Source organism: Melozone crissalis, unplaced genomic scaffold (genome assembly GCF_028551555.1).
Source record: "Melozone crissalis strain CALT ecotype California unplaced genomic scaffold, PUWL_Pcris_2 ptg000063l_1, whole genome shotgun sequence".
Lineage (NCBI taxonomy): Eukaryota > Metazoa > Chordata > Aves > Passeriformes > Passerellidae > Melozone > Melozone crissalis.
In genome coordinates this window covers 11,739,174-11,971,601 of record NW_026535841.1, presented here as the reverse complement: position 1 = coordinate 11,971,601, position 232,428 = coordinate 11,739,174, and the positions used below count along the sequence as shown (strand labels likewise).

General features: G+C 47.2%; 11 protein-coding genes across 14 annotated transcripts; 5 read left to right on the top strand and 6 right to left on the bottom strand.

Annotated features, from left to right (window-relative positions):
- Window positions 1-8,676: 8,676 nt before the first annotated feature.
- On the bottom strand, window positions 8,677-22,924 carry BRAP (BRCA1 associated protein). Its single transcript, XM_054289034.1, has 12 exons — window positions 22,802-22,924; window positions 22,525-22,671; window positions 21,736-21,937; window positions 20,820-21,009; window positions 19,385-19,498; window positions 18,817-18,965; window positions 17,009-17,084; window positions 16,381-16,519; window positions 15,368-15,477; window positions 13,738-13,827; window positions 11,927-12,030; window positions 8,677-10,919 (listed from the first exon to the last, which is right to left on the bottom strand). The coding sequence occupies exons 1-12, from the start codon at window positions 22,881-22,883 to the stop codon at window positions 10,559-10,561; spliced, it is 1,764 nt and encodes a 587-aa protein (XP_054145009.1). The 5' UTR covers window positions 22,884-22,924; the 3' UTR covers window positions 8,677-10,558.
- Window positions 22,925-23,879: 955 nt separating this feature from the next.
- Window positions 23,880-34,098, top strand: ACAD10 (acyl-CoA dehydrogenase family member 10). Its single transcript, XM_054289033.1, has 13 exons — window positions 23,880-24,075; window positions 24,685-24,833; window positions 25,356-25,532; window positions 26,749-26,907; window positions 27,645-27,804; window positions 28,147-28,279; window positions 28,537-28,605; window positions 29,244-29,425; window positions 29,979-30,129; window positions 30,639-30,784; window positions 31,275-31,448; window positions 31,893-32,221; window positions 33,966-34,098. Exons 1-13 carry the CDS (start codon window positions 23,919-23,921, stop codon window positions 34,041-34,043), a joined length of 2,064 nt encoding a protein of 687 aa, XP_054145008.1. The 5' UTR covers window positions 23,880-23,918; the 3' UTR covers window positions 34,044-34,098.
- Window positions 34,099-36,588: 2,490 nt separating this feature from the next.
- On the top strand, window positions 36,589-46,329 carry ALDH2 (aldehyde dehydrogenase 2 family member). Its single transcript, XM_054289035.1, has 13 exons — window positions 36,589-36,744; window positions 37,767-37,871; window positions 38,811-38,951; window positions 39,129-39,208; window positions 39,571-39,682; window positions 40,083-40,211; window positions 40,610-40,723; window positions 41,039-41,141; window positions 41,766-41,950; window positions 42,210-42,374; window positions 44,185-44,342; window positions 45,374-45,488; window positions 45,736-46,329. Exons 1-13 carry the CDS (start codon window positions 36,622-36,624, stop codon window positions 45,766-45,768), a joined length of 1,563 nt encoding a protein of 520 aa, XP_054145010.1. The 5' UTR covers window positions 36,589-36,621; the 3' UTR covers window positions 45,769-46,329.
- An 848-nt stretch (window positions 46,330-47,177) lies between these two features.
- Window positions 47,178-67,027, top strand: MAPKAPK5 (MAPK activated protein kinase 5). 4 transcript variants are annotated; one of them, XM_054289038.1, is made up of 14 exons: window positions 47,178-47,277; window positions 49,945-50,018; window positions 51,124-51,199; window positions 52,272-52,369; window positions 53,795-53,903; window positions 55,599-55,688; window positions 56,318-56,413; window positions 57,399-57,479; window positions 59,293-59,480; window positions 61,277-61,397; window positions 61,959-62,089; window positions 62,658-62,773; window positions 63,055-63,159; window positions 64,100-67,027. In XM_054289038.1, the coding sequence occupies exons 1-14, from the start codon at window positions 47,242-47,244 to the stop codon at window positions 64,192-64,194; spliced, it is 1,416 nt and encodes a 471-aa protein (XP_054145013.1). In that variant the 5' UTR covers window positions 47,178-47,241; the 3' UTR covers window positions 64,195-67,027. The 4 variants fall into 4 exon arrangements, with proteins under 4 accessions (XP_054145013.1, XP_054145011.1, XP_054145012.1 ...); XM_054289036.1 differs by having other exon boundaries at window positions 62,658-62,779; XM_054289037.1 differs by having other exon boundaries at window positions 53,795-53,907; window positions 55,603-55,688; window positions 62,658-62,779.
- A 2,211-nt stretch (window positions 67,028-69,238) lies between these two features.
- TMEM116 (transmembrane protein 116) lies at window positions 69,239-81,381 on the bottom strand. The gene is made up of 11 exons (XM_054289008.1): window positions 81,319-81,381; window positions 80,832-80,878; window positions 80,636-80,699; window positions 76,936-77,067; window positions 73,164-73,268; window positions 72,680-72,729; window positions 71,970-72,053; window positions 71,747-71,885; window positions 70,812-70,956; window positions 70,649-70,722; window positions 69,239-69,439 (listed from the first exon to the last, which is right to left on the bottom strand). The coding sequence occupies exons 1-11, from the start codon at window positions 81,364-81,366 to the stop codon at window positions 69,239-69,241; spliced, it is 1,089 nt and encodes a 362-aa protein (XP_054144983.1). The 5' UTR covers window positions 81,367-81,381.
- A 1,931-nt stretch (window positions 81,382-83,312) lies between these two features.
- ERP29 (endoplasmic reticulum protein 29) lies at window positions 83,313-86,945 on the bottom strand. The gene is made up of 3 exons (XM_054288852.1): window positions 86,789-86,945; window positions 85,350-85,488; window positions 83,313-84,146 (listed from the first exon to the last, which is right to left on the bottom strand). The coding sequence occupies exons 1-3, from the start codon at window positions 86,906-86,908 to the stop codon at window positions 83,644-83,646; spliced, it is 762 nt and encodes a 253-aa protein (XP_054144827.1). The 5' UTR covers window positions 86,909-86,945; the 3' UTR covers window positions 83,313-83,643.
- A 1,471-nt stretch (window positions 86,946-88,416) lies between these two features.
- Window positions 88,417-114,490, bottom strand: NAA25 (N-alpha-acetyltransferase 25, NatB auxiliary subunit). Its single transcript, XM_054288835.1, has 24 exons — window positions 114,424-114,490; window positions 111,708-111,793; window positions 110,638-110,776; window positions 108,922-109,040; window positions 107,328-107,402; window positions 106,389-106,496; window positions 105,915-105,993; window positions 105,368-105,479; window positions 104,476-104,565; window positions 103,337-103,506; window positions 102,495-102,607; window positions 99,854-100,061; window positions 99,280-99,366; window positions 98,212-98,392; window positions 97,593-97,692; window positions 94,003-94,154; window positions 93,366-93,491; window positions 92,878-93,121; window positions 92,578-92,701; window positions 92,140-92,205; window positions 91,638-91,735; window positions 91,306-91,416; window positions 90,758-90,904; window positions 88,417-90,627 (listed from the first exon to the last, which is right to left on the bottom strand). The coding sequence occupies exons 1-24, from the start codon at window positions 114,479-114,481 to the stop codon at window positions 90,505-90,507; spliced, it is 2,916 nt and encodes a 971-aa protein (XP_054144810.1). The 5' UTR covers window positions 114,482-114,490; the 3' UTR covers window positions 88,417-90,504.
- An 82-nt stretch (window positions 114,491-114,572) lies between these two features.
- TRAFD1 (TRAF-type zinc finger domain containing 1) lies at window positions 114,573-122,673 on the top strand. Its single transcript, XM_054288680.1, has 11 exons — window positions 114,573-114,947; window positions 116,388-116,523; window positions 116,595-116,648; window positions 117,823-118,129; window positions 119,281-119,544; window positions 119,915-119,988; window positions 120,169-120,372; window positions 121,204-121,327; window positions 121,520-121,817; window positions 122,188-122,266; window positions 122,382-122,673. The coding sequence occupies exons 1-11, from the start codon at window positions 114,898-114,900 to the stop codon at window positions 122,421-122,423; spliced, it is 1,632 nt and encodes a 543-aa protein (XP_054144655.1). The 5' UTR covers window positions 114,573-114,897; the 3' UTR covers window positions 122,424-122,673.
- A 986-nt stretch (window positions 122,674-123,659) lies between these two features.
- On the bottom strand, window positions 123,660-191,483 carry HECTD4 (HECT domain E3 ubiquitin protein ligase 4). Its single transcript, XM_054288505.1, has 76 exons — window positions 191,303-191,483; window positions 181,722-182,239; window positions 178,264-178,353; window positions 177,790-177,920; window positions 176,588-176,696; window positions 175,400-175,538; window positions 174,019-174,189; window positions 173,060-173,252; window positions 171,470-171,631; window positions 171,257-171,370; window positions 170,928-171,068; window positions 170,363-170,595; window positions 169,797-169,942; window positions 168,020-168,090; window positions 167,390-167,495; window positions 166,701-166,821; window positions 165,768-165,896; window positions 164,439-164,563; window positions 163,157-163,310; window positions 162,776-162,876; window positions 161,805-162,003; window positions 160,825-160,944; window positions 159,635-159,739; window positions 158,474-158,637; window positions 157,929-158,162; window positions 157,603-157,795; window positions 157,344-157,448; window positions 157,172-157,260; window positions 156,706-156,881; window positions 155,898-156,033; window positions 155,579-155,720; window positions 155,320-155,486; window positions 154,682-154,828; window positions 154,215-154,399; window positions 153,674-153,827; window positions 153,190-153,470; window positions 152,584-152,773; window positions 151,677-151,758; window positions 150,933-151,135; window positions 150,610-150,745; window positions 149,828-150,010; window positions 149,442-149,612; window positions 148,849-149,018; window positions 148,443-148,558; window positions 147,538-147,641; window positions 147,187-147,348; window positions 146,903-147,051; window positions 146,632-146,711; window positions 146,351-146,514; window positions 145,675-145,912; window positions 145,111-145,247; window positions 144,816-144,942; window positions 144,069-144,206; window positions 143,825-143,961; window positions 143,514-143,674; window positions 143,145-143,326; window positions 142,560-142,765; window positions 142,120-142,250; window positions 141,756-141,961; window positions 140,731-140,910; window positions 139,148-140,454; window positions 137,509-137,716; window positions 136,681-136,904; window positions 136,448-136,599; window positions 135,948-136,054; window positions 135,030-135,153; window positions 133,500-133,690; window positions 132,495-132,641; window positions 131,335-131,454; window positions 131,079-131,234; window positions 129,625-129,728; window positions 128,665-128,886; window positions 128,161-128,327; window positions 127,564-127,759; window positions 127,086-127,308; window positions 123,660-126,257 (listed from the first exon to the last, which is right to left on the bottom strand). The coding sequence occupies exons 1-76, from the start codon at window positions 191,471-191,473 to the stop codon at window positions 126,121-126,123; spliced, it is 13,260 nt and encodes a 4,419-aa protein (XP_054144480.1). The 5' UTR covers window positions 191,474-191,483; the 3' UTR covers window positions 123,660-126,120.
- Window positions 191,484-204,367: 12,884 nt separating this feature from the next.
- Window positions 204,368-208,115, bottom strand: RPL6 (ribosomal protein L6). The gene is made up of 7 exons (XM_054288848.1): window positions 208,021-208,115; window positions 207,219-207,467; window positions 207,010-207,108; window positions 206,537-206,680; window positions 205,658-205,706; window positions 204,958-205,142; window positions 204,368-204,579 (listed from the first exon to the last, which is right to left on the bottom strand). Exons 2-7 carry the CDS (start codon window positions 207,465-207,467, stop codon window positions 204,427-204,429), a joined length of 879 nt encoding a protein of 292 aa, XP_054144823.1. The 5' UTR covers window positions 208,021-208,115; the 3' UTR covers window positions 204,368-204,426.
- A 401-nt stretch (window positions 208,116-208,516) lies between these two features.
- PTPN11 (protein tyrosine phosphatase non-receptor type 11) lies at window positions 208,517-229,691 on the top strand. The gene is made up of 16 exons (XM_054288712.1): window positions 208,517-208,580; window positions 212,698-212,820; window positions 213,860-214,054; window positions 215,044-215,236; window positions 216,295-216,411; window positions 216,890-217,003; window positions 219,595-219,691; window positions 220,198-220,277; window positions 220,380-220,538; window positions 223,260-223,391; window positions 224,414-224,568; window positions 225,146-225,213; window positions 225,367-225,518; window positions 228,585-228,697; window positions 228,931-229,032; window positions 229,336-229,691. The coding sequence occupies exons 1-15, from the start codon at window positions 208,567-208,569 to the stop codon at window positions 228,998-229,000; spliced, it is 1,782 nt and encodes a 593-aa protein (XP_054144687.1). The 5' UTR covers window positions 208,517-208,566; the 3' UTR covers window positions 229,001-229,032; window positions 229,336-229,691.
- The last annotated feature ends 2,737 nt before the right edge of the window (window positions 229,692-232,428 follow it).

Genomic DNA, 232,428 nt, shown 5'->3' with positions numbered 1-232,428 from the left:
GGGCGGCGGGCTCGGGCCGCAGCGCATCGTTCAAAAGAAACCAAGCGTCAAGAGACAACGAAGTGGAGGAAAAATGGCCGAGCCCCGGCCGGCTGCGAAAGGCCGGTGGAGGACGCCAGGCCCCGATCCGCAGAGAGCCCGAGCCATCGCTGCCAAACACATCCCTGCTCCTGGGGGAAAGCAAGATGGGGCCGGAGGATGGCTGCTTTCCCTGCAGTGCCCCTCCATCTTACAGATTTCGGAGCAGTCAGGGCTTCCCCTCGTAGTAAAGCAATTTAAATGTGCGTTGTGCCGATGGGTAAAATATTTAAGCTCAAGATGCCAGTTCTCCCCTCACTCCGTGTTGCCTGTCCACCATCAGCAGGCTCCCTGCAGAAACCCAGGGTGCAGTGGTTGTGTGTGGAACCTGCTTGGTGCAGAGTGGGAATTTCACCAAACCAAAACCCATACACAGAAATAAAGCCTGGTATGTCCTATTAAAAAAAAAAAAAAAAAAAAAAAAAAGGCACATACAGGATTAGTAAGAGCAGATGCAACTTGAAAACCAAGAGCTAAATTGATTTATAGCCATGGTTACTCGAAATGCTCAGAGTTTAATCTATTCATAGAAATGCTCTAGAAATCCCACAGGATTCCAATGGAATAAAAAGGAGCCGTGCTCTTAGGCAGGCATTATTTATACACCTTGCTCCTAAAGCAACAGCTTTCCCATGCAGTTGGAAGAGTTGTGGGTGGCAGCACACAATGGTAAAAAGATAAAATATTGAACAGCTTTCTTAAATTAGCATTTTCCTTACATTTTACCTTTTAAACTGATTGTTTTGTTTTACCTCACAGGCCCAAGTAACCTAGTGGTTAACACTTTATGAGCTAGATGACAGATCCTACCCAAAATGGACTCAGCATAAAGAATTCTCCCATTGAAAATACTCTTAACAGAGATGGTGATTTAAAGAAATTTCATTTTTTAATCCTTTCATTGAACTCATGAGATGCTTCACTATTTCACAGCCACAGAACCGAGTGAGAAGGACACGGAGGATTTCTGGAGCCCAAGAGTTTCTGTGGGAGACATCAGCACCTGCAAAGCCAAAGGTTACCCCTGGCACCAATTTTGGGAGCATTTTGTGTAAGAGCAGGGATCTGGTTCACTGTATGGGATGGGATAAATACATCCCTAAGAGCGGCTAAGAAAAATCCTTTCTATATATTTGTGTAAAAACCACTAGCATGAAAAAGCACTTAACCAATATAAGATAATAAATAACAATGCAGCAGTAGTAATAATAATAATAGTTGTAGTAGTATGTAGGAATATATAAAAATATAAGAAATATATAGAGCCCAAAAGAGGCTACAAAAGTATTGAAGGGTCTGTGCAGGACCAGACTTCAACTGGAAAATCCTTATAGGTCCCTTCCAACTCAGGATATTCCATAATTCCATGAACCAATCTCTTTAGGGTGTTGTTTCTACGTTGCACAGCTTTGGGTTGAACCTTGAGCAACTCTGTAAAGGAAGTTGTTAATAAAAAGCACAAGGAAGTCAGATAAGAGAGTGAGTAGAACCCATCCAGGTCACTTAGTGTGGGGTTTTTAGAGGACAGCACTTCAGTGCTTTTCCAGCCTGGAATGCTCACAGCTCACAGCAGTTGGTGACTATTTCTGTGCCTGAAGGTTAAGAACCACAAAAGCACCTGCAGCAGTTTGAAGGGGCTGTGGGGCAAAGACAGAGCCCTTGATAGTCAGAAATGTCAAAAAACACAGAACCAAGTTCCACAGGCAGAGACAGCCTCTAAGACATGACGTGAGCACAGTAAAGCACATTTTAGGGTGACATTACAGGCTAGAAAGCAGGGTATGAATAGGCTGGTGTTCACATCTCAGGAATGACTCAAGAGCAGTTGCAGTTTGACTTGTTTTCCCCTTCAATGTATTCTTTGTTTTCTTAAGCTCTGTTTGGCTTTCGTTTTGCCCTCCCTTTTTTCTTTGTTGAGCATCCTTATAAAAAAGCAGGTTCAAAGTAAATATAGAAGTGATCATTTAAAATAGCTCAGCAGTGACCACCAGAGAGGCTGCAGGGTGGTTTGCAGTGGCAGCCAGCTTCTCCAGGGACACTGCTCTTCCTGTGTGTGCAGTGACCTCCCCAAATTCCCAGTGTAATGGGGTTCTGCTGCTGTTAGGGCACATCATTCCCTTTATTTTCTCCTAAATATGATTTTCTTAATAGCCCACCATTCCCAACATTTATTATTTTATGGCTTGGTTTTATCAGTTTCTCACCCTTTTGTTTGCTCTTCCCCACCATTTACAGCTGACACTTTGGATGTCAATGATGTGACAAAGAGCAGCCAACAGTGGATGTGCTGGTTTAGCTGGAGAAAAATTCAGGATTCAGATAAGAAAGAAAGGAAACCATTCCTAATGGAGAATCGTGTTCCCTTCTGCCTCTCCTGTGGGATCCAGGTTAGAGCTGTTCCTTTCCAGGACTGCTGTTTCCCTCCAGATGTGTGACTACATGTGCCGGCTGCATTTGCATGTGGAGATGAATGAGGCTGATAATAGCAGCACTTAGCAGGAAGTGCCGTGTGATGTAACATTTCCTTGATCTAACCTGCTGTTGGTCTTGTGCTGCCTTCCCTGAGCTACCCGGGGTGATCCTCAACAGCATCCTGCAAGACAAAACACGCCTGGCTGCACAGGGACAGCAGCACAGGCACGGGGCTTTGCTCTGAGCAAAAGCAGCTGCTGGAGAAGCTCAGAGAACTGAGCTTTTTCACACACGAGTTTTCTCTTCCCTGAAGATTTCAGTTGTTGAGTGCCATCATCCCCACCCCTCCTCTCTGAGGGTGAAGCTTTGTGGGCAGTGCTGTGAGCACGGGGCTCTCCGAACGCTTGGAAGGAAATTAAGAGAACAAATCAGGTGCTGACACATAGCAGCGCTTCCCAGAGAGATACGATGTAGCTCGTCAGCAAAGCTGCCCTCAGTTCTGACAGGACACACCCCTGGCCAGACCAGAATCGGTACCGCAGCAAAACCAAACCCCAAATTCCAAACCAGCCACGTGGGACTGCTGCTGCCACCTCTGCCTTTCCCCCCGCCCTGATCTTCCTGCAGCTCCCAAATTCCCAGCTCAGCTCTGAGCAGAGAGCAGCTCCCATCAGGTGCAGTTTTTGACCTGCACTTGCAGTTTTGTTGCCATTTCTTCCCAATTCTCAGCCCTGCAGCTGAGTGCAGCCAGGGTGATGGATGTTCCTGCTGGGCCATGCATCTCCTGCTGCTTCTCCTGCACCAAGAGGAGATGAAGGGGAGTGCTGATGTCCACAGAGCCCTGGAGGGAGGCACGGCAGTGCCAGAGCTTGTGCACCCATTATCACCATGAATGACCCCTGGTCTCAACTTCCACAGGCCTTGGACACAACGAGGGCATTTCCCTGTTCATTTCATTTCCCTCCTCAGCCAGCAAAGCTCCAGGATCCATCTGATGGAGCCATGGCTCTGCAGAGATCCTTGGGACAGAGCTGCAAACTGGGAGACACCAACCCTGCCCAGCAAAGCGCTAGGTTGGAGATTTCCAAATCTCCAACCAAATCCCCAAAGCGCCAGGTATTTTTATTTGGAAATCTCCAACCAGGCGCTTTTTGCCTTTAGATTTCACATTTTTAGGAAAAGGAGGGAGGAACCCAGCCTGGCTCCTGCTAAGCAGCAGCAGCAGCAGCAGCACACAAAGCAATCGTTATGCCAAGATTTAGCTGTTAAATCCCTCAAGATCTGGTGCTCACCGAGCATAAACAACCTTTGCCTCCCAGCCTGGCTGGGCTGCACCTCCAGGTTTCCCAGCAGAGCCACACAGACCCTCCCTTACCCATCCTCTCCCCAGCCCTTTGCTGAGGCTGCCGTGCCAACAAGAAAGCCAGTTGCCATGGCATTTTTTCCCCCTACAGACAGATGTCCATTAAAAACCAAGTCAGCCTCAGGTTTGCTTCACAGAGCAGCTTTCAGTTATTATTACCAGCCTGCAAGGAATTTCCACTGTAGCCCTTCACCTCAGATGTTTCAATGCACTTCAGGATTAATCCCTGGGGATTAGAAGGAAACTACTAGAGAGCAGGCACAGGTATGCTCAAAGGACAAATTTAGGATTATGATTGTGGTTTATGTTTTTGGCAGATGACAATCACGTGACTGTGTTTGGAAAGGGTTGGATTTGTTACCTCTGGTGCTCTTTCCCCTGTTCACTGGGCTAAAGTCATCAGGGAAATTGGAAGTGAGACGTGAAAATTTCCCCTCCTCAGGGATGTCTCACCTGGGGCTCAGATCTGGGATTTTGGCTTCAGGAGGAACCTCCCTGTCCTGGACAGGCTCCATCCATGGAGAAGAGAAAGCCCTGGCAGTTTCTGTGAGCAGGGCCAAGCACTTCCACAACCACATGGCTCAAGGAGCCAATTCCTTGGCCACATTTCTATTGAAGAATGGGAAAAGGGATGAATGGATCCCATAATCCCATCCTGGGGGCCAAGGGCCTGTTGGAAATGTCCCTTGGGAAAAGCAGAGGAGCTTCCTACTGCAGTGCTGGCAGCACATCCCCAGCATCTCTGCAGGGATGGATTTGAAGGGAACAGTCAGGTATTTTTATTTGGACTCCAACAGTGCTGAATGTGTGAAAATTAGACACTGAAATTTAACTGTACAGTGGAATTAGTTTTCCTTACTTAGCACTGCAGTGCTGGAAATCCTTGGTGGTGTCCAGGGAGGGATCTCCTCTCTCACATCTGGCTCTGAACTTGGCAGTGCTTCCACAACATTCCTTATTTAAGCTATGGCACCTGGGAAACCTCAGCCTTCAGAGATTTTGGAGCCACCATTGCAGCTCAGAACCCTGCAGGGAGGTTTCCACTGGAGCCTGGATCTCTGAGGGAGCCAAGTGCCACAATTCCAGCTGCAGGAATGACAGCTCCCGTGGCTCTGGGAGGCAGCAGGGGCTGAGCACACCCTGGCTGCAGGGAGCACTCCCTTCCAGCCTCTCAGTCACTTCCCAAGGCGACACATTTGGATTTCTCCTCTCAGTTACAGCAAGAACAGCTGCAAATATGATCAAAAATATCTAATCCTCTTAACTGCTTCTGCAGTTTGACTCGATCCCTGCAGAGGAAATGCTGTGATTGCTGAGTGCTGCCTGCATTCCCACGTAAGCCTCGGCTTTTCCACCATTGATCGTTCCTCCACGTTGATTTTTTGGAAGGAGGAGAAGGTGTTTGGCTCCTTGTGATGAAACTGAGGGGGATTTTCAGGAAGGGTTGGAGGCCAGAAGCTCCCAGATCCCAGGGCAGCACCTGGCTCTTGGTGCTCCTTCACTGAATCCAGCTGGGATTTGTTCTTCACCAGAAACCAGAGCACATTTGAAAGCTGCCAAGGAGAATTGCTTGTGAAAAGTCCTCTTTGCTCCTTGTGCAAGCCCTGGACTTGCAGAGGGAAACTTTTGGCACAGCTGTGCTTGGACAAACCATCCAGCTTCCCCTCCAGCTGCAGCAGCATCCCTGTGTCCTGTGGATATCTGTGGATAACTCCAGCTCACCCATCTTGCTTGGCCACATCTCCCACTCAGCTCCTCCAGCTCTCACAGCTGAACCCCACACAGACCAGGGATTCCAGCCAACAGCACCAGGAGCTTCTCCAGCCTAAGTTAATTCTGTTGGGCTAAGATTCCCAGCAGTGCAGAGGAATCATTCTGGGAGATCTAATCCTGGTGTAGATGCTGAAAGGATTTATTGTGGGTTTGGTTTAGTTTTACAGAGCTCTGACACACAGATCATAAAGATGCTTTGGAACCTGTAAGTGGGGATCTCCCAGCACCCCAAAGAGGAGCCTTTTTCCCAAGAGGAAACCCAGAGGATTTCCTTCACCTGCTTAAACCCCTCTGCTGTACATGGCATGAGGCTTTTCTTCCCCAAAGATGGTGAACATTGTGATAAATATCACAAATAACACATAAAAGAGGGAAGAGGAGACTGAGAGGCAGAGGCCTGTGAATTGTTGTCAAAAGCATCATCTTTGCATCCAGGAGACCAAGGTATGTCCCACACTGACATTGTCCTCCAAGGCCATTGCCACCACATAGGGACTCAGAAAAACACAGAAAACAAGCAAAGAAACCAGCTCATTGCAGTCTGTCTCCAGGAAAAATCAGCACAACCAGGATCTCAGGCTGGGAATAAAGCATGTGCTTAACACAGCTCATCCTCACCCACTGCCCTCAGGCCCACAAACCCAGAGAACCTCTCCAACCACCAAACCAGCAAATTACTGAACCTGCAAAGACCAAAATCTCAGTTTCCTGGTGAGCTCAGAGCTCAGCTCCCAGCAGCAGCAGCAAAGCTTTGCACAGCTTCCCTGCCTCAGCACAGCTCAGGAAACCCTCCCCAAAGAGCCCCCACCTACCCCAGCTCCAACTCAGCAGCAAAACCCCCCAGGTGCAGCAGCTTTGGAGGAGCTGCTGGCCCTGAAGAAGTTTCAGCAGGGCCCAATTTCCTGGTGGGGAAGTAAACATTGTTCTCCCGGAGGTGTTTGATGTTTTTAACCAGCTTGGGATGGAAGGAGTTTGACTCTCCAGCTCCCTGGGAGAAGGTGGAAGGAAACGAAGCGAGTGTGTTGAGGTTTGTTGTCTAACTCAATTAACCAATTACTTCCAGGTCAAGAAGGGGCAAAGCTATAACTGCTCTTGCTGCTATAAATAATGTTTGCTCAGGGGTGGTGCAGGGGCAGGAAGCTGTAGGTGTGGGGTTTTTGCTGGAATGAAAGCAAATATCTCTGATTGCTTCCTGCTCCCAGCAAACCTGTCCCTGTTTTACTGTTGCTGCTTGGATTCTGGGGTGAACCCAAGCACAATTCTTGCCTTGGGAGATGTGGGCAGGAATTCAGGCTGGGGGAGGAATACACAAATATCTGTCCTGTGCTGCAAAACACATCCCAAACACCACTGGTTGTCCTTTGGAGCAGCTGGATGAGTTTACCTTTAAAACACAGTTATTAGACCAAAATGCCCATTTTTGTAAAAATAAAAAGAAAAAATGGGGGGAGGAGGTTTTGGGGAAATGGATGTGAATTTCTCAGAGCTCAAAGGAAAACAGAAAGTTAGTTAGTGCACATCAAGGCAGGAATTTTCCAGTGGGCCTTAGGGAATTGGGGAAAGGTGAAGGGTGTGGGAGAGCAGAGGAACCCCATGGAGGGCATGGCCATGGGGGACAGATGGACACCTCTGGATCTTTGCCTCTGTGTCCACTGTGCTCACAGCACCATGCAAGGTTTTCCTTGGGCACAAGCCAGAGATGTCACCTCACCCAGGACTTTGTCTCCTCTGCAGAATGGTGACATGGAGGGGATTAACTGGTATTAAGGGACGGGTTCTTCCCAAGGGTCAAAAAAGGAATGAGACCCTAGAGCCAGAAACAGCAGTGTCAGATGTGTCACCCCAAAATGCCAACCCAGCTTTGCCATGGCTCAGGTGGAACATTCCTGTCATGGAGCAGTGACAGTCCAGCCCTGGGCCCCAGCTCACCCCCAGGTGCCCAAAACTTCCCCCCAAGCAGGGAACAGAGCCCTCTGTCCCCCTCAGCCCCTGGAGCCGCCTCTCCCTGCGCTCACTGGGAGCAGCTGCTGCAGTGAATCATCTCAGCATCCTCAGCCTCTGCCAAGCTCTGCTGGCTGGGACCCTGCTCCAGCTGGGCTCTCCCTGCCCCTGCAGTGGCACAGCCTCTGCTGCAGCCCTGCCACCTCCTCTGCTGGCAGCTGGCTGCTGTCCCCACAGCGGTGACAGCGCTGTGTCCTGCCCCTGCTCACAGAATCACTTTGGTGTCCCTCTCCATCCCTACCAGGAGGTGAAGCAGGGACCTTTTCCAGAGGGAACAGCAGCATCCAGGGAAGTTCCAGCAGGTGCTGGGGAGAGCAGGTCCCTCATTTCTTGCTCCTGCAGGAACATCTCTGTTATTCCATGGAGCTCCTGGGAGTGCACCCAGCAAACCCCTGTGTTCAGCTGGGGAAAGGTGTGTTCCTTCCAGGATTTCCAAATTAAAATGTCTGTTTCAAGGGTTGTAACCGCAGCAGGAGCTGGGCCAATCTCAGCTGTGCAGGGCTGTGAGTTTCAGGCTGTGCAGCCTCCTGCTATGGGGACAGTGAGTCACAGCCAGGGCTCACCTGCTGCTCCTCTTGCTGAGGGCAAAACCTGACCACAGGCTGAGGTCCCAGTGCCAAAGCTTTTCCAGGCATTTGTGGGTCTGGATGAGGGGTGAGGAAAAGTCACAGAGCAGCCTGAGCTTCCACACAAGCCCCAGTTCCTCCCAAGGGAAGGAGATTCCCAATGATCTGCAGCAGTGAATAAACACCCAGACAGACACTGCAGGGTCTCTGCTCACCTGGGATGGTTTAAGAAGCTGCAGGGGACTCAAGGACTGAGAGTTATTTGGTTTAACACAAAACCTTCTACAATTCTTGCTTTTTCTGCACAAGCTGCCCAGAGATAACTGCCCAGCCTTATCTGCTCCTATCAGCTCAGCTGGGCCCAGCTTCCCCAGCCCAAAGAAGGCCAAGAGCTCATTTGGACAGCTTTGCCTTTGAGTTAAAAACTATCAGACTCCCAAAATAACCTCCTCCCTCCCCTCCAGTGGAACAAACACACAGAAAGAACTGCACGCTGGTTTAATTTTCCATCACATTTTTTGAAAATGAATTCCAAGATACAGTACAGCATCTTTAGTGTTCTACACAAAGCAAGCTTTCAGCAAAAGGTCAGAGGATCTTAATGGTGTAAAAATATATCTTAAATAAAATAGTTTCTCTAGCAGAGCAAGCCGTGCTGTACATCTCGAGGTCCTTAGAGTCATTTACAGAAGGCAGAGGCCTGGTAGGACAATCCACACCCTGGAAAAGTGAGTGTACATTCCTGCTCCAAGGTCAGAAAAAAAGGTCCAAGTTCCAGGTGGTGGGGGCAGATCTCCAAACCCAAGCAGGGGATGCCCAGAGTGCACTACCAGCCCTGTAATTCCAGTGAGGAAGTTCAACTCCCTCTGTCCATGCAGGCAGGAAGTGGATGAGACCCACCCACCTTCCCAGGGTCATTCCAGGGACTGGGGCTTGTCCCTTTCAATGGGCCAAAAAAAGAAACTTCTAGCAATAAAGGACTGGCTGTTTCATGCCTGTGTGCCAGGCTGGACCTGCTCAGCCAGAGCTGTTTCAGTGTTCCAAACTAAGGTCATGATTGTTCCAACAAGGACCAGGATCATCCTGTGGCCTGGAAAGACAACTGGGGACTCCCCTGCCATTTTAACAAAAGATCAGCCTTTAAATGCTCTGATTCTGAGCACAACAGCAACCAGGACAGTCGCTTCTCCAGGGAAAAACCTCCCACCCCAGAGCACTGAGTCTTAGATTCTAAGTGAAAACCAACAAAAAACCCAAACCGAAGCAGATTTGTGCAGAAAATTCCCTTCCAGGACCTGTGTCCCTTAGGGGCAAGTCACAGAGCAGCTCTGCCAGCTGAGGTTGTGGATAGTGCCACGTTTTGGTGAGCACAGGAACTGAACCAGAGCTGCAGCTCCTGCTGAGGACCGGGTGAGGGGCAGCTCTGGGAATGTGGGAAGAGCCTGGAAAAGGCTGTGCCTGTTCCTCTCCTCACCTGGCTCTGAGGAGAACACTGTGGAGCTCCCACCAACACTGCCAGAGCAGCTCAGGCAGGGACACACACCCACCCTGCTCCAGGAGCACTGGGAATGGGTTCCCCAACTCACAGGTGACTCCACTTAATTTGCAGAAATAACTATAAAATAACCACATTAAACAGCATCCAGAACACAAACCTTCCACCCTTTCTGCCCCACAGGCAGCACGGCAAGCACTGGCCTCTCAAAGGCCACCTTTAAAATTAAGATTGATCAGAGGAAAGTCCCTTAAAGCCTTTAAATTCCCAGATCATTGGCCTTCAGGACTTGCCTGGTTTCTCACACCACTAACATGGTTTATTTTCCACACCTTACTCCTTTTTCTTTCCAAACTACAGTTCTACTCCTGCACAGGCAGTTCTGCAGTGTCAGGACTGCACATACAAAAAGGAGATGTATATAACCTAATTTATACTGTTTTATTAAATAACTTCTTAATTGAGAATACTTTGCATCCAGGAGAAGAACTGGAGAAGCCTTACACACCGGGCTGAGCCTACTCTACAGCATCCCCACAGGGAATGGGATGTTGGATATGGACACACCCCACACCCCCCCCACCCCAAAACACTCTCCAAGAAAGTCAAATGCATGACAGGAGGGGCTCTGAAAAGGAGGGAAGGCAAAATAGTCACCAAGATCTGCCTAAAAACAGCTAAATAGTGCAGTGAAATGCTTTTAAATACCACAGACACCTCCACTGACTTGCAGCCAGTTTTTATGAGCAGCTCTGGAGACAATTTCTAGCTGAGCTTTTGTGAGCTGGGTGTTGCCAGCCCGAGTCCCGAGGTGAGCCTGGCCTGCTGCTGGCACGGCCAGTTCCAGGTGGAAGCAGAGAATTCCTGTGCTCATTTCCCTCTCTTGCCACGGCCTCTCCTGGAGGAAGGTTTGCCTGTGCCTGCTGTGGAGGAGCTGGCAGAAGATGCCACTGCAATGTTGATCTGTCCTTCCTGGATCTCCTGGCGGGTCTCAGCTGGGAGGTGGTTGATTTTCTGTTGTGTCTCCAGGTAGAACATGACATCCCTCAGCTGCTCCTGGATCTCAGAGATCTGCAGGTCCTTCTGCTCACAGGTTTCCTTCAGCACCCTCTCCTCCTCCTTCAGTTTGTTCTGCAGCAAGGCCTGGTTTGCTCTCAAGCACTTGTTCAGTTCCTGCTCCTCCTTCAGCTCGTTGGAGAGCTTTGCCACTTTGTTGTTCAGCTGGGAACACCTTGCAGAGAGAAGCAGGAGTCAGGAGAGAGCCCTGCCCACCCAGACCAAACAGCACCTCAGCCTTTTCACTGGATAACTGACCCCCAGCCCACCAACTCCACCTGGAATTTGGTTTTCCAACAAAGATGGACAAGGGGGGGAAATACAAGATTCTGAAATTCCCTCCAAGCCAGGCAATTCCATCTCATGCCAAAAGCCAGCAGCACAGGGAACAGGCAGGGTGTGCCTGGGAGATGGAACTGACCTTGGACACACACCTGCAGCTTTTGGAATGGGTGCCAAAAAGGGCACAGGGATTACAAGGAACCCTGAGGGAGCTGAGGGCAGTCAGGGGCCTCCTGCCACACTCCAAGACCCTCAAAACACCACTTCACTGGGAGGGAAGATGCTCCCACAAGGGTATCAGCCCTGTGAGTCACAGACAGGGCTTCCTGCTCCCAGCAACTCTGCTTTTGCCCTGCAGTTTGCTGGCACCCTCCTCTGCCCATTTCCCACTCAGGAAGGTGAATACCATGGAGCTCAGTGTCTGTGCTCCTGCTGGACAGGCCCTGGGCTGGGAGGAAGAGGAACACAGTCCCACCCAAGGATTGCATGGATCCACAATTCCCAGGCTGGACATCTTTCCTCCAGGCACTTCCCAAGACCTGTGTTTTCCTCTGTGCTGTTTGAGGCCCCTGCTGAGCTGCCTTTCATCCCTTTGGATGCACCCACCAAGGGCAGAACAGGCTGGCATCTCCCTCAGAGCAGGGAGGGGAAGGATCCCTGAATGCTGAACATGCAGAGCGTGGAAAGGGAGCTCATGGCCCCAGAGCTGGGCTCACTCAGACACTTCCCATTTGTGAACACCTACAGAAATCAGAGCTTTTTATAAAGCAAGCCATGTTCTCAGTATTGCAGCTTAAACAGCTCAAACCCCAGGAATAGCAGGAGGTTTTTTTCCTTTTTGGATGTCAGTGCACGGTGTTTTAATGGCTGCATGGAACTAAACCTGGCAGTGGTACCCACTTCCTCTCCACTGACTGCTTTTCTTTGAGCAAGTCATTGAGCCGCTGTTCCAGACTGTCACACTTCTCAATGGTCTCTTTAAATTTGGTCTTCATGTTGTTAATCTGTAAAAACAAACACAGGGGCATTTCCAACAGCTCAAAGTCCGCTGCCCTTTCATCAGGGCACTTGGTTTTCCAGAGCTGTTTCCAGACTTTGACCACCTCTTCTCCCCAGGTAAGGAAAGCTTGGAGCCAGGTTTTGTTCTGGTGAGGACCCCCCGTGTTACCCTTGGATCCCAGACTCCCAAGGAGCCGTGGGAGCTGCTCCCACAGAACAGCAACTCCGGCTGCAGATCCGTGCCAGGCACTGCCAGAAGCTGCAGCAGCTCCTTAACTTCTTCCTGCCTGCATCCAGCACTCCTTGAGCCTCTCTCTGGTGGTTCTGGATCCATCAGCAAACTCAAATTTCCACCTCAAGGCTGGGTTTTTGCTCATTTTGAACTAAACCTCAGAGGATGAGTGGGAACAGAGGCTGACTCAGCACTGACCCAGTGACACCAATATCTCCCAAACACAAACACAAACATCCCCTGGCCATGGCCTTTCCTCCTCGCTCTGCTGCTCCTGGAGAAAGCCAAGCTCTCCTTCTCCAGGTGCCACACCTCCAGCATGAGACTTACAGGAAATTTAGAGTCAGGAATTCTTGTTTGCCTTCTGTTGGTGCCTCCAGCACGCTCAGAGGCAGTGGGGAAGGAATTTAATGGGAAAATCTTTCTTGGAGGAGCAGCCTGCACTGATGTCAGTGTCAGCACACATGGGTGCAGAGCAGGTTTGGAGCTTTCCAGTCCTAATCAGGGAATGGTGGTGCTGCTGATGGTTAATTTGGGGAAGTAACCTGAGCACTGATAATGGAATACACTGCATGGTGGCACCGATCCAGACAAGACTTACATGGAGCAAGTGCCATGGATAAAATTATTGGGATCTTTAAATGTGAAACCACGTTTGGAACAGGGATGAGAGTGGTTTCATTCTGAAGGTGCTTTGAGGATTGTGTCCCCTGGCCACCTCCAAGATACTTTTTGATACATATTTTCCTTTTATAAGGCTCTCCATAAGATTCCTGAGACTGTTTTTTAGGACAACCATTTTAACAGTCACAATTTCTATTTTTACTTAATTGCAGACACTTAAATGGTTAATTAGAAGTCCTGAAGAAAGTTAAGGACTTAATTCTAAATCCTGACTCACTTTAAACCTGGTCGAAAGGATGTATGTAGAGTGAACAAGCAGTAGAATATCCTCCCTGGATTTTTCCTGGTGACATTTTGAAGCAATCCTGCCTGCAGGATGCTTTATAGGAGGAGACTCTGAACTTTTCCCAAAGGGTGATGAGGAGAGAGAAGGGATCAAAAAGAAAGGGCAAATCAATATGCATTTGGAGCAGAGAGACAGTTCCACCTTCTGCAGCCCAGCAAATTAAAGTCATATTGTCTGTGCTCCACCACCATTCCCTGGAGATCCGTGTCGGAGAGACGGATGGCTCCGGGATCCTGCAGCACCACGCTGCCTTCCTCCACCACTGCTGCATTTCCCCAGCAGCACATTGAAATCAAGCTGCAATCTTTGTGGCAATCTACCTGCTTCTGCACCACTGAGCAGCAAATTGCTCCCTGGGAGCAGCCAGATAAGGGGCAGATCCATCTTGGAGCCAATTTTCCCAGCTGGGAGCGGAGCCGGCTGCGCGAGGCTCAGCCAGAGATCCAGCAGCTCCTTCTTCTCCCACTGAGCAGGGCCAGGACCCTTCCCAGAGCCCAGGGCAGAGCTCACCTCTTCAGCTGTGTCCTTCTCAATCCGGACAATCTTGTTTTCCCAATAGATCCGCTGGGATTCCAGCTGGCTCGTCAGCAAATAGGAATACTGCAAACAGAGAGACACAGAGCACTCAGGGTGGCCCTGCTGCTTCAGGAGCCCTGAGGGTTCCAATCCATAATCCATTTCATCAGTTTAACAGATGAAATCAGGAGGTTCTGGACACACACAGCCCAGCTGCAGATCCATGGCTTTCACCAGTTTGGTTTCCCAATCAAATAATTTTGGGTTTTTTTGAAATTAAGGAAAGGTGTTAGAGCACAACAAGGATCAAGTGAAAATATTAAACCAAGAATTGTTTAAGGAGACAGATTTTTCATGGGAATGGCAATAAATGTCTACAGGAAAATGAAGCACCACCCATCCCTGTCCTGAGAGTCTGAGACTGCAAACGCTGAGGGGAAGAGTTCCCATCCACAACCCAAACTCCAGTGCAATAGGATCAATGCACATATCAAGTTTCCTATAAGGAGATTTCTGGGAAAGCACCCTCAGCTCTCTGTAACCAATTACTCCCAATTACTACTTCCCAATTACTCTTCTCCAACATGTATGGCCCATTCCAATGTCATTTTGATATCTGAACAAGGATCTATGCCCTACACCCCATCTTTTCCCTTTTGGTTCTGCAAATGAGTCATGAGAAGGTTGAAAAAGGTGATTACTCCTTTTCATCAGCCTAATAAGCATCAAATTAGGCATTCACTAGAGAATTAAACATGCACAGAGCCTTGATCACTCTCAGTAATTTCCGAGTGCCAAAACACTGAAATATTTCAAGAGAGAATGAATTTGGCAATCTCTTTAGACAGAGAGATCTTACATGCTTTAAGCAACCACAGGAAAAAAAGGGTTAAAATTAGCTGATTTAGCATCTAAGTGTTATTCAGAAAATTCACTGAAAAGCAACCAAATATTTATGTGAGCAATGAGCTGCTCCAGTCTGGTCTCTGTGGGCTGTTCCTGCTCACAAACCCTCGTGTCTAATGCGGCTGAAATCGTGCTGCAGTGGCTGCTCAGTGAGGCAGGCATTTCAAGCTCCTCTCCTTTAGTTAGGAGAAGCTGGGCAACAGGTACAAAAAATAAATAAATCATTATCTGTTCAAGAGAAGGGAGCAGAACAGGGCTGGCATCAGAATCTCAGCTCTCTGTGCTCGCCAAGGTGAGCGCACAGCTGTGGATTCCTGCATCCTCCTTCAGTTTGGGAGCTAAACCACCCAAACTGACAGTGCCACACAGATCCTGGCTCTGAACCATCCACTAGGAAGGGTCTGGGGAGTGATTCAGACCCACTTCTCCCTCCAGTGCTCCCTGTTTGCAGCAGCACAGGCGGCTCTGCTTCAATCACCAGTGACCACAGGGCAACACTGCAGCCAGCTCTGCACTGCATTGGCTCTGCAGAGCCAGGGAGAGGCTTAAAAAAAATTAAAAAAAAAAAAAAAAAAGCAGTAAACCCATCCTGCTCCTGCCTGGAGACAATTCCAGGCTGGGAGCAGATCTGCTGCCTCAGCTGATGGGATTGAACCGTGGTTGTGGCGGGGTTGGAAACATTTCCAAAACGCAGAGTCCAACAAGTGAAAATATTTACCTCTAATTGTAAGGCATCAATTTTCTCCTCCTGGCACATATCCCCCTCACACTCGTACTGAACTAGCTTGCCATCAGTTTTGCTTGCCACCAGCCGATGGACATAATTGTCTGGGGAGAGAAAATCCAACCATGGGCACCCAGATCTCAGGAACCCCAATCATGGAGCACAGTGAAACCACCCAGACCCTGCCCCTCAGCCAGGCACAAAGCCAACACCACATGCATTTGTTCTTTAGCAGATCCCTCTCAGCCACCTCATGGGCTATTTGGAAAAAATACCTTATGGGGTGCAGCAGACCCCATAGAATTGTCTGAGACCCCTTGGAGGGCTGAGACTTAACAGTAGAAATTGCTGAGTCACGATGAGACAGCAAAATAAGCTCTTGTCTTCCACCTCTTGGACTCTAGCTTACCTCTGTAACCCCATAGGTCACTTTCCCCTAACCCCTACTATTGGGCAAGTTTGGATCCCTCTGTACCCTACAAAAAGGGGCTGGTTTAGCCCATTTGGCATCGCTGGAACCCTTCACAGACACCTCAATGAACTATCACTGTGGAACCACCAGGACCTCTCCTTCTCCTCACTCTCATCTGCTTCTCCCCCTAGCCCACAGGTGCCTTAGCAAGCAAGAGCTGAAATCACAGGAGAGCTGGTAATCACTAAAGAGCTGAAATCCACTGAGCTTGCTTAAGGCAGCCACAGCTACGAGTGGCCTGGGTATTGGGGCACTCTGTCTCCAAGAGGGACTGAGCTACCAGGACAGGACTGCCTTGCTTGGGGGCAAAGCCTGCTTTGGGGCAGGGGAGACTTCAATGGGGTATGATGGAAAAGGAGTAAAAAACATTCCAGAGATGTGAGACTTTGTGACAGAGTCACCTTCCCAAGAAGCTGCTGTTAGAGCAGAGAGGGCAGCTCCCCAAAGTCAGGGGGTTAACCCAGACACAACCTGCTCCATCCCCAGCCCCCTGTGCCCCTGCTCAGTCCCTGGGGGTGCCCAGGTGGGGGCTCACCTCCAGCATAGTCCCAGACACGGTGGTTGGTGAGCTGCATGGCGTACGTGTGCTGCGTCTCCTCAAAGTGCTTGTAGGCGTGGCGGCTCACGTAGCGCCCGCAGCCGATGTGCCCGCAGATCAGACAGATCCACAGGTTCTGCAACACACAGGGGGCAGCTCTGGGGGCAGCTCTGGGGGCAGCAGCACCCCCACACACAGCCTGACCCACCCCACACTCTGTCAGTTGCTTTCCTGCTCCTCCCCTCAGCTGGAAGGCAGCTCAGCCCATCAAAGGCAGTTCAACCCCTGCAGGGGCTGGATAAATCCCACCCAGATGGGAGATGGCCTTGGCTAAGGAATGAGGGCTCTCAGCAAGCTCTGGAGGGCACACACTGGAAGGGCCACCACCATCAGGCTGGTTTAGCTCCCTGCTGTCACACTAATCTAAGAACCACAGAGATTCATCAGAACAGGAAACCTGTGAGGTGACCTCCCTTCCCAGCACTGATGCAACTCAAAAGGAAAGCTGACACCCCACTGGCTGGTCAAACCAGCCCAAAATCAGCCTGAGAATAAGCCCCAAAGCAACCCAAGGAGCTGTGCAGTCAGATCTAGGCCAGATCTCACCTTCCACCCACCTACTTACTTCTTGAACTCCACACTCAAAACACTTGTTCTCTTCCACGGGCTCTGGAGTCTGGCAGTACCTGCACACAGGGCACCTGGAGGGCAACAAGAACATCATGAGACACAGGGAGCAACATCTTCACATTCCAGTCATGGAAAAGAGAGCCAGAGAGCTCCAGGGAAATGCCTTGTGCAGCAGAGGCTCCCTGTTTCACCCATGAGCTCACATTTACCTCACATTCATTCCACACAAAGCTACTGGTTTTGAGTTGGTGACAGAACTAAGAAGCCATTTCAGCTGCATCTGGTTTTGGTGCAGTCCAAGGGGTTTACACAGAAGCTACACACTGAGGAAGGGCATTGGAGCTACACACTGCTGGGGACAGCCAAGTGACACTCTGCAAACACACCTCAGCCCTTAAAACATCCCTGAGGAGATGCTTCAATCCCACCCCAACAACAAGGATTCAATCTCAGCTTTCCCAGGAAAAACATCCCATAACTGTAGCCTAAAAACATCAGTAGCAGGAAGATCCAGATCTTTCACCTCTTTTGGAACTCCCTTGGTGCTGCCACAAAGACAGAACAGCCCAGAGCAGAGGGAAGCTGTGTCCAGCCCCTGGAGCAGCAGAGCTCAGCTCAGGAATGGGATAACTGAGGCAGTCAGGACTGGTTATGTATTTTTCATCAGCTGCTGGGTAAGTCCCAGAAATCTTCCAGGGAAGAGACAACTGGGCTGCAGTCAGGTCCTATTCAAACTCAGGCACCTGCAGCCTCTGTGGTGCCTGAGCAAGGAGAACAGAGGTTTTCCTTTGTCATTTCTTTAGACTGGGAGCATAAGCTCTGCTTAAATTGTACATCCCATATTTAAGGGCTGTTTGGGATCTTGCTCCTGCACTGGCTATGCTCCACTGCCCCAAATTTCCACTGGCTGGATTTATGGAGCAAAGCAGCCCTTCAGCCTGCCCAGCTCCAAATCTGATCAATCTCCCTGAGTTGTTACTCTGCCTTAGGAGTGACAGATCACAGAGAGCTGCAATCCTCCTCACATTCCATCAGAGAATCCAGGGATTGGGACAGCAGGGATGGAGCAGGGATGGAGCGGGGGGACGGAGCAGGCACAGGGAGGATCTGCAGCCTCCTGTGCCTGCCTGGGGTGCAGCAAACCAGAGGGATGGCAAACACACCCAGCTGAAGCAGCACTTGGGGATCCAGGCACACCAGAATTCCACTCCCCAGGGATTTGGGAAGCTGGGAGCACCAAGAGGAGAGGCTCAGTGGCAGCAAGGACAGCTGCCTTAAGGACAGACACAGGTGCAACCCCCAGCCTGCCCTGTGCCAGGGACACAACTTCCCACCACTCACCTGGAACAACAGGAGCCTCTCCTGCCTGATCTACTAAGCCATCTTGTCATCATCCCTTCTTCCCCTGCCTTCCTCACCTCCTCTTCCCTCTCTCCTAACATCCAGGCAGGAGAAGGCTGCAGGGCTCCCCACAAGAGCAGATCTGCAGTGCCAAGGCAGGGCCTGGCTGAGCTGCCAAGGCTGAGTGAAGCAGGGCTGTGTGTGCACCCAGGCCTCTTTAGCCCAGCACTTCTCTCCTGGAGTATTTTGAGACAATCAGCATTCCTCTACAATATCCCCTGGGAATCACTGTTCAATTACTTTTGGCAGGGAGATTTTTCTCTGGGAGCCCCTTAATGGGAAAAACTGAGCATGAGGACTTGCAGTAATTGCTGCCCCCACAGTGCCCAGCAGAGCTTTGTCAGCACAAGCCCAGCACTCCAAGCAGGGCCCCAGAGGTGGCAATAAAGGCCAGGCTCTCACGTGGTGTCCTCCCAGCGCTGCAGGCACTGGCTGTGGAAGCTGTGGTTGCACAGAGTGGTGAGGATCCCGTTCACAGACTCATCCATCCTCTCCAGGCACACGGTGCACTTGGGCAGCTCTGTCAGGTCCATCACAGGCAGGCTGGCCCCCTGCAAGCACCAAGCACACAGAAACTGCTCAGCACCTTCCCAGCAGCAGCCATCAGCTCCAGCTTCCCATCACTGCTGGCACCAGGGTCAAAATGTGACACAGGAACACTGTGAGGCCACACAGTGCTTGGGAATGTATTGCAAAGGTAAGAAAGTGATCCCCAACATTCAAAGGGCCACAGTGAAGGGGCTGCACCTGCAACCAGCCCCACTGTGCTCTGTGGATTCCTTAAATTACAACTCAAGGCAGGTTTAGGTCCCAAAGTTCATGGAGTCACCACACAAACTCTTCCCATTCCACTGGAATGGGAAATGGAGGTGGGGATGATGTATTAAGGCATTTTTGCTGCTTATTCTTAAAAGAACCCTTTTAAAACCTTCTTAAATGCTAGGAAAAAACCAAACCAAACCAAACTTACATCCTCTGACTTGAAGACTTCAGCCCTCTCCACATAGACGAGCTGGCAAACGTCCTCCTCGATGGAGTTGAACTGCCGGCCATTGCAGGCCATGTAGAAACTGTCAGCATCAGCCTGGGCACAGGGCAGGGAAACTGGTTACACACAGAAAAACCCACCCAAGGGAGAGGAGGAGAAACCTCCCATATTCCCTGGAACACCAGAGGGGGTTCAGCCAGATCCAGGCACTGCAGTTTGGGGCTGGGTTTGGTGTCAGCTCTGGAAGACACGAGTGAAGCTCAGGGCAGTGACACCATGGTGACATTTAGCAGGAATTGGGGAATCCCCCTCAGCACCTGCTTCACCCTTTGCTGGCAATTTCAGTTCATTTGCAAAGCAAATTCGGTCTCTGCAAAAATGTAAGAGGCTGCTGTGAGGGACAGAAGCAACAGCTTAACTGTGGGGGAGAATCCATTCACCACACCACTCACAGCCCAGCCACAAAAAGGGCAAAAGAGGCAGGACCCACCCAAACCCTGCCAAATCCATCATCCTTCTTCCCTCAGGAGTTCCTCAAACCCTTTCTCCACAACCACCAATTCTCACTCTCCTGCTGATTCCAGGCAGGAGCATAAAGAACCTGGAGATTTGTTTTGCTACCTGCAAGCACAACCATGAGGGGTCAACAGAGCTTCAGGGAATTGCCTGAGAAACAGGAAATTCAGGGTGAACTGAGCAAAAGTTCAGGGATTCAGCACTAAATATCTGCCTGACTAATTTAATGCAACAAGAGATATAAAACCATCTTTGTAATACTGAAATTAGCACAAAACCTCCACCTGCACAAAGGGCTTGGGGAAATGTCTCAGGTAGAATTCACAGCTGAGGGAAACCTCTCCCTGAATCCCAAAATAAATCATGGGCAGCTGGGAGAAGAAAATGTCCAAGTGAAAGGGTCCACATTGAATTAGGGGGGGATTTAGAGGTGCCCAGTCCAAGGGGCCTGAAGGAGCAAACTGTGATATCTGGGTACCAATAACCAATTCACCCCAGGCTCTCACAGTGGGGGGCTCTGCCCTTTCCACACTGGCAGTGGAAATCACCCAGCTCCTCAGAAAAGCAGGAAAAGTCTGTCTTAAAACAAAGGGAGCTCCCCTGGCTGGGTCCTTCCTGTTCAGCACAGCACAAGACTCTGAACAAGCTGAGAGAAAGCAGAGAACTCTGTAATTGGATTAAATTTTTGAAAAACCTCCTGCCAAAAGAACAGGACAGCCAGAACATGGCATCCACTGCTTCCAGGTGTGGGAATAACCTCAGCAGCCCCAGGAACTCTCTGGGAAGGAGAGCAGAGCTATTTCTCCATGGGTAAATACAACCCTGGCTCAGGGCTGCCCATGAAGCCACCCAAGCCCCAGATGAGTGACCTGGTGTGACATTCCTGCAGGCAGGGCCTTACCTGGGAGCTGAACTTGATGAGCACCATGTACTGGTTTGGGGTGGAGTCCCTGATGATCTTCATGTGCTCAATCACCTCGTAGAAGGAGGCCACAAACTTCATGAGGTCGTGGCTGGTCATGGTGGCGGGGACAGTGAGGATGCAGAGCATGGCACTGCGCCTCACATCCTCCTTCAGGGACGTCATCTTGCTGGGGACACAGCAGGGACACAGCTGGGACACACAGCTAGGACACACAGCTCTGGACACACAGCCACAGCAGCTCTGCTGACAGACTTTAACTCTCTTTTGTCACCAGGAGTGACCACAAACAGGCATCCCTCAGCCAAAGATGAACCTGGCAGCTCCAGGAACAGTGGGATTGTTTGACACCTGTTTTTCTATAAAAACAGCTGAATTTGGCAAGCCCCAGATGTTCAGCATTATTCCTAGAACAGCTGAGCAATGTTTGTCACTATTGCCAGTGCCCATTTGGTGGCTCCTGGTCTCCTTTCTTTCAGCAAGGCCTGAAATGGGAATTCTCACACAATTATGGGAGTGGTGTGGAATTGGAACCCCTGGAACACAGGATGAGACCTCCATAAATGAACATTTCCCCTGCCTCACTAGCTCCCCAGGCCTGTCAGAGATCACTATTAATTGTGGGATCCTTGGGAAACTGCTTTCAAATATCTTTGTTTTTTTGTATCTGTGTTTGTGTTACACTTTCACAAGCCCTCAACACCCCCAGTGTCACACACAGTGTCACACACAGGTGCCACCCACAGCCCCAGGCTCCACCATCAGCACCAGTCACTCTCTGCATTCCCAGGAGCCAGTCACCCTTCCTGTTTGTCCCCACAAGGAGCCACAGCCCCAGGGTGGCCAACTCACCCTCCCACTCCCACCTGAGCAGCCACGAATGAGGAATTCTCACTTTGTTTTGTACAGGTGCATAATTCCATGAACGATTTCCACCGAGGGGTTCCCGCTGAAGAAGGAGATCTGGTCTGGGAGCTGCTTGGAGGGAGAGTCTGGAGCAGCCTCACACTCCTGGCTTTGATCCTCCTGTTTGGATTTGTCCTCAGCTGAGGCAGCCTCCGAGGATTTCCTTCCCTCCATGGCAGCTTCTGCTTCACCTTCCACAGAGGCAAAGTTTCCCCTTGACTGAGGGGAAGGCACCACCAGGATCACAGCACAGACACCCCAAAAATCCCAACTTGGGAGCTTTGTCCAACCTTCCCTGGAGCTCTGGCAGCCTCGGGGGGGAGAACCTTTCCTTGATCTCCCCCTAAACCCCCCAAGCAGAGCCCCAGGGTCCTGTCCGTGTCCCAAAGCTCGGGGAGGAAGCTCGGGAGGAAGGTGAGGATGGGGATGAGCTCGGGAGGAAGGTGAGGATTGAGATGAGCTCGGGAGGAAGGTGAGGATGGGGATGAGCTCAGGAGAGGAAGGTGAGGATCGGGATGAGCTCAGGAGAGGAAGGTGAGGATCGGATGAGCTCAGTGGGGGAAGGTGAGGATTGCGATGAGTTCAATGGCAGGGAATCACCGGCTCTGCCCCGCATTCCTGAATTCTCTGCTCGTTCCCCAAACCGCAGCCTCACAAACCCCACTGACCCCACAAACCCCGCCGTACCGGGGATCCCCCGCCCTGCCCGGCCGGTGACAGCTCCGGGACGCCCTCCCCAGCACGGGCAGCCCAAACCGCCGGTGGCCGCGGCCGGTACCTGCCCGCGGCTGGATGGTCTCGATGATCACGTCGGTCATCTCCCTGCGGCCCAGGTGCTGGTGCAGGATGGCCGCCCGCTCCCCGGGGCCCTTCCCCTCCAGGCAGGCGGGCACGGCGCCGCTGCTCTCCGCTGCCATGTCCGGAGCTGCGGGGACAAAGCGGGCGTTGGCAGCGGCGGCCCCGGGACGGCCCCGGCGGCAGCTGCGCGGTGCGGAGCGGGCCCGGCCGCGCTGTCCCGCGCCGCCCCGCCCGTGCCCCCGGCGGGGAGAACCCACCGGCCGCGCTGTAGGCGAAGCCCGCGGGCAGCGGGGAGGTCCCGGCCAGCTCCAGCCGGATCACGACCAGGGACACGCTCATGGGCTCCGCGGGGCCGCCGCCGACCGGGACCGGGACCGGGAGCGCCGCCGCTTCCGCCTCCCGCACCTTTCCCCTCTGACCCCGTGACGTCACGGCGCGCTGACGTACCCGGCGGCGGCGGCTGCGGCGGCAGCGCGCGGGGGGCTGCGAGGGGCGGCAGCTGCTTCTCGCGAGAGTTCGGGGTATGTTCTCGCGAGAGCTGCAGCCCTGGCCCCTGAGGGCGGGCCGGGAGGTGCGAGAGGATTCTGAGGGGAGAGAGCCCCGGGAGGTGTGAGGGGATCCTGAGGGGAGAGAGCCCCGGGAGGTGTGAGGGGATCCCTGAGGGGAGAAATCCTCGGGATCCCTGAGGGGAGAGAGCCCCGGGAGGTGTGAGGGGTCCCTGAGGGGAGAGAGCCCCGGGAGGTGTGAGGGGTCCCTGAGAGGAGAGAGCCCCGGGGTCATGGAGTCCAGCCCCTGACCCATCCCCACCCTGTCACCAACACCCAGCGCCTCGTCCAGGCCTTCCTTGGACACCTCCAGGAATGGGGACTCCAAACGTCCCTGGGCAGTTCCAATCCCTGACCACCCTTTCCATGGAGGAATTCCTCCTGCTGTCCAGCCTGAACCTCCCCTGGCACACCTCGAGGCTGTTTCACCTTGTTTGTGTCCCTTGTTCTCTGGGAGCAGAGGTGACCCTCACATGGCTGCAATCACTGATTATGATCAGCAATTAGTGTGTGTTAGTGATGAGTTATCCCATTGTCCCCAGCAGTTGAAGGGGTGTGTGTATAAAACCCCACTTGGGGGTCCCTGGTTTGTCTGGGACACTTGAGTGGCTGCCCAGGGTGGAGCCACCATCCCTGGCAGTGTTCAGAGCCCTTGGCCCCAGGGTTTGGTGGATCTGGGGAGGTTGAATTTGATGATCTTGGAGTGTTCTCCAACATAACAATTCCATGATTCTGTGTGCATAAACCAACACTTCCCCTGCAGCTGCAGCTGTGCTCCAGCCTGTCCCTGGTTGAGCTGTGAGTGTCCCTGCCCCCCGTGGTTCCCAGCATGTCCCTGAGCAGCGCTGCCCGTGCCCAGAGCCTGCTGTGTGCCGGGATCCGGCGGCTCCTGCTGATCCCACAGCGATCCAGAGGGGTCTCTTACAAAGCTGTGGTGTTTGAGGAGAGCGGGGTGCTGCTGCCAGCCCCCCACAGGACAGCCACAGGTGTGTGTTCCCTTTCCTGACCCCACACAGTCACAGAATGTCCTGAGCTGGGAGGGACCCACGGGGATCATCATCCATTCCTGGCCCTGCACAGACACCCCAACAATCCCTGAGAGTGGTGCCCAAATTCACCCAGAGCTCTGGCAGCCTCGGGGCTGTGCCCATTCCCTGATATCAGAAATATCAGGGAAAGAACCTTTCTGAGCCCTGGCACAGCTCCAGTCGTTCTCTTGATCTGGTCCCTCATCACCCGAGCTCCTGTTGCTCCTGTGCATGGAGGGAAGATAAATCTCAGGTGCCTCTTTCAGCTCTCGTGAGACACCCATGAACTTGTGAGGTGGGACCTGTTGTGCCATCAGAAGTCACAGAAGTAACAGTGACCACCCTGCACTGTCCTGTGGTGCCACCACCCGAGGCTGGTGCAGCTTTAGGGATTCCCCACACTGCAGACAGGGCTGAGGTGCTGCAGTTCCTGCAGTGCCCAAACCCTTTGCTCTGTGCTGTGTGAATCACCCCAGTGCAGCACATCATTCTCACCCCAGAGGCACTCCCAGCTGATTGCCCACTCTGCTGATGCCCTTTCCTGCCTTCCCTGTGTTCTCCGTGCAGACTGGGAGGCCCGGAGCTGCATTCCAGCCGGCACCGTCCAGCGAGCGGCGCTGTCTGGAGGGGAGAGCAGCCTCTCCCTGCAGTACTCCAGGGGAGAGCTGACAGCTGTGGAGTTCCTGCAGGAATTGGGACAGCAGTGCTTTGAGATTGTAAGCCTCAAACCTGTAATCTCCCCCCTGCTCTCCCTGTGCTTCCTGACTGCATGGAAACAGGTCCAGTGAGGAGAGAGGAGCTTTAAAAAGCAATTCTGTGGTTGAAGGCTCTGGATTTTCCATCTAGGAAGCGCTGCTGTCAGAGCAGGGCAGATTTCCACCATTATCCCGGGCCTGGGCAGGCAGGCAGATGAATTTGCCTTAATTTCCTCCTTTTTAAACACCTCAGATTCAGGTGCAGATTCCTTTCCTGCCTGCTGAGCTGTCAGTGTCTGTCTCTAACGTGCCTTGATCCCGTGGCAGGCACAGTCCCAGGGATTTCTCTCTCCCAAAATCAGCCCTTTATCTCTGCTGCAGAATTAGGAATGTGAGAACATTTGTTTATCTGGGCAAAGCAATTTGGCTGAGAGATTCCCTGCCTGCCTTCGGACAGCAAGATAAGCTGATCAGATAACCTACCCACCAATCACTCGTATTTTCACCCCATTTCTTGCCCGTTATGGTTTCTCTGTTTCCCAGGCAAATGTCCGTGTTCCAGTGCACTCCTTTCTCTGGGATTTAATCCGAGAGGAGATGAGAAAACAGCTCCCCGCAATGGCAGAAGCAGCGCAGTGTATCCGGGCAGAAGGGCTGCAGACAGCTCTGCTGAGCCCCGGACAGAGGCTCCTGCCCCTGGAGCAGCAGCACTTCGATGTGGTGAGTCTGCATGGATCCCAAACGGGGCTCTGCTCCTCCACCTGTGGAAGCAGCAACTCAAATTCTTTTAGTGCAGTTTAAGCACAGTTTGGTCGACATCAGCCTGGAGAACATTTCCTGACACAATTCCTTGCAGGCACTTGGAGAGGGGCTGAGTGACATTTGCAAATCCACTGCCAAGTGCCCACACAGCCACGAGTCTGTGTGACAGGCACAGGCAGCGATGGAGACACAGGACTTGGAAGCTGGAACACAGACTAGAAATAAATGTTATTATTCAGTGCCCTGCCTGCTTTAAAAAAACAAACAAACAAACAAAAATAAGCTTTAAAAGAGTTAGGATTCTTCAAGGATTTTATGTACCCCCTGTGCTACAAAAACCCAGTACCCCAACATGGTGACCTATGTGGGATGAGGAGCAGATGCTCCTCTCCCAGCAGAGTCTCCTTTCCCACCTTGCAGAGATGACACAGACTGGCAGATCTGGTGACACATGAACCTCAAAGCTCCAATCCCCACGGCCTCTCCAGTGTGTGCTGCTCCTGGAACAGGAGCTACAGCCCTGCACAGCAATTAGTGGGGGAAAATAATTGAGTGTGGGTTTCCATTAGTGTTGGCTTTACATCCATCCAGTGGATTAATTTGCTTTATATCATTGCAATGGATTCATTTGCTTTATATCCATGCAATGGATTCATTGCTGCTCCTGCAGTGTTACAGAGCAGGAATGGCTGCTTGGGTTGGTGTTCATGGCTGTGAGGGCAGTGGGAGTGCTCACACACTGAGTCAATGCTTTTTTGATCCAGATTTTAGGGGGATGGTTATGGCAAACACAGCTGCTGTGGAGGTGCCTTTGGGATGGCTGCTGGCTGCAGTGGTCAGGATGTTGCTTTTCCTGAGCCTTTGGAAGGTGCTGCCATCCAAGGCTTCCTTGGACAGCACTGAGCAACTGGTCTGGAGCCAGTTTGGTGTCCCACACTGGGACATCTCATTGGATATCTTCCATCCCAGGACTGGCTGGTCCTGTTTGGCTGATTTGGCCACAGCAGTTGGCACCCATACCGTCCCTGGAACCAGGGCCCACCCAGCTCCACATCCTTTCATTTCTCATGTTAATCAGACCAGTCTCTTTCCCACCCTCCATCTCCATTCCAGCAGTGCCCAGGTGTCTGTGCTCACAGCAGGCTCGTGCATTTTCCATCTCTTGTTGCTGTAGGTGGTTGAATCCCATCAGGAGGGGGTGCCCAGGCCAGATCCTGGGATCTACAAGCTGTGCTTGCAGCTCCTGGGTGTGCAGCCCCAGGAATCCATCCTGCTGGACAGCAGCAGCCAGAACCTGGAGGTGGCAGCCCAGCTTGGCATGAAAGCAGTGAAGGTACAAAGTGGCACAGCCAGGGTGGGGTTTGGGGTGGATTTTGGGTCCAGGAGCTGTTGGGTTTCACCAGCTCAGGATTTCCAGTTGACAGTGGCCGACTCTTGCCAAGCCTTTTGCTCCAGCCTTGCTTGTCCCTGCAGGATGTCCTGGGGTTAAAGCAGGGATCACTGGCAAGGTCTGCTCTGGGCTGTTTCACTCATGGCTCCAAACTCTGTGTAACCTCAGGGAGGTCTCTCCTCATTCCTGTTCCTCTGTTCCCTATAGGAGAAACAGCCCCATCCCTGTGGTTGAGACAACCACAGCAGAAAATGAGCCCCAGATAATGAATTCCCAGAAACTCTGAGGCCTCCTGGATGAGTCAGCTGGGAACTGACAGTTACCCCCAGGCTTTGGGGTCACTGAGCACAGGGGTTTTACTTTGGGGACATTGGGGAAAGGACAAGAGTGGGACTGGTGGCAAGAGTGACCTCCCCTCCCCTGGATTGCACACAGGGAATTCCAGCTCTGATCCCAGCCCAAGCTCACAGTGCCTGTGCCACCATCACAGCTCTCTCCAGGCAGAGTAAAGGTGGGAAGCTCTGTGCTGGCAGGGAATGAGCCAGGAATTTCTGTGTGTCAGTGGGTCAGTGCTGATGGACTCACAGATAAATGCATCCCAACCAGGCAGGGCTCTCTCTTTCCCAGGAAATTTTGCCTTCCAGCTGTCACCAGTGCTCCTCTCTCCCTCCTGGTTTCAGGTTGATGATCCAGCAGCAGCACTCAAAGAGCTGGAAGCCCATCTGGGGTTTCCTTTGCAAGGGTTTGTTCCCTATACTCGTTCAGTGAGACCAGGCATGGAAATCCCCAAGGATCGTCTGCAGAAGTTCCTTGAGGATGTTCTTGGTGCCCACCCAACAGGTATTGCAGTGGCTTTGGCCCTTCCATCAGAAAACCTGCATATTCTGGAGCTATTGGCTTTTTCCTATGACATAGGGACTGAAAAATAATATTAATGAAAGGTTCATGATCTCCAAGCAAAGAGCACAGCCATTCCAGTTTCAGTGTTCCATCACTTTCCCAGAAGTAAGAAACAACATTTTAGGAGTTCCTCATTTTGGGAGGGGTTGAGCACGATTTGCCAAAGAGATGCCACTGCCATGTTCCCCAGGGCTGTGGGGCACAGAGTGAGCTCTCAGCCCCAGCTGCAGGAAGGGGGTGGAAGGCCTGGAGAGGTTCTGACCCTTTGCTCCCTCCTCCCAGCCCCGCTGGAGTTACGGCAGTTTGAGTCCACCCGGAGCTATCTGGTGAAGTTTGGAGGTCGTTTGCTGGTGCTGAAGAAGGAGGAGGAGCCTCCCCATGGCCCCTCAGGCCTTTCTGTCTCAAGGGAATGCAGGTGAGGGGGTCCTGCTGCAGTTCCAGAGGAGCAGGACACATGGGGAGGTCATTTGTGGCCTCCCCTTGTTTTCCAGAGTGTGGGATAGGTCTGGGGGCTCCAGGCCGTGGGAAGATGTGGGTGTGCTCCTCTCACCTCCCCCCAGCCACATGAGGGCTGTTTCAGTATATTTAAAGCTGAGCACAGTGACATGGTGTGTCTGCCTCCAACACAGCAGTTCCTGGACTGATTCCCTGCACCTCTGTCCCTCCCTTTAGGGTCCTGAAGGCTCTGGCTGAGGCTGGTGTTCCTGTGCCCCCTGTGCTTGCTCTCTGCGAGGACAGAAGGTAACCCTGGCCTTCAGCTTTCACTCTGTGCTTGGCAGCTGCAGCCAGATTCCCCCAAAGATGAACAGAGAAGGAACCAGAGCTCACAAAGTGCTCTGATCTAATGAACATCTGTGCAGTGTGGGGCTGGAGGAGCCTCTAGATGTTCAAAGAACAGAATAATTTTATTTGCTTTGGTTTAGGTATGTCCCATTTTAGCAATTAATCCAAAAGCTCTCTTTGAAAAGCACTTATAAAGCAATATTGTAGGGCTTCCTGCTGACTCAGAGTGCTCAGGTTTGCAATAAAGAAAGGATTTTTCCAACTGCCAGACCTCAGGCAGCAGTGACAGCAGCAAATCTGTGACAGGACAGCCCCAGATCTCTGCTGGCTGCAGCTCACTGTGTGCCCACAGCTGGTGTGTTTGTGAGCAGCCTGGCAGCCCAGCCCACAGGCACTGCAGGGAGCTGGGAGCAGCTGCTGCTGGAGCTCTGGGGCTGGAGGGGCCGGGGCAGAGCGGGGCACAGCCACGGGCACAGCCTGAGCTGGGCTCCAGAGAGCACCCAGGTGAGGCCTGGGGACACGTTCAAGGTGCAGGTGAGATCTGGGGGAGTGGCAGGATTGGCCTCAGCCCCACACATCCCAGTTTGCCTCCCCAGCATCCTTGGCTGTCCTTTCCTGCTGCTGGAGCACCGTGCTGGCCACATCCACCGCACCCTGTCCCTGCCCGCGGTGCCACCGCGCCAGCGCAGGGCCTGGTACGGGGCCATGGCAAACGTCCTGGCCAGGATCCACAGCCTGGAGCCGGGAACAGCCGAGCTGCAGGAGCTCAGGGAGCACGGTGAGAGCAGCCTCTGCTTCCTTTCTTCTCCTGGGTGTCAGCAGCTCAAGGGATGGGCAGGATGGACCAAACCGGGGGCAGGTGGGAAAGTGAGGATGAGCAGTCCAGAGTCTGAATCCCCAGGTGTGCTGGGAGGGTGGGAAGGGCTCTTCCAATCCAGGTTTCCTGTGAGTTCCCAAAGTTCTCCTACCTCCCAGAGCTTCCTGCCGTGTTCATTGCCATCTCTGCCCACTGTGGGTACAGGAGTAACTTCTTTGCTGCCATCTCTGACCAAACCTCCCCCAGCATCCCCTCCAGTCCCTCTGCAGAGACAGCTCAGCTTCCTGGACCTGGTTGAGAAGTTACATTTTTGTCCAGGATTGGATTCTTTCCACCTGAATATTAAATCCGGTGCCCAGTTAAGAAAGTATGAGACCCCTGGAAATTGCAATTAAAATCTTGAAGCTTAAATCAGGGTTCTGGACTGAGATCTGCTTGGCTGTTTGGCTTTTTCTGTGTCCCTTTTGAAGCCTCTTTGTGCCTTTCCCTGGGAGCCTCCTTTCCTCTGTTCCAGGAAATTACATCCAGCAGCAGTTTGAGACCTGGACAAAGCAATATAGAGCTGTGGAAACTCACACGATCCCAGCCATGGAGAGGCTCATCCAGTGGCTGCCTCTGCATTTTCCTGAATCCCAGAAGACAACATTGGTGCACGGTGATTTCAGGTACTGCCCTGCAGCACATCCTAGGCAGAAAGAGTGTAAAATGAGTGTAAAACAAGGACTGAGTGTAAAATGACCCCCAGACTCCAAAAGGTGCTGATTGGGCTGGGGCAGCAGCTCCAGAGCAGCCCAAAAGCTGGGTTTGGGTCAGGGTGAGCATCCCCAAGGAATGAGATTGAGTTTCTTTATCCAACAGCTGCAAATGCTGGTGTGACACTGGAGGATCATCAGCTCTTCCTGCAGTACTCAGGAATCAGCCCTGATCTGAGGCTCTGACTAACTTGGTTTCATTCTCCAAAGCCCTGTTTAGTCCATTATTAACCAGGGGGTTCAATATTGAGTAACCTCCATCCTCTGCTTGCAGAAATTAATGTTTCACTTTGTGCTGCCTTCCAAAGGACTCTGCAATTTTTGAAGAGAGTGAAGAACACTGAAAGCACCTACTGCTGCTGAGCACTGGGATTTTTCCCTCCTCTGGAGACTTTCCTGATCTCTTTTTCCCTCTGATACAGGATGGACCACCTGGTCTTTCACCCAGACAGGCCAGAAGTCCTTGCTGTGCTGGGCTGGAAGTTTGCCACTCTAGGAGATCCCCTGTGTGATGTGGCGAATAACTGTGTGAGCTTCTTCCTGCCAGCCCCCTCTGGTGCTCGCAGAGGTACAGAGGGGCACAGTCACCTTGGCACACACAGAGGAACCAGAGCTCAGAGCAGATCAGCTCCTGCCCAAGAGCTCAGCTGGCAGTGGGGCTCAGTGCAGCTGCAAAGGGCTCTGGGTTTGCATTGTTTTCCCTCTCACTCCAGCTGGGCAGCTGGGCAACACTTTTGGGTGGGAAAGCTGTGAGGCAGATCAGGACTGGTGTGTGCACTAAGTTATCCACTTGTTAAAAGGAAAAGTACAGGGTTAAACAGAGAGGTTCCATCATTTAGGAGAGATGTCCCTACCCAGGATAACTGCCCCATGTGCATTTTGGGGCAGGGGCTGGTGCCAAACCCCAGAGCTCCCTGTGGAGCCAGCACAGAGCTGTGCAGGTCCTGGAGGGCGTAGGTGTCTCCATGGAGGGGCCTGGCTGTGCCCAAGGCTCTCACCGTGCCCTGGGAGCTCTGAGCTGCTCTGGCAGCTCCCTGCTACCTCTTCCCCTCTTCCAGGCTTGAGGAACTGTGACTTGGGGCAGCTGGGGATTCCCACAGCAGAGGAGTATTCCCAGATGTACTGTGGCCACAGGGGAGTGGAGCACCCAGAGAACTGGAATTTCTACCTGGCCTTTGCCTTTTTCCGCCGGGCCGTGGTGCTGCAGGGACGTCACCGCGGCTCCCTGGCAGGTGAGGAGCCAGCAGGGCACTGTGTCCTGCACAGGGCACAGCCAGGGCCACAGAGCTGCCTCCCTGCTCCAGCACAGGCCTCTCCCTGCCTGCTCTCTGTGCTGTGGGGTCTCTCCTTTCCTGGGAGAACTGAGCAGAGGCCAAAGCTGGGAGCCCAGAGCTGCGTCCTACAGATGGAGCTCTCAGACCTCCCAGCTCAGCACCAGCCTTGCCAAGGGACTCACAGGGAGGTGCTGAGAGCTCTCAGTGCTGTTTGTCTGCACACATCAGGTGTGGCCTTGGAGCCTTTATCAGAATGAAATCTGAAGTTATTTTCTCATCCCTTAGAAAGGAGTCTCCCCAAGTCCTGCTGGGCTGGCCCAGGGGAGGGCAGGTGATGCTGTTTGGGATGTGACTACCTAACAGAGGCTTTTCCAAACAAGTGTCCTGTTCTCTTGTCCCCAGGGAGGCCAGCTCCAGGTGACAGCAGCCCCAAGGACGCAGAGTTTGTGGCTGATCTGGCCTGGGATTTTGCTGTTAAAGAAGGATTCCGTGTGTTTGAGAGCCTCCCCCCCACAAAGCTGCTCCTGCGCCATTCCAGCACCTGGGCCGGGCAAGGGCCTCACCTGGGCAGGAGTTTCAGCACCTGGGCACGGCCTGGGGCAGCCCCTGTGCCCAGAGCCCCCCTGGGCACTGCCCCCAGGGCACAGGGGCTTTGCTGCAAGATGGGCATCCAGAGGGGCTTTCCCAGTTCCCATTCCAGAGGGACTGCACGTCCTCTGCCAGAGCTGCAGGTGAGACATCTGTGCTGAAGCTGCTCTGCCTCACCTGCCCCACGGTGGGGGTGGTGGCCTCCAAGTGTCCTGGCTCTCCTGATCATGGCAGACATTTGGCACTCCTGGAGCCCAGTGGTTTGGAGGAAAAGGGCTGGGTTCATGTGGCTGCAACAGAGTTCATACCCTGGGAAACAGTGATTTTGGGAGCTGGCACTCCCTTCCAAGAGGAGCAGATTAACACCAGCCCAGCTGTGGTTGCTTACCCAGGTCCTGGCACTGTGCTCACCCAGAGTGAGGCTGGGCTGGGCTTTTCAACACTTGCAAGGAAGAAATGGTGGTTGTTCTTCCTCCTGTCTCCCTCTGGGAAAGGCTGAGTGAATTCCCTTCTCTCTGTCCCTCTGTGCTCCCTTGAGAGGTTCCTTGCACCTCCCCATTCACACATTCACAGTGAGTGGAAGCAAACAGCCCCACCCTTGGGCTGCTACCAAGATTATATTCCTAATTATTCTGGTGACATTATCAAATTCTAGTGGGTTACTTAACCTCCTTTCAGCTGCCAAAAAAATACCCAGGTGCCCTTCCAAAGTGTTCCCCTGTGCTCTGGCAGAAACCAGCAAACACCAGCGTGTCAGGGCACTTGGCAGCTGATCCCCTGAGAAGGTGGAAGGGCAGGGAAGCAGCAGCTGTGGGGAATGTGGAGGTGCTGAGATGAGCAGATCTCCCGGCCCTTCCTCGAAACACTCATCCTTGCCAAGTCTCCAACATCAGGATTGCCACACTCTCTCTACTCCAGGCCTTGGGCTTGTGGAGGTGCTGCTGCTGGTGTGTGGCACCACAGAGCCCCCTCATCCCTGTCACCTCCACATCCACCCCACTGCCCTTTCCTTGGCATCATCCCTGCCCTGTCAGCCTTTGCTGTGCAAGTTGTGAAAGCCAGGGGAGGAGCTTTGCTGCCTGCAACAGCCAGATAATGCAGAGAACTGTTCCACAGCCAAATATTCCCAGCCTGGAACTGCCACAGTGCTCCAGAGCTGGGCACGGCCAAGGGCAAGGGCAAGGCTGCCCCTGCCAGCTGGCACTGCCAGGGGGGTTCATCCCTGGGAGTTGGCAGCTGAGCCATTCCTGGCTGAGCAGAGCAGGATCTCAGCTGATCCTGCCTCATCCTGCACCAGGAGCCAGCAGGCTCCACACACTGATCCCAAAGGCTGCCTGTGCCCCCAGCTCAGGGAGATCCTCTCCACAGGAGCAGAGGGAAGCTCAGTTCCTCCTTCAAAGCCATGGCTGCCCATCAGAGGGGCAGCACCCACCAGAGCTCTCATGGGCCTCATCCTCTTCCCCCAGGCACAGAGTGCCAGGACCAAGGCAGTGGCTGCACAGGGCATGGATCAGGGCACCAAGGTGAGCAGATTCCTCAGGCTCGAGCCTTCCCTGACCCAAAGAAAGGGCAGCCCTGGGACTCCCCTGCAGTGTGGGGCCTGTGAGCTTGAGGGTGATTTGTCCTGTGTGCTGTGGGGTCCCCCTGTTTGCTGTTTCCCCATAGAGGCTGTTTCCCCAGTGAGGCTGTGGGGTCCCCCTGTTTGCTGTTTCCCCAGTGAGGCAGTGGGGTCCCCCTGTTTGCTGTTTCCCCAGTGAGGCTGTGGGGTCCCCCTGTTTGCTGTTTCCCCAGCACTGGGTCCCCAGGGGTTTGGAAGGCTCTGGGGTGCTGCTGCCTGGTCCTGCAGCCCTGTGTGCCCACATGGGCACTGCTCTCTCTCTCCCACAGGTTCCTCGAGCAAAACCTCTCCACAGAGCAGATCCCAGCCCAGCACTTCCCCTGGACCTGAGCTCCACGTCTGGCTGAGGGTCCCCAGGGGTCACAAGACTCTCCAAACCAGAGCTGGGCCAGGAGCTGCAGCCCTGGGACACCTCAGATGGGGACCCAAACCCAAACCAGGCACTCTGGCATGGGAGAGGCCGTGCTGAGGGCAGCCTGTGAGCTCAGTTCCAGAGCTGTTTGGTGTTATCTGTGCTCAGTGCTTTTATTGCCTGGCTCAATGCAGGGCCAAGTCCACCTTTGGATCGTGGGGCTGCAGGATCAGAGCTGCAGCAGGGAGAGTTGGTTGGAGTGGCCAGGCTGGGGGTGCTCAGCTTGGTTTTGGGAATAAACAGAATGGACCAGGATGTCTCTTGTCCTTCAGCACATCTCTTCTTCTTCAGCACAACCTCCAGCAACCTGCAAATGCTGGAAGAATCCTCAGTGGTGGAAAGAACTGAATCCAGTCCTTGTGGTCTCTGGGTTCAGGGGAGACTCTGGAGCTGAGGCAGTGCCTGCCCTGTGGAGCTGGGAGAAACTGGGAGGATCCATGGTCCCATGAGTGTGGTGGGGTCTCTTTGAAGGTGCAGACTGGATCAGTGGGAGCTTTCAGTGCTTTACAGAGCCAGGGGAGAACTGTGGGAACAACTTTATGAGCAGGAGCAATTTATATTAATTAATTAATTATTAAAGTAATGAGTAAGGTTCTTTGGGTTCTCCTGCTCCTCCAGCGTGGGTGCAGCCCCACAGCCCATGTGCCCGGGGTGGGCACCACCTGCCAGCCCCTCGGGGGCACAGGGGGTGCTGCAGAGAGCCCTGGCGGCTGTGCTGGCTCAGCACAAGGACCGTGAGGCTGTAGGGATAACCGGTAACCTGAGCCTTGGATTCTCCCAAGCTGCGGGGTGAAATTCCACCTCAACCTCGGGCATTTGGCTCTGCCGTGGAAGGGGGAGGGCGCTGAGCCTGTGTGTGCCCAGCCCAGATATTTGGGATGGTTTCCCAGCAGGCTCCTGACTCCTGCACCTCCCGCTTTCCTCGGGCCGGCTCGGGGGGCCGAGAGCCGCGTCTGCCCTGGGGGTTTAACTCTGCTGGGTCTGTGGAGAGAGCCAAAGGCTTTATTGAACACGCACCAGGGCTCAGTGCCGTGGCTGCCCATGCCGGGATCGGGCACAGTCACGGCTTAGCCCCGAGCCGGAGCTCAGCTCTGTGACGTGCCCTGGGGACACCTTGAGCCGCTCGCTCTGGGGGACACGGGCACATCTCTGCAGGGACAACGGGTCTGGCATCTCCCAGGGGGGTTTAACACGAGCAGGGCTGTGACAGGAGGAGGACACGTCCTCCTCGCGAGTGCCACTTTCTAAAGGGCTGCCCGGGAGCCCCTGCCCGGGAATTCATCCACCCCCTGCCCGGGCGGACAGGGATGAGGAGCCTGAGACCCAGCACAAGAGGATTTCGTTCCAGTTGATCCGGGAGACGCACGGCCTAATCCGTGTCCTGCTGGATAACCTGGGGAGGGCATTTTGCCTTCTCTGGGCTGGGCTGTTCCTCCCTGCTCAACTGGGCTGATACTCCCCTGGACAGGAGAGAAATGCCTGGAAAGTGCAAATGCTGGAACCTCCAGCAAGAATTTCAGCAGTTTGGGATGTCCAGGACAGTCGGCGAAACCACTCCTGAACTCAAATATTCTACATTTTTTCCGTCCCCTTTAATAAACCAGAGCCATCCCTGTCACCCTTCACAGGCTCCTCGCTGAGCTCTTATACAGGGTAATACCACAGGTCTTTTTTTTTCAGAGGCTAAAAACCTCTCTGTATTTTTGGTCTGTGGCTTCCTTTGTGATCATAACCCAAGCACACCTCTGTTCCCTGCGCTTGGATACGCTGCAGTTGCACAAGGCATCTAAAACAAACCAGAAAAAAAAGCCTTTAGCCATTGTTGGGAGCGATTTCACAAAGCCTCTCATTTGCATTCACCCAGAAACTCCCTGTTGTGAAAGCACTTCCCTGGCTTTGTTCCACTGCCCCTACACACCGGAGGGGTTTTTGGGTGCCTGGGTGGGCAGTAATGGTGGCACATCCGTGGAACCGAGAGTCCAGGTCCCCAAATTCTCCCTCATCACCTTCCTGCAATAATAACCAGATCAGCAGAGATGTTTCTGGTTTTTTGTGCTTGTTTTTTCTTTTTTTCTTTTTTTTTTTTTCTTTTTTCCTGGTTGCTGCCTGCAACAAGGCACAAAGTTCCATGGGCATGGGCTGGGAAAAGACAGGACAGGGACAGTGCTGGACACGGATGAGGCACCCCCTGTGCACCAAACCAAGCCTGATTTGAACCGAACAGAGCTGAACCGCCCCGAACCGTGCTGAGCTGTGCCGAGCCAAGCCACGCTGATCTTAACGGGACCGTGCTGAGCCGAGCCGAGCCAAGCCAAGTTGTGCTGCTCGAACCGAGCTGGATCGAGCCTTTTCCATAGGAACCAAGCACTCCAAGCTGGTTTTGCTGGCGCCGTGCTCCAGCGAGCCGCGGTGGGCGGTGCCGAGCGGGGCCGGGCGGTGCCGAGCGGGGCCGGGCGGTGCCGAGCGGGGCTGTCCCGGCGTGCGGGGCCCGGCCCGGCCCAGCTGAGCTCAGCATGCTGCGGGCGGCGGTGCGCGGCTCCCGGCTCTGCCCGGCCCTGCTCCGGGCTCCCTTCTCGGCCGCTGCCGCCTCCCCCATCCCGGCGCCCAACCCGCGCCCCGACGTCGCCTACAGCAAGGTAGGGCCGCGCCGGGAGCCCGGGGCACCGCGCCGGGCCGGGGCTTCGGGGCTTCCGCGTCCGCCGAGCGAGCTCCGTGCGCGGCCGGGCCGGCCCGGGTGACGCTGAGCCCGGAGCAGCCGCGGGTTGGGGCCCAAAGCCTCGGAAAGAGGAACCCTGGGTGCAGCCGCAGGCACAGGGGGTGTGTGGGTGTGGGTGTGTGGGTGTGTGTGTCCCATCGCCGCCCGGCTCTGCCCCCTTCCCTCGCTGCGTTCAACGATTCAACAACATAAGGAAAAAACTCCGGGCAAGGGCACGGGAGGGAGGGGAAGGTGCGTGGCCGGTTATCTGCAGAGAGCGGACCCTTGCTCCAGGAAAACCCTGTGGGATCACCTGTGCGAGGTGCGTTCCAAGGCACCCGGCCACTCCTTCCCCGGTGGCCGTGCCCGCGCTCTTGGTGGTTGTCTGGGTGTTCTGCAGGTTCTTGGCGAGCACCGCGATCTTTGCACTCCCGTTCTCTTGCCACAGACCTGAAAAAAAAACCAATTAACCTTAGAAAGAAAGAGTTGGGAAAAAGCTGCTGTTAGCACCTGGTTCTGGTGCATGGGGAGCCTAAAGTTGGTTAATCTGGGAAATAACAGAATCATTTGGATTGGAAAAGACCCTTAACACTCATAAAAAATGCTGTAAAAGTTCTGGTGCTGTGGACAAAATCAACTCACTGTGTTTGTGCCTAAAGCATTTTCCCACTCCTCAGTCTCCTGAGCTGTCCCTGCACAGCCCCAGCCAGGATTCCAGCTTTCACAAGGACCCACCAAGATGGGAACCTCTTCCAACTCACGTGCTGTTTGCTGAGCTGTGAATTCTTTTATTCACTCGAGGCTGTGTTGTGTGCTTTTAGGCTACAGTATCTCCTTCATATTGCTGCAGGTTTGGAGCCCACACAAGTCAAGTTTTAATTAACCAGGCTCCTCAGATGCAATCAAAGAAGCAAAGCTCTCCCTGATTCCCCTGGGCTCACCCTGCTTGGCTTTTCCTTGCAGATTTTCATAAATAACGAGTGGCACGATGCAGTCAGCAAGAAAACCTTCCCCACCGTCAACCCAGCCACGGGAGAAGTCATCTGCCAGGTGGCTGAGGGAGACAAGGTAAGTGCTGGGGGGCTGAGATGGGTTTGTTCTCCATGGGAGCAGCTCCAGAGGGGATGCAGGGGAAGGCACCTCCCTGTGTCCCACCTGGGCAGCTCCGTGTTTGCAGCAGTGTCTGATCTGTGCAAACACCACACCGAGTGCTGCTCGAGTCCTCCCTTGGCTACTGCTTAAAAAAGAAGAAATGGTGGGGAATAAAGTCAGTAACCATCACTTGCCTTATGCAAGGCCCTCCTGGAGTCTGTGGCAGAGCTGAGGTGGTGTTTCCCAGCAATTTGAGGTTTTTCCTACAGTCTGGAAACCTGTGTGTGTTCCCCAAGGGAGGGGTGAGTGAGGGAAACCCTTTGTTGTTTGCTTCTCTGGCTTGTCCTGGCGAGACCATTGCAGCAAGCCAGGACAGAGAACCAGGTAGGAACCAGCAAATGCCCTGGCAGGACAAAATCATGGGGCAGAGACAGCTGATCCAGGAAAAAACTCCTTTGGACTGGATTGTGAAAAAGTGCCCAAAGTAGATTTCCAGAGCTTTCTCCATGCCTCATTCTAGGATGCAAATATTAACCCAGCAGGTGACATTGCAGAAATAACCTGATGATATTTGCACTCTGTGTAGCTGAAATAACAGAGGCTGAGCACAGGCAGAGGCTGCACAGCTGCTGCACCCATCTGCTCCTCTGCCATTGCTGCTGCTTCCTGCTCACGATGGGAAAGCTGTGTCCTCACAGGGTGTGCTGAGCTTGGTGCTCCTGGGGAAGTGGCCCAGGGTGCTCCCCTGCCCTGGCACTGCAGGTTCTCCCCCAGAGCCCGGCAGGAGCAGCCTCCGGTGCTGCCTGGCCCCCGGCAGTTTTCTCCTGCAGGGCAGGGAGAGTTTTTGTTGTTTGCAGAGAGGGAGGGAGCGGGGCTGGTTACTCCTTGCTCAGCCTTTGCCGGGCTCCCCCGCAGGCAGATGTGGACAAGGCGGTGAAGGCAGCCCAGGCAGCGTTCCAGCTGGGCTCGCCCTGGAGGAGGATGGATGCATCGCACCGCGGGAAGCTGCTGAACCGACTGGCTGACCTGATCGAGAGGGACCGCGCCTACCTGGCCGTGAGTGCAGGAACCGCGGGGGCTGTGCCCACTCCTCACCCCCAGCTCACACTCACAGAGGGTGGGGAGGCTCTTCTGGGGAGCTGAGAGCAAAAAACCAACAGACAGGACAGGCTGCAGACTGAGAATTGACTCAGTTCCCCCCCAGCTCCTCAGGAAACTCTGCTGTCTTTGCAGGCCCTGGAAACTCTGGATAATGGCAAACCCTACGCCATCTCCTACCTGGTGGATTTGGACATGGTGATCAAATGTCTCAGGTGGGTTTGGAGGCCACAGCTGGCCCATGGTGCTGAGGCTCTGCAGGTTCAGCCACCTCCAAACTCAGGGGCTGTGGGATCTGGGTCTGATCTATGATGGTTTCAGATCAGACACTTTGGGTTTACTTTTTGCTTCTACTATTTTCTTTTGTTTCTACTTTTTGCTACTCTGACTTCCCCAAGTCACACAAATGGTGGTGATCTGTTAGCACACAAATATTTCTATTTACTGTCCATTCTTTAAATCACCTGTGTGGGAAATACCTGCATTGAGTTGTGACTGAAACAGAGGAAGCCTCCTTTATTTTCTGTTGGCTGCAGACTTGTTTTAATTCCAGTGACCAATTTGTTATTGTTTGCAGATACTTTGCAGGCTGGTCAGATAAATTCCATGGCAAAACCATCCCATTAGATGGAGACTTCTTCTGCTACACAAGGCACGAGCCCGTGGGAGTCTGTGGGCAAATCATCCCTGTGAGTAAAGTGGGGCAGCAGTTCCTGCAGGGCTGCAAGAATTCAGGGTTGCACTCTGAGTTCCCCTCTGCTGCCAAGCTCTGCTTCCTCCCAGGGTGAACAAAGCTGGGCTTGCACCAGCTGGGAGGGTTCTTACCTCACCCAGCCTGGGAGAGCAGAGCTGCCTCTTGATTTCATGGGCTCTGCTGATTAAAAAAAAAAGGGGGGGGGGGTTTAAGCTCATTTATAGGAATTACCTGACTCAGAACCACAGTTAAGTTTAAATTCTTGCCTAGAATTAACTCCAAAATTTTGTGTGATGAGGAAAAATCCAAGACTCTTCCCTAAGTGTTGATTTGAGTGGAACTCACTGGTTCATTACTGACTAATGAGAAACTTTTAATCTCTCCTTGTTTTTCAGTGGAACTTCCCACTGTTGATGCAAGCATGGAAACTGGGGCCTGCCCTGGCCACTGGGAACGTGGTTGTGATGAAAGTGGCAGAGCAAACCCCCCTGACTGCTCTCTACGTGGCCAGTCTGATCAAAGAGGTGAGGATGAGGCCAGGATTCCATCACTGCAGGAGGCAGGAGCAGGGAAGGGCTGGGTTGATTTATCAGAAAAACTCCCTTGTTCATATATTGTTCATATTCATCTGCATGTGCAGATGATGTAAGTCTTGATTAGGGAAGGACTCTTTGAGGTTTGATTACATAATGAACTTCAGAAAGTGAACATTTATCTGTATTTCTATGTGTGTTCACACCTTCAACTTGTGCCTGGGATGTGGGGTGGGGAGAGGAATTGTCCTGGTTGTTGCAGACAGCGTTCAAATGAAGCCCTGGGAAGTGAAAGGAGAAATCAAAGGAGTGAAGGCTGCTGTCACAAACACAGGAGGGCAGTGGAAGCCTTGCTTTGTCAGAGGAATGATGTTGCTGTGTCCTGCCAGGCTGGATTCCCCCCAGGTGTGGTGAACATCATCCCTGGCTATGGCCCCACGGCAGGAGCTGCCATCTCCTCCCACATGGACATTGACAAAGTTGCCTTCACCGGCTCCACCGAGGTAAGGGAGCACCCTGAGCCCTGGCACCATGGAATATCCCATGGCTGGTGAAATACTGCAGGTGCTTTGCCTTCTGCACCTCACTCAAAGCTCATTCCAGCTGTGAGATGTATATTTGCATTAGCTAAGACTCCTTTGTTCTGATTTGATTCTTTAGAATATTTCCTATTGTTTCCCCTGAGCTGTTTCTTGTTGGAGGTGAAACTCAAAGCCCTGCCAATGAGGATTAGCATGAAATGCTGACTGAGATGTAAAGCCAGAGCTCTCTTGCTGATGTGGGGGTTAATTCCAACACCTGCTCTGCCCTCCCTGCAGGTTGGACACCTGATCCAAAAGGCTGCAGCAGAGAGTAACCTCAAGAGGGTGACCCTGGAGCTCGGAGGGAAGAGCCCCAATATCATCTTGTCTGATGCAGACTGTGAGTGGCTGCTGGGAAATGTCTGATCTGTGCCTTTTACCTTGGCTGCTTCCACAGCTGGAGGGCAAAGGAAAAGGAAGGAAAGGTCTCCAGTGTGAGGCTCTGGCCCTGACACCACCACTCTGCTGCAGCTGCTGCATTTGTGTATCAGCACTCACCACTCCCACTTCTTTTCCCAGCGCTGGGTAGTTCAGCTATCAACACAAAAAAGAGAATTGTTTCAGTATCTTCCTCCAGTCCTTGCCCCACTTTTTCATTTCTCTTGGAGCACACCACTCTTTTCTCCCATGAAGTGCTGCTCCCCTCATCCCTTGCATATAAACTAATTTTTGGCCTCAATGAGCCAACACTCCTTAACTGAGCAGTTAAGAAAGGAAGAAAATTCGTCCTTAACACCTGATAATTTCCAATGAGAACTCTAACCTGCCTCAGGTTGGATATTTTGCTCTAGTCTGGGGTGCTTTAATAAAGAATTAAATCTGCAACTCCTGCCCTCCAACCCATGGCAAATGCTGTCAACTGAAAGGACTTTGTATCCCCAGCAGCCTCTGTGATAAATGTGCTAAAACAGTCCCAGGTCTGGTTGGCTTTGTTTGCTTATTTGTTTTCTCTCTCTCTTCCCAGTGGACTGGGCTGTGGATCAAGCCCACTTTGCCCTGTTCTTCAACCAAGGGCAGTGCTGCTGTGCTGGCTCCAGGACCTACGTGCAGGAGGACATTTACAACGAGTTTGTGGAGAGGAGTGTGGAGAAGGCCAAGGCCAGGGTGGTTGGGAACCCCTTTGACTTCAAAACCGAGCAGGGGCCTCAGGTGGGAGCAGGAAGAGCCCTGAGCTGTTATCCCATGAAATTGTCCCAATCTCCAGTCCTTGTGTAGATTAGAGTGAGATCTGTTGATTAACCTGATTTGAGCTGAGCCCATTATAGTGGTGCAGGAGGGAGGGGTTGATTAACCAGTGGGACAATTCCAATGCTGGCATTTAGAAATGACCATTTCCCTTTGGAGATTGCAACAGGCTGCCAAGCAATGAGGAATGGCACAGCAGCTGTTTGTCCCTCCTGGCTCTTAGGTGGACGAGGAGCAGTTCAAGAAGATCCTGGGCTACATCAGCACGGGCCAGAGGGAGGGAGCCAAGCTGCTGTGTGGTGGCAGCCCTGCTGCAGACAGGGGCTACTTCATCCAGCCCACTGTGTTTGGGGACGTGCAGGACAGCATGACCATTGCCAGGGAGGAGGTGAGTGCTGCAGCACCTTCAGCTTGCAGTGGGGGATGGCAACAAATGTATTTGTTCTATTAATAGTTGTTAAAACTAGGTGGAGCGGTGGTTTTTAATTTTTTTATAACTTATTTCTTTTAGGGGGATATCTTTTGTTAATGAACTGTTGAGAGGTTAATTGCATGATTGATAAAATTACATTATTTTATTGTGAGATGTTTCACTTGGAGGAACTAAGCATTCTTAATTAGTATTTTAAATCTCAAATTATATCTATAAACAGCTTTTTTTATTAAGCTGAGAAGCCTCAGAGAAAAAGGGAAAAATTATTGTCTCATTTGCTTCTCCTCTGTTTAGCTGTTTTGGAATGTGGTTTGGAAATTGTTTATCCAACAGGTCTTTTTCATGTGAATTGTTTTTATTCATTGGCCAATCTGGGCCAAGCTGTGTCAGACTGAGGAGAGCCATGAGTTTTTCATTGGTATCTTTTAGCCTTCTGTATGGATCTTTTCTGTATTCTTTAGTACAGCATTATATATTATATATTATATATTATATATTATATATTATATATTATATATTATATATTATATATTATATATTATATATTATATGTAATATATATTATATATAGTATATATTATATATAATAGATTATATAAAATGCAATGTAATAGAAAATAAAATGTAAAACTTAATGTAATAAAACATAAAATATAATAAAAAATATAAGAATATAGCATAATAAAATGCAATATATAATAATATATAATTATACAATATATTATATAATATATATGACATATAATAAATATTATATATTGAATAATATATTATGTATAATATATAATATACATATATTATATTTTATATTATTTATATTATATTTTTGTATTCTATATTATCTATTATATAATATATAGAATATAGAATATATCATATGTAATATGTAATACAGAATATAGTATATATAATGTATAATACATTATGTGTAATATAATATGTAATATAAAGTATATAAAATATATTAGATATTATATATTTTGCATTATATATTATCTATAATATAAAATATAATATATGTAATATAGAATATATAATATGTAATACAGAATACAGTATATATATAATGTATAATATATTCTGTGTAATATAATATATAATATAAGGTATATAAAATAGATATTATATATTTTGCATTATATATTATCTATAAAACATAATATATAATATATGTAATATAGAATATATAATATGTAATACAGAATATAGTATATATAGTGTATAATATATTATGTGTCATATAATATATAATATAAAGTATATAAAATATATTAGATATTATATATTTTGCATTATATATTATCTATAATACAAAACATAATATATAATATATGTAATATAGAATATATAATGTAATACAGAATATAATATATATAGTGTATAATATATTTTGTGTAATATAATATATAATATAAAGTATATAAATTATATTAGATATTATATATGTTGCATTATATATTATCTATAATATAAAATATAATATATAATATATTACATATAATATATATGTAATATAGAATATATCATATGTAATACAGAATATAGTATATATAGAATGTAAAATAGATTATGTATTATATATTATGTATAATATATAATATATATATTATATGCAATATATAATATTATATATATATATATATAATATAATATAAGCCTTCTAAGCACACATTGTCAGCCTGATGTTCCCTCACCTCGTGGGCCCTCAGGCAGTCCCAGCCCCGGTTCCTGTGTGTGTTCCCGACTCTCCTTTGGCTCCTTGCAGATCTTCGGGCCGGTGATGCAGATCCTCAAGTTCAGAACCATCGAGGAGGTGATCCAGAGAGCCAACGACTCCAAGTACGGCCTGGCAGCCGCCGTGTTCACCAGGGACCTGGACAAAGCCAACTTCGTGTCCCAGAGCCTCAGGGCTGGCACTGTCTGGTGAGCCTGGCACCCCCTGGTACCCCCTGGCACCCCTTGGCATCCCCTGGCACTCTGGGCCTCGGTTTGGGATCAGTTTGACTTGGGCTGTGCTCAGCGTCGTGGCAGAACTTCAGGTGTAATGGGAACTTGGTAACATTTGGGTGTATTTTTTATAGGTATTTGTTTTTATAGATTTTTAATAGATATTTATAGATTTTTAATAGATATCGAATAGATTTTTGATAGAAATTTAATAGATTTTAAAATAGATATTTAATAGATATTAAAACAGATATTTAATAGATTTTTAATAGATGTTTAATAGATTATGTAATAGATATTTTATAGATTTTAATAGCTATTTACATATTTTAATAGATACTTAATAGATTTTTAAATAGATATTTTATAGATTTTTTATATAGGTATTTGATAGATTTTTATATAGGTATTTGATAGATTTTTATATAGATATTTGATAGATTTTTATAGCTTTTATACAGGTGTTTTATAGGTTTTTATACAGATATTTTATAGATTTTTATACAGGTATTTTATAGATTTTTATGTAGATATTTTATAGATTTTTTTAATATAGATACTTTAGAGATTTTTTATATAACTATTTTATAATTTTTAAATATAGATATTTTATAGATTTTTTAATATAGATATTTTATACATTTTTATATAGATTTTAATCGATTTTTTATACAGATATTTTATCAAATTTTATACAGGTTTTTATAGATTTTTTGTATAGATTTTAATTGATTTTTTAATGTAGATTTTTATCAATTTTTAAAGATATAGAATTTTTAATAGATATTTTATAGATTTTGGATAGCTATTTTACAGATTTTTGGACAGGTTTTTTACAGATTTTTGGATAAGTTTTTAAATAGATATTTGATAGATTTTTAATAGATATTTGATGGATTTTTAATAGATATTTGATAGATTTTTTTTAAGTATAGATTTTTTAAAAATAGATATTTATTTATTTAGTGCTGCTCCCTGAGCTGTCTCACCCTCCCTTTGCCTTCCAGGATCAATTGCTACGACGTGTTCGGAGCCCAGGCTCCCTTTGGGGGCTACAAAGCCTCTGGCAACGGGAGGGAGCTGGGGGAGTACGGCCTGGAGGCCTATGTGGAGGTGAAAAATGTGAGTATTTGAGTATTTCCTGCAGGCAAAGCCTTCCCCACCCTCTGCTGCAGCTCCAAAATGTCCCTGTGCCATTGGTGAGGACTGGGCTGAGAGCTGGAACCCCCAAACCTTGAGCTCCCCCCTCTTCGATAAACTGGTTTTTCTCCTCCTTCTCACCATTCCAGTGAATACCCCTGCAAAGAAAAAAAAAACAACAAACTTGTAACTTTCCTTTTTTTTTTTTCCTTTTTTTTTTTATCCCTAGGTGACAATCAAAATTCCACAGAAAAACTCCTAGAGGACAGCAACCTTCTCCACAGACTTGAAAATAATTTTGCAGCTTCATGAGGAAAGCTCGACAGAAAATTTAGTATGCAAAAATACGTAACTCTGCATTAAGAGGCGTTTTTTAGGTGTTTAAAGGAGCTTTTGTTAAAAAAAGAAACAAACTTACTTGGCTTTATCTTTTTAAAATACCAAATGCAGCTGGCTGAGCACTACCAAGGTGGGGATGGTTACTTTGGGAATGTATTGTGTGGGTGCAGTCACCCAGAGGAGAGGGGTGTGATCTTTACATCTCTAGCTGATAAATAAGCTTCTTTTTCCCAAGAAATCATTGAAATGCTTTAGTCTAGGAGGATTTATAGAATAGAAAATAACAATTATATGTTGGCTTACAGAGCTAGCTTTATAACCCTTGTTCTATGAACTGTGTTTATTTTCTGTGAGCAAAGGGAATTGAGTTCGATGTGTACCTGGGGAGGGAGTGGTGTGAAATCTGAGGGAAAAGTGTTTGTTTTGTTCCGTCCTGCTGCTTGTAGCCACTCCAAATAAACATTTCTTGTCTCAATGCACTCAACCCTACTTTTGTGGGAGGTTTGTGCCAGTGAGCTCAAGCACACAGAGATTCCCCCACCCGTTATTTTTACGGGTTTGCTCTATCTGTGTTGCCCGCTGTGCTTGTGCTGCCTTGATGTGACAGGGACACTCCGGCTGGAGGAGTGAGCGGGGTCTGGGCCTGAGTGAGGGCGGTGGGGCTGCCGTGGGAGGTACGGCCATGCTGTGATATCTGGGGAGGAGCGGAGGGCACAGAGCAGCTCCTGCATGGCCGCTTTCCCTCACGACCCTGAGTGCTGCCATTCCCCTCAGATCTCGCGAGACTTGGCGCCACCCGTCCCCTCAGCCCGGCGGGGTGCCGAGTTCTCGCGAGACCTCCCGCATCCGACGAGCGGCAAGTCCCTCCGGTAGGTCCCGCCCACCGAGATATCGCGAGACTTCGCTTTGTCCCGCCCCTCCGATTAGGGGCGGAGCTACCTCCCTTCGCTCCGCCCCCGGAGGCGCGGTGATAATACGTCATCACAAAGCGCCGCCTATCTCGAAAGCCCCGCGGGGTCTTTCCCGTTTCCGTCGCGCTTTTAGAGCTGCCCTCAGCCGCCTGCAAACCGCTCCAGCGCCGTGACGGCGCCTCCCAAAACCCCGCGGCGGGCGCGGGGCGGGCGCGGCGATCCCGCTCCATCCTCCCGTACCACCCTTAGCTTCGGCAGCGCTGCCGCTGCGGCCCGCGCTGTCCGGCGGGGCTGCCCGGCGGGGGCTCCGGCGATGTCCGGCTCCCGGGCGGCTCCTCCCGGTTGAGCGGCGGCTCCGCGCGGGCCCCGCGCCGCACCCGCGGCCCGCCCGGCCGGGCATGAGGCGGAGCGGCGGCGGCACAAAGGCTCCAGCGGGGCTGCGCCTTGCCTGAGGCGGCGCCGCGCCCGCCGCGCCCCGCGGGGCGATGTCGCACGATCACGACATGGAGCGGACGATCAAGGTTGGCGGCGGGGCGGATTTCGGGGCGCTTCGTCCCGGGGGGTTCGCTCGGGGTCCCGCACAGCGAGGAGCTGAAGTTTGTGGTGTTTGTGTTTTGGGGAGCGGCGGGATTGGTGCTCGCCGGCCGCGAGTTGCGGTGTTCGCTCATTAATTAGCGCTGCTGGTTAATGAGGGGCTCATTATTATGTTAATTAGTGCCGCGCTCGTTCCGCCCTTCTGGCCCCGATCTGTCCCTGCTCCAATTCCCCTTTACCCAACGGAGCTGATCCCAACTCGGATGTGAAGTTTTTCAGGGTTTTTATTTTCTTCCTTATCCTGAGGGTTCTCCCCAGTGTCCTCATGGTACAATTCCAAATTCCATTTTGTCCAAATCCTCCTTCCCCAGCTTTGTTCCCCTTTCCCGGAATAATAGTCATAAACGACAAAATAATATCCCTAAATCACAAAATTAATGTCCCTAAACCACAAAATTAATGGCCAAAAATTATCTGATTTAAATATCCCAGAAGTTTCTCTGAGCTCCTCCTTAAAACCCCAAATTCCTCTGATCCTCTGGGATTTCTGCCCCTTCTTTCTAAACCCTGCATAAATTAAACTTGTATCATTTAATACTTTAATAATCTTTAGTATTTTAATAAGTATTCATTATTTTATATTTTATGCAGATTTTTTTTTGCTTGGTTTAGCTCAGGTTTGGTTGTTCTGGGGTTTAGGACAGGATTTATTTCCAGATTTGGGGATTTAGGAGAGGTTGGAGGAGCAGGAGCTGGAATTTCCCAGGATTGGATTTTTCTCTGATTCCATCCAGTTTATCCCAGCAGCATCCTGGACTCCCAAAACTCCAAATTTCCAACCTTTTTGCCATCAATATCTGTAAAAAATAGGTTTTTAAATGGTTTAAAATAGGTTTGTAAATGCTTTTAAAACATGATAGAAGGTTTACACAATGTGCATCTGTTTGCAAACCTTGAAATTAAAAATTCTGGCTTAGAAATGCCATGGAACAGGACAAATGTTGGGAAATTTAAATAAATTTCAGGACAGAAATTCAGAAATAAATTTAAGGACAGCCTTGCAAAAAAACCTAAATACTTTGGAGAAATAGAACTGTGAAAGTTGGATTATATTAGGACCCACAAGGTCCTAATTACTAAAATAACTTAAAATAACTAAAATTACTTAAATTATTCAAATAACAAATTACTCCACAGGATTATTTACATTGTACATTATTTACATGATACATTAATTTTAGATTATTTTCAGCATGGAGTGGCAAAAGCTGATAGGCCAAGAAATGCTGATAATGTATTGTAATTAAAAAAATTAAAAATTAAATTAAAAATAATTGGCTTCTGATAGTGCTGGTGTGATTTGTAACACCTGAATTGTCTCACCCTTCACATGAGACTAAAATTGGAATTAATGTGCTTCTCCTGTGGGAATTCTCCTTTTCCTGTGGAAGTTCTGCTTTTCCTTTGGGAATTCTGATTCTCCCTTGATAATTCTGCTTTTCCTTTTGGGAAATCTGCTTTTCTTTTTGGGACTCAGCTTCTTCTTTGAGAATTCTGCTTTTCCCCTAAAAATTCTGCTTCTCCTTTGGGGATTCTGCTTTTCCTTTAGGAATTCTGCTTCTTCTTTGGGGATTCTGCTTTTGAAATTCTCATTTTCCCCTGAGAATTCTCCTCCTCCTTTGGGAATTCTGCTTTTCTTTTTGGAATTCTGCTTCTCATGTGGGAATTCTGCTTTTTCCCTGGGAATTCTGCTTTTTTCCCTTGAGGATTCTCCTTTTCCTTTTGGGAATTCTGTTTTACTTTTGGGAATTCTGCTTTCCCCCTGAGAATTCTGCTTCTCTTGTGGGAGTTGACCTTTCCCCATGGAATTCTGCTTTTCCCCTGAGAATTCTGCTTTTCCTTTGGGAATTCTGTTTTTCCAGGCCCTGGCCATCCCAGCTTTCTGGGGTAATTCCCAAATTCTTGGCTCAGCCTTGTTGAGAGGGAATTTTGCTGCTGCTCCACGTGGAGCTGTGAAACTTTGCTGGAATTCTGGATATTTCACATCATTATCCCACTGAAAATTCAGGTTATTCATCAGAAGTTTCAGATCCCTGGAATTTTGGATATTCCAGGAATTCCATCCCCACAAAATCCAGCTGAAACACTTGGATGCTTTTAAACACATTGCTGCTTTTAAAGCATTTTCAGCTGTTTAAAATCAAAATAATGGAATTTTTAAGGTTGGAAAAGAGTGAACATGCTGGGAATTCCTGGTGCTGAGGTTGGAGCTGCCATTCCTGAGCTGGATTTGGTGTCATTTGTATTTCTTTACCATTAATCATTCATTTTACCTCTGAGTTATAAAGCTGCTTTGGGATGCAGGTTGGCTATAAAATTTAAATTTAATTTTATATAAAATTTAATTTTATATTTATTTTATATTTATATTCATCTTTATATCTATATTTATATTCCATTTATATTGTCATCTTATATTTATATTTATAAATATATTTTATATTTATATTTAATTTTCCTCAGGAAAGCAAACTCCCCACCAGGCACTTTTACACTCAGATTTGCTGAGTTGTTTTTTTGCGGTTTTTTTTGGGAAAAGCTGTAATAATTGTATTTATTATGTATTTATTGCCTGGGTTTTCCCTCCTGATCAGGAAACCTCCATTTTAGAGGAATACAACATAAACTGGACTCAGAAGCTGGGAGCTGGCATCAGTGGGCCTGTCAGGTAAGGGAGGAGTCAGTGAGTATTTTATTAAAAATGCTGATGGGATTCATGGAAAATTCAGACCAACAGATTCCTGTGCCCCCTGTGGGTTGTGCAGGAGGGATTTTGTATTTTTTGGGGGGAATTTGGGGAGGAAAAATTATCATGCTTTCTCTGTGCTCTGTGTTCCCACAGCCAGGCAGGAGCAGGAGTTGGTTTGGAATAATGAAAACAGAAATTTCTCCTGAGCTCCCCTTTCTTTGCTTTCCCACTTGTTTTTCCATATTTTCCTCTCCCTTTGCATCCCAGCCCTGCTGCTCATGGATTTCCCACCCCTGGATGATTTCTGGAGAGGAAAACACTTTTCTATCAAAACCTCTCCCCTCAGAAAAAATCCTCCCAAGAACTCTTTGCACTGAAAATCCTCCTTGATCCTTCCCTTCAGTTCCCACAGCCAGGCAGGAGCAGGAGTTGGGTGTGAAATAATGACAACAGAAATTCCTCCTGAGCTCCCTGTCCTGTCCCTTCCCTGCTTTCCCACTTGTTTTTCCATCTTTTCCTCTCCCTTTGCATCCCAGCCCTGCTCCTCATGGATTTCTCACCCCTGGATGATTTCTGGAGAAGAAAACACTTTTCCAGCAAAACTTCTCCCCTCAGAAAATGGGGATTTGGGCTGGAAAACCTCTGTGTGAAGCTCCCTTTGTCTTTCCCATCATTTATCTTCCTGTCTGGGTCCTCCTCATCCTTTTTGGGCTGTTTCATTAAAACATTCATTTTGTGCTTTGGCTGCCTCTTCAAACATGGGTCCTTTCCTCTGTTGTTAAATGAGGGGGGAAAAGAGAAAAAATTCATCCAAAATGAGGATTTCCTTCCCAAACCACTTTATCTATCCCAAATATTTCATTTATTCCAGCATCCCTGGGGGTGTTCAGGTGTGCTTTGGGTTATTTCCATCCCAAATCTCTCTTGGGGCTGAATTTAGGGTGAGAGCTGGGCTTTATCCCAGACTGGGGCCATTCCTGGCAATTCCCACGTGGAGAACAAACTCAGAGCTCCAAACCAATCACTTCAGGTGTCTCTTTTGAACCTCCTTGCTGACTGAATGATTTTGTTGCTGTAATCCCAGAGTCTGCATGAAAAAATCCTCCCAGGAACGCTTTGCACTGAAAATCCTCCTCGATCGTCCAAAAGCTCGAAATGAGGTACAGTTCCTGCTTTTCTCTCCTAAAAAAAACTTCAATTTTTGAAAGTTTGGGGATGTTTTAAACATAAAAAACCTCACCACCAAACCCCCATGTGCTGGCTGTGCATCCAGAGATTTATTTCTAATTAATTGGGATTTTTAATTAATTCAAGCTGTTCTTCTGCCTGTAATGGAACAGAACCAGTCTGAGAGGGAATTTTGTTGCCACTGCTCCAAGAATGCTTCAGGTTGTTGTGGAAATGGATTTTTTTCCATGTGCCAGGACCTAAAGCAGCTCCTGACGCAGGTTGGGAATTCTTGAGGTGCCAAACTTGTCAGTCTGTGGGATGATGGGCACTGTGGGGAATTTAAAGAAGGATTTATTATCCTTGAGGTTTGAGAAACTTCCATTTCTTATTACTGAGCAAATTCTCCTTTAAAATTCCCATGAAAATCATCTGTGTCCAAAAATCACCAAGATTTGGCTTGATTGAACAGCCCAGGGAGTTTTAAAGTGGGATTTATTCGTTCCAGATGATGGAATTTTGGGGTTTGTTCATTCCAGATGATGCAATTTTGGGGTTTGTTCATTCCACATGATGCAATTTTGGGATTTGTTCATTCCACACAATGGAATTTTGGGGTTTGTTCATTGCAGATGATGCAATTTTGGGGTTTGTTCATTGCAGATGATGCAATTTTGGGGTGTGTTCATTCCAGATGATGCAATTTTGGGATTTGTTCATTCTAGATGATGGAATTTTGGGGTTTATTCATTCCAGGTGATGGAATTTTGGGGTTTATTCATCCCACATGATGGAATTTTGGGGTGTGTTCATTCCACATGATGGAATTTTGGGGTTTATTCATTCCACATGATGGAATTTTAGGGTTTATTAATTCATTTTCACTTCCATTGAAACGCTACATTGCTCTTAAAGTTGATTCTGTCTAAATTTCTGTAAAACCCTCCAAAACTGAGCTTTTCCCAAAGCTCTGTGTGGGATCCCACAATCTGCCCCAAATTTGGGGTGTTTTTAGCCTCAGTGCCTGTCCCTGTGTGCAGTAACAGCTCTTCCCTTCTCTTCAAGGTACGTCTGCACATGATGTGTGCAACACACCCCAATATTGTTCAAATAATTGAAGTTTATGCTAACAGTGTGCAGTTCCCACATGAATCCAGCCCCAGGTAAGGTTGCAGAGGGGGATTCACTCCCACAGCTTCTTTTCCATGTTTAGCCCAAGGTATAGTGGAGTTTGCTTTGCTTTGCTTTGGTTTTAATCACAAAATTATTATTATTTCAAGGTGTAATAATTATCCTGCAGACCAAGCAGCTCTTGTTTGTTTTTTTTTTTTTCCCCCTGACTTTTGTGTGTTTAAATTATTTTGCCTCCTTTATTCCCTGTGTTGAATGCATCTCCATTTTTTTAGGTTTTCCATTGATTCAGTCTGCATTGTGTGAAAGAGTTGTTTCTAAAAATATGAAATCCAGCCCTGAAAACTCTCAATGCATTGTCCTGCTTAGAATGAACACAGGAAAACATGGAGCAGAGTGATATTTTTTTTGTGTGCATAAAAATATTGTCTTCTGATAGGATCTTAGTGGAGAAAATCACCAGAGCTGGGAGAATGAAAGAGCTGAGACCTGTCTTAGGCTCTGGTGGAGCTGATTTTGCTGTGTGGTGGGAACTGGGAGTTAATTCCTTGAGGATCTGGCAGCCCTGATCTCCACCTTCTTCTTTTTTATCCTTCATATTGAGGGCAGTAAAGCTGTAAATTAAAATAATGGGAGATCCAGACTCAAAACCATCCAGGTGCTGTGCAATCCTTGAGGGCAGAGTGTCCACATGGATTCCTGGATGGATCCATGTCCAATTTGTTCCAGCTGGATGTGGGAGCCCAGCAGGAGGAGCAAATTGGAGATTCCAGAAAATCCTGAGGGTTTTAGACTTGGACAGCACCAAAATAGCCCCAAAAGCAGCAGAGAAAAGCAGTGTTTGTGTGAAATATGCATTCTTAGCTTAGCTATTCTTCTTTTGGTAAAGCTGTAAATTAAAATATTGGGGAATTCAGACTCAAAACCATCCAGGTGCTGTGCAGTCCTTGAGGGCACAGTGTCCACATGGATTCCTGGATGGATCCATGTCCAGTTTGTTCCAGCTGGATGTGGGAACCCAGCAAGAGGAGCAAACTGGAGATTCCAGAAAATCCTGAGGAGTTTAGACTGGAAGGCAAAACAACAGCAGCAAAATTGCCCCAAAAGCAGTGTTTGTGTGAAATGTGCATTCTTAGCTTAGCAATTCTGTTCTTTTGTAAAGCTGTAAATTAAAATATTGGGGAATTCAGACTCAAAACCATCCAGGTGCTGTGCAGTCCTTGAGGGCACAGTGTCCACATGGCTTCCAGCTCCATCCAGGCTGGAGCTGGATGTGGGAGCCCAGCAGGAGGAGCAGACTGGACATTCCTGGGAGCCAGAAAATCCTGAGGGAGGATTTTAAACTCGCCAAAATAGCCCCAAAAGCAGTGTTTGTGTGAAATATGCATTCTTAGCTTAGCAATTCTGTTCTTTTGGATGATTTTTTTAATGTAACAACATGAAATGCTTTTGAACAGGGCTCGGCTCCTAATTGTAATGGAGATGATGGAAGGGGGAGAGCTCTTCCACAGAATCAGCCAGCACCGGCACTTTACTGAGAAGCAAGCGAGCCAAGTAACAAAGCAGGCAAGTCACCCCCTGTCCCAGCAAATCCATCATGCTCTGGCTAAAGTAGGGACAATTCCTGGGGCTGGAGGGGTGGGGAAAAAGGATGAATTCAAAGATTTCCTCAGTTCTGATCCGATGATCATTGCCTGCTTTGTTATAAGTGACACTGCCCAAGCTTTATTAGGAATAAAGGATTGAAGGTGTGGGCTTGTTCTCTGTGCTTAACTTTGCTTTTCCACACCTGCTCTAGAGAAGACTTGCAAGAGGATTTTGTCATTTTTCTTGTCCTAAAAGTGTTGCCTCCAGCAGGACTCCTGAGCTCTGGAACCTCCATGACCCCCTTGGAATTTCTCTCCTCTGGGCCAGGGGTTTTCAGGCTGGGTTCTGGGCTTGGGCTGTGGAATTCCTGGAAGATCCCAAGGAATGTGTCTGTTTGTCCTGATTTTGTGTCTGTTTGTTCCTTCACCTTTTCTCTCCCAGCTCACTCCTGAATGATTTTATAACCTCCATGGTGCTTTCTGCAGGGGGTTTTGGTGTCCATCAGGATTTTTGTTGCTGGTGGGACTCTCAGAAGGATCTCTGTGTAATTCAGTGCTGGGATTCCCAGTTGCTCTCAGAATATCTGAACTTGGGGCAAAAAAATGGTGTTACTTTTGTGCTTTGATTTGTTTCTAATGAAATGCTAATTGTGCTGGTACTTTTTGGTCTCATCCAACAAAGAAATGAGGTGGAAGTACAGAATTATTCTTGACAGTTTGTTTGAAATTGTTTGGCCTGTTTGATTCTGACATGGTGGGGAAAACTTGTAAAACTTTACCAGAAATCAAGACTTTGGTTTGAATTCTGTATGTACACTTGGGTTATTCATGTCTTTGCTTTAATGTTCATAGAAATGAAGTTTGAAATGTGAAATTCTTTTCTCTGGTGCTTCTTTATCCTTGTCTTGTACCCAGGAATGGTTCAAGTTTTTCACAGCACTGCCTCATTTTTAAGGGAATGTGGAATGTATTTGTTGTGTTTATCTCTGGGAATGTGTTTGTATTTATTGCTGAGCTGAGTTAGCAGTGAAGTTCTCTTGTGACAGTGATTTGGAGGTTTTTAAGGGCTCTAAACTTGGGTAGGATCCTACAGATATTTCCAAATAAGGGTTGTGAGCCTGTGCCTCACTTCTGTCTCAGGAATGCTGATTAAATATTTATATTTGACTTTTCTTGAAGTGAATTGCACTTGGAAATGTGCAGTCCCTGCAGCTTTTCCTGCCTGGATTGCAGGTTCCCAAAGCATCCTTGAAACAATTCTGTGGGATATCCCCAGGATGACTGAAGGGCAGGCAGCACCATCCAAAATGAAACAATCAAACTGCCTGAGGGTTGGATCTGCAGATTCCCTGGAATCCTGAAACCAGAACTCCCTGCTGGGCAGGGGCAGCAGCCTGGAGCCCTGGCACAGCAGGGAAGGGGCACTGGCACCTCCTGCTTCACTCTGGGGGGCTCTCAGTGCCTTGAGTTCCCAAATTGAGGAGGTTGGGAAGCCCAGGCCAGCCTGGATTTTGTTTTCTGTTGGATTCATGTCCCAGCTGGGTCAGGCTTGTCCTAAAGGAGAACTCCACTTAAAATATTTGGGGTTGGAAATGTTCTTTGTAAAGCTGAAATAAATGTGCAGGCTGCAGGAGGAGGTCAGTGATTGTAGCTGATTTATTGTGCCCTTTTCCAGATAGCTTTGGCTTTGCAGCATTGCCACTCACTAAACATTGCACACAGAGACCTCAAGCCTGAGAATCTCCTCTTCAAGGATAACTCTCTGGTGAGATCAACATTTGCAATTCTTTTGCTGCTGAATTCTCAGTGAAGTGGCTCAAGGGTGAATCTCAGGGTGGTGGTAAAATGACATGAATGTTTTGGAGACAAAATTGAAAAAAAAAATTTAATGGGATTGAATTTTCAAATGAAAATTTCAATTGAATTCAATTCAATTGCAAATTGAATCACCAGGATGGACTTGGTGCTTTCCCACTCCCTGATCTCCTTGCAGGGCAGTGAGTCCCTGCTGCTGCTGTTAAACAGGAGTCAGGTTCTCCACCTGAACTCAGAATCCAGCTCTGCCCCCTTATCAGGATGTTCTGACCCTCTGCCTACAGATCTTTGGTAGATCCAAACAATTCTTTGTGTCTCCTGCTCACCACCAGCCTGGATATGCAGTGACCCCCCTACAAGGGGCTCAGTGCCTTCCCAATCCGTGAGGGGGCCCAGAGCACCCAGAAAAATAAAACCTTGGTTTGAAAGGTCCCTTTGTGACCTTTCAGCTGCCTGGGGGAGTGTGAGGGTATAAACACAATGTTTGGAAAAGGTGAGATGAGGACAGGGGGAGAATTCTGTGTTAGAAAAGCTGGTTTAATGAGATTTGTCTAGTAAAGCCTCTTCTCCTTGTTTTAGGATGCACCTGTTAAATTGTGTGACTTTGGGTTTGCCAAAGTAGACCAAGGTGACTTGATGACACCCCAGTTCACTCCCTATTATGTAGCACCTCAGGTAACAATCAGTTCCTTCTCTGGGCTAAAGGGGGATCATTTATTGCCTGAACCTCCATATCCACATCATTTTAACCCCTTTGCTGTCCTGGAAGGGCTCTGAGTGCAGGAATCTTCCAGAAATCCTTTCACTCTGGAGCTGCCACAGGGATTTGTTGATAAAGCAAATTTCCCAGATTGCTCAGCACTGATGGTGATAATTTCCCTTTAGCTCTATTAAAGCAGCTGCTTTGGAGAAATCCCTGCTTTGCCATCCTCCTTCCAGCTCAAGCTCATTCAGGATTCCATTAAAAAGGACTTGGTTGGAAGGAAAAGGTTCTGAAAATGTTGCTCACCAAGGGGAGTTGGTACCTGGGCACCTTGGCTGGCCCCTGTGCATTAAACACAACCTGTAATTACACACAGGCTGCTCTTTGTGCTGCTTCCCCCCTCTCTCCTGTCCTTTGTGTTGGATCCTGGAGAAAATGAAAAGCAGCTGCAGATGGAGATTTAATTGCAGTGCTGGGCTGCCTTTAATTACTGGGAAAGGCAATTCAGAGATCAGAGCATGCCCTGAAAATTCATCAAATTCCTTCTCAGCTGGGGCTCCCTGCAGCCCCAACCCACAGACTGGGTCAGAAGGGACACATTTGATGGGAATTGTGCTGGGAGAGGCACAAAGGGACAGCTCTGAGCTGGGGTTACCCTCCAGACACACCTCAGGTTCTGGTTCCAAGCATGGAGGGGTTGGAGGTTCTGAGCAAGTGTTTAATTCAGGCAGAACTGGAGATTTCAGTGCTAAAATATTTAATATTTTAGTGTTTTCCCCATGTAGAAAGCTCCAGCCTTTCTCAGGGAGAAAAACTGGACTTTGGTAGTCTTTAGTAGCTGGAATAAGACTTCAGTAGCTGGAATAAATTTCTTGAATGGAAAATCATCAGGAATCTTTGCTGGTTGTGTTGCCTGTTCATGAACTGGATTTTTGTTTTTATTTCTCCTCTTTCCAGGTATTGGAGGCACAAAGAAGACATCAGAAGGAAAAGTCTGGAATTATCCCCACCTCTCCAACCCCTTACACCTACAACAAGGTGAGCTGGGACACATCTTCAAAAGTCTTCCCCACCCCTCTGGTGCTTCTGATAGAGCAAATAATGAAATGCACATTTAGTGCAAACCTAATTAATGTTCCTCTAATGAAGGGGGGGTAAATACACAAATGCTGTTAAGGAGCACTAAATATGAACAAGATTTTGGAGAGTAGAAGGACGCAGCTGGAGTGAGGCCATGAGGGAAGTTCTCTCAGCTCTGTTCAAAGGGAATCTCTTTCCTGCTGCCAGAGTTTCTGGATGTGCACAGCATTCCTTGTTCAGGCAGCTGTGCCAGGAACTGCTCTCTACCTGGATCTTCTGGAAAACAACCAAGAATTTCTTGTGTAGCTGCTGGAATCTTGGCAAAAACATGGCAGGAAATGTCCTGAGAGGTCATTTAATCTTTTTTGGGCATTCCAAAACATTTTCCTCCTTATTATCATCACTGTCTCCTGCTGGCTGAGCAGTGCTTGAACCACTGAGTGTCAATTTTAATTCAAGTTTTTTGGTTTGTGATCCCAGTGTAAGGATCTGTCCTGATTGCAGTTCTAGGGATGGTTGTTTATTTGATATGCAGTGTTAGCATTTAGTAGCCTCACAGAGAAAATTAAAGCAATTATTAATTAATCTGCATCACAAATCTGCCTTCCTCAGGGCTCTGACTGCCTCTCTCCATCCTGCAGAGCCAGGTTGGTGATTGTAGCAGACAATTCTGTTTCTCAACTCCTTAGAATGGGCCAGTAGTGTTTGCATATGGAGTTTCTTCTTCCCTCTCTTGTCCTTTGGTTTGGGATTTCCAAGGTGGGAGTGATTTTCTTTCCATGTTCCATGTGAAGAATTGCTCTGGTGGCTCTGGGTGACAGAGCTGCCTTGTCCCCAGGTGTGATTGTGCAAAAGCAGCACCTGGCACTGACCCAGAATGGGCACTGAGAGCTTCCAGGTGCTCTGTCCTTCCATGGCAGTCTGTCCTGTCCCTGGCTGCCCCCACAGACAGCTCTGATTCCATTTCCCTGCTGTTCCTTTCTTGGATTGTTGTTGTATTTTCAGCCTCCCATTGTAAACAAATGGGTTTTTTTATGGGATTGGGGGTAGGATTCCGGATTGGGAGTGGGATTCAGGATTGGGGTAGGATTCAGGTATCCTTAGAGATGGAATGAAGCTCTCACAGCCCTGGCTGTTCCCACACAATTCCCAAGCACCTGGGAGTTGTTGAGCTTGGAGCTGCCTTGTCCCAGCAGCCACATTTATCCACAAAGCAATAAACTGTGGTGGTGTTCACAGGGCTCCCAGGAAGAGGGAAAAGAGGATCTGACTCCATGTTTCAGAAGGCTGATTTATTATTTAATGATATATATTATATTAGAACTATACTAAAAGAAAGGATTTCATTGAAAGGCAAAGAAAGGAATGATGATAAAATCTTGTGATTCTCAGTCTGAGACAGCTGGGCTGTGATTTGCCATTAATTAGTAACAACCACATGAGACCAATCACAGATGCACCTGTTGCATTCCACAGCAGCAGATAACCATTGTTTACATTTAATTGCTGAGGTCTCTCAGCTTCTCAGGAGAAAAAATCCTTTCTGTGACAATAAACCTTTCACACTTCTGCAGCTCTGGCTGTCCCAGACAATTCCCAACAACTGGAATTTGTTCAGCTTGGAGCTGCCTTGTCCCAGCAGCCACATTTATCCACAAAGGTGGATCTGAGCTGGTTCTGTTCCCTTAGGGAATCACACAGAACTTTTATCAGAACTCCCCCATTATTTATTACAAACTGCTGCCCAGAGTGACCCTTTCCCTGCTTGCAGAGCTGTGACCTGTGGTCCCTGGGGGTGATTATCTACGTGATGCTGTGTGGGTACCCCCCCTTCTACTCCAAGCACCACAGCCGGACGATTCCCAAGGACATGAGGAAAAAGATCATGACAGGAAGCTTCGAGTTCCCAGAGGAGGAGTGGAGCCAGATCTCAGAAATGGCAAAAGACATTGTCAGAAAGTGAGTCCTTGAGGAAACTCTGCTGTTGCTCTGTGCTTTGTGTTAAGGAATTGGAATGGTTCCATGTTAAGGAAGTGGAAAAGCTCCTGGAATTGCCTTGTCCCAGCAGTGAGGGTTGTCTGCAGCTCATCCAGCTGGCAAATTCTCTGTTACATTCAGCATAAACCAAGTCTGGGAATTTTTTGAATTTTTTTTTCCCCTGTCCAAGTGTTTAATGTTGATGTCTCTTTTGTTGGGGTGAATTGTGTATTGAGTCTTCAGGGGGAGTGGGAGCACTGAAGGGTTTCAGGATAACACAGATTTCCTGGGATAACATTTGAATTCCTGTGAAAATCAAGTGCCTTCAATGGGATGTGGTAAATCTGTCCCCTAAAGCCCTGTGCACATCATACAGAGCCTAAAAAGAGTCAGGCAGGAGGATGGAGAGGAAGATTAAGATCTGCCATGAGGTGCCAGCCTCAGATAAGGTTTTGCATGGATGTTTTATTCCAGATGCTAATGGAGCCTGTTTTCCATGCAGGGCACATCCCTCAGCTGGGAGTGTTTGAAAGACTTGGTCTGTTTGGGAGCAAGAACGTGGCACTGATCAGGGCTTGACCTCACTGATTTTTGAAAAAGTGACAGGGACTTACTGCCTTTGCAGCACCAGAGGAGCTGAGAGAATAAAAGCAATATAAATAGGGAAATAAAATCAGTTGGGGAAGTAATTTAGAAGTGTCACTGGCTCCTGAGATGTACTGTAAATTCTCCAGGGATTCACATTGTTTCAGAGCTGTGCAGGAGAAACCCCAACCTTTCATTAAATTAACTTTCCTTTATACCAAGGTCAGCTCTTTATTCTCACACAGAAACTCCACAGGCAAAAGGTTTCATTGTCTTTTAAAATTCCCATGAAAGTCGGCTCTGAGGATGTTGTCCCATGGATCCAGACTGATTTCTGACCTCAGCCTTGATGAGGGTTTGATAATGGCTTAGGATCTGGGAAATGCATGGAAAAGGAATGCACGTGGCTGCTATCAAAAATGAGCTCAACTTGCTTGGCAGCAAGTGGGATTTCTGCTCTCCCCCACGGTGCTGCTGACATTTTGTACAAGTTATTTCCACTTTCTTGGTACATTAAACAATTGTGCTCTGCAGCCAAGAAGCTGATCTGGAGTTGTCTGAGGAAGTGTGACAGGCTCATGGAGTCATTCCCATTCTCATTCAGACTTTGGGATGACTTGTCAGCACTCTGTGGGAAATCTTGCTTTTTTTATTTAGTTGTGCTCGTCATGAGAACACAAATTTATCTGCAAATCCTCTTTGCAGGGTTTCATGCTAGAAAAAAATGGATTTCATGGAGTTTTCAGCTGCTTTTTATTTTGAGGGGCTGGAACCAAAGTGTTCATGACTTGAGGACTTTTCAGGGCATGGTGGGAGCAGTGAATGCTGCAGAGTTTCCATGCCCAGAGTCCTTGGGATGAGTGCAACCTGTTCTGGGGAGAGCATTTCCAGGGAGTGCCAGCCTGGATCATTTCCAGCTCCTCTGGAGGTGATTTCCCCCCTGGGAGCTGCAGCTGTGGAATTCAGCAGCACAGGGGTACCCCAGGAATGCCTTTAGCACCCTCCTTTGCCCTGGATGAGCTGTGACAGAATTAAACCACAGCAAGCTCAGAGAGCTGGGACAGATTTTGAGATTTTGCCCCAAAATGAGGCAGTTTGAGCTCTTGGCAAAGCTGATTTTTTTAGCCTTGAAAATGCTTAAATGCATTTAAATCACCAAATTCCTCCTTAAGGATTTATTCTTTCCTCCCCAGGCTGCTGAAGGTGAAGCCTGAGGAACGTCTGACCATTGAGGGGGTGTTGGACCATCCCTGGCTCAATTCCACTGAGGCCCTGGACAACATCCTGCCCTCTGCCCAGCTGATGATGGACAAGGTCTGAGCAGCAGTGACTTGGTCAGGGATGTTGCAGAGGAGCAGGAGAGCTCTGGGATGGGTGAAGGGCTTTTTTGATGTGGAGTTATGCAGAGAAGGAGCTTCTCTTCTGCTTATGGAGAGCTTGAGATTATAGGGGAGAAAATGGAAACAGGAATTAAAATGGGAATAAAATGTGAAATTTGGGCTTGAAGGAGATGCTCCCAGATTGGTGTAATGAGCAGCCATGTGCTGATGGTGGAAAGCAGAGCCTGAGGGATCTTCCACAGCTCTTTGCTCTTTTTGCCATGATTTATGAGGTCATACAGCAATGACCTCACTAATTAAACACACAGTCCTTGTTTCCTTTCATTTCTGCTCCAAGAGGATTTCAGTCAATCTTGTGAACCATGAGAAGATGATCCTTTGTCCTGTTTCCCCCAGGGATATTTTGTCACTGATTTTAGTTCTAACCATACCTTTCTTCATGCAAAACTGACTTTTCTTGCCCACCTCCAAAATAAATCAAACTTTGGTGCCTCATTTTTTTGCCAATGGTGAACACTGTCCATTGTCTTTGCAGGCCATGGTGGCAGGGATCCAGCAGGCTCATGCAGAACAACTTGCAAACATGAGAATCCAAGACCTCAAAGTGAGCCTGAAGCCCCTTCACTCCGTGAACAACCCGATCCTGCGCAAGCGGAAACTCCTGGGGTAACTGCAGAGCTGGGCTTGCAAGGACAACCTGGAGCCAGCTGGGAAATGCCTTTGGGGATGGCACAGGCTCAGCTGTGGTGGTTTAACACAATTCTGGTGTTGCTCAGACAAGCAGCAGTGGCACAGTGTGGTTTTTGTGCCAAGATGTGCCAGTGAGGTCAGGAGGGAGGTTGGGCACTGTTCCTGCATTGAACAGATTCCTGTTGGGATGATGGGTCACATGTAAGATAAGGCAAACTGGGAGAAAAAAAATCTTAAAATTCTTTCTCATCCTCACATTTATTTACTGAAGAAGTCAGGTAAACTCTCTGTCTCTCTCTCTCTTTTTGTTTGAATTAATCTGAAAAATAGACTCATACACTTTAGGATCACCCTTATTTCAAACAACTTACAGGAATATTCCTTTTTCTCCATACCTAAAATGATCAACAATTATAATTAATGCTGAACCTGCCTCCCAGTTTCCCAGATAGGGAAGGAGCTGTGTTAGACTGCAGCAGTTACACAACAAGTAACAAGCTTGAGCTCATTAAATTCTAATTATTCCCCCCTTGTTCTTGTGCAGCACCAAGCCAAAGGATGGTGTTTACATCCATGACCCTGAGAATGGAAGCAATGATTCCAACGTGGCTCTGGAGAAGCTCAGAGATGTGATTGCTCAGTGCATTCTACCACAGGCTGGTAAAGGTTGCCACTTTTAAGAACCTTTTATTCCTAAATGTGCAAGACCCCCACTTTGGGTCTGGCTGTGTCAGTGGTGAGGAAGGAAGAAAAGTCCTGGGCAGCCTCTGAGCTGGGATTTGGGTTCATTGGGAATTTTAGTGACATGCAGAGCTGTTTAAAGTAACTTTTCAAACAGGAATATTTGGTTTAAAGGCCATTTCCTGGTTTGTGTGGGGTCAGCAGGAATAACTGCCCAGTTTGAATCCAAACCTCCTGTGTCCCTCTGTTGTCCCAACCAGGAGAGAATGAAGATGAGAAGTTGAATGAAGTGATGCAGGAGGCCTGGAAATACAACAGGGAGTGCAAATTGCTGCGGGACACCCTGCAGAGCTTCAGCTGGAACGGTGAGAATTCCTGCTCTCCCCCAGGGAGGGTGGAACAGGGGGAAGCACAGACCTCCTGCTATGGAAATAACCCCAGATTTATTGGATTTGGGCTGATTTAGGGTTTGACACTGTTTTATCCCTTCTGCCAGAACTGGTGTTCTCAAAATGGGGGTGAAAATGTTGCTTTGAAGTTTCTGTTTGAGGGTCAGGGTTGAGTTTTCTGAAGCATCAGGAATGTAACAGCACAAATGGATCATGATAGAAAGGGGGAATTTTAAACTTTCTGAGGGCAGGGATAGATGGGATATATGCAAAAACCCTTCCCTGTGAGGGTGGGGAGCCCTGGACAGAGAAGCTGTGGCTGCCCCATCCCTGGAAGTGTCCAAGGAGAGGTTGGACAGGGCTTGGAGCAGCCTGGGACAGTGGAAGGTGTCCCTGCCCAGATGACCTTTAGGGTCCTTTCCAACCATTCCAGGATTCTCTGATCCTTTCAGGAACCTATTGAGCTGTTTTCCATCCAGCTGTTTATTCCCTCTTTCTGCTGGAGGCTGCTCCTCCCTGTCAGCTCAGTTTGGGTGGGAAACACAAAGAAACCAGGACAGGCACCTTGGGATGCTCAGGTGGCTCCTGGCCAGAGGAGCTGCAGAGGTTTCAGCCCCCAGGAGCAGGTGCTGATGGATGGGAGGGAGCAGGAGCATCACTCAGCTTCACAAGGGTTTGATCTGCTTCCTCCTCTGTTCTGTTTACTTGGCTCTCATTGAGATCTTTAATTGCTCCATTTTTCCATGGTCTGAAAGTCCTTTTGCATCCTGCGCTGCTGTTGCCATAAGTCTGTGTTTAATTCCATTGGGATTCCTTAATTAATTAAACAATTCCACTGTTTAATTCCAGCTGGGATTGCTTTCCTCCTTGTGCCCAGCTCCAGCTGATTCCCTGTTTTTGTTTTTTTCCCTTCCAGGCAGAGGATTCACAGACAAAGTGGATCGACTAAAACTGGCAGAAATTGTCAAACAAGTGATCGAAGAGCAGACGAATTCCCACGACTCTCAATAGCTCGAGCTTCTTAATCTTATTTTTTTTACCATTTAAGATTTATTCTTTAACTGTAAAAAGTATTTTTATGTAAATTAATAAATCATAATTATTTCATTAAATTTCCATACTGCTTGAAAATGCTGTATAGTTGTAGATACAAAAAAAAAAAAAATCATTGGTACTGTAATATTTTTTTAAAACTCAGTTCCTCGAGGTATATATGATCACTTATGTACTGTTAATCATGAGCCCCACAAATGGGGTGGATTTTATTGTTAAAAACCATTTTTTTTCTTAATAACCAGTTGCAGAAGCTGCCTTTCACCTGCCACAGCCAGCCCCTGCAGTGACTGTATGAGAAGGAGAGCCACAGTTTCTCAAGCTCCTGCTCAGTGAGTACTTGAAGCAAGTGCTGTGAAATGCAAATTCACAGCTCCCCTTGGCACCTAAATTCCAGGTCTTTAGGTAGAGAAAAATCAATTAAATACCCTTCAGTTTGGCTTGGTGCCTGGCCCATGTGCTTGCTGAAGTTTTCAGTTCTGAGCAGTGACTCTCTTTTTTTGTCACCTTCCCCATCTCCCTCAGACCTTCTTTAAGGCTTAACCTCCTCTCTTTCTTTCTCCTCATCTTCCTCAGAGCTTTTTTAAGGCTGAATCAGCCATTCAGCACAAAACTCTTCTTTTTCTCACCTTGTCCAAGAGCAGAACAGAAGAATGTTCAAGTCTTTATGCACAAATTCCTTTAATTTCCATGGTGGGATCTTCTATGGACTGAGACCAGCCTGGGCTTTGTTTGTTTGGGATATTCCCATTCTTTCCTTCCTAGAAGATCCAAGCTTGGGTTTTGAGTTGTCCTCTTGTTTGGCAGAGCTCCCAGTGCTCTGGGGAACCCCTGGGATTTCTCTGGAGCCCAAATTCTCATCTCTGATGCCTTCAAGCTCCTTCTTGGGGGAGCCACAACTGCAGGGCTGCTCCCTGCTCCCCAGGGCAGGTTCTTTCTCTAGTCTGGAACATTGGCTCCAAAAGCTGCTTTTTTAAATCCTGATGAAGCAAACCAATGGCAAGAATCTGTACATAGTTCTAGTTTTCTACCTTTTCTGCTTCTCTTTCTTTCAAAGATCGGGCGGAGGCTTTTTATAGAGCTATTTTGGTACCAAATCTGTGCAGACGCCGGCTGAGTTTGGTCTGCAGACTGAAGTGCCAACCCAGGGCCCTCAGTGACCACTCCTGAACGTTGTTGTCTTTCACAGCTCATCCATTTTTGGGTTTACATTGACCAACCTGAGCCATCAATCTCCCAGTTCTCTCCTACAAAAGTCCAGCCTTGTTGGTTGTTTTGGTCTCTTTTCTATACCAGAATTTCCTTGCAGCTTTAGCTGGATGGCAAAGCAGTGTCTGACTCTTTCTATACAATTTTCTAAACAGTGACTTGTTTTTTCTACATGAAGGAGATGCTTTGTTTCCTGTTCTCTGTCAGCTTTCCCTAATCCTGTGGACAGTTTTCCAGTGCAGGGTAAGAACAGTCCCTGCTTCTCCATGCTCTGATGGGAGCAGGGAGTGTTTGTAAACACCTCTGACATTACCTGGAATATTTGTGCACTGACCTCTTGATGAAAACTGAAGAGAATTAGCAAAAATTGAGAGTTTTTGTCACTTTTTTGGCTGTACCATCAAGCCCTGTTATGTGCATTTCTGTCCTTGCTCTAATTCTAGGTCATGTCTTGAAATGGTTTCATTTTGAACTTGAAATCCATGTTTTTTTCTGAGGAATTGAAACTTTCAAGTGTGGCAGATAGAGATGGAAACAAGGAAATCACCTTTGTTTGAATGGCAGAGCAAAAAATCCCCTCCAAAAGCACTTTGTGACTCTGCCCTCCCAGCAGGAAAATCCTCAGGCAGATTTTTGGGAGTCAGAATTTATTGGAAGTGCAGTCAGGGAGGAAGGTGGGATCTGATGTGTGTTAGAGGATTCCTCCTTTTCTTCATCCCTCAAGTGCTGCTGATCCTGAGGTGGGAACATTTGTACAAATTTCCAAGGGCTTTTGCCACAAGGAACTGCTTTTGATGGATTTAATCTCCATTTTCTTGTCTGTGATAAATAATAAGAGCCTGATTTGAAGCAGAGAGAGGAGGGACAGATTAAGAAAACACAATTTGAAGACTCAAGGTCAAATGGTTTTGTTTCTATGAGAAAGTTGATTTTTTTACTCTTTGAAAAGTTCTGTTTTACATTTCAAAGTTCAATAACTTTAATGGATTCATTTATGTGTTTGAAAGTAGCATTTGATTTTCCCCTTCCTGGGTTTAGTTTATTTTTCAGTTGAAGCAAGTGCAAGACACCTTGTCTTGATTCTCTGAGGCTTGACTTGGTAATAAATCTACTGATCCTTTGTAGCAGACTGTGAATATTGTAAATATCTCGAGCTGGAAGTGTGGGATCAAAGAGGAATTTCTTTGTACAAACACTAAAAATATGTGAGAAAGCTCTGGAGGTTGTTGGGTTTGGGGTTTTTTTTTAGAATTTTATCTAAGTGAAGAAAAATGTCTGAAATCATTTGACCTTTTCAAAATTTTCTGTATAACTGGCTTCTCCTGTGATTTGATTATTTGAAGCTTTTCTATTTCTATTAAAATTAGGAGAACCTGATTAGTGAAAGAGATTTTGATTGGAAATAGCAACATGTCAAACTTTTGCTGTCATTACTTCTGGATTTTCTTTTGGAAACTCAAGTGTGTCCCCATGTTTAACTCCTGTGTGTTAAAATGTTCTCATTTCTCCTCTCAGTGTTCCCTGTTAGTTCCTTTTGGATCAGTATTACATTGTAAATATTACCCATCCTGTATATAAATGATTTTACTAAACTCAAAAGTTCCTGCCTGGTTTTGTTTGGTTCCCAAATCCCTGCACAGAGACGAAGGAAGGAGCAGGAGGGAAGAGCAGCAGGATTCTGCTTTTCCCTGGAAGTTTCCAGAAGGTTTGGGTGCACTTTGGGGGTGGTTAATGGTGAGCACAGTGGTGCTGGGTTCATTTTTGGATTTTATTACCTTAGAGGATTTTTCCAGCCTTAGAGATTCCATTATTCCATTATTCCACCACCCTCAGCCCCCATCCCACCTCCCTGATCCATGGGCACAAACACTTGAATGAGGATTTGAGGCTGGATAAATCCCTGGGCAATCCTGGGCTCTGCTTGGCACCATAACCCACAATTGCCTTTTTTTAGCCCAGCTTTGCATCAGATGGCAGCAGCACCTGCCCAGTGCTCCCAGTTACCCCCTGAGGGCTGGACTGGGCACTCAGGGAAGGGAGGGATGAGTCCTTCTGTCTTTGGGACACTGGGGATAGGAGCCAGATCCTTGAGGTGGGAGCCCTGCTGGGACTGGGGGACACTGGGTGGTCAGAAATGGATCTGCTGTGTTGCTGATGGCCCTGAGCTGTTCCAGGGACAGGGAGTTCTTCCCTCCCCTCTCTCTTTCTTTAAGGAAGGAGCCTCAGGGTGGCATTTGGGCCCTTCCTGCCTCTGGAAATGTTTTTGTTATCCTCGGGGTGACAGGAACCAGACACACCCAGGAGCATTTCAGGACACAAGCTGGGGCAGGTGTGAGGGCTCAGGCTCCTTCCTTGTAAGAGAATTTCCCTCTGCTTGGTGCCTTGGGGGAGTTCAGAGTGGGTTGGGTGGTGAGTGACCCTCAGAGCCTCCAGACTGGGAAAGGGACTGAGGGGACAATTTATTCCCTGGGAGCACTTGGAGCAGCCAAGCCAGCAAGAAAACTCCCCTCAAACAAACACTGAGTGATTTCTGCAATCTGAGGAGCCCTGGGACTGTGTCAGCACCCACTGCCAGCCCTGATGCTCCATTAGCAATCCAATCATTGCTCCCTGGGTAATCTTCCATCACTTAGGAAGCCTTAATCCCCTTTTAAACAAATTGCACTGGCTCCACAAACGGGGTCAGTGCCAGGAGGGTGCAGGAGGCTCTCAGGGGTGAGGCTGGGTTTGTTTTATGCCCTGCCAGTGCCAGGACACAAATCCCACCCTGCCTGTGGAAAATTTGCCTTTGAGTCACCCATATCCAACACAGAGTCACCCATATCCAAACTTTGGGACTAGAGGAGGATTTGAAGGACCAGGGGGAAGAAGATGGCTGAAAACTTTGGTTTTATCCTTTAGAACAGCAAAATTGAATTGTTTCACTCAGTCTGACTCTGTAGGAGAAAATAAGTCATTGACCAAGCCTCCAGGGCCCTTGTGTGACTTACCCAGAGTTTACACAGTTGTGTAAGTTAATTACACAAAGCTGGAGTATTTCCTCTTCTTGTCTAACCTGCTATGAGAAAAATTTGGGTTGGACCCAAAAGGTGAAGCTGTTGGAAAATAAAAGAGTGTGAAGGTAAAGAGTTGTTTTTAACACAGCTGAAGACCTGGTTTATTTCCTACAGAATGGTGGGACCTCAGTAAATAATTCATGTGAACATCTGGAAATGCAAAAACAGATTCAGACAAAGTCCTGCTCACCTGGTTCATGAGAGATGCTCCACAGGGTCGAGGCAGCTGATTTTGGGGAGTATTGTGGCTGGGCAGGAGTTGGCAGGGAGAAGAAAAGGGAAATGTGCAGAATTCCAGGCAGATTTTGTCCTTTGCAATTCTTCACTCCCTGCAATTGCTTCTTAGGGTGGTGCAAGTTCTCACAGAGTGAATTAAAAGGCAGAGATTGAAAAATACTCATTTTGCTTTCTGTTAATTTGTAAAGGCAACGACTTGGAGAAATAAAGTAAAAAAAGCTCCTTAGGAGCTCCAACCTCCATGGAGCTGCACCAGGTCTCTGAGCCTTTACATGGGGTTTACTGCATTTCTAGGGATATTCCCAGGAGGAGAAAGTCTGGACTAAAGATTTACCACGCTGAAAGAATCCATTAAATAAATAACTATGTCCACTGAGCGCCTGGCTCTGCCAGCCCCGCGGGGACAGCTCCATCCCGGCTCTGCAGAACGAGGAGTTGAGTTGGGAAGGAGGAGCTGGGAGGACTCTGCCTCTCTCCTCGCAGGCCGGGCTGCAGCTGCATCAGAGCAGGGTGGAGGAGGAGCCCGCGGGGTCGGGCGGGCCCGAGGGGGCTGTGCTGGAGTAGAATTTCTTCTGGGAGCGCAGGAGCGGGGTCTGCGTGTCCACATCCCGGCGGGAGCCGCGCTTCAGCGACAGGAACACGTGCTGGGTCCAGCCGTACACCAGGCAGTTCAGCAGCCCCTGGGAAGCTGCGGTGAGAGCCTGGGAGAGAGGGAGCACAGGGGAATGAGGGATCCCAGCACTGCTCCGTGCTCTGGGATCCATGGAAAACCTCCCCCTCCCAGCAGGATTTTATCTTCCCTGTGATAGAGAATTTATCTTCCCATTTATTTTAATAAATGTTCAATGAATATCTAATGAAATATAAATGCTATATAAATAGAGAATATATTTTATGTGTGTTTATATATTAAATAAATATAATAATTTAGTATATATAGTATAAATCTATAGCTATGAATAAAATGTCTAACTTCTGCATCAGGCACAAGAAGGAGCTGGACAAGTGTTATTAAGGAATCACATCCCCCTCCCAGCAGGATTTTGTATTCCCTGTGATACAGAAATTGTGCTGTTATTTTAATAAATGTTCAATGAATATCAAATATAAATGCTATACAAATAGAGAATATTTTTAAAATATGTTTATATATTAAATAAATATAATAACTTATATAGAGAACTATAACTATAGTATATATAGTGTAAATCTATAACTACATAGATATAATTTAATAAAATGTCTAACTTCTGCATCAGGCACAAGAAGGAGCTGGACAAGTGTTATTAAGGAATCACATCCCCCTCCCAGCAGGATTTTATCCTCCCTATGATAGAGAAATTGTGCTGTTATTTTAATAAATCTTCAATTATTGTCTAATTAAATATAAATGCTATACAAACATAGAATATATTTTATGTATGTTTATATATTAAATAAGTATAATAACTTATCTAGATAACTGTAACTATAGTATATATAGTATAAATCTATAACTATATAGATATAATTTAATAAAATGGGTAACTTCTCCATCAGGCACAAGAAGAAGCTGGACAAGTGTTATTAAAGAATCACATTTGGAGATTTAGGGACATAGGGTAACAAAACCAATTTCTGGGGATCCTTTCTAGTCCTGTTTGCTGCAATTTCCATGACCACAGAATCAGTGAGGTTGGAAAAGACCTTTGAGGTCACCAAGTGCAAACATCCACCCAGCAGCCTGCTCACCACTAAACTGTTGAGATTTTGGTACTGAGACCTTTTCATGCCTGTGAAGAACATAAACCACCAAACCAAGATCTTTGTCAATCAAAATCAGACTTGGGCTCACACAGCAGAGATCCAGCAGGGATGAGGGCAGGAGAACTCAAGGTGAGAAGGCAGAGGCTGCAGGGACAGACATTTACCTGCAGGATCAGCAGAGCCATGTAGATTTTGCTGGTTGTTGAAGCAGTCAGTTTGAGCATCCCAAGGAGCACAGCTGTGGAAAGGGATGGATGGGAGGGTGAAGTTAACCCCACCTCTCTGGGGCTCCACAGGGGGATGATGTGGGAGGAACTCTCTGCTCACCTGGGGCCCAGCAGCAGAAGAAGGCAATGGGGTAAAAAACCACTCGTTGTTCCACCATCTTAATCATGGCCCACTGCTGATCCCCCAGGAACCCTGTGGAGTTCACAAACCTCTTGTACAGCCCCCGGGCCTGACTCAGGATAACCTGGAAAAGAGCAGGCAGATGTTATTGGACAGGCTGGGATCTGCTGGGTTCATCCAGGATGGATCCCAGCCTATCCAACCTTTCCACACAGCACTGAAACTCTGTGGGAGGTGTTGTTCTGCACGTGGCCTTTTCTAAACTGAAGACTCTGAGTTGATTTTAGAATTATTAAATTGTTTAGGCTGGAAAAGATCTCTAAGATCATGGAGTCCAACCATTAATCACCTCTTGCTGACCCATGCAGGAGGTGATCTCTTCTGCCAATCTCCAAGCCTTTGAAATCCTGCTAAATATTTCTGGGATGGGTTGACAGAACACAGAACTCCAAAGGGATTTATCTGGTGGCACAGTGGTATTTTCCCTCCCCTACCACCCCTTCCAAAAGGGAGGCAGCACCACACAGTTATTCCCCTGCCCTATTTACCAAAAACATGGAGTGAGCAGACAGGGGGGAAAGGATTGAAAACTGAGAGCAGGTTTAGATGGGATATTGGGAGGAAATCCTTCCCAGAGAAGTTGTGGCTGCCCCATCCCTGGAAGTGTCCAAAGCCAGGCTGGACAGGGCTTGGAGCAACCTGGGACAGAGCAAGGTGTCCCTGCCCATGGCAGAGAGCGACACTGGATGAGCTCAAAGATGCCTTCCCACCCAAACCATTCCATGAGCTCAAGGATGCCTTCCCACCCAAACCATTCCATGAGCTCAAGGATGCCTTCCCACCCAAACCATTCCATGATTCCATGATTTCCCAGCCTCTGGAGCCACTCGGGGCTCCACAAGCCCCAGCCTTACCAGGATGGCCACGAAGCTGATGAGGAAGGACACGAGGAAGACGCCGATGCCGTAGAAATGCATGGCGCGGCAAACGGAGCCGCTCAGGCCCTGCGGCGCGCTGGGGGGCTCGGCCACCTCCGTGTGCATCAGGAGACACCTGGGGACACAGGGGACAGCCTGAGCTCCTGCCAGCCCAGCAGGGCAGCCCTGGGGCTGTGCCTCAGCAAGGCAGGGAGCTCACCCGTGCTTCTGGCTGAAGTTCTGGTAGCAATTACTGCTGTTGCCCAGGCAGAACACCGGCACCATGAGGAGGAAAGGGATCAGGCTGGAGGAGAAATGACAGCACAGTCATGGGTTATTGCAGGTATTGCACTGCTCCACTTGGGCACTGCTTGGTTTTTCTCCCATCACTACAGAGGTCTTTAAAGTTGTTTTTATTGGCACTGCTATGGAAAAGTATTTTATCAGCTTTACCAGTGTTGAGGCTTTCATTTGTGAGGGCTAATCATTGGTAAAGGGAAACCTTCTAGAAAACCACATCCAGTTAATAAAGTTATCATTAACTTGGTTGAAAAAAACCTCTTACTCTGCATTCATGAGGTTGCTCTGTTGTTAATTATGAGCTTTACAGTCTTTTTAGTAAAACTTGATTTAAAACAAGTGGGAAGCAGGGATAGGCACAGTGCAGTTTGCCAAATCCACACTCTCCCACTAGGGAGAATTAACAAAATCCACACCCTGTGCAGGGAGAATTAACTCTCACCAAATCCACACCCTGTGCAGGGGGAATTACCTCTCACTAAATCCACACCCTGTGCAGGGAGAATTAACTCTCACCAAATCCAGACCCTGTGCCAGGGAGAATTAACTCTCACCAAATCCACACTCTGTGCCAAGGAGAATTAACTCTCCCCAAATCCACACCCTGTGCCAAGGAGAACGAAATCTTACCTTGACAAGATCGTTGCTATTCGGCCAACACAACTTGCATAATCTACAACCTGCAAAATGCAAAAATCTTAATTAAATTATTTCTGTACAGCCCCTGGTTCACAGGAAGCAGCTTCCAGGGAGGATTCAGCAGCTGAGGGGGATCTGCCCACCCTAAACTTCCAGGTGGAATATGTGGGATACGAAATTTGCTATCTCTGGGGGAGCTGTGCAGGGCAGTGGGGCTGATGGGTTTGTTGGGAAGAGCTGTATAAGGAATGTTTTGTTATCTGGTAGGAATATCTGGGGTATTCCCAGCCTGGTCATGGCAGTGGTGGTGCCTCCCTGCCCTCCCTGTTTGGGTGTGAGGGAGGAATGAACTGCAAGGAGAGATTTTGGTCACAGGGTGTGTGAAGTATTTGCTCAGCCTGCAATGCAGGGAGGTTTTTCCTGAGTGTTGTGTCCTTGTCCCTGGGTTCCCAGCCTTTACAGCAGTCCTGCTCACCTGGGGGGGCACCCTGAACAGGTTCTGGTTGTATTTCACCTTGAGGTCCATATACAGGTGCCAGGTGTAGTTGACAGTGTAGAGAAAAGAGGCCACGTAGAATATCTGAGAAATAAAACCAGAATTTCAGTCCTGGAAGAACAATTCCTGGAGCATGTTCAGCTCCTCCCAAATCCCATGGAACAGAGGCAGGATGATGAACACCTGCCAAAGGTGAGGGTCTGAGCCAGGTTGGAAATTCCCACCTTAAACCACACAAAAGCAGCTTCACTTTAGCCTCAGACAGGACAACTACTGACAGCAGAACTGTCTTAGAAATAAAAATCTTTGTGATCTGGCTCATTTTTTTGGCTCAGAGCCTGGCAATGAGGGTTTCAGAGGCACTTGGACCTTCTCAATGCTATGTCCATCAGGAAACACAGCACAGATGTGACATTTAGATTTCCTTCTTGCATAATAAGCTCACTAGGCAGAGAATTCACGGAAACAGAAAACAATTGGATATTTCAAGAGGAATGTGAGGGCAGATATTCTCTGCCCTCAGCCTGAGTTAACATCCCAAAAACCTCTTTTTTTCCTCCATGGGAAAGGGGAGAAAAGATAGAGCACACTGAAAATTTCATAGCTTTTGATTCCAGCTTGAGATGAGTCTAATTTTCTAAAACTTCCTATAAACCTCCCTAAATCTTGATCAAATTTGTTTCCATATTTATGCTTACTCCAGGTTGCCTAATCAGACCATGTAAATGCCTGTGCTGTGTTTGTCACAGGAAACACAAACTGCAGTGGCAAAGAGGAAGGGCTGGACAAGGGAATTTTTTATTTTTTATTGTGGCTTTGCTATCCTTCGCCAAAAAGATAAGGAGCACAGGTTTGCCACCCTGGTATCATCCAGGGCTGGGAAAGTGGGCACTAAACAAACCTGGCCTCCTTCACTGAGGTTGTGAATGCTCTTGGCTGGCTCAAGAGGCTGAGTCCAAGGGCTGCCACAGAACATTGCAGTGACTTTCCAGCTCATTAAATGAGTTTTAATGAGGGGTTGTTACCCTTTCCCAGCTACTTCCAGAGAAGGCCAAAACAGCCCACAAGGATCATTCTCCTGCACTTCAGGACGCCTGGGAGAGGCTCATGAAATGTCAGTGCTGCCTTCTGGAACAGAGAGCCAAATGCCACTTGTGAAGGTGCCAGGAAGGGAAGGTTTGGGAAGGGAAGGTTTGGGAAGGTTTGGGAAGGGAAGGGAATTCTGCTCTCCTGAGCCCCAGCTTTGGGGCTGGGGACAGTCCTGCAGCATTGGCCATGAGGAGCTAAAGCAGAGACACAAGAATCCCTCATTGTCCCACTTGTGTGGCTCCCATTGTGCTGCCCAGCGTGAGCAGAGCCTGCCAGGACTTTATTAGGCCACTGGAACTGAACTGGAAGGATGTGGGGGAGTTGTGCAATTAAAACCACAATATCTGTTCTGGACTTCATTATTGCAATGCAGGACAGCAAAGGGAGCAGTGTTTACATTCATATCAATCAAAGCTGTGGGGCTGAAAGAGGGAAAATCCAAGAACAAAGCAATCTCCTTCTTTATGATACAGTTTGGGCACTGGGCAGCTCCATCCACTGCAACATCAGCCTGTGATGGCAAATAATGGCAAAGAGCCTGAATAAAGCAAAATATTGCCCTGCTCCTAAGGCAGTGCCTTGAGACACCACAAGGACTCCAGTGTGAGCCTCTCCAAGGGTGAGACAACTTTCCTTGCAGGGAAATTCCACATGGATTTGTGCTGCCAGGAGCTGTTCCAATGCACATTCCCTACTCCAACCTCCACTTCTGCCACAAGAGCAGCATCAAAACTTACAGAAAATATCCCAAATATCCACCATGTTACAATGTTGCAGAATGGGACAGGTTGGCAGGGAGAAGTGACATCATGTTTTAAATAAACTCACATAGAAATCAAACTTCCAGTAAACACAAACCCTGCTGGGCTGTCCCTGCCCATCCTCACCTCAGCTCATCTGACACCTGCTGGGTGCTGGTGTGCAGAGAGGCCCCAGGTGTTTGTGAGACACCCAGCAGCACAGTGAGACATTTATTTACTCATTCCATCAGCTCCCAGATCCCTCCTGCCCTGCAGAATCTGCTGGTTCAACCTGTTACCGGCTCCTTCTTCTGCACAAGGTGTTCCCACCTCTCAAGGGCACTGCAGGCTGGTGGGTGAGGAGGTCCTGCACTCTCACGTGCCCTGGGGGAAGGTTGCTATGGCAAGGGCTCCGTTTGTTTTCATTTCTCCCAGAGCAAACACAGCCACAGCTCCTGCCAGGCACAATCCGGCTCTGCCACCCAGGCTGTCCCTGCGCTGTGGGGACTGGGGGTGGCACACAGGGGACACTGCCTGAGGTCAGGGTGTGACTCTGCTCAAGGCCAGCTCTGCCCACCCAGCAGGAACACAAAGCCCCCACCTTGTCCCATCCTGTGTTGGTGTCCCTGAAAAGCCACAGGCTGGAATAGTGAGGGCAGAGAAGAGCCAGAAGTGCAAGGGAGCTGAGAAATTATGGGCATATTTTCCACAGCCAAATTATTTCTCCTCTAGCAGTGCAAATTGCCTCCAGGCCATAAAAATATCACATCAGCTGAAAGAACTGTTCCCCAGGCAAGGGAAACAGCTCAGGAACAGCCTCAGTCCTGCTTTGCTCCTTCCACCTTCCAGCTCTGAAAGCCTCTCCCAAGCTCTCCTCATTTTCCCATCTTAAAAACATCTTTGATGTCATTCTGCATCATTCCCAAGTGGCCAAGTTACCCAAACCTCACTGTTTCTCTCAACAGGAACAGACTGTGGAGCCAGCAGGGCTGGAGGGACCAGAGATGAGCCTGGAGTAGAACAGTTGCTCTCACCACCCTCAGCAACACATTTGTACCCCCAAAACAGCTGCTGAAACAACCCTGGGCTGCAGGAACCCATCCCCAGACACACAGCAGCAGGAACAATTCCATCCTGCACCGGCAGCTACTTCCCTGCCCTCTCTGAGGCACATGGAGATCCTTTCCAGCTCTGGATGCTGCTGTTCCATGAGGACATTCAGTTCCCAGTTGTGGGTGCCACCCCACTCTCAGGGAGCTGCCTGAGCCCACACATCAAAGCTTCCAAAAGCCCCTTGATCCTCCCTGCCATATCCTTTAAAAGGAAAAAATTAATTCCAGAGATCATTTATGAACTCCCACGCTCAGCTGGACCCTGCAGAGGTTTTTGAGAGCTGAGATTTCCAAGGCCTGGTGTTGAAATGGGAACTGGGTGAGGCAATAACAAACTGTCAGGAAAACAGTGCTCACCCTCCCTACCCCAACTGGTGCCCAGCACAGGGATCAGCTGAGTCACTGGGACACAGGCTGAGCTTGTGCTGGTCCTTGGGAAGAGCAAGAACTGGGATGTTCATGTGAGGAATTTAAATCTGAGCTCAAAAGTCACAGAATGTGTCTGTTCCTGCCCAGGCTGGAGGAAGCACGAAGAGAAATGGAAAAGCTGCCATGTGAGAGCAGAGATCCATGGGCATGGATCCAACAGGACAGAGATCCAGTCCCATCTGCTCATTTCACACCAGCAACCACCAAATCCCACCTTCTCCTCCTCTCACACACCAGAGGATCCCAAACCCCAGTGCCATGATCTCCCTTTTCCACACAAAGCCAAGAGAAACAGCCCCAGGGCCAGGCTCTGATCACCAGCGAGGTTAATTATGACAAATGACAAGGTTAATGACAGAATGTGGTGCCAAGGCCACTCACCTGTCCCGTGGCCTGCAGGTTGTAGCAGATGAGGTCCTGCTGGGAGGTGGGTGAGCTGTAGAGCAGGGCCCCAGCCAGCCAGCACATGCCCAGCAGCAGATCTGAGAGGCTCAGGTAGAAAAGTGGACGCACCTGGAAAAGGGAAAAAGGAAAATCTCAGCAGGTGTGAGTGGAGTCACAGCCCTCCCACCCCTCAGCTGCAGTTTTACCTCCTTATCAGACATTTAATACAGCCTTCCAATGGTTTTTCTGCAGGTGAGGAAAGTTTTTCAGTAGAAAAACCTCACTGCAAAGTTGTTTTGAAAGCCTGAATTGAGGGGAAGTGGGGCATAAGTGGCACTTTGTGGAGGGATGGTTTACCCTCAGGGAAGCACTGTGACAGCATTTCTGAGACCAGTCAATTCATCTTCACCCTAAAAAAAGTGTCCTTTACTTTAAAAGCCAAGCAAGCTCAAAGAAAAGTTACCAGATGAAAACTTTTCAGGCTCTACTCCTGAATATCATCCTTGTTTTCAGTCCTTTAAAACTCCCACACCAATTCCAGCAGAAAGATGAATTGTGCTCAGACATCAGTCCCAGGTTATCTGGTGTTATCTGAACACTGTCACCTCCCAGCTCTTCTCCCACAACTCTCCTTGCAGGGAAATTCCACATGGATTTGTGCTCTCAGGAGCTGTTCCAATGCACATTCCCTACTCCAACCTCCACTTCTGCCACAAGAGCAGCATCAAAACTTACAGAAAATATCCCAAACATCCACCATGTTACAATGTTGCAGAATGGGACAGGTTGGCAGGGAGAAGAGACATCATGTTTTGAATAAACCCACATAGAAATTAAACTTCCAGTAAACACAAACCCTTCCTCAGCTCTAGAATGACTTGAAACACATTTTTCTATGAGTTCCATGTCATTTCAGCTGATGAGTAAGGTTGGGTTTATTTTACAAGCAGGATTAATTTCCACTGAGAGCCATTACTGCTGGAAAGGAGTCATGTCTCCTTTAACAACAATTTCCAGCCCATTTCCAGTTTGCACACACTGGCCAGGACTGTAAACACTGCAGGAAAACATTGGTGCAAAAATTCTGGCCAACATTTTCTTTGTTAGTGGCAGAGCAGAGACTCTGGAAAAGCAGCCTAATTACCTACATTCTTAATTAAAGCCTTTGGTACCTCATTTTCAGCATCCAGGAGAGAAAATTGTGGTGTTTTTCTTTCCCTACAGAAAATGATAATTCCAAACACAGCATGGAAATGCTTCAGCAGGCTTTGATTTTGTATTTCTTTTCATGGAGCTGAGCTTTTGGTGAGATTTGCCTCAATATTGTCCTGGAAGTAAATGTATGCCACCCATCAGGTTGTGTTTTACTTGTTCCCATGTGCAGTGAGAGCTTAGGAAGAGTGATAAGAGTTAAGGTAGATTGAGCAGATTTGTCCTTAGGGTGTGAAGGAGCACAAGGCACAAAGATCTGGAGTTAATTTTAATTTTTTTAACCTATAAATGCCTTTTTTTAACCAGGCTTTTCCTCACTGGTGCAGAAATGAAGCCCTGGCACAGCAGGCTGGGAGCACTGTCCAGTTTGTGATCGAGGCAGGTTAAACCAAACAGATCTAAAATAAGCAAAGAAGGCACTTTTGCAATCCAACAGGTGACCTCTGTCTCCAGCACAAGTGCCCTTGCAGCAAGGCACTGCTGGTGGGCCCAGGAGCTGTTCTGGATAAAGAAGGAGGTGACACAGGGACACGTGTGGCTCTGGCTTGAAAAAGGGGAAAGAAAATTACCACTGGTATTTATAAAATAGAGGAAGGGACTGCAAAGATGTAATGATTTCCATCCTGCAGCACACACGGGGGTTTGGCTCTCTGGCCATGGCCCAGGCACATGCTGAGCTGAAGGTTCCTCCTCAAACCTGCTGAGCTGAGGTTTCTTCCTCAAACCTGTTCAGCTGAGAGTTCTTCCTCAAATGTGTTGGGCTGAGGGTTCTTCCTTGCTTGCCATCACCTCTTCTGAATGATTTACCTCAGGCTGAAGGGTTTTATTGACCCCATAGAGACAGAGAGCAAGCTTCAAGAATGCAATATTTGATTTCTGAGGTTGGGGCAGGAAGGGAAGTGTTTCTAAGATCCTTCTCCTCCCAGCCTCCAGAGCTGTTTATTTTTAAATGTTTTGCTGTGGCTCCTCATGACTCAGGGAATAATCTGTTTGTGGCTAGCCTTGATATGGATCACTTCCAACCCTTTTTGTTTACAAACTTCCACTTGAGCCCTGAGACATGAGGACAAGACTATGGGGAAGTTGATGGAGATTTTGTCACTTTTGAAACCCAGATCTCCCCTGGCAGCAGAGGAGCCTGGAAGGCTGATGCAAACCAGTCCCTCCAGCTGGCATCCAGCCCTCCTCTCCGGATCTGCAGAAATAATCTGAGCAGAAACATCTGGAGCCTCTGGAGCAGGAAGGGCCCATTGCTGACCTGGAGCCATGAGTGGCTCATGAGCAGCTCCCAAGCCACAGCCCCATCACATGACTGAGAGCAGAAGGGCTCCTGAGCACCCAGGCCATGGGAGCCAGCAGGATGAGGCTGCTGAGTCACAGCAGGACACTGCCAGCCCTGCTCCACATCATTCCAGAGAGAGAACCCCAGCAGAAATCACATCTGGAGCTTCCCAGGTGCAGATGTGGTTGAAGGAGACTTTGATGAGTACCTTGAGCAGCACAAGCTCAAGCAGGTTTTCTATCCCAGCTCTAAGGTGAAGTCCCAGCCTTCTTCTAAGGTGAATTCCCATTCTTCCCTGGGGATTCATGGAGATCTCCACAGTTTATTCTGGGTGTGCTGGGCAGAGCATATCCACAGGCTGGCTGGGAGCAAGGTCCTCCCTGCTGTAAGTGGGACAGCTTTGCCCTGCAAACATGGACTCATGTTCTCCTTCCCACCGTGTCATCCAACAAAGTGTCAGCTGCCTGCATTCCTTGCTTCTCCAGGGATAGCTCCAGGAATTCCCTGAAAGTCCCATCCTCTGGGCTGCAGATCAAATCCATGATGTACAAAGAACATGAAGACGAAGGAAGGACAAATACAGCTGCTGCCAGCTCCACTGACTTTCAGGCTGAGCCTGCAAACCCTGCACAGCAAATCCCAACTTCACAGGGATCAGCTTGGCTCACTGCCCCCAGGAAGTCCTGGACACACAGAGGGACTGCGTGTGGACACCCAACCCTGGCAGGATGTGATGGAGGCTGTGGGGTCAGTTTTAGTAGCACACCTGCCCAGAGAGACTCCTCAGAGACAGCCAAAACCCAACCCTTATTAAAGCATTTCTGCAGGGGCAGCTCCAGTTTGCACTCCAGCAGCTTTGTGCACGACTGCTCAGCCCCCCAGGAGTTTGGCCCCACTGAGGAGGGCACACCAAGAAATCCCTGCTCCAGGAATGACTGGAGGACTTTCCTGGAGCAGCAGAAAGCTGCAGGAACCTGCTTCTCCCTGCAGAAGCACAGGTTCAAGGTCAGCCCTTTCACCTCCTACCAAGACAAAGAGCCCAATTCTTAGCAAGCCATTTGCCTCCCAGCTATTAAACAAGTTTTAACCACATAACCCTGAGAACTGCAGCTGCTCCTAAGGGAAAGTCTGTGCTAAAGGTGTGACCCACGTAGAGGGAATGACACCACAGCTGAGGGAGGGAGAAGGAAGCTCAGACCTTACCTCGGGGGACCGCACTGCGTTTTGGAAGACGGCGTAGGCAATAATTGAGCTGGAACCTACAACGCTGAGAAAACAAAGCACAGGTTGGGACAGGAGCGCGTCTGCCTCGCTGGGAGACGCGAGTTCTCTTTTTTTTTTTTGCTTTTCTGGGTAAAATCACCTTCGCCACAGTAACTCAAGGGGCAGCGTGTCGTACCTGAGCATGGCCATGGTGAACTGGATCCACTGGAGCGCGGAGTAGACCTGGGGAGAAGGACGGGAGGGAGCTCAGGTGACACCGGGTCCCGGGAGAAGCGGGCAGCACGGGCCGGGGACGGGGAGCCCGGGGAGAAGGACGAGGATCAAGAATCGGGGATCGGGATGGGAGCGGGCAGCGCGGAGCTGGCAAGGTGGACAGGCGGGTCCCGGAGAAGAGCGGGCAGCACGGACCGGGGACAGCGGGGTCCCGAAGAGGAATAAGCAGCACAGACCGGGGACTGGGGACAGCGGGGTCCCGAAGAGGAATAAGCAGTACAGACTGGGGGAGGATCGTGCAAGGCTGCCGGTGCCGCCGGGCACGGAGCGGGGCGCAGGGCTGGGGCAGGACTGTGAGGGGATGGACGAGAAGAGACGCGCACAGCGAGGTCCCGGGGAGGGGACAGCCGCTGTCCCGAGGGGTGCCGGTGCCGGCAGGGCTCGCTCACCTCCTGCCAGCCCCCATCCAGCCGGTCCGCCTCGGCCGGCAGGGCCATGGGTACCGCCGCCGCCGCCGCACCGCTCCGGGGCTGCGGGCACCGCCCGCGCTCCGCCCCGGGGCCGCACCGCGCCCGGCCCCCGCCGGCGGGGCCGGCTGCGGGGAGCGCCCGGTGCTAGAGAGGGGCTGAGGGGACAGGAGCCTGGGGCAAACAGCGGGATTGGCGTCCCGGGCACCGGCGTCCCGCGCATCCCTCCGGGGGCAGAACCGGCCGAGCCCCGGTGGGCGGGCTCGCTCCGGTCACCGCCGCCCCGGGCTCCCCTCACGGAGCCGCCCTGAGGCGACCCCGCGGAGCCTCGGTCCCGCCCATCCGTGACGTCACCAGCGCCCGGGGGCGGGAAGGCGCTTCGGGGAGCGAGCGGCGGCTCTGAGGGGGCTGCTGCCCTCAGGGAGACCGGGCGCGGTTCCTTCAGGGTCCCGGGGGCTGCTGCCCTCAGAGAGACCGGGCACGGCTCCTTCAGGGTCGCGGGGGCTGCTGCCCTCAGAGAGACCGGGAACGGCTCCTTCAGGGTCCCGGGGGCTGCTGCCCTCAGAGAAACCGGGCACAGCTCCTTCAGGGTCCCGGGGGCTACTCCTCTCAGAGAAACTGGGTACCGCTCCTTCAGAATCCCGCTGCTTCCCTCAGGGAGCCCGGGCACGGTTCCCTTAGAATCCTGCGGGCTGCTCCCCTCAGAGATCCCAGGGACTGCTCCCTTCACAGATCCAGGGCACGGTCCCCTCAAGCGCTGCTCCTATCAGGGCCTGCTCCCTTCAGAGTCACGGGGAATGGTTCCCTCAGTGCTTCGAGAACGGCTCCCCTCAGAGGACGATTCCCTCAAGGTCTCCGGGGCTGAGCCAGGCGGGACAAATCTCCACACAGCGCTCCCAAGGACAGCCCGCCATGCCGGGGTCCCTCCTCTGCCGCTCCTGAGGGGAGAGAGCTCCGGGCCACCCTCGGCTCCCCTCAGCCGTCACAGCCTCCCCTCTGATCACTGTAGTTTTTCTATAGTGATTAAGAAGCAGCTCTGAAGTGGAATTTTTTTTTTTATTATAGCATTATTAATACATTTTATCTCGCAGCAACATCTGCTCCTTGTACCCACCCCCAAGATTCAAAAGGCAGCAAAGCTCCCACAGGAATCAGTTTTGTTTAAAGCATACTTTTAAGGTAAAACTTACAGGTGTTTTTCTCTTTTCAACCATGTCACCCTGACCAGGGCTTCAGCATCTTCCAGAAGCATCCAAATTCCACAGAGTCTGAACTGCACAGTTCTGAGGACTGACCTGATCCTTGGGCCAGGCATCTCCTTTTAAATAACACACATGAGGCTTCTAAGGACACAAATACTTCTGCTTCCTCTTACAAGACCTCATTTTCAAATATTCAGAACTACCAAACACTGATGAGGATTCAGTTTGAGAGTGTCAATTGTTTCTGGAGGCTAGAAAAAAAACATTTTGTTTATGAAAGTTTGGACAGGTAAAACACTTCTTCAGCTGTAAGAAAACTCATCCAAATTTACCTCTGAAAACCTGATTTTTTTCACAAACTGGTGAGACTGAGTGTAATAGCACCTCAAGGAGACTCTGCCCTTGCTCAGAACTCACTTCACTGTGTCAAGGTATCACAAAGGATTTCAGGAGAATATTTAATGAAATGGCTGCTCTGGACAGAAAATGAGGGGCATGCTGTGAACTGTCTTCACTGCCAGCACTTGGCTGATACCCAAAGCAAACAGGGACAGAAGCCATGGAAGGGGAAGGCAGAAAAAGGAAGCTCTGAGTCTCTCAGTCAACAACAGGTAAGAACAAGACTTAGAGCCAAAATGGGACAACACAAGGAGTGTGAGGGGTAGATTAACAAGCATAAAACCCAAGGACATTACAGACAGAAAAAGGTGGGGAAGTAGAGGGAACCCAATCTGTACCTTACCCAGCATGTAAGATGGAATGAGAGACTGAATTCTGTTATTTGTTAGCCAGGGAACAGCTGTAAAAACCACCAGGAATGAGCTTCTGGCCAATCTAGAGCTTTTTTTTTGTTGTTGTTGTCTGCTTTAACACTGTTACTGGATAGCATTGCACAATACTTGCTGTGTCTTGCTCTTAGGTGATTTTCCCAACATTTACAATACTGTGTTTTTAAGGAATGTCTTCCTCTAGATCTTCTAAACTGAGAATCCCAGAAGGAGATCTGCTGCCCTCTTGAAGTCAGCGGGAAGTTTGCTTGCATTAAGGAGAACTGGTTAGGACTCTTGACAATGTTTCACAGCTTGTAGAAGAGTTCTCCAACACATCAGAGCTCATCTTTGTCACTATTCTTCTTCCGGAAAGAAGTGAGGATATTGAGGCTTTTCTGGAGCTCCTCCTTCTTTCCATCACTCATCTTGTTCTTCTCGATCAGCTTGGTGATTCGGACGACTTCGTTAGCAGCAAACTCCTCTCCCTGCTCCAAGATCTTGCTCATAATTTTCAAGTATTGCTCTGCCGACTTCTTCTCGGTTTCTTTTGCTTTTCCTAAATTCTCCTGGCCCTTTTTCAGGAGGGCCTGGCGATCAGATTTCTCTGTGGTGCTCATGAATTTGCTGGCCAGCACATCATACTCCTTCAGGCAGCCTGGCATGCCCAGGTAGATGCCATTACTCTTCAGCCAGCGCTGAATAGCCCCAGCCTTGATCTCCCCACCATAAAGTAAAGGATTTTTAAAGTCACCATCCTGGAACAAGTAAAAAACAGGGAATTTTTCCTTGTCCAGCTTGTACTTCTCTCCCAGCTCAGTGTTCAGTTTATCACCGTAATCTGTCAAGGGACAACAAAACACAGAAAAGCACAGTTAATCAAAAATTAAATTAGGATTCCCTCCCACACAAATATTTGTAGGCAGAGCTTCAACATGTCCTAATAACCTGTCTGCCAGGAAATCACAGAGTCATGGAAATATCCTGAGCTGGAAGGGACCCAAAAGTTTCACCGAGTCCAACTTCCAGTCCTGCTCAGGACACCCCAAAATCCCAAATATTCCCTGAGCTCTGGAAGCCTTGGGGCCCTGACCATTCTCTGGAGAGCCTGTTCCAAGGAAATGCCACACACTGAAATAAAAACACCTCATGAAATCATTTGTGCAAGGCAAACTTTCAGTGGCTTTTCCAAAGAAAAAGACTTTAATGGTGTTTTGCTATGACTGTGAGAGTGTAAGGCATTGGCAGGACCTTTTGTATAAACCCTGTTCTCCTTGTGGGAAATCAATACTCTTTTTCCTCTTATTTTCCTCTATCCATTGATTTTATCTGATTTTACAGTGAAATAAGAGTTTTTCCTGTCAGTGTGCAGAGAATGATTTGGTTCTGACAGCATGCCAAGCTACAAGACATTTACTCATCTCACAGAAATGATATTTATTCCTGAGGACAGAAAACAAAGCCATTTCAAATATGCTCCCTAGAGTATTCCACATATGCTTAGAAATATCAGAGTGGGTAAAACTTCACAGTTTGATAATTAAACCTAAATTCTTAATTCAACCTCCAAAGCCAGAGCACATCAGGTGACAGTGATCTGTTTTTCACTCTTTTTCTCTTAAACCCAGTCACAATCACATCGAGTTAGAGCAGCCACAGTGCAAGAACCCCTTGCTGTGCTGCCCCAGGCTTTGCTGCATGGAATTAATCACACTAAATATTCTTTGTCTGACCATGGTTGTAGCTAAAGCACGATTCTTGTGAGCTCTGCTCCCTGCATGTGGGACAAAAAGGTTTCTCTCAGCAAAGAAGGGGAAAAAAAAAAGGCAAGAATTGCAGGGGATGAGGAGGTGGCAGCAGTTCAGCAGCGTGGGCTGGCTCCTCATTACCCAGCCCAGATGGATCAGCAGCTCTCCCACGCACAGCCAGGGCAGGAGCTCCACTCTCACATCCATCCCTCCCCCAGAACTGCTCAGAACCTGCAGAAATCACACTGCAATGTATTCCCTCCCCACCAGCCCACACTGTTTGCAGAGTTCCTCACCTGATATTCCCACTTCTGCCACCAGCAGATCCTCACTGGAGCCTGAGCTCTCCGCCAGCTTTTTAAACTCATCTTGTTTCTCACCATAGGGATATTGTGTGTCAAACTTCACAAGGACAAACTTGTGCTTTGGAATGACCTAAAACAAGAAGGAAAAGGGGAAAAGACAAAACAAAACTTGATCATTTCAGGTCTGAGCAATGTACAAGTTGTTTTTGCTTGTCCTTTTTTCCTGTGCAATGGGGAGATGCAGAGGAGAATGGAAATTTGATATAATTATGGCCTTTGAGAAATGACTCAGTGTTGTGTGGAGGAAAGGCTGAGCTTTGGGTGTCTGTATTCCTGCACCAGATGATAAAGATAGTGTGTGGTAGGTTTAGGGGATAATGCCATAATTATAAGATTTGCTTATTGTAAATCTGACTGGCATCTTGGAAGAACATCAGCTAAAACACTGTCCAGTGGGACATGAAGGAGGAGAGAGGCCAAATGTAATTTCATGTCATTCTGAAGTGTCCCAACATGAGAGCTGCACTCCTGGCTGGGAGGGGACACAGGGAGGCAGTGCAGATGCTGGGAGTGTTGCACTGCTACATGAAATGGAGAATTCACATTTAACTGATTCCTCTTCACTTCAGCCTTGCTCTGCTCAGACGATGCCTTTTCCAATTAGTTTGGCAATGGACTCCGTCACCCCTCGGGGGATTTTCCCCTCCCTGCAGTGGAAGACCTTGCAAAATCTTTTTGTTCTCGCGAACAGGTTGAGGTTGCAGCACAGCTCCCCACCTACACAGCGCTCTGCCAGCCCTGCTCAGGCACTGCACATCTGCATGCACAGGTGGCTGCAGGCTCGGTCCCGGCCTGCCGAGCGGTCGGTGTCCCGGTGGGGAGCGCACCGGGCCCGGGGAAGATTCCGTCGTAGCAAAGTGATTTAGTGAAGGGAAAAAAAAACGATGGGGAAAAAAAAAAAAGCGCCTGTTGCTGTTTGATGAACAAGTGGAACCCAAGCAGCGCGCCCACGGCCCCGGCTCCATCCCCGCACGGTGCTGCCCTCCCTCAGCGGCACAGACAGCACAGCCCGGCCGAGGAGCGGCGGCTGCGGCCGCACCTCCCCGCGCCGGTACCGCCGGTACCGCCGGGCCGGACCCCGCGGCTCGGCTCCACTTGGACCGCGCCGATTGGCTGCCGGCCGCGGCCGCGGCGCTCCCATTGGCTGAGCGCTGCGGCCGCCGCGCTCCCATTGGCTGCGGCGCGGCCGCTCCGCCGGCACCGAGCGCTCCCCGCGCCGGCGGCGGCGGCAGCGACCCCGTGCCCGCGGCCCCGCCGCGCCCCCCGCCTTCCTCCCGGGCCGCGGGGCTGCCGCCGGCCGCGGGGATACACAGCCCAGTGCAGCCCCACGCCCGCCCCCGCAGCGCTCCGGCAGGCCCCCAGCGCCGTACCTTGTAGAAGGTGATGGTGTCGAGCGGCACGGAGCCCTTGGTGTGCAGCGTGCTGCCGCCGGGCAGCACCAGGCCGAGCAGGCAGAGCAGCACCGAGCCGGCGGCAGCCGCCGCAGCCATGGCGGAGCGCGGAGGGAGCGGAGCTGCGGAGCCACGTGACGGCGCGACGGCCGCCGCCGGGGGCTCGCCTCGCCCCGCCCCGCTGCCCGGGGCCACCGCGGGAGCGGCAGCGCTCGGGGGCGGGCGGGGGCTCCGGCACCGCGCGGGGAGCGGGCAGCGCGCACGGGCCCCCGGGACAGCAGCGCTGCTGGTGCCGGGGAAATAAGGACAGGAGAGCGGCTGAAGGCAGCAGAAAGGGTAGCAGGGAGAGGAGCCGTAGGGTGGGCACTGCCACAGCCCTCTCAGAGGTTTTTGTGCTGCCAGGGGAGATTTCACGCACTGCCAGCCCGCACTTGCACACAACGTGTCCTTATCGTGGAAAGACTGGATGAAAAGCAAGCAAGCACGGCAGAACGACAGACTGACAGCTCATCAAGTAAAAGCACTGAGCCATCCACGCTCCCACCCCCAGCAGACATCGTTCTGCACCTAATCCCCAGCTGGAAAACAATGAGCATTTTCCCTTTCTCCATCCTTCCTCTTAGCAGGATCTGCTTGTCCTGCACCAGCATAATCTGGCTTCACCACGGAGCTTACAAAGTGCAGACAAGCACTTTGATCACATCCAGACCATCCAGGCAGAAAAATGAGGCAGCAATACCGATTTGTAACGAAACTGACTTTTATATAAATTATAAACCCATCCAGTTTAAAGCAGTTCAGTTGCAGCTGTGTCACTTAAGTCCGTAGAAGGCTGAGGCGTACATATCTCCTACAGTCATAAATTAACAATAATCAAGGAAGAAAGTTCAGATAAGGCTGCAAATACAACAAAAAAAAATTCCCTAAGTTTACTAGCCGTTAAAATAAAGTCATGATTATCAAGGATTGCAAAATATAAATGCAATTTCTGAACAGTTAAAAAGTACAAAAATGATGGACAACACAAACAAGCATTGTACAGTTTGTCCTGTGTGTAGACAAAGCAGAGTAGGAGATTTCCAACCTTTATCTACATCAGACACTGATTTGAAGCCAAGAGGAGTTGAGGAAATCTGTAAAAGGATCGTGGCTCATGATCCCAGTAGTATAAAAGCAGTAATTTTTCAGTCTGTAAACAGTAGTCTTGGTAGCTTCTTCTAGGTATGTTTTTCAATTCATCACCCAAAGAAAATCCGAAACCAACAAAAACAAATCCTAAGAGTGGAAAAAAGGGGAACAGCAGCAATGGGTTATAGCTTGAATTTCTTACCAGGTCCGTGTGGGACATATTCTGGAGGGGAAATGCTCTTTCATAAGAAATATATAATATATTTAACTGTACACAATTTATAGGGGGAGAGAAACTCTCCCTCAAGCAAGCCCCCAGTCAGTGAGTACGGAGTCATTTTTGTACACTGGTTCCTCCTAGAGAAACTACAGCTTGGGAAGAGACAGCCTCTGCTTTTAGAAACCACTGAGGAGCCCCAAAGTCCTGTGTTTGCCAAGGCTGTCGTTCCCAGTGGCTGCAAGTGGCACGAGAACAGCAGCTGGCACTGAGAACATCCCAATTCCCTGTGCTGGAAGTGACAGAGCCATGGCTCCACCCTGTCCCAGCCCCTGCCTCAGATGACACCAGTCCCCTCCACAGTCTCAGTTCTGCTTTCAAGGGATGCAGGAAACCTTTTTTTAACCCAGCTTCTGCTTTCAGGCACACAGGAGGATTTTAAATGCTTGGTTCTCTTAATCCTAAACCTCACTTACACTGTCACCATTGCTTATTGATACGACTGAGTCCAACCTGGTGTAGCAGCAGTGGAAGGAAACTCCAGCCTGGATCAGCCCTGGGACTGTCCCCTGTGTCACCTTTGCTGTGTTTGTGCAAAGCCCTTGGGAATCAGAGGACAGGGACAGCAGCAGAGCCACTGTGGCCCTGACTGGGAAGGGCAGGGCCTGTTTGTGGCTCAGGGCTGCTCTGAGCTGCCCCAGCCCAGCTCTGGGGGGGTTTCACTCACCCTGACAGCATCACCTCCAGTCACCAGCCTTGCTTTAATTCAAGGAGCACACCCTCCTTTCAAAAATGATATTTCTATACAATATGACAGTTCTGTTTCTTTTTTTTCTTTTCTTTTTTTTTTTTTTTCAGTAAAAGTATTACTATAAAACAAACTTAACACATTTTGGTATTCCTCCAGCCCAGAGCACTTACCAGACACTGTGATTCAATCATCAGGACATCTTTTACAATCTGACAACCTGCAGACATTCTTCTTCTTTCCCTTTCAGGATGGGGCAAAGCCAAACTAAATCCAGCAAGAGCAGCTATGGGACTTTTTTTTGTTGTTTTTTAATACAGGGAATTTATTAAAAAAATACTCTCATCAACATTCTAGCATTACTAACAAAACAGAGGAGATGACAAAGGCAGTCAAGCTCTCTTCAAACTTTAAATCTAGACTTGGATACCTGTGGCTCTAACCAGGAGATGAGGAATCTGTTGGGTCTGACCTGTCCCTTGTATTGCAGGTACATGAACTTTTTTTTTTGCCTATCAATTTTAGGCTGCATTGCTCTTTGAACATGAAAAAAAACCCAGCAGAAATGCAGATTCTGTGGGAGCAGATGATATGGTCACACTTTCTAACAGAAAGCTTCATGGGCCAGTACTGGGATAATCAAAGTTCAACTGCAACAAGCAAGCAGACAGGTACAAAAAGGAGCTCAGCCTCAGACCACAGCGGAAGCAAAAGTTACCTCTGCCAACTTAAAACCAAAGCCAATAGGATTCCTTTTCTATTAAAATATTGAAGTCTTAAAGTTTCAGTAATCTAAATACACTTTTTAAAAGTCATGACGTCGCTGTTTGACATTAAACTGACATGATACCAGCGCAGTGTAGTGTCACACTTCACTTCACTGCAGCCATTATTTACAAGGTCTCTCTTTTTGTGTTTGTTTTTTTTTTGCTGAAACACCCATTCCCATCTCTCTCTCTCTCCGAAGTTTGCTCCTCCTCACATCTGCAGTTTTCCCAAGTTGTGCACAGACACCTCCTCCCTGGAGGATCCTGCCCAGCTCCAGATGATTCCCAGCCCTCCATGGAGGCCTCACCTCTCCCTGATGGAGCAACACTTGGAATTCTGGCAGCAGGACCAGGTGGTTTGCAGACAAAACAGGCAGCTCCAAGCCAGATCAGTTCATCAGAGGTGGCTCAACGTGGACATCTACAATTCCTGCATTTCTAAGGCAAGGACCATACAAAAGTTATGAACACTGTATGGTGATGAAAATATCCTTGGAGATAGATGCTTTACACTGGATTGCTATTGCTGCTTCTAAAGACCATCTCCAGTTGGCTCTAGAGATCAAAAGGGAAGAAAGTGACTTTTCTCCTGTTGCAATATGCTTATGAACATGTATAAAAAGTGGTCAAACCCCAGGAAGGGTCCCTGCTTCTTTTATGTACAATAATTTAAATCAGCTCAATACATTTGTAATACCTAAAAAAATTCTTTCATGATTTTAAGTCCTTCATGCATTATGAGGAAGTTCTGGATTTAAGTGATGGTAGAGTGAATGTTGCTTCTGTCTGGGACTCTGGTGTCACTCCCCTGTGGAGTCTGTCAGGGATGCATTGCTCAAATCTTTAGTTTTTTAATGGTATCAAGTCTCTTTTTCAGCAGCTCTCCAATTTCCTGAACTGAGTGATGGTAACTGCTCTGGACCTTCCCTTGCACAGTCTTTGTAAACTTTTTTTCTTCCTGCAAAGTGCAAAAGAGAAATAACTCACTCCACAGCCACTGTTTAAATCCCCCTTTTAAACTTTCTCCAACATCTCAAACAGCAGAAGGAAATTCCTGAGGACCAGGGTTTGCCCAGGGAATCTCTTACCTGTAAAAGCAGAGTGTCCTTGAGGGACAGCTCTTCACGTTTTAGTGCAGTCAGAATGATTTCAAGCCCTTTGATATGATCTATTACATTGGAAGTTAATGTCTGGAGTTCAGTTACATAATCCAGGAAATGGGTAAATACAGGTGGCTACAAAAACAAACACAGGTCTTGAATTTATAAACACACATTAATGTCCATTTTCTATAACTCACTTTGTAATATATAATTCCTTCTTCCCACCACTGCTAAGCTATAATTTAGCTCCCCAGATAAACACTCCCAGCTGACAAGTTCACTGTAGTACATTCCAGGCAGGAAGGTCAATGACACTCTAAACTGTATTTCTCATTAAAAAACTGTCACATGATGTCACAGACATGACATGGCACTGATTTTAAACAGCAAGAATTAGCCCCAAGTAACCATTACCCACATCAACCTCCACAAGTTTATGAAAACCAGTTCATGTTATCTACCCTGATTTTTCTTCCAGAATAAATAAACTGTGATTAGGGGTGGGGGGAGAGAGAAAGAAACATTGTTTGTACCATTGCTACACTGCTCTCTTTTTTTTTCTTCTTCTTTTTTTGCAGGTTGGATTTAAAAGGTCGGAGGACACTGTCACAGTAACTTGATACCCACAGGGCAATGGAGATCGTCTGGAAGAAAGGTAAAAATATGTTCTAAATTACATTTACAGGAGGCTTCTCCACTCATTTTAGTGTTCCTGGTAAAACCCAGCATGATTAAAATATGCAACAAAATCCCTCACGAGTTCTCTTGATTGTCTGAGATCAAACTTGCACTGTGTTTCAGTCCCAACATTTCTACCCCACAGCACTCCCAAATTTCTAGTTTTCAGAGGGAAAAAAAAAATTACCTCAACAAAGAAGACTAAGTTTTCTAACAGGTTTGGATGAGTTTTCAAGGTGCCATCTCTGACTTCAATCAAATCACCTTTACATTTATTGAACAAGTCTGAAAAGAAAAAAGACAAAAGGCTTAGTGAAAGATGAAGGAGATGATTTTAAATGTGCATTATCTGAGTGTCCAGAGCTGTCAGAGCACTGACCACTGAGTCCTCTCCATCTCCTCTGAGTCCTGGCTCACTACCAACATTTCCACAGCCCTGCTGAGCCCCTCTGACCCAAGCACCAGGAGAAGAAGCTGCCCAGGCTGGGAGATAAATGCACTGAAGGGCACAGCACAATCTGAGCATGCAGCAGCCTCAGCACACAAGCCAAGGGCAATCCCAGCCTTGTTCTCAAGCTTCCACAGGGTCTGCAGATGCATCACCACAGCCCATCCCTGCAGACCCTCCAGAGCCATCTCAGACAGCCAGGCAGCTCTGCCTCAGGGTCTGCTCTTGAGTTACCATTTACCTGTCAGGCGTTCTACTAAAGACTTGAAACTATTCCCTATTCTTTCCTGGATTTCTGCTGAATCTTCTGAAAAAAAAAAAAAATTAAAAATGGTAAGCTACAACTTCTCTTATTTTCTGCTTCTAAAAGCTCAAAAGGCATTTAAATGCATTTTAGTGTCAGTACTCAAAAGTAAATGTAAGTGCATTCAAAGAGGAGCCAGTATTACAGCACCATATACTGTAGAAAAATGAAGACTTAATGAAGACTTACATAAAACATGAAAAGAAGGCACTGGCTCTCAGATAATTTAGTTTCAGACAGAAAATTAACACACAAGTAACAGTTTTGAGTCCATATCCTCCAACGCCCAGCAGTTTTCAGACTCAACAGAGCCATGTGGCTCCCTCCCACCACACACCACAGCAATGTGGTCAAACCCCTGCCCCAAACACTTACCTAAGCCATTGGTATCTAGTTCATAAATATCACTAACAAGATAAAACAAGCTAGTCTGGCACTGACAGCTGCCATTGCTGAAGAAGCCAGCCATTCGGGTAGGAGGAGGGCCAAGGACAGGATACTAGGCAAGAAGCAAAGAAAAAGATAAAGGTGTTGCAGCTTCTCCTCATCCCACCAGTGCCCGGCACATCTCCCAGTCAGTCACACACACAGACCCAGGGGCAGTTCAATGCACTCTGCAGCCTGCACGATGCATTCACAGCCAACCTTTGGGGAGAGCTTTCGCCTTGCTGGTACCTGGATTTTTTGTTCTAGAAACTTCTTCCCTGAATCCACCGCCGCTTCCAGCTGCTGCAGCAGGGCTCGGATGGTGTCGATCTTGGATGAGACACCGTTCTCTGCAGCCTTTTCAGAGTTCTTTGGTTGGATGGTGTGACCAAGGGTTGGGAGCCCGCTCACCAGCCTCAACGTTAAGGAGCGGATTCGCAACCACAGCGTCTCCTCCTCCAGGGACAGCTTCCGATGCTCCTCAGAAATGTCCCTAGGGAAAGGCACCAAAGCCTTCAGGCAAATGCTCCAGGCACAAAAGCCTACCCAAAGCTCCCCAGGTTTGTATGATGAAGAACAAATGGTCAGGAATGCAGAAAAATTAATATCTAACAGAGCAGCACTGCCAGATGTGGTGGATGGTGCTTAAGTCAGCCAGCCCAAGGAACACTGAAATATTGGAATTGCCCTGGAAGGAATTTCTTGGCTATGTGTGAGTTGAGGATATTTCTACTCACCTGTCTTTTGGATCCCAGCTAAACAAGACTGTCAGGTCTCTGTTGTCACGCAGATCTTTCCATGGAATGTCATCCTCCTCTGGGCTCAGACTCATGGACTTTATACTTTCTTCTAAACTGGTTGATCTGTAGGTAAGAACAAGCAGCACTAAAATTATTTCTCATAAATAAATCAAACATCTGATCACTGCAAAGAGAAAGCTGCTCACTAACAGCTCATGTTCTGTGCACTGCTCAGCTCTTCCCTCTGTCAGGAATGTGACACACAGGGCACTGACAAGGATGTGAAGGGACAGCAAATCAGAATCACAGAATCCCCAAAGTTTGAAAAGTCCTTTAAGATCACCAAGTCCAACCACCAATCTGGTCCCTACTAAACCATGGCCTCAGTGCCCTCCCAGATGTTTTCGGAACACTTCCAGGCATGACTCCACTGCTTCCCTGGGCAGCCCATTCCAACACCTGCCAACCTTTCCCACAAAGGAATTTTATTAAACCTCGTCGGTCCAACCCAAGACCATTAAAATCAGAAGGAACCTTTAGGAGCAGAACTGCAGCTCTGAGATTTCTGCAGGTACAACTCCCCAAAGCCCTCCTGGCCCTTTCCCAGTTTTGCCATGGCAGGAGCTGTACTCACATGTTTGCTTCAAGTAAGAGGTCCAGCAGCATCCGCTCGGTGCGAACCTGCGCGAAGTGAAGGGAGGAGTTCAGGCGGTTCCTGAAGGCGATGAACTCCGGGATCTTCTCGAACGCCCCGTACTTGTAGGCTTGGATGATGTACTCTGAGGTCTGCAACACAGCACACACCAGCTCTCCTCAGTGACTTCCCAAATCAGCAACAACCAATGAGGTCACTGCCAAGGAACTGCATTTCTGTGGGTTTTATCAGCCCAGAGGTGCAGGACCTGGAAAATTCTCAATCTCTGGGAGGAATTTGTGCTTCTGCTTCTCTGCTTCACCCAGGCAGTTTTGTTACTTTGAATTGGGAATGCTCAGGTGCTCCATGGGTAGTGAGGTTTAACAACCAAACCAACACAAGACATCACATTGCTGTCACCACAATGAGAAATGCTTCACAGGGAAGAGGTGCTTTTTTCCCTTCCTTTTCCTTTTAGATGCGTGATTCAAATAATTAAATCATCATTTCATTGTGAGAAATAATTCCAGACAAAAGAAATATAGCCCAGATTTTCTGGAACTGACTTGGATGTATATCACATATCGCCACAACATAGATGAAAAAAAAAATAAAATTACTCGCACATCTTTTGTTTCACTTTTTTATTAGAGTTTTAAATACAGTATCACACAGTGTGTACATGGCACAACACAAACACCAAAAGAAGCTCTCAGGGTCCACGGGATATTTTGCTTTCTCTCTGATGAAATGCAGCAATACAAGGCAGGCAGCCAATATCTCACTTCAGTCCAAGCAATCTCCAAAAAAAGAGATTTTTATGATGAAGGAACTCCAGACTAGCAGTGTTTTAATGAAAATGTCTAACTGTAGACACAGAGTGAACTGTTTCTGCTCCCAGCCATGAGTGATAGCTGAGTTTTTACATCAGAATTACTCCACAACTGAGAAATTCTGGCAAACCAACTATTTTCTTCTGAACAAGCTTATGAACTGCACTGAAGATGAAAGGCACCAAAAAAGGCTTCTGCTTAACTGAATTCTATATGGGCCTAACAGGCTCAACTTGACTGGAAGGCTCTGGGAGATCAGAAAGCAACACAGATCTGAAACTCCTTTTTTTTCCCCTCCAAACCAAGAAATGTCCTCTAGAGAGTTGTCTTTATTTTTTTTTCCCTAAGTAATTTGGTTATTTGCACTGAATGAAAAAATATGCCAAATATTCAACAACATACCCTCTGATCAACAGCCTTGCAGAGGTGACTGTCAGGGACTATGGGCTCTAATTCAAATGCATCCACGTGGTTTTTTAATCCCCCAGGACAGGTTGGTGAGGTTTGCCTGCAGTATCTGGAGAGATTAAAGATGGATGGATGCAAGAAAATTAGAGAGATTACTGGTGATTCTGCATAGCTGAAGGAGGACTGTCTTGAGGAGGATAAAGTTGCCTTTTAGTTTTGGCCAAATATAGCAATGTTGCCTTCTTTCTCTCTCTCTCTCTCCTCCCTGTCCTTGGCATCCTCTCCCAGAGCAGGAATAGTGGCAGGATTGCACACAGCCTACATGGCTGTTACTCATGGGATCACTCTGACACAGGATCCACGTCAGGCTGGGAAGTTCAGCAAGTCAGGATTCAGGAGCTCTATTTTTATGCCAGACTTCATTTACATCCCACACTTCCTGCTCCAGGCAGAGTCCCACACACAGCTCTGTGCTGTGACATCCCAGCTAATCTCAGCATCAACCTAGGCAGGAGCAGGCAGCAGCAGAAATCTGTAAAAAAGGAACTTTTAAAGGACAGACACCTTTTAACACTGCAGATGTGATGGTGGGGCTTGAGTGGGAGCTACAAAGGGGCAGCCCCAGCAGAAGCACAGCAGCACAGAAATTGGGAGCAGATCCTGACCTTGTGACATGATTTATGGCAAGGAATCCTTCTTCTTCCCCACTTTTGTCACACCATCATCCTCAGGGAACAGCAGCATGAACTGAGCCTTCACCTCCTGCAATTCCTGGTTCCTTGAACAGCTTTTGAGGCATTTCCCATCTAAAGGATCTTAAGGAGACAAGTGTCCAGAGCAGGAGAGATTTGGAGACCTGGAACAACATCATCTCCTGGTCCTTTGGCTGCAACACCACCTCCAAGGTAGGATGTGAGTGGTTCCAGAGTCCCATCCTCATCTTGTCACATGAGGCATTCTGTCCTCCTGCTGCACCACTGCTGGCCTCTTGAAATCCCAACATTTGAAATCCCAGCACTTGAAGGTGTAGCAGCAAGGCAACACCTTTTTGGGATTTCTGAACACCAGTTGTGTTTTCCTGCCAACAGTCACTGGAGACATCCAACTCTTCTCTGCCACATCCACTCCATCACTCATTCCAGAGAATAACCTGCTCCCAGGGGAGCCACACCTCAATTACTTCACATTGTTTTCCATGGAAAGATGATTTCTTGATGCATTACAACACTGTTCCCAAGCAGAGGAATCCCATCCAGAAGTTTTTTCAGTTCACTTTTCCACCTGCCACCCAGCAGTCGTGGCTTTCATTCAGACAGTTGGTTCCAGGGATGTTTTTCATTAACATCCACCAAATGACTTTTAAACAAGACTGAAAAGTTACACCTCAGTAAAAAAAAAGGCGTCTGGATCCAGGGCTTCCCTCCCAGGAATCCAAAACTTATTAGCAAGTAGGAAAAAAAAGAGCAAGTGAGGGATGCAAGCAGAGTGAACAATCCATGTGCGTCCCTCAGGAAAACCTCTGTGTCAGACACAGCTCACAGGAACTGGGCACAGGGAAATGGGAATCCTGTACACAGGAATCACTGGGCTGCCAACAGAGCAAGCTGCTGCTTCTGAGTGATTTCTGTGTGAGAATCCTTACTGCTCAATACAATTCCTGTGTTTTTATCTATTGCTGGGATAGTGGGAAGGAAATTGTGTGACTGCAGAGCCTCTGCAGCCAACTTAGCCAGATTTAAAACTGGATTGCACCTTTGTCTCTTAGGAAGTAAAAATAATCTTCTTCACCTACCTCTCAACAGTGCCCACCCAGAGTGTGAAATACAAACACACAGGATTTATTCCCACTCCTCAGAATGGGAAGGTCCCCTTAAAATGAAGTGCACCCCTCCCCATCCACTGAAAACACACAGATCCAGTGACTGGAACATCAAGGATTCATCATGTGCCATCCCCATCCTGACCCATCATCACTGGCTGCTGTCTTACTTTCCAAAATGCCAAATTTATGACACCAGCACTTATTTCCACAGGACATTCCACTTCAATTATTGCATAAAACGACAAGCATTAATTTAAAAGCAATCATACCTGTTTTATAAGCATTAAAACTTTAACAGAAAGGAAGCTGAAACAAAACCTCATGTAACAGCAACTCACAAATCCTTGTAGTAGGAAATGCAGGTTGAGACAACCTTTACCACAAAGCTGCACCTACTACTGCTCTTTGTTATGTTTTAAACCACTGCAATTGCACAAGCCTTGCACAGGGCTTCTCTAAAGCCCTAAAGCCTCTCAAAGACACTTTGCTGTGTGACAAGGTCATGGAGGAGATTTCTTTCAACTTACATCTTTCTGGTTGGAGTGGAAAAACCTGAGTGCAAAGTTGCAGGATTGGGAAGCAGCAGCGTAGTGGCCCAGGGAGCCGGCGTAGCGTGTCAGGAGATAACTGCAACAAACAGCACGAGGCAAACGTCAGCCACTGCCCTGGCAAGCAGCTGCATAGGAGACAGCTGGACATTTAACAGCATTAACAGCATCCATGGGCAAGTTCAGGCTTTTAGTGGAATGAATTCTCAATTTTTTAAAAGCAGTATGTGAGGGCTTGCAGCTCTTTTTTCACGTTAAGGGTGTAAGAGTTGCTCTCAGTGAGAGACCCTCAATCACACCAGGGGGTGTTTGCTTTCCAAGCTGGAACACCAAGCTCTGACTGGCAGCCAGCCAACCATTTCACCAATTTCCTTCTAAAAAAATCCAACACAGCTCAAAATCACACGGGGGAAGACACCCTAGAGAAAGGGGGAGCATGCAGTGGACGTACCTCCCAAAAACCCCACAACAGCACCCAAAAATGCGACAATGCACCCAAAATGTGACAATGTGCTGAATTCTGGGTGGCAGAGGGTGCTGCAGCTGCCAGGATGGGTTGATGAGGAGGGAGGGATTATTCTCAGTATGTACCACCCACCCGATGGTGTCGTGCTGGATGTGCTTGGCGTCCAGGCTGGAGTAGAGCTCCGAGACGGGCTCGAAGGCGCCGAGCCTGCAGTAGATCCGGATGAGCAGCAGCTTAAACTGAGCATTGGAGGGACTGTGAGACAGCCCCTCCTCCAGGAGAGTCAGGCACTGCCACACAGCTGCCTCTTCACCTGGTGACAGACACAGCACAGGCGGGTGTGAGCAGGGACAGTTGGCACAATTCCCTCTGCCCACGTCACGCCAGGCTCAGGGCGCTGCCAGGGATTGCAGTGTGCCCAAAGAACACCTGCTCCAGCATCCCCCTGCTCCCTGAGGGAATGCTGGGGGAATAATTCCTCCCAGGGAATATCTAGCTCACATCTGCACAGAGCACACTGCAGGCAATGTGACCTTTCCTGATAAATCCTGGGTTTTTTGGGAATTCCAGCTTGCACATTGGAAAAGAGCCAGGAATTCAAGAGCCCACATCCACCCTCCTGCCAGAAACCTGACCATGGATTTAGTCAGGTTAAAGACTAAATCTTCCTTGGGAAAGACAAGGGTGTGACAGATAGAAGGGCAGGAATACACACGTGGACACCCAGCACTGGACACTGTGGGATTAAGAGACTAACACAAGGAGCAAGGGTGGAGTACAGGCAAATTTAATTCAGGGAACAGGTCCCAGCAAGTCTAGATACAAGGGATCCAAAAGACAAAGTATGTCAGGAAGAGAAAGAAATGTTCTCAAAACATTTCTGGTATCAGAAAGGAGCTGTCAGCAGAACTCGTGCCAAGGGAGAGAAAGGAATTAATCAGAAAAATTAAATCTGTTTATAGAGATCAGTGAGATTCAGGGCAAACACCAGCTGATCAGAGGGACTACTGAAATACTGCAAAAAAAAACCCAACCCAGAAAGCTCCAGGCCTAACAAGCCTTGCCAGGCACCCACTGGCCACAGGGACTCCCTGTCAGCCTCCCACAGAGATACTGGAGCAAGGCACAATTTTGAATTTTGGGAACAGGAGCAAAGCACAATTTTGGGAACAGGAGCAAAGCACAATTTTGGGAACATACCTTCCAGCCACAGATCAAGCAGCAGGTGAACTGCAAGCAGGCAGTAATAATCTGAAAACTGTAATTCAGTTTTCAAACAAGATTTCCCTAAAAAGAGAGAAAAAACCCAGTTATCCTTGAATTACTAAAACTAATTACTAATTGCTGCCAGCTGATCTCACAGTCAGGGTTACTGAGTGGCACCACGATCAGAGAGCGCATTTTAATTTATAAAATCAGAATTGTCTTTAAATCCAAACAACTTCACACATCACTGAGTGGCCTTTGGGGCACCTCAAACACTGACATCTGCTGGAAGCAGAACTGACCCCCACAGCTGCAAGATTTGCAAATTAATAACTCCTGCCCACAAATGTGTCCTATGCGCTTCAGTGAGAAAACGTGGCTTTGCTTAAAGCACAGGCAATCCTGCAAAGTACAAACAGAGCACCTGAACTACCCAGGAAAGCTTCATTTATCTTTAAGATATGTGGTGGAAAAGAAAAGAAATAAAAGGAATCCCATTCAGGGGAGGTGAAGGGTAGAATCAGAAAGGAGAACGCCAAGTTTTATCAGCGTTACAGATTCTCCTCACCAAACTCCAACCCGTGGCGGTATCTCAGCATCAGCTCCCGCACCACTGCCAGCTTCTGCTTCTTCTCCATGGCGTGGTAGATGCCCAGCAGCCTGGAGAGCTGCACCACACACAGGTGCTGCTGCAGGGCCTTGATGTCACCTGGCAGAGCCACCTCGTTCTCGGCCGCCGCCGCCAGCGGGATCACGTCCAGCAGCTGCCGGATGAACTGCAAGAGAAACCCCCGTGGGTCAAAAATCCTTTCATCAGGATCTTTTCTCCTGAGAAGCTGAGAGGCCTCAGAAATGAAATGTAAACAATAATTATCTGCTGCTGTGGAATGCAACAGGTGCATCTGTGATTGGTCTCATGCGGTTGTTTTTAATTAATGGCCAATCACAGCCCAGCTGTCTCAGACTCTCTGGTCAGACACAAGATTTTATTACTGTTCCATTTTCCTTTCTATTCCTTGCTAGCCTTATGATGAAATATATATAATTTTCTTTAAATATAATATATATCATCAAATAACAAATCAGCCTTCTGAAACATGGAGTCAAGATTCTCATCTCTTCCCTTGTCCTGGGACCCCTGCAAACACCACCACAGAGGTGGCAAAGGCTGCAGGGCTGCACCAAATGATGGGGAAGCAACATTTCCTCCCTCCAATCAAACCAAAAAAAAGCAAGGTGGGAACGTCCATGTTGATGCCACACTGAACCCGTGGTTCAAGAAAAGCCTTCGAGATTTTCTTTTGAGTTGCTTGAGGTTTTATTAAGTTTCATCAAACAGATGGAGGGAAGAAAAATCAGAGGCAAGTTTCCAATTCATTGATACACCAGGGAGTTCAAGCACCTGTTAACACTCGTGGTAATAAGAGATGCAATTAAAATAATTAGTTACTGACAGGCTTCACAGCACACTTCCAGGCAAGGATGGCTTTGCACTGTTACATTTTCCCTCAGCTCTGAAGTAATGTGCAGCTCTCAGTGAGGTCATCAACTCTGATTAATGACTTCTTTTTGCAATTAAGCTGTAAGAAAAGCAGCTTCTCATTGTTTGGTTTTAATGGGAGACAAAAGACTCCTCACAATACACAGGGCTGGGCAGCAGCTTCTTGCTCTAAAACCCAACATTGTCTGCAGACTGAAACCTGAGTTAAAGCCAATGAATTGCTTTTACTACACTTGGTACTGACACAGAAGAGCTGCATCAAATGCAAGCCTGAGGCAAAAAGCTCAGGAGCAGCACCGAGCACAGCACACACCAATTCCAGTTTTCCCAAAGAATTTGATGAATGCTGTGTTGACAGATCTTTTCAGTCTGAAACTCTGCCAAGCTGAGCAAGGTCAACCCCATCACTGGCTCCACTGTCCAATTCACACCTCTAGGAAGTCAAGGTTGGTGTCCTCACCATTTTTTCTGGACTATCTCACATGTCAGTGGCCCAGCAAGATCATGATCTCAGCTACTGAAGTGGAACTCTCTTGTCAAACCTCCTCAGCTCCTCATGTCCTTGACCAAGCTCAAGTGCTGCAGATGCTGCTTCAGGGACAACCAGAACACCACCCAATACATCAATCTGACACAATATATATTCCAGAATATATTCAGTAAAATCAGCAGCAGTTTTAAGACCAGACAGAGAATTTTAAAGTCAGAGTCATGGTTTTACAAGCACTGTGACAAAACTGAAATCTGAACTGTTATTAAATATAAGTTTTCCACTTTTGGTTTTGAATTTGTTCCCTGGAAAGTTGGGATGAAACCTGTTCAGTACTTTAGGGCTCCTCTACAATGGAATCACCATTTCCAGGAGTAGGACTTCAATATCCTGCTGGTCACATCTCTGGCCAGTGGGCTAAAACCACAACTTTAAACACAAAACAGCAACATCCACCCCTGCCAGAGCCACTGCTCCTATCAGTAGTGGGGGTCTGGGATGAGCTTGCATTGGGAGTCAAAAAATACCTCAATAAACCAAGAGAACTTTGCCACCTCCACTTTGTTTACCAACATTTCACCCCCAGGCTCTGGCTGATCCTGGATTCTCTGCCCTCCCCAGCGCTGATCCCTGGACACAAAGGCTCAGACAAACACTGGGGTGAGTGACAGAATTCCCAGCTGCTGAAGTCACTCCAGGCTGCTCATGACTCTGCACAAATGGGCTTTTCAGAGAAACTCTTTTCCAGAGAGCTGTTTCAGAAAGAGATTCTGGAAAAAACTGCCAGAGGTGCCTCCATGGCCCTGGACTGGGGTTATTGTGTCCCTTTTTCACTGCCAGAGCCAAGCAAAGCATCTGTGACATCCCTGCATGGGATCAGGGGGCAGCTTCTTCCCATTAAACAGAAACTTGGAGCTCAAAGCACCCTGACACCTTGAAAAATGGGAATAAAAAAGCCAAAGGAATATCAGATCTGAGACTCTGCAGGATCAAACTCAGCTTTAAACCTCCAGTAAAAATCCTCTGAATGAAACTTCTCAAGTGTTCAGATGTTCATGATATTTCCTACAGCACAAAGAGTTCTCTGAATTTCAAGCAGAAAGTAAAAATTTGATGTTTCCAGTCTTTTAATATGATCCACAGGTATTTTAAGAGAAAGGGATCAGAGTGCAAACAACCACTGCAGCTCCTGCCACCACTGCTTGATTATTTCCTTACCTTTGTGTACTGGCTGGGTGGGAGGAGATCCACAAACACTTTGAGATCAGTAAAACAGCAGGGCTTGTCCCCAAATTTTTTGAAGTACTGGAACATTAATTCTTCTGGATCACCTAGGGAAAAAGGCCAGGTCACCTTTTAACAGCCTCCAGTAGAAGTGAAATCTGTAAAATCACTATGAGAAATCTTTGTTCATTCTTTCTTCTTTTCCCTCCCTTCAAGATTACAGTGATTTAGAAAGCAGAGCTGCTCTAGTGCAGATTCTAACAGAGCCTCAATGTCTCTGGTAACCAAGGACACATTAAAAAAAGCCCAAGAGCTTCATTCAAGCTCCTTTAGCAGATAAGAGCTCAGCAACCCAGGCAGGCACACGCAGCCTCCACTTATCTCACCGTGGCTTCTTTTGGGATGGAAAAACAAAAGGAATTAGGAAATAGCACAGATGTTACTCTAATCACACTGCCTTTCATTGATTCCCTAAATGCCATTTCGTGATGCAGGTTTTTAAAAAGCAAAACCTTCCTTTGTTGCCATAAAAACTTAAATCAAAACCCACCCAGAGACTCCAGCACTACCAGCAAGACTTTCCACTAGGAATACAGTGTGAGTGATTGGATGCTCCTAAATCCCTGAGGTCCTTCTGAAAACCTCCCTACTCGCTTTTCCAAGTAATCTGAAAATCCCTTCCTTTATTCAAAGTTCATCTTCCAATGCTTTTAAAATTCTTTATGTACACAACAACAAGTTATCTTTTCCTGATGAAACCTGCATTTAACTCAGTGATTTAGGAGCAAGTTTGTGCCCTGTGCAGAGATGAATTCCTGCCCCAGGAGGGCTCTTACCCAGCTTGTACTCATCATTGCAGCCGCGGTGCCGCAGGCGCCGGATCAGCTCCAGCTTGGCCAAGTACGGTCCCCGCAGCGGCCGCGAGCTCTTGGACTCCTCTGAGATCCTCTCCTCGATGAAACTCACAGCCTGCTCGATGGAGCAGTGCACCTCCCCCTCCAGAGAGCTGCAAACACACAGACAAAAGGGTTCTTGCAGAGGTCCCACTGATAACACACGCTCAGCACGCTCACAGACAGGGAAATGATGGATTCTGCAAATCGGTCACTGTCACAGACATCTTCTATGAAAAATCCTTTCCTTAGGATTTTTGCTCCTGAGAAGCTGAGAGGCCTCAGGAACAAAATGAAAACATTGATTATCTGCTGCTGTGGAATGCAACAGGGGCATCTGTGATTGGTCTCATGTTGGTTGTTTCTAATTAATGGCCAATCACAGTCACCTGGCTCAGACTCTGTCCGAGACACAAGCCTTTGTTATCATTCTTTCTTTTTCTATTCTTAGCCAGCCTTCTGAGGAAATCTTTTCTTCTATTCTTTTAGTACAGTTTTAATATAATATATATAATAAAATAATAAATCAAGCCTTCTGAAACATGGAGTCAAATCCTCATCTCTTCCCTCATCCTCATACGCCTGTGAACACTGACACAGGTCACAGAAAACATGAGCTGGAAGAGCTCTGTCATGTACAAACTAATTCCATGAACCATTCTCAGCCTCCAGATTAAAGCAGGGAAAACACACCAAAAAAGCAGGGAGAACACATCATTTGGGTTCTGACATCAAGAAGTCACTCTAATATTGAATAAATGAACTCAAGCAATTTGCTGCAGCACAAAGGGAGGTCCCACTGATAACACACGCTCAGCACGCTCCCAGATGGGGAAATGATGGATTCTGCAACTCAGTCATACAGAAAACAGGAGCTTGGAAGAGTTCTGTGATGCACAAACTACTTCCATAAACCATTCCCAGCCTGCAGATAAAAGCAGGGAAAACACACCAAAAAAGCAGGGAGAACACATCATTTGGGTTCTGACATCAAGAAGTCACTCTAATATTGAATATATGAACCCAAACAATTTGCTGTAGCACAAAAGGAAAACAAATCCACAGCAAAATTCTCAACTTACTGCTCTTCTTCTGCTGGAGGCGTCCAGGATTCATCAATGAGTTGAAACACTGAATCAAAGTAAGTTATATAAAACTGCCAATCATCTGAGCTGAAACAAAAATCAGGCACAGGACAAAATTTAGGGAATTGCCAAAACAATTAACAGCTAAAGCTACATTTCTTGCCAAAGATGAATTAGGGAATAACACAATCATATTACAGAAAAAAACCAATTGTAATCATAGAATTGTTTCCCCTTGAAAAGGTCTCACATCTTAGGAATATCATCATCCTGAATTTCTGGAAACACATTAAGCAAAACCATTTATTTCAATTCAAAAGTGAGGCAAGCTATGAACTCTCCTCCCAAAATTCACATTCCAGTCAGAGCTCAGCAACATCCCCACAAAACGTGAAGGCAGAAGTTTCTGTTCTGCATTTAACTTATATGTAAGATGAAAGTTAAATTCAAAAGCAAACCCCACATCTCTCCTGACAGTTCTGAGACAGATTTGATCACACTGGAATGTTCTGTCTCCTGATGCATCTGCTCCAAGCATTAAACACATTTCTCACGATGAAGTCTGGCCAAATGGGAGAAATTTAAATGTAGAAAATTTAATGTAAATCGTGGACAGGATGAGAACTGCAAAGTCAGAGCTAGGCAATCAAGAATTTAGAAATAAGGAGGTAAACCACCTTTTATTGCATTAATGTGTTGCTACATTCTGCTTATAAAAAGCAGCAACTCCAGTCGTGACTGACTCTCCCTGACTTCAGAGTGCAATCTTTGGAAAAGCTTCCCAATACTCTCCTATTTTACCCACAAAAGCCACCAAACAAGGCCATTCCCAAACAAGCAGGGCTTTTTGTTCCATGTCTCTTGCAGGACTGCAGGAATCTTCTCTCACTTTTTGAGCAGCAGCCTCCTGGCCAGCGCGTTGCACTCGGGCCACCGCCGCAGCTTCTTGTACATGGCCATGCACTTGTTCTCCCGGCTCTGCAGCTCGCTCGTCAGCTTCTCTGCACAGAAAACAGGGAAAGCTCAGCTCAGCCTTGCTCAAACCTCCTCATTCCAGCCCAGCACCAAACCTCCAGGTCTAACACAGCAGCAGCCCTCAGAAAGATTTCCCATGGAAACCTCCACAATTGCATTTTAATTTTCAGTTAAACTCCTCTAAAACGCAGATATTGAAGACTTTCCAGTTTTGAAGATGGCAGCCACAACCAAGAACACAATTCAAATTTACCACTGCAAAGCTCAGCCTGAGCAGTGTTTAAACAAAGCACCGTAAACAAAGATAAAACCAGGTTGCACCAACACCTCCAGAGTTTACACTGAGGATAAAACTGGTGCTAAGTCAGGCTTCCTAAAATTATTTTTTTTTTTGCAAGTCTGAAGCAAAGGGGAACTGCTGTATTCTCCACACAACTCTGATTTATTAAAGAATAAATTACCTCCAAGTTTTCCCCTCACAACATCTAAAGCTTCCTTGTATTTCTCCAAACGTTCCAGGATCATGTAGTACAGTTCCACCTTAAAAGAAAGATTAAACTGCAGTGAAATTTGCCAGGAAGAACATACCCAGGTGTGCCAAAAGAGAAAATAGGGGATACCAGGCCTGCAAAGCTATCTTTAGTATCCCAAAGGGTGCAATACCCAGATTTAGGTCTTTTTTTCCATTCTTAGTTCTCAGGTTTTTCCTGGGGCCTCCCAGAGAGCAAAGCAATTCATCAGTCAAATCAAACACCAAAACTGCCTCAGCCACAGGATTCTGAGGCTCTGTTAACCCCTACTTTTGGTTTTTCCTTCTCTCCCCTACATTCACATTTAATTTCAAAGCATTTTTTATTATTTTATACTTTTCCAAGGTAATCAAGTTCCCTTAACAGTGCATTTCTTGTCTCAACAAAGCTCAAACCAAGCCTTACTTCAGCCTCAGCTTCAATCTTGTCCTCTTTCACCATTTTTTCCACCATTCTCTCAGCAAGTGGCAGAAACATTGTCTTGGAGAGGTTTTCATCCTGTGCTGAGATAGACTGAGGAAGAGAGGGATTATTGTAACAGCTCAGCAGCTTTCCGTGATGTCCCACCCACTGCTCTTTTCACTTTAAAAGAGGAAAAAAACCCAACCCAGGTGTTCCAATCCTCCCCAGCCACCTGTTTGGGGCTGCCATCTGTGACCTGAGAGTGCAACTGCTCTGGGAAAAGGCAGCAATAAAACTGCTGCAAAGAAAAAGCTCATTTTTGATCAGATCCATGTCTGATCACACAAACCCTGCATGTCTGAGCACACAAACCTTGTGGTAAAAACATGGAGCCAGAACATTTTTGTGTTTTACACAGCACAGGATTTTAGAGGATGTGATTAAAAACCCTCCAAGCTTATTTTTGTTTGATTTTATGTCTGATTTTTAGTGCCCAAATGTGCTGTCTCAAGCAGCAGCAGCACAGCTGATCTGTGCCTGTTCCTGCAGAGTTGCTGCTAATTCCAGAGCTCTCATTTATTCCCTCCAAGAGCTTTTATAACCTCATAAAGAGGAACAATTCTTACTGAGAAACTGCAGATAGCTGAGGGTTTATTCATTATCTCTGCCAAAAGGACAGGTGGACATCAGTGCAGATGAGAGAATAATTCAATTGTATACAGGTGGTAAGGCAAGAGTTAAATTGGATTATAAAAACACCTCAGAGTTTATTTTGGACCACAACAATAATGCTATTTAAGGAGGGCTCAGTCTTTCTCCCAGCATCACAAAGAAACAGCTCAAACACACATTTTACCCAAAATCATCACGTTTTCCCTCAGAACATTTCTGCACCAGCAGTGCAGTCAAAAAAAACCCAGCCAAACCCAATATTGCACACACCTGCATGATCAGGCTCATCACAGACCAAAAATAATATGGATTTTTGGGAACAATCTTATAAAGTGCCATTCCAGCCTGAAAAACAGAAAACATAAATTTCATCATCCCTGAAATGGATTCATTGCTCAGATCTCGTGATGGGCAGCAGTGAGGGGAGGGGATTGCACATGGAGGATTTTCCCCACTCCTGAGGAAAACCAGAGGGTGGAAATGTTTCCAAGGACTCTGTGGAGGTCTGACAGGAACAGCAGCCAGCACTGACTGCCCACACACTGCCAGGTTTAACTGGGAACTCCAGGAGGAAGCAGATTTGTTCTTTGGGAATGAGGGGATTTCTCCAGCGCTGCAGGACACAGCAAACCCAGGAACTCTCTCACTTCACACCACTGACACTCCCAAATTTGGGGTCACCTCCTGCAAAGCAGGGGGAGCAAAGGTTGAGCAGAGAATTTGGTTGAATCAAAGCAGAGCCAAAGAATTCATGATTTTCCCTAACAGCTATTCCAACATTTCCCTCACAGCCTGTATGTAACAAAGGGCAAGACTTTTACCCCTAGAAAATCTGTAATTTCAAGAAACTACACACAATATTCTCCCTCCACAATTCCCTGACTGCAGTTGGCATTTTCCAGGGTTTTCAGCTGGAATACCCCAGAGCACAGGACACTGGGGTTTATTTTCATTCCCCAATCAGTCACCATCCACACACCCTTCATTCACATCCCTAAATCAAAAGCCAACATCCCACTCTGACAATGTGACACTGATAATGATGATTTGATTCAATTGACATTGAAAGTCATTTAATGAGCTCCACATTTTTATGTCACTCCAGACATACAAAAGGTCACATAAATGTTAATTATTGTTATCTCTGGCATTTTCTCCACTCATGATGTGATCTATCACATCCAAAGTTTGGGTTGCACCATGAGGTTTCTCATTTCAGGTACACCATAACTCCTTTTTAGCTATTTAAGCCAAACCTGCCACAGCAGGAACAAGAGGGAATTTAGCACTTATTTCTTGGCTCTCTGTGCTTTTTTTTACACAGAAGAGTGAGCACAGAGGCCTTGAAAATCATCTTCCATTTACAGACATTCTGTAAATTTGGAAGGGATGAAAACAAAACCACCAGTGTGACTCTGTGCTAACAAATGACAGGGGATATTTCAGGTGCTTTTTAGTTTTTCTTCACTGAATGCCATCAATACAAGTATTTTAGATACTCAGAAAGAGCATGGGGAGGATTTATCTTCCTAAAGTTAACACAGAACTGAGGCCAGAGTTAAATGTGAAAACAAGGATCAGAAACTCTTCCTAGATGTGCCTGTTCCAGAATTCCTTTATTTTGTACTGTAAGCACAAAACCACAGAGCAGTAAAAGGCACAGCCTTAAGTTAACAAAACTTTTGTCTCAGACAACCCATCTCTAAATTTGAGGCTCAAACCTCTCTGTAAAACCCAACCAAGAGTTTAACTTCTGCATTAACCCAGCTCAGCTTTGTGGAAGATTACTTATAACACATAAATGAGAGTAAAAGACAGAGAAAAACACACTTTAAACCAGCCAGAACACAAATTTTGGTCATACCTGTTGCATTTTCTTGTACTCTCCAACCCTGGCATAGGCCATGAAGAGGTGGGAGTGATACTCTTCACTGTTGGGCACCTTCTTCACAGCTGCCTCATAAAGTTTAGTCACCAGCTCAGCTAAACCAAAACCAGATCTGGAGTTAAGACCAGCTTAGGAATATATTAAAGCACAGCTCCCTAAAGAGCAGCAGGGATGCTCTAAACAGCAACTAATTACATTCATCAGCCCCAAAATGCTGCTCTGTCCCCCAGGCATTGCAAACATCAGGAAAGTGCTTATAAAACTCTAAATAAACCTCAAAATAGACTCAAATCAAAATAGAGTTCAACAGCAGCAACTGAGCAGCTCAGGAGAATTTTAGGTCTACTTTTAAAGCAGGTTTTTCCCTATTTTTGAGCATTAAACTGAATGAAGGTTTCTCCTGCTGGCAGAATTGCTGCTCCATGTGAATCATGTATCAAAACAAACACTTCCAGAGCTTAAAAGCAAATTAATTATTCTTATCACAGGTTTACTCATATTAATCATATCCTGCTGTTTTCCAATTGCCTATATCAGAACTCTAAACAATTGTTTCACACTACACTTTTTAATAACAGGTCTATCACGACAAAACACTTCTGATAGTACAACATGCAAAACTTTCTTACACTTTCATCCTTCCATATTCTTTTTTCTTACACAAACAACTGCAGCTCAGAGTAGAAACAGAAAAACAAATGTAATTTGTCTTTCACACAGTTTATACATCCCTGACACAAATATAGAAAACATCTAATTACAATTTTCTTGCAGGACCAAAAGTGGAAGTGCCTCAAACCCACCAGTTCCTGAGCTACAGAGCTGAAAGTTACAAAGCTCAGCTTAATGGAAATTGTTAATAATCACAGAGAGGCTCTTGTCACTCACAGGGGTTTATACTGAAGTCAAAAATACACAAAAATGTTGGTATTACTCAACAAATGATGCTTTTAGACACACAAAGGAATCAACTGGGGGACCATAACCAATTCTCTTCTGCAGACTGATGCAAACACCTTTTTCTGAAGCTGTTTCACCCCCTGATCATTTCTCCAGCAGCTCAACAATAAATTTTGGTGGAACCACCCACCAAGCTCCACAATAAACACTGGTACCACCACACCACACTCCCCAAGGAGCTGCCAGAAACAACAGCAAACTGTTCAAGCTGCAGGAAGGCAGGACAGGAGGGCTGGCATCTTCCAGAAAAGCACAGGAAACTTTCCTCCATCCCTCCAACGCTGATGATTCAGGATTTTGAAAATACAAATCACTGTGAGGAACCTGACAAAGCTGATGTGGCCAAACTGGGAGGTCAGGATTTTAGGATTTCCCTCCTGTTTTTCACCACTTTCCTGAGGCCTTTCATCACACCCTGTAGGATTTGCAATCTCTGTCACTCTACTGATAACAAATTCCTGTAGTTTCACAAACAGAAGTGAACTCTCAGGCTGCTGGATCATTATCAACATGGTTCATTTAGGACCTGCCACATAATTGTGTTCATAAGAAGTTCAAATGAGGATTTTTTTTGCTTTATGAAGATCACTCCAGCCTTACAGGCATCACCTCAATTCTGAGCCTATTAACAGTCTCTCAATACACAAATCCTGGATTTTACACGGTTCCCACCAAACTGTGGGGCACTGGAAGAAGAACACAAAGAGATTTCTGGGAGAGGAGCAAACTCACGTCTGTGCATTTCCCGGTACAGAATGGTCAGTGCTTGCAAGGAATTGTCATCTGTGGGTTCAAGTGCTGCCACCTCTTGTGCCAGGGCATAGGCTTCATCCTGCTTGCCAGTCCTCTGCAAGCCAATGGCCTTCAGCACCTGTGGGCACAACACAGGCAGCTCTCACAATCACAGTTTGCATTTGGAAACCCTCTCAGTCCTGCTGGGAACAGCCCAACCACCTCATTCCCTCTGCACAACTCCAGGATTGATTCAGTTTTTAACCCATGTGGCTGCAGAGGAAAACCCTCAAATGCAACAGCATCAAAGAGGGGATCTGACTTCTTAATAAATGTTGAGGTTGCCCTGAGGCATCACCACACGGTTTCTCTACCTGGAGGCTGCAAAGTGGCAATTTTCCTTAGTTTTCTTTTTAAACTGGCCAGAGAAAGTGACAGAAATGAGATTCAGGTCAATGCCACTCTCTGCAGCTTGGGAAGCTTTCAAAATGTAGAAGTGGAGTGAAGTGCAGAGGGAAACCCCCAGGGAAATGAGAAAAGCAGAAAGAGAGTCACAAGTGCAGGAAAGGGAGGAACAGAAGCCTTTCCCTCAGTAGGGAAGGTGGTGAACAAGCAAAAGAGCAAATGCCTCCAAAATCCTGGAATGCTTTGGGTTGGAAGGGACCTTAAAATCACCCAGCTCCACACCCTGCCATGGGCAGGGACATTTCTATGGACCAAGATGCTCCAAACTGGCCTTGAACAATTCCAGGGGCACCCACAGCTCCTCTGGGACACCTGCTCACCTTGGAATGTTCTCCTCAGCCATTTCCTCCCAAGGAGATGTTCTGATCCCAACCCCAGGGCTCCAAGAGGCATTTTTAAAGCCCAGGTCACCTGGAGTGGGGCTGACAATCAGCCCAGGTGGAACCAACACTCCAGTCCCTACCAGGCCATTTTCAGACAAACAAGACGCAGGTGGGCTGGAACAGAGACATTCCAGAGGGCTCAGGAATCACTGTGGGAAAAGGGACAGTGGAACACCCTGAGACTCAGGCAGAATGAGCTCAGTGCCCCCCAGCCCCACTCACCTTGGCACAGTGAAGGTCCTTGTGCTTTTTGAGCAGTTTATCTGCTTGCTGGATTGCCATTTTATTATTGCCATTATCGAGATAATCTGCAGAGGAAGAGCACACACAGAATCACACCACAACACCAAGGCCACTCAGGAAAGCCACCTCCAATTTTACCATGGAGCATCTGCTGTCCACAAACCACATTTTCCCTGTGCAGCTCCTCCTAAGCCAAACATTCAGGAAATTGTCATTTCAGGAATGAAGGATTCATCTCGTTGTACTGGTTTTAGTCACTCAAACAAACAAGCTTTTGTAATTACTCCACACAGATCATTACAGCAACAAAAGAGAGCCACAATAGAGAGGATTCTGCAGAAACAGCTCTTTGCTGGCACTGCAGCTCCAGTGCTTTAGCAGGAAAAGTAGAAATTAATTTGGTGTGTCTTTGGGAGACTTTCAATGACTGTTAACAGGCAGGAGGTTGAAAACCAATCACACACACTCCAGCAAAGTGGGAAATACTTGTCCACAGCATCCATAGCTGAGGGTGAGCAAACCTGTCCCCCTGGAGTGCCACCACCCTTCCTCCAGACTGGTTTTGAAGGCACAGCTGTGGAGCATCAATATTTCCTAGGGGGACATTCCACTATCCCCAGACCATTTTCTCCTTTTTTAGCTCAGAATTACAATTTTCAGATTATTACACGATTACAAACAAGCAGTTTTAGACCAGGACACGACCCCTATGTGCTCCCCTTCCCTCAAAAATCTCTCCTCCCTCAGCAAACCCAGCTTTGCTGTCCCTCATGTGCCAGGGGCTGCTCACACTGCTCTGGCCTCTCTCCTGCAGGTAACTGAAATCACACCACACCTTTTCCTCATCAAACCTCTCATTCTCATTGTAAATGAACTCTTTTACTGAGGGGTGATCCTTGGCAACCCTCAGCACAAACTGTGCATCTATTCTGATTTACAGATTTCTGTCCAACAGCTCCCACATTTGCTCCCGTGGCCAGGTGGATGCTGTGTATTTAAAGCAGAGTTAATTGGGCTCCTGAGCCCAGCCACAGCAAAACTCTCACGAGGCAGCCCTTCCACACTCACCAAAATAAACACTGTGGCATGAAATCCAGTTTGGAGCAACAAATTTCAACTTAGGAAAACCTCTGTGTCACCTCTGACATGAAAACTTTGGGGATTTCTCAGTGAAGAGGTTTCAACAGCACATCAGAGGCTTCTTGCTTTAAGGCTCTGTCACCCAGTTTAGTGACACACAAATTATCCCCCAGGCTGAGCTGCCTGACTGGGATTAACAGCTGTGCCAAGAACATCTCACCTCTCGGTGTTCCAAAGTAAATCAAATAACCCTCAAACCTCCCTAAAACACACCAGAACGAAGAGATTGCATTTTCCTAACCAGTCAAGTTGTTGGAAGTCAAAGCAGCTTCCAAATGAAATGAAGCAAAATGAAAATAAACTTCAGCCTATGCTAGCTCATAGGTGGGGATGTTCAAAGGCTGGAAATGAAACACCTGAACCTTCAGGTGAAGGGAGAACAGGTCAAGATCAAAGATAACCAGAGCTGTCGAGGAATCACAGCACAAACCCAGGCACACCTTGGAACCCAGAGCAGACCTTGGACCTCACCCTGCACCTCCCCAGCTGCTGAGGCGGGGAAGTTGTGTGTGCTCACCACACACTTTATTTATTTCGGGTTCTGCAGCACCACAGCCTGAGATCAAGCCTTGCACTGCAGAGAATCCCTTCCAGAACGAGCAGAAAGAAATTCCAAAGCTCTCTCCAAAATGAACAAAGCGAGATGCTCAATATCATGTGCTTCCACATCGGCTGAATTTACCCAGATTTTTCTGTTAGCACCGTTTCTCACACAGGTTATGACAAAAATAACTGCACATCAATGAAACTGCCAATCACAGCACGGATAGAAAACTAAGGAAAAAAAACCTTAAAATCGTTACATAAAGACAAACTGCGCCGAACTTGAACACTTCTGATCGAACAAAACCATCTCCCTCCCTTTTCCTGGAACCCACCACGGGCTCAGTCTGTACTGCACCATCCCTCTGCCCAGCAAAGCACATCCCAAGCACGCCCAGCCCAAACCAGGGCAGCTCTCCGCGTCTCCAGGGAGAGGTTTTCATCCCTGCTGAAAAAGTTAACAACGTTTTCCCAATCTCCATCAAATCTTCAGTTTTAGGGACGAAACGCTACCGTAGCCCGGGGAAGTGTTTTCCTTTTATTTCTCCATATTTGCATAGAGCCAAGCTTTGCCTACAACCTCCGAAGCAACCCCAAGAGCGCAGAACACCCTCGGAAATACCCGGGGACACAACAACACCGGACAACTCCCAACGACACCGTCCCCTTCCACCGCTCTCCTGCCTCCCAATCAATCCCCCAACAGCGTCACCGCTCCGTGCCACAACATCCAACACAACTCCGGGGCATCCGCGCCTGCTCCTCCGGGGATTAATCCGCTCCCGGCTCCACCGCGGCAGCGCAGAAAGCTCCGGCCGGGGTCAGCTCGGCTGCGGCCGGCGGCGGCTCCGCTCCCCCCGGGCCGAGGGGCAGCCCCGGGGCGCCGCGGGACCCCGGCCCGGCCGGGCGGGCGCCGCAGCCGCGCAGCCCCCGCGGGGCCGGGAGCGCGGGAGGGCCGGGGGGGGCCCGGCGGGGCGGCGGCGGCGGCGGCGGGGGCGCGGCGGGTCCGTACCGTAGATGGGCCGCAGGCGGCGGTCATTGGGGTCCTGCACATGGCCCCGCGCCGCCATGATGAGAGCGCAGAACGCAGCGCGCAGCCGCGGCCGGGGGCGGGCAACGGCGGACGGGCCGGCGGGGCGGGGCCGCCGCGGGCAGCGGGACTCGGCGGGCACCGGCACCCGCCGGGCACCGGTACCGGCACTGCACACCGGCACCGCCACGGGCGGGGGCGTCAGAGATCGGCACCGACCTGACCTGACCTGACCTGACCCGACTCAGGGCGGGCCACAGGTGATCGGCACCGGAGATTGGCACCCGACACCGGCACTCTCAACCGACCCTCAGCAGGCCGGCGGACCCGGGACCGGCAGCCCTGAGCGATCCCCGCAGGGCCGCGCTTTCGCTTTCGCCGGTCCCTCGCAGCAGAGGCGGCAGCGGCCGGGCCCGGTGCCCGGGGCTGTGAGGGGAGCGGGCACCGCACGGAGCCATGGCCATCGCCGCCGTGCCCGCGGCCGAGTCCCGGCTCTGCGGCAACTGGTAAGGCCGGGCCGAGGGTCCGTGAGTGCCAGCCCCGGTGAGGGCCAGCCCCGGGGCCCGTGGTCGATGAGGGCCGGGGGTCCGTGAGGGCCGGGGGTCCGTGAGTGCCAGCCCCGGTGAGGGCCGGAGTCCGTGAGGGCCAGCCCGGGGCCGGGCTCGGTGAGGGCCAGGGGTCGGTGAGGGTCGGGCTCGGTGTGGGCCGGCCCTCACCGAACCCGCCGGTACACCGGGGTTCAGCTCCCCGGAACGCGGTGAAATAGCGGGGACGGCCGTAGGGCCTTTCCTGAGCGTTTGGGCGTCGCATTTCCCTTCTGATTTAGCAGGGAACGAAATAGAAACCGAAACGTTGGGGTGGAAATCCAGGCTCGCTTTTCAGCGAGACCCGCACAAAAGACACGATTCCGAATTCTTCTTCAGCAGTTCCCTGGCTCAGGAGCAGAAATACGAGGATAGATCAGTGGGCAGGGTTGTTGTGGAAGTTTTTCTTTGATTAAACCTCTCTGCAGAGCCCAGTGGCTGATAAGGAGCCGCCTCACAAATTATGTCTCGAATTCAAGCAGCTAAAGAAATGAATTTTTTCTGTAGTTGTTTTTCCCCAAGAGACATCAGAATCCAGACACTTTCTTGCAACATCAGCCTGGCTTGTTTGTTCTGTGCAGTTCAGTCGCTGCTGTTGGACTTTGTTGCTTTGCCAGGCTTTTGGGTGCCTGGGATCTGGCAGGGCAGAGAACAGCTGTGGGTTTAGCAAACAAAAGGTTATAAAATTAATGTAGGTGTTTTCAAGGTGGATTTCTTGGAAAGGGCATGATCCATGTAGAAATGATGCTGCAGGAGGAAGGACTGAGCTCCAGGTGCCTCAGTTCATTTTGGTCCTTTTCTTTTTGGTTTCAAGACAGAAAATGAACATCTTAGAAATGAGGTGAATTGGGGAATTTTGGGGTAAAATGAGGTGAATTGGGAATTTTGAGGTGCAGAGCAGTGTTGTTACTGCTGGGGCTCTGAGCAGCCTGCTCTGTGGAGGGTGTCCCTTCCAACCAAACCATTCTGTTCCATTATCCTGGAACAGAATCTGTCAGGTATAAAAAAAGTTTGACTGCTTTCCAAAGCACTGTTTGACTTCTCAGAGCCAAGTTATTTTCAGGAGGAAACTTTTATCTTCTCAGACTAATTTATTAACTTGATCCCTGGCGATAACTTGTTTGTGTTGTGCCAGATTTGCTGTTCACATAAGGAAATAAATCCACCTGGATTTTATCTGAATGCAGTGTCACTTTTGCATGTTAAATACATTAATATCCAGGCCTGGCTGGGCCTTTCTCTGCTCACTTCAAACCATGAATTCATTGCCATCTTTCTTAGCATTATCTTTTTGTTGTGAACAACTGCTTGGATTTGCTGTTGGTGTGTTTCTGCTCAGTAACCTCAGCGACTTTCTCACAGCAAAAAGGACATTCCTGCAGTCAATTTCATCATCCATGAAATCCACTGTAGAAGAAACATTGAAATGTGTCCCTACTGCAGCGACTCCGTCCCAAAGTCTGAGATGAAGAACCACATTGAGTCTGAGCACGTGCAGGTGAGAGACACCTCTGCTCTGGAGCTGCTCATTCCTCTGGGAATCCTTCTCATGGGCTCTCTCTGCTCTAGGTCACCTGCAAGTGCAGGATGAAGATGGAGAGCAGCCTCCTGAAGGATCATGAGGTTGGTGGAGTTTATATTATTAAGCTCTTGGGGGATGCTCTGGTGTTTCACTGATCATTCCAGAGCTTTTCTGTCAGCCTGGGGCTTGTGCATCCTTTATGGAGTGATGCTCCTAAACTCACACCCTCTGGGAGAAGGGATTGGAAACTGCCCTAAAATCCTGGAGTCACTCAGGGCTTCATATCAAAGGGTTATCTGTGATAATTGGAGATTTTTTTGTCCTTGCCAGTTGAAAAATAGCTATTTAAAGTATGATTGACTTGACTTTTTTCATTCCTTTCCTGTTTCATGTTTCTGCTGGAGCCATTATGTGACTTTTAATAATTCAATCTGTCCAAACAGACTTTAAAAATAGCCTGTAAAATAAACTAAAATAGGCCAGAGTGGGATTTTCTGAGTTCTGAATCTAGTTGGCTGCTGTCACAGACAATCTTGTTATAAATGTCATCTCTTCCTTTCCTGTGGGCTCCTTTAGAGACAGCTCTGGAGCTGCCACCTCAGCCTGCTGATTGCTGAGGGAAAAAGGATTTTCTTTGGAAATCTGTCCAGTTCTAAACCCTGGGAGTAGCTAATCCTGCCTCTGTGTGTGTGTGTGTGTGTGGTGCTTTTGGATTATAAAGCAAATGATGATAATTTATTAGTGCAGCATCTGCAAATATCACATATTTTATCTATTTTTAACCCCTTCTGAAGGGGGTTCACTGTGGGTAAAGAACATGTCCAGGCAGTTCTTGTTGAGCAGTAAATGAGGTGTCAGTCTGTTCCCTAAAAACCAATGTGGATTTTATCTGTGCTCATGGAATACAACTGGATTTTGGGTTGTATCTGAAACTCCAAAGAGCCTGGACAATCTGCCCTCCTTGGGGGAACAGAGCTGTCCAACATCTCCTGTGACTCTCCAGGCTCCTTTAGCACATCAAACCACAGCAAAATAGGAATAAAATTTGAGGGGAGGGGAAAAGGAAAATCCAGAAAGCTCCACGTTACCCTGACTGATTTAAAACCATGTCCTGAGCATCTGGAGAGCTCCAGCTGCTGAGTTTGTGCCTCCAACCCATTCCCACGTTGTAGCTCACTCCAGGTTGTTCCTGATGTGGCTGAGGACACAGCAGAGCTCCAAAGCTGAGGGAACTCCGTGTCCCTGTGGGAAGAGTAACCCCCTGTGTTTCCCCAGGCATCCTCGTGTCCCCTGCGGCCCGTGCTGTGCCAGTTCTGTGACATCCAGCTGGCCTTCAACAAGCTCCAGGAGCACGAGCTCTACTGCGGGGCCAGGACCGAGCCCTGCGGCCGCTGCGGCCGCCACGTCCTGCTCAGGGAGCTGCCGGAGCACCCGCGGCTCTGCGGGGCTCGGGGCACACCGGAGATACCGGAGAGGGCGGCCCGGGGCGGCGGGACTCGGGACACACCGGACACACCGGACACGGACAGCGCCACCGCGTCCCGGAGCGAGGGGGGAGCCGCGGGGAGGCGGCGGGGAGCAGGTACCGGGATGGGCTGGGGAGGAGCCAGAGCTGGGGAAAGAGACCTGGAGGGGCTGTGGAACAGAACCTCAGGGACAGAACCCCTGAAAGGACACGACTGCAGGGACAGAACCCCTAAAGACAGAATCTTAAAAGATACAGAACCTTAGGGACAGAACCCCTAAAGACCAAATCTTAAGGGACCAGAACCCCTAAAGACAGAATCTTAAGACACAGAACCCCTAAAGACAAAACCCCTAAAGAGAGAATCTTAAAAGACACAGAACCTTAGGGACAGAACCCCTAAAGACAGAATCTTAAGGGACAGAATCTTGAGGGGCAGAACCCCTAAAAACAGAATCTTAAGGGGGAGAACCCCTAAGGACAGAATCTTAAGGGACCAGAACCCCTAAAGACAGAATCTTAAAAGATACAGAACCTTAGGGACAGAACCCCTAAAGACAGAATCTTAAGACACAGAACCCCTAAAAATACAATCTTAAGGGGCAGAACCCCTAAAGAAAAACCCCTAAAGACAGAATCTTAGGACACAGAACCCCTAAAGACAGAACCCCTGAAGACAGAATCTTAAAAGACACAGAACCTTAGGGACAGAACCCCTAAAGACAGAATCTTAAGGGACAGAATCTTGAGGGGTAGAACCCCAAAAACAAAATCTTAAGGGACCAGAACCCCTAAGGACAAGAATCTTAAGGGCATTCACAGGAGCAGCCCAAAGAAATCAAAAGTAAGGAAAAAGTGGACAAAGGAAGAAGAACTGGCTGTAATTTGGTAGCTGGTCCAGGTGTGAGGTTCTGTGATTCCTTTCTGTGGAATTACAGGATAGTGAATGCTCCAGAGGCACCAGGGGGAATGGTTACCCATGGAATGAGGTGTGAGCCAGGAGTGCTGAGGGGCCTGGGAAAAAAACCCCATTGCTCCATTTTTTTCTGTCTCAAAGTAACTGGCTTTGAGAAAAATGAAACTGGAGTTGTTTGCTCCCTGTAATTTGGGCTATGATTTTTCTCCATCCTCCTGGATTTGTTAGAGGTGCCCTTGGCTTTGAGATGCTGAACTCCAAGAGAAACCCTGGGGCTGGGTCTGATGTCCAGAGGGAGCTGCTGGTGGCAGGTTTGATGTTCTCCCAAATTGACAATATTTCTCTTTTAAAGGGGATGAGCCAGAGAGACCTGAACTCCTTCACTCCCAACTTGCTGAAGACTGGAATGCTGACCTGGACTATGTGCTGGCTCTCAGCCTGCAGAGTGAGAATAATGCTCAGCATAACACTGCAGCTGACATTGCCAGGGATTTCTGGGAATGTGACTACACCAAAGAGCCTGGACAATCTGCCCACCTTGGTGCAACAGAGCTGTCCAGCATCTTCTCCTGTGACTCTCCAGGCTCCTTTAGCACATCAAACCACAGCAAAATAGGTATAAACACTGCTGTGGTGAGGTTTATCCTTAAATTTGAGGGGAAGGGAAAAGGAAAATTTGGGTTGGGAATATTAAAGATTACCTCAGTATTTTAAAAGGTGGAAATCAGTCATTTTGAGACTCCTAAAGCAAAGCAGCAAGTGAAGAAACAAAAGCTTGTTAAATTAGTGGCTCTCTGACCTTGGTGTATGGTGGGAGCCCAGGTGGGGAACAAGGTTCTTGTGGAAGTAAAAATGGTGGGAAGGAGGATCTGGGGGAACCTGGAGTGCAGCTTGCTCTGAGGGAGAAATGGCATCACAGGTTTCAGGATGCAGCAGGAGGTTTTTATCAGGCACCACAGAGGATGAAATCCATCCCTCTCTTACAGACAAGGACATGACCATGTTGCCCTGTGAGTTCTGTGAGGAGCTGTGTCCTGCTGAAGATCTGATCCTTCACCAGGTTTGAGATTTCCTTGTGTCCTGGGGTTTGCAGTGAAGACTTTCTGTGGCTGTCACTGGGAGGGTGTGGAAGGGTGTGAGTGACGCTGGGAGAACTCTGGGTCTTTGCCAAGGCAAGTGGTTTTCTGTGCCCACCTGGCTCATCAGGAAAGGTGATTTTTCCATGTTGTTTGTGTAACAGACAGGGTGTAACCCAGCAAGTGCCTTTGCCTCGTTCAGCAAGAGAAGTTCTTCTCCAAGTCCATGGGAATACAGTGGAGAGTCCAACAGCCACAGGACTGTTTCTTCAGCCCAGCCCCAAGCTGTGCAGGCAGAAGGAGACATCATGATTCCATGTGAATTCTGTGGCATCCAGCTGGAGGAGGAGATTCTCTTTCATCACCAGGTACTGCACAGGACAGACTCTGCTGTCACATCCCATTGTTTGAGGATGGGCCCAGTCCCAGGGGCTCTTGTGGCAAATTCCAGGAATTCAGGGAGCCGCCCCTGGCTCAGATATTCCCACACAAAGCTCTGGGATCCTTGTGAAGGGTTGTGCTGCACTGAGGCTCCTCCTGAAAAGTACTGGATTAATTTGAAAGCTCTTGTAATGAAACGAAACAAAAGGGCCTGAAGTTGCACAATCACAATGTTTGAATCACACAGAAAATGAAGTTGAAGCTTGGATGAGTCAGCTGAGGGGAGAGAGGAGCACAAGGGTGAAATGGGGTGGGAGGAGAAGGAGGGAACAGACTCTGGGAGTGGCTTGCCCAGGGAAGAGTCCTCTGGAATCTGCTGCTGCTCCAGACAAGATAGGAGAATGCTGAGCTCACCCATTCTCTGTGCCATGGTTCAGTCACATCCCTGTCCCAACAAGCTGCTGAAGCTGGGCTTGGGTTGGTTGTTCTGGGCCTCTCCTCTCCTGGGGGACAGCAAAATCTGGGAATGAGATCTGATCAAACTTCAGAGCTTATCACAGACTCCCAGAATGGTTTGGGTTGGAAGGGATGTTGAAGCCCATCCCATCCCCCATGCCATGGGCAGGGACACCTTCCAGTAACCCAGGGTGCTCCAAGCCCAGTCCAGCCTGACAGGGGGATGGAACTGGATGAGCTTTAAGATCTCTAAACCATTCTGGGATTCCACAATTCCCTACTCACTGTAACATCCCCAAGTGCTGCTGCTCTGCAGTTTTCCCAGGGATTTCCACCTGACCAGCCCTGTGTGTTCTGTGCAGCACCACTGTGACCTGCGCCCTGCCAGCCCCACAGGTGACACTGCAGCCCAGGAGGTGCCAGCCCAGCCCCACGGGGACAGACGGGAATCACCAGAGCCGGCTCGGCGACGGATCCGGCACCAAGGTGTGGGCAGAGCACAGCCTGAGCTCCCTGGGGAGATTCTCCTACCCTGCTCTATCTCAGAAATCTTCATCCTCTGCTCTTGGGCTGGGCTCAGGGAGGGAGGATTAAATCACTGGAATTCTGCCCTTGGGGATCCTGGGGTGGGCACTGGGGTTGTTCGTGGTGCTGAAGTCGCTGTTCCTGTCCCTGCAGGAGATGTTTCTCCTTGGCACGCAGAGGGCTCTGGGCAGCTGGGGCTGTGCCCTGCTGCAGGCACCAGGCTGAGAACGGAGGTGGCCAAGGCTGGGAACGCGGCACTGTCCCCTCCTGGGAGAGCCGGGGACGCTCCGGCCGCGCGGGGCAGGCCCGGCAAGGGGAGTGGCACTGAGGGGACACGGAAGGACAGAGGTGACTCTGCAGCGGGGACAGCACCCCGGGCAAGAGCTGCTCAGCACTTCCAGGCAGGAACCTTCACTGCCAGCTCCTCCAGAGCCTCTCCAGCCCAGCCAAGGTAACGCCTTTCCTTCTGCTCCATTCCCCTTCTTGTGGTGCAAATCTGGATCCCCTTGGCTTTTCCTGTGCCTGAAAGGGTTTTCCAAAGCTTTCAGATTCACTCAGTTGAATCTGGCTGGTGCTTATCCGAGTTTCAAACAACAAATTTAGGTTTTTACCTCAAAATAGAACAGACCCAGTGGTCACTGGGATAAAATGTAGGTTAAAGCCTTGTTACCTGTGAGTGCTCTGTTCTCACCTGGGCTGTGAACAGGAGCTGGTTCTGCTGCTGAAACATCTGGGCCAGGGTCAGAGGAGACTCAAGGGCCTCTCCCTGTGTCCCTGCTGTGCTGTGCTTTGCCTCCTCTGAGCCTGTCCCTGTCCCACAGCTCTGGTGCCACAGGAACAGGAGGAAGGAGCCTGGGGCTGTCGGACGGGCGCAGCGGCCTCCGGCGCAGGAGCTCCAAGGTGAGGCTGCAGGGCAGCTCCTGGTGCCTTTGCCAGCACAAGGAGCTGCTTTTCACAGCCCTCTCTTATTCAGTCATATTTGAAAACAGCATTTTTCTTCTCCCCCTCCCATAAGGCAAAAGGCCAGAGCCCAGCAGCCGGACACCCGGAGGAGTGAGCCAGGGCCTGTGGAGAACATGGAGCACCCAGCCCTGCCCCTGGGCTCTGCTGGACTGCTGCAAGCAAATTCTGACACTCAGCTTCAATTTTTAGGCAGTGACCGTTTTCTAAATCTCTATTTTTAATCTGTGAGAGCAAACTTAAGGTTTTTATGTCTCTGATTGCCTCGAGCACCACCCCCAAGGCATCAAATGGAGTCTTACCTTGGGCCCCACCTGAGTTCTGTGTCCGTGTGGGCTCCTTGTGCCATCCTGGGATGGGATTTGTGCCACCCTGAGCTCTGGGTGAGTCCTGCCCTGGAATGCTCGGGGACAGCTGGTGACACCAACAGGGAGCAGTCTGTGCTCCAGACCTGTCCCACACAGAGCAGGTGTGAGGGTTGGGGCTCCAAGGCTTCTCAGTGCTGCATTTTCAAGTTTAAAGCTTTTAAAGTTTGTTGGAATAAAATTTCTCTGATGCTGTCCCAACCATTGTGCAGTGCCATCTGTCCCCTGGGGTGACACAGGAGCACAGCCCCTGCTGAGGATCCATTCCTGCCATTATTCCCTGGGTTCTGTTACTGTTGGAATCCCTGGGACTTTGGGAAGTGGAGCAGATCCTGTATAACACCCATGAGCATCAGCCTAATTAAGGAGGTGCAGCAGATGGCACTGGCAGGGCTAATTGGCCACCCCTGGCTAATTAGGGTCCTTACCCAGGCCTTGCCTCAGGTGCCAGCTCCATCCAACAAAGGCTGAAGGGAACTTCCTCCTAAAATAAAGACATTTTACAGATGCTCCCACCAAATGTGCTTATTTAGACAAGAGAAGAATAAAAAAAGTATTTAAAAAACAGGATGACACCAAACCTCTGCTCTTCCCATTCCTGGGGAGAAGGGCTGTGGGAAGATCAGGGAATGGGAGCTGGTCCCTGAGGTTTGGGATGGATAATGGGGTGCTGTGGGTCAGGAATCATTCAATATGACAAATAATTAATGACTGAGGTGGCAGAGCCTGTGCTGTGCTTCAGGCACAAGGAATATCCCAGAGGAACAACCCCAGCAGTGACCCTGCTTCCCTTTGGTACAAAATCCTGACATCCCTCCTGTTCCAAGCACACACAGAGATCCCACAGAAGTGGGATTCCAACAGAGCAGCTGCAGCTCCCTTTCTGCCCTTTCTGCTCTGCCTCAGGCAGCTCCAGCAGCAGATCCCACTCCCTGCACCCCAAAGAAGGACACAAACACCTCCAGGGATGTTAAGAATCTCCTTTATGCAGGTGTACACTCGATGGCCAAGAGCACTTACAGGTTAATGCCGTGTATGGAACCGAGATGGACACACACCAAGCTAGAACTAATACCCAGCTCCAGAGTTTTTCCATTGTTTAGTATAATTTTACATTCTGAATGAATATATATTAAAAAAAATAATAATAATCATCACAAACCAATCTTTGCTTCGACAAACAAGCCTAGTACAGACAATGTCAAGTTCATTTAAAGCACGAGGAATTAAGGATGATTAGAAAAGCTTTAATTAAAAGGCCATTTGAGCCACAGCTGAGGTGCTGCAGCACTTCCTTCCCAGGAGCATCGAATTAAAAAAAAAAAAAAAAGCCAAAAAACTCCCACAATTCCTCTTGTGGGGCTCATCCTGTTCTCCAGAACAAACCAAAGTCGATGGAAGTTGGTTATTGGTGCGACATTTGTCCTGTAGAAGAAGCTTCATTTACACCCCCAGGTGCAAACGGCAGCGACGAGAAGTTCGTTATTTGTAATCATAAATAATTAACTGTAATAAATACGGATCAAGTAACGTTCCAGCACACGCCCGGGGCCGGGTGCAGTGTGCTCCACTCGGATGTGCTTCCCCAAGGAGCACACACACAGCAGCAGCAGCTTCTCACTCACAGCTGGAACTGGAGCCTTGGGAACCGCTGGCACACGGAGCCCTCCGGGACGGCCCCTCAGCATTGCGGGGTTGGACCCCAGGAAAGCCCAGGGAGAACCCAGCCCGGGCCACAGCTCTGCCATGGAATCCAGCCAGTGCTCCCCACTTCTCCTGTCTGGGAACAAACCGGCTCCGAGCCGCCCCTTCGGCTTCCTTTTCCCTTGGTCTTTGTAAACTCCAGGTGTTCCCGCTTGCTCCGAGTGGTTTCTGAGCTACATCAACGCTTCTACCAGGAAATGGACGAGATTCAAGAGTAAATATTCTTCCTACATGGATCTGTTCCCTGGACAGGGCAATATGCATTGGGAGGGTAACAGCTTCCTAACCACGGGCTTGGGAGACTCCGGATGCCGACGACTACCTACGAGTGCTGCACACGCATTGCCACTCCCATTCCCACTCGCTCACGGAAGAACAAGGACACCCATCCCCAACTCACAGCGCCTCTCCCGCATCCCACGCACTCAGCGTTCCCACTATTCACAATAATGTACAATAAATACATTTGGGATTCCCAGGAGCTGTTCTGGAGCCAGGGGACACCGAGCTGGAGGTTCGGTCGCCTCAGCCGGAGCCTCCCGGGCGGCTCCGCGCCGGCACTCGGCTCACGGACAGCACCGACGGATTCCGGGATGGTCTCTTCCTCAGAACTCAGGATCCGAGGGATCAGCAGAGCTGGAGTGTCCCAGAAATCCTGCTGAGGGATGAGACACCTGTGGAGGGGCTGCTCTGAACTATCCAGAACATTCCACAGAACACCAGTGAAACGTGGAGTTGTTCCTGCTCCGCAGCTGCCCCCCAGCTTTCCACACAGAACAGGAGCTTCGTCCTCCTGCCGGGTGTCAGAGGTTTTTAGGGTAATTTGCTCTTGGATCAAAGATTTTTGAGTACAAAAACGAGTTCCAGGTGTTTGAGCACCCCCTGGTTGTTCTGAGAGCTTGTTGGGAAATGGGATAAAGTCCCAGATTTTTGGGATGGACTGTGGTATCTTACACCCTTTGGAGAGAAGCTGTTTTGTTCTGCTCGTATTTTAATTACAATAAATTATTTCGTTGCTAAGCAAAGCAGACATTCAAGAACATCTAGGGCAGGAACCCAACGGAATCACAACCCTTTCACTGTTCTATTAGAAATTTTCCCAAAAGTGATGAGCTGAACCCCCCAGTTCCCTGTGGCAGCCCCCATGTGCTTGGTCAGAGTTTAGAAAAATTTCAAGGAAAGTGGTGGAAAGGTGGAAAAGCAGTTTGGCAGCAAAGTTCTGCTTCGAACCTCAAGCAAGTGCCACAAATCCTGCCTGTGCTCTGCTCCTGCCCATGCAGTGATTCCCTCCCCACACCCAAACCTGGCATTTTTGTACTCAAAAACCTCTCAGGGAGAGCGATCCATGAGCCTTCCCCTCTGAGGGCTCCCGGCCTCGGAATGCCCTCCCTGCCAGTGGTGTTTGCACGGGGCAGACCGTTGTGGATTACAAAATTAGAAATGTACAGGTGGAAAGGTTTTTTCCCCCCAAATTAAATTATACACAAACCGGTCTTTACTAAACTATCCTACAAATATTCCACAAACAAGGCAGCAAAAGAACCAGTCCACCACAAAGTCTACGAATACAAAATGGAAGTCTTCCGGGAATTACTGTAATGGGAACGAAGGTTCAGGAAATAAATTAACCCCCAGCTCATCCCAGGGGAGGCGCTGGATGGGAACTGAAGGGGTTCCTTCCACTGGGCAGAGTCATGGAGTCACCTCCAGGCGTTCCCTGCTGGCTCAGCCGCTGAGCGGATCCTCGCGGTAGTGGATGGCGTAGCGCAGCTTCTCCAGCATGATGTCCAGCGAGGAGTACTGGGGCAGCTTGATCATGAACATGCACGTCTCCACGCGGATGTACCGCGAGTCCGGGGACCCTGCGCGACAGCACCGCCAGGGTTACACCCAAACCAACACTGGCACAGACAGCTTATATGGAAAAACCTTTCCTTAGCAGTTTTGCTCCTGAGAAGCTGAGAGGCCTCAGGAACAAAATGTAACCAATGGTTATCTGCTGCTGTGGAATGCAACAGGTGCATCTGTGACTGGGCCATGTTGGATGTTTGTAATTAATGACCAATCACAGCTCAGCTGGCTCAGACTCTCTGTCCGAGACACAAGCCTTTGTTATCATTCCTTCTTTTTCTATTCTTAGCCAGCCTTCTGAGGAAATCCTTTCTTCTATTCTTTTAGTATAGTTTTAATATAATATATATCATAAAATAATCAATCAAGCCTTCTAAAACATGGAGTCAGATCCTCATCTCTTCTCTCATCCTAAGACCTCTGTGAACAAAATCCTATCCTTGCCTCTTGTGGGGCTTTTGCATTGCAAATGTTTCTGTGATTCTCCCATCAGGCCTCATGCCAGTATTTTCCCAACAGTTTAATTTCAGACAAATAGCAAAGTGTCTCTGCATCTCTACAGGGCAAAGTTTTAATGGTGGAATCCCAGAACGGTCTGGGTCGGAAGGGATCTTAAAGTTCATCCAGTTCCACCCTCCCACCATGGGCAGGGAACTCCCCACTGGATGTAGTTCAAGTTTTAGGTGAAATTTTAGCTTTACATCATTTAAACCCCAATTCTCTCCTGATTTACCCCCATAACCACCTGCCCCTCCTTTGTCACTGTTCATTAAAGGGGGCACAGAGCTGGGAGCAGCAGCAGCAGCAGCTCCTTTCCCTCCCCTCCCTCGGTTCCGTACCTGCGGCGCCATCGGGGGGGGCGATTTTCATGGGGTAGGGGGGGACGTGGGCGGTGTCGGGGCCGCCGTCCTTGCAGGGGCAGGTGAAGGGGATCCTCTCCTGGTTACAGGCAAACTTGATGAACTTGCACAGCTCCTCCTGCGTGAACATCTCCAGGGCACTCCAGAAGAACTCGATGTGCTGGTCGGTCTCCATCAGTCCCACCTGGTACATGGTGTGTGCCTGAGGGGACAGGGACACGTGTCCACTGCTGCTCACCCCTCTCCCTTCAGGAATTTTCCCCAGTTCAAACTCTTCTCTCTGCACAAACCCCACCCTATTATTTCCTGAATCAAGTGAAATCTTAATAAACTTCCCTGGGGGCAAAGCAGCTCCCCAAGGATGTCCTGGCTGAGGAACCAAAACCAGAAGATTCTCCCCTCCCACCTTCCCCTGGAGGATCCCCCTCTGTGTCCCACAGGAGTGTGGCCAAAGCACCTTGAGGAATTCCAGGTTGATGTAGGGAAGGCCACAGGTCCTCAGCTCCATCTCCAGGGGGGTGAGCGTGGTCAGGAGCTGCAGGGGGATGATGGAGCCCAGCCCTGCCCTCACTGCTGTCATGCACTCCGGGGTCTGCAGCTCCCGCATGCGCAGGCTCCGGATGGCGGCCGCGTACACGTCCTTGTTCTCCCACCTGCAGGGGCAGAGACCTGGCTGAGGGAGAACTCCTGGGAGAGCCCTTGAGCCCCACCTGTGTTACACAGGGAAGGGTTTTATGGAGAGATCCTGATCTGGAACAATCCAGAACTGGCAATACACACTTTCCCATTCCGATGCTTCCCAGTTAATTCTGCTGTCCTCCACTTCCTCCTCCCCTCCCACCTGCCCATCCCTCACAGCTGGGACCAGCCCTGCCCCTCTGTCCCTTACAGAGCCAAACAGCACCACTGATCCCAAGTTCTGCCACCTTCTCACAAAGCAAAGCTTTCCCAGATCATTGCAACTTGTTACAAAAGCACCTCTGGAGAGGCTGTGCTTGGAGAACAATTCCAGAGATGTTCTGTGCCACATCCTGCCTGGAAGGCTGCTCCTTACCCCACGGGGATGTGCCTGCCCCTGGGACACAGCTCCACCTCCTCCCCAGTGAGGCTCAGGTAGGTGAATTTGCAGCAGGGTTTGTTGGGGCAGTCGGGGCTCTCCATGGCCAGGTGCTGGGAGGCGATTTCGGCACACAGCGCTTCCAGCTCCGTCTCGTCACTGATCTGTCACAGAGCAAGGACAAGGACTTGGTCACCTGCATGGCACTGCCTCCTCACAGGTGTCCCCACAACGGGGACTCCAACAGCAAAATCCTGCTTTAGGGGTTCTGGCCTGGTTTAGCAATTCCAATAAATATTTCAGAAGCTGGAATTCCACCAGCTGGGAGTGCGGGGAACTTCTCCAAGGCAACAGGATGTAAAATCCTGCATCCAAGAGGAATCCACCCATCTCCCAACCCTGCTGCCACAAAAACCACCTGGCAGCCATCAGCGAGGGCAGGCACATTTGTGCCATGGGGGAATCCTGAGGAAAAGGAGGGAAGAGGGAAAAGGAACCTACATTTTCAAACTTTTTGACATAGTTGTAGGTGAGGATATCAGCTTCCTGCAGATCCACATCAGGATCCAGGGGCTCTCCCACCAGGGTCTTCCAGAAGGAGGGCAGGAGGTCCAGGGGCAGAGGAACATCGGCTCGGATGGCGATGCCCAGGAGCTGCCCAAAGAAATGGAACAGCTGCTCCTCGGCGTAGGTGATGGGGCTGGGGGTCAGGATGTACTTCCCCTGTGGAGGAAACAGCACTGAGCAGCTGCCCACAGCCTGAGGGGCTGGCTGTGCCAGGGCATCCTTCCTGCTCCAGGCAGGAAATGTTCAGTTGGATACCAAAGGATCTGCTCCAGCACAGCAGGAGTACCTGTGTTTTACACACTGCTATCACCTTATCTTATCACCTCCTGATCCAACCAACCCCATTTTGGTTGGTTCCCATTTTGCCAAGCAGTTGATCAACACTTAGAGCATTTTCTGGACTTGTTACATCAGTTTGATATCCAAGCCTTTCAGCTGTGGGATGTTTCTGAGCCTGGATTTGCAGAGCCAGGTTTGCTACACAGTTGGTCTTAAGCTGAGGGAATCAAACTGTTTCCTACCCTAAGAACATTCCCAGGAAGGAATTACTGAGAATTCTTTGGACCACCAGCTTTATCTTGTTTCTAGAGAACATCTACTGCACCAATTAAGACACTAAATAGCATGGATGGAGCATTTTACTCTCCTGGTGACAGACCTTTCTGGTGACATTCCTGGAGTAAAGCCACAGACTAAAAATTCTGTTCTGTTTTGCAGCACACAAGAGGTGCACCATGGGATCACCAACTCCCAGCTCTCCCAGGATATGGGGTCTGCTTGGTTTCATGGATCTGAGGCCTCTGTCTGCACCTCTGACCCAATGTCTCACTCCTGTTCTAACCCAGCACTCAAAAAGAGAAAACTCCCCTCATTTTTGGCACTGGGATCTCACACCTTGTTCTTATTGACAGCAGAGCTGGGGCACAGCAGGAGCAGGGAGAGGGAGGAGCTCTGGAGCTCTTTGCACACTTGCCAAAGGAAGTGACGGAAAGATCCACCTGGAAAAGAGAGAAGGAAAACAGTGAAAACATTCCTTTGTTCCTGCTGAATCCCTAAATGCTGCTTTGCTTTCCAACACTCTAAGAACAGCAGGAATGTTTATTCTACCAGCTGGCCTGCAAATAGGATTTGGTGCTGGATTAGGAGATGGATGAGGCTGTGCTGCAACAATGGAGGGGATGCTCCAGGGATCAGCACAGCTGCTGAGCCACAGCCACAACATTTATCTCCTGATAAACACTGTCAGTACCACCACAGCCCTCCAGAAAACAATAACTCCCCTTGGGAGAAGGCCCCACGGAGCCTTGGCTCAGCTGAGGGCTGTACACTCCCTTCCTGTACACCTCAGACAGGTGACAGGAGCAGGTGATGTCAGAAGTGTGTTCTGGGCTCTCTGGCTCCACATTCCCCCATGGATCTCCACCAAGGACCAGCAGAGCCCACGTGGATTTGGAGAGCGGGGATCCCTTTGTTCTTTGGGATCTGCCTCAATAAACACCCCATGGAACAGCTCTGCAAAGCTGAATCCCCTCATCCCATGGGCAAACCCAACCTCCCCCTGGTGCAAACACTGAGGTGCAAACAGTCCAGGGGGATCCCATTCTTTTCCACCTACAAGGGAATGCTGCTCCTTAAAGTTCACATGAGGCAGGTCATGGTGAAGAGCTGGGCTGTCCCTGGGGGATGCCACTTGGGCTGTCCCTGTCCCCACACCCTGGTGCCATGACCCCCCTATCCCATCTCCCTGGTGCCATGGAGTCCTGTTCAAACTCACTGGTACCCTGTCCCCACTCTCTGGTGTGATGGAGCCCCTGTCCCCTTCTCCCTGGTGCCCTATCCCCTTGTCCCAACTCCCTGGTGCCCTGTCTCCCCTGTCCCCACTCCCTGGTGCCATGGCACCCCTGTCCCCACTCCTTGGTGTCATGGATCCCCACGTCCCCCTTCCCTGGTGCCCTATCCCCATGTCCCCACTCCCTGGTGCCATGGACCCCCTATTCCCTCTCCTTGGTGCCATGGCAGCCCCATCCCCACTTCTTGGTGCCATGGAGCCCCTGTCCCCACTCCTTGGTGCTCTGTCCCTACTCCCTGGTGCCATGACCCCCCTATTCCCTCTTCCTGGTGCCCTGTCCCCTTGTCTCCACTCCTGGTGCCCTGTCCCTGTCCCAGTGCCCTGCACTCCCTGGTTCCCTGTCCCTGCACTCCCTGGTGCCCTGTCCCAATGCCCTGTCCCCCCAATCCCAGTCCCTGCACTCCCTGGTGCCATGGCACCCCTGTCTCCACTCCCTGTCCCCGTCCCTGCACTCCCTGGTGCCCTGTTCCTGTCCCCCCATCCCAGTCCCTGCACTCACTGGTGCCGTGCACCTCCTCGCCGGTGAAGCGGATGTTGAAGGCGTAGGTGGGGTCTCCCCCGCTGGCCAGTTTGACGCAGAGCTGGGACGAGGGGACGCAGCCCAGCTGCCGCGCGGCCTGGCAGAAGTAGGAGTTCTCTGAGGAACGGATCTCCCCTGTCCAACACAAAGGGAAAGTGAACCCCCAGCCCCACAGAGCAGCTGAGCTGGGGGAAAGCAGCTCTGAGCTGCTGGGAAGGATCGGTGCCTGCTGTACCTCCAACGATCTCCAGGGGGTCCAGGGTGATTTCTGGGGCTGCGTGGTCAGCGGTTCTTTGGACAGTGGCATTGAGCACTCTGTTCATGACAGTGACTTTTGTGTCATAAAAGATTAAACCTGAAGAAACAAACACATTTCAGCAGAGTTAATCTACCCCTGAAATTCTCCAGTGGACAATGGTAGAATAAAAAATTTCTCCTTCTAAGACATGGCTAATCTAAAATTTTTTAAAAAAGTATTTCACAGTATCATTTCCATAATTCCACTCATCCAGTTCCACCAGGGACACCTTCCATAGTCCAGGTTTCTCCAAGTCCCATCTATTTGCTCCTCATGTTTTTTGGAATAAGTGCACTGGGATGAAATACTGATGAACACAATTCCAATGCTCTATAATTAGATCTCAGCAACTCCACCACAATCTCTGTAAATAGGAACATTTTGCCAAATAGTTTTCAGCAGTCTGAAATGTTTTGACAGTAAAGCTACAGGCAAGAAATGATAAAAAATAGGGCTGTGACACTGCCCCAAAAATATATTTAATACCTCATATCTCTGTGAAGAGAAATCTCTGAACATTCCTTACTCCCCCACACTGGTTCAGAAGTGTTTTTTTTCCAGCTGGGCCAATACAAAAAACTCCTTTCACACACTGACACCCCTGGTGAATTCTTCATAAAACAAATCTGGGCAATGTAATGTCCCAGATCTGGGGGCTTTTTGATGTCTAATGAAAGCTGTAAAAATACTCTGATACACTTGTAGCATTAGCAAGATCAAGAAAATGCTCAAACAGGGAAGTCCTGAGACTTTCACCTGACCTGCTTGTTAACTAATAAAATTTTGATTTCTGGATATTCCCAAGAGGACAAAGACCCACAGACACAGAAGATGGAACAACTTCCTCTGCGGTTGTGGTGTCACGAGGATAATCTCCCTGTGCTTTAAAAGCAAACCAAGAGAGAAGTGCCTTGCAGCAGCGCCCTGTGGTCAGTGCCCATGGTCAGTGCCCCTCAGCAGTGCCCATGGTCAGTGCCCCTCAGCAGTGCCCTGTGGTCAGTGCCCATGGTCAGTGCCCCTCAGCAGTGCCCTGTGGTCAGTGCCCATGGTCAGTGCCCCTCAGCAGTGCCCTGTCCTGTGGTCAGTGCCCAGCTGACCTTTTGCCTCCTGCAGCAGGGCAGCGATGCTGTTCCCGTACATCTCGCTCTGGCGCAGCTCCACCAGGGGCAGGAAGAAAGTCTCCAGGGTGGTGTTGAGGGACTGCAGCAGGGCAAAGCGCAGCCTCAGGCTCTCCACGGGGACATCTGCACAGGGAAACTCCCAGTCAGGACAGGAACAGATCCCTGTTCCACCTCCTGCAAACCCCAGCAGGTTTGGGCCATGAGCCACACAAAGCAGCCCCTCTGATCCCTGTGCTGAGGATGCAGCATCCCTGATGTTCCTTCTGGGATCTCCAGTCTCTGAGTGTGAGTCCACAATCTCTCATTATCACCGAATTTTCCTCCTTAAGTGCTTAGAACAGGATTTAGGTGACTAAAATCTGTGGAAATCCAGTCTTCCTTCCCCTGCAAGCTGAACCCACCAGGTATTTCCTGCTCCAGCCTGAGCTGGAAATTCTGCTTGAACAGCAGGGAGCAGCTGCACCCCTGAGACCCAAGGAGAGAGAAGATCCAGACCCAGCACTCTCCTCATCCCACCAAGCCCCCAACCTGTCACAGACGTCTTTTATGAAAAATCATTTCCTTAGGATTTTTCCTCCTGAGAAGCTGGGAGGCCTCAGGAGCAAAATGCAAACAATGGTTATCTGCTGTTGTGGAATGCAACAGGTGCATCTTTGATTGGCCTCATGTGGTTGTTTCTAATTAATGGCCAATCACAGTGAGCTGGCTTGGACAGAGAGTTCAAGACACAAGCCTTTGTTATCATTCCTTTTTTTTCTATTCTTAGCTAACCTTCTGATGAAATCCTTTCTTCTGTTCTTTTAGTATAGTTTTAATATAATATATATCATAAATAATAAATCAAGCCTTGTGAAACATGGAGTCAGATCCTCATCTCTTCCCTCATCCTGTGAGCACCATCACACCCAACCTCCAAAGGAACACCAGCAGCGCTCCCAACCCTTCCCCTGAAGAAACCCTCTATGCCAACCACCCACATACTCAGGAGACAGGAGATCCTGGGGTCTGCAGCATCAGCTGGGTCCAGGTACACCTCGTGGGGGTGCAGGCGGGCGGGGGTGATGGCCAGGTGGCGGCACAGGCGGTTGATGTACTGCACCAGCGCCACGTCCATCTCCAGGCTCCACTTGCGCGACGCCTTTTGCGCGTGCCGCGCGTCGATGCAGGCACACCTGCAGGGGACAGGGCACGGCTGCTCGCTCACAGGGTGCTGGACAAACACACCTGGAGTAAAACTACACCTGTGTCATCCCTCTGGCTGTCCTGAGCAGCCAAGAGCCCTGCCAGGGATCTCAGAGACCCTGGCACGGAGCCCAAGATGCCCCTGTGGGTTTGATTATGACCCATGGAGCAAGTTACCAACCTTAGATGAAGATCTGCAAGCCATGACAAATTAAGTAGAATGACAGTGAATTTATCACAGGGTGAAAAAGTAGATTTTGGGGTTTTTAGAATGGTGATTCAGGGGGCAAGATGGAGGGATCTGGGCATGTCCAGCCTTTCTCCTTCTTCTTCTTCTTGGCCTCCATCTTCTGCTGTGATGTTGGCACTTACAGATTGGTTTAGAGTAGAAGCTCACTGTCTAACATAGGTGATAGGTATTGGAAAGTAATTGTAAATATTGTATAAGTAGTTTTTAGTATAAAGACATAACACTGTCCTGGGGGCAGGCAGAGTGCCTGGGCTGTCGTGCTGAGTGAACCTCGGCTGGACAGGAGAAAGAGTTTTATAGAGAAGACACAAAAAATCCTTGAGACCGAGAAATGAAGAGCCCTGACTCCTTCTTCAAGCATCAGGCTGGGAAAAGGGACTTTCCAACTTTTCTTGGTCACTCTGACCAGCTAGAGGCCCCGACACACCTGGAGAAGAAGCTGGTGCCCTGCTCTTCACTCCCCTTTTCTTGAGCAGAGCTGTTCCATGACAAGAACCTTAGTGTGAGGCCAAGAGCTGATTCATCAGCCACTTCTCCTCACTGGTATTAAATAATTAGGCACAAAGGCACTGCCTATTAAGCTCTCTTAGTGCACTATCTCCTCTGGAGATGATAAAGGCAATTAGCCTATGGCCTGACACAGGCAGATAAGGAGAATTCATTTAAGGGACTTTCTTCCTCTACGATATTAAGAAGAAATTTAACAGTTCCCTCTTCTAAAGCATTTCTGACCCAGTAACAACCCTGCCAGCTAAACAATGACCCAGTGCACTGGCTGGGGAAGGAAACCAGGGACAGACATGGAGCTACAGCTCCCTTCAGGTAATTTATTATACAGCTTGGAAGCTCTAAAGGACACTGTGGCATCTGATTTTGTCAGCCATGCTGTGCACAAGAAATCAGGACCTGCATTTGGACAGCATGTGACTCTTAAAATGTATTTTGAGGAAATAAATGATTTCCCTACAGGCCTTGCAGCCATGGGTGGAAGTGTTAAAGCTTCCTGGATTAGGAACACTTGGGATCAAGTGAGCACAGTGATCAAGTGTCACCTCCTCAGAGAGGTTTGCAGGCTGTACCTCTCAAAGTGCAGGTCGTAGCCACAGGACAGGATGGCTCTCCACACGCTCCGGATGTCCTGCTTGGAGCGGTCCACCACGAACCGGTGAAATCCATCCAGGGTCAGGTACTTCTCCTCAGGAACTGCCACCAAATGTGGACCAGCAAAGAGTTCATGACTTGCCATGAAGCTCTCACCCCACCAGGAGCAGGAGGTGGCTACTGCCAGCTTCCTCCTGCTGTCCCATCCCACCATGGACCCTTTCTGGGCAGTTCCATCTATCACACAATGGTCAGGTCCACCTCAGTCAATGCCACCTTCTCACTGCCCTAAAGGGCTCAAATTCCCCTCTGCTCCTCTGGAACACCTCCCTCTAACCCTGCTTGGCTGGATGCTGAAATTCCCCTTTTCTGAGCTAATCTGGCACTTCCTGCCAGGAAGAGGACAGTTCAAACTTGTGTCTGCCCACTCCTCCACCAGACTGAAGTTCTGAGCACAACCCCTGTGCCCCATGGCTGTGTTGTCTCCTCTAGAAGCTCTGAGCTATCTCAATCATCTTTTTTATTCAATTTCCCACTTGTAACTGAAGAATTTCCCAATATAAATTGTGAAGCACAATTAAAACCCACCTAGTTCAAATCCATAACATCCCAAACCCTCACTACACCAAAGCCTTAGAACTACATCCCACAGGAATTTTTCTGCCTGGTTTATTGACATGTCCTACACTCTGCTGCAAGAATTGTTTGCTCTCACACTGCTGGGCCCAGATTCACAGAGATACAAATAAAAGCAGCATTTTAAATCACTATTTTAAAAAATGTAGTTAGATTTGTTAGAAATAAAGATAAACCGCATCTATCATGAAGTCATATAAACACGTCAATAAAAATATTTTTATAGGATAGAACTATAAAAAATTCTCCGCAGCTCCCACCTTCCTGTTTCTTAGTGGGAGACTTCTCAGGGTCCTTCTCCTCAGGTTTGCTCTTCTCAGGAGATTTGGGCTTTACAGTGGGTTTCTTCTCACTTAAGGCTGTTCGGCTGAGGGACAAAGTCAGTGTTAGGATCAAAAGCTTTCTTTCATTTGCTCACAGAACCCCAAAATTGTTTGGAAGGATCCTAAAACCCATCCAGTCCCACTCCTGCCATGGATTACTCCAAACCTGATTTGTGTTTTGGAACAAGTGCACTGGGCTAGAACACTGATGAACACAATTCCAATGTTCCATAAATAGATCCCAACAACTCCACCCCAATCTCTGGAAAAAGAAACACTTTGCCAAATAACTTCCAGAAACCTGAGATGCTCTGACATTAACACCAAGTGTTTCCCTGTTCCCATACACTGAAGCACAGAGGGATGGGGGATAAAAACCTGGATTTCTACAGTGAAATGTAATATTCCACAAGTGCCACAGGGCTGAGGACACCCACCTGACACTGTTGAGCATGGACTTCTCCTTGGTGGGGGGTTTGGTCACCGGGCGCTTGGTGCTCACCACCTTCACCGGGTGCTGCTCCTTGCCTGCCTTGTTGTACTTGCTCTTGTCAAATTTGGGCTTGGGAACTCCGTATTTCCTTAAAATCTTCCAAGACAAAAAGTGAATCATCACCCAGTGCTCTCAAGTGACACCAGAAGAGGCTGAGAACAGCTGGCAAAGCCCTACCTGGGTGAGCTGGTCCTCCAGCACCTTCTTGGGAGGGCGGACGTTGGTGAAGAAGACGTGGAGGAGGTTCCCAGGGGTTTGGGAATTGATCTGCTCCTTGCTGAGGTAAATGTCAGCCACCTTGATGGGCTTGGCTGGGGTCAGGCTCAGCATTTGCTCTGAATGGACACAGCTCTTAAAGATCTCTGTGAGAACTTCCCGAGCACCTGGGACCAGTTTTTCACCTAATTAAAGAAAAGCAACAATTTGGTACAACATACCATGAGAACTGGTTAGAATTTCAAATGTGAAAACAGATTTTGCATTCAGATAAAATGTTCTGCTTTGACATGGAAAATCACTTTTGCAAGGGAAAAAAAAAAATCACTTTTTCAATGAAAAATCTGCTCCTTCTGTATCCCATTAAATACAGAATTGGGCACATCCTGTAATTATTACTTGAGGGAGTAGTGGGGATGAAAAAAGCAGCTTATTTATCACTCCAGGATAAAAATTATGTTGTGCAGGCAGACACCAACACCCATCAACTGAACTAGCAGTCAAAACTTATTTCAGTGGCTATTTTCTCAAAAAAAAATCCCTAAAGAATTTAATCAGTAGTTTTTTGTGATGATGAGGAGTGTTTATTTATTTATGATTTATTTGATTAGCTGGGTGGACAACTGAGCAAAGTTCAGCTTGCAAATAGCCCCTGGAGGGATAAATCTGTGGAATTTCTCCCTGGCTTGTTGTCACTCCTGATTTATACTGAATCAAGGAGAGTCTGAGCCCTGTTCATCCCCCAAAATGCTGAACACAGGAGGGATTTGGCAATATCCAACCACCTACCTTTAATTGACTTATCATTGAAATAATCTTCTAGGGCTGGGCTCCCCTGGGTGTCAAACAAACTCTGATTTACAGTGGAAACAGTTAAAATCTCTTCAGTTGACATCTCCATGAGCTCATCCTCCCCATCCAGGCTGGACAAGCCAATGAGGTCACTGCTGTTGAAGAGGCTGGCTCGGATTTTCTCTATTTTAGCTCTTGATCTTATCTGCACAAATAATGAAATTAGTTCACAGCAATTCTGAGAAAACAAATTCACTGCCATTCATAGGAATTTGGGGTTTAAGCTTTTTCCCTCTCCCCATTCTGATAATCATTACTGCTTCGCTTCTCTGCTACATCAATAATTTGATGCCAAAATTCAGGTTCAGCCTAGAAAAGGCTTTCTGAGAGCACTGAAATCCTCATGCTGGGATAACCAGGCACAGCTCTGATTCAGCTACTCCATTTCTCAGCTCCTGGGAACAGCAGGGAAGGAGCTGAAGGTGCCAGCCAGGTAAGCTGGCACTGTCTGTAACTCTGCTGTCCCTGCCTCAATTCTCCACTCTGAAAATCTCAATTAGCAAAGGCTTTGAAGCCTCAGCTACACAGACTGGGGAGGGGAACAGCAACTTCCTTTGATTCCCAGAATAACCACTACCAGAGCAGCTCCAGACTTGGAATAGTTTCCATGTGAACACTCTGGCAGCTTTATTTCAATGATGTCTTCACGTCAATTAACAGCTCAAGAATAGGAACTTGCAGAGTTTTCATCTGAATAAGCTGATTTTCTTCTAAAAGAGGAACTGATACAATCCCAGACTATACAAAAACATCTCTCTCCATTCCCAGGCTATCAGGAATGGCTGTGCTTTTGGAAGTCCTGATAAATCTCCAGCAGGCCATCTATGAAAACAGCAGAGAGGAAGGTTCTTGTGCAGAGCTGAACACCTGGAGTGACCCAGCACTGATGGCAACCACCCACAATGCTTTTAAAAATTAATCTGGAACCAGATAGCAATAAAATTTATCATCTCTCCTAAAGTAGTTTCATAGAGAAATCCATAGGTGGTTCAAAATAGGTGAAAAGGAACTGATTAAACATTAAATAATTGCATTGTGGGTCAAACCAAAAGGGCCCCAATCTCTAAATTCATCTCAGCAGTGGCCAGAACAAATCTTAGAGAAAGGAATATGAAAGGGGAAATTATTTGATCTTTCTCCTAACATGTTCCCCAACCACTGCAAAGCAGTTTAAAGATTTCCCCAGATGTAAGCTGCACTGGCTGCTGTGCTCCACAGCCACCAATCCTCCAGGAATTTAATCCCTTAAGATTCATTTATGGCCTTGGCTTCAGCAGCACTCTGTGAAAATGAGCTCTACAAGCTGGAACACACAGCAGTTCTTCTCTACTTCATTCTGTTCTCTACTTGCTGCTGGATCACTCCACTACTGGGTGCCCTGTGTCCTTTGAGATACAGGGATTGTGCCCAAGACTGTGAATGTGGGGAAGGGAATTCTGTGCTCCTTGGCTTGGACAAGAAGGCTAATTCCCAGTCTCCCATGCTCTTAGACATACATTTACCATGGAAAAAGCCAGTTCCTAGAGTGAGATCCCATTCCCCCAAATCCCTGGCCCCAGAGGTCCCTCTCTGTTACCTCCACCACAGCAAAGCCCTTGATGGGCCGTGCCAGCAGCGGCTGATTGTCCAGAGATGTCACCGTGTACATGGAGCCCACGTCCGACACCGACGCCGTCTCCACGTTGTCCAGGGGTTCCCCGAGGCTGCCCAGGCTGCCCAGGCTCCCGGTGCTGCAGTGGGAAAGATCCAAACTCTCCTGGCTGGACACCACGTGGGGCTGCTCCAGCAATCCAGGCGGGATGGGCAGCTCCAGCCCTGCCTGGAACTGGTCCCCAGAGATGTCGCTGACGGTGCGGGACAAGCCCTGGGAGCTGCACAGGGAGGCCTGGCTGGTGGAGGCCGAGGCGCTGACGCTCATGGCGGGGGTGACGCTGCTGGAGCTGCTGATGTCCAAACTGTCGGCGCTGCTGGAAACCGTCGGCTTCTCCAGCTCCGTCCTGCACTCTCCTCCTTCTGCTTTGTCCTTGGTTTTTTTGGGATCCTCTTCCTGCAGAGGGATGTAGATCTCATCCTTGAAGACCCCCCCGTGGGCGTTGCAGGCTTTCCTGATGGCGTTCCTGACGGTGCCCTCCTCCAGGTGCGTGGGGATGCCCGAGATGACGAGCAGGCGGCTGTGGGCAGTGGGGCCCACCAGGGCCTGGCAGGCGTCTGCCACGGCATCGTTGGTCACACCCAGCCCCTGGGGGTCCTTCTTTGTCAGGTGCCTGAGGATGATCAGCAGGGTCAGAGCTCTGTGGAACCACAGCATGTCCTCAGGTTTGCTGCCCCCGATGCTGAGGAGCGCTGCATCTGTCTCAGCTGCCCTGGATGAAGCTCTTTTCCCTGAAGATGAGGTTTTTTCCCGCTTCATTTTGACCTTTTTCCTCTTGGACAGCAAGCTTGGGCTCTGTGGTGTTTGCCCTGGTGAAGATGAGGATGAGGAGGAGGAATCACTGAGATTTGGGGCGCTGGTGGATGAGATCACATTGGCTGTCACGCTCATGTTGATGGGCAAGGTGACTTCTGCCACAGCCAGGCACACTTCCATCAGGGCATGGAAGTACGTGGAGAATCTTCCCTGGTCAGCCACTCCAACCCCAGAGCCACCACAGGCATTGCCAGACACCCAGTTCTGGGTTTCCTCATCGTAGAGCTTGTGCAGCTCTGACTGCAGGGCCATGAGCATGGCCAGGCAGGGGTTGAGCTGCAGGGCAATGGATGAGGACAATCCTGCTGGATTCTTCTTCTGCTCCAGGTTGTGGATTTTGCGAAGCAGCTCGGCCAGGAGGTGAAAGATCAATTCCTTCACACATGCTGCCATGTCAGTTGTCCAGAGGAAGTTCCCTGAGGGAGGAAGGCAATGCATGGCAGTCAGCAATGTTCCACTCTTAGCAGAAAGTAACATTTTAAAAAGCGAATTTCAACATCATGGCAGCAATAAGAAAGACAGGAAGGTTATTCCAAGAACTGCAAATCAACAGAAAATTTCTGGAGTTTGAAGAAAATTTCATTATAGTGGAAGAGCTCAGAAAATTTCAACTGTAGTTTTTGTTTCCTAAGCTCTCCAAGTGAGCCAGCACATTATCAGTGCTCATTACTAAGGAAATACTCCATTCTCACCTAAAAATTCCACTACTTGCAAGAGAACTGAGGCAGGAATAGTATCCAGTTCATCTTCAGATTTTCCATCCCCATCTTCTAATTTCCAGGTTAAGAGCTGTTCTGTGAATGCCATTGCCAGGGGGAATTCCAGGGGGAGGGAATGCAAGACCAGTACAGCTCCAGGAGGAGGAGACACTCCTAAGCAAAAAGGTCCAAGAAAATCCTTATCATGATTCTGAGCATTGATAAAGTAAAAGTAATAACATTTAGGATTTTTTCAAGGCTAAACTTCTGTTAAGTGAGAATTTTCTCTGCAGCACCTTGTAAAAAACAAATATGAATTGAGTTTCTCTATATTGATAAGTTAATATAATCTGTAATTAGAAATGTACAGAGAACATTTTATTCACATAAAGAAACAGAATCATTTTGAGCCAGAACATATCTAAATATATGAACAGAACTTCCCCCAAAATAATTTATTTCTGTCTGATTTAACATTTATTAAACATTAAAAACATTTATTTCTGTTTCTACTGAAAAAATCAGCAGAAGAAGTTAGGATCTCCAAGGGGAAGTTTTAAGAACTCACTGCACCCAGTCACCTTCACTGCTCTAAATCCCACTGTCTCTCCCTCTGGGCAAGAGTAAAAAGATTAATGATTCTTCTTGCTGGAGTGACCTAAGTATTGCTACACTGTATTACTCTGTGGATAAGAGGGTCATACAAACACCTAAAAAAGCAAAAAAAATTATTCTCCATCTGAAACAGCTCCTCAACAACAACAACACAGCACAAATTAGTATTTTGAATAAAATATTTCAAATACATTGTTGGATGAACTTCGGAATACAAAAATCAGAATCACATGGTTGCCAGTGGTTATAAAACCAGTTTTTTTTTGTTAAGAATGAATTATTTGTACAAAAATCCTGTCCTATCTGCTGCTAGGACTGGTGACCACACGGGAAGGTGTAATGAAACTGCTGTGAGGCCTGAGAGCACAGTGAAGGCTCTTCCCTGGTGCAGGGGCTGTGCTCACCCAGTTTGATGTGCACCCTGTCCGTGGGGGTGATGACAGCTGGGTACTGGTTGGTGGTGGGGGGCGGCGTGAGGCCGGTGTTGGTGGGGGAGGCGTCGCGGGGGTAGCACACGGCCTCGATCAGGTTCAGCTGCCCGTTCCTCTTCACCTTGTGCCCCAGCCCATAGACCAGCACCCGAGCCCAGGGGGCCTTGTACAGGGATGAGCTGGGGAAACAGCAGCACAGCTTGGTTAGGCTCAAAGCAGCTGGAAAATATCCCAGCCACCACTCAGAGTAAAAAAAAGAGAAAACTGAAAGAAAATAAATAACTGCACCCCCAGGTTGCCAGGCTCAGCCCCAGCCTTGCCCCTCTCCATGACTCACTCTTTTCTGAACCCAGACTGACTTTCCTTGCAGGACACAATCACAAAGGCAGCCCCAGGAAAATTCACATCCATGTTGACCTTGGATTCAGAAATTGGGAATTCTTCAGCGGGAAATTGTTCTGGTGCTGCCTGTAACGGGACAGTTCATCATGAGAGATCCCAAACAGCAGCAAACCTCCTCCCTCTTCTTTATTTATAGAGTGCTCTATACCCAATGTATTTAATTAATTGCAAATTATGACACAGTGGGAGGCCACTTCATTTTAATTCAACCCAGAGCATTGCTACTCCTTCTGTTTTCAGTGTGCCCACTACAAGCTGAATAATAGAACCCACCCAGAGAAAGAATTCCCTGTGAGGGACAGCATCATGGAAATTCCAACCACACAGAGAACAAGGGCTTCTGAGAAGGGAATTCATGAAATGTGAGTATTTTACCTGCAGGAAGGAGCAGATCTGCTTGGTGAGGTCCAACAGACTCTCCTCTCCCTGGTGCAGTGTCCGAGTGATGGCCACAGTGAGCCACTCCCTGATGGCCTGGGAGTTGCCCTGGTAGAAGAGGTCTGTGGCAGCACAGGTCTGGGAATGGATGCAGTGCTGCAGGGACTGGGCCAGCAGAATGGAGCTTGAGCTGATGGTTCCATCTGGAATAGCAAGGAAAACAGCACAAATTTGAAGATCACGCCAAAAGTTTGCATAGCCTGGGAAACAAAAGCTGTAAACACCTGGAAGATTCTAAATCTCTGTTTTCAAGTGGAAAACTCCTTGCCTAAAGTCAGCAGGAGAAAGGGCCCACCCAGACCCAGCCCTGTGGCTGGGATGGCCCCTCCATGCCAGCTGTGCCCCTCACCAGCCTCAGCCCAGCCCCTGGTGAGGACAAACATGGAGCTGTGGGATCACCCCAGCTCATTCTTAATACCATCATTATTAACCAGCTAATAAAGAAATACCAAATCCATTAATTCTTTTGTCCCCATAAAAATACTGTATCAAAGAAGAGCTGGGACAAAACCAAGTGTTTACCAGGGAGAGGTGGTGCAAGCAGCTGGTTGGAGAGCAGCTGCAGATGCTCCAGGGTGATGTCCCTGATGGCAGGAATGTGGAACAGCCGGGTGAACATGTGGGGAGATTTGGGAGCAAAAATATTGAGCAGAGCCATGCGACAGTAGAGCTTGGCCAGGGCAGCTTCACTCCTCAACAGCTCCCTAGGGAACACAAACATTAATTCTATTAATTCCTTAACATTAAATCCAACCATGAAAACCAGATTTCAGAAGTTTGTACTGCTTAGAACAAAGCTGTAGCAGGTAATTGTACTACAGGAAACGCTCTTCAGCTAATTCAGCTAATTCAAATTGAGGTAATAATTGTAACTACATCTCTTTTTTTCACCTGTGAATTTGGATGTTGGTGTTATCCAGGGTGACCAATCCATTGGTGGCAGTCCTCCTGTACCCTGCAGGTGGCCTTTCCAACATGTCAATGGGATACCAGTACCTCACCAGGACCCCCTCACTCCTCAGGTAGGTCTCCACTTGGACCAGTTCATTCACCTGCAACACCAAACCCAGCACTGTCAGTAACACCAGAATTAAACCACACTTTTCCTTCCAAGAGAGCCCCAACCCAGCATCCTGAGCAGGTTTTACTCCCAGCTGTGTGATGCTGATCATTAAAAGCCCTCCCAGAGTGTCTTTACTCACCGAGTCCACATCCAGGACAACCCCGTGAAGACCAAATGTCTTCAGCATGCCTCGAATGGCAAATTTGGGCAGAGCTGTTCCCACAGCACTGCTGGTGACGTTGTTGCTGTCAGGAGAGCGAGTCACCACGGTGAGACCTGGCAGAAAGGGACACCACTCTGAAGGTGTTTCCTCAGGTGACAATTAGATCCCAAAAACCCCATAGCTTTTCTTGATCCCTCAGGATCTGTTGTGCTGCCCTTACCTTTCCGTACTTTATCAATTGTGAATTTGTTTGCTTCATCTTTGATATCCTCAATGGTGGGAAGGTAGAGATCCCTTGGGATGCCTCCATTTTCCTCATACAGGAATTCCACAGTTTGCCTTGCTATATCAACCATTCCTGAAAGACAGGAGGGAGTGCAAATTATTTCCCTCAGCCACCTGAAATAAGTTCTTATTCTCATTAAGATCCCAAGCAGGTGAGTTTTCCAAGTACTTAAATACTCTCTCAGTCAGGCTGAAGGATGGAAATTGGGAGTTCTCCTGAGGAAGCTTTTCCTGAGCTTCTCATAGGGGCTCAGAATTCCCACCTTGCTCTGATTGTGACTTTTCCCCAAACACATTGTCCTGCCAGAGCTGAATTATACAAAACTCCCAATCTCCCTTTATTATCACTTAAACCTAAAAGGTTTTGCATTGATAGTCACAGACAGAAAATGCACACATACAGTTTCTTCCCAAGCTGTTATTGCAGAATGTTTTTGTATCCACATCACAATGAATTCTGTCATTACTTCTGAAACCATTTTCTCTATTTAAATAGTCAAACACAGTAGAAGTGTTTAAAAAAAAGCATGAGCACAAACCAAATTCTAAGCACTGGAGGGAAACAGTAAGTGATTTTTTTAAAGTTTTCCAGCCCTGAATACAGTAAAATATGAAAGAAACACAGCTGCTCTCTCAGACTTGCTGCACATCACAGAAAGCATGCATGGAAATAAATACAGACCTAACTGTAAAGCTCCTTTAATCTGATCCAGCCCAGACTTCCTCTCAGCCTCATTACGGAATCTTCTCCTAATTGTAGGGAAAACTTTGGTTTCCCAGGCTTTGACCAAGAGGGCATAGTGATCCTCCTGCAAAGACAAAAGTGTTTTAGAACACCAAGAAGTGGTAAGTTACCAGCAGTTATATTTTTGTTAGGGAAGCAGGAAGAACCCTTGCATGGCTAAATTCAAAATCTAAATACAAGATCTGGTTTTAGGCTAAAAGTTAGAGGAGGCAGAGTTTGCCACATTCCTCACCCTGGGAATATCATCGTCATCATCATCATCACTTTCATCATCTGCAATAGGAGGGGGGTGAGGATCAGGGCCTGAGGTGATGAAGTTCTCATAGCTCAGCTCCATTTTATAGTGGCAGGATGTGTCACTGTCATACTCTGCAAGACACAGACAGAAATAATGAGATGCTAATGCATGCAAAGACATCCCATGAAATTGGAGATACACAGCACTCCATGCTCTCCAATCAGGGGGCGGGAATGCAATTCCTTCTGACACAGCATAACCAATTGGCTGATCCAATCCACCATGACATCCTATTGTACCCCAAGCCTTAATGAGATCATTTCTCATTGAAGCTGCGTTAATTACGAATAATTTGCGTATTCACATAGAGGAAGACCAAAGAACATGTTTTAATTGCCTTGTCTAAAATCAGATAAACACAGCTTTGACTTGTGGCACTGCCCCACCTAAACAAGCACTACTTAAGGCCTAAAGGCTGCAGCCAGGCTGGGTTTAAATCCCATTTCCTCGCTTGGCATTTCTGCAGGGAGGGCTTTAAAGGAGCGAATGTCACTTTACGTTGCTGAGCCGTGGCCACGGCGGCGATCCTGCAGGGGGGCCCGTGGGTGCCAGGGTCGGAGGCAATGCTGGTGCCAGCGTCATTGTCACTGTCAGAGGCCATGGCAAAGGGCAAGGCCTCGAAGTTGGCACTGATCTCCTCGGCCAGGTCCAGGCACAGGTCGGCGGCGTTGCGGTGAGCCTGGCCCTCGGCGTAGGCGAACGGCCGCGAGCCGAAGTTCGCTCGCACCTTGGTGTTCTGCAAAAGCAGGCAGGGAAACTCTCAGATCCTGCTCTGAGCCAGCACTCTGCCCCAGGCAGGAGCTGATCACACCTCCCTGCCACCAGGATCCCCAGCTGGCACTCTGGGAAAGCTTCAAGCTGCTAAAGACACTTTGAACCTGGGTGCTTTGGAGCAAGGCCACTGCTGGCCAGGAATGCTGAGAGAGGAGCTGCTGGCATGGCACAAGGCATCTGCCAGGCCAGCTGCACACTGCTGGGCTAATGGGCAGGGAAAACCAAAATAATGACACAACACATGCACCTGGAGGCCTAATGAATACCTCAACCTAGCCAAGAAAGGGAAAAACTATCAATTTGGTTTTCTACAGAGCAGGTTAAATATTTTGTATCATGTTTTTAGTATTTCTGAATATTCTGAAAGTATATTAAGGACATATTTCTGTTACACACTTGCCTTTTTCTGAATGTGGACAACTGGCCACATTCCACCAGACACATCCTCTAGGTATGGCACAAGTCTCTGCCCACAATATGTGAAATAAACTCTGCCCTTTGCTGGCTGTCCTGGAGGAGGGGGAGTTCCTTCTGTTCTTTCCCATCCAATTCCTGCTACATCACCTGGAGAAAAACACAATCATATAAAGGGTTTAATCAGTTTTCTCATCCAGCATTTCCCTGACATTTAGAGGATTTTCTGATGGAGCAGATAAGGACTTTAGCCATGCTCTCACATACCAGGGGAAAGAGTCACATCCAGTCTGACACTCTTCCACTGCAGCAGGCTGGAGCCATTGTAATGCACTGCTCTCCCATTGCTGAGGGACAACAAGGACACAGTGAGACAGAGCAGGATCACCATCCACCAAAGCTGTGATACTCAAAAGGCAACTCAACCCTCCTGATTTTGCAAAGATATTTCAGCATTCAATTTAAAAGTATGTATTGCCCTCCCCAGCCTACTGACAAATGTACTGAACGTGGATTTTCATGTCCATCTCCAACCTACTTGTGGAAGAGGCAGGTGCCCACTGGGTTTGTCCAAGCCCCATCTCGTTTCTCTGCCTCTGTGGCAAATCCAAAGGAAACTATTGGCCCAGTGTCATCATCTGTGTCTCCATAGGAAACCACTTCAATTTCCCAGTAGAATGATGGTGCCTAGAAATAAAAATAATAACATATTTTAAAAAGTTATTTACAAAACAGAGCTTAAAGAAGCAATTTTCTTGCTTTTCATTTTCATGCCCTGTAGGATATTCAATGACAAAGTGCTGGGGAGCTGTGAGGTCTCACCTGTACTGGCACTGGGGAGGTGGCATAGATAAAGGTGCCCCGAGGAAGACCCCCACCTGCACTGGGATCAGCCAGGAAGGTCACAGCAGTGAGGTGTGAGGAGAACATGCAGGCTCTCACTGGGGGGAACACCCTGGACGGGCTCCACGTGATTTCTTTGGGCTGCAGACACAACAGAGCAGTTTATTCTACAACCACAATTCAAGTCACCCACTAAAATACAACCACACAGTCTGAGGGGCACATTTAATACAACCCCAACAAATCACATCCCAACAGAGAAATTCCCATTAAATATTTCAAGAATGCAGCAGCAGGGGCTTCTCCCAGGGCAGAGGGCTCTGTGCTCACCTGTCTCCTGTCTGCCTGCAGGGGAGGAGGAGGAGGCCGAGCACAGTCGCGGTACAACATCCGTAACCTCTCACACTGCATCTCCACAACCACCAGCCTCTCCCCTGCAACAACAACCCACAGCAGGCATCAGCCTCCAGCTGCTTCCTCCAGTCCAACAGAGCAATCTTAATTCAGAAATAAATACGGTATTTGCAGTGTTTGATCAGCCTTACTCACCTAAACAAAATTAAGGGTGAAATGTAACATATGCAAGTATCTTCTCATGTTTGATTTACATTTGGTTTGCAAAGACACTTATGTTAATTAAGATATAAAGGTCATTTTAGTGAGCAAGTTTATGGCCCAGCAAAAGCAGGAAAGCAAAAAAATGTGTATCTACTATCACAAAAATCAGTCCTTGCTATTTGACACCTAAATCTCTTGGATCCCACCCTTCACTTCAGCCACTTCTCTGGCATGTTCCTAAAAATTTGCCCCTGAACTAAGATTTCTGCTGGGCCCAGTGCTTATCCTTAAACAAGAAGAGCTCAAGGATCAGGAATATAATAAAGCATTGCAAAAATCAGCAAAAAGATCATAAAAAGAAAACATAAAAATGATAATGCCAAGGAATGCAGAGTAGGATACACTGGAAGCAAGGCAAGTGGAGAGTGCAGAAGAAAACCAGGACTTGCTGCTTTGATACACAGAATAATCCTGTTCTGGCCTATATTAATGCCTAATGTTTAGTGATTCAGGCTGATTATTAGCTGCTCTTCCATCAGCAGCTCTGCAGCTGTGACAACACACTCAGTCCTGTGCCAGCTCCTAAACTCTGGGTAGCTGGAGGAGAAAACACTGAAATGATTTAAAAGCTACTCTGTCTCTGACCTGAATATGCCAAGAAGGTGTTGGCTACATACCAGGGCTGCACTCCTGGGCCACCAAATTCAGAACTTCCACAGCAGCTGGGCACTGTTGAATGAATTCTTCACAGAATGAGCTGTCTTCCAACAGCTGAGCCATCACCAGGCATGCTCTGAACAGAAAAACAATACATTTCAAGTGTTACAAAGTGTGTGGAATTCAAAGCTGGCATTACAGCAGTGAATTCAAGGGTGGTTTAAAGGTGGTCTTAACCCTGGGTTTAGCTGGACCCTCCCCAAAGGCAGCTTTTCCCTGCTTCATAAATGGATTTATTGAGGCATTTGCAGGGACACTCATGAACAACACCCAGACACTAAAAGGGAGCAAAGAGGAATTTGTGCAGCCTCAGAGGAAGGGCACAAGAACTCATGCAATTCCCAGGGATGTTTCCCCAGGACCCACCTGGTTCTTATTTCAGCAAGGAGCCGGACCACTGCCATTACTGGGGTTGAGCCATCTCCTGTTGCAGGAAGTGAGGTGTGAATAGAGAGACTTCCCTCCTGAGGGAGCAACATGGACTGGACTGCCTGTACTACCTTCTCAGTAATGGACAGTTTATGAAGAGGCAATGCCTGATGGTGGGGGGGCACGGTAAAAAGTTAAATTCAAGTAGTTAGTTTCTAAGAAATGAGGGTGTTTTATTACCTGGAGTTAATTCTTATATTTTACTATCACAAAATCAGCAGCAAACACCAATAAAAGAAAAATAAACAAACCCCAAACCAAGCCAGAAATTAACCAAAAAAACCTCCCACCCAGTATGCAACAGAATATCTTTAAGCACAAAAGATGAATATTTATGTTACTTGAATGAGAACTTAAACATATTGTTAATATATACTTTAAAAAAATAAGGCAAACATTACAAATCATTTATAAGCAAAGATGAGACACTTTTTTTTTTACGTGCTGCAGATTAATAGTCAGTATGCTGTGACAGAAATAAAGCAAGAATCGAGATTATACTGAATATTGGATGTTTAGAACTCCCATACCTCAGATCTTGGAACACAGAGCCTAGACAATGGAATAGTTAAAGTGTCTGATGCCTGGGAGGTCTTTCTAGTGTCTATAGTGGTGGGTGGGAATTTGACCGTGGCTATACCTTCTTGCTCATTAATAGATGCCACAACTCCAATGCTTCCTGCTATTCCTTTGCCTAAAACCTACAAGCAAAGAAGAGCTGCATGAGATTGAAGGTGTTACAGCCAGGAATCAGTGTCTGACATCACACACCAACTGCACACACAAGCACAGGGGGGTGTTTTAGGAAACAAAGCTCCACAAGCTGCTGTTCCACAAGCACATCCCAGTGCAGGGAAAACCTCAGGAGAGCAGCAATTCTGATCTAGGATATCAAATATGAGCAGTGCTGAATTACCTGAACTTCAGAACCTATTTTAATTGTCTCCTTAAAGCCACCCAGAGCACACAGGGCAGCCACTGCCTGCCGAGCAATCCTTTGAAGTTTAGCCAGCTTCCTTCCACTGCTACTCCCATTCTCCAAAATGCTCTCTGCATATTTCCCAAGCTGTGGAATGTACATCAGAGCCCGAGACAGAACCTGAAGACAGAAGCAAAAATACCAGGGAACGACTTCAAAGCACAATTCCAACAAAACCAATGCCCCAAGCCTCCAGCCCACACAGTCTCAGCAGAATTAGTTTTGTTCTCGAAGAGAATTATGTAACTCAGAATATTCCAAGTTCTCTGAAGTGTGAGCACCATCAAAGCCTTGACCATTCCCTGGTAACTTTTAGGATAAAACACAATCTTGGCAAAAGTTTTTGCTGAGGATTTCACCTAAGGAATAGATTAGGTGCTGCAGGATTCAGAGGAGTATAATATCAATGTGTTTTTTTCCAGCCAAAACTTGGTACCCTCAGAGGCCACAGCCAAGACAAAATAACCTGACAGAGACAAGGGAACTCCCAACAAACAGCACTGTTAATGCTTGAAAAGAATGACAGCACATTATCTAATGATAGGTAAATTTTGAGTGTTTGTCCCACCCTGAGACAGCTGAGATAGGGCTGGGTCTGTCCAGCCCCACACCCTGGTGTTTAAATCAGAAAGGAGCAGCTCAGGCCTTGCTAAACATCAGATTCTGTTACTACTCAACCCCCAGTGAGGAATGTGCCACTCATGGCTGTGTTTGCTCACTTTTTCAGCAGTTGTTGTCCAGATCTGGGCTGCATTGGACTCTGGGGCCATGAGCAGGCTGTGCAGCAGGGCAATCACCTCTGCTGCCATGCTGTTTGCAACGTGCCCGCTGATGAACGGCCTCACCGGGTCCGTCCTGCCACGAGACAAAGGCAATTGGAACATTCGGTTCAAAACCACTGAATGAAAAGAAGCTACAGGTGTCAACAAAATATACCCAAAAAAAAAAAAGAAATAGGGAAGTTTATGAACAGCTAGATTATCTTTGGGAGCACTACAAATATTGGTAGAGAGAAAAGCAGAATGCAGGCTAAGGGATTTACCTGGCGAGCTCTGAATTCCTCTCCCTGCAAATGGAAGTTTGTGCAGTCTTCTTTTTGTCCCCAGAGGATAAACCACTGGTGCTCTCTGGATTGACAGTCTCTATGGGTGGCCCCACACTCACTATCAGCCCAGATTGTGCCCACTTGGTTGCTTTTCTAAGAGCTGCAGCAGCTTCTTCTGTAATGACTTCACAGCAGCCACTCTGCAAAGGAAATTGCCATGGAAAGCAAATGTCAGATCTGTTTGGTCACTCTGCTCATGTGCAAGTGCTGGGAACACAGCAAAACCCCCTCCTGGATGTGTATTAGTCATAGACAAGCTTTATCTCTTGCTTTTTATTATCTACAGAGAGATCAGGGCTAAATTCACTGCCTGTAACATTCAATTCTTAAATTACCAGTTCAATTTCTCTGATCAAAAAGCCACCCATGAGTATTTCTGGTGCAAAAACTCCAGAACACCTCTGGAAATAGACATGAAATTTTAATTCAAGTGTGTGGCTTAAAATTTGCATTATCAATGTGCATTTAGCACTTGAGAAAAGGGAATATCAAAGGGGCTCAAACCTGACCTACAGTGGCTGCAGGAAGCATCAGCTGAAATTCTTTTTCATCATTTGATCTGTATTTACAGAAGTAAATGACGAATAAAACAACATTTTTAACATCAGTAAAACCCAAGAATTCTGTCTGGCCACCAATTTTGAGGATGTTGAGCAATTCTTTGGTTATTTCTCCTCTTACTTTTGTCATGTCCCGATCCATCTTCACCACCTTCTCCATGTTGGCTCCAGTTCCCAGTCGGAATGGGCGACCTTCTGAGCTACTGCAGGAGGGGAAACAAAACACAGGAGCTTTGTTCTGACTGCTGGAAATCACAGCTGAGCTACTCACTCCAATTCCATGTATTATGGGTGGTTTGAAAGGATTTGAAACCACCTGTGCAGCTGAATGCTCAACAGCAAGAGAAATATGAGGCAGTTAAGGACATTCCCCATTTACAGAGGGAATTTAATCCTATTGAATGCAGTTATTCAAAGCAATTTAACCCTTCCCCCCTCAGGAACAAGCCTCATGAAATGGTTTTTATTGATCACAAATGCCCAGGGCTCTGAGTTCACCTTTCCCTTGTACCTTTTAGTGGAATTTTTAGAGTATGGATTCAGAACCACCTCAGGGAGAGGGGGAAGATGGAATAAATAACACAAAATGCAGGAGGTGACAGCATTGGCATTCAGTGATCCCAACATCCAGGTGGGTGCTGAGAATACTAAAGAATCTTTAATAGCAAATTATTGTCCAGCTTATGCATTATTAAAGCAGTGCTTTTAAAGCCATTTTGCCTTGACAGTTCTATTTGTTAGTCCTACCCAGCCTGTCACAGCATAAACAAGATAAATGAAATTCCATCAGAAACACTGAGTCTAGGTAGCTAATTTTTCATGAGATTGTTTTCAGACAGATGAAGATGTTGCCATGTTCCTTTGCATTATCTTATTGATTTGCCAGTAAACACAACACACTGGGCAGACACTTTGCTTTCCCATTTACTCTTATCTAGGATGTCTTTTTCTGCAGCACTGGAAAACAGCAGAAAATAAAGGGAATTGGCAAAATTGTTTCTAATTCCAATCCAGTGAGCTGAGATTACCTTAGTAAAGGCTGAAGGACTTCATGGGAGGACTGATCTTCTCTTTTATGGATAAAAATAGAGAGTTTACCATCCACTGCCTCGCTTTCTTCTCCAGGATCTTTATCACCTTTTATGGAATTCTTAGGGCTGGCTTTTGCCAAGGTAGTATCTGGCTCAGAGGCAGTTGGAGAAAGGACTGTCTGGCAGCCTTGAAGCAGAAAGGAAAAAAGAAAAGAAAGAAATACAACCATGAATTTTCTTACCCTTGGAACTAATGCTGACACATCTGGGATGTGTCTGAAACATCCCTGAGAGCCACTTTGGTCTGAGGCCAGGGAAATGAGGAGGCAGATGGAAAGGCACAGGAATATCCTGCTCTCAGAAATACCCCCCAGTGTTTGAGCTCTCTGTCAATACAAAAGCTCCTGGCTCAGGGTGCCCAGAGAAGCTGTGGGTGCCCCTGGATCCCTGCAAGTGCCCAAGGCCAGGCTGGATGGGGTTTGGAGCAATCTGGGATGGTGGACGGAGTGAAGGGGGTGGATGGATGGGCTTTAAGGCCCTTTTCATCCCAAGATTCTATGGAACAGGATTCCCTTGGGCACAACCCCAAACAGCTGCGGGTACCTGGCACGACATAATCTGCCAGCTTTGCCAGCAGCAGGGAGGCAATCTTGGAGGCTGGGTCACTGGGATCATCCTGCTCGCTGTTCAGAGAGGGCACTGAGTAACTCCAGGGAGGCAACTCCACATTTCCACAGTCCTCAACACTCATGAGAGGCAGAGCAGCACGACACAGCTGCAGGATTATAAGCACCAGCTTTGGAGAAGGACGCTGATCCAAGAGAAGGGACAGAAGCTTGGACACACAGGCTGGCTGGCTCAGGATGGCTTTACCTATGTGACTTCTGAAAGGGAAAAGAATCTTGAAATCAAAACCAAAGTTCATTTATTATTTACAAGATAGATTAAAAGCAATTTCAGTGTCTGACAAAACATCTTTAGCAATTCTTTCATAACTTGACAGCACTGATTAAACACTAAGGGTCAGTTTTAGAATGGTTAAAAAAAACCCACAGAAAGAAAACACTCCAGAGGAAAGGCCTGGTACCTTGAGAGGTCATTCAGAAGGCTGAGGACATCCTGCAGTGCATCATTCCCTGCAGCCTGGTTGCCACAGCACTCAGTGGCTCTGGCCAGGTGGTTGGTGAGGAGGCTGGAGACCTGCCTGGCCAGCCCAGAGTGAACAGCATCTGTGGAACCCCCTTTGGAAAGGATGGAAGAATGCACAGCTGTAATCAACAAAAATCAATGTACACACCACAAAAATAACCCCTGATAAACCTACACATGGCTGTTGGCTAATGGTGGATGTAAGTGCTCTATGGGTGAATTCTACCACAGGAAAAACGCCAAATGATCACTCAAATCTCTACATTCTCTGATTATGTTTAGACAGAATCAAATGGAAAAATTTGAAATTATTTTCATGGGGAGGAAAAATAGGCAGTATTAAAAAACATGAAGAAGAAAAATCTACTGAATTTTGTATTCACTTAAGTATCCACAGAATCCATTCACCCAAGTCATGGTGAATGACTGCCCTCAGACAGTTTTAACACACACAGCAAAGACATTCCCAGTGTTCCTACCTTCTTCCTTTTCCCACTCCACACAGCGGTTGGCCAGCACCTGGAAGGCAGCCCAGGCCATGGTGGCCACCTTCTGCTTCTTGGTCTGTTTTTCATTTGAGCTGGACTCTGTCTGGCTGCTCAGGCTGCAGAGCCTGTCCATGAGCTGCACCAGCCCACTGCGTACCAGACACTTCTCCTCACTCCTGCAGGGGAAATTCAGGCTGGAATGAACTTCTCCATCACAATGGCAACCCAGAACTTGCTGTTAGCTCAGTAATTAATTAGTTCACTTGGCAAAAATACAGTTCTGCCTCTCCCTTGTCCTCCCCAGATGGAATTGTGAGGGAATTTAACTGGATGTTCTCACATGCTCCTCATGATGAGGAAAGGGGATGTATTTACACTATTTAACACTTCTCCTTGAAGCAGAGCCGACCAAGGCCAGGTATGGATGTCCCCCATCCCTCCCCCAAGCCCCTGCCCACCTTGTGTAGGGAATGGTGCACAGGAGGCCAATGCTGTTGGCACAGGCAATGGGGTACCGGGCACACAGGGACACCACTGATGTCATTGTCTCTCCAAAAGCCTCCTGGACCTGCTCCACCATCCCACCACACGTCAGCTCTTCAATCCTGTTGAGGGTTAGAGATTGGAAATTGAAGGCTTCAATTCACAGACTTCCAAATGTAGCTTTAAGAAAGTAACGATCAGAGCATGTTAAGAATTACTCAAGAGAGCCTTGGAAGGCAAACTGCAAGTCACTCATTTTTCATAGGAAATGTGAACAAGAGAGTGTGGTAGTTACAGCTCAGTCGTGATTAAATCTCACTACAAACAAAATACAAAACATTTACTACATTTCAATGACAGTATCAGCTGAATCTACCACTAATACCTAGTTAACATCAATTTAGAATTAAATCAAGAGAGAGGGACACCCTCTATAAACACCTGGGTTCAAAAACATTTCTTAGAAGTTTCTGCCTTTTCACCCCACAAGAGTCAAAGTATTTGTTGCAACCTTAGTTCTGTCAACTTGTGCCCTCACAGCTAGTCACTTCCGGCTTTCCCTTGTGTAAAGCAATTTATTCCCTACCACAGAATTCTGGAGAAATGCACCCACCTTGGCCCTCCCTGGAGCACCATTGTCACTGGGCCCACCAGGTGGGTGACGCCCCCGACGCGCACGGCGGCCGTCAGCAGCTCCCTCATGTGCACCAGCGCCTGTTTCCTGGTGTTGCCACGTCTCCAGCGGGTCTGGGCAGCCAGCAGGAAGCTGCTGCTGGACACCTGCAAGGTTTGGGAGGGGATTTTTGTTAGACACAATCAAGGCAGCTCCTGTTTCTAAGCAAGCCGGAATTTGAAATGAAATAACAACGTACGGCTTGGTCGGGGTTTGTCCCGATGAAGGCAAAGAGCTGTCCCAGCAAGACACTGTAGGTGGGTTTGTCCCTGCTGTCCTCGATGGCCAGGGACTGCAGCAGGGTGAAGGAGCTGCTCCTGTGGCTGGTGACGTGCCGGCGCCTGCGACAGAACCGCGATGTTACACCTGGCAGCAGGGAGCTGACCCAACCACCACAAATACTGTGATAAATTTGATGAGGGAAGGTTTGGGAAGGTTTGGGAAGGTTTGGGAAGGTTGGGAAGGTTTGGGAAGGGAAGGGAAGGTTCCGGGAAGGGAAGGGAAGGACCCTGCTGTACCTCTGGCTGGCCCGGGCAAACTCGATGTCCTCGTTGCCGATCATCTCCAGGTCGGACGGGGCGGACATGCTGCGCAGGAACACGGGCTGGCGCACGGCGTGGGAGATCACCTTGGCCTCAGAGGCTGACTTACAGGCTGAAGTGTTATAAAATAGAAATAAAAAAGGTCATTCCTAGTTCAGGAAAGTATTTACAAACTGGCTTTAAAATCACTGGTGGATATCCCAGTGGAAGCTGAAAGACAGGATGGGGAAAATCCAGTCTAAGCAAGAATGTGGAACTCAGATCTGAGAATTTTCCTGTTTTCAACCCTGTTGAGAGTTAAAGATTTGGAATTGAAGGCTTCAATTCACAAACTTCCAAATGCAGCTTTAGAAAATAATAATCAGCACATGTTAAGAATTACTCAAGGGAAATTTAGAAGGAGAACTGCAAGTCACTCAAGTTTTCATATGAAATATGTAAACAAGAGAGTGTGGAAGGCAAAGCTCAGACATGATTCAATCTCACTACAAACAAAACACAAATCCAGCTCAGAGGATTTTCCAGTTTTCAGGTGTTGTTTCAAATCAGATTTCTTTTGATTTGGTTAAGTATTTTTTCTCAGTAAATCAGGAGACTCAAGTTTAAATTCCACCTATTATTACTCAGCTTTTTATTTACCATCATCATGGCAATCAGAAAACAAAAACTTGACTTTATTTACAGAAAAGAATTAATTTAATTTAGGGAAAAATAGTTTAATTTAAAGCTAAAGAGGTAAAACTAAGAAATAAAAGGTAGAAAATGCTGGTAATGAGAGATGTACCTGGAGTCTCTGCAGGGGTCCCAGATATGCTCCTTGTGATCCCAGACTGTGCTGCAATGGTCACATGCAACAACAGCTCTGCTCTGTTCATCAAGCTCTTCACCAAGGTTTTTGTCTTTGCTAAGGGATGAGAGGTCTTCTGGATCAGTGAATTCACCTCTTGGAAAAACTTCTCCCTAGGATTACAAAAGGGAAGTAAAAGAAGCCAAGTCAATGTTTGAATGCTTTCAGAAAAGAAGTGTTACTGAGGGAAAGGTCAGCTAAAGAGAACTTATGGCCTCAGTCTGTTCTGTGCCAGCAAAGGAGAAAGCAGAAAAAATGGAAGAAATAAACAAGTGATTCCTTAGCAAACACAAGGAGTTGCAGGTTAATATATTTAGCACAAAAGTTTCTAATAATTTCATCAGATTCTTTTGGAACTCCCTGGAATTCCCCTGAAGCTGCCTAAATATTCACTAATACTGACCTTAATGCCAGGACCACGTTCTCAAGATCACTCCCATCAAAAGAAACTTCCTTCATTGAGCACAGAAGCTCCAGCTCCTTCATCTTGCTCTAAACAAAGGCAAGGAGAAGGATGAGCAGGTTTTGAGGAAGCAGAGTGAGGCACAAGCACCCAGAGCAGCCTCAGTGCTCACCTCATTGAAGTGATAATCATAAAAAAAGGGGACATTGTTCTCCAGCTTCCCGTGCATGGCATCATCCACCTCGTTCTGCCACTTCTGCTCCAGCTCAGCCACACTCTGATAAAGAGACAAAAATCACACTTGTTGCACTTAAGGTGTAGAAAGGATTTCAGAAGAAGAAATCTGAGTATATTTTGTATTTCTGTGGTGCTAAAATACATCTTTACTTCTAAAAGAAGCCTTCTGTTGTTTTAAATAATTTTATTTTTACCTGCAGTTGTCTCTCCATGGCATTCAGCTTCTTAAAGGTCTCTCCCATAATTTTACAAAGTAAATCATATTCCTCAGCGTGTTCCTCCTGATATTGGAAATTTATCAGGGACTGGAGAGCATCAACCAAATTGAGATGTTTAATCACACATGAAACCACCATCTCCTCCATGACTTCTGGCTGGATCACTTCCCTAGGGTTCCAGGGAAAGCCAAACTCATTAATCAGGAGTAAGAGACCAACTTGGGCAATTCACACTGATAAATCATCAGATGCTGCATTCACAAACAAGGTTAAAAACCCAGAGGGAAACAAGGACTCCTTACTTTATACTGGGTCTAAATTGAGGCCGAGCACGTCCAGAAATTTCCCTGAGCTTGATCATGATTCCTGGGGGCAGCCTAATCCTGGGCAGGTCAAAGTAGTGTCCAACAGGAGGCACGAGCACGTCAGAGGGATATGTGAACTCCCTGTCCTCCTCTATGGTGAGAGGCAATGGAGAAGGGCTTGGAGTAAGGGCTGGAGATATCACCCCGTTGGCTTCCACCTGCCACTGGCACCTGCAAAAACAAGTAAAAAACCATTATAAGGATTTTTATTTCTCTCTCTATTTCACCCCTCACTGAGAAAGACACTTCAGTTGACACATTCCAAAGACTGAATATTAATATTTGAAGTGTGGCTTGCACCAAGCATAACCCAACCTTCCTTTTACTCTCCCCCACTATGTTTTGGAGAATATTCCCTCCGTTTTAGGCAACACAAACTACAGGAAAAATGATCCAAACACCACCTAAAGCACAAGACTTCAACACAAGAAGTCACTTCCCCTCAGAAAAAAAAACCAGATTAAAATTGATTTTTCTTTTACCTTTGTAAAAGTTTAGATCTTAAGAGCTCTTGACAAGTTTCTTCATCTTTGGTAATTTCTGGCCCATTGTACAAAATCCTCAGCATGGAACAGGCCAGCACAGAGAGGCCCAGGGCCAGGTCAACCAGGAATGGCAAACCTCCTGACACATCCTCTGAGGATTCCTGCAGCAGGAACAGGGAGAAGTTCAAGCAACCCACCAGGAAGTGCTTTCCAATAGATTCAAGATAGGAGATTTTATATATAATCTTTTAAGTGTAAGATATAGCTTAATAGATCAATCTTACATACAAAATGCTTAAAAATTAATAGCAACTTATAAGAACAAGTCAAGACATTATTTTCCTGAACCAAGAAGGAACAGGTGCAGTTATTTTTGGTTCAGTCACCCCAACTTGTAGTGGGATTCAAGATTCCCTGTGTTTGATCCCAGAATCCCTCCCCTCTCTTCTTCATGGGCTGGAATCATTATATCCTCAGGACTTCTCTGATTTTCAGGTTGTTACAAAGAAATCCTGGAGTGGCTTCAGGAGATAGATAAGACACATTTGATAACAACTATCTCCATGAATCCCTAAGTGTAGCCATGGTATTTTCTAAAAAATCCTTTCCTTAGGATTTTTTCTCCTGAGAAGCTGGGAGGCCTCAGGAATGAAATGTAAACAATGGTTATCTGCTGCTGTGGAATGCAACAGGTGCATCTGTGATTGGTCTCATGTGGTTGTTTCTAACTACTGGCCAATCACAGTCAGCTGGCTTGGACTTTCTGAGAGTCACGACATTTTATTATAATTCCTTTCTTTGCTTTCCGATGAAATCCTTTCTTCTATTCTTTTAGTACAGTTTTATATAATATACATCATAAAATAATAAATCAAACCTTCTGAAACACACAGTCAACATTCTCATCTCTTCCCTCATCCTAAGACCCCTGCAAACACCACCACACCTGAGTGCCAGCCCATCCACAGCGATCTCTGCATCCCAAACTCATCTTCCTTTATTGCCAACACCCGATTTGTCTCACTGCCCACACCAGTCACTGCTGGTTTCCATCCCAAACTGCCGAGCTGGAAGCACATTTCCCTGGATCTGGAATGTGCTGGGGCAGGCAGGAGGCAGTGGAAGCTGAAGCTCTGCCCTGGGTTCCCCCCTGGATACCTGTGCTCGGACAGTGCAGGCAAAGCCCCACATGGCTTTGTCCGGGGTGTTGTGCTCGCGCCCGCTCCGCATCTCGAAGGAGAACGTGACTGTGTCTCCTTCCACCTTCAGGGGGAGAAAAGAAAATAGATTTCATGATTGAGGCAAACAAAAAGGTTTTTCACACAAGTGGTGATGACTTTTAATGACAACTGGGGGTTGTTTTTATCTCAAACAAGATATTCCGATTTAATTTTTTTTTTCCTTTTTGTAAAGGTGTCTTTTAGTGAAAAACTTAATTTTTCTGCTGGCTGACTACAGTAAAACAAAAAAATCCACCATAACTGTAAAATCAAAAGCAGAAATTATTAGTGTGTTATTTAGCCTTGATTTTCACTGTTTGTCTGCAAGAAACCAGGCAATAATTAATAATTCTCTTCCTGAAGGAAGACAGACAAGCTCTTCAATTAGAGAAATGACAACAAATTAAATCAAGGAGCTTGCTAAAAGAACAGCATCAAAACCTGTGTGTGAAAAATAAACCAAATTTCTTAACTGTGAACAATGGAGTTCCTGTCTCTGAAATTGCTTTCCACTTTATTACCTCTTGATTTCTTTCTACAAAGTGTTTTTGTTATGTAAATAAGCCCAGTTTTAGCATGGGACAATGTAGCAGCACAAATAAATATTAAACAAAAATAAAATCACACTGCAGAGAGTGTGAGGGGACACACTGCCAAAGCATTGAAATGGTGAGGTTTCAAGAAGTTTGAGAGATTCTTCTTAGTTTTATTACCAAAAGAACCAATGAAATTTTAAAATCCAACAGAAATGGTTGGATTTTATTTGTTATATTTGCTACTTGATATATTTGGGGGTTATTATCCAAAAAATTGATTTTAAGAGAATTTGCCTAGAACTTCTCCTAGGAGGGTGGGAGAAGAGCAATGCCATTAGAGACTGCAGACTCAAATATCTCCATCAGGAATTCCAGGAAGACACAAAACAAACTCCAAGGGAAGCATCACACAGAACACAGAGCCGAGTTTAAAGTTCTCCCCCAAGGACACAACAGTTCACTGAGCAGGGATCTCATCATGGATAACTGTACACTTAAAAGCTTGGAATGCATAGCCATGAGGGTAAAATGGGCTGGGCATGGTTTCCAAAGGGGATTTTCTATGGGAAAAAGGGGGATGGGAATACTGTACCTTCACTAAGTCCTTGGGCCACCCCGTTCCTAAGACACTACGGCTGCCATATCCCAGTGTATTGCCTCCATACTCAGCAACCTTCCTACTGTTTGTGCTAGGACCAGCATAGATCACCAACTTCAAAACATAAAATACACTGTTAGACTGTAAGAGAAAAACAAGAAAACCTAATAATAATAATAATACTTAGCACTTCCACCGCGCCTTCGACTCTCGAAGCGCTCCATGCACGTGAACCGATCCTCACAGGCTCGGTGAGGGCAGCAGGGTTAAGTATTATTATCCCCATTTTACAGATGGGGAAACTGAGGCACACAGAGGCTGCAGGAGCAATCCTGACTGCCAGCCCTGAGGCAGAGAACAAACTCCTTCCCTAGCAGTGAGGGGCTGATCCTGATCCCAGCAAAGCCAAAGTTTTGGCATGACTTTGGTGGGATCAGGGTTTTTTGGGGGAGTTCAATATTAATGTCACCCATTACTAATTAAAGATACTCCCATTAGTTATTTATGAGCATCAGGACTTGCTCTATGCCAAAGAATAAACAGCAGCACTCAGCAAGCAGCACAAGCAGCTAATACAAAGCGGATAAGTGCTATTGGTTGTTTTCTTAAAATTAAAATATTTGTTCCTATTAACCCAGGTAAACAAGATCTTTATTATCAGGGAAAAAGGAACCTCTCCAGCTCTGCCCAAACCAACTTTGTTGATCAAAGGAGGCAGCTGGATTAAAATTTGGGAAATAAAGGAAAACTCAACAGGAGTAAAAATGAGAAAAGTCAAACTTGGACAGTCTAGCCAGCCTGAAATTAGTTTTTAAGAAAACCAGAACTGACAGAATTTCTGAGGGGAAAACCAACCCAAACCACCCCTCAACCCCCCAATCCCTGGAGCCTCCCACACTTGTCCCATGGCAGAATTCCCACTTTTTTGGAGGGAATTCCCTCACTGCAGAGGTGCTGAGCTGGCCCTTGCTTACCTTGTCATAATCATACTGGGAGGAGCATCTGTTGTCAAATCTAAGATACAAACAGCGGGCTCCTGGGATGTGCACAGTCTCCTTGAATTTATAGTTATCCCTGACAGGATGCACTGTCTCCACAGTCTTGCCAGCAGCCCAGGGAGCAGGGATCTTCAAACCAGTCAGGAATCCTGGCTCCTCCTTCTCTTCCAGCATCCTGAAATTAGAGTGAGAAATTGGGCCTAAAATACAGCACAGAGATTTCTGTCATTCAATAAATTACTTTAAAATCACCTCTCAGTATTGACACAGAGACAAGGAACTGACTCCTGGTTTTAGGCAGGACTGTATGAAGGGAATTCATGTATTACATCTATTATCATCATTATTCATACATTACATATATTCTTATTCACAAAAAAATCCCATTATCACGAATTCTTTAGTATTGCAAATTCTCCAATGCTGCAAATAAGCATTTTTATTTAATTTTAGCTGTTTGTTTCTGTTCCTAAGCAGGAGCTGGGAAACTTTGAGCTGAGACACAGCATTTCAATGCAGGAGTTAAAAATGTTATTTCTCTGTAAATTAAACCATTTAATAGCTTTGCAATGGTTTTAATTCTGTATCTCATGCTGCCAGAGCAATTTACATTTTCTCCTGATGGTCCTCCCTAGCCTAATTTATTGTGAGAGAAACATTTAGATTTAATTTCTAATGCTTGAAATGAGGAAAAAACCAGAACAAACCACACTCGGTGTAAACAACCTGAAGTTATTAATAGTTTAATTCTATATACAGAACAAAATTTGGAACTAAGTGCCTTTTGCAAAAGCTCATATAAAACTGAGACAGCTTTAGAAATCATTCCAGCACACCTTTAAAAATTAATTCAAATTAAAAACTGCTGCTTTATCCCACAGCAATGGTCAAATAGACATTATAGCTCAGTTTATCCCATGAAAAGACCCAAATGTAAAGAAAATCACCTCTCATCAGGTAACTGCTTCCCTTTCTGCTCTGGAGCACAACTGGGGGAACTGTTCAGTTCTGAGAAAACTGGAGACTGGGTTTTAAGCAGCAGTGCAGTCTGTGGCCCAAAATACACAGTGTTAGGGACATGCAAACTGTAAAGCATTTTAAGAGCTCATTACTGAAATAATTAACAATTACTGTTGTTATTGACAATAACTCATGACTGAGTAGCTCCTGGAGCAGTCAAACTGAACATTCAGCATCAGCAGCTTTGGCAGCTGTTGAGGAACTCTGAACTCTGCTGTGGATGAGTGTCTGGAGGAAGCTGAGCACATTTTGGAGGCTGAAGGCCCCAGGTTGGCCCTGGGCAGCCCAGGGTGGCACAGAGCCCGTACCTGGCTGGTGTAAAGGACCAGCTGCACCAGCTGAGGCATCAGGGCATCAGCCATGGTCAGGGTCTGCAGGTTTGGGTGCATCAGGGATGTCAGCAGCACAGGCAGCAGGTGGCCAAGCATGGTGGCCTTGGTGATCTGCTCCAGGCCTTTTAACCTGGAAGGAGAGCCAAAGTTACAGAGGAACAACTCTTTTCACAGAGCAGCACTTCTGCTTCATCTTGTAACAGCAACTCGAAAATTCAGCAGAGAATGTTTGTATTGTATTAACAAAATCCCCAAAACAATCTCGAAACCACTACAATTTCTCCCAAGTGCCAGTGACCTTGAATTGCTGACAATTTTTACTGAACAATCTGAGAGCAGAGACAGTAAATCAACAGTTTAATAATTACTCAGAGAAGGATAAGCTCCCCTGGGCACAGGATGAAAGTCCCCATCAAACACAAATGCACCAGTGTGGATATCAGCTCCCAGCACATGGAGCTCAAAGGACTTGAAAAGGATCTGCAGCTACAAAAATATATTTGAACACGAACTCGTATGAAAATATCACCCAGGAATTGTGTGCTGTCAATAAACACAACTAATCTTGCAGGCACAGAGAAGCAGAAAGTGAAACCTGGAACACAGCTGGGACAGGGAGCTGTTTGTTTGAGGAGAGAAAAGTTCACAGATTTGTTTCCACCCCATTCCCAAGGTGGATTTTTAAGAGGAGGGGAGACAGGGAAGGGCAGGTGATGGAGTATGTGGGATATAAAACAACACCCAGGGATTGTCATGGATAAATATCTAATCCAGCTACTAGGGATGTAACAATCAGAAATTTTAAAATAAACAGATTGTTCTAGCTTACAGGAGGATTCCCAGCTAATTACAGTTTATTTTCAGGTATCCTACTCAGGTATCCTAACTCCTATATCAGTTATATATATATAACTGATTTTATATATATATATATATATATATATATATAAAAAAATAAAATCAGTTATATATATAACTGATATAATCAGTTATATCATTATAACTGATTATAATCTTCTCAATTTGAGGTTCCTACAGAAATATCAAGCTACAGATGATCAGCACTGACACAGAGAGTGATTCTAAATTCTCCACCAGCTGAGTGCTAAACAATTGCTACAGGAAGAAGCAGTTTCTGTGCATTCAAAGCTCAAATCTGAAGTGATAAAGAATAATTAATGCTAACTGTGCTTGCACAATAAATCACAAAGAGCAGCAGCTCCCTGTTTCCAAATTAGGATCCTCCCACTTGTCTTACCTTTGCTCCCTATCAGAAATGTCACTGTTAATTAGTGCTGTAGTGACTTGTTGCAGCATTTCCAAGACTTCATCACATCCTGTGAGAATTTGTGTGGCAAGAGACAAAATGCTGGTCTTGAGTTCCTAAGTAAAAAAAAAGAGTTACAGGATACTTAAATTCTTAGAGAATCCCCCCAAAAAAGGACAACAGAACAAAAAGATGGATTTCCAAATGAAAAGAATGATAATGTGACCTGGCAGGCCTGCAGCAGGAGATTCATCCAAGACTTAAATTTGATTAATGTTAAGCCCCAAAGTGCTGGGAGAAACTAGGTGCATGTTTTACAGGATGCACATCCAGTTTCTAGAGGGAAGGAAGCCCCAAGTCCAGCACAGGAGAGAGCTGAGAGCCAGCCAAGGTACAGGACTGGTGACAATGTCCTAGCAGGGATGAGGAGCACTGCAGAGAGAGAAACTGAACAATGAACACGGCGTGAATAGTGAGACAAGAAAAATACTCCAAATATTCAGCATTTACTCAATGAGCCTGAACAAATCACTTCCAACTGCAGCAGCTCACAAACACACACAGCCTCAAAGAGCAGCAGGGAAAACTGGCTTAGCAAAATACCAGAAATTCAGAAATCAATTCCATTAGGGAATAATAATAATAATAATAATAATAATAATAATAATAATAAATATTTTAAATAAAAAATCATTGTTATTATTATTATTACTACTACTATTCAACCTGCACTCCAGGGCAAACCTGGGAGTTGGATGAAGCAGTGTGAAATGCAGCATTTTAATAAACTTCTACCAACCAAAGCCTGTCCTCTGACAGTTTCCTTGCCACAAACTTTGGTGTCTCTATTTCAGATAAATGATGGGAGTGGCTGTACACAAGCTTTGTTTAAACTGCAAAAATCACTAGCCAGGTAAGGCAAATAAACTCCTTTTCTATTTATTTAATAGTATTTTTTTCAAGGACTACCTGAGTGATTTGGAGAGGAAAAAGTATCTGGGGTAACATGTCCAGGAAAGGAAATTCCTGTGCCAGGAATCCTTCCAGCACACACTAATTAAAATCTACTTAAAATCTCATTATACATTTATTTAGGAAGGGAAGTGTCTGCTCTCACTGATAATTGGGAATGCAAGCTGGAATCCTGAACACAGAATAACTGCAGATTTTACTCTGGACTGGATTTTTCCCTGATCTCCAGCTATTTAACTCTATCCAAGGGAAAAGAACCACCAGCAAACAGCAAATGCACTGCAGGAACAAGGTGTCACAGGCACACTGACAGGAGAGAGCCATACTAGAATAAAACTTGGTGTTTACCTGTACCTTCAATGTCTCTCCCTGCAAGGAGCTGTCACTGTCATCATTGTCATCAGGTTTAATCAAAATAGTGTTACTGAGGAGGTGGTTCTGCACAGCCATCAGGTACCGCAAGCACGAGGACGCAGCCTTGAACACAAATAAGTAAAACTTTGCATTATCCAAACCCTTCACCAACCCTGAGTCAGGCAAGCCTCAGACTTGGAAGTTGGAGAGAGGAAAAAAAAAAAGGTTGAGGAAGAAGAAAAGAAAGAAGAAAGAAATAATTTTGTATATTTAAGGAAAGAAACTGGTTGCAAAATGTTGAATTTTGTGAAGTAACTCACAAAAATATAACTTTGTTCAGGTTTGGAACATTACAGCAATATTCAGGAACTCTAAGGATTGACTAATTCTGAAAAGATTGTGCCACCAGGGAGATAAATGTAATTCCCACTGCTGAAGGTGATGGTTCCATGCCACTCCTCCTTCCCACAGGCCAGGACATCCTGTCCCCTCCCAGGATTTTTATGGAAGCTCAACCTGCCTGTCCCAGGGAGCTGATCCTGCTGGAAACACCTGTCCATAGTTTTACCATCAAATGTCAGCTTTAACTCATTCCTGTCTGTCACTGGTGGCTCTTTCAGCCTGTATGAACCACAACACACAACTGCATGTTTGATTCTTTAACTGTGTTGAATATTGAGATCCACAAACTTTCCTTAAACTGAACAGAAACCAGTAAATAAATCCATGTATAAACTCATTCCAGCATTACTGAATAACTTCCTTTGCTGTGAGAAATTATTCTTCTCTTCCCTGCACAGCACAAAAGACAATTCTTCTCCTGGGTTTGTTAAAGTTTCACCTCCTTGTACTCAGTGAAGAGGATGGATTCAAGGAGGAAAAGAAGCCAAAGGCAGAGATACTTTTATCAAAACACATTTTACTTACAGGCACAGTTGAAAGAAGCCTTTGAAAGTCATCTTTAGATACAGTTTGGCACTTGGTGATTAAGACACAAGATTCTCGGACAACAATCTTGAGGATGTAGTGCAAGAGCTCATCATTGAGTCTTCAGGAGAGGCAAGAGAGGTGGAAAATGTAAATCATTAATTATTGTGCATTTTGTGCAGCTCGGCTCACTCTGCAAGCTGGATCCCACATTGTGGGAAACCTAAACAAGGATCAAACTTCAAATTCAGGCACAAAAAAACCCAAGGCTGGAATGTTTAACAAGTACAACAGATTTCCAGGGTTTGCTGCACTGTGCTGATGTAAATCTCTGATTTCTTATGGTTCATATAAAAGACTCCTCCTAACTTGAACAGGTACTTGACACTGGCACTTTTACTGCTGGAATGTCACCTATGATATACAGAGAAATGCTATAAAATCATATTTATGAAATTATAATTCAAATTTACCAAGAACACGGCAAAGAACAAGAAATTCCAAACCCAGGCTGGGTACAGAAGCATCCAAAGTTTGCCCTAAAACATCAAATCTCTCCCTCACACTAATGAAACTTTCCCCCACAGATACAAACAACATTCAGGAGCACACCAAGCAATTCCAGAAGTTCCTGCAAGTTCACCTGAAGCAAATAACAGAAAAATACCCTATAAACAGAGGCTTTTTACCTATAGTGATCATCATCTTCACTCCCAAATCTGTTGTTCTGCAGCTGCTCAGCCAAATTGGTCAGGATAACATCCCGGAGCTGGGAGAGGCCGCTGTTCCTCTCTCCTGGAAGGAAAATAAACTTTTGCAAAGCTGCATTTTACAGAAGGAATTTTATTTCCCCAATAGCTCATTTAACACAGGCTAGAGCTCAGGAATGGCTGCACTCCCAGGGGGAGCAGAGCTGCCGGCCCAGACTGGGAGCACTTTCCCTGCCCATGGCACTGGGAAAATTGGGAATTCCCAGCACTGAGCTCCAACATTTTCCTGTGAAGTAACAAATGACTGAGCATCAGCTGCTTCAAGGCCAGATTCCCATTTCCTGGTGAACTCAAGGACATTACTTCCCTTTCCCTGAGGTCTAACATCACCTCTGATTACTGGGTACTTGCAAATATTCCTTTTCCCCACCTGACCTACCCTAGGCCATGCAGCCTTTTGGAGCATCCCATAATTTCCTATAAAAGCATGGATTTAAAGCAGAGTAGTGCTCAATACCCTACACTGCTCTCCCTCTAAGGCCTAAGATGTACTTTGATTTTTTGTTCTCAGAAAAACCCCACTCTCACCTGGCAATGAGACATTCTCACCTTCAGTTAAGACCAATTTCAATAAATTATTGATTTCTGCTTCTCCAGGATACAGGATATTTAAACCAGAGCTAAGGAAAAAATAAAACCATGCATTACTTGATGGATTTAGAAGTGAGCAAAACCATTTCAGTGGACATGTGACAAATGGCACCACGCACTCAGCATCTGATGGAACATTTACAATGTCTGTGTAAAGGTTTAGAAGAGCATCCTCCACATTTTAACATCAATATTAGGACATAAAGCAGCTGTTTTCTCCAAGAATCTCTTGTAATCAATTATATTTTATTGTTTAGGTCCCAAAGCTTCTCCAAGAGCTATCAGCACAATAAGTTTGTTAAGAAACAGATGTCAGGAAAAATGAAGATGGCTCAGAGAAAACTCAGAGAAAACCCCCAAAAACTCTGGTGATGGGGTAAGAGCTGAGGCTTCTCTGTGCTAAGAACAGTGGAAAATACAAACACAATAATCAAGGAATCACTGCTGCTACAGTTTTGCACTTTTTGGAGACTGGCTCTATAGGAGTCTTAGTTTAAGCTCCACAGAAGATTCTGGAAGGAGCATTTCAGGAACACCCCAGCTCTGCAGAAACATTCCAGGTGGAGACTTTTTCCCTCTAACTTGTGATGAACTCTGTCCTTTCTGTGTGAATTCCCCCATTGAGATCACAATCACTTCAAAGGAGCACTTCATGCCTGTGTGAAGCGCTGGAATCATTATGCAACTTTGCCATTTCCTTTCCCTTTTCTTTTTCAGTAACAGAAAAGAAAACTGAGATGTTTTTCAGCTTCACACTGTGAGCAGAGATTAGTGCAGCTTCCTTCCCTCTGGCTCATGCTGATCCACTCTGATAGAAACCTCAGGAAAAGTTATCACACATTGCCAGCTCCCTTTGAGGGCTCCACTGGCACCAGAAGCCCCCAAGGAGGACACAGGAGGGAGGAAACATCACCCAGTGCCCACCCTGGAGCTGTTTCACAAGGCACAGGAACACACAGGTATTACACTTTTCCCTGTCAGAAAGCACAGGTAACCCTCCTGAGCCAAACTATTCTTCACTCAAGGGTTGCACAGAGCCACAGAAATTTGGGATGTTGTGATTCACACCAAGAAAATTCAGGTTGATATTCAAAAGATTTTGTTCTCAGCCTCTGGAGCACTTCCCACTGGCAAATGCAGGTTCTGTTTGTCCTTGGCACACTGGAGCCAGCATTCCTTGGCCCTGAGGTTCCCATTATCTCCTTTTCAGGAGATACAAGCACACTTCTTTTTTTCCCCTGGGCCTTCAGTCTCAGAGCATTGCTCAAGTATCATTAACCCCTCCAGGATCATTAACCCCTCCAGGATCATTAATTCTGCTTCTCCTGATGTTCCTTTAGCTCAGGAGAACTCCAGTGTTACACTGAGATAAGAATTGCCAACACCAGCAGTGCCTTTCCCTGAACACCACAGCAGCCAAATAAGGAACTCATTCAAAGAAACTCTGCTTGAATTTAGCAACTATTTTATAATAAACATTAAAAAAATCCTTAAGAAAGCAAGTAAAAAAGAAAAAAAATAGAAGAAAGTAATTACAACTTGTTGTTTCATCAAGACCAACATATTGTATCTCTTCTCCCACAGACACAACTGAAATAATTTTATCATATTATGTCTTAAAATCCATCACACTACATTTCCTCATATTAATGTAAAATTAAACTAAATACAGTGTGAATGTTCATCTGTCACCACATTTCAAAGAAACTAAATTCTAAGTTAAGTTGATATTCACCTAATAGCCAGACAAACTTCCTTCTGGATTTCAGAGCAGATCTGATCCCTTGGGGCCATCAGTAACTGCCACAGCAACAGCCCAGACCTTCTGACAATGTCTCTGTTCCTTTCAGTTTGGGGGCTGAAGAAAAATTTAAAAACCACCTAAGAAAAATGAAATACAAAAATATTAATATTAGAAATACACACATTATTTACATTAACTTATTTTCTGCAGTCAGTTTTTCAACTATTTTGCAAACTGTATTTCAAACTATTTCTGTGGGTATAGAAGTCTGAGTCAGAATCTGATTTTGAATCAAAAAATAGAGGGAGGAAATACAAAGAAAGAAGGATATAACCTCTCTGTGTTTTATTTTAATCTATAGAGATTGTATTTAAATTAGGGCTCTTAAAGGAATATATAAAATATTGCAAAGCCACTGCTAAATCAACTTCCATTACACGGATTCCAATGGGGAAAAAAATAAAATTAAATAAAAATGAAACCCATGGTTGCCTGTACTCCAAACCAAGTTTTTCATTTTTCCCTGTGAGTTTTTAGGCCAATTTCAGGTTCTGTACCTGGAAGACAACGAGGATGCAGCGGATGATGCAGGTGTCCCCATTGACCATGGCCTTTTCCATAATGTCACAGATGCTGCTCAGGTGATGGGCTTCAATGGGATGCTGCTTGCCCAAGAAATTGCTGATGGGGAGGTTGTTGCTGGCTGCCAGGAGGTTGAGCTGGTGGATGCACATGGCACCAACATGGTGCAGTAACTGGTTAATCACCTCATTTGTGGTTGTTGCATCCCCTGCAAGGACAGGAGAGTTCAAATGTCTGTAGACACAGATTGGATTATCAGCCTCTGTTTCTAAAATGCAATAAATCAACTTCAGGGCATAAAAGGATTACCCAAACCACCTTTTTATTATGCTGAAGGCAGCAAGAATCTGGAATCTTCCCCACATCTCACTTTGTACTTTTCCCTCTCTTAAAGAAAAGCTAAACCATGACCAATATTTACAACTCTATCCAGGAATTAACTCAGCTGTTAACAGCAAGGCAGTTTCTGTCTGTTTATTCTCTGCCACTCCTGTTTCATTTCCCCTTTGTACAAAGTGCTGACTCCTGGGCTCCCCTCACCTTTGGGCTCTGCGATGACGTGGCTCACTCCCAGCCTCTGGCACACACAGTGGAATGCCTGGTTCCCAGGATTGCACCACTGATCAATATAATCATTGGAGCACGTCCAGATCATGTTATTCATTGTATCATAACAAGCACCTGAGAGAAGGAAAATATTTCACACATCAATTTAGCAGAAAACCAGACTGAAGCATCTTTATAGACATCATAAACCCAAACTATTTGCTTTAAAAGTTTATTTTACCCCACCCCACTGCAGAGTTGCTGGCTGCAATTTCAATCCCAGATGGATCATTTAGGATGTGAAGGACTGACAGATTCCTTACCAAGCCCTGGCACCAGAGCCCCCCGTCCGAGCGAGCTGCCCGCAGCGTCAATGAGATCTGCCCTGCTGGTGAACTGCCCATCCGAGATGTTGAACACCAGGCTGGAGGCAAGAACTGCACACAAACACAGCTCCAATCAATCAATTCCTGAGAAATTTATTGCACTCCAGGCAGCCAAGGACTCCCAGTCTGCCACCAATGACCCTGACTTACTTTTTAAGGAGGACAAAGCGCTGGTGCCCCCGAAGAGCGAGCGCGTGGCCGAGCTGCCCGAGCCCCCCGGGGGCGGCACCAGCATCACCAGGTAGGTGCCACAGGTGTAGATTGGGGTCTTCCTCAGCATCTTCAGGGGCAGCCCACAGCTCGTGTTGGCAGCTGCAACATGCACCAGACAAACTCACAAACTGCACTTCTGCAGGACAAGGCAGAGCTCTGCTCGGGGCTTCAAAGGAATTCGTATTTAGAAGGTTTGTTGAGAAGGTTCTACAGAATTCCAGAATGGTTTGGATCAAAATCATCCCATTCCAATTTTCACCCCTTCCATGAGACCAGGCTGCTCAGAGCTCCATGAACCTGGCCTTGAGCATTTCCAGGGATTGAGGCATCCATGATTCCTCTGTGGCCTCCCAACCTCACACATTCAATCCCCACAAGGCTACAAAGAGTTTCATGGGTTATTCAACATTCAATCCCCACAAGGCTACAAAGATTTTCATGGGTCATTCAACATTCAATCCCCACAAGGCTACAAAGAGTTTCATGGGTTATCCAACTAACAGAAACAACTTCCAAATAAAATAAATAAAAAATTAGGTATAACCAAAACTATTAAGAATTGTGTGGTGATAATTACATTGAAAGCATTTGGAGCCAAATGGTCTCCTCACATCCACAGATCACTTGAGATTCACTATGCATTTACTATTTTAAGTTCTCCTGCTCCTCATGAAACGTAGACAGCCCAAATGATCTCCTTCCTGCAACAGCTGATCAACACTTTTTGAGTGCTGACTCAAGAATTAGCCAAGAATAGCCACTTACTCTCCTTTTTCTGTAGCACTTGAGTTGCTAAATGGCAAAACACAACCTTTAAAATAGCTCTCTGAGCTAACTCCTTGCCAAATTCCCTGGAAGCAGAGCCATTTCATGTATAATTTATTTTTATGGAAATACTTTCAATTGTTTCAAATTGAAGAAAGAAAACTCATGTACTTGTGAAGGAAGAAGAGAAATAATTCAAGATAAACTGGATAAAATCTTCAGACAAATCTAACAAAGCTTCAGATCATCCTGAAAGCTATCAGTGCAGCTCAGTCAGGATTCCCTCATTAACTTTGGTTGTTTCCATAAAAGAATACCCAAACATTGTGCAGATAACCTCGAAAAAGTGCAAAATCACCTAAGATTTGTAATATTCCAGTGACTGGTGAAGCAATAATTCCATTTTCTAACCTGCAGGCCATTTTTACACACCAATTAGAAGCCCAGCTGAGCTGCAAGCAGAGAAATGCAACTACCAGATTCCCCAAACTAATGCAAGAATGGAATTGGAAAAATCTTCCAATTTTCCATCCCTAAACTTCTTATTTTCCATCCCCAAAGTTGCCTCACAATCCTAATTCACCAAAGGAACTCATAATTCCAGCATTAAGCAAATACGTATTTGTGAGGATCTTCCAAGTACAGATTTGGGGGAAAAAGACAAAAAATCACTTTTTTTTTTTTAAACCTGTGCTAAGAGGTCAGTAATAAGCAGGATGGATGCTGTGTGAGGTAAGAAATGAAAAGTGAAGTGTTTCTGACCTGCCTGGTCCTCCTTGAGGGTGTTGGAGATGGTGGAGCCTGTGAGAGCAGCCAGGGTGGCCGAGGGGGAGGCGCGGTACCGGGACAGGCGGCTCAGCAGCATCTCATTGATGCTCTTGGCAGATTCCCCCTCTTTCCTCATCAGGATAATTCTTTCCTGCAGAGGATTTGCTATACAAATGCCATTTTCTACCTGGTAAAGTGGAGGAAAAAATACTTTAGATGTTGGAATCCATAGGTCAGAGATCACCTGAATAATATCAGGCACAAATATGAAGCGACTTGCAAAAACAAAGTTCTGAAAGCAAGACAGGAATATTTTTGTGTTTGTGACTTCATGGTTCAATAGAATAATTTAACAGAAGATATCTAACATCTTAGAAGATATTCTATTAAATATCTCAATTTATGCTTGTTTTTAAAGACAGAATTGCTTGTCTAAACTTGAGTTTATTTAGGAAACTCTGATTAAAAAGATATAATCCTCTTGTATTTTCTTAGTGGTGTTTCACTTGCAAATAATTTGGCTCAATCATTTTTCCAGGCAAAAAGTGTGAGCAATGATTTCTTCAGACCATGATGTTCAGGGGATGTTTTACTGCAGAATGCATCTCTTAATGAAGATGTGGTTTAGAGCGTTTGGGATTTTCCATGAGTTGTACTACTACAGCTTCCCAATTCCAGCTCCACCATCCCACTCCATCCTCCTCTGCTGAGCAGAAATGCAGACATAAAAACCACATTTTATGCTACAAGAGAACTCCTATTGCTAAATATAATCATCCTCTGGAGATGGAATTGGACAGTTCACCTTCTGTTCTGTTCAGTTATTTCACATAAATCCATTCAGATCACGCCCATAAATATCCAAACCTAATATGTCAATTAAAAAATGCTGATATTTAATTAAACTGGTTATGCTACCAACACCAGGCATAGAAAACACACAATTTGCTTACTATAATTTCAAAAATATCCATAAAGACAGAGTGGCCTTTGGGGGTTTTTTCATTGAGGCTTGCAGGAGACCAAATCCAGTAGAAAAAGGTTCCATCTGAAGAAAGATGCACGGTGGTCATAGTGCTGCCAACTGGGAAGTGATTTACTGGCATTGGGATTATCTGACATACCTATGAGACACAAAGCATCTTAACAGGTCAGACTGTGCAGTTTGGCCTTACAAGTATGAACAGTATGAAAAATAAAAAGAGATCAAATGCAGTTAGTGCAGAAGAGCTTAATATTGGACTTAGTAGTAGCATTACATTGATTTATTACCAACAGCTATTCTGTGATATTTGTCAAATATCCAAACCAGCTCATAGATCTCAGATTTAACCTATCTAAAAATAAAAGGATCATCTCCTCTCTAATGATGGAGAACAAACCCACAGTACCACAAGGAAAATACACATCCTATTGAGTCACCTACTTTCTGCAACTTCTCTTAAACATTGCATGAAACTTGAGAAGAAAAGGGGAATTAAACATTCTCAGTGTAAGGAAACACACTGGAGATAAATGTGTGTATCCATCCTTAAAACCACAGCAGGAAAAACCCCAAAGTAAACAAACTACCCCAGTTTTACAAAGTTGTTTATCTACAAATCACAACCAGATCTGAAACAACACCTGAATTTTGGGACAGGGGAAGAACAAAGAGCTGCTCAGGAAGAACACATAATGGATTTAAATCAAAGTCCATTTTGCTGCTGTTTGACTGCTTTAAGAAGTGACCACACTGGAATCGTGGAATATCCTGGGTGGGAAGGGACCCACAGGGATCATTATCAAACTCTGGCCCTGCACAGACACCCCAACAATCCCACCCTGGGCATCCTTGGGAGCACTGTCCAAATCCTCCTGGAGTTCTGGCAGCCTTGAGCATTCCCTGGGGAGCCTGGGCAGGGCCCAGCACCTTCTGGAGGAAGAACCTTCCCCTGATACCCAACCTAAGCCTGTTCTGACACAGCTCCAGCTGCTCCCTGGGTCCTGTCCCTGTTCACAGAGATTGGAGCTGCCCCTCCTGAGGAAGCTGTGGGTTGGTCACCCCACAGTCTCCTCCAGGCTGAACAAGCTCTACCAGTACCCCATAATACAGAACAGTGTAATTAGAGATAAATACATATATTATAGACAAATTATAGATAAATACATATATTTACATATAAGACACATTAAAACAGTAACATCTCCACCATAACTTCCACATTCACCACAGAGTCGCTTCAAGGCCGGGTTAGAAAAACGGTTTAACAAAACAAGAAACTTCAAGGATAAAACCAATTAAAGCTAAAATGAGCATGATTCATTCAGCCTGCTTGTTCCTGTCCCCTTTACCTGCAGGGTATGTTGATCCACGAGCTGGAACAGGTAGTGAGGTTTGCTATCAAAGGACACGGGCCGATGGAGCAGTTTGCCATTGCCAAAAGCCACCCAGCCCGTCTCCAGCTCCTCGTTCCGGCAGTACACAAACCCCCTGCAAAAAACCCACCAGGATGTTCAGACTCCATCAGCCCTGCCCTGCTTCTCTGGGTTTTAGTTCAAATAACAACCACAAGGCAACCACAGCGCTGAACTTTGATTGAACTTATTCAAGTCAGCAAGTTTTGTTGTGAAAGGCTTTAAGCGTAAAAAGCCTCGTGGTTTTCAAGCAATGAAGAAGCAAGGAGGTGCAGTGAGTCACAGCTGCACTAATTACTTAATGAATGACATAATTAGCAAACAAACACTCACAAATTCAGCTATAAATAAGAAGTCACAGAACTGGTCTGTAGTATATTCCTCTCAGCAGAGAATCAAGCAACATACTAGACATTAAAAAATAAAACTGAATTTAAAATTCTGCTGCTGTGGAGATTGAACTAACAGCCTCTACAGGTCCCTTCCACCTCAACTTCTTCTTTAATTTTAGACAAAACACACTTGTGACAGTGTTCACAGGGGTCCAAGGATGAGGGAAGAAATAAGGATCTGACTCCATGTTTCAGAAGGCTTGATTTATTATTTTATTATATTATATTAAAACTATACTAAAATAATAGAATAAAGGATTTCATCAGAAGGCTGGCAAAGAATAGAAAAAAAGGAATGAATAACAAAGGCTTGTGACTCTCAGAGAGTCTGAGCCAGCTGGACTGTGACTGGCCATTAATTAGAAAACCACATGAGACCAATCACAGATGCACCTGTTGCATTCCACAGCAGCAGATAACCATTGTTTACATTTTGTTGCTGAGGCCTCTCAGCTTCTCAGGAAGAAAAATCCTAAGGGAAGGATTTTTCAGAAAATATCACGGCTATACACACTCAATAAGAATTTCAGCTGAGAAACCCAACACATTAAAACAGCATTTAATGAAAATTTACAGTATCATGGAATCACAGACTGGTTTGGGCTGGGAGGGACCTTAGAGATCACCTCCTTCCAAGCTCCATATCCTCCCAACATCTGGGAGAGGCTTCCCAAATCAGGAACCTTTGTGTTTCTGTGCTGTGCAGAAGAGGCAGCACTGCAGTGTCCCTTACCTGAGGGTTCCATGCAGGCCTGAGCCCAGTTTGCTGATTCCCCTGCCCACAGAGTTGGTGGTGTACAGGTAGAGCCCATCGGCTGCGAGGCACCGGCCCAGGTCTGCATCTGCAGCAGGAGCAAGGACAGCACAGAGCAGCTCTGTAACTGCAACATTCCAGCTGGGAATTCTCCCTGGGGGTGCACCCCAGGGAAACCAGCACATGCTCATGGTAGGTCACTACCAACCCTTTTTTAATACTAAATTTATGATTTGGTGCTCCAAGAGCTGCTGGAACACAGGCACAGCCCAGCAGACCCCGTGGTTCTTCACATCTTTAAGCCTCAGAGGTGCCCAGATGGTCTCACTTAGTGTGAGAGAGAAGAAGAATCTCATATTGAGCCTTGATCTCTTTTCTGCCAAACTCTGTGATTCTCCTAAAGCTGCTCAGATCCTTCCACTTCTGAACACTTCAATTAAGACAAAATGTATTTGAATCACAGAGCAGTAATTACTAATAATCAAGATGGGACACAAGTCCAGTCAATCTATTGAATTTCACAGGATCTGGACACTCAGCTCAGGAAGGAAAAGTCCACTCACTCTTCTGCCTAAACAGCTAAAAAGAGATGTCTCCAAAAATCTGCAGGTAAAATAACAACTCAGATTTTTAAACTCCTATGGATTGCATTAAATGTCATCAAAGCTTGAACTAATATTTCAAAAATCACATGAACTCTTATTTATTACAAAAATAGTAAGCAAACAAAGCAGTAAAAACTGAGAATGAATTCAGGAAAAGAAATACAAAAGAAAGCATCAAAAAAAACTTCAAACTCAACTGGGCAGAACCAAAAGCAGAATAGGGAAGAGGGGAAAAACAAAACAATGAACTTGTACTAAAAATAAACGTGCTGGGCCACTGATAGCTGGCTGTTGAACACAGGGATACTGCACAGGGCAGTGATTATGCTCTAACGAGGGGATAATATCCAAACTCTGTCTGACCCCTCTGAAACATTCCCACTGGAGTCAGGAAGGGTCACTGGATCAACTGCCTTGGACTGCTTCCCACAGCCTGACAGTTCAAACCAGCAGCTGCTCTCCAGCAACATTTTTTGAGCCCCAACTCTAAAGTTTTACTTTATTCATCTTTAAACAATTATCAGCACTTAAAGCATCTTGTTCTCTGCTGGTGGTGACAAGGATGAAATAATTCACCTTTATTCTCACTGCTGGCACCAGTGTTGGCATCAGGGGCAGGTAACATGTCCTCAAAGCCCCAGGACACGATGTGCTTCCCTCCAAGCAGGCAGGAGGGGGATCCAGGGCCTCCCTCCAAGAGCAACAACCTTTAAGCAGAAAATAAAATAAAATTTTATAAGGAACAGCGGTAGGAAAAATGAGCTAAATTAAAAGTTAAGCCCATGATGTATTTAAAGTAATTATTCTGTCAGAGTTCATAAGTCATTTAAAGGAATCATCAATATTTAATGAAAAAAACAAAACACCCAAAATCCAATCAATGCTTTTAGGTTTGATTTTCTAATGTCTTCTGCACATGACTAAATCTTCCCTAAAGCTTTCAATAACTCTAAAGCCTTTTAATCACTTTTAAAGCCATTCCTCCCTGCATGCACTTAACACATTTTCAGAGCTGCTGGAAAAGTTTACAAGAAGAAAAGTTCTACAAACCTGTAGAGAACATCAGCCACAGGCAGGGACCCCAGCTCAGTCTGTTTCTGTAATAGATGCACTGTATGAACAAAGGTTTTCAGCGACCCTCTAAAAGGACAAGAAAAACATGAATTAAAGATGTCTACTGAAGGCAGACTGAACACACACAACAGCAGCCATGGAGAACACCCACAGCCACAATATGGCATCAGCTTCTCTTCTAACTGGCTTCTCTTTCCTGCAGGATGTTCATTCTTTGGGAGGAAGGGGAAGGAGGAAGAGAGGGGGACAGGCAGAATGCTGGGGAACCTCTGGCCTGAATTCCACCGTGTTTTGGAAGAGGCTGAAGCCCCAGCAGGGAGGAGAGCAGCTGGGTTATCAACAGCAGGTTCAGAAAGGCAATCCAGGCACCTGATAAAACACCTCAACCTTGCCCCTGAGGCAGCTCTCTCAGGACTTTTTGTAGCTGATTAATCACACTCAGATCTCCAGTGCAACCTAAGGACCTTCCTGGCTGAGCCCAACTCTGAGCAAGGGCTGCTGCACTCCCAGCTGGAGATGCCTTTCCTAACTCCAATAGGACTCATCCATTTCTTATCAAGATTCTGATTTCCTTTCACAGAATCATGGAATATCCTGAGCTGGAAGGGACCACAGGGACCAACATCCAGCTCCTGGCCCTGCACAGACACCCCAACAATCCCAGGCTGTCCCTGAGAGCTTTGTCCAAACACTGCTGGAGCTCTGGCAGCCTCAGGGCTGTGCCCATCCCTGGGGAGCCTGGGCAGTGCCAGCACCTTCCCCCTATCACAAAACCCCCTGGCACAGCTCCAGCTGTTCCCTGGTCCTGTCCCTGCACTGCCCCTCCTGAGGAAGTTGTGCATTGGGATGAGGTCTCCCCTCCCAACTCCAAATTTGGAAGATCCAGACCTCTTTAAAAATCTGTATTTTACAATTTCTGTTTTAAAGATTAGGGCCATTTTCTGGCAGATGTGGTATTTATTTCCAGGCCTCACAGCCCACCTAAGCAGGAGAATTTGGCTGTGTCTCAGGTCAGTTAGGAGCTGCTTTCTCCACAACAGGAGTGACCAGCTGCAGAGGTCCTTGCCCTGCACTCTGCTGAATCCAACCTTTTGCTGTCACTTGTGGTCACTCAGCTCGCAAATCTCCCTCCTCCACACCCCAATCCCTGCTTTCCCCAGTGACATCTCAGCTCTTTGCTTCCACTGATAAACCTCAGCCTGGAGAAAATTGACACCAAACACATTGAAGCACCTCAATTAATTATTTAAAGCAATATTTACCCTGTGGTTTTATTTTTAGCACTAAGAAGCACCCAAGATTGCAACTAGGAATGTCAATAATGGTCTCATTTTCAAGGTTTTTTCTTCAACACATGACTTAGATATTTAAAGGAAAAGTGTGAGGCTTTCAGAGGTGAACAAAGCACAATGGGATATTTCAACTCTCTAAGCAATGCAAGCCAGACTTGCAAAGAAAATAAAAGATCAACCTGAAGTTCAAAAGCTCTACTTGAAATTTAGCTCAGCTGCAACAGAACATCCCATATTTCCTGCAAATTGACATCTGGGGAAAAAAAAAAAGAAATGAGATTGTGTTTATCAAATCCAATTTCTCTGAGCTATGTTCAAGTACATTGCCTTTCAGATAAGGCAGTTGTCAGGACAGAATAATTTGCCACAAACCATAAATTTATCATTGACTTCATTAAAACAAGTGCACTAGAAATTAAGTAGGTTTCATTTGAATAAACCTTTTCCTAAAGCAAATCATGCCATATCCTGGGAACTCCAACATCTTAAATCAGAGTTAAACTTCACAGACAAGGCTGTGACCTGGAGAAACATTGAAAACAATATTTCCAAAAGGCTCCTTGTGACTTTAAAGCCACATTCATGGGGTTTTGCAGAGGTTTTGTATTTCCTCTCCCTCTCCCCAAGCCCCATTCTCTCAAAATAGTAGGTTTTGATTAAAAGCAAATATATCCAATTTGTCCTCAATCACTTGATGTCAAACCCATGCAGGACAAGGGGTATTTTAATCTATAATGGTTGAACTCTTCACTGGCAACAAAATTTAAAAAATACCTCCAGACATTTGAGAGACACCACTGAAATCAAACCTGAAAGGAATTGCCCTGAAACCTGGCAGTTCCACCTTCTCCAGAAAAGAAAGGTGCAGGACAAAGGGGAAAGGAGACAACTTTTGTTCCTGATAAACACGTTTGGAACCATTCCTAGAGCAGCTCCCTGCAGGAGAAGCAGCAATGTGCACACGAGGCATTGCTAACCCAGATCCCTCTGCCTTTGCATATGCTAAACACATGCAAAAAGAAATGCTTAGCAGTTTCACCCTTTCCAACCCAATATTTAAATATCAGAAAGAGAAAGGCTGGTGCAAGCTAAAAATATCACCAGTGCAGTCAGATCATTTTTGATTTGTTTCAATGGAAAGAGAGAATGGACATCAACCACAGCATTGCCCAGGGGTGCTGGAGTCACCATCCTGGGAAGGTTCAAAAATCATGGATGTGCAATTTGGGGGTATGGTGAATGGTGAATCATGGCCAAAGTTCCTTAATTCTCTCTTTTTTGCCAGTAAACTTCTGTGTGCTTGTGACCCCTTGGAGAACACCTGGCTGGGATTTTGCCTTACACCAAACCTCAAAAACTTCAGTGCAGGCCTTGAATTTAAGAACTCCAGGGTGTTACATCCAATCTTACAATCCTGTTGTATTGCACTAAATAGTTTAATTAATTGTTGTTTTGCACTGGGTGATTTGAAATTTGTACTGAGTATGTTATGTCACGTAGATTGTCATTTTCCTTCTCCCATCACAAGGAACCCTTCCCACTGCTGACTGCCCAAGTCTCTCCAAGTGAACACCAATTTATGGGACTTGCCTGAGCCACTGGTGAACACTGTGATGGCGTTTCTGATGGCAGCATGACTTTTGAAAGATTTTGGGGCCAAATGTAAGGAATCTCTAAATAACTTGTGTTCAGGATAATGGGTTGAAAGCTGGCCAGGATAGCTATCGAGAGAAATTTGCAAATTTTCATTTGTTTGTCATGGGAATTCTAATTTTCCAAATCAAAAGGTAGATAAATGCACGTCGGGGCACACCCTGTGAGGGCCCGCAGGTGGCAGCGACCTTTGATAATTCGTTTTGAAATGAATTCTTGTGGAGTCACAATAGTTTTTGGTGACTGCAGAGTGTAACATCAAATAAAGTAAAGCAGTGCCACCCCAGGCCTGTGCTGCTGCTGTGGCCTTTTTGTTCTGCGTTGTGCCTCCACTGGTAGCTGCAAAAAGAGCTCCAAAAGAGGGGGACTGTCACCATCTAGCCAGGACTGTGACAAGGGTCCATAGCTAGCCAGAATGGACTCAAACAACAGCCCGAGAGACACAGATCTTACGCAATCCCACAATTCTCTGTCACTTCACTCTCTTACCTTGCACAAGCCAAGGCAACCAGGGCAGCAGCAGCATTTTCCTTCTGCTTGTAGGGGATGTGCTGGCCGGAGGGCGCCGCGTCCTCGAGCCAGGAGCAGAGCAGGGCCTCGATGCCGTTGAGGCAGTCGGCCGGTTCCTTGGTCAGGCTCAGGGGCTGGCAGTCCCGCAGGCAGTTCAGCAGCACCTCGGCGGTGATGTTACACAGGGAAGGGTCCGTCCTGCTCTGCGACTGGATCAGCGGGAACACCAGCAGCAGCCCCATGCGGGAGGTGAAGGGAGCCTGCTCGGGCTGCTGTAACAGCCCCTGGCGCTTGAGCAGGGCCAGCGCCTCCTCGTCGCCGGAGCTGTCGCGGTCGTGCTGCTCCTCCAGGGCCAGCTGGCGCTGGGCGTTCCAGAGCCCGCGCAGCGCGTTCAGCCGGTACTCCAGCAGCCGCGCGTACGCGTTGCTCTGGTTGCCGCACACCGAGCGCAGGCGCTCCGCCAGCTCCGTCGGGTTCTTGGTCTCGAAGGTCAGGATCTGCAAAGGGGAAAGTTGGGTGTTTATAGAGGGTTTAAAGGGGAAAAAACAAAATTTCATATCGCTGTGGTGTGAGTTTTAGATGAGCTGTTCTCTGTGGCAGATGTAGGGATATTGTTTTTAATTTTTGGGTGAGTGGTGCTGTGTCCATCTTGGGATGAGGAGTGATGGCCATAAACTAAAACACAAGGAATAAACTAAAACACATGGAATAAACTAAAACACAAGGAATAAACTAAAAAACTAAAGCACATGGAATCCCATGAACCTCTATCCATGGAGGATGGCAAGGACTGGGACAGATGCCCAGGGAGGGTGCGGAGTCTCTCTCCCCGGACATTCCCCTGTGTCACCTGCTCCAGGTGGCCCTGCCTTGGCAGGGGTTTGGACTGGGGATCTACCTTCCCAAGATCCCTTCCCAAGACTCCTTCCCAAGACCCATTCCCAAGACCCATTCCCACCCCACTGCTGTGGGATTCTGTGAACCTCTTACTGCTGACTCAGCATCCTCACCAAACCCAGGTCTGGGGATTTTTAAGCTTTCAATAAACAGCAACACAGATTGTAACGAAAGATACACACAATACAAAAGAGCAGCTTGGAAAACAAACATTCCACTCTCCTCTGGAGCCTTCTGTAATTGAGGCAATTTTGCTAAAAACTTGAAAAGAACTCCAAGGTTAGAGGGTCCCAGGGGTTTAGAGCCCTTCTATGAAAACTGATAGGTCACAAATATTGTGTCACAGGAACATGCTTGTTCTAGTTTTGGAACTCTTCAAACAAACAAACAAACCAACCAACCAGTTTATTCCAATCCACCCAGAGTTCTGTTACACTCTCTTCCTCCCCTGCTTTTTTCTCTCTTAAATTTTATCATCTTGCACTTAGCTACACCTTTCTCAAAATACTTCAAGTTGCTGCTGTAGTTAAAAACCCTAATTCCTCATCATTTCAGACAGAAGAAAGAGGCTTTTTTGGCACTTCTAAATAAAACTGGAAACCAAGCTGGAACAACAGAAAACAAATAAAGCATGACACAAAAATATATTTATGGTTTAATACCCAGCCTAGGACTGGAAAATTCAGAGTTTTAAGTAATTTACAGACAACTTTTCTCCTTCCAGCAAACAACAGTGGAGATCAGCAAAGTCACTGAAGCTGTGGCAAGCTCAAGGAAAGCCATGAGCCAAGCATTTTGTGATACTCTGGATCCAGTGTCCAAAGGGATTTGGTATCCAAAGGGCTTCTGGCCATGCTCCAAAGTGCCTCATTTCATCCACCCTCAAACACAATTTTTGGCCCATCTTTATGCTGTAAAACTGTCCTTCTCTCATTTAATAAATAAATATAAACGTGGGAAGGGGAATGTGAGAGACAAAGCTGTCATAGGGAACAGCATCCAGGGCTATTTGTTTTGTGGGGCTTTTAATTGCAGGCAGCAGTCACAGAGATCATGAAATAAATGTTCCTGGCTAATTGCAGCCTCCTGAACAGCTTGTTAAAATGCTGCAGGACAAATCACATCTGCCAGTGCCACACAGCCCTGACTAAAGGCAAAGAAACGGCTTTGAGGAGGACTTTGACCACTGGAGCCAGGAAAAGTTCACCTGAAAGGAATTTACATCATAATTACACTTGAATGGATGTTGTATTGAGCTCCTTATACCTAATAAGCCTCCTTTAATTAACTTCTGCAAGAGATTATGAATATTAATTCCTAAACCACATATTACACATTTAAAATAACCACCTCCTGTTGTGTGTTCTGCTGCCTCAAAAATAAGTTTGTTGGCTGTTCTAGATGGAATCACTTTCTACAACAGTTGGCTTTTGATTTTCTTGAACTAAACTGGGTGGATTTTCCACTAAGTGACAACAAGCTGCAGAAATGGAGGAAAAAGAGAATTAATTTTTGCATTTTCAGAGTTAAATACTGAAGAAAAGAGGTCTGTTTGTTAATAACAGAGATACCACAAAAGAGGAGCTGGGATGTACTTGGTGCTGCATGTCTTGCTCCTCAAATCCCACAGTTTAACAGGAAAATGAATTTATTTTGCCTTTGATATGGCCCTACAGCTCTGAGTCTGTCTTGTGGCAATCAGGACGAGTCAGTGTCATCAGTTTTGCTGATGAAAAGACTTTTCCTGCTGAAGTTTTAGTTTCTCCCTGATCCCACAGTTCCCAATTTGCTTTAAAAGCGTGCATGGTCTGTCTGGGATTTTGCCTCAGTCTTTGATAAGGGAAATGAGCACTAATTTGGGTAAATGATACAGCAAGTACATCAGCTTCAACAGATTCACAAGATCATTCCAAAGTGGGACTTCCAGACTTTTGATAATGCAGTTTTCATCATCTGATTTCCATACAAGGCTTATGGAACCAATGGAGAAAAACCTTAATTATTCAGCATCATCTGAGGGTCTGAGCAGGAATCTGCACTTCCAGAAAACAAGAGGATGTTGAAGAAAGGTGTGAGGTCATTGCAGCACAGGATACTTCAGCAAATTAAATTAAAGGCTGTTTTCCTCAAAAGCCTTTTTACTAGAGGTCAGCACTCAGAGCCACCTCCAGAAAGGAGCTGGAAAACCAAATGTCCCCAGTGAGGCTGGAACAAACCTCCCAGGGTTCAGACTCATCCCAGGGAGCTGCTCTGGGAGCCAAACCCAGCCCAGCAGCGCCAGAGCCTCACTTGGGCCCTGCCACAAGCATCAGTGCTTCCCTCTGGATCCATTGAAGACTCCACACAGGAATCCCAGCCCTTGCCAGGATATCTCCAGGCAAAGCTTGTCATCTTCCAAATATCTGAAGTCAAAACAAGTTAAAATAAAACACAAGAAACCTTCATCATGTTCTTTCACAAATTCTGATACAAACAACACAACTAGCAGGGTTTATAAAAGGTAAAATTCCCGTTCCTGCTGCCTCAGGATTTACACCTGAGCCCCAGCTCTGATTTGGGATTTGGGGTGCCTCGATATTTCCTTGTGCAGCACCTGGGGAGGTGTCAGGGCAGGCACCAAACCCAGCCCCACACAAACCCCACTGAACCAGCCCCTGATCCATCACCCCCAACTCCAACCACTCCTGACTGACAAGGCTTGAACAGAATCAGAGGGGATGGAACAAATATCACTTTGCCATAGCACAAGTTATCCTGTAAGAAGCTACTTGCATAACACTAAAAACATCATTAAACAGTTTAATTGTCACTATTTTAATTTTACAGTATCTTATCCTTACACACTATTTCCTCGTTTGATCTTTTCAATCAATTTTAGTCCATATTTTAATTAGAAAATAGCAGAGCCAAAGTTCAATCACTCTAATTGGTCCTTGACATCTTCAACATTGAGGAGCACAGAAGTTATCTGATTTTAGATGAACTGTGGGGAGGTGCCATCTTCCCACTGTACCCAATATTTATCTCTTTGCATCCCACCACATCACCTCACCCAGGTAATTCCTCCATCAAACAGAATTTTCCAAATCTGCTCCAGGAAGGAGTGGCTGATATTCTCTATTTTCAGGGCACCATGTTTCTCTGCTGATAGTAAATCCCAGACCAAGCCAATTAACACATACTAATATACATGAGGAGTTTTAGCCTGAGCTTTTATGACCCTATGAAGTAAATTTAAATGTGAGCTGTTACTACAAGGCAACTTTCTCCTCTGGCTACAATTCCTGCCCCTTGTCCCCTCCCTGGTGCCTGTGGGGGGTTTGTATTTTAATTCTGCTACCCAGGGAACTGAGGAGCAGGGAAGTTGTGCACAAAGAGAGGTTTTTATCCTGAACTTGCATATTGAAAAGGAAAGCCTCTAAATCTCCAACAACATTTAATTCTTTCTCTCCAGAGTTCAATGGGCTGAAGTTCACATGAGAAGATGAGGATGGTGGAACATTTATCAGGATCAATTACACCCCTATATCCCCCTGAGTATTAAATATGGATTATTTCCATCTCACAGGAGGCACAAATCTCAAAATTGGAAAATATCTTTAAAAGCAGCATGAAAAAAATTGATTATATTACTCTGACCACCCCATTACAGGTACAAGGCCATTCCTCTTGTACAGAATTAACAGAGGCAGCACCACTTGTTTACTGGGCTCTTTTGTCTCTAGCAACACCAATAAAACAATGTAAAAAGAGTGAATTACAAAAAGTATGGATTATTCTGTAAGAGAAAGAGCCCAAGTGACAGTTTTAAAGGTATCCTGAAGATTGAAACACACATCCCAGCTGAGCCTGCTCCATAAACAACCCTGTGTCCTTGTGTCCCACTGTGCTGAGCCCTCCTGCTCCTGGCACTTGCTGGGACATCAGCACGGAGCTGCCTTGGGGTAAAACCCACCTTAAATTCCTCTCAAACATTTCCTAGCCCCTCTCTAAAGCAAAACCCACCTTAATTTCCTCTCAAACATTTCCTAGCCCCTCTCTAAGGTTCTTCCTTGCTACACCACATGCTAAATACACAAATATGTGTGAACATTTTCTCCCTGATGTTTTATCAGCTTTAGTGCTGCAGGTAAAAACTACAAGTCTCAAGGTTGTTCCAATTTTTTCTGCTCCAAGAAATTTTAACCTTATCCTCTTGTTCAAAGCTTCTGTGTGGAGCAGTGCAGGTTTTTAACTACTCAGCTAAAAGCAGAAACTATTTTCTTTTGTGAAAGCACTGGAAATCTCATTGCTCACAAATAAGCACTAAGACATTGCTATCTTTTACAATTTTATACCAAATTATTTTTGTAACCATACAAATTTATGAAATAACTTTTGTATCTGAGATGAATTACAGAGAACAAGCAAGCTGTAAATAAATAAAATGCTATAAAGTGTTGTTTGTTCATTAAAATACTTCTTTGGCTCTTACTCAAGTAGTAGGTGAAAACAACTGCAAAAGGTAAAGAAAAATCTTTGTAATTTAAACATCTGAGAGTGCAGATCACTGAATTAATAAGCTGCAATGGGTAACAAGATCTATATTTGGGAAACAGATTTGCAAAATCATCCTTGAGAAGTTTCCTCATGTTTCTCTCCAAGGTTACCTAAAATACAACTCCCAAACCCCGAAGTCAGAGGCCCAGGGGTCCATAGGAGAGAAGTTTAATAAATTCCAGGTCCTGGCAGAGGATGAGGCTGCTCCAAGCCTGCCACACGCCTGGGTCAGCCCTTTCCAGTCAGAGGTCACCACCCCAGGAAGGGTCACCCACTCAGGAAGGAGTCAATTGTTGGTGGTGGCATTAGGGACGTGCAGCACGACAGAGGTGACGCTTGTAGGTGGCACAGAGGTCACAAGCAGAAAGGTTTGGGAAGCACTGACCCAGATAATTGCAGGGAACTGCTCCCTCCCTCAGCAATCAGGCAAAAGTGACAAAATGTTTTCTCTGGGCTGGGAGGAAAATGGGTGAAAACTTCCAAGTTTAGCAGAAACCTTCCAGTCTAAAGCATTTCATGGCAAACACAAGTCAGTCACAGGAGTGGCACATGCTGAGAAAAGAGCACTGGACTCCACTCTTCACCCTCTCTGTGGAGAGCCAGCCCAGGCCATGCTGGGGGGGAAGAGGAATGGCCACCACTTTTTCCTTACTTGCTCCATTTTTATTATTTTTTTTTACCTTCCATTCAATTAAATGTAATTTTTTTCAGTGCACAGCCACACCTGCCCAGTAGAACTGAGCTCAGCAAGAGTCCAAGCACCAGATGGGGACAGACAAACAGACACGATCCCAACAGCTGCTGAGGGAGGGGCTGCACTCCCAGCTCCATGGGAATCCAGAGCAAGGCTCCCTGGGAGGCTCCATGGGAATCCAGAGCAAGGCTCCCTGCCCATGGACCAGGGGATTCTGGATGATCTTTAGGGTCCCTTCACCCCAAACCATTCTGGGGTTCTGCGGTGAGCTGGCAGATCAAATCTCCCTGCTTTGAGGGACCTCTCCTCCCTCAGACAAACCCTGACCACGCTGCTGGTGTTGCTCCAGGGAAGGTGCTTGGCTGGAAGATTCTGGAAGTGCTGCAGTTCCCTTTGGGCCACATGAAGAAACTTAAAGGGAACATTAAACCCTTCCTGTCCCAATGTCCCTCCTGGATGGGCACTGACCAAGCACAACGTCATGGTAACACCTCCAGCTCTGTCTGAGGGCTGTCCCAAGAAGGACAAGACTTTGCTCTTTCAGAGATTTCTCTGTGTGAAAGGTTTTAAAATAAAGGTCCAAAGGCCTCTGTAATCACTGACTAACCCAGGTCTCTCCTGACTAGAGGATTTTAGTGGGAAACCTGCACCAGGAGCAGCTGGTTCATGTGTAACATTACAAAATTCTATCAAATTTTTTAAAAAGCTCAAATATTTTGTAAATATGCTGAAACAATCTAAGAAGTTGGCGCACATCATCACAGAAAAAATAAAAACAGAGGAAAAACCTCCACACCCTTTAAAACTCAACATAATCTTCTCTTTCAACTTGTTCTAGGAGTAAGGCTCGTGTAACATGCCAATAAAGTATATATGTATAAATGCAAGTGTATACAAATACACAAAAAGATAAAATCAAAGCTGCATGGGAGTCAAAACAACAAAATCATAAGTTTCCATAAGCCTTTCCTGGCATAACACCAGCACTGTAACATTTTTTCCTCTGCTTTTCTTTTTATAAATAGACAGAACCTTTGAACAGAAGGACAAAGGAAACACATCCAAACACACTGACATTAGTCACCAATACACTCTTTAAATGGATATTTAGGCAAAACAGACCTGAATGATATTTCTCCACCCAAAAAAAAAATCCATTAAAGTATTAAACATTATACATTTTTAATTAAGCACTTCAGCTCCTAATTCAGCCAGGCTTCTGACCACCACTGATGAAGCACAAGAAGTGAATTAAAGAAGTTTCCTAATCAAAGCAGCAGCTGCAGCATCTCCTACCCTTGGCCAATAGCACATCCCAAGAGATTTCTGTTTGGACCATTTTCAAAGATATTTATTACACTGCAAGTAGGAGTAGAAAGAGTGTAAATGAGCCCTTGTGTAGCAGTCGATTGCATGGCCACGCTTCGATCAGATGTGTGCACCTATTTCCACAAAATGGCTCCTCAAAGCCATTCCACATCACCAAAGGATCCCTGATTTCAATGAAAACAGCATTAAAAACAGGCAGGGAAAAGTTATGAGCTAAATTGTTTACATCTGCACCATGTGAAATTTCATTTTGTAAAAATCCTTCCCCCTCAATGCCAAAGTCTAAACCAATTTGCAGATATCTGAAAATGAAACTGATCACTTGTGATCATCAATTCCATCAGTGGATGGAAATAAAAGGTTTTAATAAGCTGTGACTTAACAATAAAGATCAATATAAGTCAAAATCAGTTCTTAGCAAAAATAAGCACCACAGCAAAAAGTCATATTTAATTATTTATTTCCAAGTTTTGCACTGCAAACACAAACAGGAAAAGAATCTCTGGAGCAGAAAAAATGAGGTGAATCAGTGGCACTGGATTGCTGCAACACTTGTTATAATAAATGCCAAAGCACAAGGCACAGTAGCACCAATTCCATTCCTATCTCTCCCAAACAACTGGAGTTTCAGAACATTCCTAACACTAACAAAAAAATTCTCCAGAGCTGAAGTGTTTGTCAAGTGAAGCTGTGTGTCAAGTTTCAGGCTGGAACACACTTCTGGCCTGGCTGGCAAGATCTTAAAATAAGGTCTCGTTTGTTTTTTAAAGGATATCCTCCTTTCTTGTGATATAACATGAAAAATGCTGTGGGAGCACTTTATTTTTCTAGCACGGTTTTTAAACTCAATTCTTCTTCTAGAACTATGCCATGGAATCAAAATATTTTCTTGCATCCAAGCTGCACTGAATGCCAGAGCAACTCTGATCACAAGGGAGAATCATTCCATGTTTATACACACAGAGATAAGTCAGCCACCTTAAAAATCTCCCTTTTCCCCTTCATGTGATATTTGCCAACATCCATTTCAGGGGAGCAGCTGATTTCTCCATGCCATTCCCCAGTGTCCCAACACACAGGACAGAAAACGCACATTCTGCAGAAAATATCTTTCCTTAGATAAAGCTGGGGGAAGTTTCCCCAAAGCCCAATGAACAATAATGTTGTCAGGACTGCTCAGAGAGCAGCTAAAACCTCACTAAAAATGGTTTTTCGGCCTAAAATGCCTGGGACTAAACAGAGGCCGGAATAAAGCTCCGGCTGGAGCGTCCCCTGTGCGCTGCCACCGCTCAGCTCCGGTGACAAAGCCCCTGTGTCATTGCGAGCCACACGGCCGGGGAGGAGGGTGGGGTGAAACAGGAGAAGGGAGGCACACAGGGGGGAAAAAAAAAAATGCAGTCTACCAAATAGATGCAACCTATAATCCGTGACATTCAGTCCTTCAGCGGCTCCTCCTAAGATAAAACAGCTGCACCGCCTGCCTGCAGCCAGCAAACACCAGGGGCAGTTCTGGGAAGGTAAAAAAGCTGGGATGAAAATCGGGGCTGCCCTCCTGGATCCTTAATAACAATCACTGTCAACAGCTGAATAAAACACCCGGGCACCCCTGAGCGCGTCGTTGTAAGGCTGATCAATTACAAACCGTCTAAAAGTAACAGCAAGAAAACGCAAAACCTTCAATAAAAATAAACGGGCCAAAGGCCACGCTGAAATCCGTGAGCTCGGCTCTGATTTCCAAGATTCAAAACAAGGAGGACGCACCGATACTTCACCCTCCATTTACATCAGCACCTCACCATCCTCCTGCCCAGCTCCACTTTCATTATTATCCGAAATAAATCAGATGGACTCAAGACAAGCAGAACGCCTCGACACCGGCTGGCTCCGGACTCCAGATCCCTCACCCGGCATCCGCACGCAGCATCCTCCATGCCGGCCCCCCATCCTCCCTCTCCGAGTCATCCTCCCTGCTCCCCCATCTCCCATCCCCCGTCCTCCTCGCCTCAGGCCTCCGCTGCCACCGTGCCCCTCTGCCGAGGGCATCCTCCCCTCAGCCCCGGCCCTGCCCCGTCCCTCCCCTCAGCTCGGGGGGCCGCCTCACCTCCAGCTCGGTGTCGCCGGGCTCGGCCACCCCAATGATCTCGCTGGGCAGCTCGGCCAGGTCGGTGACCCGGATCAGCCCGTCGTGCAGGAAGATGGTCTCCTCCTTCACCGACAGCCACTGCGCCGAGTCGGTGGCCGCGGCCGCCGAAGCGGCCGCCGGGGACCCCATGGCGCGGAGGGCGGGGGGGCTCCGCAGGGCTGAGGCGAGGCGGGTCCCGCTACCCGCCCATGGCGGGGGCAGGGCGGGGGCAGGCGCGTCCCCAGCGGCCTGAGCGCCGGACAGCCGGGGCGCGGCGGGCAGCAGCGAGGAGCGGCGCGTTGCCACCGCGGCGGCGGCGCTCCGGGGAGCTCCGAGAGCCGCCGTGCCCGCCCGCAGCCCCGCGTCCCGCACCCGCCTCACACACACCGCTGACAGCGCGACGCCATGTTGGGGGCTGAGGCGCGCCCGGCATGCACCGCGCGAGGAACAATACACCCGGCCCCCTCCCAGCCCGCGGGACCCCGCCCCGAGCGCCGGACCCCGCCCCCAGCGCCGGAGCTCCGCCCCCAGCGCCGGAGCTCCGCCCCCGGCCGCTCCGCCCGCACCGGCGGCGATGCCGGCAGCGATGCCGGCAGCGCCTCCGGCAGCGCCTCCTCCGTTCCGGAGCATGTGCTCCGCTCGGTGCTCCGTCCGCACCGGGCACGGCGGATCGTCCGCACCGCGGGGAGGGTAGCAACAGCACCGGGAAGAGCGGGTCAGCGGCACCGGGCGCAGCGCCGCACCCGCACCGGGAGCGCTCCCCTCAGAGCTTCACCCCGCTCATATGGCACCTCACCCGCGCCAGGGAGAGCGGATCGGAGCTCATAAACCGCACCGGGTGTTCTCCCCTCAGCGCCTCACCTGGGGAGCGGATCACCTGCCCTGGGTGTTCTCCCCTCAGCGCCTCATCCGCACCGGGTGCGCTCCCCTCAGCCCCTCGCTCATCCCTCAGGGATTGCTCCCCTCAGCCCCTCGTTCGTCCCTCATCGAGGGACGCTCCCCTCAGGGCCTCACCTCACTGCCCTGGCACTGCCCTGCGGTCTCACCCTCATGCGATGGCCGCTCCCTCAGCCTTTCTCCCTCCACCGAGAGCTGCTCCCTCAGTGCTGTTCTCCTCAGTTTCCCTCTCAACCCTCTTGGATTCACTTACTGGGCCCCCTGAAACTCCCCATTTCCCTCCAGGGCTGGTCCCTCTTGGTTCTCCCTCATGGTTGCTTTTCCTCTCCCACAGCCCTGCTTTCCTCTATTTTGTCTGTCCCCTCACAGAATTATTTCCCTTTCTCGTTTCCCCTTGCCCCGCTCTGTCACCATCTCACAGGAGTCCTGTCACCTCTCAAGGAGCTTTTCCCAAAGAACTCATGAGCAAGCAGGTACGTCCCTTCAAATCTGTACCTCTGGATTTATGGATTCCAGAGGGTGTAAAGCAGAAAGGTTGCAACACCTCAGTGTGTGTGGAAAAAAGAGGATACAGAGGAAAATTGATCCTTCTTTCTCAGCCTAATTTCACCCTTAGTTCCCTCGCCCTGAGCCTGTTCAGAGTCACAAAGTGTCAGAGGCAGCTGTACCTGGATGTTCAGCAAAGGACATGCTGCTGAGACATATCATGTTAATGAGAGAGACGTGGTGATAAATGTTAAATAGTTTTAGTGGATAATTGCTGTGGGGATTCCCATTGCAAGTGTCTGCTTTTCATGGAACAGTGACTGTGCACAACTGAGCAGAGATAGGGCTCTATGCATTTATTTACCTGTTTGATCAGATTAAATTATTTAACATATTAGTGCATTATAACAAATGTGCTGTGCTATTGCAGGAAAAGCTTATTCAGAGCTGGAGGAAAATGAGATCTACCACCAGTGCTTTATATCCTATTAAATCTGGTGGGGAAGAAGCATATTTTTTCCATGTAATGGATGACCACTCAACATAGGACCCATGCAAAGCCCTTTTGTAGCACTGATTCAGCAGTGTGAGCACTCACACCATTGTGTAGCTTGTTTTTGAGGCCAGTTCAGTTGACACAGGGTTCAGGTAAGTTCAAACAAGCAGTAATTTAGAGATCTGTGTGATAGCTCTGTGCACTGTTTGCTAGGACATCCCTGCTATTCATGTGCTGGAGAGTAGAAGAGTCTCCAGGCTTGGTTTATTCTAGAAATAGATATTATTTGCCTCTGTGCAGCAGTAATTTTTGATCAGGGAGAGTTTGCAGAGCTGCTATCAAAAGTTTTTCTGAGGGAGAAGCTTCATGGGCATCTGTTATTTTTGGTCAAGACGTGACAGAGAGAACAACGGCTGCAGACAGACCCTGATCCTCCCGTGGGAGCCCTGGGAGGAGCCAGAAGAGAGGGAATGCTGAGATTGGAAGATTTTATGGCAGGTGGGACGTGGCAGCTGAGTTCTGGCAGGGGAGATAAGCCAGGCTCCCAAAGGTTCCTTGAAGCAAGGGGGAAAACTCCTGGGGTTGGATTAGTCACAGCATTTCATGGGGAGACAGCCACTGGTGGTTTTGTGGTTGTTTTGTTCCCAGAGTGGGAGTTTGACATTGTTTTCATTCATCCACATGTGAAAGGAGCAGAGGGAGAGAAACACAAAGTGTGTGTGCATTTTAGTGGGAGTAACATTCCACCAAAAAATCCTTCCACCTTTAAATCTTGTGGTACCATCATGGTGCTGGCGAGTACCTTCCACAAAATGAACACAAACAGCAGAGCTGGGAGTCAGATGGGATGTTCCCTTCACAAGCAAGGAGAGGGACATCAGCAGAAGGGGTTTGCAGTGTTTCCCAGAGGTTTGGGTGTACCTGTTCTCCAAGGGATGTTTCACAGGCTGGGTAACCCAGGTGAAAATGCTGCAGCTCTTTCCAAGGCCTCCTGGGCTGCTTTATCCCATGGAGAATCCGTGTTTGGTGTGGCTGTGGATTCAATCCTGCCTTGGGATGCAAGCCAAGGCCTTTGGCAGCAATGAGGAGCTGACTCAGAGCCAGGAGAGGCTCTAGAAGCTTCCACAGCAGGTGAGGCACTGAAGGAGTGTGGCCACGTTATTCCCTGGCAGGGGCTGGGCTTTGTCCTTTGTCTGGGGAATGGTGACAGTTTGGATCAGGAAAGGATCCAAAGGAAGGAAAGATCCTCCCAGGAAGGATCCTGATCCATGTGGGATCTGTGGGAGGTAGCCTGAGCAGCCCCCTTGGCTCTGACCTGCACATTGTGTTCAGCTTCCCAAGCTGAACAGAAGGGATATTCACCATTTTATAGTTATTGATTTGCTTGTTTGGAGTTCTTCTGAATTCAGTTGACTTGACAATTCCAAGTTAAAAAGCAGTTATTGAATGAAAACAATGGAATAAAACGGAGAAATGTAGCCTGTCCTGCCTCACTGCAGGTAAATAACATAATTACTGCTGAATTAAATTTCCTAAATTATTTGAAGTGCCTGCCATTCAGGAATTGAGAGTGTGTTGTACAATCTATAAACTTACATGGAATGAGAATTCCTACATGGGATTTTCAGCACTGGGGCTGCACTGGATGCAGCAAACCCCATTCCAGTTTGCCTGGAATGTGCTGCAGAAGATGTTGTGTAATGGAATGAAAAAAAAAAAAAATCATATTTGTGTTCTGCCTGTCACCAGCAAATGTCAGCTTCAATGTGCAGTCAGAGGGGCACAGCAGAACTACAAAGAACTCTTGGAATACTTTATGGGATGACTTAAAAAATAGACCAGAATAACTTTGTGACACAGATCATCAAGCTGAAGGAACAAAACTCAACTTGTAAATATGCTCCTACAGAAAACCACTCTTTTGCTTCCATTATTTTGCTTTTTTTTCTCCATTATTTTGGAGCAGATGTTGAGTGTTCTTTGATGTGCTGTGGTTGCCTCAGCCTCTGGTGGCAGGATTTTGGGATCAGCTCCTTCCTGTGCAGGTCTCCTGTGTCCTTGTGCTTCTTTGGACATCACAGATACTGAGATTTAGCAGAGGATGCTCATGGGCTGTGGGCAAAAATTCCCTCCTGTGAGCTGCAAATGGAAATTCCCTATTCCTGCTTGGAATGTGCCTATTATGTAATGGGATTTAAAGCAGCATTTTCTCAGCCTTCAGTTTAATTTTACATTTACAGCTATTATGTGTGGGGAAAACTCTTTTCATCCCAAGGCTTTGCTGTGTATCTTTCTGTTCATTTTGAAATGACACTTTCAGTGACCATTGTGGCACTAAGAAATGTGTGAAAAAGAAAAACAAGTTGCTATTTTTATGTGATTTGCAGCCCCTGAATCCTGGCTCCTCTGCCTGGTACTTGTTATTTAGGGAGCCCAAATGCCATCATTAATAAGGCCACTACCCAAGGAATACTGGCATTTCTTGGCACATTATCTGGGATTAAAAAATACAATTTCTCCAAGTAAAACATAGAAAGGACTGAATTGGGGAAAAAAAAAAAAATCAGTGTTTGACAGAGGAGAAGGAAGAAACTAGAGAGTGAAATAAAATAATTCCAAACCTCAGAAATGTATTTTAATTGCAAATGGCAATATTCACATTTCTCCTCATTTAGAAGAGCAATAATTGCTGAAGATTGCAAGGTGGGCTTGAGGGAGGAAGAACAAATGGATATTTTTGTTCAAATGAATAAGGGTTATAGGAAACAGAGTATGAATCACTACCTTGCAAACATGGCCTTACTTAAATTGGACAGGAAACAAATGGAAATTATGGAATCACAGAATCTGGGAATGGTTTGGGTTGGAAGGGACCTCAAAGCCCATCCCCAGGGGCAGGGACACCTCCCACCATCCCAGGTGGCTCCAAACCCTGTCCCCAACCTGGCCCTGGACACTTCAGGGATGGGGCAGCCACAGCTGCTCTGTTCAGTCTCTTCCACTGCTGAATTCTCTTTACCTTCAGGGAGTTTCCCAGTCCATTATTGCAATTTAACCCTTTCCATTTCCTTTTCCAGCTGTTGCAGACACAGAGAACGGTTCATTTCCTCCCTCTCCTGTTGCTCCTCCCCACCATCCCTGCACTAAATCATCCCTATCCTTTCAAATTTGGAAACTTGGAAACCTGATCTTATCTTTGGGATTTCCTGCTCCCTTGAGGTGCTGGCATTTAACAGTGCTCTCCCAAATTTCAGGTTTCATTTTCTTAATCAAGCAGCCTTTTCTGGAAGTACCTAAATGCTGCCCATCAGTGAGAAAGAGTGGCTGGGAGCTGAGCAGATCCCTGAGTGGTTGTCCTGAATTTTTGAATCTTGAATGTCTCAGAAGACTCATTATTACTATCCAAAAATAGGTAGGTTTAAATACAGCTATTCTGTGCTGGTTTAAAATTCAACCTTTCTAAAAACTGGTGCAGTAACATGAGGGATAAATAAATGGAAAAAGAAGAATCTGGTACAATATTCTGCTCAATATTGTAAACACATAAACGTGACAAGGTGGCATCTCTGGCTTCATATTTACCTCATATTTTGCTTAAAGTTTTATTTAAAACCCTTGGGAAGAGGAAGTGTCATAAGGTGGTTTTCCCTTAGTTTTATCTTATTTTTCTATCAAGAAATATTTGAGTGTCTACATTTGTATTTCAAGAATTTTCTCAAAATTGATTGAAATACTGATCCTGCAATCCCTGTGTTTGAGGGATTCCCTCAAAGAGGGATTGGTTCCAACACAGGGGAAATTCCTGTTCCTTCACCCTGAACAAGAGCTGTAATGGCCAAATCCCAGAACTGATATCCCTGGAAAAGTTCTCCATCCCCACCCAGCCAGCTCCATGCACACATTGGTCAAAGCTGAGATCTGGGCACACAAGATTTATTAACAATGTTAATAAATCAGAATAAAAAGGTGAAATGTTGACATTTGCAATGTAACATTCCCGGGGGAAAAGTACATTTTGGGACAATCATTTGGGACAAAAATACAGTTAGGGACAATTTCCTTTTCCAGGTTGGAGAGGGCTTGGAGCAACCTGGGATAGTGGAGAGTCTGAACCGACAGGACACCACAGCAAAGAGGGAAACCAGGATTTTACATGAGGATTTTAAAAGGGGTGGTGCTTGAACTTTCATCATCTTTTGTCTTTTAATGCAATTCCTAAATCAGATCCAAGAGTGTGAATTCCCAATTAGCAGCTTTGCACTGGCATTGCAGCACTACCAACCCCTTTTCCTGGCAAAGGAAGGCAGGGCAGTGAATCCCTGGCCTGAGCAAATGTGAGTCTGTGCTGATTTTCTCTTCAGTGGTGACAGGCATTCAAAACAAAGCTCAAACTGAAAGCCACTAATTGAGAGCTGAAGGCAAGCTGTGCAAAGTGGGATAAGTGCAATGGTTTTCCTCTGGGAAGAACAATTTTGCTCTCTGTGTGGTGCTGTCTTGCAGCTCTAAGTGCCCCCATCTCCAAAGGGGCTCTTCCCATGGAGCCTTCCTCCCTTTCCTCCCTTTCCTTCCTTTCTTGCAGCTTTTCTCTTGTTCTTTCCAGTGTCTCTTTCTCCTTTCTCCAGCCAAGAATCTGCTTTTAAAAGAAGAGTAATAACTTATGCAATAAAGAATCTGCTTTTAAAAGAAGAGTAATAACAATTACACAATAAAGTCCCAGGGAGTGAGCATGTTGACAGGATATAAATATGAGGGAAACAAACAGAAGAGGTTGGAGATGTGTGCTGTGGTTTGGGATGCTGCTGATTTATGTGAGAGGTGCAGTCCTCTTGTGCTCTCTATCACTCACCTATTTTTCCCTATTTTCCTTTCAGGAAAAGGCCAAATAATTCATCATTCCATATTTAGGCTGGGCTGGCCCCTGGGTGAAGCCAGGGTGGTTGAGAATTTTTTCAACTCCAGGAGAGTTTCTTCCTTTGTGGTAGAGGTGAGTTTATGGTGCTGCAGTGCTTGTAAAATCCTGGTCCTGACAGGGAATAGGAATTGTTTTATAAACCTTCACTTTATGTTTAACAACAGCTCAGTGTTTCTTTAAAAAGAACATCACAAGGAGCGTACAGAGAGCCAGGAAGAACTAAACTTCCACTAAAATAACCCCACAATCAATCAATTAACCAGCAGGAGAAGCAGAGCAGTGCTGTCAGTCACCCAAAGCCACCAGCATCACCTTTCATGAGATTGTCATTTCCCAGGCAGGTGACACCAGCCCAGCCCTCCCTGCAGCACAGGGAGCACATTTTGTGTGCTGGGCTCCATTCTGTTCTCATGTTGCTCCTGATTGGGCCTGACAAACACATCCCAAAGCCATTTTCTAGGCTTGATTACTCAGTCTGCCCAGGCTTGGGGTGGTGGCAATTGAATGACATGAAAAGTTGAAGCTCAGGGTGACAGGATGGGAAGAGTGATAGAAATTCTAATGAGAATTATAAATCCCCAAGAGCAGCTGCACTGCCTGGCTCACACTGGGACACCCTTCTCAGGCACTTGTGAAATCAGCAGTTATTTCAAGGGAGCCCAAACCACACAATTTGTGCTGTTATTTGGATTATTTTAATTCTGTTTTTTATTCAAGCTGTCAGGCAGTTTGGGGATTAATGGGTTGTCTGTGTTAGAAGGCAGTTACAGAATGATGTGAGACATTGCCTTGATGAAGTTCTGTTTAATTACAAAGCAGGCAAGTCTTTCCTGGAGTGCTGGATTAAATAAACCACACATTTTTATGCTCAGTGCTTTGACCAAAGCCAGGATTTGAACAAAAAACAAAACCCAACCCTCTCAAAATTTCTCTTGCATCAGCAGCCTCAAAAGGCAGTTTTCCTTTTTCTCCCCCTGCTCTGGGCATATTTGGCTTTTTTCTGTTCCACAAACACAAAGCTCCAGGTTTCCAGTGGCCTTTTTGCACCTTGTCAGCCCCCAGGGGAGCTGATGTGGGTGATGTGCAGTGCACAGCAGCTCTGCCATGTGGGTGATATTCACTGTACAGGAGCTGTGCCATGTGCCTCTCCTTTGAGCAGGAGTTGCTGTGTTTTCAATCCCCTGATTCCACAGGGACATTTGTCCAGGTTTTTTGTGTTTTCTTGAAGGAAGAATTCTGGTTCCCCACCAATTTCTATGAAATTCCACAAAAGAGATTTTCCTTTCAGCTCAGCAGAACGCCCTCAGCAGAAATTTGAATGGTGCCATCATTTTGAGGGTGCATCACCATTTTTAGGGCCTTATTCTGAAAAATCCCTTCCTCCCTTGTGAACCAAGGGCTGCTTTTGTACATTTTATCTTGAGTTTTATTTCCTCTTGTCCAAATGGCCACTTTGAACAATAGGATCCCATATGCAGCACATGGTGATAATTTAAAGCCTTAATTTTAAAACCTAAAGCATCTGTCAGGCCAGTGGAAAACCTCTACATCCACTAGGACTGACAAAAGAGATGAAGATGAAATTGCTTCTGGTTTAAACTTTATTTTCTCCATGAGATTTAAGGGCATTCCTTGGGGTGGCTCTCTGCATCCTACAGACTTGTTCCAATGGATTGAAGAAATCATTTTTCCTTTGTGGGGTTTCTTGGTGTTCTTATTTTGACCTGTGCTTGGTGTCACAAGGCCAAAGTGCTCAGCAGATGTAAAATATGAGAAGCTGGTTATGATCATCATTAAAACCAATCTTCAGGTAAAGCACCAGGAACTGCTCATTGGGCAACTGCAGAAACACCCAGTGGCTCCAGAGTTTCTGAATCTTTGAGCTCTGCTGTCCTGGACAAATAAAACAGCCTCAATTCTGCAAAAAATGACATTAAAGCTGATAAATAGGACTATGAGAACATTTATTCTTTGTGCCACCTGTGCCAGTCTTCAACACAGCACAACTTTTGTACTTTTTAGTCTGAAATGTTGATATGATCTCATGGAACAAGATCAGATTAATGGATCAGGTTCCCTCTCAGTGTCAGCCAAGCAGACACTGCTTCTTCTTTTATGTACTTCAGAAAATAGACATAAATTTTCCATTTTCTCAAGTTGAAAACACTTCTTGAGACCAGACAGAGAAAGTATTTCTGCTTTCTGCAGTATGTGAGCACAGACCTCTCTGAAAATAAGTGGCTTGCTCAGGATCACACAGAAAATCAATATTACTGAGGAAAAACCATTGAATTTCTTTCATCTCAAGTCCTATTTTGACTACTGTGCTTCCTCTCTCCTCATCACTATTACAACTAATAAGTGTTTATGTCTGATGGAGTGTGAACCATGCTTAGGTCAGAGAAGCTGCTGGCTCTGTGTGCAATCCATCATGCAAAGTCATTTCCCCTGAGATAAACACTGAAATAATGGGGGAAAAATAGATAAAGGGGGCAAAAAAATCCAGCCAGCTGCCAAAAATGGGAATTTTGACTGATAGCTGGGAGAGGGTTAAGACTGCTCTGATCTAAACATCCCAAACAAATTAAAAAGTAACTAAAGATAAATGTCCTGGCTGCAGGACATCATGTCAAATTCCACATGCCACCACCCCAGACCCACCCTCTGCAGTGACTCAGGCACTGCCTGGCTTTGCTCAGCCAGTGGCTTCCAGAACAAAACACAACAAGGACTATTATGAGTAAGATCCTTATAAAAACAAGAATTTAATTGCTGTAATTGCTTAAGCAATTGAGTTGTCAAGTGCTCAGTGCAGACTGCAATGCAGGAGAACTGGAGAAATGCAATTAACAGGTGAATAGTCTGGGAACCTCAGTTCCTCTTCCCAAATCAGGACAGGAGCTCTTTATGGTGTATCCATAGGATTGGAATTATTTGATTATTTGAGTTTGTGGGGACAACCACAGTGAATTTCTTGGCAACAGTTCTGAACTCTGAGGAGAGGGAGGGCAGGGATCAGGTGGAAACAGGCTGGGAGTAAAAGGTTCAGCCTCTCCTTCATGACAAGGCACATCCTACAGCACAGGTGAACTGAGCAGCCAGTCCCTGGACATCTGGGAATTTGGCAGATTTTCCTCACCACCTGGCCAAAAAGGTGTGGGAGTCCCATAAAGCACCTTCACCCTCCAGCCAGAGCATCCTCTCTTAATTCAGGTTAAACCCAAGAGTGTCACAGCTGAAATGCCACAGGTAAGTGTTGCCACAAGCCTGGCACTGGAAAGGATTTTGTCTTTGTCTTGCAGATCTGCCTCAGTTTCCCCTGAGGATCCTGTCCTAGCAGGATTCTCATTCCAGAGGCATTGGCTGCTCCCTGAGCCCTCTGTGGCAGCTGGACAGAGCCTCACTGGGCTGGAGCTGCAGCCACCAGGTCACTGCACAGCTGACAGGTAAAAATAGGTGCCTGGAGATAACAAGGCATCACATCTTATTATCAATTCCCTGGGAAAGCCAACATCCCTCTCTCTTTCCTCTCCAAAGGATGCTTTATTATAATTACATCTCACTTTATTAGGCAGCTGAAGCAAAGAGCACATTTGATGCTAATGAAGTGCTGCTGTGGTTGAGGCTGTCACTATTTTTGGAGCCGCACATCTCCAGCACTTTTCATTGGGTGATGGAGGCTTTGGATGTCTCTGGCTCCTTCTGTGGGGGCTGCCCAGGAAAAAGCAGTGACTCAGCGAGCCCAGCTGCAGAACTGCTCACATGGAATGGGAAATGCTGGGGCCAGCCAGAACACACACAAAGGCTCTTTATGTGCTGCAAGTTGTGCTCAGGTAGGGGCCAGCATTATCTGGATTAAAAAAATCCCTCTGTGCTGGTCACCTGCACAGGCCTCGTTTGTCCTGTTTTCCATCCCTCACCCTGCAGCTTTTCATAGAAGGCAGATTGCACAGAACTCAGGGAAAATATTTGGGAGGGTGGAGACACATCACAGCTGATCACTGGCTGCCTCTCCTTTTGGAATGTGAGGGGTTTGCCATCTCCAATTCCTGCAGCAAAGCCTGAGGAGCGGCTTGGCCTCGGCAAGGCAGGATTTGGTGTTCCAATTTCTCTGCTCCCACATCCCTTGGTGTGACACTGGCATCCAGCTGGGCCAGTGACTCAGCTCAGCCACTGACAGGAGCAGAGATTCCTCCCTCCTTCCCCACCTTGCAGGGTGTGTTACTGTCACCACCTCATCACACAGGTGACAGGAACAGGGCAATGGCAGCCCTGCTCCAGACCAGCAGCTGTTGATAACCAGCTCCCATTTCCAAATCACTTCCTGACAGCACACTGGCAGACACAGCCTCCCCTCCCAGCAAACAAGGCTAATGGTTCCAGGTGTCTCCTGATCCACAAAGCAGGAATGTGTCAGAGCAACCAGGAATTCCAAGAACACCATTGGATCTCCACACCCAACTGGTTTTGGGGCTGTTTTGTTACTGCAACTTCTCCACTCCCCCAGGGAAGGGAATAACTGGAGCATTGTTATGTCCTGCAGTTTTTCCTCAAGAGCACACGGGTGTGACTGAATTTACAATACCATGTGCCCATACAAACTCTTCTGATTCTCCTTGCTGTATGGGGATTTCCCCATTTTGTTGTTCTCACGCATAAGTTTTAATTTAAGTGAACTTTCTAAGCATATTTGGTTAAGGTTTTTCTTAGACCTATCTTAGGAGTAGCAGGGAGATGTGTACAACCTGTCTGTATCATTTTATAGCTGATTTATATCAACAGGCCGTTCCCAGAATTGCAGGAGAAACTCCCTTTAACTTAAAAACCTGTGACTAATCCCACTATCCAGCAAAGCACACACAAGAGAAAATGTAACCAATAACAGACAAAATTCCAGTGTCAGGGAAAATAAAGAACACAGGGCAGAACACAGCACAGAGCAAGAGACTCCTCCCAGCCGGGCCAGGAACTGTGCACAGGGCACAGGCAGCTCACTGCCTCCCTCTGCTGAGCCTCACGGATATTTCACAAAGAATTCCAAGCTGGTCTGGCTTGGAAGGGACCTCACAGCTCATCCTGTCCCAGCCCCTGCCACTTCCACCATCCCAGGGTGCTCCAAACCTGGCCTTGGGCACTTCCAAGGATCCAGGGGCAGCCACAGCTGCTCTGAGCACTCTGTGCCGGGCCTCAAACAGGGAACAATTCCTTCCCAGTATCCCATCTAACCCTGCCTCTGGCAGAGGGAAGCCATTCTCCATGTCCTGTCACTCCAGGCCTTGTCCCAGGTGCCTTTCCAGCTCTCCTGGAGCCTCTCTGGACACTGCAAAAGGCTTCAAGGTCTCCCTGGAGCCTTCCCTCCTGCAGGCTGACACCCCCCAGCTCTCCCAGCAACAGGAGGATGGTGGGAGTGCCCAGAGCTTTCATTTCAGACATGTGAACACCCACCAGCACCAGACTGCAGCCCCTTGGTGCAAACTAGGTACCCCACAAGTCTCAAAGTTCTCCCACTGCCATTGGAGCACTCCAAGCCCAATTCCTCTTTCCCACTGACCATGGCTTCCACCTCAGGAAGGGCTGCATTGCTCTCTTCCCCATCCTGTTTTCATGGAGCCTGGGTGAATTTGTTGAAATCTCTATTTCTTGTCAAGTCTAACCCTGTTGGCTACCTCAGCTCAGAATGACTGGGCAGACAGATGGTGCAGTTACATAAACCTGGATTCCTGCAGGATCTGGCTAAGGAAGAGCTCCAGAGTGCCAGACTTGGTGAACTGTACATCCCTGCTTTGTGTAGAGCATTGATTTCTGCTGAGTTCAACACAGCCCTAACCTTCTCCACTCACTTTCAGACACTTCTATTCTGCAAAACTGTGGAGTATTCCCAGCATTTCTACTTCAAAACCAAAGTATAGCTCCTGAAATACCTCTAAGAAGTTATTTAGTAGCTGAAGTTCAGCACAGATATATTTTGTCTTGATTTTATCCTGCACTGAGTCCAGCCTTAGCTGCTATTCCCAAAGCAAAATCTGTTCAGGACCCTTCCCAGCTCGTTCAAAGTCAAGAAAACTGAATTTCTATTTATGTTAAATAGTTATTAAAGAAATCCAAGAACTAGTACAAAACTACAACAGCCAAAACTCCTACACCCCAAACTTCTCTAAATTCTGGTCACTACCCACAACCCCTCACAGTATCACCCAGCATCAACAAGCACTGCCAGAGCCGTACAACACCTGCTGCTGCACACTGCAATGAACACACCACAAATCCTTGCTTTTTTTCCCTTGGGAGTTTAATGTGGTGCTTGCAGGAGGCTCAGAACACCAATTTGTGAGGATAAACTCCATTTGAGAGAGAGAACGTGGAGCGCAGGTACCCCCGGAGCTGAGGCACCTTCCTGATCCGCGCCAGGATCTGGGAATCCACGGCCTTCTGGTCTGTCTTGCGCTGCTCCGTCAGCTCATATTTCTGTAAAGCACAGAGAGCAACCTTAAAAGCCTGGGAGAAACTGCAGGATTCTTTAGAGAGAGGAGGAAATTCAGAGCAAACCCTGAGTTTTGGGATTTTAAAGAAATCTTTCCCCCATTTGTTGTCAATAATGGGAAGGTGGTGGAGCACTGACACGCTCCTTGGAGCCAACACAGTGACAGCATTTCTTGGTCAAAAAAGACATTTAGCTCCTTCTCCTCTGAGAAAACCCCCCAAATTTTAAAGGTTACCTCATTTTCATGGCACCACCTCACCTTATTAATGACCACTTAAAATCCACCGGTTTTTTTCCTGCTAATTCCTCCTTTCCAACCCAACCTGGAGCACTGAAAAAGAAGGAACCACTCTGTCCCTTACCTCTTTCTCAGTGTCAAAGATCTCTCCTTCCTGGTGCTTGGGCTTCCTCAGTCTCTTCTTCTTGAAGTAGGAATCCGTGAGATGCTTGGGAATTTTCACCCCAGTGAGATCCACCTTTGTGGATGTGGCAATAACAAATTTCTGGTGGGCCCTGCGCAGAGGCACACGGTTGACAGCCAGGGGGCCTGAAGGCAGAGAAGACAAGAGAGAACAAAGTCAGCTTTTCTGGGGAAAATCACTGCCTTGAAGCTGAATTTCTGTAGTCTTTGTGATGACCAGTTCCTTCAGAGCTACCTATAGATAAAATCTCAGCAGTCAAAGCCCTCTAGAAATACAAAAATCTCCTTTCTGAGCTCTTCCAGATAGTTAGATCCTGAAGCTTAATTATCTCCCCTCCACCTCCCTGCAAAGTCACAAATGCCAGAATCATTACGGTTGGAAAAGATCTCAAAGATCATCAAGTCCAATTTTGACAGATCACCACACTGTCAACTCCAGCAGAGCACTGAGTGCCACATTCACCTGTTCCTTGGACACCTCTAGGAGTGGTGACTCCACCACAAAACGTGATTCCCCACTGATGTGCCAAACCAAACACATGCAGATCCATTGTGCTACTGACTCCAGAGACAAACTTGAACTTAAAAGACCCAAAGAACCCCCAGAACAAAAATACCATGTTTAAATACAATTTTTTTACCTGTAACAAGCAGAAGGCCAGTATCAAGCTGCTTCAGGAACACAACACGCTGTGAAGAAATGAGACAGGACATCAATCCTCAGGTCCCAGTGCTCCCATACCACAGCCAAACTGGGATTGTGCCTCTGTTACTGGGACAAGCACTTCCAGTGCTCCAGGTGTGGGTCAGCTGTGCCACCTGAGGAGCTGCCACCCTGTGATCCAGGCTCCAGCACCTCCAGGTGCCTCCTCTCCAGCCAAGCGTGACTCTCCATGAGCTTTTTCTCCCAAGGCTGAGCAAAGGAAATTACTCCTTTCCCTATCCATCCCAGCACCCAAATCCTTTGTGTGAGTTACAGGCAGGAATTGGATAAACACCACAAGGACTCTATAACTTCACACAGAGCCATTCCCTTGACCTTCTGGTCAAGGTTTCCTTCTCTGACAGCATTCTTTATGGAACCATGAACACCAAAGACAGAGAATTCAAGAAATGAAAATAAAGGATACCAGTGTTGGTGACCATCCTGAGGATGGAGAACCCAATATAACAATCCAGTGCTACCCTGATAACTCCATTAAGAAAGAAACTAATTTTTCCTTTGCAGTAACTGCTGTAAGACAAAGTTTTGTCTTTGTAGGAGCAGCAACAGAAACAGGCACTGGCTTTGCTCTGCAGCAAAACTCTTTTCATTGTGTCCAAGCAACTGGCTGAGCCTGTTTTACTTCCAGCTCTGCTCAGAACAACCTTAATTTACAAACATTTCACCTCTGCCTCCCCTAAAGGCTGGACAAGGAAAACACCCAGACAGAAGTCACACATTTACACCCAGTGGCCCAGCTGGGAGATTGAGGGTGCCTGAAAGGCTGCCAGAGCCCGGGAGCAGGAGCAGTGCCCACCTTGCCGCGGTGCCGGCCGGTGAGCAGGATCAGCACCGTGCCGGGGGTGATGGACGAGCGCAGGCGCCGCTTGTGCTCGCAGAACGGCTTCTTGCCATGGCTCAGCAGCTTCCTGGGAACGTCCTCCGTGGGGTAGTACCTGGGCTGGGAGCACAGGACAAACATCTTGTACCACCTGGGTGTCTCACAGCACAGCAACTCATCAAAAATGGTCGCCCTATTTCCCCGAAGCTCAGCTTTCTGAAGAATTTCTGCGGCAGATGGGCTTGGAAACACACTGGATATTTTGGAATATTTAGTGTCCAGCTCTGTATTCATGTGTGTATTTCCACCATGGCACAGAAACACACAGGACAGAGAATTCCCACCTGAATTCCCATGAACTGAGCCCCTGCATCACCCCAAGCACGAGGCTGACCATCCAGCCTAAAGCCTCCTGCAGCAAACCACGACATCCCGGTGCTGTTCCATACCATCTTCCGGATTTTAACCACCCGGCTGCCTCCATTCTTGTCTCCACCCACTGGCTTAGTGATGGTGGCACGGGGCATCTCCTTCTTCTTCTTCTCTATCTGCGTGTAAAGAACGAGGAAAACTCAGCACATTTCAAACCACTCAGCACATTTCAAACCAGAGGCACCACGATAAACCCCATTATTCCCCCCAGTGCTCCCCACCCTACCTTTGTCTCTGGAGCTGTGTACTTGCGCTTGTACAGGGCTTTCCTGGCGTACATGGCAGAGCGGGAATACCTCCCGATGCCGCGGGCCAGGACGGGGTTACGGCTGGCATGGTATTTCTTCACCCTCTTCTTCTTGTCCCCAGCTGCTTTCTGGCTTGGCTTCTGCTCCGCCGGCTTCTTCTCCCCTCCCTTCTTCTTGGCCGGCTTCTTCTCGCCTGGCTTCTTCTCCGGCGCCTTCTCGCCCGCCATCTGCGATCACGGACAGCAGGATTTAAGGCTCGTTACAAAGCACAGAAAATAAAAATAAAATAACCCAAACCATCCCTCACACCTTTCTAGTAGCTGTCAGCCACCTCTTCCGGGCGCAGCTGACTTAGCCCTGCTCCCTGTGCGCCTCTACACGGCTTAAGCGGCTCCTGCACGCCGGTTACAACAACTCCAGCGCACATCCAAGCGCTCCTCGGTGGGAAGCGCGAAGACACGGAAACACATCCCGAGCCTGCAGCCGCCTCTGTCCCGGCACCGCTGAGCTGCCGGGCCGTGCCCCAGCGGCCTCTCCCGTCCAGCCCCAGCCCAGTTCCCGGGAAGCTCCGGAGCGGCCTCCACATCCCGCCGCGGCCTGGCCCGCCCGGACTGGGAACACTCCCGTTCCTCCCCACCGCCGCGCCCATCCGGGCCCATCCGCCGCTCCCCGAGGCTGCCGGGCCGCGCCTGTGACCGCTGCGGGCCCGCCGGCGGGAGGATGGCGGCGGATGGAGCGCGATGGGTCCGGCGGCGATAGCAGCAGCTCCGCCATCCTCACCTTCCGGGGGAGCAAAAGGGACTCACATCCGGGTGCGCGGGCTAAGGACAGCGCGGCGTCTGACGTCAGCGCGCCGCGCGGGGCACCATGGGACTTGTAGTCCGGGACGGTCCGCGCTGCCTGGGGCAGCCCCGGGTCACCAGCGAGGGGGACACCGGACCCCGCGCCCGCTCCGGGGGCTGCGGGACCCCCGGCCCGGACAGCGGTCCCGCCGCGCCGCTGCTGCTTAACCCGCGTCCGCCCGGGGCTCGGCCGGCTCCGCGCGCTGCCCCGTGTACGGACGAGGCTCCGATACCATCGCGCTCCGGTGCCGGGGGTCCCGCAGCCCCCCGGGCGGAGCGGCGGCGCGGGGCGGGGCGCGGCGCGGGGCGATGACGGCGCGGGCGGTGACGCGGGGCGGGCCGCGCCGCGCTCGCGGGCCCGAGGCCGCCGTTGTTCGCGCTCCCCGCAGCGCCCGAAGGCCGCGGCCCCGCCGGGACCCCCATGTGAGCGGCGGGCGGCGCGGGGGGGCCGGCGCACCGCGACCCGCCGGGGCCACGGGGGAAGATGACATCGCGGAGGTGAGGCGGGAGCGGCGGCCGCGCCGGCGGGGAGGGCGGCGGGCAGGGGCCGCGGCTCCCGGGGCTGCGGGGACGGGGCTGCTCCCGGCGGGCGGGCAGGAGCCCCGGGAGCCGCCCCGGCAGCGCCCACCGCGCCCGTTCCCGCGGGGATGTCCCGGTCCCGGAGCCCCCTCCCGCCTGTTCCCGGGGGATGTTCCCCTCCCGCAGCCCCCACCCCGCTCGTTCCCGGGACATGTCCCCGCTCCCCGATCCCGCTCCCCGCCCGTTCCCGGGGGTGCAGGGATCGGGGGGCTTCGAGTGTCTCGTTGGCACCGGAGCTGCCCCGGTTTGGGGGGTTCCCGTGAATGTCCCCATGGAGCCCGAGGGATGGATTGTTGGTGACTGGGACCTGGTCAGTGTCGGGTTCGTGTTCCATCGAGGGCCAGCAGCGCTGATTTACCGACCCTAAAACACTGCCCGGAGTGTCCCTGAGCTCCCCACACCTGTGCTCTTCATCACTTATCAGCGTTCGCTCTAATTTCAAACCCTTGTGGCACTGCTAGAGCACGACGACAAACAGCCAAACCCGTTTCTTTGTGGTAGCTTATCACTGTCCTTAGTGGATTTTGATATTTGTACCCGGTGTCCTTTTGGGTGAGCTTTGGGCTTTAGAGGAATTATTGTCACAGAAAATGCTATAAATGTATTTATCCTTTTTAACCGACCTATTCTGAGATTCCCAGAATGGTTTGGGTTGGAAGGATCATAAAATTCATCCCATTCCATCCCCTGCCATGGGCAGGGACACCTTGCACTATCCCAGATTGTTCCAACCTGACCTTGGACACTTCAGGGATGGGGCAGCCACAATTTCAATTGATTCACCTCTACAAGTAATAGCTATTAAATTATAATTTCTCCAAGGGTAATTTGTCCTCTCTTTTCTCCTCAAGATGGTGAATCTGGGTGCATTGGTTTAAATCCATGGCCATTTATAGTAGGATTTGGGGTTTTTTGAGCTGTATGGAGGTTTTTTAGTCTATGTTGTGCTCTCTGGATGTCCCTGCTCACACTGGGAGCAAGGTTACAAGTTACCTTTTGGCAGCTCTGTGAGGTTCCTCCTTGCCAGAATAATTACTGTGAGTGTGCTCAGAGCCCTAAACTGTAACTTGTGAGGGAGACTGAAAAAAGCTGGGAAATATCAACTGATGAGCCTATAAATAGGAGTAATTAAAGTAGCCGTCAGCACATCCCCGGTGCTGGGGCTGTGACAGCTGAGACAGAACTGATTTCATCTCTCCTTTGCTCTTGCAAAGGTGATTAAAAACCCCAATCACTGCATGGAAAATTGTATCGATTTATTTCTTTTGGTTTGGTAAGAGAGAAATGTGCTGCCAGTGTGTGACTTAGGGAGCACAGATCCTGCTGGACCACGACAACAAAAAAGGGATAACTATGAATTTTCCACCGTGGATTTTTTTTTTTCCCATCAGAAGTTTCCTTGCTTTGCTGATACCCCCTTGGTTTTGAGCCCCTTATTTCTTACCAACATTCCCACCTTGCTGTGAGCTCATTATGGGCTGGCAGTGATGCATTCCAAGCCCCTGAGTGGGAATTGCTGCGGGAGGGATGGTGAGGAGCAGCTCTGCCAAGGGCGTGGGTTTGGGTGACTCCTGGGATTGTATTTACTGCCCTTGGCCGGGGCACCGACTCTGCACCTGCTGCCACGGCCATGGGCAGGGAAAAGAGCACAAAAAAGGCCCAAAATGCATTCCATCCCTATAAAAGGAAGCGTGAGAGCAGGTCCTGGCTGTCCCCTCCCCGTTTGGAAGGGCTGCAGCCCCAAGGTTGGGGGCACAAGGGATGGCGGCGCTTCAAGGAGGATCCTCCTGGCGGCCGGAACCGCTGGCAGGGATCCCTGACACCCCCATTCTGCTATTTGGGGTGCCTGACAAATGCAGCTTCCTACTCAAAGCCAAAAATACGGAGCTGAGGGAGCAGGAGGACGAGGTGCCAGCAGAGCCACAGTTACATAAAGTGCAAGAAACCCTCCCAGATGTAGCTTGGCTCGGCTGCATTGGGCTTTTGGCATCTTTGTGTGGATGTGGGAGAGGGATTTTGGACCATGTATAGGATTTTTGAGCCATCTATTGTGTGTTTAAGCTCTCCTTTAAATGCTGGTTAAATAAAAGGTTATTTGTAGTTGTCTCTGTACATAAATTATTATTTTTCCTTTGCTGTAACAGCTCATGCACAGCTTAAGGTTCAGGGTGGGATACAGAAGATATTTCACTGGTTGAAGTTTATGCAATGTCAATATAATAAATCTGGAGAAGCAATCACAATATTTTCTCCTCTATCTGTTTGGACAGTTTTTTGCCATAAACTCCAAAATTTACCAAGGTTTCTCTTGATTCCTGTGCATATTGAAAAACCTTTCAAAGTTCAAAATATTACTGCACATTTTTTGTTTTGCTTTTTGGTTTTTTTTCCTTTTGCTTTTGTTTTTTCCTAATGGAAAAAAACAGAAACAAAAAAAAAAAAGGTAAAATTTTGGGAGTAAAAATGTGGTAAATATATGATCACCTTCTCCAGGCAACCTGTTGTGGGCTGAAATGTGTTATTTAATGTTCAGTTCATGCCAGATACTGATGCTTGTGCTGTTTCTCTTGTGAGAACTTTCCTTGACCTTTGAATAATTGTTTAAATGTAACATTATTCATTAGTTCATTCCCATTTGCTGTGATAATTTGGAAGTATTTTTGAGTGGTTTTTTCCATGTGCATAAATTTGATATTTTCTGTGCTGTTCTTCAGTGAAAGATGGGGGCTATTCACTAGATTTTCATGGTGCAAGTAGAATGTTTTTAACTAGGGGGAAAAAATATTCACAAGAAGATTCACACAATTTATTTCTGAAAAGGATCCTAATGAGTGACTTGCTAGGGATTTGGATTTTCTAGAATCCTAAAACTCCAGAATATTTCTGAAGAGAAGGCTTTGGTGGGAATATTGGCAGCTCTTCAGTAGAGAAGGAATTGCTGCAACAATTGAAATAATAACCCTAAATTTAGACCTGTGCTCTCATATTTTGCTGATTTAGCAATTTAGCCTGAAATGCTGACTGGATCAGGAAGGATCAGGAATGCTGTTCCATTTTTCTGGATATAACACTCCTCTCTCTGTGATGAGCCTGGCTGTGGAGGTTTATGGATATATTTTGTTGTACTTTGGAAAAACCTAGAGGTGAAGAGAGAGGAGCAGGCTGGGTTCTTTCAGCACACAACAATGAGGATTTAACTCTGAAAATTAAAGGTGATTTTTGATTGCTGAGTGCAAAAGTGGCAGAGCTGAGGTTGGGGTGCTCACACCCAATAGTTTATTCTTAGAATTTTCTTTCTAAAATTCTCCCCAAGCCCTTTCATGCAGAACTCCCTCAGGGCTGCAATAAAAATGGGCAAATTCCAGATAAGAGCAGAGGCAGCGGTGACACCGAGTGCCTCCAAATAAGTCCCAAAGTCAATGCCAGAGGTGGGGACACGGAGCTGCTGGCCACAGCCCAGCCCCAGCTCTGCCTGGGCTCTGGGATAGTCATTGAGAGCAGTTTGTGGGTGGTGAGGATCAATAGGAGATTCCTCTGGGGCTGTATTTAAACAGGACAGATCCGACCCCGGCTCCACATCCCTGCGAGGAAGAGCAGTGGGGTGTCCACGCAGGGAGTTCCTTCCTGACCCCCTCAGCTGTGCCCTAAACCATGAGGTTTTGTTCAGTTTTTAACCTTCAAAATGTTGTCAAGTGTCACTTTGGATGTTTTGTTTTATTTTTAGGTATTTTTCCTGTTTGTCTTTCAGTTTCTTTGTGTGCTGTGTTTTGCTGGAGTAAGGAAATACCACTTCTGGTCTGTGTTTATGTTGTGTACCTTTGATATCATTTTAATCCAGGCACTCAGAGTGGGGATAAGTGTAATTCTTAGGCTTACAAAAAGTTACAATATATAAAGTTGCAATGTGAAGCTAATAATGAAATTTTATTAATTTAGGTGCAAAACTCAGTTTGCAAGCTGTCACATTGCTCTCTGTGAGTTAACTCTGAGAACCTGCTGTTTATTTATTAACATTCTTTATTTTAACCTCTTGTAGATGGTTTCATCCAAACATCACTGGGGTGGAGGCAGAAAACCTGCTGTTAACAAGAGGAGTCGATGGCAGCTTCTTGGCACGGCCCAGCAAAAGTAACCCAGGAGACTTCACACTCTCTGTTAGGTGAGTTTGGATCTTCCCAGTCTTGCCCCAGGTTGGTAATAATCTTAATTTATTGCAATCCTATGGAGAAACAGCTGTGGATGAACTCCTTGAAAGAGGTGAAAGAATGCTCTGGTCACTTTTTAGTGTTGTTCACTTTTCCCTCTTCTTTTTCTCCCATTTTCCCTGAAGAACTTCTCAAAAACTTTTACTCAGCTCTAAATTGGAGGGGAGTTAATTCTGATTTTACAGCAGGACAAAAATGCTCAGGAGAAGCAGAAACAGGTTGACAGTAACATTGCTTTTAGCCCTTCACAAATCCATTTGATCACCAACTGGAAGGAGCCAGAGGTGTTGGGAATTAGTGATCCAGCAGGAAATCTAGACTCTCCTTGCACAGGAAAAGTCAGCAAGTTTTTAAGGGCAACTGTGGCTTTTTCAGCTTCCAAAATAGGCCCTCTGTGGCAGTTGTCCCCTGACACTGCGTGGTAGGGATGGGGAAAAGACAGCAAGAGGAAGTAGATAAAGGAAAAGGGAAAAGTGGGATTGGTGATAAGAGTTGTGCTGCTTGGATACTTGTGAGATAACAGCCCTTGTGGCACAGGAGGGGATTCCTGCTGGGAGCTGCTCTTCCTTAATATTAATTGAGACTGTGGCAGCAGGCAAAGGCAAATATTTCCTGAGGGAGAGACTTTGGGAGCTGGTGGGAATTCTGGAGAAAGTAGCAAACCAGCTCTGCTGGATCTCCAGAATATTCAACTTTCACCATCCACTTTGTGCTTGTGTGTGGAATTTTGTGTGGCTCTGAGGGGTTTCTGGTGGGGCTCCTGAGGCTGCAGGGTTTGTGCTGCCAGTTCCAGCACAGAACTTTTCTCCTGTTCTCCCTGCCTGGTGGGTAGAGAAGCTGAAGCAGAGGAGCAGTAGCTCCATGCTGGAATTGTGAATATGGATCTCTCCACCTCAGGCATCACCAAATATAAAAGTGATTGAATGATTGATTGACTGATTGATTGATTAGCTGACTTGGAAAGGGTTTTGTGTCCTCTCTTTCAAATCTCAGACGAACTGGAGCAGTGACCCACATCAAGATCCAGAACACAGGTGACTACTATGACCTCTACGGGGGAGAGAAGTTTGCCACGCTGGCTGAGCTGGTGCAGTACTACATGGAACACCATGGGCAGCTCAAGGAAAAGAATGGAGATGTCATAGAGCTGAAATATCCCCTCAACTGTGCTGATCCCACCTCAGAAAGGTCAGAGAAGTGTCCTTGTGCTGCTTAATAAATGCTGTGTTAATCCCTCTTCACACTCTGCCTCCCTCTGGCCACAACTTTGGATTTGTTTCAGGGAGATTTCTTGCAAAATAGATGAATAAATGTGGTTAAAGGTGAAGAATCCAAGCCTCAGAACCTGTTCCCTTCAGGATTCTTCCTTGGATGGGACAAGACTGAAATAGAGGGCATAATTCCCTTTATTTTTACTGGGAGAATGTTTAATGTGAGAAGTTCTCCTGCTGTTGTTGCTGCTGCAAGGAATTCCCAGGGATATTTCTGGGCATAACTTTTTGTGTTTTTCCTAGCAGTGGGTAGAAAGTGAAGGCTGCTCAAATCCTCAGATTCCTCAAACTCCTCTTTTGAGGAGTGTGGTTAATAGGGAGAATTTGAGACTCTGGATTTGAGGAAATGGCAGGGGTCAGAACTAAACCAGCAGATACCTGTTCGTTACTTGAAGTGAAAAAATGAGGAAAAATAATCAAACAAGTTCTCTTAATGCCTTAACAGAGGTGGGGAGGATTGTTGTTTTTTTGGCCCTATTTCCTGAAGAATTGAGGTTGCTGGGATTACCCTCTCCAGTTCCTCATGGGATAGAAGGGTGGGGTCTCAAAGCTATGAAGTTTCCACAAGTTTATCAGGGAAATTTCATGAAGGAAATAATGAATGTCTTGACTTAGGGGAAGATTGGAGTGTAACCTGGTGTTTATTTGGATTGTTGTGAAGGATCCAAATCAAAGCTTCACTGGAAGCTCCATGGAAGTGCTTTGAAGTGTTTCTGTCCTCACTGATGTGCACCTGGACACTTCCAAAGCTTATTTTATTTATTATTTTTACCACCTGAGGTTTTCCCTAGACCTGGCTGTTGCTGAGTGAACGGAAGGATTCAATTTCATAACAAACACCTGGAACAAATGGATTCAGCTGGAAAGCTAAGCAGGGTGTCTCCCTCTATGTCCCTTCATTTCCAGGTGGTTTCACGGGCATCTCTCAGGGAGAGAAGCTGAGAAACTCCTGACAGAGAAAGGAAAACATGGCAGCTTCCTGGTGAGGGAGAGCCAGAGCCACCCTGGGGACTTTGTCCTTTCTGTGAGGACGGGGGATGACAAAGGAGAGAGCAACGACGGCAAATCCAAAGTGACGCACGTCATGATCCACTGCCAGGTAGGAACAGCAGGGACTCCATGGGCACAGGAGCTCTGGATCCACTCCTCTTTTCCCTGGGCTTGCTGCAGGTCATCCCTTTGATCAAAATGTCTCCTTTGATGGCATCAAAATTCCAATATTTTTTGGCTGACTGGCTCCTGTCAGGGCCTTCTGGCTCAAATCACACTTTGCTGTGCTCAGGGAGCCTTTGCAGTCTCCTGGATGGGTTTTATCAAAATAGGAGTGATTGGATAAATGGAGATCTATCCACAGATGTCTCTCTCCTGTCAGTTCAGGCAGTTACACCTGATGGATGATCAGCAGTCTGTGAAAATGAGTGTTCACTCCAAGGAATGCCCTGAAATCTAAATCTTCTATTTAGTATAAGGTAGTTCTTCACTAAAATTACAGTTTTCATATTTAATCTGTCTCCATGGGCTGCTATTTAAAAAATAATCATAGATTAAAAAAAAAAAAAGACATGGATTTTTCTTATTCTCTTTTACTTCTATTGTGCCCGAAGGCAGTGCAATAACTAAATTGTATAAAAATACCTAAAATGCAGTAACAGAAGTAGTTTGGAGGTAGAAATGACCCACTAGGACTGTAAATGCTGAATTAACAGAATATGTTCATTTTTTCAAGAAAATCCCTCTGATTTGCAGTTGGCATTTATGCCTTTGAGGAAAATAATCTGGCATTTGCTTCCTTAAAATAGAGATGGTGCCAGGCAGTACCAGCCTTTCAGGACCCAATCATACACCTAATTTTGGAAATTAATTCAAATCCCTAATTCTTGGATTCTCATCCTGTAGCTCCAGAGCTGCCTGAGCCCTGATTCAGAGGGAATCAGCTCTCTAAAAAAAGCAGATAAACCGATTTTCAAGGAGATGGCAAAAAAGGAAATGTCCTGCAGTGTGTCTGTTTCTGTTTATTAAAGTTCTATCCTTTAGCAGAAGGATTTCAGTAGGGCATTCTACACATAATTTTGGAGGTTATTTCTGATGCAAGGCACAGCCTAGAAGGGCTGTGGTGGTGGGAAGTGCATTTATTTGGAGGAGGATTTGTCTTTTCAGGATCTCAAATATGACGTTGGTGGAGGGGAGAAGTTTGACTCTCTGACAGATCTGGTGGAGCATTACAAGAAGAACCCCATGGTGGAGACTTTGGGCACTGTGTTGCAGCTCAAGCAGGTGAGAAGGACAGGCCACCCCTGAGCTTTGCCATCTGCAGGATATGTTGTAGAAATGCAGCTTTTCCACATGTTCTGCAAGATCTTTTTATGAGGAAAAAAATGAGGAGTTAAACTTCACGAAATGGATGAAAAAGTCAGTTTTTGTTAGGCTTGGGAAGGGATTGTCTTGTCTCTAATGTGCAGAATTTCCTGGTATCATCCTGGTCTGTAAGAGTTGCAGGGCATGTCCAGAAATGAGACAATTTAATGCATTAAATAATTAAATGAATAATTAAATAAAAACTGTGACATTTTAAAACCAACTGTTCACCGTCCCCTTCCTCACTGCCCTTTCCTCGAATCCCAAAACACTGACATCCAAAAAAATGCCTGGATCCTAAAATTCCCATCAAAATATCCTCATCTTAGGGGATTTGTGTTAGAGTTGTCTTTCCATGGCTGTTCTTTGCTGACCTGTGCTGTTTGTGTGTCCCCAGCCCCTGAACACCACCCGGATCAACGCTGCCGAGATCGAGAGCCGAGTCAGGGAGCTCAGCAAACTGGCAGAGACCACGGATAAAGTCAAGCAGGGCTTCTGGGAAGAGTTTGAGGTAATTCCTTACATTCCAAGGAATGTTTCCTGCAGTGTTTCCTGCAGTTTTTGCTGCAGTGTTCACTCTCACACTGCCAAAGTTGGGTTCTACTTTCCTGGCGTTTCCTCCTCTCCGTCACCTCAGATCCCTGGTTTTGCTCCCATCTCCAGGGCTTTGCCAGCTCCACTCTCATGGCTTGAAATATTTTTCTTTTTTCCCTGACTCTCAGAGTGCTTTTTATCCAGGATATCCTCCTGGATATCCTTCCCTGTTTGTCCCACCAGGACAATCCTTCCAATTCCTTCTGCTGTTTGGGAAGTTGGGAACCAAATTGTGTCCCATTTCTTTAGGGACACTTCCATTTCTCAGACCATCCATTGCCCTTGTGGCTTTTTGATGCTCTTTTTTTGGGATCTTAAAGTCATTGGGAAGTGGTAGAAAGCTCTGGGATGAAACAACATGGATTATATGCATTCCTTGGACTTCTGGAGGTTTAATTTTCGTTTGTTGTGGTGTTTCATTTCTCTCTGTAGGCAAAATTCCATTTTTTTTCCAGAAAGCGTGTGTAGGGACAGGACAGGGCTTCAGGAATGGCTTCAAACTAGAAGAGGTTTAGATGGGATATTGGGAAGAAATCTTTCCAGAATTTGGAAGAAATTCTTCCCAGAGAAGCTGTGGGTGCCCCGTCCCTGGAAGTGTTAAAAGCCAGATTGGCTGGGGCTTGGAGCAGCCTGGGATAGTGGAATGATTTGGGTTGTGAGGGACCTTAAATCCCATCCTGCCTCACCCCTGCCATGGCCAGGGACACCTTTCCCTATCCCAGGTTGCTCCAAGCCCCATCCAGCCTGGTCTGAAACACTCCAGGCTGAATAATAGACCTCACACACACAAAACCACCAGTGGAGTCTGGAATTCCACCAGCAGATGGCAACAGGAAACTGGGAAGTGCTCAGGGAGCTCCAGAGAGGCTGCTGTGAGAAACTTCCTGAATAGTGATGGATTTGCAAAGTGACCATCCTTGGAGAAACCCTCTTTGATCAGAAATATCCATTAGCTAAATGTGCAGTGTGCTCTGATTGTTGCCAGGAGAAAGAAAATTAATCCATGAAAAGGGAAGGAATTAGCACAGAGGTGTGTGAGGGGAATGTCAGATGGTGAGGTGATGGCATTGGGAAATGAGAAAATGAGGATTGAGATTTCTCCTTTCTCTTTCCAGAGAGAGAGGACAGTCCTTGATGCAGGGCTGCTGGATGGTCAGAATGGCCAGAATTCCATCTGGAGAGGGAAGGAAGTCAGCAGAGGTCGTGTGTGTGGGAAGGGATTGTTGGTTTGGCAAAATACAACTGAGTTATTAATTCACAGTTCTTTCCTGACCTCTGCTACACGTTAAAGAAACTTTTCTTGGAGTGTATTTCTCAGTGTTTTCCATACAGAAGGAAAAGTCTAGCAGGAAAAGCAAATAAATGAAGAATTTTTCCTGTGGGACATTGCACTTCTGTTTCCCCTTTGCTGCTGTCACTGAGGTCAGCACTAACCCTCATTTTTTTGGGACTGAAGCCCTCTCCTAGCAGTTTCAGTTCCCTGTTTTCCATTCCCTCAGGGAAGCTCCAGCTGTCCCCCATGGTGGCAGGAGGGGGGAGCACACTCCAGGCTGTCCATGGATCCCTGTCTGTGCTGCTCAGGAGCTGCCAGCCCAGATGGTGAATTTAAATTACTTGTCTCCAGGCAGGAATGAGCCTCTTGTCCCAGGAAGCACCAGACAGGAATGCTGACAGCCCTTGTAGTGTTTTTCCTTCTGAAAAATGGTTATTTCTGAGCTTAGTGCTGGGATGTGGTGGTGAGGTGGAGGAGAAGATTCAGATTTATGGCTGTGTTGTTCCAGCTCTGAATGGGCTTGTTGGGATCACTGCTGCTCGTGGATCTCTCCTCAGGGATCCTCCAAGCAATGATAATTAACTCTAGGAAGGAAGATGTGGTTTCCACACACATTTAATTGCTCCAATTTTTTAACTTGCTGGGAAAGTTTGGCTCTCAGTCCTTTTGCCTGGAATTCCACAGGCTGGAATTTGGGGGCTGTTTCCTGCCCTTTGTCACAAGCTTGAAACTTTTCATCTCTTAAATTTCTTTTGCTTTCCCTGCCTTTAGGATCAGCCTAATTATCCAAGGTCATCAAGTGAGGGAGTGTCAGACTGAGACAGGAGTGAGCAAATGTGCCAGTTAAATGAACAGTAAGAGTCTGGAGGGTGGGAATGCTGAGGGGAGCAGCTCCCAAAGCCTGAGTGTTCCTTTTAGTGGGACCAGGAACTGCTTTGGGGATGAAACCTTGGAGCAGAGCATTGGGATCCTGGTGCCTCCAGCTCCAGGGAGTTTTGGGAGTGGGGAGATTTGCCATGAGCAGTGCAAGTATGGAATTGCTGCTGTCCCTGGGACGTCGTGTTCCAGAAATCCCCACTCCAGCTTGTTCCTTCACTGGGATAATTCATGGATAAATAAATTATGGATAGCCCACCACCTAATGCCCCTCTCCTCCCTTTTCTCTGGGATTGCTGTGAGCATGGGCCAGTCCATCCTGCTTTTTCTGAGCCCCCCTGTCTGTGCTCTCCCCTCAGACCTTGCAGCAGCAGGAATGCAAACTCCTCTACAGCCGTAAGGAAGGGCAGCGCCAGGAAAACAAGAACAAAAATAGATACAAGAACATTTTACCCTGTAAGTATCGACCCTTCCTTGCCATTTAATGTTACTCTGGTTTATTTTCCTCATTAGTACAGGGTTAATTAAGTGCCACTGGCCTTTGGCTTCTCTTTAATGATAATTTCCCCTCTTATCAGGATTATCCAGTGATTTCCAATTTGGGTTCACACATTTGCACTTTGTAGATATTTGTAATATTGGTTTTTATCTTCATTTAAAAGCCTCATATCCCTCAATTCAGCAGGCTGGAATACTTAAATTTAAGAGGATTAATTTGGGGGCCAGAACTGGCACATGCAAATCCCAAAGCTTTGCCTTGACTTGGTGTTTGAGTATTCCTGAATTCCCAGACATGGACATGTTTTGGTCCAGCTGGTCACAGCCACTTGTTTAAAGGAAGCAAAACAGGCAATTTGGAATATTCTGATCACTTATTTACTAAGATTGATAATTAATTAATAGCTGCTATGTGGTCACAGCTGTGGAATGCAAGTGCTTGACATCCATGTGTGCTTTTGCAGTTGATCACACCAGAGTTGTTCTCCACGATGGTGATCCCAATGAACCTGTCTCAGACTATATCAATGCTAATATTATTATGGTGAGTGTATTTGAGTGTGTTCCCACCTCCTCTTCCCTGAATCCAAGGGAATCTTGTCACACACAATCTGTTGAATCCCTGGTTTGGTTTTTTCCCCTCTAGCCTGAGTTTGAAACCAAGTGCAACAACTCAAAGCCAAAAAAAAGTTACATTGCTACCCAAGGCTGCCTGCAGAACACAGTGAATGATTTCTGGAGGATGGTGTTCCAGGAGAATTCCAGAGTTATTGTCATGACCACGAAAGAAGTGGAAAGAGGAAAGGTAAAACCAGACATTTGGGAAAGGCCCTGACATTTGAGTACAAGTAGGAGCTGATCTGACAGGGATAAATTGATTTATGGCTGGAATCAGGCACAGGATTCCTTGGAGCTCTGGAAGGTGCTGAGTGTTTTTTTTTATTGGTATCTGTGGGAATTGGGGATGGATTCCTGTCACATCAGGCCTGCCTTTCTTAAGGTTTGCCTGCTGAAATTTCAGCTGCTGGATGTGAATCTCTGTATTTCAGACTTAGGGAAGGAGGCACTGGGATGGGAGATGTGGCCAAGCAGGAATTCTGGGTGCTTGAAGGGAAAAATTCCCTGCTCCTGCAGCAGAAGTCTTGGCATTTAGTTTAGCTCATCAAGCCTGGATGAACCACCTTAAGAAGCAGAATTATGGAATTTTAGTATTACAAGAGTGAACACAGAGATGCTGCTTCTTAGCTGGGAGCTGCCCTGGCAGGATTTAATGCTCTGAAAGAGGAATTTTCCCTGCAATGGTGTATCCCAAAAATCTCCACTTCCCTTTGGAGTACAGGAATCTTGTCCTGCTCCCTGGCTTCTGGCAAACCTGGGGATATTTTAATTTGTTTCTGGTTTCTAATGACACAAGGCAGGAAAGAATAGGAATAGTTGAACATTGATATCCTGGCAGCAGCCACACACAGCTTCCTGGGGTTTGTAAGGATTTATCTTTGGAATTTGTTGCTTCTGATCTTTTTTCTGTTTGATAAATACTGTCCCTACTCTCCTTTTAAGTTTTTCTGCTTCTTCCACACACTATTGTCCACGTTTTTACCTTTTTCCATATTCTCATTATCTGTTCCTGAATAGAAAACTGTTGCTTTCTTAGGGGAGCATCATTTGTGGGAAAAATCAAATTAAGAGCTGAAGTTTTTCTGTGGGTGACTGATGATTGCAGGGGGTCCTCACTCCCAGGAACTTTGTGTGAGTGTACTGAAGACAAATAACAGAAAATTTTACAGAATTCTCTCCCTAATGAAGGTGTCAAAGCTGCCACTGGTGCTGTTTATTGGAGCCCTTAGACTTTGTCTTGTGTATTTATTTTTTTTAAGTCTTTGTAAAGTTTTGCCACTTCATCACCCTGATAAAGGGACAGGATTTGTGTTTCCTTCCTTTGAATTCACTGACAGAGGGAGAACTCCCCATTCCCAGTGCTAATCTTTGTTTTGGAAGAGGAGAAATAAATTATGGAGTTGATTTGAATACACCTTTCTTCCTTCAAGTTATTTATTATTTTTTTAAGAACCCCCTGAATAGCCTCTGCTCCTCTGCAGTTTTTCCACTTTTCTTCCCAAAGTTTGCTCAGCCCTTTTGCTGGAGAAAACACTTTAATTCATCAGTGCTGCATTGCTTCTTCTTTCTGTACCCTTGATTGTTTTGTGATGCCTATTTCACTTCTTACAGAATTGCAAATTCCAGTCCTGATATCAAATCAAAGCTTTTTTATCTCAGGCCAAGCTGTTTGCAGGAAGAGAGAACCTTTGCAGCAGAGCTGCCTCCATAGCCTGAGGAAGGAGAAACTGTGGAACATCCCAGCCCTGCATCAGGTCCTGGATGTGCTTTAAAGTGCAGAAGCAGCAAATCCTTAGAAATTAAACGAGTTTTGGGCATTTGGAGGCAGTTCAGCAACCCAGCCCTGCAGAGTAAAGCTTATTTTAACATCATGTTGCTGTTCAGACTTGCTCTACCAACTCCTCAAAGCTCTGCATTGAAAGCTGCAAAGTTATTTCTGCTGGCACCCCCCAAAATCAGTGTATTTGCTTCAGTTTCAGAGTATTTGCTTGTTTCTCCCCTTGTGACAGGGAAAGAAGGGCAAAAATAGCAGGAAAGCATCTTGTTGCCTACGTGGGCATGTGTTCAGCCATCTTCTCTGCCTTGGGCTGGCAGGAGGAGCTTCCCTGTGCTGTGTTTTTTCCTGAATATTCAGGATAACTGCAAATAGACCCTATTGCTCTGTAGGATTTGGTGTTTGCTCTGTGTTTGGTCTTGCTAGAAGCTGCTCCTACAGTAATTTCTGCTTTGATGCTGCATTCCCAGGAGTTGCTCTTTCCTGACCTATCACAGCAGCCAAACCCAAGTGCTGATAGGTGAATCCATTCCTCAGTGGATGGAATTTATTCCTGGGCAGAGACAATCCTGATGGAGCAGCAGCACACCAAAAACTCTGGATTTTAGAAGCTGCAGACCCATGAACTGCTCCCTTTGCAGGAGCCTGAACCCTCTTTGGTGATGGAACCAGAGCTGGGTCAGCCCTTCCTGCTGCAAGCCATGGAAAAGCAAATATCCAAGTTTTATTTCCACTGGGAATGATTTATACCTTTGACCTTTATTTCTTTTGCAGCCTGTAGGGCTGTGGGACTGAATTCTGGTGGAATTTTGAGATCTGTGACAGGGGGTACAAAAAGCATGATTTTAATCTCCAGCTTTTGAAAATATCCAGGCACAAAATATCCCAAAAATGTGCTAAGAGGAGAGGTGACCTATACCTGTCTGAAATTATCCAGTGGCTGTTATGGAGAGGAGAAACTCTCCATTAAAATATTCTTTACCTCATCAGCTGATTGTCCTCTGTGGGCTCTGAAACAAAACCTTCAGGGTTGAATTAATCAGTTTGCAAAGCAACTTTTTTTTTTTTTTCCTGCCTGATTGTTCCTTTTCTTTTTGTTGTTTTTTTTTTTAAATATAATTTGAAATCTTGCAGAGCAAGTGTGTGAAGTACTGGCCAGATGAATATTCCCTGAAGGAGTACGGGGTGATGCGTGTCCGGAACGTGAAGGAGAGTGCAGCCCACGACTACACCCTGAGGGAGCTGAAACTTTCCAAAGTTGGCCAGGTGAGAACAAAAACAGCTCTGTCCTTTTAGCCCAGCTTGTGCATCACCAAAGGAAAAGTGTCAGGATTAGCCCATTTCTCTGGAATCAATAAAAGCACTCGGAGGTGAATAAATGGAGCCCTGCCTTTCTTTGAAGCTCCACGTTCAGTTCCATCCATCTTTCTCTCTTTGCCCTTGGGATAATTGAAGATTCTCCTACCTAAGCAGCTTTTGGCAGGAGAGGAGCTGCTGCAGAGCTTGCAGGGAATCAGGGAGGAGGGAAAATGCTTTTAACTGAGGGCACTTCAATCCAGCCTGGCATTTGCTCCCTCATGGAAATGGTTGCACTGAAAGGAAAAGTTGTGTGTGGAAAATTCACTTAAGGGAAGGGATAAAAAGGGTGAGAAAACAGTGTGGAAATGGCAATTCCTGTTAAGGAACAGTTTGGATCAGGGAGGAGAAGCAAACCAGGAGAATTGGGGATGGACTCCTGTCACATCAAGCCTCCCTTTCTTAAGGTTTGCCTGCTGGAATTTCAGCTGCTGGATGTGAATCTCTGTATTTCAAACTGATGGGAGATGTGGCCAAGCAGGAATTCTGGGTGCTTGAAGGGAAACATTCCCTGCTCCTGCAGCAAAAGTCTTGGCATTTATTTTAGCTCATCAAGACCTCCCTAATAAAACAGAGTTATGGGATTTTATTATTACAAAACTGAACATAGACATGCTGCTGCTTAGCTGGGAGCTACCCTGGCAGGATTTAATGCTCTGAAAGAGGAATTTTCCCTGCAATGGTGTATCCCAAAAAAATCTGGGGAGTACAGGAATCTTGTCTTGCTCACTGGCCTCTGGAGTATTTTAGTTTGGGGGATTTATTTAGTTTTGGGGATTTAATGACTGATGTGCCAGGCCAGGGAGGGCCCTGCCTTGTTCCCTCCTTTGGGATTTATGGAGCTGTGCTCAGGCTGGATTTGGGGGATTCCTCTGTGCTCCATGAGGACTAGGCTGGGTTTTGAGCAGCAGGTTTGTGTCCCTGTGCTGCAGGGGAACACGGAGAGGACGGTGTGGCAGTACCACTTCCGCACCTGGCCCGACCACGGCGTCCCCAGCGACCCCGGGGGTGTCCTGGACTTCCTGGAGGAGGTGCACCACAAGCAGGAGAGCATCCCTGATGCAGGACCTGTCGTGGTCCACTGCAGGTGAGGCTCCTGCCACTCCTCCTTTTGGCCCAGGGAGCTGAGACCTTTAAAAAGAACAACTTTCCCTGGGAATTGCTCAGAATTCCCTGGTTTCTGTCTGTGCAATGTCACATCCTGGGTGGGTGGCACCGGGTTCCCTTGGGAAGGGATTTCAGGCTGTGAACCTTTGGATAAATGAAAATTTCTGCTGTTGATGAGAAGATGGGACCAGACCTGGCTGGAGCATTTCAAGTGCAGGATCATGGGAATTCTGGCATCTCATCCCACTTGTGAGGTCTCTGTCTTTTCGTGTGTTCTCAGCTTGTAAATTGTATGCTTTTTAGGCATGGAAATGTTAGATCTGATCTTATGTTACTTTTCTGATTCAGGGATGTTTATAAACACTGAGGGGCAGAAGTGCTGATTTCTGTGCCTTCCCTGGGGTCTCTAGTTTGACTCTGGCTATAATTTGGAAGCCCCTGGTTATAATTTGGAAACCTCCTGTCTCCTAATGCCAGAATTCCTTTACCTGAGGTTTTGCTGTGCGTTCACAAAGATCAAAACAATGAAATTCCCTTTTTTCCCCCCCTTCTTCCAGTGCTGGGATTGGTCGAACAGGAACTTTCATTGTCATTGACATCCTCATTGACATCATCCGAGAGAAAGGTACCTTTAACCCTTTGATTGCCCTGCCCTTAACCCTTTGGTTTCCCTGCCTGCTCCCGGATCCGCCCCAGGAGCGCTGGCGGAGGACTCAGGTGAGCTCCACCCTCACCTTGGTTCTTTTCCTGCTCTCCCCAATGCCGTGGATGTGCCCAGGGGTGGACTGTGACATCGATGTCCCCAAGACCATCCAGATGGTGAGGTCCCAGCGCTCAGGGATGGTGCAGACAGAGGCCCAGTACAGGTTCATTTACATGGCAGTGCAGCACTACATCGAGACCCTCCAGCGCAGGATCGAGGAGGAGCAGGTGGGTCCCTCCCAAAGGATCCCAGCAGGGAGCAGCAGTGCTGGGGATTTGTGAGGGGGTTGTGTTCTAGGAAGGCTGAAGGTGTGAATTGTCTCCTGTATTTTAGTTCATTGTGCTTAAGAAATAATTAAATTGTTAGGTGGAATCCTCTCCTTAAAATACCAGGTGAAATCTTCTTAAAACATTGTGTGGAATCCTCTCATTAAGATATCAGGTAGAATCCTCTCCTTAAATTTGGTGGTATCCTCTCCTAACATTATTGGGTGGAATCCTCTCCTTAAATTATGAAGTGGAATCCTCTCCTTAAATTATCAGGTGAAATCTTCTTAAAACATTGTGTGGAATCCTCTCCTTAAATTATGAAGTGGAATCCTCTCCCTAAATTATCAGGTGGAATCCTTTCCTTAAATCAATTGGAATCCTCTCCTTAAATCAATTAGAATCCTCTCCTTAAATTATCAGGTGGAATCCTCTCCCTAAATCAAGTGGAATCTTCTCCTTAAATCAATTGGAATCCTCTCCTTAAAATATTAGGTGGAATCCTCTCCTTAAATTATCAAGTGGAGTCCTGTCCTTAAATTATCAGTTGGAATCCACTCCTTAAATTATCAGGTGGAATCCTCTCCTTACGTTGCTGAGTGCAATCCTGTCCTTAAATTACTGAGTGGAATTTTCTCTTTAAAATATTAGGTAGAATTCTCTCCTTAATTTAAGTGGAATTCTCTCCTACCCTCCCTGTCCCCATATCTCAAATTTCCTTCCTGTTATCAAATTTCCTGTGGAGGAAGAATAAAAGATAAGGGTCTGTTAATTAAAGCAGAACCTCGTGCTCTTTGTGTTTTAAAGAGATTTCAGAGCTTGTTCCCTGCATTCCTAAAAGGGGAAAATCAAATGCTGATCACTCCAATTCCAATTTTGGGAGTTTATTGGTAGGAAATCAGTTTATTGGAGTGGAAAATGAAAGGGTGAGTGTGTTGGTCCAACAAAAAGCACTTCCAGGAGTGTGGTGGGAGCAGAAATGTTTGGGAATAAGTGGTGAGAGCCAGAGAGACCTTCCCCTGCCCCTTCCTGTGCAGGGAATTCCTTGCACTCCAGTTCTGAGGGGTTTTACAGCAGTTTCCTGGTTTTGTGATAAAGAGCTGATGTTTTCTCCTTGTCCCTGCTGCTCCCTGCCCTGACCTCAGAGGAGCTGGGATTTGTACCTTTTGCTTTCTATGCTAATTAGTCCAGATTTTTACTCTTTTTAGTATATTTTTCCCTGCTGGGGACTTTGCAACACTTAGTGAGTTAGTTCCTCTTTATCAGCTGGTTCCTACAAAATGTTCTTGTGGTCCATCCCACAAATCCTGCATTCCCTGTGTCCAGCAATCCATCCATCCCACAAATCCTGCATTCCTTGTGTCCACCAATCCATCCATCCCACAAATCCTGCATTCCCAGTGTCCACCAATCCATCCATCCCACAAATCCTGCATTCCTTGTGTCCACCAATCCATCCATCCCACAAATCCTGCCTTCCATGTGTCCACCAATCCATCCATCCCACAAATCCTGCCTTCCATGTGTCCACCAATCCATCCATCCCACAAATCCTGCATTCCTTGTGTCCACCAATCCATCCATCCCACAAATCCTGCCTTCCATGTGTCCACCAATCCATCCATCCCACAAATCCTGCATTCCCTGTGTCCAGCAATCCATCCATCCCACAAATCCTGCCTTCCATGTGTCCACCAATCCATCCATCCCACAAATCCTGCATTCCTTGTGTCCACCAATCCATCCATCCCACAAATCCTGCCTTCCATGTGTCCACCAATCCATCCATCCCACAAATCCTGCCTTCCATGTATCCAATCCATCCATCCCACAAATCCTGCATTCCCTGTGTCCAGCAATCCATCCATCCCACAAATCCTGCCTTCCATGTGTCCACCAATCTATCCATCCCACAAATCCTGCCTTCCTTGTGTCCACCAATCCATCCATCCCACAAATCCTGCCTTCCATGTGTCCACCAATCCATCCATCCCACAAATCCTGCATTCCTTGTGTCCACCAATCCATCCATCCCACAAATCCTGCATTCCTTGTGTCCAATCCATCCATCCCACAAATCCTGCATTCCATGTGTCCACCAATCCATCTCTGTCTCCCAGACTTTGTTCGATGAAGCAAATCCAGGTTTGCTCAACAAATCTTTTCCCAAGCTGTGCTCCCACAAACTGCTCAGGACAGCTTTGTCATAAATCGTGGCTAGGAGGGGTTTAAGAATCAGCAGAATGAGCTGAGGGAGTTTCAGGAGTCCATCCTGGAAAAGCTTCAATCCCAGGAATGTTCTTAATGGGAATTCAGGAGCCAGAGCTCCCCGGAGGCTCCGCCAGCCTCTGCTGTGAGATTGAGTCACCCCTCAGGACTTGTTGCAGCATTAAAAAACCCCAAATAAACCCACAAACCCCTCCCCAAACCTCAAATTCTCTGCAAAACTTCGATTTCCACCTTGCAGGTTTCAGTGTTTGCAGGCATTGTGGATGCCTGGGAAGAGGAAAAATCCATCTCCCGTTTCTTTCCCAGCGTGGTTCCCTGGCAGGATCTGGAGCTGGGTGCCAGCACAATTGGCTGCAGCCTGGAGCATATGTGCACAGTCCAAATAACAGCTTGGCTGCTTTTTATATCAAACCTAATGGGCTCAGATATTATTTTATTAGAGCTCCTGCAAACAATGGTGTTGCTCTGTTGGCCCCAGCTCTGAGCTGGAAATGAGGTCAGTGGGAAGCCCACTGGCTGCTCAAGAATGAAATGGGGACTTTTCTGCCAAGGAGATGAGGGTTGAGTACATTCAGAGGGTTGGTGTGTCCTGCTGGAGATGGTGGGATGAGGGAAAATGGGGATTTTCAGCTTTAGGTGTGCTCAGTGATGTGTTCACTGCAGGACTGAGCTCTTTCCTCACAGATAAACCTAAAAACACCCGTGGGTATCTCCTCGTGGAATTGCTGCACTTTCTCAATGATTGGTTGCTAGGATTAACCCCAAACCTGGCTTTTTGTTGTGTGTTTTGCTTCACAGAAGAGCAAGAGGAAAGGTCACGAGTACACAAACATTAAATATTCCTTATCGGACCAGACGGGCGGGGATCAGAGCCCTCTCCCCCCCTGCACCCCAACCCCAACGTGTCCAGAGTAAGTCCAGCCCTGCCCTCAGTTTTTGAGCTGCTCTGTCTCATCTTCAGAGACCTCAAACGAGGCTGAGTTACCCCAGAACCTGCCCTGTTGTGCTGGGCTTGCCTCTGAAAATAAATCAAGTGAAATCAATTGTCTCTGAATTATGGGGTGTGTATTATAGGACATTTCTTTTGTGTATTATAAGATTTATTTTTTTTTTGGTGGGACTCTAAATCCTGATTTCATTTCAGAATGAGAGAAGATAGTGCTAGAGTATATGAAAATGTGGGGCTGATGCAGCAGCAGAAGAGTTTCAGATGAGAAGATGTTCAGAGCCTTTCCAGTCAAGGCAGGTGTGTATGGCCAGAGGAGGGGCTGTGTCCATTCTGGGCATTTTTGGGAGAAAATGCCCCCAAAAATGCCCAGAATGCTTGGAATTGATCTCCACAGGGTGCCTGAGTTCCAAAAGCTAATTTAAATTTAATTTTAATGACCTTTATACACAATCTCACCTTTTACTGCCAAAGCACCCACAGTTTCTAAGCCAGGCTTGAGACTTTGAGTTGTGTTTAAACTTTATTGAGTTTAAAATCAACTCAAACACCTGTTGGGTTTTTGTCCTCAATAATTCTTCTTTTTTTGTTTTCCTTTCCCAGACATGAAAATGGTTTTTAAAAAGGTCAAGAAAGAGATGGAAGAAGCTTCACATGAGCAGTGAACTCTGAGGGCTTGGTACCTTTTTATTTACGGTTTTAATCCTTCAGTAGGCAAAACTTCAGAGCATCTAAAGATTGTTTTTATCTCTTCTCTCCAATTTCCAATTGCTCATTTTCCAAATAAAAGGAAATCCTTTCTACAAGGTAGACAATTACTTTGTAGAGTCAGTTTTGAATCCTGTAAACTGTTGGACTGTCATCCATTTGTTTTTTTAAATAGTATTTTGGTTTCGCAGTATGGCTGTTAGTGGGGTTTTGGTTTTTTTTTTTCCTTATTTGAGCAGTTGTGGGGTTTTTGGGGGGCACTGGGTGGGGGGTGGGTGGTGGGAGAGCAATGCCATGGATAAATCCATGCCATGAAATGTAAAATACTGATGGGAACAATGTGGATTGTTGGAAAACAGTGGATCACCAGCGTGAACAGAACCAAGTGCATGATCAAATTAGTCCTGATACATTTCAAACTCAGACTGAGCTTCCTGGGGTGAGCAGTTCTTGAGATGAAGGTGCTTTTTTTGTGATAATTGGTGTCTTTGATTCCAATTTTGCTGTGTGGCTGGATGGGCTATTTTGGAGGAATTTATGCAAAGTTGTTTTTTACATCAAACAAAGTTTCTTTTCCGTGATCTGTGCCCAGAATAGGAATTCCTTGTGTCCTTCAGGAGACTCAGTGACCTGGGGGTGCTTTGCGAGGACACTCTGTGGTGACTTTGTGCTCAATTAAATGAGACTGAACCGGCAGAATTCTGGTGTTAATTAAGAATTGCAGGATGTTAAACCCAGTGAAACCAGTAACCGAAGTGGAAGCTGTGCAGGAGCCTCCTGGATTTTTAGGGAAGGAGGGATCCCAGGATTCCTGGTGGGACAGGAGCAGCAGGGCCACACTGGGGGCACTGTCCCACCCCAAGTGCCTTTGGGAGCTGCCTGGACCTTCCTGTCCCAGTGCATGGAAAACCCCCTGGAACCACTTGTAGGGAGACAGAGCCTCTTCCAGAGACTCCCCAAGGAAGATCTGGTGAGCTTCCATGTAACTCCTTCCCCTGGCTCTGTCCTGGACCAGCAGCTCCCCTTGGAGCTGTGGATGGCAGGAGTTGGGGTCTGGTGTCTCCCCAGCACCTTGTCCCTGGTTTTGGGGACATTCTGGGACTTCAGTAACATTGAGGAGTGATTCCCATCCCCACACAGGATTCCTGACTTTCCTGTGTGGCTGGAATGGGGTTGTTGGCCTTGCTTTGCTGGTGGAATCCTGCTGGAGCCTGGAATGTAATTAATTAATGCAGCTTTGGGAGGGGTGGAGTGGGAGATGCCATCACCTGCTCCTGAGTGCTTTGCAAATCCCGATATTTGAGCAGTTTGTTTGGCCTGAGTGAAGGTGCTTCATTAATATTAAGCAGAATTTTGTTCCTTGGCCTCTCGTCCTTTTTGTCTTTGGGGGCTTTGGGACTTGATTTTTTGGAACTCCTGTCACCAGCACACCATAAATGTGTTTGACTGGCACAGCCTTATGCTCTAGCCCTGAATCCTTGTGCCCTTCCTAGATGGGAATAGATGATGGAAGAGAGAAATGTGGTGATTTGGTGGAGAGATTCCTGTTCTCCATCCCCTGCCAGCCTGTCCCTGTTCCCAGCTGAGCAGGGATCACTTGGAAGTGTTGACATTTGCACGGAGTAATTAAATATTTGCCTCAAACTCTGTGCAAAGTCAAATTCTGCGCTTCAGAGGTTGGAGCAAGGTGAGGGACACACCCAGGTGGGGTTTGGAGCTGCTCTGCTCCAAGCTGGAGGGGAAAAGTCAGGAGAGAGGAGGGAAGGATCCTGAGGGAATCTCAACTCTGTGCACTCAGTTCTTGTGAAGTGTCTTAAAAGGTGGACCTGTGCAAGCAGCATTCAGCACAGTGTGGCCTCCTGAGCTCGTTCAGAGCCTGCCTCTGCAGGGTTTTATTTGGAATTGCTCTCCTTGGGAGCAGGGAGCTCTTGTGCAGAATGTGTGGGGGAATGTCAGTGAGGGGGGAGCAGGATCTGCAAGGATTTGTGACTAAAGGGATGAATTCTCCTTTCTGAACCTGGTTTGGGTCCTGGTGGGCACCAAAGGTGAGCCCCTGCACCCTAAAATGTGTCCCCAGAGACAGGGAGGGTTCTTACAGCATCTCCTGCATTAATTCCAGCATTAATTCTCCCAAATAACTGGGGTTCTGGCAGGTGAAGCTACAAAGAGAAAAATCCTTTGGTTCAGGGGAGATCGTGAATGTGGTTCAGGGATTCCCAGGTTTAGGGAATTCAGTGGGAAGCTGTGCTGGCTGAGCTTGTTCTGGAGCAGGGCTGGAAAAGGGATCCCAGGGGAAATTTCCCCCAACTCCCAAGGCACAATGATTGATGCCAGTGTGAATTTGCTGCAGACTTCATTTACTGAATGTTTTAGAGAAATACACTTTAATTTCAGCTAACTCCTGTTAGGCCTGATTGGTTCTTTTAATCCTGACCAAACTTTCCTTTTTTCCTCCTAAAAGAAGTGTTTGAGACCTGATTAACCAGGACACAGCTAACAAAGGTTATCCAACCTGTTCCCTTTTTTTTTTTGTTGTAGGGCTGAGGAAATTTGCAGCTGGGACTAAGATGTGTTGTCAGGCTTAGATTTTCTACCCATAACTCCATTATTTCAAATTAATTGTTCATTTCTCCCTTTTCAATAGTGAAAGGTAATGAATAATTTCAAGCCTGTTTATTTATGACATTACTGTGATTTTTTTTTTATTGCAGTACTAAAGACTAATGAAAAAGGATCTTATTAGGTGGAATAGGCCTTGCATTTATTTTTTTTTTCCTGCAATGTATGAAGTATTGTACCAGAGTATTAAATGAAATGTAATATTTTATTGCAAAATTTCTATCCTTTAGAAGGAATACATTTAGGATGTCATCAATTTGATGTGAATCATGTAAATGTTGAGAAATGAGCTGTTTATTCTACATCTGGTGTTTCAAAAAGATTTCACCTCTTGCCTTTTGCCCACAGTCTGTAGCCCATTTACAGTTG

Coding starts and splice junctions, on each gene's coding strand:
- ACAD10 (XM_054289033.1), top strand. CDS start 23,919: ATGTCCCTGAGCAGCGCTGCCCGTGCCCAGAGCCTGCTGTGTGCCGGG. Junction 30,130..30,638: donor TTGGTGCACGGTGATTTCAG/GTACTGCCCTGC, acceptor CCTCTGATACAG/GATGGACCACCTGGTCTTTC. Junction 30,785..31,274: donor CCCCTCTGGTGCTCGCAGAG/GTACAGAGGGGC, acceptor CCCCTCTTCCAG/GCTTGAGGAACTGTGACTTG.
- BRAP (XM_054289034.1), bottom strand. CDS start 22,883: ATGAGCGTGTCCCTGGTCGTGATCCGGCTGGAGCTGGCCGGGACCTCC. Junction 21,938..22,524: donor GACCATCCAGCCGCGGGCAG/GTACCGGCCGCG, acceptor CCTCTGTGGAAG/GTGAAGCAGAAGCTGCCATG. Junction 16,520..17,008: donor TTGAGTGTGGAGTTCAAGAA/GTAAGTAGGTGG, acceptor TGTGTGTTGCAG/AACCTGTGGATCTGTCTGAT.
- RPL6 (XM_054288848.1), bottom strand. CDS start 207,467: ATGGCGGGCGAGAAGGCGCCGGAGAAGAAGCCAGGCGAGAAGAAGCCG. Junction 205,707..206,536: donor CCGGCCGGCACCGCGGCAAG/GTGGGCACTGCT, acceptor ATTTCTTCACAG/CGTGTTGTGTTCCTGAAGCA. Junction 204,580..204,957: donor TCTTTGACACTGAGAAAGAG/GTAAGGGACAGA, acceptor TGTGCTTTACAG/AAATATGAGCTGACGGAGCA.
- HECTD4 (XM_054288505.1), bottom strand. CDS start 191,473: ATGGGGTCCCCGGCGGCCGCTTCGGCGGCCGCGGCCACCGACTCGGCG. Junction 176,697..177,789: donor TGCCAGCAGTGAGAATAAAG/GTGAATTATTTC, acceptor CTCCTGCTGCAG/ATGCAGACCTGGGCCGGTGC. Junction 136,905..137,508: donor CAATGATAAGTCAATTAAAG/GTAGGTGGTTGG, acceptor TTCTTTAATTAG/GTGAAAAACTGGTCCCAGGT.
- NAA25 (XM_054288835.1), bottom strand. CDS start 114,481: ATGGCGGCGCGGGGCCATGTGCAGGACCCCAATGACCGCCGCCTGCGG. Junction 104,566..105,367: donor AGGAGGCTGCTGCTCAAAAA/GTGAGAGAAGAT, acceptor TTTTTGTTTCAG/CTCAGATGATTGGCAGTTTT. Junction 90,905..91,305: donor AAGAGAGCAGTGTAGCAATG/GTACAAACAATG, acceptor TTGTTTTTGTAG/CCACCTGTATTTACCCATTT.
- TMEM116 (XM_054289008.1), bottom strand. CDS start 81,366: ATGGCCCTGCCGGCCGAGGCGGACCGGCTGGATGGGGGCTGGCAGGAG. Junction 73,269..76,935: donor ACCTGCAGGCCACGGGACAG/GTGAGTGGCCTT, acceptor TTTATTTCTCAG/ATATTCTACGTGGCCTCTTT. Junction 70,723..70,811: donor CTTCTGCTGCTGGGCCCCAG/GTGAGCAGAGAG, acceptor CCCTTTCCACAG/CTGTGCTCCTTGGGATGCTC.
- MAPKAPK5 (XM_054289036.1), top strand. CDS start 47,242: ATGTCGCACGATCACGACATGGAGCGGACGATCAAG. Junction 47,278..49,944: donor ACATGGAGCGGACGATCAAG/GTTGGCGGCGGG, acceptor CCTCCTGATCAG/GAAACCTCCATTTTAGAGGA. Junction 56,414..57,398: donor CCTATTATGTAGCACCTCAG/GTAACAATCAGT, acceptor TCCTCTTTCCAG/GTATTGGAGGCACAAAGAAG.
- PTPN11 (XM_054288712.1), top strand. Junction 216,412..216,889: donor CTGTGTTGCAGCTCAAGCAG/GTGAGAAGGACA, acceptor GTGTGTCCCCAG/CCCCTGAACACCACCCGGAT. Junction 228,698..228,930: donor CCAACCCCAACGTGTCCAGA/GTAAGTCCAGCC, acceptor ATTTCATTTCAG/AATGAGAGAAGATAGTGCTA.
- ERP29 (XM_054288852.1), bottom strand. CDS start 86,908: ATGGCTGCGGCGGCTGCCGCCGGCTCGGTGCTGCTCTGCCTGCTCGGC. Junction 85,489..86,788: donor ACACCATCACCTTCTACAAG/GTACGGCGCTGG, acceptor TTCTTGTTTTAG/GTCATTCCAAAGCACAAGTT. Junction 84,147..85,349: donor GGCAGAAGTGGGAATATCAG/GTGAGGAACTCT, acceptor GTCCCTTGACAG/ATTACGGTGATAAACTGAAC.
- TRAFD1 (XM_054288680.1), top strand. CDS start 114,898: ATGGCCATCGCCGCCGTGCCCGCGGCCGAGTCCCGGCTCTGCGGCAAC. Junction 116,524..116,594: donor TTGAGTCTGAGCACGTGCAG/GTGAGAGACACC, acceptor TCTCTGCTCTAG/GTCACCTGCAAGTGCAGGAT. Junction 116,649..117,822: donor GCCTCCTGAAGGATCATGAG/GTTGGTGGAGTT, acceptor GTGTTTCCCCAG/GCATCCTCGTGTCCCCTGCG.
- ALDH2 (XM_054289035.1), top strand. CDS start 36,622: ATGCTGCGGGCGGCGGTGCGCGGCTCCCGGCTCTGCCCGGCCCTGCTC. Junction 39,209..39,570: donor ATGGTGATCAAATGTCTCAG/GTGGGTTTGGAG, acceptor TATTGTTTGCAG/ATACTTTGCAGGCTGGTCAG. Junction 39,683..40,082: donor TCTGTGGGCAAATCATCCCT/GTGAGTAAAGTG, acceptor CTTGTTTTTCAG/TGGAACTTCCCACTGTTGAT.